Below are 275,111 nucleotides of genomic sequence, written 5' to 3'. Positions count from 1 at the left end.
ATAATAATGATAAACTATTCTACATGTTGATGACAGTTTATGAATGTTGTAGGACATTCAATTCTAGTGCTTGTTTCAAAACTTAAATGTAAACTCTTACTCGTGATTTTCGTGATCAAATCAAAATAATGATCGCTAAAGTCGCTAAATTTCATCTCCAAAATCGATTATCAAAGGTACCAGGCTTATAATTTACAATTTACTATATTGCATTGCGATCAGCATGTTATTTTTTTTTACTAAAACTTTAGCATTTTTTTCATGTATCAACTGTTTTTGTTCAAACTGATCAAATTTATAGTTTAAACTCGAGCCGATTACATTTAATTGAGAATCTTTGAAAGCTAAAAATTTAGCCTTGAGTTTTGAATGTAAGATTTCAGAAGGCTAAAAATTTAGTTTATTGTATAAATTTAAAAGTACAATATGACTTAGAACAGGGAAATGCTAAAATATTAGTATGTATATTATTTATTTTCTTTTGTTATTGCAGGAAGAATTTGAAGGTAGCTGAGAATTGCCTTTTTTTTTCTAAGAAAAATTGAATTAAGCTGTAGTATTTAAAAGTTTGATGCAATTTCTCTAAACAAAAAGAAATTCATTAGATTTCAGGCAAAAAACATAGAATTTTAGCCAATTTGCAATGATTCAAAACAATCCATTTTGAGAACGAATATTGCAGAGTATCAAAATTTATTGCAGTCCGTTATAGGTAGATTTTATATTCATTTAACGATATGTTTTTTTCATTTGTCATTAAAACGAAATGATGAACATACAATTTCAAATTCCAGTAACAGACAAGGTCAAAGACAAACAAATTTCAAAAAAGCCAATAAACTATTACAAATATCCAAGTAGCGTTCAAAAAAAGAGCGTAAATAAACGTAGCCAGTTTTTTTTTGACAACATATCTATTTAATTTGGAGGTAGACTTGTTCAACAAATTTTCGTCATGAATAATGTGGTATGATATTTTTTTTTTTAATTTCAAAACAGTATATTAACCACAAAAACATGAATTCGATTCAATACTCAAACCTCATTGGAGACACTGCAGGTATAGTTTTATGGCAAGCTTGACATACAATTACATACAATTACAATAACAGACGAAGGTTCCTTCCACTAACAATCCAAACTTTTCTGATTGGACTCCATTGATTTGATATATTCCCTAAAACTTGAAATTAAAGTAACAACACAGTCGACTTCCTTCATTTCATTTTTAGACTTATTTATCGAATTTGACATACTCGGTCATCTCAGTACCATAATCTATGGCAAACGAGACGATTTTAATTTTAATAAAATTATCAATTTCTCCACCATAGTGGCAATATACCAACTTCACCTGCATATGAGATATACATTTTCAAACTTATTCCATATTCAGGAGCTTGCAACTCTTACTCAGCCTTTGTAAAACGTCACAAGTATATGAGAAGAAAGTTGTTAAACCAGGAGTATATCAAAGAACATCTTGTAATTTTTCTCAAAAGATTCATCGACCTTGTTGATAAATATTCCGTATCAACTTCACAAATACAAGATGGTCATGAAGTTGAGATTCGGGATATCTACGTTGTATACTATTTTTTTATATATGTTTAGTAATATTACTTTTATGTTTAGTCTGTTTTTATTGATATTCATTTGACGTAGCTCGGCACTTTTTCACCTGTTATTGTGTTATTGTTCTATGGTAATGCTCGTTTTCTTGGCTTTCATTTTTGCTAATGTGTTTTGTTCATGTGCCTTTTTGTGCTTCTTTGATACATATGAAGTGGCTCTGTACACATATATGCCATGAAAATGTTATTATTTTGTACAGGTTATTACTTTTCATCGTGGGTTTGTACATTATAACTTTACAAATCCATACGTCTATAATGTTCTATAGTTACTTTCCGAAAATCAACAAAATATAAAACCAACAAAAAATGTTTTATTGAAATTAAAAAGCAATAAATACCAAAATATACAGTATGAAAAGTTGTTTGCAATAATCCACTGAGAACTTTATATTCAAACGTTTGTACTATAGTTTTATTCCATAAATATAATAAGATATCTAGCTTCAAAAGTATTCAATTGAAGTCTTCGCAATCCTAGCATTTCAATTTGAAAGGAGACTGACTGAATTATTCAAGTGTCAATGTGCAGCTAAAAATATACATTAACACAGCACAATTTCTTTCAAATTTATTAACTTTTAAATTTTAATAATACGCCTCCCAATGTAGGTGAATACGATGTTATCTTTTACAATTTCCGGTTTTAAAATATTTTACAATTCAACATGTTCACTAAACTGACAAACTGACAAACTGGCGATGTTCCAAATCATTAAATGTATATACCACACCGATATGTATATGCTACAGAAGTAAAGAAAATATAACCCGTCATTTATTTGGTTTAGTAAAAACTGTTTTTACAAATCATATGTAATGTGAAAACTGATCGTGTTGGCATTCTTCGGCCGACATCTTACAATTTTACAAGTAAAAGGAAATCGCAAAAATACTGAACTCCCATGGAAATGCAAACATTAAAACAGAAAGACCCTAATCAAATGGGAAAAACAAAAGCTCAAACGCATCAAATGAATGGATAACAAAAAATTTCTGACTGGGTACAGGTGTATTCTTATGCAGATAATACATATTATATTGACAACAATGTGTGAAAAAAACAGACTTAATAGGCTAAAATATCAACATAGGGGTATAGCATTCAACATTGGGTTATAATCTTTATCACTATAACATTACAAAAGAGTAACAAAGAAACAAAAAAGGCATGTAAACAAAGCACATAAACAAAATGAAATACAGGAATACAAAACATTTTCAATAGCAAAATAACTCAATGTTAAAGACGGGATATTTAAGTACAGCACCACGTCATATGTTTTATTGGAGTTCGTGTTGTTTCTTATTTATTATTTATATCTGTTCATGTAAATGTCTTTTGGTTTTGTAAGTCTTTGTTTACTCCTTGGTTTTGATTGTTATTGTCTGTCAAATAAACACACAAAAAACTGTAAATAAAACTTACGCAGATTTCACATAGGCAACCATTTGATTGATCGTAGTATTACCTTATTTGATATTAATTAATATATAACATTAATTATGTCGTTGAATACAAGAGAATGACAACTCGGGGAATAGCAAAACACAAATTAACACACATGTAACACCAATTTTCTGCATCTATACCGTTTTGCATATGTCCATTTGATAGTGATTTTGTGTTTTCAATCGATCCTTGTGTTGAATAATTTGGCAATCCGGGATATTATCTTACCTCAAATACATTTCTAGGAATATGATTGGTTAAAAGCGACCTCGTGGAGACTGTGCATATTCAATATTAGGTTAGTAGGGAGGCGAGGCTTATTTCAATACGCGATTAGTAGTGAATTTGCCACTTAGGCATTGTTTAATTATTTAAAATATTGAAAGTTCTGTTTTATATTGTTATATCAAGGTTGTTTATCATAGTTATTAATCGTTTACATTAGTTTTTTTAGTGCAGATCAATTGAAGAAGGTTCTTAAAATTGAGATCCTGAACATTTTTAATACAGAAATAAGGAGATGTGTTATGATAGCAAATAAGAAAGCTTTAGCCTAAATTCAACAAAGAAAGATAGTCGGTAAGATAAATTCGTTACATAGTGTGCAAATGACCTCTCACCCCATATGGAATTTACTGACCCTGTATATAACATATTAGGTCACTAACACACTATGTAACTTATGATATTCATCAGAGTTTACGGTATCATAATGGCCTGATAAGGTAGGAAAAGATTGATTAGGTTGCAGAGCAAACATACCATTATAATCTAATCTATAATCGTGCAAATGAGTGCGACCTTAGTTTTCATATTAATTCATAGATCTTTCGGTACAAAGCTGACGCCAGACAATCCGAGAGTATTACCTCGTACACGCACGATTTCCCATTGTGTGTGGTTAACTTTTTTGAATTTATACCTTAAGTTTCAAACACAGGAATTGAATTTAATTTCCAAACATCTTCCGCTGTTCGGATTACCCATATATTGCGATTATCCTGTGTGAACTTGTCATTCCATCAGAACATGCTGATTATATGAGTACTTGAAACTGTGGCTGATCCATTTATAAGTTCATCTAATGTGTCTTCTAAATGTACTTAAAATTAGATCCTGAGGGAAAAAAAATCCGTTAGCCGCAAATCAACATTCATTACTACTCAAAGTTGGTTTCGTTATAGAAATGCGGTATTAAGAGGAAATAGGAAATAGGAAATACATTGTAATATTGTATTCTTAATCACCCCCTAAAAAAGTACCAAGTGCAAATTACGTAATGAAACAAGTTTGCGATACACAGTATAAAGATTTTCACCAAACATTATACTACTATACAACAGATGTTATATAATATGTGTATATTTAAGTAACACGATAAATTACATAATATAAATTCAAGTACTCATGTTGTTTCATAAAAACATTTACTTGCATTTGTATACACGAACAGATTTACCTTCGTTATTAATTACAAACAGTTTCGTGAAGTCGTTATTAAAACACATTCCATACGGACGGTAAATGCCATTGTCTTTGTTCAGCATTTCTTCACAGTTTTCCCCATCTGATGATATTCTCTGTATGTTGTTGGCATAGTAACAACCGTAGTAAATGTTACCACGCCTATCGCGTGTTACTCCTGCTAAACCTGAGACGTCCTTGCTGTATACTTGGGTTCCATCTACTTTGATACAAAGGAGTTTGTCATGACATCTAACAATCAAATGATCATGAATATCATCGTATGCTATGAAGAAAATATTATTAGATCCTTGTTGAATCGTTTTTAGAACTGTCCCATTGGGGTCTAATGTTTTGATAGTACCACCTGTACCACCAACGTAAATTCTGTCACGTCCAGCAGTAATACCATAACATGTAAATCCGACGTTTACTTTGTTGTCCTTTGTCATCTTTGTCGTATTGATGAATTGTATAGAATTCTCGTTAGGTAGGGTAATAACAGCTCTGTCCGTACCAGGTATCACAACAACACCATGAGGTTCGGAGGAAAAAGCTATCTCTGTCTCATAATCTTTACAGTCTCTGTAAACATACAGTTTGGTATCGGATGATGCTGTATTAGTAATGAGGAGCTTATTATTATCTGTCACTGATACACTCAAAATACTTTTTACCACATCAGTATTAAATTTTAATACTGTATCCTTCTTAAACCCTAGAATATTTTTCATTGGTTCTGCCTTTATCTGGGCTTGTTGAAATTTCTTTGTTTTGTATTGAACTTGACATGGTTGGACATACTCTGACAGTGACCCGAAAGACTCAAGCTTACCATATTTCTTTTCGTCAAAGGTTATATTAAATTCTTGTGAATCGGATACTATCTGCTGAATCTTGGCCTCGGCGCTATGAATATTTGTTACTTGTTGGCGAAGGAATATAAAGAGCTGATTCTTAGATCCATGATCTCTCAAAAAATCCATCTCGTTTTTATTTTCTATAACATTGACCAAGACTTGCGATATTTCTTGCTTTTGTTTGTTGATTTCCATTTCATGTTTTCGTTGGAGAGATGACAAAATGGTCGTTAATTCACGCTCCAAATCGTCAATTTGTTTCAAAAATTTGGATTTCACTGCTCGGATCTTCTTAGTTATTGTTGATTTAGATTTCTCTATTGATTGTAAGTTTGACTGTCTGTTATTGTCTAAAGCATTCAATCTTGTAATAAGATGCGTCATGTCTTCCATAACATCGTTAAACAGTGCAGACTTTTTTACATCCTTCGAGGCAAGTTCCAATGGGAGAACATTCTGACAAAGCCTGTGTTTATCTGAAATACAGGCTCTACAGCATACGATCTCATGGTCTGTGCAGTAATAATCCAATATCATTTCTGAATGGACATTGCAGTTTTTCTTCGCGGACAGAATATTGGATCCAATGGACGAAAGGTCGATAACATGGTGAGATTTGAAAGCTTTGAATCTGCAATGTGATTCTGCACAGTCTGTACAAAGTCTTTCTTCACAATCGGAGCAATATTTTGTTGCTATTAATGACTTATTAGCTTCATAGCAAGGATCACAGAAACTAGCTGATGCCATAGTAAACCTTCTGAAATAAAGGATTAGTGTGGTTTGATTATACTCCAAATCATAATATTTGTCTACATATTCTTTTTTAAGCCAGTTTCCATGATGAACAAGATTAGCAGTAAAAGGTTAATAAATCTTGCTTGCGATCTTGTGATATGACTTAAACTACCGCAGCTGAACCATTCATGTTCGATACTGTACCGTACACAAATCGTCTTGTTAAACTGAAGTAACAGTTGGAGATTTTGAGTATACTTAATAATACTATAATAATTTGATCATTTTTAAAGGAGTAGGTCCGATAAGGGCCGATTTTGGCCTCAAATTTTGGACACTTTTTAAACACTTAAGTGTCTATTTCAATGGATTCAATTAGTTTATGTGAAAGATTTTAACTGATTAAGTCATTACAAACGCTCTGATTCAAGCTTTAATATGAATAATCTATCAAATATGTAAAAAACGTCACTTTTCAGATGGTTTTTTCTCAAAAAGGAAAGTTGCCGCAGCCGTGTTCATCCTCAACCTTTATATATGTTTTGTATTATCATCAAATACAACTTACATTTCAATATTATGAATGAACACGAATGCGGCCACTTTCAGTTTAGACGGAAACCGTTCAAAAATAAACCAAAAAGCTAAAATTTTGAAGATTTCAGTAATTTAACATGACTTATGGATGCTAGAACGCGATATTTGTGCATTGTATTGTAAAAGACAGCTCATATTTATGTAGCAGAAGCATTTAACTTTCCAAAATATAGCTTAAAGATTACATTTTCACAATTTTCTAAAACTGCTATATTTTGGGGCAAAAAAGAGGTCTTACTGAACCTACTTCTTTTATGTTATCATAACGAGTACACATCTGAAACATCCTTTAAAAAAAACGGTGGTCCATTACCTCAATCGGATCGTGCAAAATGTTATTTGTATATTACATCATGTATTATGATATGAAACTGGTGAATGAGCTCATTGTTTCATGAAAAAATATACGCATGAATCCATTGTTGTGTTATATTGTTTGTTTTGTGTTTCTTATGACTTTGTTTTGTTTTTATATATTTTTTAAGCAATGTCTGAATAAATATAAAATAACTACACTTGCCCTTTGTTTGATAAAAGTAAAATATTTACCCTACAACAAACGATATCGACCGTTTAAACGATTCGCACTTCCCTTACAGTGATTTTTACTAAAAAGCATATCAATTACAAGAAAACGATTCAGAGAAAGAAATATATCCATTGACATCATTTGTTTTTATAAAACAGAAACTTTTTATGCAACATATGTAAAAGATTAACAGAAACAAATGACGAAAGTATTGTGAAGATATTTACTTTCGGTTTTAACCGTCCATTTTATCAACCCGAATTTAATGTTAAAATAACTACTTCAAAACTAAGAAAACATACCTGATGGATTTAAGTGAGAACAGGACTACGAATTCTGCTTAAAACGCAATACTGGATCTTGAAGACAAAAAATACGTAGTTACCGTATCTTTATTTAATGTATGACGATTTTGAACACTATGTGGCGCTGTTATCCGCCTAGTTACACTTCCTGGTTTAAAAAATATATACGACTTGGTCAATTTAAAAAAAACCAAAGAGTTTATTGCTAGAGTATCAAATAATTACAATAGATAATCATGCCAGCTACAGTATATATATTTTTTTTTTCGATTATCATTTACGGAAATATTGACACTGACAGATGTCTTATAACATGTATAATGCAGAAAAAACAATAAAATAAATTTGTTTAAAGATGTAGATTTTATATTCAGTCTTAAATATTTTTCTCATTTATCCTTAATACAAAAAGATGGACAAGTAGTAAATAAAGAGGAAAGTCAGAGACAGACACACAACAAAATAGCCAAATTTGAAAGAAGAAAAAAAAATCCACTTATTGTTCATTCAGAAAATTAAGAATACAAAAATTTAACGATACCATACGAAATAATACCAAACAGTGTGCATAAACGTACCCTGTTTTGATATTTTAAAACGAAATGAATAAACCACGTATACTTAATTTTCAGTCAATTATAAGTGTTTTTATTGTATGTCATATTTTCCTTTCTTTCTTTTTTTTTCTTTGTTCTTGGTGAGTTTTTTATATGTGTTGTAAAGAGCAAGGGCGGATCCAGCTATTTTAAATAACATTGTCCCCATTCAAATGCATTGATAGTCCAACAAAAGGGGGGTTCCAACCACCGGACCCCCCCCCCCCCCCCCTCTGGATCCGCGCCTGATGAGTCCTTTGATACTATCCACTTATTCATATACAATTGTTGCAGACTCGGACCGATGCATAACAGAACATAGATACATGTCTAATTGTAGGAGAATAATTAATTATCCTCTCTGGTAGACTTTGGGCTGTTTGTATTATTTTCCTTGGTAACTAAAGTTAATATTGTATACTCATGATTTCATGTAATATTTTATAACTAAATTCTTGCTTCTTAAAAAGACTACACGTTTGAAAGCGTCTTTTTACTTCATCATTCAAATAATTTTGTATATTCATTTCTAACTGTAATGAGTAATGATGGACTATATGGTCGAATAATTTAGTGTACTAACGTTGTTTGTGTAACTTCTACTTAATATCCAAGTCATAGCAAACTATTAAAAACGGTAAACAAAAATCACATAGCGTTCGATTAAAAATTATTGAATCGAAAGACTTTAGTAGGCGAGAATCTGTTGGAAATCACATCAATTGAAAATTTACACAATATTTTTATTACAGTGTATTATACATCAATGAACCATCCTCTCTTTACCCGAAAAAAGTAACCCATATCATATTGTGCAACTTTTTCTTACACTTCATGATCAGTTTAATTCAGGGATGGTAAACTTCATGATCAGTTTCATTCAGGGATGGTAAACTTGTATTATTTGAGTCACTTTAACTGCAGTACGAAATACTATCTAATTACAGTAAGAAAAGTATTTACTTATTTGGGTTATGAGCACGAAATTATTGAAAGGCTGTGATAATATTACCTTTCCCTGATTTTTCAGCTTGACATAACATTTTCTGACGTTTTTCGTATATTGTATATTTATGATGCAATGTCTTATAATTAGATTCAATTCTGATTAATAACTGAATTAACTTCAAAAAATAACAAGTGGTTATGTATGATAATTAGAATTCTATCCATGATATCAGCATCATAAAATAATTACTTGTAAACGGAAATAACTTTTCTGTTTGTTTAAACAAGACTCATATTACATATAAATAAAGAAGATATAAGCTTTGGACGCTTAAATTTTGGAACAGAAGAAAACCAACAGTCGTTCATTAAATTGTAATGAATAATATAACGAAAATTCATATCCTCATATTAAGTAATACTGTAAACCAACTTATTTTCGCGGATACTTTATTTCGCGTTTAGCCCTTTCTATTCCACTTCGCGCGATTTAATTTCGCGATATTCTTGAGTATTTTATGTAGTGCAATAAGGAAAAATCCAAGTTTTTGGAAATCGCGACGATTTATATTCGCGTTATTTTTCTTCTTGCTTAAGACGCTCAAATAAATCGCTCACGAAAATTAGTTGGTTTACAGTAGACGAATTTGGAAATAGAAAAAACGATTAAGGTGATATGAACCTGACAAAATAATAATTAAAGTAACATAAAAAAGGTTTGTACTCAAAGGGACAATATCCATTGTCAGAAAAATGAAATAAAATTGGCATGTACATGACACCGTTTCCATGGCAACGACCTCTGAATATACCATATTTGTGTATATTCGTAGAAGAAGGATATAAGGATAAAAATCAACAAAAAAGAGTAAATGCATTTGTTGGAAATTGATTTATTGGTAGTATTCACATGTCAATGGCATCAGCATTCAGTAAATAACAAAAAAATATGAGATTACACAAACTTGTTCAAATAAGATATTCCAGAATTTCCAAATTTAATAAATTTTCACTGATTTTATAACAACCATGGCCCATATATATGACATAAAATATAATTTGCAATAATTAATCTTCTTTTTTTTTGTTATCATCTTAAAGCCTTTACAGTAAGCTAAATAATTACAGAAAAAAAAGTATGGGTACATGATTTCGAAAAAAAGTTACAATAACAGGAAAAATATAACTTTACCATCTCAAATTATGATGAGCTTGTCCACCTAATAATGGTGCAGTAGACAGTACATAATAAAATTCAAAAATGATTTTCATTTAAAATGTGGTTACTTTGTCCTAAAGATAAATTTTGTAAACCTAAAATTTCAAATCAAGCCAAAAGATGGCAGGAAAATTTTGACTGGTTATATAGTGGAAATTTGGAGGGAAAATTTTCCCGTACTTTTCACTATTTTATCTTTTAAAAATTTTTAAGAAAGTTTATGTCCAAGTTATTGGGAACAAAATATTCTATTTTTTATCTTTGTCCAAAGAAATAATTTTAAATCTGAATATTCGAACATTCCCTTATGTGTGTATAATTCTGCTTTACTAGATGTATGATTTTTTTTTGCTATTTTCTGAAGACAGAAAAAAAAGTATATGTTAGGTAAGAAAGATCCAGCAGGACCTTTCTTGGTATTTGAATGGTATTTGCCCAAGATTTAGATACCCCCCCCCCCCTTTTCACTATATAAATTAGGAATGAGACAGAGTATATCCCCCTTTTAAAGATTAAAGATATAACATTGGTTATATTCCATTTACACTTTTGGTCTGCAATCATATTCTTTTATGTACAGCCTAAGTAGTGTACAGTAGAAGTGTAAAGTTTAATGAAACATCCAATTACCCTATGTCAAGCTAAAAATGAACATGAAAAGTACCCTTATTACCCATATGATAGGATAATTTCTGCCTTTAAGGGGTCATTTTTTTAGGACACAGCCCTTACTCAATTACAATTTCTTTTTTCATCTAAATGTTGATAAATCGTAACAAATCTATCATAAGTTTGGTTATCTTCCCTGTACACTTTTGGTCTGCAATTGTAATCTTTTATGTACAGCATAAGTAGGGTACAGTAGATTTGTAAAGTTTAAAAAAAAGTACCCTTATTACTCATATGATAGGATATATTTTTCTGCCTTTAAGTGGTCATTATTTTACGACACAGCCCTTACTCAAGTTACAATTTCTTTTTACATCTAAATTTTGATATATTGTAAAAAAAAAATCAACTACAAATAAAATCAGGCTTAGTAGTCTATTTTGTCAATAAAACTATATCTACATGTGTATTATAGTTCATTCCTCCAAGTCATTCAGATAGGTTGATGTTGCCTGAATAATTTTTTTTGACTTTGTAACACGAGCTTTTGATGGATGTCCACATAATTCTGTAAATAGATTCTCTTTTCCTTGTTGTCTGTCTCTTTTATGTGCCAGTTTAAGATGGCTTAGACCTAATCCACTGCTAGCAATTTTCGTAGCCATACAGTTTGTTATAGTTTTGCTATTTGTTAGAGGTCTCAGTGTTGTAAGCAAACCTTTTGTACAGTTTCTGTGTTGATACAACTGCATTACAGATTCATTAGTGCCACAGAATTTGGATTTCAATACAAGACTAGGTGATATTTTCTCAAATAAGCGACGTAGAACCACAACATCTTCCATGGAATCATGAGCACTATACAGTTCACCAAATAAAGCGTTATAAATTTTTGGCTGTGAATATGACGGTTGATTTGGTATACACTCTTTGAAAAGAGGAAGTGTGTCAATAAATCCTTTCACTGATGACATAAAGTTATTAAGTAGACCATTTTTTTCAAGTGCATTAATTAATATTGGAACATCAAAAATTTTGGAGTTATGCCCAACAAGTACAGTGTTGTGAATTTCTTTCAGAAAGAGAATAAAAGCTTTTAAGGCATTATAAATTCCAATACTCTGAACTTCTCTATCATCATGGTACATTTTCCCATTCTGAAACTTCAAACCAGTCACTTCTGAGGCTTGTGGTAATATAGGTCTAGCTGGTTTTATGTATCTATTGAATTTTGTGTTTTGGCTGTTGACAGCAGACAACTGTATTATGTGAGAATCTCTGCCTGAAATAAAAATAATATAATCTAGAGGTTCAAAGTTACCTGTTAGACAAATTACATTTAGTATTAGTTACCACCTTGTTCAAAATATTGTCATAAGTTCAGAAGCATCAAATGTCAGTAACAGCAACTCAAGTTAGATTGGAAGCTGACCTTCTATCCCTTATGCATCTTTATGCAAGGTTGCTTGATCCTACCAAATATAGTCTAAATGCTGATATATGAACTTGAACATTGAATAAAGCAAAATGTGATGAAGTGTAAAATGTATGTCACAGTGATCTATGTTGATCAGTTGCCCAGCTCTGTTCTTTCGGGCTCCTTCCACATTTTTTACAAGAACTTCTGTTTTGAAAAGTTGGGATGACATTAACTGTATTAGAAGAATCCTTTAAATTTCTATAATTCAAACAATTGTTATCAAATTACAAGAACAATGCTTTTTTGGTCCTTTATAGCTTGTTGTCCGGTACAACCAAATGCTCCATGTTGCAGACTTAGATGTAGAGGTGTCACATTGGCATTCAAACCACATCTACTCATATATAGATATATAATAACATTACATGTATGTTTCATTGTAACACATTATTTTGATTGGTTAACAATAATGGGCTTTGCTCATTGTTGAAGGCCGTACGGTGACCTATAGTTGTTAATGTTTGTGTCATTTTGGTCTTTTGTGGATAGTTGTCTCATTGGCAATCATACCATATCTTCTTTTTTATACCTCAGACAATTCTTTTACACCCCAGCAAATCTACAAAAAGAGGTATTGAATTCTTAGATACTTAAAGCCTTTCATCATAATGAGTAATCCTTACCAAGTCCTGTTGTTTCAACATCAAAGTATGTCATGCAACTGTCATTCAAGGTCTTTGGTTCCAAAGGAAGATATTCTGGAGTAATAACTGGTGCAGGAATAGACTGAATATCATCCGATATTGCTGCATCAAGAGAACATCCTGTTTGATAGGAGACACCTTCTCTGACTTCTGCAGATGCAAGCTTTTGGTACCTAAATGAAATAAGATTTATTTCAATTATCAAGAAAAATAGTTACCAAATCTTTTTTTTTTACCATTTGGGTCTTTATGCTTTAAATATTCAATATTATTTGTCTTGAAAACTACCATGATTTTAAGTTATAAAAATATGAAATCTAATTTCAATAAAAGCTTTTTACTGATTTAATTGAAACGAAACAGCAAATATATATGGTGTTTCAGTATTAATCTATGAGTTACAAGAGGCTTTTGGAGGTTAATTGCTAGAAGTTGTACTTTTCAAGGGTTATTCCTCTTTGAAAAATAAGGTTATTCAATAGATGTGGTTTTGTAAGGTTATCCCACAATGAAAAATATGTTTTTTCAATGGAAATTATAATTTTTCTTATACACACGTAAATAAAAGGGATATATTTTGAAATAAAATATGCATTAATTTCATCTTAGCTTTCTTTTCCAGTCGTTTTCTTTTAAATGCTCTTGTAGTTGCCAATGCCCTCTGCTTTGATCGCTGACAATCTCTTAATCTGGCAAGGCGCTGAGTATGGTAACCTGGTGAAAGCCCCAACTTCTTATTAACCTGAAAAATGAAAAATAACAAATAAGACTTCATATTTATATTAACTATTTTTTCTTACAAAAAACAAAATAATAAGTGCTATTAAGTAAACAGATCTACACTACAAGAGCAATTATTCTTTTGAATGCTGACCTACAAAAACAAGACAGAGGTGTTATGTCAACATTATGTGAAGTTTTCAGATAAGTTCTAATCTTAACAATTTATGCTGCTTCTACATACAAAGATATTTGCCTTGGATGTTTATTTGAATTTGATGAGCCACAGTCAAAGTCCCATAACTCTTAAAAAGTTGTTGTAATAAAAAAGGTTGGGAAATATGCAAATCTGCTATGTCTTCAGACAAATGGGTGGCCACAAGGACACCACAAACACTATATACTGCCCCCTTTTCAAGTAGGGGCTCTAACAAATATACTGTGGATTCATTTATTTTCGTGGATATCAATTTATGTGGTTTGCTGAAAACTTGCAAATTTGTGGGTATTTGATTTCATAGTTTTTTCCAATCTCTGTATACATAGCCTATTACAAGTATGTTATTCATGATAAATTTAAATGGTTCACATGTACCCTCGAAACCCACGAAAATTAGTATCCCACAAATAATAATGAATTCAATGTAGTAAAACTTACATTAACTAGGTATCTGTGACCTGTGTTCTTCTGGGCAAAACTTGCTGCAACTCTGTAATTCAAATTTCCAGAAGAACTGTAATGAACATGCTTTGGTGCTTTAGCAGAAACCATTCTGTTGAAACTCTCATTAGCTTGAGTACTACCGACAGTTGACAATTTAAGGCTGTTCTTAGCATATCCTTCAAAAACACTTTCCAGAGACTTTTGTAGACCTGAACCTGACAGAGGTTTTCCTTGAGGAAATGATTTAAAAACAGACTTTGGATTGCTGAGAAATTTACACCCTCGACTTGAGCAGCATTGATGATCGCCAAAAGGATGTTTCGAAAGTGCATTGAGATCTTTTGCTATTTGTTCTGGATTACCTTCACCTTGGGCTATTATATAGTTAAAGCAACTTTGTAAATATTTGATTATTTTAACTGTTAAAACAGGATGATTTTTCTTGAGAGAGTAAAGACTGTTTCCAAGAATCTTCTTTAAGTGATTTCTATCAGATATCTTTTCAATGCTATTACTGATGTTTGCCCGTACTCGTCCTATTGTTGTTGAATCCTCATCTCCAACTAATGCAGCTACTGTACAGCCTTTACTCTGTACATCTTTCACCATTTCTATCACCATATCAGCCTCCATCCCCTTTGAACTACCTTCCCAGTTACGGTAGCATGCATGCTTTCTTGGACTTTCATTTCTGGATTCTGCTCTACTGCAAACTCTGCACTCTTTTGATCTTACGGAGTAGTTTATAATTTTTCCCGTCTCTGGACCAATCATGGAACAATGACCTAGTAATTAAAAACAAGTTCTTAAATCAAACTGTTTATGATATGTATTTATTATGGCAAGCCGTTTTACTATTTATTCTAACTTCAAGATATCTTATGTAATCTGGTTTTTATAAGATATCTGAGATATTTTCTTTACTACATATCAAAACATAAGATATTTAATAAATAATTTTAATCTTATAAATAATATTTATATACTTAAGTCAAGGTCAGATGGCACCTGACAGTTGGACATGTTCACCTTAACTTTTTTCTCAATTGAACACTGAACCATGAAAATATGGTCAAAGACAATAGACATGTGACAGAAGGAAATTTCTTAACATAAGGCAGCTTAATACAAAGTATGAACATACAGGTCTTCAATCTTTTAAAATATAAAGCTGTTAAGAAGAAAGTTAACACCACCGAAAATGCCAGATCACTATCCCTATCTTTAGCTTTCTGCAACAAAAGTCTCAAGCTTGACAAAAATAAGGAAATGAGTAATGATCAGCAATAGCCAATACGACAACTATTCATCATTACCAAATGGCATATTTGTAAATGTAGTTAATGTTTGTTTAATTGATATTTGACCTTATAACAGTCCATTGACTCAACCTGACTAGAAAGATATAAATATTTGACATGAAAGACCATCATGTTTTTTTTTGTTTCTTGGTGTTATCTGTAATATGATGTTATGTCAATGTATATTTTCATTCTTATAACTGATGGTGTTTAGTTATACCTGATTTGCTGTCATATGCTCTACCACTTCCTCTTTTCTGCCATCCTGCATCTACAGCAACCACAAGTGAACCCTTCTTTCTGTAATTTATAAAAGTACTAGTAAATAAACTAAACATAATACAAAATGTAACTGGAGATGTCAAAGATTGTATAAATCAAAAGAATAGTCAATCGTAGTCAGAAATATATTGTCTTTGTGTCCAAACCTATATTAACCATAAGCATTATTGGATCAAATCATTTAGTCAAATGTTAGAAATCTAAATAACTTTAAGTCACATTCCAAATTCTTATAATGAAAACTGAAGGTCTCAGTTACTGAATAATGAAAATAATGTGTTTCTTATTTTTTTACAGTGCATGAAAAATTTAAATTCAATCAATGCTAACTATATTGTACTGTTATACCACTGCCCAAGGTTAGGGGGGATTATGATTTTTTTTAATGTAAAATAAGGCTTTTAGTTTTCTTGTTTGACTGTTTTACATGGTCATTTCAGGCCAATTTTAGCTGACTATGAGGTATGGGCTTTGCTCATTGTTGAAGGCTTCACAGTGACCTGTAGTTGTTAATCTCTGTGTTTAATTTGGAGAGTTGTCTCATTTGCAACCACATCTTCTTTTTTATCATTATAATTTAAATTATAAGTATCCCATTGTTGAATTTGAGTTTAGTTTAATGTTTTCATTTTTATTATTTTTAGGTACATACTGTTCTACAGCTGCCAATTCTTTCTCCAGTGCTTCATTTGTTGATTCCTTGGCTACCTCTTCAACAACATTCCCTACTTCTTTCAGTCTTGCACTAACCAGTTTATAACTAAATGCTGGAATATTTAGCTCTGATAGGAAACTATTAGCTTGTCTTTCTCCAAGTCCAGAGTGAACAAGGGCTGTAATAAAAAAATCAAAGATACAATGATCTAAATAATGATGCAGTAAAATTTTGATGAATATTTGCATACTTTTTGATCTCGCAATGCTGATGATTTTTTTAAATCATATTTTATAGTTTTAAAATTATACCAACAAAAAAAGTTGATGTCCCACCATTTTATAATTTTTTTCAAGATATTGCTGATATTAATCTAAGAGTATAAGTTATACAAAAGTCTGGCATGAATTGTGCTCCCATAGAGTGCTAACAAGGCCATTTTCCATAAATCTAATATTTCCAAGGGGCATAACTCTTTGACAAAAAGTCAATCATCCAGCATTTCAAAACGAGCTCTATAGTACAAATTTTATAAAAATCTTGCAAGAACTCTATCTGTGAAAATGCTAGCAAGTTTATATGACCTAATAAATATAATAGCTCAGATATAGTAATGTATGACATAAACTTTAAACAACTAAGTGAACCCTGAAAATGTAGGTGATAGTGAAAAAAAATTGCCTGCATGCTGATTGACTATATTTACATGACTGGATAATATTGTGCATACATGTCCATGTACCTGTTGCAAGTTTACTGTTGACATCCCATACTCTGTCATGACGCTTTCCAGTAGGAACACTGTTTACATGCATACAAATGGTATTAAAACACTGTACCTGAAGAAAAAAAAATAGTTGATTTTATAAAGAGACAAATGGTCAAATGTCAGTATTTGTATGACAAAAATCTCATCAAAATTAGACGTCATTACTCTCTCTCCATCTTTTCAATGTTACTTTTCAATGACAAAAAGGCAGACATAGAAAAAATGGTCAGTAAGTCATGTTATATATAGTAACATCCTCGGTTTGTTATTAAAACACTTGAAGCATGTCATATTAAAATCCTTCTTTTTTTTTTTATTATAATGCTTCTTTAGGTATGAACATGCATATCAAATTGTCTTTTCCAATTTCACATTGGAATTTAATTTACACTATACCTAAAGATTTTTGTTAAAACACATATATGTATTCCAATGATGACGATTAATCATTAAAATTCAGGGCTGTTCTTGAATCAAAGATTCAAATTATTTTTGATGGATAGAAAGACAAGCTGAATTCATTCGAAGTGTTCAGACATTTTAGATTTTTTGTTTAAATATTACTTACTTTCAGTAGACATCCAAGACCATATGTCTGTATGTCAATTGTATGTCCAAGCTGTAGGGGCAAACCACATTTAAGGCATGCTCTTAGACCAGTGGCAAGGACATCTAGCTCAACAATTCTTCTCCCTTCTCTCCAGTCTTCAGATGACCTAGTCTGTTTTCCTTCACAAGAAACCTCTTCCTCCCTTGTTGCATTTGAGATGTTTGGAACTGCAATTATAAAAAACAATAATAAATGCAGGTACAATGTACATGTATACATTTTATATTCATTCATATACATTGTACATGTATATATAATGTTTAAAGAACATCAGTTGTTCGACCTGTTAGTCAAATGCGTTTTGTTTAAATATACTTTTTCACTTTTTTGGTCTTTTGGAAAATGTTGTTTGTGCTGTTTTTAGACCCTTCTACAACGAAATTTGTTTGACATGCACACGTATAAAAATTGCGGTTTTTATCCAACGCAATCATAGGTTTGAACGTAGTTTTCAATTTAGACTCGTATATATAATGTTTATATACTCTGAGTGATGATACTCCACTAGGATGCATTGCCGTCATTTTTGGAATAATTGTGCATTTATTAACCATCACAGTCACATCATTATTGGTGTCAGTTGAAAGTTTGACTGTCCCACTGGTATCTTTCGACCCTCTTTTCTAATAACTACAATCTACCTATATTTTATAAAAGTAAAATATATACCCTACAACAAGCGATATCGATCATTTATCGATTCGCACTTTTCTAACATAGATATGATTCGCACTTTCTTAACAGTGATTTTTGCCTGAATATCGATTTCATAAAGAAGAATCAGAGAAAGAAAGATATCCATTTGAACCCAAATTAATTTATTTACAAAACAGAATATTTTTAAAGTAGCATGTGACTACCTTAACATAAACGGAATAAACAGAGGATTTTTCAAATATTTACTTTCGGTTTTAACGGTATCTACCTAAGCTAGTTTAGCTCTTCATAATTCATAATCATATTACAAAATTAGATTACATACCTGATTAATTTTCGTAAAGCTTCTAATTAAGAATAAAACCACTACGGTTCTACTGTTTAACGTGTAATACTGGTTCTTGAAGACAACAGTAAAACACCTGTGTGATGTATGATGATTTTAAAAACTACGTGGCGCTGTAAACAACATAAGCACACTTCCTGGTTAAAAATAAACACACAATTTAAATACATTTTAAATCATGAAATATGAAGTTTCAATATTTAAATCAAACTATTTATTGCTAGAGTTGTATATAGAAAAAATGTAATGATAATAACAATATATAATTATGCCGGCTGCACAGGAATATACGAAATCATAGACATACAATTACAAACTTCAGTAACAGACAAGCTCAAAGACAAGGTCAAAGACATGGTAAAAGACAGAAAAATTTCAAAAAGCCAATAAACTATAAAAAAAATATCCAAGTAGTGTTAAAAAAAAGAGCGTAAATAAACGTAGCCAGTTTTCTTTTGACAATATATCTATTTCATTTAGAGGTAGACTTGCTCAACAAATTGTCGTCAATCTAATGGGAACGAAATATGTGCTTCTTCTTGTCGACCTCTTCTTATTTTCGTACGAATCGGAGATCCTTCAGACACTTGTCAAAACAGGAATATCAAAGAAGCCGGGTCATTAAATTTCACAAATTAATATTGATGATGCTCTAACACTTGGATGATGCAAACTAAAAATAAGTTAACGAAAATATTTGTTGGCCGCAATGACGTAGAGATGTATAACTGTAAAATGTAATACTCCCCGATACGTCGATGACATAAAAAAAAAAAAAAAAAGTTCGATGGTCATGTGTCGCACTCGGATCGTGAATAGTATGGTATTATATTATTTGTTTGCTTTATTTCTTTTATTTCAAAACAGAATCTTAACTTCAAATAAATGAATTCGATTCAATACACAAATCTTATTGAAGACATTGCATGTGTATAGTTTTATGCACTAGGCACGCTTGACATATAATTACAATAACAGATGAAGGTTCTTTTCATTTTCTGATTGTATTCCTTTGATATATACCCTAAAACTTGCAATTACAGTAACAACAGAGTCGACTTCCTCCACCTCATTTTTAGACATATTTCTCGAATTTGACATACACGGTCATGTCAGTACCATAATCTACGGCAAACGAGACGATTTTACTTTTAAAATTATCATTTTTTCTTCCTCAGTAGCAATACACCAACTTCACCTCCATATGAGATATTCATTTTCAAACTTATTCGCTATTCAAGAGCTTGTAACTCTGACTCAGACTTTATAAAACGTCACAAGTGTCTGAGAAGAAAGTTGATAAACCAGGAGTATATTAATGAACGTCTTGTAATTTTTCTAAAAAGGTTCATCGACATTGTTGATAAACATTCCGTATCATCTTCACAAATGCTAGTTATAAAAGATGGTCTTGAAGTTTAGATTAGGGGTACTGAGGTTTTATACTATTTTTTTTATATATGTTTATTAATATTACTTTTCTGTTTAGTCTGTTTTTATTGATATTCATTTGACGTTACTTTTATATCCTGTCATTGTGTCATTGTTCTATGATAATGCTCGTATTCTTGTCTTTCATTTTTGCTAATATATTTTGTTCATGTGCCTTGTTGTGCTTCTTTGATACATATGACGTGGCTCTGTTCATATATATGCCATTTACATGCTATTATTTTGTACAGGTTATGCCATCATACAAGTTAGTACTTGTACAAATACAATTGAACAAGTAATTACAAGTACAATTTTTACTGAGAAAAAGATAATAACTTTTATTATATAATTCATAACTTAGCCTAAAGGTATAAACTCTCAATATATGAGTACATTTTATATTTCAAATATAAATTAAGCAAAACGGTTCATTTCAGTAGTCAAAACTAAAGAGTTAAGATGGAAAGCAATATAGAAAAGAAATTTTATGATGAAATAATTAAATTGTGTGATGACAATAAATCTTCTAATAATTCAATATGCACACGTGAAAGATACAGAGAGACTATTGGTAATAAAGGAGGCAAAATTAAGTTCCAAAAAGACTGCTCTTCAAAGATATTTCTTAAGTCAATGTGATGTTTTGAGTGTAGCAGGCATTGAAAAACGCATTCGCAAATGTGACGAAATAATTAACTATTGTACAGTAGATAATTAGAACTGCACATTTGTGAGTTGTCGGTCATGGAGGCATGAACAAAAAATATAAGGAGTTAAAAACAATTTGTCAATATCAGCAGATAAATTGTCAGACTTTTCATTCAGATGTGTGAACTGTGTATTTGAAAAAATTCCATCTGAAAGCACCTAATTAGTTGTTGGTCCTAACACTTCTACAGACTTTAATTCCCGTTATGAAGTAGACTCTTTTTTAAATCAGTCATGTCCAGATGAAGAGTAAAAGTGGATCATGCACTACCAGGACCACTTAACCAAATTTAGTGTACTGTGACCTTTGAAAGAGCAGCTGAAGTGGCTTACCAACACACGGACTTTTTTTATTTTTGGGAGCTCCACATATGCTGCAAAGTGATAATGAGTAAATTTTTAATTGATTAAAATACTTAATTCCATCTCGAATGCTTTCGACAATACTCGTTACCTTTCGACATTTCTTGTTACCTGTTTGTACAAACATTTATAGAAATACCTGTTCACTTCAGGTAAATTTTATATTCCCTGGTCATTTCAAATAGTTTACCGGTCAATTCATGACACGTTAACTTCATGGTTTATCTAGTAAGTCACGGTTTCAGCAATTTTGTCAAGACCCACAAATTTTGAGGACACTAAACAAATTGTAACAGATTGTAATAAAGCTTTGGCTAAATTTACTTTGAAGAAAAATATTTTATTTGTTAAAACTTATAAGCATTTTGTTCAGCAACCAGGGTCTATTTGTAAAAGTAAATGTTTTGTAAAAATAGATTACATTTAAGTTATTTTGGCGTTTCAGTTATACGAAACTTTTTATAGATGTAGTTAATCATTTTTAATTATAGAATATTGTATTTACATGTATTTTTTGGTCAAGCTACTTTGTGGTTTTTAATTTTATTTTTTAGAAGATGATGATCAAAAAAGCTGGGCTATACCATTACTTCTACATTTGGTTTACCTGTAAACCTATATTAGTTGGCAGGATTCCAGTAGTTATTGTTTGTATTATCAGGTATGTTTACATCATAATGTAGTATTTTCTTTAACACTGAACACTTTATAGTGGCCGTTGGTTTGGTGCATTTATATATTTTGGAAATTGATATTTATAATTATATGGACTTTCAATGAGAAATTTTTTATGACATATGTATGATTGTAAATGTTTATTTATGCCACAATATGATGATCATTACCTGTGTGTTGAGTTTTGTTTTATTACATCGACATGGGAATGGAGGGAATTGTTAAATTTTTAATTAATTAAAAATACTTAATTCGATCTTGCAAGCTTTCGACATTACTCGTTACCGTTCGACATTACTCGTTACATGTTTATTCAAACATTTATCGTTCGTTTTATATTCCCTGGTCATTTCGAATAGTTTACTAGTCAATTCATGAATATAAGTTACCCACCCTCCCGTTCATTCTATTTTTTGTATTATTTGCATATTATTGTACCTGCGTTATACCTTATTAAATCGAAGTATTAGTCTTTTTCAGATAATTGGTGAATTACATTCTGTTTGGGAAGTGACTATTGCATTTATATATTTTGGAAATTGATATTTATCAATAACTTTCGTTTTATTAAATCGAAACGCTTACATAAAAAATGACGATTTCTTGGACCTACGAGAACAACTACTCACACTGGTCGATAAAAACAGGTATATATTTTTTTAAAGAAATAATTAAAAGAAAAAAATCATTTAATTTTTGTTAAAAAATAATATAGAATATTTCTAAATAAATTGTTGACACAGAGATATGTCTCACCTGTTCACCTAAAATTTAGAAACGAAATCTGATGGACAACATCATTGCTTATTGATCCAATGTTGCCAGACCATAATTTCGTTGACAGTGGCTAGAATTTATCAATAAACTGAAATGTACTGATAGTATTGCAAATTATACACAAGATCACCCATTGGTAATTTGTACATATCAAAGTAACTTCAGCAGAAAAAATCAACATTGTAAATTACTAATAATTCAATACAGGATCTCACAAAAGTCGTCAAACAGATATGTACTGATGTTAATGCAACTTCATACAAAATATCATTGACTAGTCACAGGTAGTTCATATCAAACTGACTTCAGGAGGCTCGCGGGTATAAGATTTTTAGAAAAAAATTAACATTTATTTTTCATTACAAATTTTATTAATTACCTTTAGTAGTTGTAACTTTATCATATGGTACAAAAATCATTCGAAAAAATTAATTCGTGTTGACGCCAGGTGACTTTTAAAATGTAGATATCATTGAAAAAGCTCCAAATTATCCCCCTTTGGTGCAAAAATGCCATTTTTTGGCATTAAAATTGAAATATCTTTTTTAAATCATCGGTGACCTATATTTTTTATTGTTGTTTTCGAATAAGCTGTACCCAAACTAAATTATTGTTAAATTTAATCGATTTCTGTAATTTAGTTCTTTTTTTATTTTGATATTACCGTTATTTCTCCTATTAGATCAACAGAAAAAAAGGACATTGACCAAAATGTATGCTTCTTTTGAAAGCAGATTGTAAGCGTAAATGAACGGTGACCCCATTTTTTTATTTCATTTTTCCATTAAGTATAAGATAAAGTTCAATTATAGAAAATTATAACGAAATCCTATATGAAATAAAAAAAATCATTTAGCCCCCTTAAGCAGAAAACTAACATACGATTCAAGTTGTTGTTGTTGTTGTTGTTTGAATTGAATTATTGGCAATCCCTGATTATTTTTTAAAATCATTCTATGATTTATTTTTTTCCCGCAGGTCACGCCATAGAACGATAGATCAGTCGCCGTTTACAGCTTTATTAGGATGTGTCCATAAAGTTGGCTTGTCATCGTCAGCTCTTCCAAAAGAATTACTTGACACTCAAGAACCTGAAGAAGATTTAATTTCATTGACAACAAGAACTAGTGACGACAATGTCAGAACAAACACTGAAACAGAAACTGATCTTGACACAAACACTGAAACAGAAACTGATCTTGACACCAACACTGAGACATAAACTGATCTTGACACAAACACTGAGACATAAACTGATCTTGACACAAACACTGAGATAGAAACAGATCTTGACACAAACACTGAGATAGAAACTGATCTTGACACAAACACTGAGACATAAACTGATCTTGACACAAACACTGAGACATAAACTGATCTTGACACAAACACTGAGACATAAACTGATCTTGACACAAACACTGAGATAGAAACTGATCTTGACACAAACACTGAGACATAAACTGATCTTGACACAAATACTGAGATAGAAACTGATCTTGACACAAACACTGAGACATAAACTGATCTTGACACAAACACTGAGATAGAAACAGATCTTGACACAAACCCTGAGATAGAAACTGATCTTGACACAAACACTGAGACAGAAACAGATCTTGACACAAACACTGAGATAGAAACTGATCTTGACACAAACACTGAGACATAAACTGATCTTGACACAAACACTGAGATAGAAACTGATCTTGACACAAACACTGAGACAGAAACAGATCTTGACACAAACACAGAGATAGAAACAGATCTTGACACAAACACTGAGACATAAACTGATCTTGACACAAACACTGAGACATAAACTGATCTTGACACAAACACTGAGATAGAAACAGATCTTGACACAAACACTGAGATAGAAACTGATCTTGACACAAACACTGAGACAGAAACAGATCTTGACACAAACACTGAGATATAAACAGATCTTTACACAAACACTGAGACATAAACTGATCTTGACACAAACACTGAGACATAAACTGATCTTGACACAAACACTGAGATAGAAACAGATCTTGACACAAACACTGAGATAGAAACTGATCTTGACACAAACACTGAGACAGAAACAGATCTTGACACAAACACTGAGACATACACTGATCTTGACACAAACACTGAGATATAAACAGATCTTTACACAAACACTGAGACATAAACTGATCTTGACACAAACACTGAGATAGAAACAGATCTTGACACAAACACTGAGACAGAAACTGATCTTGACACAAACACTGAGACATAAACTAATCTTGACACAAACACTGAAACAGAAACCGATCTTGACACAAACACTGAGACGGAAACCGATCTTGACACAAACACTGAGACGGAAACCGATCTTGACACAAACACTGAGACATAAACTGATCTTGACACAAACACTGAGACATAAACTGATCTTGACACAAACACTGAGATAGAAACAGATCTTGACACAAACACTGAGACAGAAACTGATCTTGACACAAACACTGAGACATAAACTGATCTTGACACAAACACTGAGACATAAACTGATCTTGACACAAACACTGAGACATAAACTGATCTTGACACAAACACTGAGACATAAACTGATCTTGACACAAACACTGAGACATAAACTGATCTTGACACAAACACTGAGACATAAACTGATCTTGACACAAACACTGAGACATAAACTGATCTCGATACACACACTGCGATAGAAACTGATCTTGACACAAACACTGAGACGGAAACCGATCTTGACACAAACACTGAGACAGAAACTGATATTGATAAGAAGACTAAAGCAGAAACTGATCTTAACTCAAACACTGAAACAGAAACTGATCTAGACACAAACACTGAGACAGAAACTGGTCTTGACACAAACACTGAGACGGAAACCGATCTTGACACAAACACTGAGACAGAAACCGATCTTGACACAAACACTGAGACAGAAACTGATATTGATACGAAGACTAAAACAGAAACTGATCTTAACTCAAACACTAAAACAGAAATTGATCTTGACACAAACACTGAAATGTAATGAAAACCAGATCTGGACACAAACACTGAATTGTAAGCCAGATACGGACACAAACACTGAAATGGAAACTGATATGGACACAAACACTGAAATGGAAACTGATCTTGACACAAACATTGAGACATAAACTGATCTTGACACAAACACTGAGACATAAACTGATCTTGACACAAACACTGAGACATAAACTGATCTTGACACAAACACTGAGACATAAACTGATCTTGACACAAACACTGAGAAATAAACTGATATTGACACAAACACTGAGATAGAAACAGATCTTAACACAAACACTGTGATAGAAACTGATCTTGACACAAACACTGAGACAGAAACAGATCTTGACACAAACACAGAGATAGAGACAGATCTTGACACAAACACTGAGACATAAACTGATCTTGACACAAACACTGAGAAATAAACTGATATTGACACAAACACTGAGATAGAAACAGATCTTGACATAAACACTGAGATAGAAACTGATCTTGACACAAACACTGAGACAGAAACAGATCTTGACACAAACACAGAGATAGAAACAGATCTTGACACAAACACTGAGACATAAACTGATCTTGACACAAACACTGAGATAGAAACAGATCTTGACACAAACACTGAGATAGAAACTGATCTTGACACAAACACTGAGACAGAAACTGATCTTGACACAAACACTGAGATATAAACAGATCTTGACACACACACTGAGATATAAACTGATCTTGACACAAACACTGAGATAGAAACAGATATTGACACAAACACTGAGACAGAAACCGATCTTGACACAAACACTGAGACGGAAACCGATCTTGACACAAACACTGAGGCGGAAACCGATCTTGACACAAACACTGAGACGGAAACCGATCTTGACACAAACACTGAGACAGAAACCGATCTTGACACAAAAACTGAGACAGAAACTGATATTGATACGAAGACTAAAACAGAAACTGATCTAGACACAAACACTGAGACGGAAACCGATCTTGACACAAACACTGAGACGGAAACCGATCTTGACACAAACACTCAGACAGAAACTGATCTTGACACAAACACTGAGACATAAACTGATCTTGACACAAACACTGAGATAGAAACTGATCTTGACACAAACACTGAGACATAAACTGATCTTGACACAAACACTGAGATAGAAACTGATCTTGACACAAACACTGAGACATAAACTGATCTTGACACAAACACTGAGATAGAAACAGATCTTGACACAAACACTGAGATAGAAACTGATCTTGACACAAACACTGAGACATAAACCGATCTTGACACAAACACTGAGACAGAAACCGATCTTGACACAAACACTGAGACAGAAACTGATATTGATACGAAGACTAAAACAGAAACTGATCTAGACACAAACACTGAGACAGAAACCGATCTTGACACAAACACTGAGACGGAAACCGATCTTGACACAAACACTGAGTCAACTGATCTTAACTCAAACACTGAAACAGAAACTGATCTAGACACAAACAATGAGACAGAAACTGATCTTGACACAAACACTGAGACGGAAACCGATCTTGACACAAACACTGAGACAGAAACCGATCTTGACACAAACACTGAGACAGAAACTGATATTGATACGAAGACTAAAGCAGAAACTGATCTTAACTCAAACACTGAAACAGAAACTGATCTTGACACAAACACTGAAATGTAATGAAAACCAGATATGGACACAAACACTGAAATGTAAGCCAGATACGGACACAAACACTGAAATGGAAACTGATATAGACACAAACACTGAAATGGAAACCGATATAGACACAAACATTGAGACGAAACTGAACTTGACACAAACACTGAATTTGAAATTAATCTGGACAAAACACTGAACTTAGTTTTACAACTAGTACAAGAAATAATTCACACAAATTACAAAATAAAACGTGCGAGAAAACGAGCCCTGTCAGGACAACAAAAACAGGCTGATGAGATATTGCTTCCTCCAAAAGAAGATTACAAAATTTTGAAATTGGAGACAATGTCATAATACCAGTACAAAGTCAAATGGACTGTAAAAACTTCAAAAGTGTTGTGCTTAATACTGCAGAAAATGTATATAAAATAGGTACAAAAGTTGGAATCATGTTTGGTTTGATGAGTCGAAATTAAATCAACAAGATTCAGAAAAGGAAATTGATAATATTGGACATACCAGAGAACACTGGGGTTAACGTCAGGGAAGAATTATAATTGCTTTCATAAAGTTTGGCCTAGTTTATGCTTATTACAGCTGTAGGGGTGGCTGTAAGACAGGCAAATGTAAATGCAAAAAAATGGGCTTATTGTGTAATTCAAGATGCCAAGCTTCCTTGTCATGTGCAAACAAATAGTTTTTTCATCTATTAGGCTTGACTTGTGCTTCCAATGTATGATATTATGTATGCAACTTTTTTCATGATGTATGTTTGAAAAATAAATGGATCAAGGGTAACAATTCATTTTTGCTTTTAACGACTATGACACTTTGCACAAGTAGTCCGTATAAACGTGGCATCAAGTTGGATAGCTAAATTTGCACACGGTATCACGTTAGCTTATGTTACTACTTTGCGTCATTCGTTCGTCGGTAAACTTCTAACATTTCAAAATAAATATTTATACAAACTTGAAATAAAGAACAGAAAAGCAAATACTATTATAATATAAATTTCAAAAATACAAAAGATAGTGAGTTGTTCCAGTTATTAACTTTTTCTCCACAAAATATGTACAGGTAATTACATGTACAATTATATTTATATAAATAATACCCTGTATGATGCCATCATACAAGTAATTTCTTGTATTAAGTTTTTGTACAATTAATAGCCTGTACAAAATAACAAAATGTAAACAACATATTTACCGTTATTGAGCTACTATACAATACATCTTTTTAATTCTTGTATTTTGTGTCTTCTATTATGCTTTGCCTATTTGCCCGTTTTATGTTTTTTGGTGCATATATAACGTGTCTCTGTACTTAAACAATCAGTCAATGTGTTGTCCGATGGTAAAATTTTGTATTCTTGTCTCTAATTTTTGATAATATGCTGTGTCTTTATGACAATTTGTAAATCTTTATTATATATTTGTTTGTTTTCTATAATGATTAATTCATTAAGATTATAACACAATGTTGACTGATGTACACTTATTTTTGACGATTTTACCTATTATGTCCGTTTGTTTTGTTTACACATCGTTGTCAATTTAACGGAATTTGATGTGACGATTATACAAGTAATAGGTTGAATTAGCTTTAAAAACCAGGGTTGTTCCTCCTTTTTCTACATAAGAAAATATGACAGTTGTTTTCCGTTCGCTTGATTTTGTTATTTAATTAGGAAATTTCTTATTTGACATGTTTGAATTATCCTAGGAGTTCTGTATTTTTATGATTTAACGTTTTTAATATGTTAAAACAAAATGATAAAACCACAAAACATTTTCAGTAAAGTGGTTGTGTTGCATGTCAGGTTTTTTATATGTTTTTGTTGTTGTAAACATGTGGATGGTTGTCCTTTAAAAAAATATTTATGTTTTTAGAATAAGATTATATATATTGCCATGTAAAAGTTAAACAAGAGATTTTTACAAAGTGAAAAGTCATAAGTATACGTTAACACATGTATGTATGTATGCACATTCCTTTTATTACAGTATTTAGTACATCAATCAACCAGTGGAATACATTGACTTTTTTCCCCTCTAAAATAATGGCCAAATCATGCATTGTATTCTTACTGTTCCTGTTCATTTAGGGTTGGAAACTATTAATATATTTAGGTACGACAGGTGTATGAATTTGCGAGTTGAGGTTGTGGGCTAATTCAATAACAGTAGAGTAAGAAGTTCCGTTAGTATCTAAAGTCGTGCACGAGAAAAGTTATCGACAAGGATAGAGACCATCTAACGAGTAGTGTGTACGTGTATTTGTGTAAATGAAGATTTATAATGTCGGACAGTGAAGTACTCAGTAAGGAGTCCGTTGAACCAGACAGAAATTTTAACGAAGACGTAAAAAATGCAGATTTGTAACCCTTGTTCAAGACGTATATTGACAGCAAGGTTGCTTGTATAGAAGGAAACTTGGACGACAAAACTCACAGTCTTACTAAGAAGATGAAGAAGGTTGAAACCACGTTTCTTTTTAAAGGTAACTAGATACAATTTGAATTGAATTTTGAAATAATATACAGTATAGAAAGAGCCGTGGAGTATACTGACAGTAACAAACTTGCTATAGCTACGAAGAGTCGGTTCAAATGCTTAAAAAACGTAACAAGCTGATCCGGATAACTGCTAAGTCAAACGCCGACTAGAATAATAATAAATCTGCTTTCATGCATGAAAAATGTGTACATTCTGCAATTGAAGATCATGTATTTTAGGGTCAGCTGATGTAGTTTCTGTTAGATCACATGTAATAAATCCGTTAAAAGTATCTGTCAAGGTACAAAAGGTATAGAGAGGTTAATATTGGATTTACGTCATTTTAATGAGCATGTAGTGTAACGTGTAACCGGACGATCAATGGATCCGTATCTGAATAAATCAGGATTTCAAGTGTTCAACTCAATTTTTCACCACAACCAGTTGTCCCTTTCAAAACAATTAACACATCCTTAAATTGATTCACAACAAAAACTATATACACAGCACAATGCACATAAATTAAAATGCAAGGTGAAATTACTCATTCACAATGCACAAACACACTGTATCATAACAGAATATATATACACAATGTCACTGTGCAATCACTATGCAACATGTATCAGACCAATTTATTCACAATGTCACTAACATATTACTATGCAACATGCTTACGGCCCTTTATTACACAATGTCACCAAAAGATTACTTTGCAACATGCATCAAGTACGTATCACACAAAACGTATGGTCACAAAATCAAATATATACAACTTCTATTTACAACTTCCACCAATATTTAATATCAACTTGTTAATCTTCAACTAACCACAATAACACAATGACACATTTACACTTACACAAATCCTTCAATGCACAATGAATATACAATCATATAAACACAGCTGAACTCACGCACTAACTATCTCCTTGAGTTCACACACAATGAATATTATCCAACTGGTAAGGTTTAACACAGTGCATTTTCACTAATACACTTCCACAATATTACAACTTGCAACACCAGCAAGTAAACACGTTGTATTCTCACTAATACAAATTTATGAAGTATTCACACTTCCACATAGTACAACTTGCAACACCAGCAAGTATACATCTTGTATTCTCATTAATACAAATCACTTATATATATATCAGATTCACTTTATACATTGTATCACAATCACTATTGCAACATCCACATACAAATCCGAACACTATTTATATATCTTTTGGAATCACTTATTTCACTCTACTTACCAGTTGGAATATTTAATCCTGATGTTAACACTTCAACTGTCCACATATAACTGACAAAGTTTCTCTGTCTTGAGCTGGCTTATATACTACCATATGGAACGGTCCATTATACGTGAAGGGATGAAAATCAAGACAATACCAAATTTAGGGGTGTTTTAAGTAATACATTGTGCTCCAACTATGAAGAAACTTGTATACATATAGAAAGATAATTAATAGGGAAAGACAACTGGTGATTCACATAAAAATAAATAAGCTATGACCGATTTTCGTTACAGTAGTTTTAAGTAGAATTGAGATTGAAGATTTGAAATCAGTCAGTCAAAACATTAAGTCATAGAGTTTTGGTTTTATTTTTGATTGAAAGTCTTGCTGTCATGACATAGATGTCTTCCATGCAAACAGACAATATTAAGGTTTCAATGTAAAAACAAGTTTTATAATTTTACGGTACTACCATCAGAGAACAAGTGGTTATATATTTACTAAAGTTTTAAAAACATATCTTATTGATTTATGGTGTGTATCTAATAAAAAAAAGTGCAATTGGAACCCATCGCAATATATAGACTGGTTAGATGTTCACTGGGATTTGAAATCGGAAAAACTTTCAGTTCCAAACAAAATATTAAGTGGTATTGTTCAGTTATGCTATTTATTACAAACATGTTGCGGTACGATTGTCTCATTAAAACCTGATATTGGTAAGGTAAAACAGATTATGACTAGAATATTTTCTCAATGATCAATGAACGTGAGCATTGGAATCAATTAGTAATTGTGTTTCCTTTCACAGATTGTATTGAAGAGTTGACAAGAGAATATTTTGTCGCTAAAACCAACTGAATTGTTTAATATTTATTCAGATTTTCATGTATTTTTGTATGCGAATGACACAGGAGCTGGTGGCTTTGTCTCAGATTCAGCTTATGTTTTTCAGCAGATGTGGTTAAATCATAAGAAGATCGGCATGGCGAGAGATTAAAGCAATACAAATATTCTTAAAATCTTTTCATCATACTTATAAATAGTAAGGTTATAGTACATACACACAATCAAACTTCTGTTAAGAAAGGCAGTAAATTGCCCAAGTTACAGAACTTAACATAAGACATTTTTCATATTTGTGTTTACATAAAATTTCTTAACACGTACTGTAGATTCCTCCGGATCAAAACAAAAAAGCTGATTTATTAAGTAAATAGTAGAAGTAGATGATTGGGGTGTTTTTCCTCAATTATTTAGATGTCTTGATTTCATGTGGGACCAGTACAGTTTAAATAGATTTGCGAATACTGAAAACGGAAAAACTATAAGACTTAGTTTGAGTTATTGGAATCGTGATGCTTTCACATGCAACTGGTCTTGTGAAAACAATTGGTTAGTACATGTACCTGCATGTTTCGCTAGCATCGAAGAAAATAAATCATTTCGTTAAATGCAGATCAAATGGTACTTTGCTTGTCTCTAGATGGTCTTTGGCACCATTTTGACCTCTACTGTTTTATTAGAATGTATGTTACAAGGAAGACGTATTAAAGTTTCATGAGAACGAAAGAATGTATGTACCTGGACATAACTTGAATTTAATAATTGCAAAACTGAAAATTTTCCGGTACCGTTCTAGCAGTAAAACTTAATGCTAATGTTTAAAAACTTTTTTGTGGAAATTGTTTGTCATTTGACATGGTATCATTTGGTAATTGGACTATGTTTATACAGATGCATTGTGCAACCGGACCTATTAAACCTTGGAAATGAAATGTATTTTATTTGGTCATTGGACTTTTTTGTTTTCACCACTGGGTGATAGTTGGTCACTTGGCCGGGCACGTCTGGCCATTCGAGGTAATTATATCTATAAGTTTACGTTAATTCAATGTTTTCCTTATAAAAAAAATTAAAGAAGTTTTTGTTTGCAGAGATTTTTTTCATCCGGATTTCGGAATAACAGTGACCCTGTACAAAGTTCAGAATTGAAAATACTTTTGTCTCATTTACGTTCCACAGTAATTAATTTTAGAGCAAAGACAACCGTTTCCAAGTATGTTTACGGTTTTGAAAGATTTGTAGCCGGGGCGCAAAATATCCAGAAATAGATTCAATCCTACTGGAAAGTAAATTGTACGTAAGCCTTCATTTACATCATCTCATGCAGACAGTATAGCATTAAATTTCAGTTGAAACGGCTTTCTATAGTATAAAGTAGACACACAAGTTAGCAAGTTTAGTTGATCCATGAAAATCAGATTTAGTTCATAGTATGGTCGAATTTTCGAAAAGAATTTTGAATAGGCATATACAGAAGACATAATCTACAGTGATATGCAGTGAAGTTTAGCATTTGATAGTTCATTGATAACATTCTGGCGTATCATTAACAAACAACTTGTAACGTCTCATTTCATTGGCCGAAAGATTTAAATACAACAGCAATGTAGTCGGTCTAGTCAGTGTGCACGTGAATTGACACAGGTGACCGACAATGGAATTTACTATGTTACTACGAACGTAAAAACAATGATTTGTATAGTTTACAAACCTTTGGCAAAAAGATTTAAATAAATGTTTTGCTAACTTCAAATAGTGGGGTCGAAAAAGTAAACTGATATTCTAAGTTCTTTATGCATGCAGCAACTCAATTATCTTGTACCCGGCATGATGAGAAATATAAGGATAAAATAAAATACATGTGCCGCTTTTATTCGGATGAATAAATGAACCACTTTTAATTTCTTTCATACCTACGATAGGTTATAATCCTTACAATGTCGTAGTCACTTACAAAGTATTTCATAATACTGATCCTGCTTTACAATAATTAATGATGGGTTGCACTAGTCTCGATCATCCAGCCGCTTTATTTTTCATAGTAGAGCGTCTGGATGACAAGTGATTTAAAAATCGTAATTTATGACTTTCGGAATGGTATCGGATTTTTTAGCTTGTATTTAAAGATAATGTCCAAGACGAATAACCAAGAAGTTGGTTATTGACTTCGGAAGAACGTTGGTAAGATGATATAACAACACAAACCGTTACATAAATTTTATACAACCTGAAACATCGAGTAGTTATATTCTTTCAGGCATGTCCGTGCTACGCAAGCAAGTTAATAATAATATACAATAAATGGCAATTTTTGTATTGACTGGGACCACTCGAACAGTCGTATGTACGCTATAAATACATTTTGTGGTTGATTTGTAGTATCTTTAACTTTATAAATACTTTATTGAAAAGTGCTATGAAATATGAACTTCATCCAGGATAAGTTTGTTGCATCTGTCTGTAGTGTATAAAGGAGTTCTCATTTTGATATGTGTAATAAAAAAAAAGGGGGAGGAAGGATGCGCAATGTTGTACACATTTCAAGGAGGGAACGCAATCCAAAACCATCAACAGAAGAAAACCCAACAAAGTTTATCTAGAAGATGCCAATTTGGACATGCACCAAACGGTCAAAACGATTTATGCTCGATTTTTTTTTAAACAAATGCATTTACCTTATACAAAAGTGGGACACGTTGTTATAAAAAGTAATTGACATAGACTGTTAGTAAACAAAGTCTGGACTGGTCAACTTTTTTTGCACTTTTAAAAGGCATTTTTCCACACTAAAAAAAATCATATAAGAATACATGCAATGTTGTCGGTGAATATATACCAATTGGTTTTCTAAACCTTGAAATAAAACCATGGCATGAGCTAGGAAAACACTGAAAATTCGATTTTATGCAAAACAATAGATTCAGCATCAATGAAAGGAGGAGTCAATGAGGCAACAACCGGTGATCCCAGTGATATACATTACAAAAAGTAGACATTAACATTATTAAGCGGTCATACTATAGACTAAAACAAAAATTGAGAATACAAGTACCAAAAGGTCAACATTATACAAATAAGAAGTTGCGATATGAATACCAATGAGACAGTTATCCACCCCAAGTTCAAACGAGGTGGATGTGAGCAATTATAGGCAACTGTATGGCCTTCAATAATGATCAAAATTAATGCATGATGTTGATAGAGAATACAAACAGGGAATGTGTCAAATAGACATCAACCTGACAAAAGAACAGAACACAACCCAATGACACCAATGGGTTGTGTCATCAACACAGCAAGATAATCTCGCATGCCGTAGCGGGATTCAGCTTGCACCAAGACATTTTAAAATCTATATTTATATATGATGTTTTTCCAAACATTTTGTTTTTCATATATGTTATGCTGGTGATAAAAAATTAATATGATTTTAACATTTACTTTCTTTTGTAGACAAACCAATGAAGATTTCTGGACACAGATGTTAAGTGTAAAATGTGAAGAATTAAAAAAAAATCTATTATACTTGAATTTTCATTGTATCATAAACAGCTTAAATATTTAATATATGAAAAAAAGATTCAAAGATTTGTTTTTAATTATTGAAGCAGGCAGCAATCATAATCACAGTATATTATTCTGAAAGCAACCATATAAAGCGAAAAAAGGTACACAGACATTTATTTAGTAAATAAAACAAAAATTTAAGAATCACAGTGTTGTCAGATATGTCAGAGAATTAAACGAATTAAAAATCATATAAGAAATTTAACAGTTTTCACGCTTGAATTGTATCTCATTATCATGTCTGGCCCTTCTCAGTTATTTGTATGGTATGGAGTTTTCTTAATATTGAAGGCCGAGCAGTGATTATATTTGCGAACATCCATGTCATTTGAACTCTGCTAGTTTGTTGCCTCATCGGCAATCATACCAATCTCCTTATTTTATATAAAGGTTCACAAGTACAGGAGAATTTTTGTGCCCTTTAATGCATGATGGATATTGGAATCGAATTCGTATTACGTGTGAACTCAGCATAATAGTTTGTAGTAGGATAATACACTTTTCAGTTATTTTTTTTACAAGTTATCATGCAGTATGGGATAAATCCCATTCCATCTTTTCCATGTGATTGATTTAAAATATGTATTCAAAGAGTATTGGGTTTCATGAATGACTTGTTAACTTATGTATTTCTTCATGGACACGGAGACTGGTAAAGTGGTATTGTGTGAAGATTGGTCCCTTAATGTTTTATTCCTTAAAGGATTAGGCGATATAGATTATTGTGAAACATTCAGACTATTCTGTCGTTTGCAATTTTAAGATCAGTTCATTTTGTAAATTAAAATTGAGTTGGCTCATGTATGATTTTCTACATTGAAATATTATAATTTATATGAGTTGTTTTTTCTTTCCATAAGCGTAACTTGATGTGTGCTTTTCGAGTAAGGTAAGTGCGTCGGATATCTGAAAGATTACATAAAAAGGAAAGCATAAATTATAACAAGAATTTACAGAAATAAGTTTAACGAGACAAAACTAAGAAAAAAGGGAAAAAATTAAGAATACAGCTAATGTGGATACAATATAGATCAATATACCGACTGTTGGTTGCTTAACGTCAAGTGGCAAATATTTCATAGAATAGAGAGTGTATGCTATAATACAAAAATATAGAAAAATGGCATTTTAAAGTATGAAGATAAGAGAACATTAAACGTGGTGTGTTATAAAAAAATTATACAAATAGATTGATTTTGGGTTGCTTGATTATCGTCTTGTGGTAAAAAATGGTAATGTTCAGGACAGAAAAAAATGACAATAAATATAAAGATGATGTCCTAGATTATAGGCCGTTCGGGATACATGTCGGAGAAACTATAACTCACCAGAAAATTAGGGTATATTGTATGGCTTTATGTACAACGGTCCACCTATACGGATCCATGGGCTCTCTTAGGCTAGCGCACAGCGGAGCGTGGTATCGATCCCCTATACACAAACAGTGGCTGATCCAGACCTTGTTATAAGGAGGGCATGCTACAGTCATGCTACATTGTTTCCCTATATAATCAACCAAATTTTTTGTCTTATTTCTTTAATTTTTTTTATATGTGTCACAAAATTCAGGAAGAAAGAACACCGCTAATTACAGTTTTTGGTCGTTCTTTTAAAATTGCCCATCTACAAGTTGGGAAAAATAGTGTCAAACAAAATGTCAGTTTTAATAAACACACATTTTTATACATGTAACGTTACACTGTTTACCGTTTGAATTAATTGTTTTTAAATATAATGGGGATAACGGAAGTGCTATTTATAGATATGTTCTATATTTAATTATTTGTTACGCCCCCTATAAATATCTGACCAGTCCGGTTAATCACCCCAGACGCTATATTTAAATTTGCGTCTGGGTTATCGAGACTAGGGTTGCACTGACATTCCTCCTTTATTATTTTCATGCTAAAACATACACACAGTAGCTACCATAAAAGGAGGAAGTTGTTCCCCAAAGATAGAAACAAAATAACTAATCGTATCATTTGTGCACCTGAATGAATTCAGTGAAGATTATTTTCTTTCGCATGTTTGGAACTAAGTTAATACTTGTGAGAAATGTCGTAGTTTATAAGGAACAACTCCCGTTTGAATTGTCTTTACATTGTCATTTCGGGGCCTTTTATAGCTGACTATGCGGTATGGGCTTTACTCATTATTAAAAAGCCGTACGGTGACCTTTAGTTGTTTATTTCTGTGTCATTGTGGTCTCTTGTGGAGAGTTGTGGCATTGGCAATCATACCACATCTTCTTTATTACATATAAATGTACTGTTTTCGATTATGAATGGGTGAATATTTATTTTTAAATTTATACCGTAACAATAGAGTTGCATAACATTGTTGAACAATCCGCTAAAGTATTATAGTATGTATTCGTATTTAAAATAAGAAACGTGTATGATAAACTGATAAAAAACAATATCAAGAAATTAAGGATGACTAAATGTATGTACAGATGAAACTCACCTTTTTATAAATACATTTAAATGATTTAATGAATACAGACATTGTTTGTTTCTATTTACATAGATATAGGAAGATGTGGTGTGAGTGCCAATAAGACAACTCGCCATCCAAATAACAATTTATAAAAGTAAACCATTATAGGTCAATGTAAGGCCATCAATACGGAGCCTTTGCTCACACTGAACAACAAGCTATAAAGGGCCCCAAAATTAATAGTGTAAAACCGTTCAAACGGGAAAACCAACGGTTTAATATTTACAATATATAATTTACGTTCGTTTTTTCAACCGAGAATAGCAAAACCTCATGAATTATATTGTTTGTATAAACTTCATTTAATTATCCGCTGTGCCATGATTGGCCATCTCCATTTTTTCTTAACAAAGCGTGTTACATGTTATGAATTTACTTACAATTTCGGAATTTATTTTTTTCCTTCAAGTTAATGGAATCAGAAAAAAAATCACTATTCTATGAAGAATATCTAAAACTTGGCAAACAATATGAAAAGTGTTTGTAGTAAAGTATACAGTTTCATTTTTCAAGTACAAAGTTAATTCATCGAGTCCATTGAGTAAAAGAGAAGGCAGGATAAGCAACTTGGGTGTGTCAATAAAATAAAATATGTGAATTGAGTTTTTTTTATCCTACGATAAACTTTTGATCTCGTCCCTTGATTTAGAGGAGATATTTAAATTGAATATTTTAACTGTTAAGATTTTAAAGTTTAAACTTTACTACCAATTAATTGCAGAAAATTATAACACAAATGAATTTCACATTTATAAAGCTAGAATTGTGATTATAATCATGTATACGAATACGACGATGGAAGCTTTAGACGACCTTGACCAGCAACGTAAATATTTATCAGTCCATTCAACGTTATAGTACGCGTGTTCTATTTTTGCAGGTGTGAGGTCGAAGGTTTGAATTGACCAATGAAAACGATCGTTCCTTAGAGAGTTAATCTAATAAAGTGTGTTTGTCGGATTATGTCGCACGACCTATCGCGAAGCTTGGCCGCAGTTGGGTATATATATACTATTACTATAAAAACTTTGTATAATAGATTTTGTAATCCTAGGACACTTATACATGCAATAGATTTGCGATTATTATCTATTTGCATGGTTTCATACGCAGGATTCTTGAGATATAGTGAACTTTGTTCAATAAAGGCTTTCAAACCAGAATATTTAGAGTTTTTTTATATCTAGCAGCAAAACAGACTTTTACAGGGAAAAAAGCGTTGTTGTAGCGTAAACGAATATACTATTTTGTCTCGTATCAGTTTTGTTGGATTACATAAAAGCATGTGACATTGTTTTGACTTCTAATATGTATTTTTTTCCGATTTTGTATATGTTAAAAAATATAACAAATTTGTTCTAAGAAAAAAGAATGTAAAATTGTCGTATACACGTGCGAGAGAAATTATTAAACATGTTAACGCTGCAATTTCTTTCATTGGTAAAGGTGCAAAAATGATTGGCCTTCATAGTTTCAGATCGGGCAGTGCTTCTGCAGCCACAAATAATGGAATTTCAGAAAGACCCTTTTAAGCGCACGGTTGTTAAAAAACCGAAAAAGCGAAAGATGGATATATTGCTGACATTCTTGATAAACATTTGTCTGTTTCTAGCAAACTCGGCATCTGACACGCTTTCTTTGTACACTCGAAGATTGTCACCGTACCTGACAGTCTCTATAAGGGTGTTTGTCTGTAGAAATATAGAAATAATTTCACTGCAAATAATTGAAATATACGTATTATTTTCGTAGTTGGTATTAGGTTGTCGTCAGAACATAATGTGCCTAGAGTACATAAATAATTAATTTTCGTTTGTTGAACAGTGTGAATTGAGAAAACAAATTATTTTAATGGCTATGAATATACTCAATTTAGTTGAGGTACACATAAAAGATATTTGATAAAGGTAAGCAAACTATTAACTCTTTTGGGTTAAAAGGCTATGATAACCTTGCTTTCCCTGGTTTCTCAGCTTAATGCAAGTTTAGAATTTAACTTTTTTGACGTTGTTCTAGCATTGTAAATTTGTAGATTTAATTTTGATTAATAACTTAAACAAAACTGTATTTTCGAATTGATTATTTATAACATGATAATTGACTAGCGAATATAAGCTTTGAACCTTCAAATTATCTTTTAACAGTTTTAAAAACCTTCGTAACAGAGGCGAAACAACAGTTGATCATACAATGGTAAGGAAAAATATAATAAAAAATTATATCCTCATATTAAAGAGAGAAGGTTTGGTACCATTAAAACGTTTAATCCCGCTTCAAATATTTTCACCTGTCCTAAGTCAGGAATCTGATGTACAGTAATTGTCGTTTGTTGATGTAATTTATACGTGTTTCTCGTTTCTCGTTTTTTATAAATATTAGACCGTTGGTTTTCCCGTTTGAATGGTTTTACAATAGTAATTTTGGGGCCCTTTATAGCTTGTTGTTCAGTGTGAGCCAATTCTCCGTGTTGAAGGCCGTACATTGACATATAATGGTTTACTTTTATTGTTATTTGGATGGAGAGTTGTCTCATTGGCACTCACACTACATTTTCGTATAAACGCATTTGCGTATAGTCAAAATGTTTAAGAAATTTTAAACCATGTATCAGTTATTTTTTACTTTTTTAAATATAAGGAGATGTGATATGAGTGCCAATGAGACAAATCTACTTCCAAGTCACAATTTGTAAAAGTAAATCATCATAGATCAATGTGTATAATTTGATATAAGAGATTTCTACGAAAGCGCTAAGGCAAGATGTATTTCAATCTAAGTTCATTGTGGGTTTAATTTGTACATCATAAATTTACAAAGACCATAGTCTTCATATTGATATAGGCAAATCCGAGAGTATAACCTCGTACACGCACGCTTGATCTCCCATTGTATGTGGTTAATTTTTTTGAAATTATACCTGAAGTTTCAAACATAGGAATTGAATTTAATTTCCAAAAACCTTCCGCTGTTCGGATCAGATTTTGCGATTATCCTGTGTGAACTTGTCATTCCACCAAAACATGCTGATTCTATGAGTACTTGAAACTGTGGCTGGTCCTTTTGTAAGTTCATCTAATGTGTCTTCTAAATGTATTCTTAATCACCCCCCTCCTTTTCCAAAAAAAAGTACCAAGGGCAAATTACACAATGAAACAAGTTGCGATACACAATATTAAGATGTGTCTTCTAAATGTACTTAAATCTAAATCCTGAGAGAAACAAATCCGTTAGCCGCAGATCAAAATTCATTACTACTCAAAGTTGTTTTCGTTATATAAATACGATATTCATAGGAAATAGGAAATAGGAAAAACATGATATTGTATTCTTAATCACCCCCCTCCTTTTCCAAAAAAAAGTACCAAGGGCAAATTACACAATGAAACAAGTTGCGATACACAATATTAAGATGTGTCTTCTAAATGTACTTAAATCTAAATCCTGAGAGAAACAAATCCGTAAGCCGCAGATCAAAATTCATTACTACTCAAAGTTGTTTTCGTTATATAAATACGATATTCATAGGAAATAGGAAATAGGAAAAACATGGTGATATTGTATTCTTAATCACCCCCCTCCTTTTCCAAAAAAAAGGACCAAGGGCAAATTACACAATGAAACAAGTTGCGATACACAACATTAAAAGATGTGTCTTCTAAATTTACTTAAATCTAAATCCTGAGAGAAACAAATCCGTTAGCCGCAGATCAAAATTCATTACTACTCAAAGTTGTTTTCGTTATATAAATACGATATTCATAGGAAATAGGAAATAGGAAAAACATGATATTGTATTCTTAATCACCCCCCTCCTTTTCCAAAAAAAAAGTACCAAGTGCAAATTACGCAATGAAACAAGTTGGCGATGCACAATATTAAGATGTGTCTTCTAAATGTACTTAAATCTAAATCCTGAGAGAAAAAAATCCGTAAGCCGCAGATCAAAATTCATTACTACTCAAAGTTGTTTTCGTTATATAAATACGATATTCATAGGCAATAGGAAATAGGAAAAACATGGTGATATTGTATTCTTAATCACCCCCCTCATTTTCCAAAAAAAAGTACCAAGTGCAAATTACGCAATGAAACATAAGTTGGCGATGCACAATATTAAGATGTGTCTTCTAAATGTACTTAAATCAATATCCTGAGAGAAAAAAATCCGTTAGCCGCAGATCAAAATTCATTACTACTCAAAGTTGTTTTCGTTATATAAATACGATATTCATAGGAAATAGGAAATAGGAAAAACATGATATTGTATTCTTAATCACCCCCCTCCTTTTCCAAAAAAAAAGTACCAAGGGCAAATTACACAATGAAACAAGTTGCGATACACAATATTAAGATGTGTCTTCTAAATGTACTTAAATCTAAATCCTGAGAGAAACAAATCCGTTAGCCGCAGATCAAAATTCATTACTACTCAAAGTTGTTTTCGTTATATAAATACGATATTCATAGGAAATAGGAAATAGGAAAAACATGATATTGTATTCTTAATCACCCCCCTCCTTTTCCAAAAAAAAGTACCAAGGGCAAATTACACAATGAAACAAGTTGCGATACACAATATTAAGATGTGTCTTCTAAATGTACTTAAATCTAAATCCTGAGAGAAACAAATCCGTTAGCCGCAGATCAAAATTCATTACTACTCAAAGTTGTTTTCGTTATATAAATACGATATTCATAGGAAATAGGAAATAGGAAAAACATGATATTGTATTCTTAATCACCCCCCTCCTTTTCCAAAAAAAAAGTACCAAGTGCAAATTACGCAATGAAACAAGTTGGCGATGCACAATATTAAGATGTGTCTTCTAAATGTACTTAAATCTAAATCCTGAGAGAAAAAAATCCGTAAGCCGCAGATCAAAATTCATTACTACTCAAAGTTGTTTTCGTTATATAAATACGATATTCATAGGCAATAGGAAATAGGAAAAACATGGTGATATTGTATTCTTAATCACCCCCCTCATTTTCCAAAAAAAAGTACCAAGTGCAAATTACGCAATGAAACATAAGTTGGCGATGCACAATATTAAGATGTGTCTTCTAAATGAACTTAAATCTAAATCCTGAGAGAAAAAAATCCGTTAGCCGCAGATCAAAATTCATTACTACTCAAAGTTGTTTTCGTTATATAAATACGATATTCATAGGAAATAGGAAATAGGAAAAACATGATATTGTATTCTTAATCACCCCCCTCCTTTTCCAAAAAAAAGTACCAAGGGCAAATTACACAATGAAACAAGTTGCGATACACAATATTAAGATGTGTCTTCTAAATGTACTTAAATCTAAATCCTGAGAGAAAAAAAATCCGTTAGCCGCAGATCAAAATTCATTACTACTCAAAGTTGTTTTCGTTATATAAATACGATATCCATAGGAAATAGGAAATAGGGAAAAAATGGTGATATTGTATTCTTAATCACCCCCCTCCTTTTCCAAAAGAAAGTACCAAGCGCAAATTACGTAATGAAACAAGTTGGCGATACACAATAGTAAAATTTTCACCAAACATTATACTACTATTCAACAGATACTGCATATAAATCAAGAATAAATGTGGTTTCTAAAAAAAAGTACGGATTTTAATATTTTGAGTGCAGACATTTTGAATCATTTCATATATTGAATCTACAATTTTTTATTTGTTTTTTGTGGTATTTTATTTTTCTTTGTAGGTGAGTTTAAATTGTTCATTTCTATTTGGCTTTATCATCTTTTTTCGAAGACTTTGTAAATGTTTGTTTAACATTTGTTTGCTTGTATTGTTTGATAATGCGTGCTTTTTATGTACGCTATTTGTTTTTATTTTTTCCACTTTTATTCTCAATTGTTATATTAATTTTTGTTTAGTTCGTCTTTGTTTGTTCTTAACTTATTTTTCTCCGAATATTATTTCTTCGTAACCGCAAATAAAACGCGACAATTGAACAGAAAATATAAAAAAAAAAGAAGTTTGCACTTGTATATTTAAGTAACACGATGAATTACATAATATAGTTTCAAGTATTCATGTTGTTTCACAAAATAAAACATTTACTTGAATTTGTATAATCAAACAGATTGACCATCGTTATTAATCACAAACAGTTTTGTAAACCATCGTTGCTTAAACTTATAGGAGTTGCACAATATCAAGATTTAAAAACAAACAAAAATAATCAGAAAATGAACAAATCATATCTTGCTTTGATTGAACTAACTGGTTAATTTAATTGTCAATTTGTCTTTAACTGATAAATGAATTCTTGATAGACTATCGTGTATTTATTACACATTAAAGATTAGAAAATACACTAAAAGATGTAATTATTATAATAGGTGAAATGAAACAATATAGAACTTAATATTGAAACTTAAAGTCAAAAGTTAAGAAACAAAATAAGCTAAAATCAATGACATGTTGTGAAGCCCGTATTCCAGATATTTTAATTTTTTTAAGTTTTTACAACGGCGGAAGATAAGCTGCCTCAGCCTTTTACCTTATATTTTCATTGCACTGCTATAACTAGTTAGATCTCAAATTATATAAATCTAGAATCTGCTTGAATTTTACTTAGTAAACTTTTATTATTTAATGAACTCTTATATGAAAAAAACAGTATTATTGGGCAAGATACTTTATCCTGTATCAAACAAATAAAATTAAGGAGATCGAACATCTGACGAAAGTTCTTAAATTTGACCAAAGTACATCCTTAAAATGCAATCTCAACTGAAACATACTGTGGATTCATTATTATTCGGTCGATACAAATTTTCGTGGGTTTCGTGTGTACATGTGAACCATGAATTCAAATGTTGACCGAATTTCAAATTCAAAAAAGACTTTGTGTTCTGAGATTGAAAAGCCTCGAAATCAAATATCCATGAAAATGCAAGTTTTCTTAAACCCACGAAAACTGATACTCACGAACATAAATGAATCCACAATAAGCCGATCGATATCGCAAATAAGCTTATATGCAATCAAGGTAAATGTTTATATCACCTTTGTGAAACAAAATATATGGTTAATACATAGACTTCTTGCACTCTAAATATTGAAAAGGTAACACACGTATTAAAGTATCTACTAACTTTTCCTAATCACCTCCGTTTTCTAGAATCTCACTATCGGTCAATGATTTTAGAGCGCTTACAGTATCTAAAAGTATCCTTATTTTTATGCTGATAAATATACATCACTTATCCTATTCTTTTTACAATACATTAATTTCTCGCATTTGCCATTATGGATTACAAATATTTGTAATTTCATACTAGTTCACACAGTTTTTAAATGAAAAGTAATGAGCGGCATTGCTAAAAGTCAGATTTTATTGTAAAAAAAACATCTTCCATAGTTAGAATAAAAAATATACTTTTTGTATATAAGTTACATTTTGATAAAGAAATCTAAATTTCTTTGACATATATTTTTACTTGCATTTGAATACATATACGGATTTGCAACCGTTATTAATAACAAACAGTTTGGTGAAGTCATTGTTAAAACACATGCCATTTGGATGGTCAATGTCATTGTCTTTGTTCAGCATTTCTTCACAATTTTCTCCATCTGATGATATTCTTTGTATGTTGTTGGTCCCATAACCGCCGAAATAAACGTTCCTCTGTCGATCAAGTGTTAAACCTGCTGATCCTGAAACGTCCTTACAGTAAACTAGTGTTCCATCTAATTTTACACAAAGGAGTTTACCAATACATCTGACAATCAAATGATCATGTAAATCATTGTATGCCATGAAGCAAATATCCTCATATCCTTGTTGAATTGTTTTAAGAACTGTTCCATTTGTGTCTAATGTTTTGATAGTACCACCTGTACCACCAACGTAGATTCTGTCACGATCAGCAGTAATACCTAAACATGTAAATCCAACGTCAACTTTACCACCCTTTGTCATCTTTGTCGTATTGATGAATTGTATAGACCCCTCGCTAGGTAGAGTAATAACAGCTATATTGGTACCAGGTATCACAGCAACACAATAAGGTGCGGAGGAAAATCTTATCTCTGTCTCATAATCTTTACAATCTCTGTAAACATAGAGTTTGGTATCGGATGATGCTGCATTAGTCATGAGCAGCTTATTATCATCTGTAACTGATACACAAGTAAGATGTTTTACCACATTAGCATTAAATTTTAATACTATATCCTTCTCAAACCCTTGAATGTTTTTCATTGGTTTCGCCTTTATCTGGGCTTGTTGGAATTTCTTTGGTTTGTATTGAACTTGACATGGTTGAACATACTCTGACAGTGACCCGAAATACTCAAGCTTAACATCTTTCTTTTCGTCAAAGGTAATATCGAATTCTTGTGAATCGGATACTATCTGCTGAATCTTGGCCTCAGCGTTATGAATATTTGTTACTTGTTGGCGAAGGAATAAAAAGAGCTGATTCTTAGATCCATGATCTCTCAAAAAATCCATCTCGTTTTTATTTTCTATAACATTGACCAAGACTTGCGATATTTCTTGCTTTTGTTTGTTGATTTCGATTTCATGTTTTCGTTGGAGAGATGAAAAAGTGGTCGTTAATTCACGCTCCAAATCTTCAATTTGTTTCAAAAATTTTGATTTCACTGCTCGGATCTTCTTAGTTATTGTTGATTTTGATTTCTCTATTGATTGTAAGTTTGACTCTCTGTTATTGTCTAAAGCACTCAATGTTGTGATAAGATGCGTCATGTCTTCCATAACATCGTTAAACAGTGCAGACTTTTTTACATCCTTCGAGGCCAGTTCCAATGGGAGAACGTTCTGACAAACCCTGTGTTCATTAGATATGCAGGCTCTACAGCATACGATCTCATGGTCTGTGCAGTAATAATCCAATATAATTTCTGAATGGACATTGCAGTGTTTCTTCGCGGGCATACGAATATTGGATCCAATGGACGACAGGTCGATAACATGGTGAGATTTAAAAGCTTTGAATCTGCAATGTGACTCTGCACAGTCTGTACAAAGTCTTTCTTCACAGTCTGAGCAATACCTTGTTGCTGTTAAAGACTTGTCAGCTTCGGAACAAGGATCACAGAAACTACTTGATGCCATAGAATGATTTCTGGAAAAAAAATAGTAAATAAAAATGAAACGTGTTCTTTACGTTTCTAATCAAAAGGTTTTCCTTCATTTTCTGAATTCAATTTTATAGAGTAGTTTTAGCAGATACAATTTATCAATTTATGCATGCAAATTTGTACTTAGGATGTTCACCCTTCTAGAATTGAACATTCAATTGCCGTTTAAAATAAAGAAAAAAACAACCATCCGTTAACTAATAGCAGAACGGCGTTTTGTTATAAGATTGGAATGGTATATGACTTAAAACTACCGACGATAAACCATTCATAGTGAATACCGTTCTATAAACGTGTCGTCTTGTTGACACGTCGAGTATACTCTAATGCGACCAGAAAGAAATATATAAATACCTTATAGTTACTTAAATTGGCTCGATATAATGATCATTTACAAAAGTTATCAAAGGTACCAGGATTATAATTTAATACGCCAGACGCGCGTTTCGTCTACATAAGACTCATCAGTGACGCTCAGATCAAAACAGTTAAAAAGCCAAACAAAAAAAAGTTGAAGAGCATTGATGACCCAAAATTTCAAAAAATTGTGCCAAATACGGCTAAGGTAATCTACTCCTTGGGGTAAGAAAATCCTTAGTTTTTCGGAAAATTCAAAGTTTTGTAAACAGAAAATTTATAAAAATGCCCATATAATTGATATTTATGTCACAAACGTGAGTTCTTTCAAAAAGAAAACGATTTTTAAGTGTCGCATGTTTTGTTTCAATTGTTTACATATTGCATTTACTCGAAGTAAAATATATTAGGCACCAGCTTAAGTAAACCATACTTATGAGGTCCGTTCCAAATAACAATAAATTACAACACAATATAAATTCAAGCATGCAAAAATACTTTAAGATTCAATTTATTGAAAAAAGATGAAAAAATAAAACGGAAAAAGAGGTAATGATGATAAAGATGATGACGTGAATGTACCACAAATACACTATTAGTAATATATCTTTGACTAGAAATCTCTCAGAGCTTTTAATAAACTATAATAAATGTTTGAATATATTGACGTAGAGTTGATCCGAAATGTTCGGATTACCAGATGTTAATAACTTAATATAAAGTCATCAGGGAGACATCTTAGATTGTTCATCAGATTTTTTTCAAGTGTGTAAATAAAGAACAGTCAAAAAGGAAATGGTGTATTGACTCTCAACAAGTCAAAGTTCAACACAATAACACAATAAAATAAAATAACACAATTTTGACTGCTGTACCCCTATTTTTTACTTTTTTACTCTTTGAGTATGTTTGTTTTGTTCATTCATCGTTGACAATGTAATGGAATTTGATGCGACTGTCATACAAGTGAGAGGTTTAGCTAGCTAGAAAACCAGGTTCAATCCACCATTTTCTACATTAGAAAATGTCTGTACCAAGTCAGGAATATGACAGTTGTTATCCATTCGTTTGATGTGTTTGGACTTTTGAATTTACCTTTTGATTTTGTATTTTCCTTTTTGAATTTTCCTCGGAGTTCGGTATTTTTGTGTTTTTACTTTTTTCAAGAACGATGAAAAACATCTGAATTGTGTTAGAATTATATTTAGTTTCATCGGTCCATATAAATTGTGCCTAAGTTCAGATTTATACCATGTATACGTATTTAGCATTTTTTATTGGATATTTTATTTTCAGATAAATTTTAAGTCTGATTTTTGAAGGGACCAATCGGTATAATTTTATAGTTTTATGGTTGTTTGTGTGACGATAAAGAAGTTGTGATGCAACTTTAAACTAAAGTGTGTATCCGTGTGTTTGTGCTGTGTTTGTGCTATGATTTGGGGTGTATAAGTTGCATGTCGTGCCATTCACTTGTACACGGACGACAAATGCCAAGTATAATCTTTAACAGGGTACTCTAGAAATCTATTGGTAGCGTGATTAAGGGAATCCTGGTCACATCAATAAATAAATGGAGCCTAATGCAGTCTGAGCGAAGTCTTGTAAGTGAACATAAACACGAATTTGAAAAAAAGTACAATAATGTATTATTAAAATCACACGACTATAAAAAGTAACAATTATAACAAAATGAACATCTAACTTCAGGCTCAACAACACAGTTCTCATCTCTACTCTCCAAACGTAACTGTCCTCTTCTCAAAATAAATTCTTTCTCCTCCTTTATCTCACGCTCTTTCTCTCTTTTATGCTACTTCTACAAGTCCGGATACAAATATAAACTACTATGGCAGCCGGGCTCCGTGTATTCCGTGCTCCGGAAATCCGAATGCTCCGGTAATCCGGGCTCCTATCCTTCAGTGCACCTTACATAAATTTACTAGGGCACCTTATGCAAATCATTAGGGCAAACTAGTCAAAAAAGAAATCTAAATATATATCTTAATTAATATCTCTGATGTTCTCTGACTGTATCAAATGGATATGAGTGAAAATACTTATGCATGTAAACCTGATACAATTACATAACACACTCGACCTAACATATAGAAATGTTACAGTTGGTATACAAGATTCTTTAGTAAGAGATAATCTACAAATCGAAACAATAATATAATTGCCTTTTCGCAATGGATATACAGTTGTGCTTTGTACACTGGGTGAGAAATTATTACATTGAAAATATCCTCTATAAAAAGTACAAAATAAGAATACCAATGTTCATAAGGTCATAGCGGTTAATCCGGACTGAAAACAGGAGAAAATCAATGCGAGACATTATTGGACAAACTATATGTATGGTGCTCAGTGATAGTCCTTTGTTCGTGCGGTTCATTGGTGTTTCTCGTCCTATCAATTTATATTTTCCTGTACATGGGTGTTTTTGGTTTTGTCTCGAAATTATAAATGAACTCAGTAAATTTATTGAAAGATAAAGGTAACAGTAGTATACCGCTGCTCAAAACTCATAAATCCATGGACAAAAAACAAAATCGGGGCAACAAACCAAAACCGAGGGAAACGCATTAAATATAACAGGAGAACAACGACACAACACCAAAACGCAACAGCACACAGAAACGGACCAAGCAACAGACAATACACCACGAGAATAACAAATATAACATCAAAACCAAATACATGAGTATGGGATAGACAAGTACCGTGCCACGTCTTATCTCAAAAATAAGAGAAAACAGAAACGACTCAAAAAAGAACCTTGCTTTATTTTATAAATTACATACTGTAAGTCCATTTTAAACAAGACACCAACTATTTCTAAGAAGTTAGCAATCTCCTATTGTACGTGGAAGTTAAAGCATTTACTCTACGTGCAACAAGCGAAATAGACCAATCAAACAAATCGCACTTTCGATACCGTGACTTAAAGAGTTTTGAGGGAACAAAAGAAAAATCAGTAAAAAATGCTTTCTTTACAAGTTATATCTATTACACTATTAGTTTTTACTTTATGAAATCAACCCAAAAAATCATTTTTGTTTAGCCCAAACTGAGTTTTAAAATATTTATATCAACACAAAAGCTACAAGTTATCTCCCTTTAAGCCAGAAAACTATTTCTTTTCATTAAAACTGAAATATCTTTTTTAACTCATCGGTGACCCATATTATTATTTTTTCAAATAAACTAAACGAGATCTGTAATTAAGTTCTTTTTTTATTTCGATATTGCCTCTTAACTCCTATTAGTTCAAAATGAAACAAAGTTCCTTAACAGAAATGCATGCCCCTTTCGTAGCTAGGCAGATTGTGAGCTAATATGAACGGTAACGCCATGTTTTTCTTTCTAGTCTTATCTAGTATTTGATAAAGTTCATTAAAAGAAAAAACAGCGAAATCCTATATCTAAAATAAAGACGGATTTATACCATCGAGCTCCTGGTACCTTTGATGACTATTAACATATTATATAAGTTTAATGATTACCAAGTAAACAAAACATATATACATTTCAACTAAAAAAAATTGTTTTGATTAAGGATTTTGCTTCTCTGTTATTTGAATTTTTGTCAGATTTTCGAGATCCTCTGATTTTATTCATGTTTGCAATTAAATAAAACAAAAAAGCTTACTTTTCTTTTCATTATTTTATTAAATTAATAAAAAAAATATATGTCAAATAAAGGCAAAAAATATCCTTGTATTTTTTCATACTATTTGGAACAAAAAAGTTGCCAATCTTAAATGTATGAAGAATTATTTCCCGCCAAATTTTCAATGGCTTATTTCTTGAAAACAAGCACACGGACCTCTGCTTTTTAGTTTATCTATTTATATATTATCAATGTATAAAAGTCTTTTAAAAAACATGTTATGTCAACAGTGAAGCGAACATCCTTAACAGTTTTGCAAAATAAAAACTGCTTTTTTAAATAATTTAAATTCAATTTGAAGAATGTGAACCTTAATACATCGTTATAAAAAGCGAATAATTAGAGTAACTTACACACTGTACCGTGTTGTTTTATATTGGAGTTACAGTTTAAGAAAACACACAAAATCCGTATATTTGCTATGAATGGTTTAGAAGACAATCATATGATAAACCTCCCTAATGTAAGATCAAAGTTCAAAGTATGACGTTTTGATATTACATGTGATATAATGTGTCCTATGTAGATTTCTAACGATAACACATAGATAAAAATTATATCAAACAAATAAATGATTGTAGGATAAGTGCATCAGTTAAATGTATTCGCATGTTATTTTTACAGTACGAAACTTTTTACAATACCAAATTGCTATGTATAGGAATTTTGATTCATAAAACAAAACTGTTTACACAGAATTGGCGAGATATAATAGTAAAAATACATGCATGGTAAAAGTACACAAGTCACAGCATCGAAAACTAAAGACTAATCAACCCAAACCTCAGTGATATCATGTGCTCTGGAAGGTTAAGCCGACCCTGTACAACATGGGGTACCCGTCGAGTAGCTCATGCTATTTCAAACCCGATAAATATTCCAATAAGGCAGGTCACATTCGTGAAAAGGGAACGAGATTGTAGTAACAACATTAGGAACATCTCCGATATCATCTGTGAAACGGATATTCCGTAACGGTCAACCAACTCGTGTTGGCGACCGTTAAATTTACGAAGAAATTATTTCGTCATCACCACTAGGAACTCTAGATTTAAAAGCTTCCTTGTGAGCAACAACCTTATATCAAGAAAATTATAATAGGAAATTCAACACCAGGAATATATACAAGAACTTTAGATACTTGAATTAAATTTAATTTTCATTTTTTTTGTGCTCATCGGAATACAATAAGTCTACGAGTATCCCGTGTGACCCCTTGTCATTTCGCTAAGCAATGCTAATACAAGATCTTGGTATACGTTTTACTCTGGCTAATCCGTTTATAAGCTTAAGTGTCACCAAAATACAGGTTTATATGTCTTGTTGGTCTTTCAAATGTACAAGAAATTAAATCCGAAGAATAAAATATTTCCGTTTGACATATTCGATAAGTGTAGATAACAGAAAAATTATTGATGCACAATATAAGAGTGAACACCAAAATTGACATACAACAGATACTTTATAATAATCCAGAGCACTCAACTTTCTACTTTAAAAAAGTAAGATTTTAAATATATTGAGCGGAAATTAGTTGTTTACTTACTTTTTTCTTATTTCATATATTGAATCTACAACTTTTTGTCATTTCTGTTTTACTGTTATTTTTATGTATTTCTTTTTTTTAAGAGTTTGGAATTTCAATCTCTGTTTGTTTTTGTTCAGGGTTTTTTTGTTTGTTTTTTCTTCCTTTTTTCTTACTTTTTGTGTATAAGCGTTTAACTGGGGTTTTTTATTGTTTGTTTTGTTGGTGTTTCTTTTTTTTTGGGGGGGGGTCTACTTTTTTGTTTGATATTGAGTATTTTTATATTTTTTGCACACTTATCTTAAATCTTTTTACTTGCTATCGTAGCGGAATTTGATGAGACTATTATTAAAGTGAGAGGGTTAGCGCTATAGAACCAGGTTTAATCCACCATTTTCTACATTTGAAAATGCCTGTACCAAGTCAGGAATATGACAGTTCTTGTCCATTCGTTTTTGATACGTTTCGTTTTTTGATTTTGCCATGTGATTATGGAGTTTCCAAATTGATTTTCCTCTGAGTTCAGTATTTTTGTGATTTTACTTTTTTCGTATATATATATATATATATTTCAAATGTCTTTCTGTTCCTCTTTTGCTCTCCTTGTAAGTATTTCCTTTGTAATTTGTGTTTCAAATTGTCGCTTGCTTTTTTTATGCACTTCAGTGTTACTTGTTTCTTTGTTTCCCTCTTATATAGTTGATGAGTTTCCATTAGTTTTAGTTTGTAACCCGGATTTGTTTTCATTCAATCGATTTATGACTTTTAAACAGCAAACATAGATTTGGATTTGCTATGTCATGACGTGTTGAACTATGTATCAATGTGCAACGCCTTCCTTTAAGATAACGCCATGCCAGACGACATAATTAAATGAAAATTTGACCTATATCGTTATTATCTTCTAAACATCAAATGAAAATCGAAAATTGTACAAAAAAAAAAAAAAAAACTAGATATATTTACTAAGTACATGTGGATAACACAATTTTATAAAAATCCGATTTAACTTTTTCAAGTTTTTAAGAAGTACTTGCATTTATATACACATACGGACTTATAATGATTATGGATAACAAACAGTTTTGTGAAGCCATTGTTAACACCTATTCCATACGGTTTGTCAATACCATTGTCTTTGTTCAGCATTTTTTCACTGCATTTCCCACCTGATGATATTCTTTGAATGTTGCTGCCATGGTAATCGCAGAAATAGAGGTTGCCCTGTCGATCAAGTGTTATACCTGATATTCCTGAAATGGCCTTACTGTATACTAGTGTTCCATCTAATTTAATACAAAGGAGTTTGTCAAAACACCTAACAATCAATTTTTCCTTTCTACCATCGTATCCTATGAAACAAATACAATCAGATTCTTGTTTCATTGTTTTCAAAATTGACCCATTGGTGTCTAATATTTTAATAATACCTCCTACACAATCTACACCACCAACATAAATGTTGTCACGCACAGCAGTGATCCCAACACATGTAAACCCAACGTTAATTTTGTTGCTCTTTGTCATATCTTTAGTATTTATGAATTGTATAGACCTTTCACTAGGTAAGGTAATAACAGCTCTGTCCGTACCAGGTATCACTGCAACACCATGATGTTCGGAGGAAAATCTTATCTCTGTTTCGTAATCTTTACAGTCTCTGTAAAAATAGACTTTGGGACCGGATGATGATGTTGTAGTGATAAGTAGCTCATTATTGTTTGTGACTGTAACATCTCGAAGAGCATATGTTTCGTCAATTTCAAGTTTTAATCCTGTATCCTTCTCAAACCCAATAATGTATTTCATTGGTTCTGGCTTTGTCTGGGCGTGTTGACATTTCTGTGGTTTGTATTGAACGAGACAAGGTTGGACATACTCTAGCAGGGACCCAAGAGAATCAAGCATGACATCTTTCTTTTCATCAAAGGAAATATTGATTTCTTGTGAATTGGATACCATCTGTTGAATCTTAGCTTCGGTGCTATCAATATGTGTTAATTGTTGTCGCAAGAATATAAAAAGCTGATTCTTCGATCCATGATCTCTTAAAAAATCCATTTTGTTTTTGTTTTCCTCTACATCGACCAAGACTTGTGATATTTCTTGCTTTTGTTGGTTGATTTCCATTTCATGTTTTCGTTGGAGAGATGACAAATTGGTTGTTAATTCACGCTCCAAATCATCAATGTGTTTTAACAATTTAAATTTCACTGCTCGGATCTTCTTAGTAATTGTTGATTTGGATTCCTCCATTGATTGTAAGTTTGACTGTCTGTTATTTTCTAAAGCTTTCAATGTTGTAATAAGATGCGTCATGTCTTCCATAACATCGTTAAACAGTGATCTCATGATCTGTGCAGTAATAATCCAAAAGCATCTCTGAATGGACATTGCAGTTTTTCATCGCAGGCATACGTTTATATGATCCGATGGCCGACAGGTCCATGGTCGATAACATGGTGAGATTTGAATGCTTTGAATCTGCAATGTGTTTCACCACATTCTGTACAAAGTCTTTCTTCACAGTCAGAGCAATACTTTGTTGCTGTTAATGACTTATTGGCCTCAGAACATGGATCACAGAAACTAGCTGATGCCATAGGAAGATTTCTAAAAAAAAAGAAAAGAGGAGAAGTTTGGTTTTATTATACTTTAAAACAAAAGATTTTTCTACATTTTCTGTATTGTACATGTTGTAAACACTTTTTTCATAGCAATTAACATTTGACAATCTAGAATTGAAACTTAATCTCATTTTAAAAGAAAAAACCGCAACTTGTAATTATTTGAAATGATATATGACTTGTTCTACCAGAGTCAAACCATCCATAGTCAAATTTGGAGATGTTCAGTATATTCAAATGCGACATTAAATACACAAAAACTCAAACATGCATACATGGGATCCCGCTAACGTGTTTAAGCCAGCCACATTATTTATCTATGTGCCTGTCCCAAGTCAGGAGCCTGTAATTCAGTGGTTGTCGTTTGTTTATTTGTTGAATTTTTGTTTTTCGTTCATTTTTTACATAAATGAGGCCGTTAGTTTTCTCGTTTGAATTTTATTACATTAAATGTTTGTAAACAATGTAAACTAGCCATTTTAGGGGCCTTTTATAGCTGACTGTTAAGTGTGAGCGCAGCTGTGTTGAAGACCGTGTTTTGACCTATTATGGTTTACTATTACAAATTGTGACTTGGATGGCAAGTTGTTTAATGAAAACTCATTTCACATCTTCTTATAACTACATTGTACAAATACCAATAAATAAGGGGTGTTCCTCGGTCATAATAACCTTTCGTCATTACCGAACTGAACAAATAAATAACACGACGGGTGCCGTATACGGTGCAGGAAATGCTTATTCTTCCAGAACACCTGCTTTCACTCCCATTTTTTAGTGGGGTTCGTGTTGTTTCTTTTTTATTATTTATAACTGTTGATTTAAATGTCCTTTGGTTTTGTGAGACTTTGTTTACTCCTTGGTTTTGATTGTTATTGTCTTTCAACAGAAAAGGGATAAAATAGACGAGAGACATAATTTACCTAGTAAAATTGGCAATAAGCATATTCTCATAATTTGATCGTTTTCCTAATAATGCTAATTGTAATGAATTCACTATGTAAATCAAAGTTTGTATTTTGTGATAATAACCATTGTGTATAACATTTCGAACAAGTAAGGTAAAAAAAACACAAATCAAGTTTTGGGGCATTAGGACGGGCGGACGGACGGACAATTACACAGAAAGATAAGAGAAAAAGATAATCACCCTATTGCTAAAAAATGGTTATGGTGGTAAAGTTTCGTACTCGGATTATGGAAAATGTTATTTGTTTATAATGATATGAATTCATTGTTTCATTGTAAATTATCACATAAATCCATTGTTGTATTATATTTTGCTAGGTTTATTTTTTATATTTGGTGTTTCCTTTATATTTCAAAGCATTGTCTTAACAACCAAAAAAAATGTTACTTTTATTATGAAATTTCATTAAAGACACTGCAAATTCTTGTTATATATATACAGAAGCGCTATTCGTCTGCTTATGACTGATTAGTGACGCAGGTTTAAAATAGCTGATAGGCCAAATCAATGTAAATTAATGAAACATACCAAACAGTTCTTATTGCGGAGAATGATCTGCTCACCCTTTTGGACCATCTGAGATCACTCCAAACTTTTGGTTGGGTGTATGTTGCTTTGTTTTTAGTTTTCTATGTTGTGTATTGTGTTCTGTTATTTGTCTGATATTATGTTTCTGTTTTAGCCATGGCGTTGTCAGTTAAAAGTTTGACTGTCCCACTGGTATCTTTCGACCCTCTTTTCTCATAAATACAATAACCCTATACTTTATAAAAAAAAAACATATACCCAACAACAAGCGATATCGATCATTTAAACGATTCGCACTTTCCTAACGGAGATACGATTCGCACTTTCATATCAGTGATTTTTACCTGAATATCGATTACATAAAGAAGAATCAGAGAAAGAAATTTGATTTGTTTACAAGATAGAATATTTTAAGTAGTATGTAACTTAAGAGAAACGCAATAAAGAAAGGATTATAACAATATTTACTTTCGGTTTAAACGGTATCTACCTACTGTAAGCTAGTTTAGCTCTTCATAAAACAAAAACATTACAAAAGTAAGAAAACATACCTGATTGATTTTCGTAAAGCTTCTAATTAAGAATATAACCGCGACGGTTCTACAGTTTAACTTGTAATTCTGGTTCTTGAAGTCAACAGTAAAACACCTATGTGATGGATGATGATTGTAAACACTACGTGGCGCTGTTCTCTTCTTGGTTAAAAATAAACACACACTATAACATGTATAAATACATTTTAAAGCATGAAAAAATGATTTCTCATTATTTAAATCAAATTGTTTAGTTCTAGAGTTGTGTATAGAAAAAAAGTAATGATAATTACTATAGATAATTAGGCCGGATGCACAGGAATTATTTCAGATTTTATATTTTTGGGATTTAATGACACAGACAGCTTATACTAGTAATATTTTTTCTATTAAGGTTCATGTGGACTGCAAAAACCAGTTTTGATTTTGTTAAAGCACACAATATATATGAACCTTAAGTGAAGAAAGATGTCATGATTTTTTTATAATAAATGTAGATTTTATATTAATACGAACTGATGGACATACACTTACAAACTTCAATAACAGACAAGCTAAAAAGACAAGGTCAAAGACAAGGTCAAAGACAAGGTCAAAGACAAGGTCAAAGACAAGGTCAAAGACAAGGTCAAAGACAAGGTCAAAGACAAGGTCAAAGACAAGGTCAAAGACAAGGTCAAAGACAAGGTCAAAGACAAGGTCAAAGACAAACAAATTTCAAAATAGCAAATAAAACAATTAAAAATAACCAAGAAGCGTTCAAAGAGAGAGCGTAAATAAACGTAGCCAGTTTTCTTATCACAACATATTTATCTAATTTGGACATGTTGGAGGTAGACTTGTTCAACAACTTGTCGTCATTTCTAGGGAAACGAACTATGTGCCTCTCCTTGTCGACCTATTTATATTTTCGTAGTATGAATCGGAGATCCTTCAGACACTTGTCAAAACAAGAATATCAAACAAGCCAGGTAATTTAATTTCACAAATTAATATTGTTGATGTTCTAACACTTGGAACGAAAATAATTGAACGAAAATTTAAAAAAAAAATACGAAAGGAAGTAGATACGTACAATTGGGAAATATAATGTTCCCTGATGCGTCGATGGCATAAAAAAAGGTTCGGTGGTCAAGTGTCGCAATCGGATCGTGAATAATATGGTATGATATTATTTTGTGTTTGTTTTTGTTTATTTATTTCAATTTTTTTTGCCTGTTTTCAAAAAGGGGTACTGCTTTAATAGTGGGGTTATTTTTATTAATACAGCCAAACAGTTCTTATAATGGCATTTTGTATGTTCAAATATGGCTACTTAATGAAACTAAGTGAATGATTTTTTTTTTTAAACATTTCATTATTGTTTTAGCCAAAGGATTCATAAGAACATTCAGTGCAGAAAAAAGATATCATGATTTTTTATAACATAGGTAGATTTTATATTCATTTAACGATATGTTTTTTTCATTTGTCATTAAAACGAAATGATGAACATACAATTACAAATTTCAGTAACAGACAAGGTCAAAGACAAACAAATTTCAAAAAAGCCAATAAACTATTACAAATATCCAAGTAGCGTTCAAAAAAAGAGCGTAAATAAACGTAGCCAGTTTTTTTTTTGACAACAAATCTATTTAATTTGGAGGTAGACTTGTTCAACAAATTGTCGTCATTCATATGTGGAAGAACTATGCGCCTCTCTGTGTCGACATCTTTTTATTTCTATATGAATCGGAGATCCTTCAGACACTTGTAAAAACAAGAATATCAAAGAAGCCAGGTCATTTAATTTCTCAAATTAATATTGATGATGTTCTAACACTTGGATGATGCAAACTAAAATAAGTGAACGAATTTTTTTTTGGACACAATGAAGTAGAGACGTACAATTATAAAATGTAATACTCCCCGATACGTCGATGGCATAAAAAAACAAAAGTTCGGTGGTCAAGTGTCTCAATCGGATCGTGAATAATATGGTATGATATTTTTATTTTTTAATTTTTATTTCAAAACAGTATATTAACCACAAAAACATGAATTCGATTCAATACTCAAACCTCATTGGAGACACTGCAGGTATAGTTTTATGGCAAGCGTGACATACAATTACATACAATTACAATAACAGAAGGTTCCTTCCACTAACAATCCAAACTTTTCTGATTGGACTCCATTGAAATATTCCCTAAAACTTGAAATTAAAGTCACAACAGAGTCGACTTCCTTCATCTCATTTTTAGACTTATTTATCGAATTTGACATACTCGGTCATCTCAGTACCATAATCTATGGCAAACGAGACGATTTTAATTTTAATAAAATTGTCAATTTCTCCACCATAGTGGCAATATACCAACTTCACCTGCATATGAGATATACATTTTCAAACTTATTCCATATTCAGGAGCTTGCAACTCTTACTCAGCCTTTGTAAAACGTCACAAGTATATGAGAAGAAAGTTGTTAAACCAGGAGTATATCAAAGAACATCTTATAATTTTTCTCAAAAGATTCATCGACCTTGTTGATAAATATTCCGTATCAACTTCACAAATACAAGATGGTCATGAAGTTGAGATTCGGGATACCTACGTTGTATACTATTTTTTTTATATATGTTTAGTAATATTACTTTTATGTTTAGTCTGTTTTTATTGATATTCATTTGACGTAGCTCGGTACTTGTTCACCTGTTATTGTGTTATTGTTCTATGGTAATGCTCGTATTCTTGGCTTTCATTTTTGCTAATGTGTTTTGTTCATGTGCCTTTTTGTGCTTCTTTGATACATATGAAGTGGCTCTGTACACATATATGCCATGAACATGTTATTATTTTGTACAGGTTATTAATTTTCATCGTGGGTTTGTACATTATAACTTTACAAATCCATACGTCTATAATGTTCTATAGTTACTTTCCGAAAATCAACAAAATATAAAACCAACAATAAATGTTTTATTGAAATTAAAAACCAATAAATACCAAAATATACAGTATGAAAAGTTGTTTACAATAATCCACTGAGAACTTTATATTCAAACGTTTGTACTATAGTTTTATTCCATAAATATAATAAGATATCTAGCTTCAAAAGTATTCAATTGAAGTCTTCGCAATCCTAGCATTTCAATTTGAAAGGAGACTGACTGAATTATTCAAGTGTCAATGTGCAGCTAAAAATATACATTAACACAGCTCAATTTCTTTCAAATTTATTAACTTTTAAATTTTAATAATACGCCTCCCAATGTAGATGAATACGATGTTATCTTTTACAATTTCCGGTTTTAAAATATTTAACAATTCAACATGTTCACTAAACTGACAAACTGACAAACTGGCGATGTTCCAAATCATTAAATGTATATACCACACCGATATGTATATGCTACGTATACAGAAGTAAAGAAAATATAACCCGTCATTTATTCGGTTTAGTAAAAAATGTTTTTACAAATCATATGTAATGTGAAAACTGATCGTGTTGGCATTTTTCGGCCGACATCTTACAATTTTACATGTAAAAGGAAATCGCTAAAATACTGAACTCCCATGAAAATGCAAACATTAAAACAGAAAGACCCTAATCAAATGGGAAAAAACAAAAGCTCAAACGCATCAAATGAATGGATAACAAAAAAATTCTGACTAGGTACAGGTATATTCTTATGCAGATAATACATATTATATTGACAACAATGTGTGAAAAACAGATTTAATAGGCTAAAATATCAAAATAGGGGTATAGCATTCAGTATTGGGTTATAATCTTTATCACTATAACATTACAAAAAAGTTACAGAGAAACAAAATAACATGTACACAAAGCACACAAAGAAAATGAAATACAGGAATACAAAACATTTTCAATAGCACAATAACACAATGTAAAAGACGGGATATTTAAGTACAGCGTAAATGTCATATGTTTTTAGTGGATTTCGTGTTTTATTCTTATTTATTATTTATAACTGTTGATGTAAACGTTTTTTGGTTTCGTGAGTCTTTGTTTACTCCTTGGTTTTGATTGTTATTGTCTGTCAAACAAACACACAAAAAAAGTAAATAATACTTACGCACATTTCGCGTAGGAACCATTCGATTATTATTGTATTATAACCTTATGTGATATCAATTAATATAACATTAATTATGTCGTTGAATACAATAGAATGACAACAACAAGGAATAGCAAAACACTAATTAACACACACGTACAATTGAAACACAAATTTTCTTCATCTATACCGTTTTGTATATGTTCATTTGATAGTGATTCTGTGTTTTCAATCGATACTTGTGTTGAATAATTTGGCAACCTGGGATAATATATCAGAGTTTACGGTATCATAATTTTCTGATAAGGTAGAAAATTTTTAATTAGGTTGCAGAGCATATATACCATTATAATATAATCCAGAATCGTGCAAATGAGTGCGACCATAGTTTGAATAAAGATCGTTTCTGAATTAAAGTACCGATTTAAATAAAAAATTATGTTGAGTGCAGATGAATTGTGTAAACATTTTGACTCATTTCAGGAATATGACAGTTCTTGTCCATTCGTTTTTGATGCTTTTTGTTTTTTGATTTTGCCATGTGATTATGGACTTTCCAAATTGATTTTCCTCTGAGTTCAGTATTTTTGTGATTTTATTTTTTGCATATTGATTCATAGATCTTTCGGTTCAAAGCTGACGCCAGACAAATCCGAGAGTATTACCTCGGACACGCACGCTTGATCTCCCATTGTATGTGGTAAATTTATTTGAATTGATACCTGAAGTTTCAAACACAGATAATGAATATAATTTCAAAAAATCTTCCGCTGTTCGGATTACCCAGATATTGCGATTATCCTGTGTGAACTTGTCATGAGTACTTGAAATAATGGCTGATCTATTTATATAATGTGTCTCCCAACTGTGCTTAAAATTAAATCCGTTAGCTGCAGATCAACATCCCCCCTTAAAGTGCAAATTACGTAATGAAACAAGTTGGCGATACACAATATAAAGATTTTCACCAAACATTATACTACTATACAACAGATACTGCATACAAATCCAGAATAAATGTGGTTTCTAAATTTAAGTACCGATTTAAATATTTTGAGTGCATATGAATTGTGTAAACATTTTGAATCATTTCATATATTGAACATGTTGAATCTACAATTTTTTATTTGTTTTTGTGGTATTTTATTTTTCTTTGTAAGTGAGTTTCAATTCCTCATTTCTATTTGGCTTTTTCATCTATTTTCGAAGACTTTGTAAATGTTTGTTTAACATATGTTTGATTGTATTGTTTGATAATGCGTGCTATTTATGTACGCTATTTGTTTTTATTTTTTCCACTTTTATTCTCAATCTTCATATATTAATTTTTGTTTATTTCGTCTTTGTTTGTACTTTACTTATTTTTCTCCGAATATTATTTCTTCGTAACCGCAAATAAAAAGCGAAAATTAAACAGAAAATATAAAAAAGAAGTTTGCATTTATTGTATATTTAAGTAACACGATAAATTACATAATATAATTTAGAGTATTCATGGTGTTTCACAAAAACAAAACCTTTTACTTGCATTTGTATACACAAACAGATTTACCATCGTTATTAATTACAAACAGTTTTGTGAAGTCATTGTTAAAACACATTCCATATGGATGGAAAATATCATTGTCTTTGTTCAGCATTTCTTCACAATTTTCTCCATCTGATGACATTCTTTGTATGTTGCTGGTCGTAAAACCGCCAAAATAAATGTTCTTCTGTCGATCAAGTGTTAAACCTACTATTCCTGAAACGTCCTTACTGTAAACTAGTGTTCCATCTAATTTGATACAAAGGAGTTTACCAACACATCTAACAATCAACTGATCTTGTAAATCATTGTATGCTATGAAGTAAATACAATTAAATCCATGTTGGGTTGTTTTTAGAATTGTCCCATTGGTGTCTAATGTTTTGATAGTACCACTTTCACCACAAACGTAAATTCTGTCACGTCCAGCAGTGATACCATAACATGCAAATCCAACTTTAACTTTGTTGTCCTTTGTCATCGTTGTAGTATTTATAAATTGTATAGACCCCTCTTTATGTAGGGTAATAACAGCTCTGTTGGTACCAGGTATCACAGCAACACCATGAGGTGCGGAGGAAAAAGCTATCTCTGTCTCATAATCTTTACAGTCTCTGTAAACATACACTTTGGTATCGGAAAATTCTATATTAGTAATGAGCAGCTTATTATCATCTGTAACTGATACACTCAAACATCTTTTTACCACATTAGTATTAAGTTTTAATACTGTTTCCTTCTCAAACCCTAGAATATTTTTCATTGGTTCCGCATTTATCTGGGCTTGTTGAAATTTCTTTGGTTTGTATTGAACTTTACATGGTTGGATATACTCTAACAGTGACCCGAACGACTCAAGCTTATCATCTTTCTTTTCGTCAAAGGTAATATCGAATTCTTGTGAATTGGATACTATCTGCTGAATCTTGGCCTCAGCGCTATGAATATTTGTTACTTGTTGGCGAAGGAAAATAAAAAGCTGATCCTTAGATCCATGATCACTCAAAAAATCCATCTCGTTTTTATTTTCTATAACATTGACCAAGACTTGCGATATTTCTTGCTTTTGTTTGTTGATTTCGGTTTCATGTTTTCGTTGGAGAGATGACAAAGTGGTTGTTAATTCACGCTCCAAATCGTCAATTTGTTTCAAAAATTTGGATTTCACTGCTCGGATCTGCTTGGTTATTGTTGATTTGGATTTCTCTATTGATTGTAAGTTTGACTGTCTGTTATTGTCTAAAGCATTCAATGTTGTAATAAGATGCGTCATGTCTTCCATAACATCGTTAAACAGTGCAGACTTTCTAACATCATTCGAGGCAAGTTTCAACGGGAGTACGTTCTGGCAAAGCCTGTGTTTATCAGAAATACAGGCTCTACAGCATACGATCTCATGATCTGTGCAGTAATAATCCAATATCATTTCTGAATGGACATTGTAGTTTTTCTTCGCGGACATAAGGATATTGATCCAATGGACAACAGGTCGATAACATGGTGAGATTTGAAAGCTTTGAATCTGCAATGTGATTCTGCACAGTCTGTACAAAGTCTTTCTTCACAGTCTGAGCAATATTGTGTTGCTGTTAATGACTTATTAGCTTCAGAGCAAGGATCACAGAAACTAGCTGATGCCATAGTAAACCTTCTGAAATAAAGGATTAGTGTGGTTTGATTATACTCCCAATCATAATATTTGTCTACATATTCTTTTTTAAGCCAGTTTCCATGATGAGTAAGATTAGCAGTAAAAGGTTAATAAATCTTGCTTGCGATCTTGTGATATGACTTAAACTACCACAGCTGAACCATTTATGTTCGATACTGTACAATAAACAAGTCGTCTTGTTAAACTTAAGTAAACGTTGGAAATTCTGAGTATGTTTTAATAATACTCATTACTATAATAATTTGATCCTTTTTAAAGGAGTAGGTCCGATAAGGACCGATTTTGGCCTCAAATTTCAAATTCATCTAACGAAAGTTTTTGGACACTTTTTAAACACTTAAGTGTCTATTTCAACGGATTCAATTAGTTTCTGTGAAAGATTTTAACTGATTAAGTCATTAAAAACGCTCTGATGCAAGCTTAAATATGAATAATCTATCAAATATGTCAAAAAACGTCACTTTTCAGATGGTTTTTCTCAAAAATGAAAGTTGCCATGCCGTGTTCATCCTCAACCTTTATATATGTTTTGTATTATCATCAAATACAACTTACATTTCAATGTTATGAATGAACCGTCCAAAAATTAACCAAAATGCTAAAATTTTGAAGATTTCAGTAATTTACCATGACTTATTGATGCTAGAACGGGATACTTTTGCATTGTATTGTAAAAAACGGCTCATATTTATGTAACAGAAGCATTTTACTTTCCAAAATATAGCTTAAAGATTACATGTTCACAATTTTTTAAAACTGCTATATTTTGGGGCCAAAAAGAGGTCTTACTGAACCTACTCCTTTAATCTTATCATAACGAGTACACATTTGAAACATCATTAAAAAAAACATTGCCTCAATCGGATCGTGCAAAATGTTATTTGTATATTACATCATGTATTATGATATGAAACTGGGTGAATGAGCTCATTAATTGTTTCATGAAAAAATATACGCACGAATCCATTGTTGTGTTATATTGTCTGTTTTGGGTTTCTTATGACTTTGTTTTGTTTTTATATATTTTTTAGCAATATCTGACCTAGAAAAAAAGGAATGTCAATAAACTCATCATTGATACCAGGATTGACATTTTGTATTTTTGTCAGATACGCGTTTCAGCTACACAAGGCTCATCAGTTACACTCGAATTAAACAAAATTTAAAAGGCCAAAAAAGTTAGAAGTTAAAAAGCATTGAGGACCATAAATTCCTAAAAAAAAATTTAACCAGTTTTTTTTCTCCATTATGACCATATCAAAAATAATTTATGTCATCATAGAAGTGCTGACTACTAGGCTCGTGAAAACCTCGTGGAATCAACACACCACCAGCAGTGGCATTATACTAAACATCTAATCAAACATGTTAGGCTTATAATTTTGTACATCAGACTCGTGTATCGCATTTGTCGTCTACACAAGTCTCTCAATTACGCGGGAATCAAAAATAATTGGAAGGCCAAATCAATGCATAAATCCAAAAAAATCCTATAAATAACTACACTCGCCCTTTGTTTGATAAAAGTAAAATATTTACCCTACCACAAACGATATCGACCTTTTAAACGATTCGCACTTCCCTTGCAGTGATTTTTACTAAAAAGTATATCAATTACAAGAAAACGATTAAGAGAAAGAAATATATTCATTGACATCATTTGCTTTCAAAAAGAAGAAACTTTTTATGCAACATATGTAAATGATTAACAGAAAAAAATGACGAAAGTATTGTGAAGATATTTACTTTCGGTTTTAAACGTCCATTTTATCAACCCGAGTTTAATGTTAAAATAACTACTTCAAAACTAAGAAAACATACCTGATGGATTTAAATGAGAACAGTACTACGAATTCTGCTTAATATGCAATACTGGATCTTGAAGACTAAAAATACGTAGTTACCGTATCTTTATTTAATGTATGACGATTTTGAACACTATGTGGCGCTGTTATCCGCCTAGTTACACTTCCTGGTTAAAAGTAAATACGACTAGGTCAATTTAAAAAAAAAAAAAAAAGTTCATTACTAGAGTTCCAAATAATTACAATAGATAATCATGCCAGCTACAGTATATATATTTGTTTTTTCGATTATCATTTACGGAAATATTGACACAGACACATGTCTTATAACATGTATAATGCAGAAAAAACAATAATGTAAATTTGTTTAAAGATGTAGATTTTATATTCACTCTAAAATATTTTTTCTCATTTATCCTTAATACAAAAAGATGGACAGTAAATAAAGAGGAAAGTCAAAGACAGACACACAACAAAATAGCCAAATTTGAAAAAAAACAAAAAAACAATCGACTTAACCATGTTAACGTTCATTTAGAATACAAAATGTAACGATACCATACGAAATAATACCAAACAGTGTGCATAAATGTACCCTGTTTTGATATATTAAAACGAAATGAATGAACCACGTATACTTCATTTTCAGTCAATTTTATAAGTGTTTTTATTGTATGTCATCTTTTCCTTTCTTTCTTTTTCTTTTTTTTTTGTTCTTGTTGAGTTTTTATATGTGTTGTAATGAGCAAGGGCGAATCCAGACATTTTAAATTACATGTCCCCATTCAAATGCATTGATCGTCCTAAAAAAAGGGGGGTTCCAACCCCCGGAACCCCCCTCTGAATCCGCGCCTGATGAGTCCATTGATACTATCCACTTATTCATATACAATTGTTGCAGACTCGGACCGATGCATAACAGAACATAGATACCTGTCTAATTGTAGGAGAATAATTAAGTATCCTCTCTGGTAGACTTTTGGCTGTATGTATCATTTTCATTGGTAACTAAAGTTAATATTGTATCCTCATGATTTCATGTTATTTTTACATATTAACTAAATTCTTGCTATTAAAAAAGACTACACGTTTGAAAACGTCTGTGTATAAGTTCGTTTGACTTCACCATTCAAATAATTTTGTATATTCATTTCTAAATTTATTGAGTAATGATGGACTATATGGTCGAAAACGTACTAATGTTGTTTGTTTAACTTCTACCTAATATCCTGGTCATAGCAAAATAAAAAAAAAAACTTCAAAATCCAATAACCCGTCCGTTTCTATCAATGATAAATACAAATTCAACGATACGAAATTCCCAGACACATGCTCTAGAAGAGTATGGTTAACAGTTTAAACACATTGGTGGTCACCTGAAACAGACAAACTCACTGATGGTAAACAAAAATCACATAGCGTTCGATTAAAAATTCTTGCATCGAAAGATTTGTGTAGGCAGGAATCTTCTGGAAATCACATCCATTGAAATTATACACACATGTTTAAATTTATACAATCTTTTTAGTACAGTATGTTATACATCAATGAACCAGACTCTCTTTTCCTAAAAATAGTAACCCATATCATACTGTGAAACTTTTTCTTACACTTCAGTTTAATTCAGGGATGGTAAACTAGTAATTATTTTAGTCACTTTGGCTGCATTACAAAATATTAACTCCTTTAGGTTATGAACACGAAACTGTTAAAACGCTTGAACAACCTTGCCTTTTTTTGATTTTTCAGCTTGACACAAACTTAAAAATTAACATTTTCTGAGGTTTATCTTACATTGTATATTTATGATGCAATGTCTTATAAGTAGATTAAATTTTGAATAATAACTGACACAAAACGGTATTTTTGATTTGACAAATTATTACATAATAATAATTTACTAGAGGATATAAGCTTTGAACGTTCAAATTCGCTTTTAAAAGTGTTAGGAATCATTTGGAACAGAGGAAAACCAACAGTCGTTCATTAAATTGTAATGAAGAATATGACGAAGATTTATATCCTCATGTTAAGTAATATACGAATTTAGAAATATAAAAAACGTTTAGTAAACCATGTATTATTTGTTATGTTTTACTTTTGTCTCTGTATATTGGGATATAAGGAATTTTTACAAAAATGCCAAAGCAGCATTTATTTCAATTTATGTTCATCATTGGTTTCTTCAACACAAATTTACATTTGTCTGTTTGTCCTTTTAATTTTTAACCATGGTGTTTTCAGTTTATTTTCGATTTATGAGTATGACTGTCCCTCTGGTATCTTTCGTCCTTGTTTTACATTAGCCGCAGATCTAAAATGTTATACAGTTGCTTCCCGATTATATGTCACAAAACAAACCAAACATTTTCTACTGATTAACAGAAATACAATAAATACCAAAATATTCAGTATAAATTATTAAATTCTTCATGTTGTAGGTCAAAATTAAGAAATCTCATGATCGATTACTTCTTCACAATAATCCTCTAAGAAATGAAAATTTCAAACGTATGTCGTATGATTGTATTTAATAAATACAATTAGGTATCCATTTCAAAATGTATTTTTATTCAATTGAACACTTCACAATCCACGCATTTCAACTCGAAAGACATTCAAGCGTCAATATGCATATAAAATTATCACCATTCTCTTATATACACCAACATGAGCATAAATAATGACTTCCAGAGTATGTATTTCTTAATCTTGATAGTTCTTTCAAACATACGGTATGTGAATATTTTATATTTATCAATGTAATGCAAAATGTTTGAACAATTCAACAAACTAACAAACTGGCGATGATCCAAAATAATCAAATGTTTTACCACAAAACGTATACTACAGTGATATAAATTAATTTTGGATGTAACGCGGCTTCTGATTGGCTGACGTTATTTTCAGCCTATAGACATAACGTAGTCATGTGACCGTGACGTCAACAACGTTTTTTCATTGTTTTAAAATGAAATTCAGAATAAAATTAAAAGAAATGACTGTAATATTGTTTCTCTCTATTCGAAAAAACATAGAAAATGTGGTGCACACTGTTAAATAACCCGCTACGCGCTTTATTCAGTGTGCACCAAATCTTCTATGTTATTTCTTCATAGACAGAAAAAATATTGCGGTCATTCCTTAAATAGAAAATATAACCTGTCAATAATTTGGTTTAGTGAGAAATTTTTACAGAATTTATAAATAATCTGTAATGTGCAAATTGATCTTATTGGCATTCATCCACTTCTTACAATTCTTCAATTAAATAGTAAACTCTCAAAAATCCTGAACTCCGAAGAAAATTCAAACGTAAAAATACGGACAATTTTTTAATCAAATGGCAAACAAACAAAAGCTCAAGCAAATGGATAACAACTGTCCTACACCTGATTTGGTACAGGCTTGTTCGAGTATGACAATCGCATAAAATTTCGTTATATTGACAACGATGTGTGACCCTAAAAAAAGACATATAATAGGTAAAAAAGGAGTAACATTGTGTGTTAACCTTAATCAATATGAAAAACAAACAATAATGTAACAAAGAATGGACGAAAAGACATATGGACAAAGGACATTTGTAAAAATTGAAAAACCGAAATTAAAAAAAGTTTACAATAGCACAATAACACAATGTCAATGACGGTATAAGTACAGCATCACGTCATATGTTTCAAACAAACACACACAAAATTGTAAATAAAACTTTTGGTTATGATTGTATTTGTTCCTATTTTAAAATCAATTAATATAATTAATTATGCCGTTGAATAAAATAGGATGACAAGAACAAGAAATACAAAAATACAAATTAACACACATGTACACTTGCAACACAAATTTTCGTCATCTCTACCGTCTTGTATATATCCATTAGATACTGATTCTGTGTTTTCAATCGATTCTTGTGTTGAATAATTTGGCAATCCGGGATAATATTCATTAGAGTTTTCGGTATCAGAATTGTCTGATAAGGTAGGAGAAGATCGACTTGGTTTTACATACATACTTTTATGTGTACGACCATAGTTTTCATCTTGATTAATAGATCTTTCCGTACAGAGCTGACGCCAGACAAATCCGCCAGCATTACCTCGTACACGCACACTTGATCCCCCATTAAGTGTGGTAAACTTATTTGAATTAATACCATAAGTTTCATACACTGGAATTGAATTCAATATCCGAAGTTCTTCCGCTGTTCGGAATACCCAAAGCCTTCGATTATCATGGGTGAACCACTTGTCATCCCGCCAAAAGACGCTGATCGCAGGAATACTTTTAACTGTGGCTGATCCATTTATAAGTTCGTCTAATGTGTCTCCAATATACACATTTCTATGGTTTGTTGATCGTCCAAATGTAATTGCAATTGAATCCTGTGAATAGAATATCTCTGCTGGCCTAAGATACATACCTGCTTCTATTCAAAGTAGGTTTCACTGTTGAAATACGATTTTCAGAAAATATATTATGTTTTTCTATGCTTCATCACCAAGAAAATATACCGAAGTGCAAATAACGTTATGAATAGGTCCACGATTGATATTAATCATCGAATTAGTAGTGAGAACACTGAAAAGTAGTTCAAATCCTTGTATTAGTTATAGAGAAAGCTGTCTTTACAAAATAAATCACAGATACTTGTAAATTATAACGACTTGATTCAAATTATTTCTTAATTCCTCTTTGATGTATTACGATCAGAGTTAAAACGATCGGAAGGACATTGTTGTGTTCGGAAAATCATAAAAAATACAATCCGAAAGTAATTCAACACGGAATTGCCAAACTTTCAGAAACGAAAGTGCTGTACTTTTGCTTTTGTTTTTGTAATCTACGTGTAGTGATCTTACGTCATGTACTAAGTATATATTAATAAATATATATATATTGTTTTGCTTTTATCATGTTTATCACAACCTGTAACATGTGTAAGTATTTGATGTTTAAAAATCCGAAACTCTTCCGCTTTATCATTCAAAATGTATTACAGAATTATATATATATATATATATGATATTTACAAAACAATTTACAAATCAATTTGCGTTCCCTTCAGATATATAATTTTTGACATATTTTATTAAATAAAAAAGATTCAACTTTAAATTTCATATCTGCATTATCTCAACCAAACGAGAAAAACAAATGTAATGATAGTTGTGCATATTTATATATTCAACATTTTGATTCTCTACTTTATATTGGTGACGTTGTACAAACACTGTGTCGGTGTTACCATAGGTTCAGGTTTTAGCAAACCAGTAGTCAGAACTTTTATGTAACTATAAATATTGAATATAAAAAAAAACGTTTCAAACCCTTAGTCATAGATTTTCTGGACAGTGTTTAATTTTGTTTGTACTGTATTCCTGTCAATTATATTTTTAACATTGCTATATTAGTGAGAGGTTTGGCGATCAATAAACCTTGTTCAACCCATCATTATTTCGTTTGTCATTTTGTTATTTTTCGAATCTTTTCATAGCTGACTACTGTGGGTTCATTTATATTCGTTGGATACTAATTTTCGTTGATTTCGTCGGTACAAGAGAACCACGAATTCAAACGTTCAACGAATTACAAAATTTATAAAGGAACGTATGATGACTTTGCAAAAACCACGACATCAATTATCCACGAATATGCAAATTTTCCTCAAACCACTAAAATTGGTACGCACGAACATAAATGACGGCTTGTCGAAGGAATGATGAGAACGTACATTTTTTAATGTCCTCTTATTAAGAGTGTATCATTGTCAATCATATAACAGCACTTTATTTTCATATAGTTCTATTATAGTAATCCTGATAAATCTATTCAACCTTTAATTACCCTTCCATCCATACACCCTAGATATACATTCGTAGAACCATTCGATTATTATTGTATTATAACCTTATGTGATATCAATTAATATAACATTAATTATGTCGTTGAATACAATAGAATGACAACAACAAGGAATAGCAAAACACTAATTAACACACACGTACAATTGAAACACAAATTTTCTTCATCTATACCGTTTTGTATATGTTCATTTGATAGTGATTCTGTGTTTTCAATCGATACTTGTGTTGAATAATTTGGCAACCTGGGATAATATATCAGAGTTTACGGTATCATAATTTTCTGATAAGGTAGAAAATTTTTAATTAGGTTGCAGAGCATATATACCATTATAATATAATCCAGAATCGTGCAAATGAGTGCGACCATAGTTTGAATAAAGATCGTTTCTGAATTAAAGTACCGATTTAAATAAAAAATTATGTTGAGTGCAGATGAATTGTGTAAACATTTTGACTCATTTCAGGAATATGACAGTTCTTGTCCATTCGTTTTTGATGCTTTTTGTTTTTTGATTTTGCCATGTGATTATGGACTTTCCAAATTGATTTTCCTCTGAGTTCAGTATTTTTGTGATTTTATTTTTTGCATATTGATTCATAGATCTTTCGGTTCAAAGCTGACGCCAGACAAATCCGAGAGTATTACCTCGGACACGCACGCTTGATCTCCCATTGTATGTGGTAAATTTATTTGAATTGATACCTGAAGTTTCAAACACAGATAATGAATATAATTTCAAAAAATCTTCCGCTGTTCGGATTACCCAGATATTGCGATTATCCTGTGTGAACTTGTCATGAGTACTTGAAATAATGGCTGATCTATTTATATAATGTGTCTCCCAACTGTGCTTAAAATTAAATCCGTTAGCTGCAGATCAACTTCCCCCCTTAAAGTGCAAATTACGTAATGAAACAAGTTGGCGATACACAATATAAAGATTTTCACCAAACATTATACTACTATACAACAGATACTGCATACAAATCCAGAATAAATGTGGTTTCTAAATTTAAGTACCGATTTAAATATTTTGAGTGCATATGAATTGTGTAAACATTTTGAATCATTTCATATATTGAACATGTTGAATCTACAATTTTTTATTTGTTTTTGTGGTATTTTATTTTTCTTTGTAAGTGAGTTTCAATTCCTCATTTCTATTTGGCTTTTTCATCTATTTTCGAAGACTTTGTAAATGTTTGTTTAACATATGTTTGATTGTATTGTTTGATAATGCGTGCTATTTATGTACGCTATTTGTTTTTATTTTTTCCACTTTTATTCTCAATCTTCATATATTAATTTTTGTTTATTTCGTCTTTGTTTGTACTTTACTTATTTTTCTCCGAATATTATTTCTTCGTAACCGCAAATAAAAAGCGAAAATTAAACAGAAAATATAAAAAAGAAGTTTGCATTTATTGTATATTTAAGTAACACGATAAATTACATAATATAATTTAGAGTATTCATGGTGTTTCACAAAAACAAAACCTTTTACTTGCATTTGTATACACAAACAGATTTACCATCGTTATTAAATACAAACAGTTTTGTGAAGTCATTGTTAAAACACATTCCATATGGATGGAAAATATCATTGTCTTTGTTCAGCATTTCTTCACAATTTTCTCCATCTGATGACATTCTTTGTACGTTGCTGGTCGTAAAACCGCCAAAATAAATGTTCTTCTGTCGATCAAGTGTTAAACCTACTATTCCTAAAACGTCCTTACTGTAAACTAGTGTTCCATCTAATTTGATACAAAGGAGTTTACCAACACATCTAACAATCAACTGATCTTGTAAATCATTGTATGCTATGAAGTAAATACAATTAAATCCATGTTGGGTTGTTTTTAGAATTGTCCCATTGGTGTCTAATGTTTTGATAGTACCACTTTCACCACAAACGTAAATTCTGTCACGTCCAGCAGTGATACCATAACATGCAAATCCAACTTTAACTTTGTTGTCCTTTGTCATCGTTGTAGTATTTATAAATTGTATAGACCCCTCTTTATGTAGGGTAATAACAGCTCTGTTGGTACCAGGTATCACAGCAACACCATGAGGTGCGGAGGAAAAAGCTATCTCTGTCTCATAATCTTTACAGTCTCTGTAAACATACACTTTGGTATCGGAAAATTCTATATTAGTAATGAGCAGCTTATTATCATCTGTAACTGATACACTCAAACATCTTTTTACCACATAAGTATTAAGTTTTAATACTGTTTCCTTCTCAAACCCTAGAATATTTTTCATTGGTTCCGCATTTATCTGGGCTTGTTGAAATTTCTTTGGTTTGTATTGAACTTTACATGGTTGGATATACTCTAACAGTGACCCGAACGACTCAAGCTTATCATCTTTCTTTTCGTCAAAGGTAATATCGAATTCTTGTGAATTGGATACTATCTGCTGAATCTTGGCCTCAGCGCTATGAATATTTGTTACTTGTTGGCGAAGGAAAATAAAAAGCTGATCCTTAGATCCATGATCACTCAAAAAATCCATCTCGTTTTTATTTTCTATAACATTGACCAAGACTTGCGATATTTCTTGCTTTTGTTTGTTGATTTCGGTTTCATGTTTTCGTTGGAGAGATGACAAAGTGGTTGTTAATTCACGCTCCAAATCGTCAATTTGTTTCAAAAATTTGGATTTCACTGCTCGGATCTGCTTGGTTATTGTTGATTTGGATTTCTCTATTGATTGTAAGTTTGACTGTCTGTTATTGTCTAAAGCATTCAATGTTGTAATAAGATGCGTCATGTCTTCCATAACATCGTTAAACAGTGCAGACTTTCTAACATCATTCGAGGCAAGTTTCAACGGGAGTACGTTCTGGCAAAGCCTGTGTTTATCAGAAATACAGGCTCTACAGCATACGATCTCATGATCTGTGCAGTAATAATCCAATATCATTTCTGAATGGACATTGTAGTTTTTCTTCGCGGACATAAGGATATTGATCCAATGGACGACAGGTCGATAACATGGTGAGATTTGAAAGCTTTGAATCTGCAATGTGATTCTGCACAGTCTGTACAAAGTCTTTCTTCACAGTCTGAGCAATATTGTGTTGCTGTTAATGACTTATTAGCTTCAGAGCAAGGATCACAGAAACTAGCTGATGCCATAGTAAACCTTCTGAAATAAAGGATTAGTGTGGTTTGATTATACTCCCAATCATAATATTTGTCTACATATTCTTTTTTAAGCCAGTTTCCATGATGCGTAAGATTAGCAGTAAAAGGTTAATAAATCTTGCTTGCGATCTTGTGATATGACTTAAACTACCACAGCTGAACCATTTATGTTCGATACTGTACAATAAACAAATCGTCTTGTTAAACTTAAGTAAACGTTGGAAATTCTGAGTATGTTTTAATAATACTCATTACTATAATAATTTGATCCTTTTTAAAGGAGTAGGTCCGATAAGGACCGATTTTGGCCTCAAATTTCAAATTCATCTAACGAAAGTTTTTGGACACTTTTTAAACACTTAAGTGTCTATTTCAACGGATTCAATTAGTTTCTGTGAAAGATTTTAACTGATTAAGTCATTAAAAACGCTCTGATGCAAGCTTAAATATGAATAATCTATCAAATATGTCAAAAAACGTCACTTTTCAGATGGTTTTTCTCAAAAATGAAAGTTGCCATGCCGTGTTCATCCTCAACCTTTATATATGTTTTGTATTATCATCAAATACAACTTACATTTCAATGTTATGAATGAACCGTCCAAAAATTAACCAAAATGCTAAAATTTTGAAGATTTCAGTAATTTACCATGACTTATTGATGCTAGAACGGGATACTTTTGCATTGTATTGTAAAAAACGGCTCATATTTATGTAACAGAAGCATTTTACTTTCCAAAATATAGCTTAAAGATTACATGTTCACAATTTTTTAAAACTGCTATATTTTGGGGCCAAAAAGAGGTCTTACTGAACCTACTCCTTTAATCTTATCATAACGAGTACACATTTGAAACATCATTAAAAAAAACATTGCCTCAATCGGATCGTGCAAAATGTTATTTGTATATTACATCATGTATTATGATATGAAACTGGGTGAATGAGCTCATTAATTGTTTCATGAAAAAATATACGCACGAATCCATTGTTGTGTTATATTGTCTGTTTTGGGTTTCTTATGACTTTGTTTTGTTTTTATATATTTTTTAGCAATATCTGACCTAGAAAAAAAGGAATGTCAATAAACTCATCATTGATACCAGGATTGACATTTTGTATTTTTGTCAGATACGCGTTTCAGCTACACAAGGCTCATCAGTTACACTCGAATTAAACAAAATTTAAAAGGCCAAAAAAGTTAGAAGTTAAAAAGCATTGAGGACCATAAATTCCTAAATATTTCTTTAACCAGTTTTTTTCTCCATTATGACCATATCAAAAATAATTTATGTCATCATAGAAGTGCTGACTACTAGGCTCGTGAAAACCTCGTGGAATCAAAACACCACCAGCAGTGGCATTATACTAAACATCTAATCAAACATGTTAGGCTTATAATTGTGTACATCAGACTCGCGTATTGCATTTGTCGTCTACATAAGACTCTCAATTACGCGGGAATCAAAAATAATTGGAAGGCCAAATCAATGCATAAATCCAAAAAAATCCTATAAATAACTACACTCGCCCTTTGTTTGATAAAAGTAAAATATTTACCCTACCACAAACGATATCGACCTTTTAAACGATTCGCACTTCCCTTGCAGTGATTTTTACTAAAAAGTATATCAATTACAAGAAAACGATTAAGAGAAAGAAATATATTCATTGACATCATTTGCTTTCAAAAAGCAGAAACTTTTTATGCGACATATGTAAATGATTAACAGAAAAAAATGACGAAAGTATTGTGAAGATATTTACTTTCGGTTTTAAACGTCCATTTTATCAACCCGAGTTTAATGTTAAAATAACTACTTCAAAACTAAGAAAACATACCTGATGGATTTAAATGAGAACAGTACTACGAATTCTGCTTAATATGCAATACTGGATCTTGAAGACTAAAAATACGTAGTTACCGTATCTTTATTTAATGTATGACGATTTTGAACACTATGTGGCGCTGTTATCCGCCTAGTTACACTTCCTGGTTAAAAGTAAATACGACTAGTTCAATTTAAAAGAAAAAGAAAAAGTTCATTACTAGAGTTCCAAATAATTACAATAGATAATCATGCCAGCTACAGTATATATATTTGTTTTTTCGATTATCATTTACGGAAATATTGACACAGACACATGTCTTATAACATGTATAATGCAGAAAAAACAATAATGTAAATTTGTTTAAAGATGTAGATTTTATATTCACTCTAAAATATTTTTTCTCATTTATCCTTAATACAAAAAGATGGACAGTAAATAAAGAGGAAAGTCAAAGACAGACACACAACAAAATAGCCAAATTTGAAAAAAAACAAAAAAACAATCGACTTAACCATGTTAACGTTCATTTAGAATACAAAAATGTAACGATACCATACGAAATAATACCAAACAGTGTGCATAAATGTACCCTGTTTTGATATATTAAAACGAAATGAATGAACCACGTATACTTCATTTTCAGTCAATTTTATAAGTGTTTTTATTGTATGTCATCTTTTCCTTTCTTTCTTTTTCTTTTTTTTTTTGTTCTTGTTGAGTTTTTATATGTGTTGTAATGAGCAAGGGCGAATCCAGACATTTTAAATTACATGTCCCCATTCAAATGCATTGATCGTCCAAAAAAAGGGGGATTCCAACCCCCGGAACCCCCCTCTGAAGCGGGACAGAAGGACAGACGAACGGACAGACGAACGGACAGACCAACGGACGCACAGACCAGAAAACATAATGCCCCTCTACTCTACTATTGTAGGTGAGGCATAAAATGTGTGGAAACTGACCACTTAAACTTTTAAAATCAATTCTCATCAGAAACACAAAAGATATATGGTATGACCAGCTTTGCCATCCATGTTGACTTCAAATTTCAATAGCAATTTATAGTATTTATATAGTAACTGACAAATTCAAAACATTGTATCAAAATAAAACAGAAGAAAAAAATCTCTATGAAGCTTGTTCATACTTTATTGAAAACAATAAAATCACACAATATTTTGATCAAACATATCAATATAGGGGAGATAATCATAATTTTCTCTGTGGCGAGAGCAAATTCATCATATTAATTCAGTGTCACTTTTACTTTTGACTCGAGGCTCAATTTTGATTTGTCTACTTGGATACTGTCCTTTATACTGTGACTAATACAGATACAAAGTCATTGATATCAATATGGAAACATGTCAACCAAATTGTCATTGCCTCTGAAAATGACATTGCCACTGTATATGTATTGGTTTATTTTTTTATCACAAAATTAAAAAGGATGAACACTTTTTTTTACCTCATTTTCTTAAACTGATCATCTTTTCACTGTTTACAATATAAAATTGGCATTTTTTAGTACAAAGATATGAATATAGACAACATTTTACAACAAATCCATTCCGTTCATTTTGTTTTACAATTATCGAATAAATATTATATGATTTGTCTATTAATCCTGAAATTTATACAATACAATATGCAATTAATCCTGAACTTAATACAAAATCCTATCTCCAATTAATCAATATCATGATCAGTAAATAACTTGAATAAAGTACTTCTATAATAATAAAATTAAAACTGGCAAATTATTCAATGTTATTATATCTGGCAAACAATTAACAACTATTTAAATAATAAAACAAGGGTTCGACAGAAGTAACCAACTTTATCAATCAACATGCACAACATATAAATTGCTTAACTCTTTAGCACCTAAATTTGGAGGCCAATAAAAATACCCCATTTTCAACAAAAATATATTTAAAAGTCCTTTTCCTATAATTAATTATTTATGGAATATCTTATTTAGAATCTAGTATTGAGGAACCTAATTCACAACCAGTTAAGCAGATGTGCACACAATCTAATAAGGATAAGGGCTTTTGTTTACCCATCCACAATAGGTTGTACATTCATGTACACTCCATAGCATTGGTACCATGGACAAGCAAAATATTTTGTCCATCCTTATACCCCTACAACCATATATGGACAAGGTTAAGTGGGGAAATAATTACACCTTAAAGTGTATTATTACCTAAAGGCATTAATTTTACCGACTTTTCTAATTCTGTGAAATAATTCTCCTTTCGTTAATGTTTTTTTTATATATTGTGCCTGACCTCAATTTTACAACCTAACCATTATTGTGAAATAGTAAAAAAGTATTTGTTATAAATCCCCCTCCCCTTATCCCTTTTTATTCTTGTTAAAAACGACATAATAAAAAAATTGTTAATGAAATATTATAAAACAAGTTTTTAAAGGTTTGAATATCTTATGAATGTTTAAAGGATTTTAACAAAAATTCAAATAGAACTTATCATATGTGAGAAAAACTCTTAACTCTGGTATGTGTTGGAGGAAATTTAACAGATTAAAACAAAGGCCCTTTTATTGCAAGACTCTTATTATTCAGCAATATCAATAATTTGAATATATATTTATCATTTAGATTAATGGTCACAAATAAATGTTTTACAATCTAAATTATAATGTGTAAATTCATTGTTGGTATGTCATTGGTTGGATACCAATTGTTTAACAGTTAACCATTCAAAATGTTTTTAAATTAAAGTCAAATTGTCCTATGAATATAAGTTATAATTTATGTTTATATTTCTCTATCCTAACCTTACTGTTAACCAAATTACTATAAATTCAGAAATTATTGTTTGTATTATTAGTAACATTTTTTTCGAATGAAAAAAAAAATGCGAGCTTTGGGAGAATCTTAATGTAACTATCTGTATCCAAGGTAATAACATGAGTTTTTAGTATTTAAATATGCATTCAGTCCCATTATTATAGTTTATACAATCCTTGATTAATTATTTCTGTATTAAAAATTCCTTTACAACATAACATCTTTCTTTGATCTTTGAATATTAGTGAAATATAAATCTTCTTTTACCTAGGATTAAAACTTTGAAATGAAAATGCAATAATTATAATCAAACCACCACATCATTATTTATATTTCTGTATAGCAATATAACATTCCCCACAGAATGTAACCAAAAGTTAGCAGGCAATAAATTCTAATATTGCACTAGTGCAAAAAATCTTCAAAAAATTCATGATGCATCAACAACAAAATCTTAGTTTGAACAAATTTGTACTTTCAAATATTATATTGCTATGCAATTAAAGGGTTATTAGGTGAATATTGGGGAATATTGTCCAGAGTAGAACATATATTGCACTCGCAAGCTCAAGCAATACAAAGTTCTAATGGGGACAATATTCATGCAATAACTCTTTTATATAAATCTCAAATTCACATTACTCTAGCAAATTCTAATCATGTAAGCATATTAATAAGGAGACTGAATAACATTATTTGAATAAAAATTACATTTATTGACAAAGAACAACATAGGAAAATATTCCATTTATAGAGGAGATACCATTAAAATGCTGCAACTAAAAACACAATAAAACAAAACATTAGACAGGATTCACACAAACAACAGTATAATGAAATTCCACAACACAAATTGTGAAAAACTAGTATTCATTTAAATGAAAAATTGATTAAAATTCATCTGATTGAACTAATTGATCAATGTATATGTATTAAGGATGATTTATTGATGAATATTCCTTTGGTTAAGTAGCTGATGCATATGTCTGTACATAGAGTGATAAATTCATGAATATTCAATTGGTGAAGTAACTGATGAATATTCATGAGTTGAAAGTAACTGATGAATATGTATGTATTTAGAGTGATTAACTGATGAATATTCAAGAGTTGAAAGTAACTGATGAATATGTATGTATTTCGTGTGAATAACTGATGAAAATTCGATTTTAAATTATGTAAATCGAAATGACACTTCAATGTTAATTATTGTACAATTAACTCTGTATTATTTTCCTTTACATAAATTAATATGTATATAAGTAATGATTAATAACTTATTATGATAAAATTCTGCTTCATTGCCAATTATTAAAAATAATCAACTCAGTTATGAATTTTTCTACATTTCAAAAATTCATTAAAATCAAATAATAATAAAAATTATGATAATAAAATGTTTTAAAATCTATGGTAATAGCTGATTTCTTTTTTTGTTTTGATTTTCACGCATACACAATTATATACAGCAGAAACACAAGCACTATATCAACAAAATACTTAGCGATATTTCATTTAAAATGACTGTGGGAGGGTACGACAGGACTTCCATATTCCCCATAACAAACATGACAAACAAGCAAACTAATCTTAATTTTCAATATAATCAAAGCTGATATGGAAACTCCACAACAAACGACCCACGACCCCATGTCCAAAAACAGAACTTGTATATTCCTACCCTCTCATATTCATGTTAATAAAATAGCTCTCACATGCCTTTTTATGAATCCTGCGCATAAACATATTTATAACATTTTGCATATAAAAACAACAAGACAAATGAACAAATTAACCACAAAATTGCATTGTTTTAACATGAGGTTTAATTTCAACCTGGTCTTATTTCGTCATTGAACATTTACTGAACATCGGAAAAAAGGCAGGTGGATCAGATCTGAGAGCTGTCGTCATATCACGGAGTGACCTCATTATTTAATCTGTGATCAGACAGGCAAGTGATCATTCCTAGCTCAGAAAGTCATAAAATCCAATCAAATTTACAGTTAAATTTCATAAAATCCATGCAATAAAATTGCAATACAAATTGTACATATAATAAACTTGACTTGAAACCATACAATAATAAAATTATCTTCCTTAACATATCCTTAACAGACTATAACATACATATATATATCTCTTTAAACATATTCTATTGTAAAACTTTGAGACTGGCAAGAAAACAATTGAACACTGGGAAAGTTGCATGGCAATTTGACTCAAGGCTTTCCATGAGTTTCTGTAACACTACAATCTAACAACAAAATTGAATACTTCTGGAAATTTTAAAAAATACAAGACACTGAATTGTAAAAATTGTAAACTTTTTTTTTCTATAATGCGTAGTATTTTCTACTGCATTTTGCAATAACTCAAATTAAACTGCATAAAAAATTTAAAAAACCCAGAAAACATCAAAAAGGTAAAATGATCCTGGTGTTATTAACATGCACGACCCTTAAAATACACATGTAATAAGGAATTTCAAAAAAAATCTTTTCAGATAAATAAATGACCTTCATTATGATAAAAACATTGTTGTACCCTTTTTTATTTGCAGAAAGATGCTAAAATGTTGAAAAATTTACCCTGTAAAATATTTTTTTTCTGATTTTATTTGCATCGTTAAAAACATAACACAATCTGATCAAAATTGTAAACTTAAAGCTATGAAGAAGAAAGAATGTATTATATCAGAATTCAGGTTTCTGTTTGACTAGAGCCTAATAAAGATCTAAAAATTTACAGTACTTTAAAAATGACACAAATGGTCTACAAATTACAGATCAAATCTGACATATATTATACTATAAAAATTAAATGATGATAATAATTTGGCAGTTAAAGAAGCACACATAACAGTTTACGCTGTGACAACAAAGAGCACCTGGTATAGATAGCACACAATACTGTTAAACCATAACCAACAACTTGTTAAGCTGTACCAAACTAATGTTACATTTTTAGGATTTTCCCATGTGTAAACAAAAAAAATATTTCCAATTTAATACAGTTGTTCATCATATGAAATTAAAGTTTATAGATATAGAAAGATTTATGCCTTTTCCTAAATCATAGAGGTGGTCAAGTTCACCCAAATATTTTCTACTTTTAAAAAACTTCAATAAAAATTGGCAGCATACTCTTATAAATTTGTTAGTATTGTTTCACATGATAAATTTTCATATTTATATTTTTTTTTAAAAAGCTATCTTAAAATATGCTTTTCAGAAAAATCAAAATTTATGTCACCTAAACTCTTACAAATTATGCTTTGACAAAAAAAAAGAAGAAAGAACTGAATATCAATTTGGTAGAGCAATAACAAACACACACTATAGCAATATTCATTTTTATGAATCTTACAGAATTTAAAGCAATTCACTTATTAATAGAGTACTTCAAGCATGCATCACTAATAATTACATGTAGAGGAGCAATTCACTTATTAATAGACTACTTCAAGCATGCATCACTAATAATTACATGTAAAGGAGCAATTACTTGCTCGACAATTCATCATATTATTTCTTGATCACTGTCATCTTGATGCTCATGCTTTCACATAGTACCCAATTATATCAAACGCATAACTGAATTGAGCGTAGGACTGAATACACTAAATATAAAAAAGACGATTTCTAGCACTGTTATATATTCCGTTTCCTTAGTGCTTATGAATGAACTTTGATGACATGGCGAGCCCCATGTGACTTGTGATGACTGGATTACAATTGTAAATACGACTAAACTTCTTCGATCTTTCCGCCCCAGTTGAGTTTGTATTGTTTATGTCTCCATTTGACAATAGTGTTTCTGTGAGATTGTAAAGTTAGGAATAAAGCTAATGTCTCTCTCATCAGCCAGGCTACCACAAATTCAAATTTGGAAAAAGGTAAAGGACCATTCTAAAAAAGACAAAATGAATTTATTAAAACTTATTTGTATTTTTTCCATTTTAATAAAGTCTTACATGTTGGAATTCTTTGTTATTTCAATGATAAAGTCTTAGTTGTAAACATATACCTATACATTCAGAGAAGCCTTACAGAATGCTTGAAATCTTTGTTATGTTTTTTGTCCGTCTATGATGCGACCTATAAAAGGTGGAGTTCTTAGTGTTTTGATTATGTCGTCTGTCTGTATGTATATCCATAAAAAGTAATATACAATTTAGAGGTGGTCGCATAATCTTTAAACTTGGTACACATATTCATGATGATGTTGACTTTATAAATAGTATGGCAAATCAAGGTTTTGACAATGATTACACTGGTAATTGAACAGAAATATTGTACAAGCAGGAAAGGACACAAGTTATTGTCAATATCATTTGTTTTTCAGCAGATTATTTTTGTTTGCTTGTGTTAAGCACGATAATGGAAACATATATTCGGTAAAATATCAGCCATTTAATGAAGCATTGTTGGTATTTTTTTAAGATCACAATGCAGAAAATTGAATACAGAATTTTTTAATATTCTTCGACTTTTTTCTTTGAATGCATTCTATAGAAAATGTCAAATAGATACTTTATTGTATGTATGTCATGTATAGGTTTTAACTGTTGAAAGAAAATAATCTTTGTCATTTCAATACATACCTCTACTACTCTCAACAGTGTATAATCTAACAAAAACCATAATAAAATATGCATTAAAAACACGCCCATGGAACTTATTCCAAACAAGTATTCTATAGCCCATGAGGCACAAGCACCCATCAGCATACATTCTGACAACGGCTCTAAAATAATCAGGTGTGGCAAGAGAGCAATCCTTAATTGAGACCACCTGGAATTCAAAAATAAGACAAATTTTAAATTTTGGTTCAGACTGTCATCATAAAAAGCAAAGAGTTTCTAAGTATGTTTATAACATTGGAGTAAACTATTGTAAGAAATCTCAAGAACACTGTATAGCCTTATACTTTACATAATCATTCATAACACTTTTCTATGTTATTCTGTGTGCTGTTGTTTGTCTTTTAATCTCTTTCTATACAAAATTTCTAAATGTACACTGGTCATTTAATCCATTAATTGATGAACTTTGACTGGACCAAAACATTTATTACTGGACATTGCCACATGTCTGATGGACCTTGGGATTGACACATCATCTAATCCATCTTCAATAAATCTTCAATTAATCACTCAAAAGTTTGTGCTCTAAAATTGTAATTTAATTGCAATAAAATATTTGTTGCTGACCATTTTTTTTCTCACTCAGTATATATAATGAGATGTAAACAAACCTGATTATTCTTTTATGGAAAGTGCCTACTGATGAATAACCACTATTTTGTTGAGCTGTTGAGGTACAGAGTACTGATTTGTAACCACTACAAAATATAATCATAGGGGTTTATTAACTAAGGAACTGTACATATATATACTGATGTAACCACTACAAATTGTATTCCTAGGTTTTTATTTACATAGGAATTCTGCATGCTGAGGATAGACAGAAAACATAAATCAAAGCAAAAATTAACATTTCTTACCAAAATAGTGAAAAGCCCCCCAACATACTAAAATTAATAATAAACAAAATTGCTTCACCAAAGCAGTGAAACCCTTTGGACAGTCAATATATGATTTGAGTAAGTAAGTAAGTAAGAATTATTTTTTTTTAGAGTCGGCATATATATACATAATAACAGAGAAAACATGAGCTCTGGTGAGCTCTTTAACCGACTTTGAGTGATTTAATTCTACAAACTGTAAATTCAGCAGATTTCACATTCCTATAAATTTTCATGAATTACAATGAATTATAAGGTTGTTAAATAATGGATAAATACACCAGTTTCAGATAATGCTGCCAGCAATTAACAAAGCTGTAAAACTATTAAAAAAAAATACAGTAAATATGTATATTATTTGTTATTTTATGTATATCTATGTCGGTTATAAAAACATTATTCACTTTTTCTACACGTTTTATCTCATAAATAAAGTTATGTCATCAAATATATACCCCAGGGAGAAAATGTTTTCAATAGCCTTGAATTACATTACAACCTGTTCTCAGCCACCCGCCTACAGTTATAATCTAGCTCTATTTACATGATAGAGGATCTGAATATGATTTACAGAATAGAAAATTATGGCCAAAAAGTGCAAGATAAATGGCCAAAAAATATAATAGTAAAGAATAGAGAATGGGGTGGTATATTATAAAGAATATAAAAAAAATAGATAAAAAATATTAAGTATAGAGGATTTTTTTTTTAAATCTAAGGTTAGAGAAATGAAGGACCGCCCATTTGGACCCTCATGATAGATGGTAGTATATTACCTATCTATCAATGATACATTTTATCAACAAGCTGTTTCCTTTACATTAATTATATCAATTATGTTTAATATTGCATATTTTTTATAACAAATTGAGCTTCACAAAAACAAAAACTGATATTATGTTGATTAATTTGTTGGTAGTTCAATAGCTGGTGTAAATCATGAAAACAATAAAAAACAATTGACTTTGTTAAAGCAATTCGCATAAATCAAACATACATATGATACAACCATTAATGGCATATACTGTCACCAATGTCCCATTTACTTGAACCTTCACCCCCCCCCTCCTCCAAAAAAAAATCATTTAAATTGAATAGCCCTGATATCACTACTTATAATCAAAATTATAAATTACAACTTCTGTGGATTCATTATCATTGATGGGATACCAGTTTTTGTGAATCAAGTGATCCACAAATTTACATGCTTGTAACAAATTTACCTTTACCAAGACTTTGGTAAAACCTCAAAATCAAATATCTGATAACTTTGTAAAGAAAGTTATTCTCTTTCCAAGTCAACTGGTACCCACGAAAAATAAATGAATCCCCAGTAACAAAGCCATATGTGACCCATTATAAAAGTACTTACACTTGTGTAAAAGTGTGATTTAGAACATAAGCTATCTGTGACTCTTTTTTAAAAGTACTTACGCTTGTGTAATAGTGTGATTAAGAATATAATCTTCAGAGAGATATTGTCCTAAGGGAGCTAACCCACCAGCTTTGTCAACAGGTTCTCTCCGAAATAAACAGGACATTCCAGTACAGGCGTTTATTCCTGTAGCAAAACCACCAAGTGTACTTCTGGCATTGAAAGTTGCAAAGTAAACCTAAGAAATAATAAATCTGATGGTTAACAGCGATAAAATCAAAACTCTTCATTAGTATAGATTCACTTATTTAAATTTTGTATTTCATCATAGCTAAAAACATATTCATAAAACAAAACTCAGCATTGGGCATATCAGAGAGCAGGCTTTGGCAACTGTTGTCACCATCCAGTATATCAAATTGAATAACTTTTATCTATAGAAGAGTTGGTTGCAAAAATGAGCAGCCATTATTTAAAAATCACTTGAAGAATGATCTTGCAAAGGTACCCAAGCTAGTTAAGGTGGCAGTGTTCTGAGTTCTCCCATGGGCCTTAAACCACCACGGTACCATACCATGGTGTTATCTTGGATTATTTTATAATAGAATGTATAGGGGCATGGTGCTATATTTTTTTTTTGAAAACAGTGTAATGTTAATTTTTATGGTGCTATTTAAAAATTCTTAGGACAAACTTGGGTTGTATTGTTCACCACTTTGCAAAATTCTATTAAAATGACTAAATATGAACTATTCTATTAAGAACTAGAGGCTCTAAAGAGCCTGTGTCGCTCACCTTGGTATATGTGAATTAAACAAACGAAGCAGACAGTTCATGACAAAAATGTGTTTAGGTGATTGTGATGTGTTTGTACATCTAAATTTACTGAACATTCTTGCTGCTTACAATTATCTCTATCTATATCACCTTTTGGCCAGGTGAGCTAATAAAAAGCTCTTTAGTATTCACTATTAAAATTACAAACCTTTTCATAAACACTGGCAAATCCAAGTTTTGGACGATTTTCAAAGAATGGCATCTGGACAACCATTCCAACATCAGGTTTCAGACAGCAAACCATCTCCATTAAAGTATTCTCATTCACTGAAAAAAAACATACAATTCATGAAAATAATGGATCTTAAAACATGCAATATTGGTATTATAATTAGCAACATTATATTTCATACAGAATGTAACCACAACATTGTGTGCAATATCGGCTTCAGCTGTTGTCTGCTCTTTATAAGTCTGGTTGTTGTCTCTAAGAAATTGATGCATGAATTTTGACACAGCACAGTTTCAAAATTACAAAAATATACAAGTTGGCAGTATACAAATACAATTTACTGATTGGTATTATCAAAAATGTCTTACTGAACATTAATATTTTCACCTGGTCAGGTGTAATTCTAGTAAATGAACTCCTTCTGTAGGAAAGAAATTGACCTTAGGCAATTGAATATCTATACATCATTGTACATGCATTAACCTTTTTTCGGTTGAAAAAATCTAAAAGCCAAGTCTGTAACCATGGTAACTGTTGTTTGAATATTAAAATAAATAAGAACCCTACAAAAAACAAGAATGTGTCCATAGTACATGGATGCCCCACTTGCACTATAATTTTTGATGTTCCGTAGACCTTGAAATTGGGGTCAAAACTTTAATTTGGAATTAAAATTAGAAAGATCATATCATAGGGAACATGTGTACTAAGTTTCAAGTAGATGTAACTTTAACTTCATCAAAAACTACCTTGATCAAAAACTTTAACCTGAATTGGGACAAACAGACGCACTGACAGACGAACAGACGGACGGACGAACGAATGGACAATCAAACGGACAAACGAATGGACGGACAGAGGCACAAACCAGAAAACATAATGCCCCTCTACTATCGTAGGTGGGGCATAAAAAAAACTTTCTGTTTTTATTTTTTTTATATTCAACTGTTACAAAATAAATCAAAATCTATACATTTACAACTGTTACGTACATTTGCATAAGGTGAATATCTTAAATTTATAAGCTTACTGTGTACAGTACTAGTGCAACCTGTGTAAAAAAATGTGGAATTAAGCAGGATCCATTTTAGAATTCTCCTTTTTTTCCTGCAAGGATAGTATAAAAAGGAAGATGTGGTATGATTGCCAATGAGACAACTATCCACAAAAGACCAAAATGACACAAACATTAACAACTATAGGTCATGGTATGGCCTTCAACAATGAGCATAGCCCATACCACATAGTCAGCTATAGGCATATTTGTGGACCATGAAAATGTGTCAGTTAAAGCAAATGTTGGAATACTAAGGTATTATATTAGACAGGTTACACTATACTTAAAGGACCAACCATTAGATTAACTTACTTTTGATACAACTGTCTGAGATCAATAGATTTTCATTCTTCGCTGCTTCGTATGCTTTGATCATGTTGTTAATTTTTCCGTTTGGACAAATGTATTTAATTCCTGAAAATAAGCAAAAATGTCAAGAATGGCTTTGAGAGATTTATGAAAATCAACTTATAATAATGATGCTGTCAATATATGATAAAAGTACTCACATGCTATGTGCAGTACTACACAAATCCATATCATGCTTATTATTATTTCTTTCTAACTTAGGACATGAAAGAAATATATGTTTACTGTACCCTGACAGACCTTTAAAATATTTGAGGACTTACTCTTTAACATTTTTCACTAAAAAGTAGGGCAAAGTATATATTCAGTATTATTGTTTTTTAACAGCAATATTCTCCTTGTTCAACCACTAGCTAAATGCTGCTGAGAACAACTTCAACAAATTACCATTAACCTTGAATATAGTTGAACTAAATATACTGAATCTGATTCCGATACCAGACCAATCTATTTAGAGTTTGCTGATTTAATTTTTTAAGTTATTCTGTTCTAAAATAAACATAAAACAGCTGTAAAACTGGACTACACATTTTGACAGTGTAGATCAAGAAGCAAGTATTATATATATACAAATATATTTATACCAAGGATTAGTTATACACACAGAAATTAACATGATTAAAGCCAAAAACGTGTATTTGGATTAGTAAAACACAGACAATGACAGACATACATCTACTTAAATAAATTATACAGTCTCCAGTGGTCTTAAAACAAAAGTGTTTCACCTATATGTTTCAGAAACTCCTCTTTTATTTCATACAAAAACACAATTTTAATCAAGATTTAACTCAATATTTTACTTGTTTAAATTAAAAGATCCCACTTTTCTTTGATTCAATATAGATTCAATTTTAATTTTCTGGAATTATATATAGCAATTTAGGATACATTTACAAATAAACAGAGAATGAAAAATTTTGTCTGAATCTTAAATAAAAAAAAATGTCAAAAAAAAGTGCAATTTGGGTATCTTCACATTAAATTAACAACAATATTTACAACACAAGATATATTTCACAACAGCTTTTAAATTTGAGCATAAATTCTCATGAATAGGAATCTGATGTTCAGTAAATTTCAAAATGCAGTATTTCTTTTTGCTGCAAAAAGTTCAAAATTGATGCCACTGCTCAAACTCCTAATGTGAAGTTAAGATAGTTATATTGTGCAAAGAAAAGAACTACAAACAGTATGTGTATTATGTGTAAGTTTTCACCATTGAAAGCACCTGAAAAGAAGAACACAATGCTTACCATCATGTGGACCATGTTTACTGGAATAATATTTAGCCTGTCAAAAGTTTCAACAAATAATACTTTTACTCTGGCATTCTGTGACATGTTTCTCTGTACAATGGAGAATGAGTCCATTGGATACAGATGAGGATCAGGACCTCACTAGCATATAATGTTATAAAGAGAGTCATAACTCAAAAACAGTTAAAGAGATGTCACCAAATAATTGAAATATTAGACCTTGATCTGACTTTTGTGATTTTATAAGCATTTTGCATAAGTTTCATAACATTTTGTTGAGGCAAACTTAAGTTAGAAAATGAAAACAGAATACATCATTTTTTTCCCCCATTTGTAAATGGCCATAACTCTAGAACAGAAAGTAATGTCACCAAAATTCATAAACTGTAAAAGTTTCATAACATTTGGTTGAGGCAAACTAAAGTTAGAGAATGGAAACTGATTTGACTGTCCCTTTGGTATCTTTCGTCCCTCTTTTATGGATGTATGTATGAATAAAATAGGGTTTAACACTTATTGCCCCTACTGCTGCTGCTGCGGAGGCCTTAAGTATTCAGACAACTGTTGGAATTCAAAATGACAACTTGACAACACTGGCCAAGCATTGGCAGGTTCACAAAAACTAATGAAAAATGAGGTTACATGCTAGATAATTATATAGATACAACATGCTCATTTGTCACAGAGCTGATAGTTTTAACAAGAAGCACTGTACAACCAAACAAAGACTTTCAAATGTATACAATTGTGTAGATTATAGTATTATTTTTAACTATTTAAAATGAAATTTGTATAAATTGAACACAACTTTAACTTATTGCGTTAGCAGTACATGTATTTCTCTAACTTGTAGCTGAATATTGGAAGTGATTGTTCTTATTTTCTTATTTCATATGCATTTCTCATTCAATCAACAAATTCATTCAGATACAAACAACAAATACATGCCATGCATGAAGATATAAAATTCATACATTTACAATTCTTAACAACTATCATCACTGAAGCCTAAAAGCAGCTTACAAGCTCAGCTTGATAAAGACTTTGAATAATTACCTATAAATAATTTAGCGTCTACTTTAGGATAAAGTTCCATCAATTTCTGAACAATCATTATGGCAGGGTCACTTTCTTCTTGCACACAAAATAAAATTTCAAACTGAAAAAGAAAAAAACATAAAAAACTAAAATTTGTATTAGAACATTTTTGCGGAAAAAAAAGTTTGTACAGAGAAAAAAAAACCATAGCCCCCCCCCCCCCAAAAAAAAATAAAATGGTTGCTGCCTTAGACACATGTAAGAAAAATATCTAAATACATGTAAGTATCTCTTAGTAGTTGGAAAATATTTTGGTGTAGATAACTACTGTACTGACTCTGCTCTGTACCTTGTCAAATAATCAAGGGGAGATAACCCTTAGTTTATACCTTTCACAATAAGTAATTCCCTCGTGCTTGTGTTGAGTGAATGATCATGATGATTGTGAAGTAAGATGATCTGTGGTGATTAGAGGCCACATTCTCATGATTAACATCCAGTGACAAATTTTCCATGTTCAGAATGAGAACTTATTATTAGGATATGAATATTTACATGATAACTGAACCCTGCTTTGAAATAGACCTACAAGCTACATTGAATCTTTAACTTGCAAGTTCACAAAATACAAGGTTACATTTTTTGTAATTCAACAGGAAGACCTGTCACCCTTCACAGACACCTTATTTAGTGTATTTAGTTTCAAGGTGACCTGACCAAAACTTCATCAAATACTACCTTATTAAAGAAAAACACTGATATGATTCAAGAAAGAAAGACTAATAGAGGTACAGACTTGAAGAAAACATAACAAATTCACTATCTTTACTGTGTGGTCAAGGTTGTTCATCATCTATATATATAGCAAGTAGTACATAGGGTTAAAAAACATCCATAAACAAAACAATTTTTTTAAATAACAGTACATGTACACATGTATATTATATGTATTCATGTATAATGAATGCATTTGTATGTAATACATGTATATACATGTCATGCATGTACACAAGTAGTGACCTATATATAGATACCTGTTTTTCAGAATGATGGATGTGAAAAATATGTTATCTTCATTGTACATGTAAACATTGGAAAAATACGATAAACATTCGTCAGACAGTACGTAAAGTTAAACTGTCATGCAATAGGTGATAGATAGTGTAGTACATGTGTCATACCATAGAAATTATTATCATTATTTATCCTTTATGTGATAAAATTATCTTTTATTTACTTTAAAGGACATTTCACAAATTCGGTGAAATATTACTTGAAATAGGACATAAGCATAATATGATGTACGTGTATACAAATTTGAACATATAAGATTTGAACTTGGGAATTTTTTTTAAGTTTCTTAACATGTTTAATTTTTTGCTTTGAGAAATATATTTTTTTTATTTTTAAATTTCCAATTGTTTCACTAAGAATAGGTCAATACGTTTTAACATATACATGTATATGAAATAACGATAAAATACATGAACTCAGTATGCACCAACCAATATTCCAAATGGTTTTTTTTAATTCATGATTTTTTTTTATACATGTACTATAATGAGAGACCTCATGTTTTTCACAGGGCCTAAGTCCCCTTATAAGCATCAGGCCTAAAATAAAATATTGTTTGTTTCCCCGATCCGGACCGACCCTGCAAAAATGGTGCTTCTCATAAAATTTAATTGTCAAATCTAAGTCGAATATTATTTTATTCATTTCTGATTTTCAGGCTTGCTGGATCATCTGATAATGTTCAAGCTTTTTTGGAAAAATTAAAATATTTCCCGACCTACCCTCACCTGGCTTGGCAGTAAACACCACATGATCTATATACTTACGTTGGGATATTGGTTTCACCTCAACAGTAAACACCACATGATCTATATACTTACGTTGGGATATTGGTTTCACCTCAACAGTAAACACCACATGATCTATATACTTACGTTGGGATATTGGTTTCACCTCAACAGTAAACACCACATGATCTATATACTTACGTTGGGATATTGGTTTCACCTCAACAGTAAACACCACATGATCTATATACTTACGTTGGGATATTGGTTTCACCTCAACAGTAAACACCACATGATCTATATACTTACGTTGGGATATTGGTTTCACCTCAACAGTAAACACCACATGATCTATATACTTACGTTGGGATATTAGTTTCACCTCAACAGTAAACACCACATGATCTATATACTTACGTTGGGATATTGGTTTCACCTCAACAGTAAACACCACATGTACATGATCTATATACTTACGTTGGGATATTGGTTTCACCTCAACAGTAAACACCACATGATCTATATACTTACGTTGGGATATTGGTTTCACCTCAACAGTAAACATCACATGATCTATATACTTACGTTGGGATATTGGTTTCACCTCAACAGTAAACACCACATGATCTATATACTTACGTTGGGATATTGGTTTCACCTCAACAGTAAACACCACATGATCTATATACTTACGTTGGGATATTGGCTTCACCTCAACAGTAAACACCACATGATCTATATACTTACGTTGGGATATTGGCTTCACCTCAACAGTAAACACCACATGATCTATATACTTACGTTGGGATATTGGCTTCACCTCAACAGTAAACACCACATGATCTATATACTTACGTTGGGATATTGGTTTCACCTCAACAGTAAACACCACATGATCTATATACTTACGTTGGGATATTAGTTTCACCTCAACAGTAAACACCACATGATCTATATACTTACGTTGGGATATTGGTTTCACCTCAACAGTAAACACCACATGTACATGATCTATATACTTACGTTGGGATATTGGTTTCACCTCAACAGTAAACACCACATGATCTATATACTTACGTTGGGATATTGGTTTCACCTCAACAGTAAACATCACATGATCTATATACTTACGTTGGGATATTGGTTTCACCTCAACAGTAAACACCACATGATCTATATACTTACGTTGGGATATTGGTTTCACCTCAACAGTAAACACCACATGATCTATATACTTACGTTGGGATATTGGCTTCACCTCAACAGTAAACACCACATGATCTATATACTTACGTTGGGATATTGGCTTCACCTCAACAGTAAACACCACATGATCTATATACTTACGTTGGGATATTGGCTTCACCTCAACAGTAAACACCACATGATCTATATACTTACGTTGGGATATTGGTTTCACCTCAACAGTAAACACCACATGATCTATATACTTACGTTGGGATATTGGCTTCACCTCAACAGTAAACACCACATGATCTATATACTTACGTTGGGATATTGGTTTCACCTCAACAGTAAACACCACATGATCTATATACTTACGTTGGGATATTGGTTTCACCTCAACAGTAAACACCACATGATCTATATACTTACGTTGGGATATTGGCTTCACCTCAACAGTAAACACCACATGATCTATATACTTACGTTGGGATATTGGCTTCACCTCAACAGTAAACACCACATGATCTATATACTTACGTTGGGATATTGGCTTCACCTCAACAGTAAACACCACATGATCTATATACTTACATTGGGATATTGGTTTCACCTCAACAGTAAACACCACATGATCTATATACTTACGTTGGGATATTGGTTTCACCTCAACAGTAAACACCACATGATCTATATACTTACGTTGGGATATTGGTTTCACCTGAACAGTAAACATCACATGATCTATATACTTACGTTGGGATATTGTAATTTGAAGAAAGATTCTAAGTTTGCATACAGATGAGGATCAACACCAACAAGAGGCTTAATGATAGATACTCCCGGGAGGTCTTCCGGGGAAGGTGTAGGTAGTTGTCGATGTAAACGTCGGATTCTGAAAATAAAAAGTATTTAATGAAATAAACAATTTCATAATGAATCACTTTACTTTTTGCGTGTTTTTTTTAAATTGGATTATTTACCATGTTTACATAAAAGTACATTCTACATGTATTTCAATGGTTTCATCAAAACAAATCTTTGTTTACAACATGTACAACTGACAAATATATATATATTTAGTAAAACTTTGCCAGAAATATTTGATTTGCAAAGTGAAATGACTAGAGGCTTACAGTGAAGACTTCAGGAGAGTTGTCTCATTGGAACTCATACCACATCTTCTTATTCATTGTTTCTATATGCATGCTTTCAGCATGTATAGATAGTGACATGTAATTAGTTTTCAAGCAATATTCAAAGATATTCTTTATAAATAATGTGAAAGAACCATATCAAAATCTGTTTGGAGGCCAAGTGAAACAAAGGAATCAGTAAATATTTCTAATCAAAACAGCACTTTAAGTTTATCATGTTAAGGCCACACCAATTTAATTTCTTGTTCTACGGATTTTTGGACTCCCAAATATGGGGCGAGTGAGCGATTTGAAAATTTTAATAAAAAAATATTTAATTTGCAAATTTTTGAGGCGAAGCTTGAAAAGTAAAGGCGAGCGATTATAATATTTTTTTGTAAACATTAAAAAGTAAATTTTGACAATATTAAAACTTGATTTATCACTTGTACGTTGACATTTCTTTAATTTCTGATGTATTTTTTCCCTGTTCACCAAGAAATAGTTAAATCTGGTCTATGTGTGTGTGACTGACAATTGCAATGAGACAATTCTCCATTCAAGTCATAATCAGTTTGGGGGCAACCCCTTCATGTTATAAATATCCCTTTTACATGTTTGATGAGGGATCAATATAAGTTATAATATATTTGTTTGTATAAAAAAGCTCATATTTTCTCAAAGAACTATATATCTTTCTGGTATTAAATGGTCAAAACATATCCAAGAATTTTGTAATATTCCTGGACTTTAACCATGTTAACACATTTACTTTAACAGTTTAATATTATTCAAAATAAGTGAACTCCTCTTTTAAAAAAAGTTGTTTAAAATATGATGCAACTCTTCTCTTTTTGGGTACAAAATTCTAAGTTTTCAAAGGTTTTGTATAGAAGAACTATACAAATCCTTGGTATTTCTATTTTCTTTTCTACATCAATATTAAAATGACCCCTTAATATCTGAGGGAGTGATGTTCTCAACCTGATTATAACAAACACAGGTCAAAGTACGGCCTTTTTAACACGGCTTTGATACAGACCAAACAGCAAGCTATAAAGGACCCGAAATTATTAGCGTACACAATTCGAACAGGAAAACCAACGGTCTAATTTATATATATATCCAAACAGGAAAATACCAAATTATGATCAACATCAACAAACGATGATAACTGCTGAACGACAGGCCCCTGAATCAATCAGGACAGGTGCATACACATGCAGTGGCTATAGATAGTTTTGTTTCGCCAGCATACAATATAATTGCAGTTGAAGGCAAATCCTTCAGAAGTTCTTCGTACTTTATTCTAACAGCGAACATGTTTTGATAGGGAATATAAGTAAGGGGGAAAGAAACCAATTGTGTGTTCTTTACAGGTATGTCCGCACTGTTATAAATTAATATCGGAGCACTCCCTCTTTGGATAAAAAGGTTTCATGCTGAAACAAATATTCTCACAAATATTTACACCTTGTGATTGGGTGATGTCATGTTTAAAGTCGTTATATACAGGTTAGACTGTGATTTTAAAACAAAAGTTGATATCTTTTTATAATATTTATAAAAACAACGGTGCGGAAAATGGACATGATTACATTTCCGGATGCGGGAAGCGGAAATATCACAAAAAATAAAAAATTTTGTTTAAAAAAAATAGGTGAGGGCGGGTCCGTTGAACAAGGAATCAAATTGGTGTGGCCTAATACATATATAAATAAAGATAAAGAATCCCTATAACTAGGCAATAAGTCTAAGATGACCATGTGTAGGCACTGTCATTTAAATTAAGATACAGGTACATGTAGGCACACCTAAGATAAATAAACATATATATACAATGTTATTTTATTAGCAGTTCCTTCCATTCAAATGTATACATGTTACCCATGTCGAATATTTGAATTAAATCATGATATTTTACAATAAATTATGGTATAAACTGGTTTCTATAGATCTACATGTATGTTATCTAAACCCTTTAACACCTTCTTTCTTATACCTTATATGACAATGATTAATTCATCCTTTTAAAAGCAATAATATTAATTTTAAAGTGATGACTTGTATCAATTTTCTGAGGCATGAAGTTAAATAGATCATAAAAACATAAAATATCTTCTGCCCCTGCCTCTCAACCATTAAGTAAGTTAAATCTATAATAAACAAGATAAAAACAAATTAAAATATCATTCGTTCTGCCATAACAAAACCAGTCCCATCGCATACACAAGAAGATTTATCCTTGCTTTTAATGGTTGCTCATCAATCAGATAGACACAACTATGACAACAGCAGGAAGGGACTCATTGCTGACCCTGACCTAGCTGCAGAAACGTAGCTCTTAGGTCCTTATGGTTTTTTTTATGGTTAGCAAATAGTCAAAAAATAACAGAAGATCTAACCTAAGAGCTTCAGTGCCGCAGCCAGCACTGACCAGGAGACAATTTCTGTGGGCCTCTAACATTTTTTCTGAAAATGTCACTACAACAGTAGAAAGGCTATAGTGATACTTTGATTCTGGGCGAGTAAATTATAAAAACTTACTTCCACTGGGTTTAACCACAAGTTTTTTAACAGTTATCATGAACATTTAAAAATACTTGTGGGTAGTTTAGCAATCCGTGTAAAATGCCTATGATTACAGACCCAGACTGGTAAAATAGAAACTATTGCAAGTAAAGTGAAAAAGAAATGTTGCAGAAAATGCCAGATTGACATATGACCTATGAAAAGTTGTGATGTAAGGATGATAGTAATTTAGAATATGATTTTGTACATTATTTGATTATTTGATATTCATAATAAAATTAAATTGAAAAGTGAGTGCAATGTGTTGTGTATTTTTTTGGTGGGTGGAGATAAAGCATAGGTTTGCTTTATATTATGGTTTTCATGGTAAAAAACAACTCCCTCCTTTTCCCTCTGTTGTATTTGGCAGTGTTCTCTAAAAGTGGTGGTTATATTCATTCATACTACTTAAATTCACACAAGTCTGACAATTTGAAGTTCAGTGCTAGTTGTAATGTACATGTCCACCTTAAAGTTTGATTTGATTTTATTCTTTTTTGGGCTTTCTGGTATTCAGTCACATATATAATTAGTAGCTCCTGATCACAATGAAAAAAAAATGATGGCCTTGGCCTAATTTAACTTTTTGAAATAATTGATTTAGCCTAAACTTTATTTCAAACATGTACAGGACCACTTGACATGCTTGATTTGTAGTTGTGGTGGTCCTTAAAATCACCAAGCTTATAAAAAAAAATCTGATAAGGCATGTGCACTGTCATTTTGAATTTATTCCCAATTGACAGGACTCACACACTTGGAAATTAATGATGATGAATATATACCAGTAATCCAGTAATTGATTTATAGAATTCTGATATACATGTAGTACTAAAATCGTGACTTAGTAGTCTAGTCCTTGTATGACAAAGTATAAATCTATAAAAGCTGCATGTGTTTATCAAAACACATGTCTACGTTCCTAGAGACATAAATAAAACCAAAACAAGAATCCTTAAATGTATTGGAAAATTTAAATACTCGCCCAAGAAAAATCCATTATCACCTATTTTGATTTTTTTTATTCTTCTGTATTTAATCATAAATGCATTTTAAGATAATTAGATGCATTTTGAGAGGTGGTTTAAACTACATGCCCCATCCAAATGCATTAGAGGGGGTTCCAACCTCCAGTAGTCCCCCCTTGATCTGCCACTGTTGTTAAACTTCTTTAACAATAGTTCAACAGCCATAAAGTTCTATATTGGAAGGTCCTTAATTTCTTTATTCTGTAATTTGATAGGTCATTATCTCTAAATATTTTTTGTACTTGTTGTCCATTATTTCTTTTTCTTTATAATTTAGCAACCTATTATTCTGTATTTAGTCTTTCTTTCTCTCTTATTCTATATTATTTTTGGTATTTCTACCCACAATTCCATATTCTGTGAACTACATCAAGAACCTCAGGTATATATCCCTTCCTGTTTCCCTGACCAATACAAATTTACATGTATTTCACAAGGGATCAAATTTCATGTCAACCCTCAACAAACAATGACACAGAACATTTATAATTTGCATTTTACTTGAATCATAAAATAGAACTGAAAAGGTTTATAAATATTTTTTTTCAACTTCCTTCATCCTGTACACACTTAAATTAAAATTACAAACTATTTCCTTCATTTAGAAATAACCCCTATGGCTATACTCTTGATGAACTTGTCCTTTAATGTTTTATGAACACCCTTGTACTGTATAATATATGTGGTCTAAGGTCATGAAGGTCATCCTTAATCATGTTGTTGTTTGATACATCTGCCACCATATTAAAATAACTTTCATTTCCTTAATAAATAAATGTTTAAATAAATTGTTTAACTCAGATTCAGATTTTTTTTTTATTAATCATGTTAATTAATTGATAGATTCACTTTCAGCACTATTTCTTAATAGTCAGTTATTATTGGAGGGAAAGCTGAGTGACTGTAGTGAATGGACTTATGGCAGTAAAACTGATCATCATCATGATCATAGTCCATTAAGCTGGATTTTATACTTAATAAAATTTTAACTAGTTTGGGTCGCTCAAACATATACATTGTACAAATGTACGGTAATTATGAAATCTAATGTTGAAATTTTGTACCCAATCTTATTGGAATTTTGTACCCAATCTTATTTCCTTTAGCCTTGATTCATCTTCTATATTGTACAAATAAGATAGCAGTTTGATTAAATTTCAATATATACTGTTATGACTGGATTCATTTATTAATTTTTGAGGTTCACAATTTTCCTGGATTGAGAAAAACTTTCTTGATTTTGGATTTTGTGGTTTTGCCCAACTATGCCTTATTAGCTATAGCAAATTTGTAGTTTGTTTAACATTTAAATTTGTGGTAGGCCTGTACCCACGAAAATTGGTATCCAACAAATAATACTGAATCCGCAGTATATATATTGTGACGGTGTATATATGAAGAACATATTCAATTCATTTGAATTTACATGTACTTAAATTGAAGATTGAAAATAACTGCATCAGCAGATATCTATCATGTTGAAAAAATGAAAAATTCAATTACCATAAAATCAATTTTAATTACATGTAAATTGACAAGTTGTGTTGTTAAGTGAATAGGAGAGCAAGGTATGCAGTTCAGATAAAACACCTACGAGTAAGCATACATGTATTATTCAGGTACATTTCTTTGATTTTATCCTTATCCGCCTAAACACCTACAGTCAATATAGTGATATTAAGTTTGATAAGTAATGTTAAAATAAATTACATTTTTATGACCGACTTGAATTTTATTAAAATGTTTGTGTTGGTTACGATCTATTGATGTTGATAAAGTTCATGATGTTAGTTTACCTTGCATATGAAATAACACGGATGAAAAAGGATTTAACTGTTACTATTTACATTTATATTTGACCAACCTTGTCATGAACATGAATGATGACTGTATACCATTCACGTCATAGAAGTCAATTCTTACGTATTATAAGCATAATTTATTTATGACTTTAATCATAATATTAAAACATAAAAAAAATTAAAAGGCAGTTTAAACCCTTGATCTTTCAAGTATTATAAACATCATAACGACTTTCAGCCGACTTATTATATATGAGCAAAATTTTCATGGCCCTTTTTAAATTTAACTGGAACAGCCAACACTTGCTTAAATTGTGATGTAAAAAATGTGGGGTTTCTAAAATAAACTAACCTTACAGTATACTTTAGGACAAAGGTACACTAAAATCTCATTTATAGGCCCCTTTGTTATTTGCAACATTTGTCATGTTCATTTCAACAATGTTCAAACCAAAAAAAAAGAAATTAGTAATCAGTATAAATTTATCCTTCAAAATGTTTATTACAAGATCTGCATGGTATCATTTTATCGAAACATCCACAGTTGTAAATTTATCCGATGATTTTTTTTTTATGTTTAGGAAATGGTTAAATATTGTTTATCATGGCATTGCAATTATAAATATAAAATGTATGCTTTAACTTGTCAATTTAATTTGTTTATGTCTCTTTGGAAGATTTAAACAATTACAAAACTATTTTGTTAGTGCTTACTGTTTTTCATGTTTACAGCCATACAGACACTGGGGATTCGTTGTAAATAAGAATTTATTTGAACTTAACAATCTGCTTTAGCAAAATGAAACTCTGGTCAATTAATGAATATTTGTGGTAAAAAGATGACATTAGTGATTTGATCCCTTAGGACATGTGGAAAGATAAAATCAACCAGTCTGAAGTTTCTTTTCATGTCAGATAAATACATAGATCTTTAAACAATGTTAAATGAAATCATTGAAATGTCAGTTACATTACTGTCATTTAAGATGTAGAACATGTAGTTATAGGGTGGGGTGTGTGAAACATATACAAATACAAAAGGTAGAAAATATACATAATATACATGTATATTAGTTGTAAAAAAATATACATGTATAATACATGTTGCATTAGGTGTAAAAAAAATATACATGTATGATATTAGGTGTAAAAAAAATATACATGTGTATTAGTAGGTGTAAAAAAGTATTAATGTATATTAGGTGTAAAAAATATAAATGTATGCTGTGGATTCATTTATTTTCATGGGTATCAATTTTCGTGGATTGAGGAAAACATGCATTTTCATGGGTATTTGTTTTCGTGATTTTAGTAATCGCTGCATACATGTACATATCCTATAGAAAATGTTTAATTCGTTGAACATTTTAATTCGTGGTTCAATTGTACCCACGAAAACCATGAAAATTGGTATCCAACGAATAATAATGAATCCACAGTATTATATTCACACATTTAATATCATCTGAAGCCAGATATTGACAATGTCACATTGTATTTATCATGTTTATAAGATAATAACCATGTAACATAACTTTTATAGTTTCACACCTTGGTAATGATGTAAATCAAGAAAAAAGACCCTCTGGGAAAAACTGGTTTTTACAAGTAAATCTGACCAATAGATGTTATTATCACTTTGTTAAATTTTGTGTGGGAAAATATAGATATATATCTACTTGATCATTATCTATATGATGTCATCAATGTATATGATCTGTTACAATCAATTCAGTTGAAGCAATAATAATGCATTATATTTGGTCAATTGACTAAATACATGTTAACAACAATTTATATATCAAAAGAGAAGATGAACATGTAGAATGGTTGCCAATGCAATGAGAATACCAAAATGCAAGTGACACAGAATTCTTTGCTATAAAATTTTGTATATATACAATACAACACAGGCCTAGAGCTGAATTTTATGACAATTTTAGTTAAATGATTATATGTACATGTTTTAGATGATTTATACAGAGAGAAGTTTTACACACCTGGGGTGGTGGGCCTGTTGTTGAGCACAAAGACTGGGTCTACAGTACATATATATATGTGTCTAGTTTTTAAATTAACTTAATAATTTTCCCTTCGTGTTTAACATCTTAAGATTCTCCCTTTACTCCCTTTTGTTGGTTCCCCCTATCATGATTTAATAGCATGTCTTTTTCAAAAAGTTAGTATAAAATATATATGTCTTAAGCTGGAAAACAATGTTCATGTAAATAGTCGTCATGCTCTTATCACTCAATCAAACGGTAATTTAAAGTCCTGTTTATAGTACTAGTGCAAACTTCAAGTATTGAACAATCAGATAAAAGTGATAACCATAAAGTACTTCCTCAATATTTACTACATGTACTATGCCCTTTGATTTAATTTATTTCCTCATATTAGGTGAACTTGACCAATCTGTGTACATTGTCAATAAAATTTAAAGGACCCTGTGAAAAGAGAAATTCTTTAGATAGGCTTTAACTATGTCATGTGTGTTTAAAAGTTAACTGAACTTAGTGCTGCCAAGTTATTATCATTTTTTTTTTTTTTTGAAATCCCTTTTGGCATGTTTGGCCAGTGCACGTGTTGTCATGGGAGTCAGTTCATAAATTAATTCACTCCGATATTAAAGGCTATTTTTTCAAAACACTGTACAATCATCATGATCATGACATTGTACATGTAAATGTTTCATGGCAAAATATTTTTTTTTTCTTTCTTTGATATTTTCTTTTAGAATCAATATGATATAGATACATGTAAACTTCTAAAAATCTCTTGTTTTCTGCAATTTCTAAATATATTGAGTTTAAGGATAGGAAATTTAAATGTTAATAATAAAGACAAGTTGGGAGGCCAGAAAAATAAATATACCTTTTACATGTTAGCACTTTTTGACTCCTGTCTTTACATACAATTGTATAATTATTAATTGCAACGTACAATTCATACTGTGTCAGTTTGAGCACCTAGATCTATATATGTAAAATGTTTTTTTGCCTGGAACTATATATGGATGAAATGGATGTTAAATCTATTTTCAGAGAGCAATTCCAACATTTTCAATTTAAAGGTGTTACATGTGTAATAAATATATAGGTTTAAAATTCTATAAAATGGTTTCTAAAAAAAGGATATGCATTTTTTTAAATCATTGAATTTTTACTGTTATATATTTTGTCTATTTCAAAGATTTTTAACCAAGAACTTATTAATTATATATCAATATGTACAATGTACCACCATTACCTGACATGTAAGGAAAAGGCACATTGTATAAAAACTTATAATCATTATAAAGTGACATGACATGTTGTCAATCAACAATTCCAGATTGATCTATTTCAAATAAAGTAAGATGTGTAATTGTCAATTTGTGTTCACACTTTGTTGATATACATGTTACATCAATTGGGATTTTTTTTTTCTAGCAAGACCTGAATTACCATACATTTGTATCTGCCAGTCAAGGGTGTGGAAATATCTCCAAATTCTTCATTGAGATATTTGTCCTGAGGCTGAGACAACAGTACTACATGTATGTCAAACGTATATATATGTAGTACTATAAATTATAATAAGTGTACTCTCTGATTTGTCCAAGGACAAGTACCACAGGCACTTGTTTCTATCCATTGGAAGAACCACTATCAACGTATATTTACGAGTATACGTTGATAGTGGTTCTTCCAATGGATAGAAACAAGTGCCTGTGTCTCAACTACTGCATCATGCATGGTTATTTGTATAAACATGACATTTAAAAAGCGGAGAGGAGGGCGGAGTCGCACCGGCCTGATATGTTTCTGTCTGGAATATAAGATCTTACCCATAAATAATAGCTACTGTGTGCATAAGCCAATCGAAAAGCCATCCTCCTACAATAGCAATGGCTAATCCTACAGCAAAATATTGCTCTACGCTCATATTAAGTTCATTTTGACGATAGATGTTAACCCCGTCTGTTTAAAGAGGAAATGCACAACGAAATGACGTCAGCGCATGCGTAACAAAAGGCTCTAAAAGGGAATTTTTCATCTATAAATAGATTATGAACAGTGAATCATCTGGGATCAACAGACAACGGGACATGTAACAATATTTATTAGTTGAATTAACCTGTAAATGACTGTGTTTTGGGATATTTATCTCTTCATTGAATACATGTAGGTCGTATTATTTTTTCAGACCAGAAAACACATTAAAGTTCAAATTATTAAAGCAGGGAGGAGCAAAAAACTACAAGAATTAAACTTTTTTTCATAACCTAATTTGGGGGTTGAAATGACTGTAAAAAAATTGTCGAAGATAAAGTCATGATATGGTACACTCCTTTTTTCTACGTTCATTCGAAAGTTGCTGATTTTTACATTTTTCCTAAATTGTTACCCAGTTTATAGGCTAGCCCATATATCATGTATATATCATCAATAAAAAAATCGCAGGCCGGTTTCACAATCAGGTTATTAATACGTTCAATAAAGATGAATTGGACCAAAAATTCAACTTTAAAAACTATAAATAGTTGTAAGTATACGCTAGTATTTGTATAGTAAGACGTCTTACGGCTATACAAATCCTTGGTCACTAACAAAATTAAGTTTTATAAAATTTTGTTGCTTTTTTCGCGTCAAAAAGTTATGAAAAAATGGTCAATTTGTCAATTTAGGCCTTTTCCCCTCTTTTTTTTTGGAACAAACATACTTTTATTTCAGCTTCTTTTTTTATAAATGACTGAAAAAATACATATCTAAGAAATTTAAACAGAAAACTAATTGATAATTGATGTACATGTTTCTCAGTGGAAAAAATCATTTCCCCATCCCAAATTTTACACATTTTTTCTTATGAAAATTTTATTACTAGAAAAATATTTATTTGTAAATACACACTTGTTTCGTGGAGTCTTGAGTGTGATTATATATATATACTGACAGTGGCGAATCCAGGGGAAGGGTTTCTGTGGATTTTACCGGTCCTATTTTTAAGACGATCAATGCAGTGGAAAGGGGACATATGGTTAGAACCCCGGTCCTTTCTCAGGCCTGTGTTGGTAACGGCCACTCCCCCATTTAAGAAATGGTGGGATCCGCCCCTGTACTGATATTCGAATTCATCGATATTTTCCACTTGTAGTTTAGTTTAAACATATTTATTTATAGTGGATTGGGAAACAAGTTTTTGCAACTTATATTAATCCCTTTCCACTTTGCGGGCGCGAGTGCTGCCTTGTAGCGGCATTAGCCTACTCTTTTTCGAAATCTACAAGGGTGTCTTTAACGTGCAAGAGATGTGGCTCTCTCTTAACACGGGCCAGCCATTTATCGTCCCCGTCCGACGGACTATCATCGTTTCCTCAAGACCATACTCGCAAATGGTGTCAAGGGAGAGCCGAAAATTGAGTTCCTGAAATTTTCATCCCAAACGGGAATCGAACCAGGAACCTTTGTGTTAGTAGTCCGATGCACTAACCACTACACCACGGCTCTCAATCTGATGTACAGTAGTTGTCGTTTGTTTATGTAATATATACGCGTTTCTCGTTTCTCGTTTTGTTTATATAGATTAGATCGTTGGTTTTCCCGTTTGAATGGTTTTACACTAGTAATTTTTGGGGCCCTTTATAGCTTGTTGTTCTGTGTGAGCCAATGCTCCGTGTTGAAGGCCGTATTTTAACCTATAATGGTTTACTTTTTAAATTGTTATTTGGATGGAGAGTTGTCTCATTGGCACTTACGCCACATCTTCCTATATCTATTCAAAGTCAGAAAAATGCATCGTTATTTCCGTAATTTCATTGTTTCAAGTCAGTTTTAATTTGGGGTCCAAAGTAGATTATGCTATAGTAGTACTTAGTATATCAATGTTTTATCAAGATTGCCTATTCAAACCAGCTATATATTTTATGTTCATTAAAAAAGAAAACAATCTCTAACGGTGGAATCTCGATTTTTCATCAAAACATTTGCACAACACTTTTTTTTCGAGCCGCCGCGTTTTCATTTCCCTTATCTAACGACTGGTAATGCAGCGTTCACATATAGTGCTGAGTATGGGCCCCGTTTGAGATCAGACAGTGATAAGACACAAAAGTGAAAAAGTAGGATTATTAACCCCAATGATGTTCCAATGATCTGGAATGTCCTATCATTATCTAAACGCAGTCGTATATGCGTTCGTTACATTGGGATTCCTATGGATCGGGAATGATCCGGAGAGGTCGGCCAAGCACCCCACAACTGCGGATGTCCGTCAGGTTACATTCGAGGAGACTCGGCCGATTATGTCTAGTCGGATCACAATCGCGACTATATAATTATGTCGTGACAGATTCTTCTGTATCTGATTAAAATCGTAAAAAGGTTCTGTGTTTTCTTGACGGTCTCCTGTGGAACGGGCATGATCTGGAGAAATTTGTCATTGTTGTTGTTTTGCCAATTTATTTCAGATTGCAACCAGAGTCTTTGTAGTGGCGAATGCGAACAGTATTTGCCGAAACAGTTCCGGAACCGAGTTTCGTAATTAATTTAAAATTCAGAAATTATGCCGGCCACGACCGTGTCGTTTGCAATGCGGTACAGCATACTGTGATAGGGTTGCGGTCCGACTGTATCATTCATAAGATGGCGATAGTTTTCTAACGGATGTCTTCCGTCAGCATCGGTTCACTGTCTGGTCCCTGCCTAAGTCTTTGTCGGATTACATTCGGTATAATCGGGACGCTGTCGGAACAGTTTCGGATTTTTTTTTACCATGTGAGAGTATACAATTCGGATTAATATCAGATTCTTTCTTCTTAATCCTCTTCGTGCATACTTGCACATGAGGCCACTACCAACGCCCTCCACTGTTGCCTGTCTTGTGCCTTTCTTTCGGCTTTTCCCCATGTCATTCCCATGGCTCTTAGTTCGCTTTCTATTGTACGTCGCCATGTCTCTTTAGGTCTCCCTCTCTTTCTTCTCCCCTCTGCTGGTGTCCAACGAAGAGCTATCCTTGTGATGTCATGTTTGTCTTTCCGTAGAACATGGCCTATCCATTTCCATCGCCTTTCTTTAATTTCAACTCTGATGTCTCGTTGTAAGGTTAGGGTGTATAGATCTTTATTACTGATGGTTTTTGGCCAGAAGATCTTGCAAATTTTCCGAAGACATGTATTGTGGAAAGATGACAGTTTGTTGAAGTCAGATTTTATAACCCTCCATGACTCTGCACCATATAGCAAAACTGATTTTACATTACTATTATATATTTTGATTTTTGTGGACCTGGATATTGATGTTGTTTTCCATACTGTTAGTAATCTGCAGAAAGAAGTTCTGGCTTTGTTGATCCTTGCCATTATATCTTTGCTAGTGCCGTTGTCCTGGCTGATGTTAGTAAAATTGAGAATGGAAATGGGGAATGTGTCAAAGAGACAACAACCCGACCAAAATAAAAAAACACAACAGCAGAAGGTCACCAACAGGTCTTCAATGTAGCGAGAAATTCCCGCACCTGGAGGCGTCCTTCAGCTGGCCCCTAAACAAATATATACTAGTTCAGTGATAATGAACGCCATACTAATTTCCAAATTGTACACAAGAAACTAAAATTTAAATAATACAAGACTAACAAAGGCCAGAGGCTCCTGACTTGGGACAGGCGCAAAAATGCGGCGGGGTTAAACATGTTTGTGAGATCTCAACCCTCCCCCTATACCTCTAACCAGTGTAGAAAAGTAAAAGCATAACAATACGCACATTAAAAGTCAGTTCAAGAGAAGTCCGAGTCTGATGTCAGAAGATGTAACCAAAGAAAATAAACAAAATGACAATAATACATAAATAACAACAGACTACTAGCAGTTAACTGACATGCCAGCTCCAGACTTCAATTAAACTGACTGAAAGATTATGATTTCATCATATGAACATCAGGCACAATCCTTCCCGTAAGGGGTTTAGTATCATACCATCATAACATATATGAGAAGAACATAACCCGTGTCATGCCAACAACTGTTTTTAGAATAAATGTGTTTAGTTCCGACGCAAAGACCTCATCAGTGACTCAATATTAACGCCAAAATATGCAATCTTTAATGACTTGACAACAGTATCGTAATTATATCCCTTCTTAATAAGTCTATTCAAAGGTTTTGTAAGTTTATGAGGTGAATACTGACACCTTTGTGCTTTATAAAGAATATTTCCATAAAAAATTGGATGTGAAATACCTGAACGTATAAAAAGTCTGCATGTTGAGCTATATTTACGAATGATGTCTTTATACCGATGATAAAATTTAGTAAATGTTTTGACTAGTTTGTGATATCGAAAACCCTGGTGTAATAATTTTTCAGTAATACATAAATTTCTCTCGTTAAAATCTAAGACATTGTTACATACACGAGCGAATCGTACAAGTTGAGATATATAAACACCGTAAGATGGTGACAAGGGAACGTCACCATCTAAAAACGGATAATTAACGATAGGAAATGAAAAATCATCCCTTTTATCATAAATTTTAGTATTCAGCTTTCCGTTAGTGATATAGATATCAAGATCGAGGAAAGGGCAGTGGTCGTTGTTAGTATTAGCTTTATTTAAAGTGAGTTCACCAGGATAAATTTCATTAATATACATACTGAAGTCGTCATTATTGAGAGCCAAAATATCATCCAAATATCTAAAAGTATTATTAAATTTGTTTATCAGATGTTGTTTTGATGGGTCTTTGCTTATTTTTGTCATAAATTGTAACTCGTAACAATACAAAAAGAGGTCCGCAATAAGTGGTGCACAGTTAGTCCCCATTGGAATTCCGATAATCTGACGATATACGGAATCCCCAAAGCGAACAAAAATGTTATCTAGTAAAAATTCAAGGGCATATATAGTATCAAAGCATGTCCAATTAACATAGTTTTTTTGTTTATTGCAACTAAAAAATGACCTAAAAGAGTTTGAACATATATATTCACATTCTGATTTTTTGAATGCCCATTTAATTAGATGTGTGAATTTTTTCTTAATGAGAATGTGAGGCAATGTGGTATACAGGGTAGAAAAATCAAAACTTTGAACAGATTCAAAATCACCAATATAAGCATGCAATTTATCAAGTACTTCCAACGAGTTCTTGACACTCCAAAAGTAATTTATTCCACTATTTTCGAAGGCCTTATTTGAACAATTTATTATAAGGTTTTTAATTGTACCAAGTGTGCTGGTAAGAATAATAGACAATTTAGTAGTTGAACAATGGCTTGAAGACGAAATAAATCTATATTTGTAAGGGGTTTTGTGTAGCTTCGGAAGCCAATACATAGTTGGAACTTTCATTGTATTTGGCTCTGCTTGTAAAGCGGTGGCTAAAAGTTTATGTTTGTTACAGATTTCGTTTTCTGAAAATGGAGTCAGTTGGAATGTTGGTGAATTGGTGATTTCCTTTTTCAGAACCTCGATGTAAAATTTACGTCAAACAACAATAATATTATTAGCAGCTTTATCGGCCGGGACAAAAACAAATTCCTTGGCTAGTTCTTTTAGTTTATGTTTGATACGAGAAATAGGTTTATTGTGGTTATTGTTAATAGTAAAATGTTCTTTAAAATGTTGAATACGTATATCAACTATCTTCATTACTGAATTAAAAAAAGAGTCCAAAGATTTTTTGTCAGCTTTTTCCCGTTTTATCCATTTCATACAGTAAGTAAGGAGTGAGTCGTGGATGATATTACGACACTCATTCCAATTAATAATTGACGGGGGACGATATTTAGGTCCTTTACTGAGAAATGATTTTAACTCTCGGTCTTGAACGATGTTAAGATCTCCTGTTATAACATGGGAAATGGGTCCATAAATATATTCGGAATTACTGCAATTACATGAAGTAGGTGTATTTTCACTGATATTAACATCTTTACACAATTGACTATAATTAAACACAAATTTCCGGGTAGATTTCTTGTAAATATAACAAATAAGAGGTAGCTCAGTATTGTCAAAATATCCAGGAATTTGTTCTTTAACAGAATGGTCGTTAAATATACCGGCAATATTTACAAAATCAAAGCCTTTGTTGACATACTTAATTTTAATAAAATGTTTTTTATGATCTTCAGGGCGATCAATTTTGGGAAATAATTTAGAATAACAATATGCCATAATAATTTGAACAATTTCATACTTAGGACTGCTATATGAAATTGTGTTGCAATCCTCCAAAATTTTATTTAACTTATTAACCGGTAAAGAACAGAGTTTTGTTAACAGATAATGTCTGCCGTTGTTTTTTGAAATAGAAATAAGGTCCGAAATATTGGTATGATTGGCCCGAAATTTTCTTTGATTGCGATTTGTTCTACAACCGTGAGAACGGTTTTTACGAACAGTTTTAGAAACAATATCCAAAATGTTAACGGAATTGGTTCTAGATATATTACCAATTCCCATGATATTATCATTTAGACCGAGAGGGTAAACTGTCTGTAATTTTTTAATCCAATTTAATTCAATTATTTTCCGTGATCGTACAAACTTTGAATGCGATTCACCAGGCTGCTTATTTACTACTTCTAAAGGTTGAACTGCTAAATATTTAAAAGGATGGTTGTGCTTCTTAAGGTGTTGGTAAATGATACTTTTGAATTTATTAGGTCTTTTAAAACGATACAGATGTTCTTGAGTGCGTTTTGATAAATATCTCCCAGTTTCTCCTACGTACTGAATACCACATCCCGGTTTGTTTCATGTGAGTAAATAAATAATACTGTTTGTTTTTCAAGTAATATCAGTTTCAAAATTTAAAGAAAATGTGCGACCATTAAACGTGGACCTTACCGTATTGTTGGTGGAAAGACGGGGACATGTAAGTCATTTTTTGGCATGACACTTATCGATAGAAGGGTAACCACGATTTTTATTGTTAAAAATGTTAGCGATGGTAGTATTTTTAGATAACCGATTTTGAAAATTGAGACGTGTAGATACCCTTTGAACAAGTTTAGTATTTAGTATTTTTCCGTTTCTTAATTTCATAATTGTTTTGTTAGTGAATTACATAATAAAGGAGCAAAGATTGGCGTCCAGAATATGAACCAGCATACAATAATAAAGTTAAGTAAAAGTGATAAATTTGTTCGGCTGAAAATGTCGAACGCTATCAGTATTAATTACCCGAAAAAGATAGTGTATATCAGGGTATGACTGATGGCTGACCAATTAGTAGAATGGGGCTGAATATTGAAATACTACTTTTTGATAAACATTCCTAAAGTAATGAACTAGAGAAGTTCTCGCTCGGACACACACTCCATAATCTAGTATATTATAAGAGCATAAACCTGAAGCACGGGGAGGCACTCTACTGCCTCCACACGGCACTAAAGACAAACTCTGTAAAAAATAAAATTGAGAATGGAAATGGGGAATGTGTCAAAGAGACAACAACCCGACCAAAATAAAAAAACACAACAGCAGAAGGTCACCAACAGGTCTTCAATGTAGCGAGAAATTCCCGCACCTGGAGGCGTCCTTCAGCTGGCCCCTAAACAAATATATACTAGTTCAGTGATAATGAACGCCATACTAATTTCCAAATTGTACACAAGAAACTAAAATTTAAATAATACAAGACTAACAAAGGCCAGAGGCTCCTGACTTGGGACAGGCGCAAAAATGCGGCGGGGTTAAACATGTTTGTGAGATCTCAACCCTCCCCCTATACCTCTAACCAGTGTAGAAAAGTAAAAGCATAACAATACGCACATTAAAAGTCAGTTCAAGAGAAGTCCGAGTCTGATGTCAGAAGATGTAACCAAAGAAAATAAACAAAATGACAATAATACATAAATAACAACAGACTACTAGCAGTTAACTGACATGCCAGCTCCAGACTTCAATTAAACTGACTGAAAGATTATGATTTCATCATATGAACATCAGGCACAATCCTTCCCGTAAGGGGTTTAGTATCATACCATCATAACATATATGAGAAGAACATAACCCGTGTCATGCCAACAACTGTTTTTAGAATAAATGTGTTTAGTTCCGACGCAAAGACCTCATCAGTGACTCAATATTAACGCCAAAATATGCAATCTTTAATGACTTGACAACAGTATCGTAATTATATCCCTTCTTAATAAGTCTATTCAAAGGTTTTGTAAGTTTATGAGGTGAATACTGACACCTTTGTGCTTTATAAAGAATATTTCCATAAAAAATTGGATGTGAAATACCTGAACGTATAAAAAGTCTGCATGTTGAGCTATATTTACGAATGATGTCTTTATACCGATGATAAAATTTAGTAAATGTTTTGACTAGTTTGTGATATCGAAAACCCTGGTGTAATAATTTTTCAGTAATACATAAATTTCTCTCGTTAAAATCTAAGACATTGTTACATACACGAGCGAATCGTACAAGTTGAGATATATAAACACCGTAAGATGGTGACAAGGGAACGTCACCATCTAAAAACGGATAATTAACGATAGGAAATGAAAAATCATCCCTTTTATCATAAATTTTAGTATTCAGCTTTCCGTTAGTGATATAGATATCAAGATCGAGGAAAGGGCAGTGGTCGTTGTTAGTATTAGCTTTATTTAAAGTGAGTTCACCAGGATAAATTTCATTAATATACATACTGAAGTCGTCATTATTGAGAGCCAAAATATCATCCAAATATCTAAAAGTATTATTAAATTTGTTTATCAGATGTTGTTTTGATGGGTCTTTGCTTATTTTTGTCATAAATTGTAACTCGTAACAATACAAAAAGAGGTCCGCAATAAGTGGTGCACAGTTAGTCCCCATTGGAATTCCGATAATCTGACGATATACGGAATCCCCAAAGCGAACAAAAATGTTATCTAGTAAAAATTCAAGGGCATATATAGTATCAAAGCATGTCCAATTAACATAGTTTTTTTGTTTATTGCAACTAAAAAATGACCTAAAAGAGTTTGAACATATATATTCACATTCTGATTTTTTGAATGCCCATTTAATTAGATGTGTGAATTTTTTCTTAATGAGAATGTGAGGCAATGTGGTATACAGGGTAGAAAAATCAAAACTTTGAACAGATTCAAAATCACCAATATAAGCATGCAATTTATCAAGTACTTCCAACGAGTTCTTGACACTCCAAAAGTAATTTATTCCACTATTTTCGAAGGCCTTATTTGAACAATTTATTATAAGGTTTTTAATTGTACCAAGTGTGCTGGTAAGAATAATAGACAATTTAGTAGTTGAACAATGGCTTGAAGACGAAATAAATCTATATTTGTAAGGGGTTTTGTGTAGCTTCGGAAGCCAATACATAGTTGGAACTTTCATTGTATTTGGCTCTGCTTGTAAAGCGGTGGCTAAAAGTTTATGTTTGTTACAGATTTCGTTTTCTGAAAATGGAGTCAGTTGGAATGTTAGATAAGTAAAATTTTCCACTTCTTCTATGTTGTCTCCTTTAAGTGTTATGGGTTGTTTACTAGTTTTTTCATTAAGGCTAATTATCTTTGTCTTTTGCGCATTTATCTTTAAACCTACAGATAGAGCAGTGTCATGTAGTCTTGATGTTTTGTTCTGCATGTTTGCTCTAGTTGTTGATAAAAGGCATATGTCGTCTGCAAAATCTAGATCTTCTAAGATTGTGTTCATCGACCATCTTATTCCAGTTACTCTATTGCCTAGTGTTCTTCTCATGCACCAGTCGATGACAATGAGGAAAAGAAGGGGAGAGATGATGCATCCTTGTCTTACTCCAGATTGTACATTAAACCAAGTGGATTGGGTTCCATTGTGTAGGACACAGCATCTGTAGTTGTTGTAAAATAATTTGATCATGCTAATTATTTTCTCAGGTATGCCATACGATCTCATTATGTCCCACATGCTGTTTCTGTCCAAGCTATCAAAAAGCCTTTTCAAAGTCCACAAAGTTTATGACGATGTTGTGTTGCCATTCTATGCACTGCTCAATGATGTTTCTGAGTGTGAATATGTGGTCACTGCACCCTTTATTGGCTCTAAAACCTGCTTGTTCATTCCGCAGGGTGTCATCTAAAGCATCTACTATTCGCTTGGCAATAACTCTCAGGAAAACTTTTGCAGGTACAGACAGTAGAGATATACCTCTCCAGTTGTTGCAATTTTTCATGTCACCTTTCTTGGCAAGTTTAACTAGTAGTCCTTCTTCCCAGTCTTCAGGTATAATTTCATCCTCCCATATTTTGCTAAATAGTGTTTGCAGTATTGATGCTGTTGTTTCCACATCTGCCTTAAGGAGTTCTGCACTAATGTTGTCTACTCCAGCTGATTTACTATTTTTTAGCTTGCATAATGCTTTCTTTATTTCACCAAGTTCAATTTTTTCTTCTGATATATCAATTTCGATCTTGTCTTCGGTGTTATCAAATTGAGCTGGTTTGTCTGGTGGTTCTCTGTTCAGAACTTCCCGAAAGTGCTCTGCCCATCTTTCAAGTTTCTGTGCTTCTGATGTTATTACCTCTCCATTCTTGCTTAAAACTGGTGTGTCATTGTTGTTACTTTTACCACATAGCTGTTTAGTGATCTTATATACAGTACTTAGTTCTCCATGTTTGCATGCCTCTTCTGCTTCATTTGCCAATCCTTCAATGTATTGTAATTTGTCTTCTCTAGCTTTTTTCTTAACTTCTTTATTTAGCTCTGAGTATTCTTTTTGAAGCTTTTCTTTCAACCTTTCTGATCTTGCCTGATTGCACTTGCTTTTTGTAGATCTTCTCTTTTCAATAACATTCCAGGTTGTATCTGAAATCCACCTTTTCCTTGTACTGTCTCTAATTCCAAGTACATTTTCAGCTGTATCGTTAAACATAGTTTTTACTTTGTTCCAATGTTCGTTTAGATCAGGACCAATGTTGTCGTGGTTTTCACTGATAGTGTGTAGTGTTTGGTATTGGTTTCTTATGCTGATGTTGAATTTTTGTCTTATCAGATTGTCTTTGAGGCGGTGGATGTTATATATTTTTCTGTTATGCTGTGGTCTGGCTACCTTTCTCAGTTTAAGTTTAATTTTCCCAAGTAGAAGGTGGTGGTCACTTCCACAATCGGCTCCCCTTTTCACACAGACATCCATCAGAGACTTTCTCCATCTTCCATTTATAATTATGTGGTCTATCTGGTTTTGGTCCCTGCCATTTGGTGAATTCCATGTAAGCTTGTGAATGTCCTTGTGTGGAAATAAGGAACCTCCAATAACTAGATCATTCAAGCCACATAAATCTACTAAAAGTCCACCATTTTCATTGCATTCTCCACATCCATGTCTGCCCATTATTCTTTCCTTAAATAAGTTATCTACCCCAATCTTTGCATTTAGATCACCAATTACAAAAGAAGCTGATTACGGAAACCACACCAAAAGAAACACTGATGACCCAATGAATGTGTCTAGTGAAAGCAGAAATGCAGCTAGGGGCAAGAAGTGTGGACTCTTAACGCCAAAAAATGTTCTCAGCATAGGGGCATGGAATGTGCGGACCATGTATGAGACAGCACAAGTTGTCAATGAGATGAGAAGGTATAACATCAGTATACTAGGTGTCAGTGAATGCGGATGGTTAAACAACGGATCGATCTCAACGGACACAGGTGATACCATATTGTACTCAGGCCGAACAGACAACAAACACTATGAGGGAGTTGCTTTAGTACTAAGCAAGGAAGCAAAAATAGCTCTTCTAGAATGGCAACCAGTGGATGAAAGGCTTATTATGGCAAGGTTTTACTCAAAATACTCAAAACTGTCAGTGATTCAATGCTATGCACCTACCAACGAAGCTAGTATTGAGGACAAGAATAAGTTTTATGACAAATTACAATCCCTTATCAGTAAAGTACCAGCACATGATTTATGTCTTGTAATATCAGATTGAGAACCGTATAATTGAAACAATCTCAGACTAAAACGGCGGATTCTAAACGCTTCGTGAAAAATAACTGGTTGTTGCCGTGAATAAAATGTCCCTACACATTTTGATTGAAATTTCAATCTCTATAGCCACGATACACATGCAGGATTTGACGATTTTTAATCAGGAATGGTCCAGTTAAGGACGGCAGTAAAATTAGAAGGGAATGTGTGACCCCCGCTTAAAACCCCTTTTCCAGCAAAAGATGTAAAATTATTGATTAAATCAAACAATTATTAAATGATGAATAACAATAACCAAATTAAGATAAATGTTCGGTATCAGTCAAGTTCCGATAAGCGATCGAACTATACACATATGATGATGTATACTGAGTACGATCTACAGGATTGAATCACAACACTGATTATAATCATGTTAACAGTGTGCAGTATCGTGCGTCCGTCTGTTAACCCAAGCCTTTAATCGGAATCAGGATAACTCAGAGTCTGAGACCAAAAGCAATTAGGACAATATTTCTGTTATATTACTTTCTAGGTTACGATTACTTGTTGTATGATGGACAAACAAGATCAAATGGAAAAATAAAACAACTTGAGACAAATATCTTCAAATGCAATGTGGCAAATATATGATGATTGTATAAAGCAGATATATTCATCTGTGCATATTACGGGGCCGTGTTGTAAAAAGTGATCATAACGGATGGCTTTTACCGTCCGGCGTCAAATGGTAGTTTTCGACCGTTGTTAGCGACAACTCTTCACCAGAGACAAAACGACGTAGAAGCACATAACTTTAAGTCACCATACAGTCGTCAATAATGAGTAAGAACATACAACATAGTAACAAAATTACTTGGAAATGACAAAAAAAATATAAAAAAAACACAATTAAAAATCGAAAACTAACATTCATAAATGAACGATAAACAAATATGATATATATATATATATACAGCAACAGGGGACAAACATGACAAACAGTGTGTGTTCTTTCTGATATCATCATCCAAATGCATTTTATTCCAAAGAAATATATAAACTAGAATAATCGTTTGACAAAATGTTTGACATACATGTATTAAGTCCAAAATTGGGTTCAAGTCCAAATTTGGGTTCACAGACATCTGTGTACTTTTAGAACACAGTTTAAGCTAGTACACAGATGTCTGAGAACCCAATATTTGACTTTTTCTTTAGAAATGAAGACCTAAAATGAAGTGCGCTTGTTTTTATGTTATATATATATATATAAATAAAAATGAATTACTAACAACATTCTCGACGTAATGCTTTTTGTTTGGATAAATCTTTAATATTTGAATGCACACGAAAAGAAATTGAATCCGAATCTCAACCAGCTGCAGACGCATGACACTTTATGAATAACGAAATGAATAATTTTATATTTCATTAGGAATAAGATTAAAATTAAAAGCTGATATTGAACAAGCATTATGTGAGTATTGCATGGCGATACATAGTCCCCTACCGGTTAAAAAATCAGTGTAAAGGAACGAAATCTGAAATGTCATTTATTTTAATACAACGACTTTTATTAAGAAATCTAAAATTTATTTCTAGGGAAAGTTTTAAAAAAAAGTAATTTTCCTTTGAATAGAAATCTGAGTATTTCATCAATTCAATTCTATGGAAAGGGCACCTAAACAAAGAGAAGAAATAAAAGTCGTGAAAATCGATCGAACTTGACCTGTAAATTGTCATGATTAAACAATACAATAAATATATAATCAATATCTCAAGAATGAAACAAAAGAGCCTGGAAAACTTATTTGACGGACTGACGGATGGACAGACGAACAGACTGACTCACCGACCGTATTTATACACCTAGTAAGAAACCTTTGCCTTCGTTTGTCTTGGGTTTCTTTAATTGTGGTCATTTATATGTTCGGAAGTTTAGTGTGGCGTCCATTTTGCTGAACTAATATACATTATTGTGTATGAGCCAGATGAAGCCGTGGTGGGATTTTCCCGCTGCATTGAGTGCTGTTTTCTGCTCATTCGCAATTCTATTACTTTTTCGAATGCCATTTTTGGAGGAGATTCATGACAATTGAAAGGGGGTCGTAATGGTGTGAAATGGAATTAGCGAGGCGAAACATGTTTTGAACGATTCATATAATTAGTGAGAAAGATGATATTTTTGGATTGTTTTGACGATAAAAAAAAAAGTGGGGAGTGCTCCTTTAACTCCCTTTTTTTCTGGATTCATTACATGGGGTTATTGGAGGAAAGTGATATTCATTGGCATTGACACATGAAGATGCAACCGTCACTTGCATTTATTACCATTATATAAACCAAACACATATTGCGGCTGTAAACGTTTGATATCAGTGACAGTATTAATATAATTAAGTAAAATAATTTTCTTTGCTTTGACCAGCTTTGGAGGAGATATAATCAAAGAATTGATATAAATCAGCACATAAGTTTATTTCCTAGATCATCTATCCCCAAGTATCTTGTCAGGCATTGTCATTATTAAAAACCAATAAATGTATTCTAATCTGAGGAACAATTTGAAATTTTAACACTAAATTTTAACTAATGATACTGACGATCCACCACAAAGTAATATAAATAGAACCATACCAAATACCAATATTAAGCAAATACATATAAAAAAGAGGTGGTACATGTATGATTGCCAACGAGACAATTCTCCACAAGAGACCAAATCGACACAGAAATTAACAACTACAGGTCACTTTACGGCCATAAACAATGAGCAAAGCCAATACCGCATAATCATCTATAACATGCCCTGAAATGAAAATGTAAAACAATTCAAGCGAGAAAACTAATGGCCTTATTTTTATTGAAAAAATAAACAAAAAACTTCTATGTAACACATAAACAAACAACAACCACTGAATTACAGGTTCCTTATATCATGTTCTTAAAACTAGATATTATCTCCCATTAAGAAAAAAAATACACGTGAAAAAAGAACCTAGTATGTGTTGCTCTCCTAGCTACAAAATGTATCCAAAATCAAAGATGTAGAACATATTCTATCATAATCATTTGGTAACTAATGTAATTACTGTCTCCTCCATGCCGGTCTTGAACATAAAAAAATACAAGAATGTGTCCAAAGTACACGGATGCCCCACTCAATCATTATCCATGTTCCATGGACCGTGAAATAGGGTAAAAATCTAATTGGCATTAAAATAAGGAGGATTATACTTTAGGGAACATGTGTACTAAGTTTCAAGATGATATGACTTCAATTTCATTAAAAACTACCTTGACCAAAAACTTTAACCTGAAACTCCCACTTTCATTTTCTATGTTCAATGGACCGTGAAATTGGGGTCATAAGTCTAATTTGGATTTAGAATTAGAAAGATCATATCATATGCAACAAGTGTACTAAGTTTCAAGTTGATTTGACTTCAGCTTCATCAAAAACTACCTTGACCAAAAACTTTAACCTGAAACTCCCACTTTCATTTTCTATGTTCAATAGACCGTGAAATTGGGGTTAAAAGTCTAATTTGGCTTTAAAATTAAAAAGATCATATCATAATGAACATGTGTACTAAGTTTCAAGTTGATTGGACTTCAGCTTCATCCAAAACTACCTTGACCAAAAACTTTAACCTAAAGCGGGACAATGAACGGACCCACAGACCAGAAAACATAATGCCCTTTACTATCGTAGGTGGGGGCATAAAAAATTTAATAAATAACACTCATAATGCTCAGATTGGTTGTCATCGTGCAACATAGTTAATGACACCATATAGGAAAAACATAGAACTCATTTTGTCATAAGACACTGTCAAACATCCATACATACTATCCACACTCATCTGTGTCCACACTTGTATAATTAAGTATAAATATTTATACATAAATTGATAATTAAGATTTCTACATTTATTGCAGACTCCTTTGTTAAACCAAACCACCCTTAATTTTGCTGACACCCCAACCCCCTTTCCACGTTTAGTACTGTTTTGATATAGTCACTTTTAGACAGATGCGATGCTTTAATAAAAGATTCATTTGTATCTTAATTATTCATTGTTATTTACAGTATTTAAGTAGTTATTTATACATGATCTTAAACATATAACAATATTAACTATGTATTGATATAAAAGATGTAGAATAGAACAAGAAATGTAACCAAACACAGCAATAACCACACACATGTATAATCTTCATTTTCTTGAATCCTATCGTTCTCTGTATATGCAGGCGCTTTTGTTTGTTCAAACAATGGTTGTCTTGAATAATTTGGCGATTCGGAATCAGTAAAGCGAGATCTTTCGGAACTCGAATGATCTGATAAGAGAGAAGACGAATGATGTGTTGGTACAGAAGGGACACATGCTTGCGCAGAATACGCATAATCTGTTGATCTAGAATAAATTGTGGTTTCGGAATAATTATCCATGCGATTTGAGTCTTCACTATAATGGTCTTGGTATTGATTTCTAGATCTCCTCGTTCTGCGCCGACGCCAAACTGATCCACCAGCATTGCCTCGTACATCCACACTTACTCCCTCATTACATGTTGTAAATTTGTTTGCATCCATCTCTGAAAACGAAGTAGTATACACTGGAATGGAATCTATAATTCCTAGTTTTTCAGCTTTACGAAAGACCCACAGTCTGCGATTGTCCAGTGTGAACCACTTTCCTTCCAACAGAAACACGCCGATTGTAGGAATATTTGAAACTGTGGCTGATCCATCTATAAGATCGTCTAACGTTTCTCCAATAAGCATGTCACTATGTTCTGTCGACATTCCAAAATAATTTGAAATAGTATCCTGTGTGTAAAAGATTTCTGAGGGCTCTGAGAATCATTTTCAGAACTAAGTATATGCGAAAGTAAGTTTCACTTTAGTAATTATTTTTTTTGTTTGAAAACTTCAGTGGTAATCGATACCGTCAATTACAAGACGGCATTCCAAAGTGCATATTAGAGGGTCTGTGGGTCGAGGTCTAGAGAAAAAAAAAGAATATTGGGCCAAATCTATACAGAAACATTTACCAAAAAAAAAAGATATTGAAAAACAGAATAAAAAAAGAATAGAGAATAAGGATCACAATAATCTAAGAATAGAGAAAAAATGTTTAAAAAGTTAAACCAAACTAAGGACCCCAATATCACATTACAAACAATCGATATTTAAAATCTAAAACTCTCTATACATACTTAAAAAAACAGAGGTCAATATCTGTTTTCGTAACAATAGAACCGTTATATAACAAGAAGAAAATGCTGAGTCACCTATATTATGACTAGAACTTTTGTGAAAATGAGCTTCTCTGTCGTCACTTCGTTTTGTTCCGCAAGCCCTCGTGTAACGGATTACAATGCGTCTGAAATTTGGACTTGCATGGTTCATAGCTGAAGACTTTTAGACAACTTATATATTACAAAGATTACCAATAATTTACAGAAGTCATTAGAGAAATTAAGCAACTATTGTAAAAAATGGCAGTTGTCAATTAACATAAATAAAACTAAAGTGATAGTATTTCAACAAAAAAACATACCATACACTAAAGCAGAGTTTACTTTGGATGGTTATAAATTAGAAAAAGTATTAAAATATAAATATGTAGGTAATATTATAGAGGCTTCTGGTAAATTCCATACATCACATATGGAACTATCAAAAAAAGGCACAAAAGTTCTATTCAGTTTGTTTAAATATATGTATAATATAGAAAATATACCTATAAATATACATAAAAAACTATTTGAATCTTTAATAAAACCAATTTTAATGTATAACTCAGAAATTTGGTATATGGACTACTATGAAAAAGTACTAAGGTCTCAGAGTAGAGCAGTAAATAATGATAAAGATTTTGATTTACTTACGTCAATTGATAATAGCTTTATTGAAAAGGTGAATTTAAAATTTTGCAAAATAATTCTAGGTTTAAGTAAAAAAGCAGTTAACATTGCATCAAGGGCAGAGTTAGGACAATATCCAATAGATGTATATGTAAAGGTTCAAGCACTAAAATATATGGCAAGAGTATCTAACACAGAAATTAATCCGTTGTTATATGATGCATACTGCACAACTAAACTGTTGGATGAATCAGGAACCTATTCTTGGTATACTTTTGTAAAAAATATAATTCATGAAAATAATTTAAATATATCTGATATACAAAATATTGACTTCATAAAAGAAAAATATAAAATGAATAAACACATGAAAGATATTATGCAAGAAAACTATAAAAAGCTGTTCTTTAAAAAATTAAATTCTTTAACAGAAAATAATAAATTATTTATCTATAGTAAAATCAAAAAGAAATATGAAACTGAGCCTTATTTACTTAAAGAGAATAACTTTGAAATAAGGAAAAAATTTACTAAATTAAGGGTAAGTGACCATATTTTGGAAATTGAAAGGGGTAGATACAAAAATATAAAAAGGGAAGAACGTTTATGTCAACATTGTTGTTTAAATAAAATAGATGATGAAGAACATTTTTTATTTACATGTATTAAAAATAAAGATTTGAGACTTGAATTTTTACAGAAAGTTAGAAATACCTATTCTGATATAGATAATATGGATAATGTGGATAAATTGGTTTTATGTCTTTCGTGTCCGTCAATTATGCAGTATACGGCTCCATTTGTTAAAAAGTCATGGTCACTGAGGAGAGTGGACTCAACAACTGCATGATAGATACTTAATGTATATAATGTTTGTTCTTTTGTTGTTATTTTTGTATGATGTATTGTGTTCATTTATATGTGCCTTCAACCCCATTGGGGTATAACTGTGCATTTATTCAATAAACTATTAATAATATAGTATCATTTCTTTGATATACCAATTTTCTCAATGGAGTGTTCTGGAACTGCAATCTGATGTACATAAACAAAATTTCCTTCAAATTCAATCGATATTTCGTATCGATACTGTAACAATACCTTGTTGACTTGAACAAGTTTGAATCGAAACAACAGAAATATCTTTTGTTTATATTATTCAGCTACAGGATGTTTTGTACTCTGTTTCAAAATAAGAACCTTTTTAAAATCTGATATTAATTGAAAGCATGAATACATAAAGGAACCATAAATAAACCAAAAAAATAAAGGGTATGTGAGCTTGTTTTCCAGATAGATAAGCCATGGAAAAATTCCCTCTCAACTTTCCAATCCTATAATGAATATTATCACCTTTTAAAGACCAAGTGAGCTTTTCTCATCACTTGGCGTCCGGCGTCGTCGTCCGTCGTTGACTTTTATAAAAAAAACTTCTCCTCTGAAACTACTGGGCCAAATTTAACTAAACTTTGCCACAATCATTATTATGGTATCTAAAAATGTGTCCGGTGACCCATGGCTAAAAATAGAACATAGGGGTAAAATGTAGATTTTAGCTCATATCTCTGAAATCAAAGCATTCAGAGCAAATCTGACATGGGAGAATTGTTTATCAGATCAAGATCTATCTCCCCTGAAATTTTCAGATGAATCGGACAACCCGTTGTTGGATTGCTGCCCAATAATGGGTCATTTTAAGGAAATTTTTCTGTTTTTGATGATTATCTTGAATATTATTATAGATATAGATATATTTTTGTATAGTTTGTTCTTTTGTTCAAATGTTGCGCTGTTATACCACTGTTCTAGGTTTGTAGAGGGTTTGACTTCAACAAACACTCTCAACTCCTCCAGAAGACTGTAAACCAGCGGTTGTCGTTTGTTCCTGTCTATCATATATGGTATTTCGTTTATTCGTTTGTACACCCATCCGGCTGTTAGTTTTCTCATCTGCATTGTTACGCAATTTTCATTTCGGAGCCTCTATTTGGAGTCTCATTGTTGAAGACCGTACGGTGGCGTTATTATCAGATTTTAAAAGTCAGGCCCTCGTGAAAGCGGATAACTATGTTTAACTTCTCCATCTTTAACAATGGAGTCTAATCGGCAGTGGTTTAAACTTTTTATCACACTAATCAGTGGCGGATCCAGGGGGGTCCGGGGGTTGGACTTTTTTTTTATTTTAAAAAGATCAATGCATTTGAATGGGGACATATAGTTGAACCCCCCCCCCCCTTTATCCTGGGTTGGGACCCCCTTTAAAAATGGCTGGATCCGCCCCTATTGATATTCAACATCATATGAAATGGTGACATGGGAGTATATTCTTGATCCATATAGAGAGAAGATATTGATTAATTTTTTTTGCATGTATGTTTCACCACGATAATAAAACATTTACGTCATGAAACGTCTTGAGAGGACACGATTTGTCTGTTGTACGCAAACATCCGTATTAATCCCCATCTAAAGTTATTGAGATATAGATATTCTATGGGTTTAAATTTATTGAAATGAATCACACAATTGTTTGTTGTTGAAATCAACACAGCGACGGTAAACCTAAATCACATGCACACACGAACGCACGTAAACTAACTAGTAACTTAAGTCACTTTACCAAATGATGCCATCGAGTTCATTTTCCCTGGCAACCCTTATGTCACCTACTGTTTATAGAGATATCTCAAATACCGAAGCGTCTTATCATAAAGGGAATAAAGGAAACACAAATGGAGACCGATTTTTAGAAGAAGAAAAAACACAAGAGGGCCCATGCAGCACACGTTATGGAATTTGATTGAAATGGTATGCCCACCATAACAACCAATAGATATTTTTTGCAAATTTCCTGAAAGAATTATTATGCGACTATAAAAAATCATAAAAAGTCATACTAGGACCTTTTCTAATAAGTGTATTTAAATGATCACAATATTTTGAACTCGAGTGCTGCTTGAGTAGATCAATTTAAAGACAATAGCCTTAAGATTAAGAAAACAATGTCATTGATTGGATAAAAATACATGCACAATTATTTATTGACCGATATGATAACAACTGGAGAAATGATTTATCTTTGACCTGTTTTATTGTTCAATGACCATAGATGAATTGCTCAACATACATGTTGACAATGGGTATTATCAAACTAGTAAGATGCTGTTCTGATCAGCAGTTTTGTGAGTTGACTGTGACGTAAATTGTTTGACACCTCGGTCGTAAAAAGGTCATACAGAAACAAGATTAGGAGAATATATGATCATAAGAGTTCAGATACTATAATTAATTAAAATTTGTCACTAAACGAATATGAAAAAAGGGGCGAAAGATATCAGAGGGAGTTGAAATCCTAGATAAAAAATAAACTGACAAGATACCCATATGTATCTCCTTTATAAAGTCGGAGATGACACGAAGTTGCTCATTTCCCCAAATTCCTCCTTTTAAGTATTTTTTTCTCCTACTGCTAACTCTTTGCCTGTTTCCCAGATCCCTCTTTTGAACCTATTATACAACATGCTGCCTCACTTATTTCACCCTTGATTTCACACATTCCAAAATAGGGTCACCGCCTTTTTAAAAGTGCATAGATAGCCATGATGATATCTCTGTAGAAATGAAAAGTTCGGAAATGAGATAAAAATATTATGCGATGGATGCAAAAATGTACCATTAACTACTTCTGGTAGGAATAACATATTTGTAAACTTCTCTGGTGCGACTGGTTTTCAGTATACTAGTATTGATTTATATATAAAATTCTCAATAATTTCATGATATTTGAATTACCCTGTTTGGCTGTCATATACTCTGCGGTTACCGTGTTATTATCATATTCATCTGCTTATGGTTGATTTTTTCTTGGATTCGGCACGGTACATAGCTATGTATTATAGACTGTCTTCTAAGTGTATATGTTTAGTTTAATCTGTCCGTATTTTACAGGATTTTCGGATTGTATAAGATATATCCTAGATATACTTTATGAAACATGTTAAAGACAGTATCGTTTGACGAATATCTTATTAAGCTGTAAAACGTGTATCTGGTTATTTGTCATTTTGATCAATACATTATGTTTGAACTAACAGTGCTGTTCAGCTAATTTTAAAAGCTGGCGAATTGTTTTGTAAAAGTCCATCTCTGTGTAGCAAGAATCGAAGTAAACATGATAGTTCAGAGCTTGATCGTCTTGATTTCCTTAACATCATATTACTCCTTACCTAGAAGATATTAAACAAGGCTTCATGATTTCTATAGTGGTATAATGTTTTATATTTGTTTTTGGTAATTAAATAGCGTTATACTTGTGATAAAGTTGAAGTTACCGATTACAAAGTTATACGTAAACCATTTTCCCCGTTTCGAATGTATATATGCCACAGACAACCACGGATATGCTGCAATTATCGTTACAAAAATCTCATCCTCCGTACCTATGTTGTGATACTTTCCAATGAGATTATCCCCGAATTACCCATGCGCAACACATCGGGTGCCTGATGAGTATGCTATGCCTATCTTTCGAGAGCACCCTGGCATTTGTTTGGTTAGTGTTGTTCAATTTTTGTTCTTTTATGCAGAATTTTGTTTGAAGATGTTTTTTTATTTTCGTTTTTAGCTTTTTAAACGATCTCTCTTTAACTTTTAATTGTGATTTTGGACCTTTTTGTCCCTTTTCAACTGCAAATTACTTGCTCTTTTTATGAAAAACAAATTTAAATCATTAACATCGAAAACAATAGCTGCATTTTACGCTTATAATATGTTCAATTATATAATAGGTCAAAACAGCAAACAACGAAAACAACGACACAGCAACAATTTGAGAACAATCAAAACAATTACCAACAAACATTATGTCGACATATGATCGTCAACATTTATGTTATTACATGTATCACAAACTGTCGAAGAAATCAAAACCTTAAAGGGTACGCTCTCCAGCGAGAGATTCAGAGATCTAAATGTATCTTTTAACAGCAATTTGCCTCGCCGGGACGTTTTCGCGTGGCAAATTGGAATATAACGGGCGTGTCTTATTAGGACATTTATAGTACAATGGGGTTCATGTTAAACTTTGTATCCAAACAATACGTTGTAGAGCATTTAAATAATCAGAGCAGGTTGTTGATAGCCTAACATCACTGGTGTTATACTGATCATCGTAATTGCAGAACTTTACAGTGATCCCAACATCGTGTAGCCCGAAACAGGTAAAATCGTCATTTTGTTATTTCTCCGTGTACACGCGTTGTTTTAAAGAATTACTCACCCGCTAGGTTGATATGTACGGTATTGTTGTTTGTGTCTGTTTTAATATTATTTGTGACCTTATTACCGAAATAATAGCCATTGAAAATTGTTTGTTATGATAGTCGAACTTGTACATGATCATAGTAACTTGTTAGTGATTATTGTACTTTCTCTATATTCTGATGGGCGACTATATATAAATCGTGTTTGAATGTTTGATAATGTGGCTAGCACTAGTGAATAATTTACTAATTTACATTTTGCTTTGTAGATATGGTCTTTTCATTTTAAAAGTCATAATTAACGATAAATGTTCATCATTGTGACAAGGAGAGGCAAACATTTTCCATGTTCACACATTATTAATGGAAACTCTAATGTTTATATTACGTTTGTTTTCAAATAAAGATTTGATTTAGGTCACAGTATCTTATTTTTCTATGAATCTCGTTTCCTTTTCAAACACGTTTTTTGTAAACTGAATTATATATTAGTTCCTTTGCGTCTGCACTATACATAAACGAACATATATAGCGCATATAACCTACGAACAAAGGAAGTCACTAAGAGTGTTTCATGATATTATGGATTAACCATTTTGTGTGGTACTCTATGGTCACCATGTAATGTTATATTTATCTGCTTATAGTTGATTTTTTCTTGGATTCAGCACGTATATATATCTACGTATGATAAGTCTATTGGTTGTATATGTTGAGTTTAATATGTTTGTATTTTATAAGATTGTGGATTGTATAGGATATATCCAAAGATACATTTTAGGAAACATTTTGACAGATCGTTGGAAGAAGCTATTACTAATCAGTTAAACCTCTGCCTAACCCATTTGTCATTTTTATCAATACATTATGTTTAAACTAAAATTAGAGAGCCGTGGTGTAGTGGTTAGTGCATCGGACTACTTACACAAAGGTTCCTAGTTCGATTCCCGTTCGGGATGAAAATTTCAGGAACTGAATTTTCGGCTCTCCCTTGACACCATTTGCGAGTGTGGTCTTGAGGAAACGATGATAGTCCGTCGGAAGGGGACGATAAATGGCTGACCCGTGTTAAGAGAGAGCCATATCTCTTGCACGTTAAAGACAACCTTGTAGATTTCGAAAAAGAGTAGGCTAATGCCGCTACAAGGCAGCACTCGTACCCGCAAAGTGGAAAGGGATTAATATAAGTTGCAAAACTTGTTTCCCAATCCACTATAAATAAATATGTTTAAACTAAAATTGCATTTCAAATAATTTAAAAACTGATTGGAAAAAATCAATTTCTGTGCAGCGTAACAACAATCGAGCAGCGCTGCATGATAGATGGAGTACTAGTATACATCTCAAAGATAATGCAACATTATAGAGCTTGCTTTTCCTATCATGATTTCCATTATATCAGATTGCTCCTTACTAAACCAAGCTTTATGGGTTCTTGTGGTAACGTTTTATCATTGTTTTGGTACTCAAATAGGGTTATATTAATTAGTGCTCAAGTTTAAGTCATCCCTTAGAACATTTCACGTTAATCATTTGCCCGGTTTGGAATATGTGGTGTGTCACATACGATAATGGATAATCTGTTATTGTCGTTATCAAAATCCCGTTTTTGTTCTTAGGTTGTGACACCACTCAGTTGGACTTATCACTACGTGTGAAATAACAAAAAACAACGCATCGGATACCACGGCCTTTGTTTGGTTGGTGTTGTCCAAGTGTTTGTTCTTTTAGCAGTATTTTGTTGATTGTTTTTTATTGGTTTTTTTTCTCTCTTTGAAATTTAACTGTCACTTTTGTATCTTTCTGTATAACTTTGACTGCAAATAAATGACTTATTTTTTTTAACAAAAAGACTACATCCATAACGATAACTCAGTGTATTGCGCTTTTAATATTTTTAAATAGATAAACTCAAACAGCAAACATGAAAACAAAGACACATCAATAATTTGAGAAAAAAAACAACAATTTAATCAACAAACATTATGTCGACTAATTTTGTGTGACATGTAAAAATCACAATCGGATGAATCAAAGCCCGAGATGCCACGCTAACAAGCATGAGAGACGACTGAGGTCTAAGTAAATCGTTAATCACAGCAAGTTGCATCTCGTGGACTATTCCTCGAGGCAAAATAGAATATCGCGTTTGAAAATCTGTCTTATTATGACATTTATAGTACAGTGGGGTGCATGTATGCATCCAAACAATACGATGTACGTAGCTCTAGAGCATTTAATGAAACAGAAAGGTCGTTGATAACCTAACATACCGGTAAAGCTGTCAGAAGTTCGTGAAAAATATGCAATTGTATTTGATTTTTAATTCTCTGATTAGTTGTTCCATTTTCTATACTTCAAAGATTTATTTAACATGCAAACATTAAAATAACAAACATTGAATAAACAAAGGGGAGTACATGTATTTCGGTGCTTTATGTCTGTTGTTTTTATGGTAGTTATCTTGTTTTGCCTTGTATCGATCTAATGATGCGCTGTAACACTACTACTTCAGGTTAAGAGGGATGGTTTGGCGCCACCCCTCATGTTTAACCCCTCCACGTTATGCATAAGCCTGTCCATGGAGCTTGTAGACTAGCGGTTGTCGTGTGTTCCTGTATATCATATTTGTTTTTCGTTTATTAGTTTACATACATCAGGCCGTTAGTTTTTTCGTCTGAATTGTTCAGCATTTTTCATTTCGGTGCCTTTTATAGCCGTCTACATACCGTATGGATTTTTCTCATTGTTGAAGGCAGTTCTGCGGCCTATGATTGCTTACTATCGCTTTATTTTAACTCTAGAGCATATTATTCTCAAGACATTCATACATCTTGATCCTATTTTTTTACAAGCAAATTTTTATATTGTCAGTATTATAGTTGTTGTTATCGGATTTTAAAAGTCAGGCCTTTGATGTAGCGGAAAGCTAATTTAACTTCTCCATCTTTGACAAATGGGAGTCTAATCGGCAGTGGTATATTTCAAATATCATAATAGTAATCAACTTAATATTAAATGATGTCATGGGAGTCTATAATCCATATAGAGAGAATATATTGATAAATCTATTTGCACGCATGCTTCACGACAATAATAACAGATTTACGTCATCCAATTTCTTGAGAGGACACGATTTGTCTGTTGTACGCAAATATCCATCCGTATTAATCCACGTCTAACGTTATTGAGATATAGATATTCAAAGTTATAGGTGTTGATTTCAATGACACGATTGTTTGTTGTTGAAAACAACACAGCGACGACAACACTTCATCAGGATAGAGTTTAACGTAATACATTTACACACACACGAATGCACACATACTAAACTTAAGTCACTTTACCAACGGATGACATCGAATTCATTTTCCCTGTTAAACCTTATGTCGCCTCCTGCATGTCCTGTTAATGGATATTTCAACAATACACAAAGGGAATAGCAACATAAACGAAAGCACAAATGAAGACCGAGATAAATTGAAAAACATCAACAACAAGAGTGCCTATGCAGCACATATTAATTGAATTTAAAAAGGATTGCGAACCATTTCAATCAATAGATATTGTTTTGAAAATTTCGCGAGGGAAATATTTTGTGCGACAATAAATAGTTCTAAATATGTCATAATAGGCTCTTCTCTTATAATTGTCATATCTGGTCCTGAACGTGCATGAAATATTTACCATTAGACGTTAATCAACCATCAATCAATTAATCAATAGAATTATCATAAATGGATCTTCTCTTTTTATTGTAATTTTAATTATCACAATACTTGGACTCAAGTGTTGCTTACGTAGATAAATTTTGACACAATAGCCCAAAAAACAATAATATAGGATAAAGGTACACAATGTTTTATTGACCGATATGATAACAACTGGAGCAATTGATTTATCTTTAACCCTGTTTTATTGTTCAATGACCACTGATGGAGAGATCAAAATGTACATGTTGATAATGGGTATTATTAAACTAGTAAGATGCTGTTCTGACCAGCATGTTTGTAAGGTGACTGACGTAAATTATTTACACCTCGGTCGTACAATTTCGTACATCAAATAGATTATGAATATATATGATCCTGGGATTATCAGATACCATAATTAATAAAAATTGTAAAATTTGTCAGTAAAGTAAAACGAATATTGAAAAGATACCCCACATCTCCTTTATAATGTTTGAGGTGGCACGGGGTTACTCATTTCCAAAATCCCTCCTTTTTGGGTTTTTGTCCTCTCACTTTTTTTTTTTCCTTTAAAAATGTCCTATACCAAGCCAGGAATATAGCCATGGTTATATTATAGTTCGTTTCTGTGTGTGTTACATTTTAACATTGCGTCGTTTTTAAGTGTAAATTCACATTGCGATAAGACGCGTCACGGTATCTGTCTATCCCAAATTCATGTATTTGGTTATGATGTTATATTTTTTATGCTCGTGGGAATTTGTCTGATGCTGGGTCCGTTTCTGTGTGTGTTACATTTTAGTGTTATGTCGTTGTTCTCCTCTTATATCTAATGCGTTTCCATCAGTTTTAGTTTGTTACCCCGATTTTGTTTTCTGTCCATGGATTTATGAGTTTTGAACAGCGGTATACTACTGTTGCCTTTATATTTCGAACCCATTAGCCAACAGCGTCACCTATTTCACCCCTTATATACAACATCTCAAAAGTGTATCATTCCCTTTTCAAACATAGATAGGAAATGAATCTCTGTTTAGTAAAAATAAAAAAGTTCGGAAATGAGATAAAATATATGCGATGGTTACAAGAATGTACCATTAACAACTTCTAGTATGATTAACATATTTATATCCTTCTCTGATGCGACTGGTTTTCAGTATACTAATATTGATTTATATATACAATTAAATCATTTCATGATATATGGATTACCCAGCTGTATGATACTCTTAGGGTACCATATTTTACCGAAAATACTTCAGTTTTTCTTGGATTCGGCACGTATATATCCATGTATTAATATTAAGTCTATGCACAGCACGTATTTGTTTAAATTATTCTGGTCGTATTTTTCCTAATTGTGGATTATATAAGATAATAAGATATATAAAGCATAATGAAGACAGTATCGTTTGGAGAAGATCTTTAGAAGTTGTCAAACTTGTGTCGGACATATTTGTCATCTTGAACAATACATAATGTATAAAATAACATTGCTCTTCGACTAATTTAAGAACTGGTGAATTGTTTTAAAAATGTCCATAACTGTTCAGTAAAGCAACAATCGAGCAGAGTTTGATTATTTAGTATATATCTCAAGGTTTATACGACATTTCAGAGCTTGCTTTTAATTTCACTATCATGATTTCGTTTATATCAGATTGCTCCTTACCTAGAAGTTATTAAACCAAGCTTCATAGTTTCTAGTGGTAAAGATTTAAAACTAATTTTGGTAATTAAATAGGGTTACATTAAATAGTGGTAAAGTTGGAGTCACCTCTTTGGAAGATTTACGTAAATCATCTACTTGTTATGAAATACGAACACGGACATGCTGCAATTGTCATTACCAAAAGCAGAACTTTGTACCTCGGTTGCGACATCACTCAATCATCAATATGACGTATCACAGAATGTGTAGTAATCAGTAGCAACACGTCAGATGCCATGGCCACATGTGAAGAAGAATCTGCCTACCCTTCGGGTACAATTGAGATAACACCGACTTTTGTCTGGCTCATGTTGTTCACACAGTTGTTTGTTTTGCAGTGTTTTGTTGTGTTTTTGTTTTTGTCGATATCTCTTCAACTTATAAAATTTAATTGTCACTTTGGAACTTTTTGTCTCTTATTGACTGCAAATAACTAACTTCTGTTTATAAACAAATACTTTTTTTTTTATTAATTAACAGCAATAACAATAACTGCATTTAACGCTTATAATATGTTCAAATATAATTCAAAACAGTAAACACGAAAACAACGACACAGCAACAATTTGAGAAAAAAAAAACCAATTACCAACAAATAGTATATTAACTTGACAAACGATCGGTCAACTTTATGTTGTTATACATGGACCAATCACTATCAGATAAACCAAAGCCTTAGATGATACGCTCTCCAGTGTGACATAACGAGATCTAAATGTATCTTTTACAGAAATTTGCATCGCGGCGACGGTTTCGCGTGGCAAAATAGAATATCCAGTTTGAGGGTGTGATTTATTAGGACATTACATTGGAGAGAATGACTTTTCAAGGGACATCACGTTGGAGAGAATGGCGTTTCCGAACATATGCTGTAGAACGTTTAATGAATCAAAACAGGTCGTCTTTTTATACCTTTAACATTCGTGAAGAAAACAAAATCGATAGAAATTCTTGGATTAGTTATTCCAATATCACTTAGGAGGACATGGACTTCTTGGCCGTCACGAAGACCCCGATTGAGAGAGCTGTGTAAGTAAATAGCACCTGTCACAAATACGTATATTTGAATCCCTTTGAAAAGGGGATACACGAAGCACACACATTGAACAAAACACGTGAACACTAGAAATAAAACGGAAAAATATGAAAACACTTGAGATAAAAAGACCAAAAACGTTGCACGAAAATAAGCCTTTACCACCCTCATATAATAGGAGTTCAAATGAAAGATTAGCCACAATGTGTGGTGTGCCAGAACAACACGAAGTAGAATGGGGCGCATCAAAATAAAAAAAAACATAATCTGCATGCATCAGCATGAATACGTTTTACTCTATTCCATTCCATTCCATTCTAGACAACTGAAAACCTTTAATTAGCACGAATAGAAAAAACACATTACATGTATACATCCGGGAGTATAGATTCTAATATGTAAATAAATTTAATGTTCCCGCGCAGCAGTTGATGAAAATAAGCAAATAAAAAAAGTGGTATATACTAGTATATATATGTTGCAAAAGTTGAGACCAAATTCGCTGAACACATTAAGTATGCGTTAAAAATAAGCTTTTCACCAGGTCCATCATGTGCGAATTCTTAACTTATTTTACAAGAATCCCGATTATCGTCAGTCTTCATCATTCGTTCTTCTTCGTGACGTTCACTGACTGTGTGACTATCATTATCGTCGATAGGCAAGACATCTCTTTTATTGTCAGTCTTTAACTGATATTCTTCTTCGTGAAGTTGACTGTTGTCGCTTTCGTCGTCAATCGGTAAAGAATCTCGATTATCGCCCGTCTCTAACATTCGTTTTTCTTCGTGATGTTCGCTAACTTGACCACTGTCATTATCGTTAATAGTTAAACCATTATCCTCCCCATCCTCCCCATCATCGCCTTCAGTATCTTGAAATTCATCGACATTTTCATCTTTTTCCTCGTTAGAGTAGTCTTTGTCGTCCCTTTCATCCACACTGAAACCCTTTCCATCTTTATCATCGTTACTTATGTCACTTTCCCCTGTATCTGTGACATTTTCATCACTTTCTTCCGATTTTAGTTGCTCTTGTGCATCATCGAAATCTTCAGCCATATCGTCTTTTTTGTTAATAAATTCCTCCATATTTTTATTGTTTTCGACGTCAGATTCTTGTCCCGTATCAATTTCATTGTCTTTGCTCTCAGACTGTTCTCTTCTTGGAGCGTCTGTATTTAAATGGGCTTCGTCCTTGGTGTCTTTATGCTTATAATCGTCAAGAATCGGATCAACTTCATTTTCAAGAACGGTGTTAACTACTTGCTCTAAATGAGTTTCGTTGTCTTTTTCGTCTTTAACGTCTACGCTAACATCGTCATCATCGTATATTCCAAGTTGCGAATTACTCATTTCGTGTTCGTTGCTCCGTAGTCTACCCTCATAAGACTGTTTGATTTCAAAATCTTCACATGTCTCTTTTAATTGGTTTTCATCCCAGGGTGTGCGGACATTGCCTTTGCCTTCAGAACATTCTATTTCGACTGTCTCGCTACCGCTATGATAACGGACTTTCGGTTCCGGAAGATTGGACTTATCATCAGGAATTGGTATCTGTAAATTCTCACAGGGTTCATGGAATTCTGTGAAATTATATATAATTTAAAAATAAATTACAAAACGTTTTAATCTTATCCAAATATTTCGTCATTATGCCAAAAAAAATGAAAATAATTATTCATTTTAAGAATGAGGGGACACTAGAGTATTGTATTGTTCATAAATATTCCAATGATTTTTTTTAAACTAATGTCATACTAGGATGTTGATATAATGTACATTTTTTGTTGGTGTAAAAATAATACATTGAAAATGTTGCCAGTAGTAGTGTGAAATGGGATTAAGAAGTGCAAAAAATGTCGTGCAGCAAGAAAATGTCATCGTTATGTTAATATGGTCAAAATAAGGAGATGTTATATGTTTATCATTGTGACAACTATCCAAATGACGTGAATGTAAGTTACTATATAAGTCACCATATACGGCTTCCAAACAAAGTAAACAAACAAAGTCCAGACCCATGCAGATATCGTATTAGTATAACGGTATATGATGTGATGTTTTAGAAATAATACAAATGGCAGTCAAATAGCAAACTGAGCCTTGTTTCTTGTGAGTCAATTTACCATTCTTTTTTGTCTTCTATACAAGTTAGCAACTGAGAGCATTTACGTGCTAGTTCAAAAAGTAACAGTCTGTCCGAGAACATAACATTTTTCGGACGAATTATTCAGTCTTGTTCCTTACTTTTAAATGCGTAGCTGTACCGCAAAATTAGCAAATATACAAATAAGAAAATGGGCACATAATTCAAGAGCAGTTAAAGTGACGCTACCCAAATGAGTAATTGATCCGAGTTTTGCCGAACTAAACATTCTGTATTATTTTCATAACATTTGGTTGAGGACCACTTACTTGAGAGACACAAACGAAAAATTCTGCAATTTTTCCATTTGTAAAAGTTTAGAACTTTAGAACGGTAAAAGTGAGCGTCGTGTATGAAAAAGAAAAAATCTTTTTTTTCCATTTGTAAAGGGCCATATAGATCTGGAAATACAACACCAAAATTCAAACTTGAACTGTGTTTTGTAAAATAAGCTTTGTGTATAAGTTTCATAACGTTTAACCTAATTTCAGGTAAAACGAACGCATGGACCAGACGAAAGGACACGTTCTCTCATAGGATTGCTGGAACTGGACATACACCCTAGGGTCCTACGAAACTGGACATACACCCTAGGGTCCTACGAAACTGGACCTACGCCTTATAGGATCATTGAAAACTGGACCTCACCTTTGGGTCCTTTAAAACTTGATATACATCCTAGGATCTCTGAAAACATCGATACATCCCCGGAACTCTGAAAACTCCCTAGGATCCTTGAAAACTGGATGTACGCCTAGAATATCTGAAAACAGGATTTACACCCAACGATCTTTGAAAACTGGACATACACCTTGGGATCTTTGAAAACTAGACTTACATCCTAGAATCTCTGAAGACTAGACGTATGCCCTTGGATTTATGGTGGACATTGATCCTAGGATTCTTGAAATCTGGACCTACATCCTAACCCATTAAGATTGTGTTACATGCGCCTGTCTTATGCGGGATTCTAACTTACAACCTCTTTATTGACTGGCTAGTGATACAGTAGTTGGACTAATTCGAACACTCAGTCTTCAAGGCACCACAAGTCAATAAGAAAAAATTAAATGTTGGTTTTATTACCACTTGGCTAACCTGTATCCTTTCGGTTTAACTTGTAAATTAAGTCAAAACCCTTAAAATGTTCTTTCTGATGTTCTCATCAAAGCACTTCCAAAAAGTTAATAAGCTTTATACATCTTGAAAATATCCAATGAAATACTAAATCACTCACCCTCTAAAACCACAGAAAGCTAAGGACTTCTTTCTCTATTTTAAGTGTGTTTTTTTGCTCAGAAATATGAATGCATAAACAACAATATAAAACAAATTATTAGCAATTTATTTCTGCAATATGGGATGATATGATTATATGTGGAATTGCATTATATAATGGTACATATTATATGGCAGTATAAGACCTTACCCCAACCCTTTAACTTACACCCAATCCATTCAACAAGTCATTTAACTATTATTAATAAATACACGTAATTTGTCTAGTTATAAATATTAACTTATCTATCACATACCACATACATTACTGACATTACTTATATAATAGATATGATTAAGTGTGGCCTCAATTGCTGTGCAAATGTGGAGTTTTCAGTTTAAAACAAAGTAATACATGGATAACTTATGATTAAGAAGTGATTTGTATGGTTTATACCAAGGTGAATCAATTCAAAAATACTCTTTCTGGTGTTGAGTGATCATCTATGAATCCCAGGTAACTGTTTGGTGAAATGGATTAATATCTAAAAATATCACCAACATTTTTATGTGAATAATTTATTTTATTATAAAATCATTCTGAAATAATCTCTATGAATAAAAGAGGGTTTGGATTAAAGGTCAATGAGACAGCAACCAAACAACACAAAAACATCAAAAATTTCCTATCTTGAAAATAATCAGTAATTAGTATTGACCTTCAAGTAGACCATCCTCAAATGCATAGTACTTTAGGCCACATCCAATCAGGTCAAATTGATAGAATAATAGTAAAATTTACAATGATAGCGTTGTAATATAATAATCAACCACCCTGAGTGACCGATTTTTATAAAAAAAATGTTTCATAAGAAAATCATTTTTATTGTGACAAAGTATATTTTTGAAATAAAGATTTATACCTAGTTTACTGTTTAAACAATAGTGATTTGGAACTTTTTTTTCATTCATAAAAGGGAGGTAATCTGTCAAAATCATGACCACAACATGAATCCATCATATATAAACGTGAACTTACATAAGACATTTTTTTTAAAATCTAAACAGAATAAGGAATTAATCAGTTATGCACCATTTCATTTACATAATGCAGAACATTTAGAAATTATTAGTTTAATATGATAATGATAATGTACTTCCTGTTGACCTTGATGAAATCAAAAATTTTAATAGACATGCAAACCAAACTTTAAAAACATTGATATAAAATCATATTTTATGTATTTTTAAAAAAAATTGTATATATATGTATGTGTCCATCTTTCAACTTCATATTCTGTGGACATGACAATACTATCATTTTGAATGGTTAAAAAATAAGCAATCAACTTAGTAGACTTATTTATATCACTTGATGAAAAAATAATTTCTATTACTCTTTTCATACCAATTAAAAAAGGTTGTGGGTTGATAATTTTCAATGACTTGAAATATTTCTTCTTCTGGAATAACTTTTGTTTACAAGGCAAGCTTCCAAACAAAACACTTACATGTTTAAAAATAAGCACAAAGTAGCGCTGAGTATACTTAAACACACAATTAAATTTTTACAAATTAAGACAAACTGAGAACAAACATTAACAAATACCATAAATAAATGCAAAAATATGGAACACCCTACAGAAAACATCCTACTCAACAATTTTAATTTATTGTTGCCATCCCCTAAGTTAGAATCAACTCTACTTAAAATATCTTGGGTTTCCAAACCCAAACTAGGAAGTAAGAGAAATGGCTTTGGATGTTAATAAAAATTATGTCTGAAAATCCAATGTTTTATATTTTATCTGCTTATTCTAAAATCAAAATTGAATATTCTCCTGGGAGCTTATAAATTCAAATATTCAATTTAATTTAGTCTCATTCTCCTTGCAGTGACATTAAAAATGGCAGAACAGGGTCAAATTAATATATCTAACTTTGGATTTCCTTATTCAATATTTACCATTGACATGGCACTGTGAAAAAATTTGGTCCACTAATAGAACAAATGTTCAAAACCAACAACAAACACACATTGAAAAGAACATTAAAGGCACATTTTATCTGCTTTGATTAAAATGCATATTTTTCAAAATCACACTCAGTCTGACTGTTCTATAATTTTATTCAAACCTAGCAATGGCTACAATATAGCTATCACTCAATGCAATTTAATCCTGCATCCATCTTTTGTAATGAGGATGATGCTACCAAGGCAACACTACAAAGGGTTTACATTCCAATATTCACTGAGACTTCATAATATGCACAAACCTTCACATTACCAGTATGGTTTATACAACCTATGAATATTTTGAAGGTACTTGTTTTTGTATAGCTGAAGCAAAATATTTGTTACAATGTATAATTCAGCAGTAGCTTCAAAAAGCATAATATAACCAACAAACTGCATCTGTATAACACACACACACAAAAAGTCCATAAAATTTGTGAATATTGAAAGTTCACAAAAACTGGTTTTTCAATAGAATTTAACAAAAGCACCATGTTAATGAATAGAAGGAGATGTGAGGTACATAAAAATAAGACATACCTACATTATACATAAAGTGGCATTATTTTTGGAGAGGAATAGGTTTAAGCTTAACCTTTGATGCAATGAGAATCAGAAAATCTCTTTAGTTTTCCTTTCTTCAAATAAGCTAATGTGAAGTATGTAATTATGATTTAATGTTTTGTGCAATAATGACCATATGATATAACCATTAGCATAGATATACAATACAAATATAGCCTGTTAATTCATTATATGTCATGGTAACCAAAACTTAAGGCTAACAACATTTATCAAACCAACAGAATGATATCAGATTCAACAAATTTTGAAAGCAAATTTTTGTCCTTTACATCAAGAAAAGTGAGGCTTTCACTTAAAGCCTTATAAAGACTGATTTTTCCGGCAGATTTTTGTTAAATAACTTTCAGAACAAAGGGTGGTTCAATATCTGCCAAATACAGGCATTCAAATGTTGGAGTTCTATTATCGTTCCCAGAGTAAGAGATCAAACAATCATATTATTGGATTTGGCGTTTAATGCATAAATTTTGTACACTGAGAAGTGAGAAGAGTTATGAAAGAGCCCTGGAACATCCTCATTCTAAATATATGACAATTGATGGTCTCTCCTTCAATATCATTACCAATGGTATATAATGAATCTACAGAGCATGGAATGGTTCATACACAAGTATACAAGTTGAGCACTGGGATAATTTACATAATGATGTGTTTATACAAAGTGGTATACAAATTTATCACCTGTTTTTGTATTTGAAAAAGCAGAAATTTAAAGTTTTATATTGATATAGAATGCTAATGACAAACTTTCCAATTATTTCTTTTTCTGATTGCAGCAATTTAGCAAAACTGATTGATTTAAGAGAGCTGTGTAAGGTTTCAACAGTAATATTAAACACATCAAGTTTAAAATGTTATTCCAAAATATCCGCATCTTGCATCGAAAAATTGGACTTCCACTTCAGATAAAAACATGTGATAAATTTCACAATCACTTTTGACAAATTTGTTAAATTATTATATACAATATTTATATATATGTACATTAGTTTACAATACACAATTGTTTATATATTTACACTTTACAAGATGTGCAAAACCTATTCTTTCTAATGTCATAAAATGCTCATGAACTGATGATAAACAGAAAATACAGTACATATTACTTCCTGGTAACTTTGACTTTGTTAAAAGAAAATTGATAGATATTTGAAAGGAAGCGTTAACTAATTATACAGCTTACCTTTCTATATAAAGCATTAAGTTAGCTTAGTATAGAGATACAACTAATGTATATGTACCATAGTAAATATTAATTGTTTTCCAAAACCTATTATCAATTTCTATGAAGAATATGATACCATTAACTTAAATAAATTAACAAGAAGCTATATAACTAAAAGTATTCTTCTGAAATTCAGGCCAAGATCAAATATTTATCTGTTTAAGGTTTTCTAGAACAAACTAATTATTAATACTTATATTAACCCAATTAACCTACTTATAAAACTAAATACCCAAACCTACCCTAAATCCAAAGGCTACCATAACCAGTATTACTTAAAAGTTTTGGCCTACCCCTATGGAAAATTGTTAACTTTTATCTAAAATAATATTTCTATTTTAGTACATTTCTATATATATACATTGTATATATATATCCTATCTATAAGACATGTAAAACTAATAAAACCCTAAAAAGATATCTATTTAATTTGGCCTTGGCATATACTACACTTAAAGACTTGGCAGTCACTGAGTTTGTGTCTATATATAACAAATAATAATTATAATTTTAGATGTTTTTTACATGTACCAGTCCCACATGGAGTGATACAATTGGCAGTTGTTCATATCTTGGTAGTTGTAGATGCAATGTCGAAAGCCAGTTGTATTAGGTGACGTCTTACGGTTCTTGCTGATGGCAGTTGTACTTTAGGTGAAAATAGATGAAGATTATGCACGGGTATAATAAATGGAAATCAGCTGATGATAAGCATATTTCGAATAATAATTGAGCTAGAAACATTCAATTATGTATTACCTTAAAAAATTTGATACTCGTAAAGTAGTATATTGATGATAACAGGATTTGTAAAATTCAAATCAGATATGTGTGCCATGTGATATTCAACCTCATTGTATGAAAAATAGACAATATTCTACTGAAAAACATGTAAACCAGAAAATTTCTACCTATTTGCTTGATAATGAAGACAACCTGTACAAGATGGTTTAGAAAAATACCTTTCTAACAACTTCAAAATATTGCATTTAAGTTTCGTTATAAAAGCTTACGAAACTGTTGCTAGAAAAATATGATCATCTTCTTAATCTAAAGCTCAAAGCAGGAGGTATGATAATGGTAATAATTCTGCCTATTGTCAGGGCACAAATGCCAAAAACAAGTATCCCAATTTTTACAAAATGGCAAAAACTAGTATCATTATATTGATTGATACATGAATTAGATGATATTTTCTGAACAGTTGGTTCAAAAATCAAAATTTTATTGTTGATTTTTAGTACCACTAGTAACAAAATTTGATAAAAAAACTGAAGTTAAACAGAGATTTTTGCAGCTATAATTAAGTAAACCTCCTTATTTTCATATTTAAATGAATATAAATAATGCACAAATACCTCATAGATTTAAACAAAACCCTGTCAGTTTCTTGATAAAATATTAAGACAGAAACTAACCTTGTGCATATTGTCAACTTTGAGAATAATGCACTGTTTCATTCATTGTTGAAGCATCACTATAACCTATCAAACATTTTCTTTGAATAAAAGAAAAATTTAATTTCAAAAACTTCCATAAAAATAGCACAAGGTTAATTTCTTTCTAGTTTCACTTTATCTAATGAAAACCCTGTTTAACATAAATGCATCCTAAATATATATATTTCTCATACCTATAGCTGTTTTTTTCTGAGCAGAAGATAAGCAAAAGATAAATATTTTGCTCAGTTAAAAAATAAACATCACAACTGTTTAACATATAAACTGAGTACATATAACACAAATCACAACCCCACATCAGACTTGGACATATGCATGTTAAGAAACATAAAATAATTCACTTCTGTTGAAAGCTCAAAGGTTCAAAGCTGGGTACTGCAAAAGCATGAACTCTGCGCCAGTTTTGAAAATCTGTTTCAATTTTTGATGAATTTCAGCAGGTTCAATCCAAAGTTCATGCCATTAGGTTCTTCAAATATAACAATTACTGATGACGCAAGATGGTTGTTTCACAAAAATTTTGGAACTGTAAGAAGCTGGTTCACACAATATATCTTCAAATGTTGGTTTTAGTTCATCTTGCTAAGCCAGTTCACACTGCATCTTGAGGTTCAAATGAAAGCCAGACTTGTTAAAAGTTCAAACTCACTTTGATCTCAAAGAGGTTCACAAAAATTCAGTTCAATCCATTTTCATAACATGTCAAAGTGGTTCAAACACAGACTCATAATTAAACAAATTCACACGTCAAAATTGGCACTGTTTTAGAAGCAACTATAGTCTGCAAATGCTCGATTAAACACTCAAACTTCAGCGTTACCTCGGAATATTGGTTTAAATTCATACTAACATAAATTTTCCTTCCTCATTAAAAACTAACTTTTTATGGAAATAACTTATATGAAAGTTTATTAACATATGATAAATAACAAAAAAACAAAACAAGCAACATGTTTGCGTAAAATGTTAACATGTGTTTAAAACCAAAACAAATATGGAAGGAAATTCATGCCCAATATGAAATGCAGCATTCCATTGGTGGAGTAAATCTTCTTTCATGAAAGACTATAGGTGATTGGTTAGAAAGTCTGTTCATCATCACAAGCATCTGTCCAATGACCAAATGCTGCAAACAAAATAAGAATGCACACAGTCAATGTTACATTGTCAATTTTTCGGATTATTTTTTTTTATCTCACCCATTTTGTTTTTTTAGATAATTGCTTTTCCTATATAATATTCATAAAAAATTTCAAAATAATTTTCTTATCTTTTCATTTTGTATGACAATATAACAATAAACATAAACTTTCAATGGCAGTTCAATAAAATTCCCAATTGTACTGTTTCATAGCCAAAGAAGATATCTTGAATTTTATGCACTCAAAAATGAATATAAAATAAATAAAACAAGAATATGTCCCTAGTACATGGATGCCCCACTTTGGAAAACCAAGATAAATGACATAGAAAATGAAAAGATCTTGATGAGAAAGGCGAGGAGGAGAGTCTTGAGAACTTTTCCTATTCATCGCAAAACCCCAAGAAAAATGTGGATCAGCTTTGTTTTCAATTAAACTAATAAGCCTGAAATGAATGTTAATCACGTATGCATCTAGTCAACATTAAACTTGATAGTGCTCACAATGTTGGATGGACAGATAAGACTGGTGCAAGTTATTCATTTCTTGATTCATTATTCATATATACCCCAAAACACCCACAAAAACCATTAAATTTTGACCCCATTTAACATTCATTAATCTGCCAGTGATGTTTATTACAATTCGATATACATAGTTATATCAGTAGATGATTGTGGCCAATCAAAATTCAGTCTTTTGAGAATCACATATCTATTTTTTATCTTTTGCAAAAATGTTCGATAAAATTAATTAAAAAAAATCTTATAAATTTTGACTGGCCATATCATGCAGTTAATTCATGATAATATAGTTGAAAATGAAAAATAATTCATGCCATTTATATAACATTTCATCAATTTCAAAATAGAATGCAATATAGAGGAAATACCAAAGTTAGTTAATTACAGGCTAAAAATAAATTCAATTTCAGATTCCAGAAAAGCATGATATGGCCAGGAGAAAGCCAGAATATTGCTTGTAAATTTATTTATCAAGTAAGTAATATCCATTTCGAGAATAATTATTAACTGTTTATCTGATGAGAAAAGAGCTAATCACAATAAAGTTCTGTTGGAAAAACAAGATTGACATTCTAAAGTTGAGATAACTATTTATCATTGAACTTTTCAATAAAACTATAATTATTTAATTTTGACTCTGATTAAAAGTTGAATCATATTAATTCTAAATGACCACATACATGGACAGTGATACATTTGCTCTGTTTTGGGGAGTTGGAATTTCGCATTATATCTGAGAACCAAAAATTTTACTACAGTTTCAAAAAATATCAACAGACGTATTGTAATATTTTGTACTACTCTATCATATAAAAAGTGAAATTTTTGCAAAGACAGCTTGTGTAATTAAGTTATCAAGATATTTTCTCCAATTTCTTTTGTAAATTCCATCTTTATGGAAATTAGACCAAAGGACAAAAAAGATATGATAAAGAGTCCTCCTAAACATAGGGAGCAGGGTTAGAGTCAACGCCTTTAAAAATATTACCCAGAATTCAATATAATCTAAAACTTTCTTACCTTCACATATATCACAGTAAGGTCGTAGTTGTTTACGGTCACCACCGTGATGTGAGGGCGATGGAGTTTCCTCGTCGTAATCCATGGCCTGACAAGGACAATCTTCAGTATCATGTTTATCAAACACGTCACAAATATCACAGAATAATCTTGGAGGAGGTTTTTTACTTTCACTTCTATAAATAGACATCAAACAAATAAATATACCAGAATAATCACAGAGGAGGCTTCTTACTTTCACTTCTATAAATAGACATAGGAAAGAAATGTATCACAGAATAATCATAGAGGCAGCTTCATACTTTCATTTCTACAAATATATATCATAGAATAATCACAGAAGATTATTTTCACTGATTCTTAATTTTGCATCCTTTTCTTATCTAATTGAAGTAATTAAATAAGGAAAGATCCAAATTTGACATATTCCAAACTATTCATATTTGCGTTAATTTTCTACTCGAGAAGGTCATAAAAATTAGTTGGTTTACAGTAACTACCATGTAACTAATAAAATAGAGAATGGAAATGATAATGTGTCAAAGAGACAACAACCCGACCAAAGAATTAACAACAGCAGAAGGTCACCAACAGGTCTTCAATGTAGTGAAAAATTATCGCACCCGGAGGCGTCCTTCAGCTGGCACCTAAACAAAAATACACTAGTTCAGTGATAATGAACACCATACTTATTTACACCATTTTAAAGATATACCTACTCTTCAATTGACTACTTACACTTCTTCCATAGAACTGTTGGCCTCCCCATTTGTAAGAACACCTGATTCCATGGCTTCCAATCTTGTTTTTAAATCTCCATTTTTCTTTTGTAGATCAACTATCACAGAGTTAAGGAATTCAACCTAAAATCAAATGACTAGATTAAGAATCATGCTGGAATATCTACTGTGGGTTCAGTAACTTTTTCATGGATGACGGAAAACTTACATTTTTGTGGATATTTGATTTCACAGGGGGTTAGTCATACAAGTCTTAATAAAAATTGTTATTCATTGAACATTTAATTTCATGGGTCAACTGTACCAATGAAATCCACGAAAACTGGTGTCCAACGAATAATAAAGAATTCACAGTTTCTCCTTTCAGCTCAGACATTTTTTCCAAAAAAATGTACTGTTGACTGTTGTACACTTTCTTTGAAGTATGCTGAGATATAACTTTTAGAAAAAAAACCAATGTTGAAATGATTATTACCCCAAGGTCAGTATTCTTTCAAGCAAGACAGTGCAAACAACAGTTTAAAGAAACAAAAGCTTTTTTTTTAGTAAAATTCTTACTTGTTTATTGAAAATGGTAAATATCAATTTTTACTGCCCATTTTTTTTTATTTCCAAATATAAGCAAGTTTTAAAATTTGATTTTTATCTCCAGTTTTTCTTACCTTATTGAACTTTCACACATTTTCTTATTCTGTGTGTAAAATAAAAGGTTGGTTAACATGTTTTTTTTTGTTGTTCATCATTTTATACATAAATTAGGCTGTTAGTTTTTTTTTTATTGTTTTACATTTGTCATTTCAGGGCCTTTTATAGCTGACTATGCGGTACGGCCATTGCTCATTGTTCATGACAATATTGTAACCTATAAGTGTATGTTATTTGGTCTATTGTGGAGAGTTGTCTCATTCAAAATCATACCACATTCTTCTTTTCTATATTTATCTTGTAACTATATATACTGACTGACCTGACCGTCTATTGTCTGTTTATCTTCAATTTCATTGGCTACAAAAAAAAAACCATATCTCAATACATATATAAGCTTCTCACAAGCAGGAAAAAATTCTACCAAAGGCTGTCAGATATTGTTTTTTTTTTGTTAAATCAACTAGCTATGAGTACTTGAAGGCACATGTTTAAATGGCATATCATTTATGGAATACTTATGTTCAAGAAACTGTAGCTAAATTTAAATTTTAACAAATAGTGAGACTGTCTATCTATAGTTGAATTTAAGCATTCTTTTTTTACTTCTTCAACCTAAAAGAAGCTACTATTTAATCTTTCATTCCTACATTATTTAACTAGTCGAAAGTTAAGATTTTACAATAGAGTCAATTCAGTATCTCTTTTCTTATTTTGTATTTTAGATTGTACCTGACAGTCCTATTGTATTACTGTTAACTTCTTGAGCCTGGAGTTGAGATTTTAGTGAGTTTATCTGACTCATTAAGTCTTTGTTTACTTTTTCTTGGTTCTCTGTCGAATGTCTGAACTTATCCAGTGAGGCATTTTCGTTCTTTAAGTTGGCAACCTGTTTGTATATAAAAAAAACAGTTTTAAACAGACTTATAATTCAGTACAAGTACACATGAAGTACCTATCTTTACCAAAATAGCTGTTTGAATCAAACAATATATAATTTGGTTTTGCTATTTTGTACATTGTGTATATTTGTATGTCAGAAAAGATTGAATAAATAGAGAGTGTGTCCATGGGACAAAGATGATGCCCAGCTTCCATACAACATGTAAACAATCATAACTGTAGAATGATAAAAGTGATGCAATCCAAATGTGAACTTAATCTGTGTTTTGTGGTATTAAGCAATGAGTATAAGTTTAATAACATATGCTTGAGGCAAACTTAAGTCAGAGATCGGAAAACATATTTTGGACATATAAACTAGAGGCTCTTTGGGCCAGGTGAGCTAAAAAGAGTAACACTTAATCCCACCTCAGCTGCAGTTAGGGTATAAAAAACAAGAATGTGTCCATAGTACACGGATGCCCCACTCGCACTATCCTTTTCTATGTTCAGTGGACCATGAAATTGGGGTCAAAACTATAATTTGGCATTAAAATTAGAAAGATCATATCATGGGGAACATGTGTACTAAGTTTCAAGTTAATTGGACTTCAACTTCTTCAAAAACTACCTTGACCAAAAACTTTAACCTGAAGCGAACGGACGCACTGACTGAGGCACAGACGGACGAACGAACGGAGGCACAGACCAGAAAACATAATGCCCCTCTACTATCGTAGGTGGTGGGGCATAAAAACACTTCTGAATAGGTTTCATTTATAGAAAAAAGACAGATATTGCTGCATTAAAATGTCAAACAATCAAGAGGAATTTGGGCAAACAAATCCAAAAATAGAAATGATCTCATCAATATCTGATAGTGAACATGTCTAGTGGGACAGCTGACAAGGTTAACTTAAAAAATCTGTGCCCCACCCCAAAAGGAGAAGCTATAATTACCTCTTTCTGAAGTGAAATCTTTGTCTTTTCTAGACTGTCAATTTCCTTCCTGTGACTGAAAAATAAACATAATAGGAAAATAAGTTGTATGTCGCTTGTTTATTTAAACTTCACTTTTTAGAGTAAACATAGAACAAATTACAATGTAAAATGATTTCAATATGCTGAATACTTGTTAATTGGATTATTTTTTTATGACATCACTCATTTTTTCCTTTGGTTTAATCTCTTATCTCAGGAGTTAAAATTATCACTTTAAGTTTAGGTGAATATTTCAGATGTAATTTATCTTTTTTTTGCATTTTAAATGCAGTGTACTGAAATTGTTCTTCACAATACCAACTTGATTCATTTGGAAATATTTCTTTTTTGAGTTGGTTGAAATAATCATGTATGTTTTTCAGAACTGGGCTCAGGATATAAAATACTTTCTTAAAGAGGAATTTCTGTTCATTATTAAAATTAAGCTTTTGTTTTGTCTGTGTTTAAAACAAATAACATATAAATAGAAATATCCTTTATAATACATAAAAAATCTAACTAAAACAGCTGAAAAAATGAAAAAGCTTAATGTTAAATGTTAATTGGTGACATTTTTTTTTAATTGTAACTAACTAAATGTTATTTGCCCTAAAATGCAGTCTGGGAGAGAAAATAAAACATCATATTTTCTTCTTAGAAATTTTAATCTTTCGTTTGCTCAAAGTTTTTTTCCTATAGACACTTTGCAATTATGTTTCTTATCTAAAAATTATATGCTGGTGCTGCCATTCTTTTTTTAATTCCTAAAAGTTTTCATAATTCACTTAAAAATAAGATTTATTCAAGTTCCCTTTTCTTCCTCAAAGATATAAATTCAATAGTTTTGAGTTTATTCACATAAGACAGAGTTTTCAAACATAGTTTTTTTGTCAAAAGAGAAAATATCTTTCATCAAAGAATCATATTAATTTCTTTTCTTCAACATCATTAGACCAAATGGCACTATCTCAAATCTTCCAGTTAAATTGCAAATATTTGTCCCAAACGAATAGCCTTTAAAAATATACTATGGTTACAGAAACCTTATGAATATTCAAATTACCAGATAATTTACATAATTTATTCAAAATACCAGATAATTTACATAATTTATTCAAAATACCAGATATATTTACATATTTTATTCAAAATACTACATAAATTTACATAATTTATTAAAAATACCAGATATATTTACATAATTAGTTGTCTACTTTAATGAGCATCTCCATGCATGTACAGAAGCAAAATTACTTAATACGCTGGCTTAATAATTCATTCCATATTATCTAGTGTTGTTGGTATGATAATAATTTCTTCAGTCAAATAAAGAATGTCATGCTGTTAGTATTGGTGATCTGTAGACCTGATCCAGATATCATTTCCTTTCAGGTAATTTTTATTTAATATGTTATTTGTAAAAAAAACAAGTAATCATGCATCTGACAAAAATTTGGTGAATAAAAAAAAAATTGTATTTTCTGCTTCTTTATCTTAATATAGGCAGGGATTTAAAGTAGGTTGTGAGTTAAACAAAAATATCTGAATCAGATTTCATTGTATAGTTTAAAAGAAATTTTTTAATCTTCTTTTAGTCCCAATTATATAAGATTTTGTTTTCTAAATCTTCTATTATTCCTAACTATATAAGATAATTGTTTTACATACATCTTCTATTATTCCCAAATATATGTTTTTCTTATAAAGCATTTTGTCCTCAGAGTAGGTCACCAATTTGTTATTTTAAATGTCAAACTGTTTTCCAAAAAGAGGTTACATCTTGTAAATGCAACAGACACATTAAAAAAAAATCTCTGTTAGGAGTTCACCTTTGACGATGAAGGTTGTTTAAAAATAGCTTTAAAAATTAAACAAATCATTAAAGCATATTTGAAATTCTGTTTTTACACTTAAAACAGAAGACAAGTAAAGCTTGTACAACATTGATCAAGATCACAGAATAAAAAGAAAAAATAAACTTCAAAGGAGAGTTATTAAAGGGAAATAACTCTAACAAGCATTATTCAACTCAAGGTCACTTAAGTTTGTAGAAATAACTGTGCAATAATAATAATTTCTAGCAAATATAACATTCATGCACTTGTGAGCTTACCATTAAGACCATGTAGTGAAATCAGCGACACACACAGTCAAGGTTGAATAAAAAAACAATACACACTTTAATAAGACAGTTCTAAAACTACTTCCTAATTAGTTGAACATTTCTTATATTCAACTTATTGTTGAAGGAAACTTTCTAATACCGTATAGCGGGTTATTTTTGCGGGTGTAAATTTTCGATTATTTTCGCGGATAGAACAAAACTGTCAAAATAAATTCTGCCAATTTAAAAGTGCACATGCAAAGGTATTGATAAAAGTTTTGAATCCGCCAAAATAATAACGCCAAACTATTTCGTATACCTTATTCAATGTTAACTACAAAATTTTTCACCCGTGAAAAATAACCTGCTATACAGTATCACATTCCTTCACTGCAAAAATATCTTAAAATTACATTGAAAACTAATGTTATATCTTCATTTTTCATAACTTTAAAAGCCCCTGATGACTTAATTCAAAATAGAAATAAAGCTAGTAACAACTAGTTGATCATACACTCAGGTAAGTTTACGCTAAAATCATGTCTATTTTTAACTATGTAATATGTATTCAAGTACACAAGAACACATGTACTTTAAATACTTCTTGATGAAATATAGAGTGAACCCACAAAAATGACGCTTTTAATTATGTGTATTGGCATATACTATATTTTTATGCTTTAACATTTTCCCCCGCTGATACACATAATTAATATGGCTATTATTAATGAAAGCTGTATTTTGAACTCATATGGTTTGATACCTCTTATGTTAGTACACCTTTTCTGTATGAACTTACAAGAATGGTTTATGCTGTAAAAGAACTGCAAGTATTCAACAGTCGAAGTCAGCCGGACCGGAGATACACATAGTTCGACTCAAAGGAAAAGCAGAAATTTGACAGAACAAGGGACACAACTCTTGCTTAGCATGGTAAAGCTAAAATAAATCAGGGCGAATATGGAAAGGGGATCGATATTCTGGTATCAGATCGATGTATTTGTATGTCATGGTCTTTCATTATTATAATAACATTGTTTTTACTTATTCAATTGTTTCAGTTATAATTGTTTGTTATGGCTTTTATCAGAGAGAGTAATTTCAAATCAATTGTTTCGTTATTTAGGTCGTTTAAAAATTGTTTAAACGGAAGTCATAATCCTATCCTTAAATTTCGAGTCAACCGAGTTCGAGACGAGAGTTAACTGTAAATTATATCCCACCACTTTTTCATTATACAGATTTGTGACAATTCTACAACACTTTCTAAGTATGTATGTATCACACACAGTGAAGTGATCAACCATGACAAAGTGACAAATATTTTGACTAAGGACGACACCCACCTTTCTTCTGTTTTCTCCATTTCTTGGTTTAACTGCATGTTCTGTTCTTCTAACTGTCAAAGTAAATAATGACTTGTCGTTAAATTATGTTATGTTTTGAAATTATGTGCATTTTTTTCTAACAAGCTTTTTATAATTATAAATTGTAGTAAGTGGTTTAAAAATTCTTTTCCCTGTACTATATACTGTAAGCCAGCGTATATTTCCAGATTCTTTATTTCATGTCTAGCTCTTTCTAACACATATCACAAAGATTTTATTTCGCAATTCTCAAATTTACTTGATATGGTTGAGTAAAGAAAAAGGCAAGTTTTACATATTTCAACAATTTATATTCATGAAAATAAAATGCTTGCAAAAAATAGTTGCATACAGCATATTTCCATTGACAGCTCTTATCCAGTTTTTAGAATTTAAAGACAGTTATCATCAATTACCCTCCTCCTTTCTTCAGCGACCAGATTAGAGAATTCTAACTGAGCCTTCATGGTATCTCTCTCATCCTCCACCTCTTTAAACAAAGCCTCTAACTGGTTATATTTTTGGTCTGTCTCAGAGGTCTGCATTAGAAGTTTCTTTTCCAATTCCTTCACTGTTTTTTCTCCACGGCTTATTTCTGATTGTAACATGCCATCTAATTCTTTTACCCTGGCCTGTGCTTTCTGAATCTGTATTAAAAAAACATGTCATTCTATCTTTGATATATAGTATATACACAAATTTGATCTGTGTTGTCATTTTGGTTAATTGATGCTTAGATTTGCTTTTCATTCTTCCAATCCTTTTGGTTAATATATAGTTCAACTAGTGTGTAGGTAATTATACATCCTGGGCTTTCAAATTTTAAGGTTTCGGTGTTCATAATGAAAGTTAATCTAGTGAAGCGCTACAAACAAATAACATTTATAAAATCAACGCTTTGTGAAAGGCTACTTTTGTTTTTGTTGAAGCTAATATAGTTGTGCTAATAAATACAAGTATCTTATTGGATATATTGATTGTATTAGCTAATAATTCATGAAAAAGGCTTGCAATTCTGGTTTAAAAGCAATCCAAAGTTTTACATGATAGAGACCTATTATATCTTCTTTGCAAGAAAATATTTTGTTTTACAGTAAAATAGTGTACCTTCAAAATATGTCATTGAACTGACAGAGAATGTAAAACACATCCTTTAGCACAGATATTGACAGAGAATGTAAAACACATCCTTTAGCACAGATATTGACAGAGAATCACATCCTTTAGCACAGATATTGACAGAGAATGTAAAACACATCCTTTAGCACAGATATTGACAGAGAATCACATCCTTTAGCACAGATATTGACAGAGAATGTAAAACACATCCTTTAGCACAGATATTGACAGAGAATCACATCCTTTAGCACAGATATTGACAGAGAATGTAAAACACATCCTTTAGCACAGATATTGACAGAGAATCACATCCTTTAGCACAGATATTGACAGAGAATGTAAAACACATCCTTTAGCACAGATATTGACAGAGAATCACATCCTTTAGCACAGATGTTGACAGAGAATGTAAAACACATCCTTTAGCACAGATATTGACAGAGAATCACATCCTTTAGCACAGATATTGACAGAGAATGTAAAACACATCCTTTAGCACAGATGTGCAGACTTACAAAACATATGTGTGTCAATCCAGGCCTGTAGTCAGGAATTTCCAAAGGCAGGGGGGGGGGGGGGGGGGTTGGGGGGGGGGGTTGGAAGGGGGGGAGTGTGACTCACAAACTCGACTTTAACAGTCACAATTCGAACAGAACATTGACTTTAACAGTGCTTTGTTTGGACGAACCCCCCCGGCTACGGGTATGTTAATCTGTGAAATGATACCTACTATTAATATAATATGATATTAATAAAAATAAAAGATTTATAGAAACTAGCAACAACTTGAGCATAACTAACCTGTGTCTGTAGATCCTGTGACTGACTTTGTGATTTCTGTGACATAGCTTCTTCTTTATCATTCACTTCTGTTTTCATTTTCTCAACCTATTATTTAAAAAAATGCTATAAAATATCTATGAATCTAAACTATAACTGTAAAGTCCTTAATTTATTCTGTCTCCTTTTTAACAAAATTTCATTGCTTGATTGTTGGTATTTTAACACCACTTTTAAGCGCCACATTTGGGCTATATCATGGCGTCCATTTTTTGTTGGTGAGGATGTCCGAGTGTCAGGAGAAAACTACCGACCTTCAAAAGGTTAACTGACAATCTTAGTCAATTATAATTAGAGTCCAGTGCACCCGCACAAGGGGTGTTAGAACCTCAGTGTTGACTGCCTAGTGATTAAAGTAGTAGAACTAGTTAGACCACTTGACCACCTAGGTTCTATGAAGTCTTATTTGTATCACAGAATGAATGTCTATCCCTTTTCAAAACAAGATCACATCCCCACTAATTGCCAAAGAATATTACTGAATTAAACTTCTTCATTTTCAAACATTTCTTATCTCATTTAAATGTAATGAAGATTCTGTTAGTTCAGACAGTAAAACTTTTTTTGTTAAAGAAAAAATAGAAAGCTTGTGGAGATTTTATAGTAAATTTTTAAATTCTGCTTTGAAGGAAATTTGTTTTTTCGTGAAACACTTAAAATCATGATTTACCCTCCCTAAAAATTACCAAAAAATAATATCCTCAAAAACAAGGTTGAATCCTCAATGATTATTGGTTTAATTGGGGAGCAGAGGGGTCCCGATCCTGAAGTTCTGGACTTAAACACATGAAATCATGAGGTTCAAAATTTAAAGAAATTTAAATTCCGACATCCCGAAATTCAAAGAAGAAAAATCCCAAATCCTGAAAAGATCAATCCCCAAATCCTGTGCTTAAAAGCACCCGAACCCAGAATCCAGATAAGGTCCGTCCCTCTTCAAACCTCTTACAAAATTATTCCAGATTTACTTTAAAAATGTTTTATTTTGTTTGACTCCATTACCTCTTTCTGTAATTCTTCGATCTGTATATCTTTCTGTTGAAGTGAAGCTTTACTTTCTACTAGTTCCCTGTTGACCTTGTCATTTTCTTCCACAAGTTTAGTCTTCTCAGTTACCAGTTCTTCTTTTTCTTGTAGAATCTATTCAAAATAGAAAGTTTTAAACTTATTTGCAATTCAGAAAAGCAAAGTATTGTAAATTCAGAAATTATTGCGAGGTTTTTATTAATGCGAAAAAAAGCGGCAGAGTTGTAAACACAATAATTTAAACAGGATTTTTCTAGTAAAAATTAAAATCAATTTTAGTCTTAAATGACAAAATTGCAACAATAAATGCACACAATAATTTCTGAATTTACAGTACTTTTTTATTTTTCAATGAATTACTTTACAATTTGTTCCTTCTATTGGATTGAAAATGCCAATATAGAACTGCATAATCAGATTTTTTCACCATTCACTAAAGTTAAAGCAACCCTACAATTCAGTACTCTAGTATAAAAAAAATCAGCTACTTATAATTATAATGCTTCAACTGACCAGAAATGACCCTTAATAGAAATATAGATAAGTTGCCAATTTAGATTTTGTGAATGAACTGTCTCAGCTATCCTGGGGACTTTTATAAGAAAAGATGTTATTAGACAATGTGACTTGAAATTATTTGCTTTGTCACATAAAATGTTTTTTCCTGAAAAAGTTAGATCATGTATTGGGGTCAAACAGATGTGCTGTGTGAATTTTGTCTGTCTTTTTAGTTTGAAAGCAGGGTATACTGCATAATATGTGTATTGTCAAAGTGCTTTCACTATGTACTATGCATGTTTTATTGAAAGAGACTTACGAAATTATAGAAATTTAGCATCTGACACTCTGCCACTTTTATAAACTTACAGACATTGTAGTTTCTGATAATAAAATTACAGAAATTTCAGTTTCTGCAAATAAACCTTACAGAAGTTTCAGTTTCTTAAAATTAACTTACAGAAGTTTCAGTTTCTTAAAATTAACTTACAGAAGTTTCAGTTTCTTAAAATTAACTTTCATAAGTTTCAGTTTCTTAAAATTAACTTACAGAAGTTTCAGTTTCTTAAAATTAACTTACAGAAGTTTCAGTTTCTTAAAGTTAACTTAGAGAAGTTTCAGTTTCTTAAAATTAACTTATAGAAGTTTTAGTTTCTGACCATTAACTTACAGAAGTTTTAGTTTCTGACAATTAACTTACAGAAGTTTTAGTTTCTGACAATTAACTTACAGAAGTTTAGTTTCTTACAATTAACTAACAGAAGTTTTAGTTTCTGACAATTAACTTACAGAAGTTTAAGTTTCTGACAATTAACTTACAGAAGTTTTAGTTTCTGACAATAAACTTACAGAAGTTTAAGTTTCTGACAATTAACTTACAGACATTTTAGTTTCTGACCATTAACTTACAGAAATTTCAGTTCTGACAATTAACTTACAGAAGTTTTAGTTCTGACAATTAACTTACAGAAGTTTTAGTTCTGACACTTGACTGACAATTAACTAACAGAAGTTTTAGTTTCTGACAATAAACTTACAGAAGTTTTAGTTTCTTACAATTAACTTACATAAATTTTAGTTTCTGACAATAAACTTACAGAAGCTTTAGTTTCTGACAATTAACTTACAGAAGTTTTAGTTTCTGACAATTAATTTACAGAAGTTTTAGTTCTGACACTTGACTGAGAATTAACTTACAGAAGTTTTAGTTTCGGAACATAAACTTACAGAAGCTTTAGTTTCTGACACTTGACTCTGACAATTAACTTACAGAAGCTTTAGTTTCTGACACTTGACTCTGACAATTAACTTACAGAAGCTTTAGTTTCTGACACTTGACTGACAATTAACTTACAGAAGTTTTAGTTTCTGACACTTGACTGACAATTAACTTACAGAAGTTTTAGTTTCTGACACTTGACTGACAATTAACTTACAGAAGATTTAGTTTCTGACACTTGACTCTGACAATTAACTTACAGAAGTTTTAGTTTCCGACACTTGACTCGGACAATTACCTTACAGATGTTTTAGTTTCTGACAATTAACTTACAGAAGATTTAGTTTCTGACACTTTGTCCTTGTCCTCCTTCAGATCCTCAATCTGTTGCTGAAGTTTATTTTTCTCGTCCACCATTTTTTCGTACTCTAATTGAACCTTACTGTTAGTTACTCTGATATGTATTAAGTCTGTGTTTATACTATCTTTCTCGCCTTCTAACCTTTTCACCAATTTGTCACCTTTTTCTTTTTCAAACTGAAAATTTAAATGTTTTTTCTTTAAATTCATCTACTTTCTTTATTGACCTCTGAAAGCTTTAGTCCAAAGAACTGAATCAATGTTACATTCAAGAACTACATCAACAATGGTGTTTTGTGTAAATACTAAAAAATATTCTACGAAAATGTTACCAGAAGAAAAAGCAAGTCATGTCATATTTGTTTTAAGTTAAAACTTTTGTCATAAAATATAAAATTGAGAATGGAAATGAAAATGGGGAATGTGTCAAAGAGACAACAACCAGACTAAAGAGCAGAAAACAGTCAAAGGCCACCAATGGGTCTTCAATACAGTGAGAAAATCCCGCACATGGAGGTGTGCTTCAGCTGGCCCTTAAACAGATGTTAGCTTGTGTTTTGTTTTTTTTTGCTTGATTTTTGGTGTTTTTTTTGTTGTTGTTTGTTCTTCATTTGCAAACTATAACAAGTGTTACTGCGAGCTACTGCTCACTGGTGATACCCCCGCTGCAAATGGATAATGTTAATGTGTAAAAATATGTAAATCAGAAGATGTCGAGTGATGAATCTACCAACGCATCACACAGTATAGCTGACGTATATAAACTCTAAAATCAAATTTTAGAAATCCTTGCATTGTAGTTCCTGAGAAAAATGTGACGAAAATTTTAAACTTGGCCACCATGTGTAAAATGATACAAGTGTACAGTACAGGAAGTTGTCTAGTGATGAATCTGAAAACACATCACACGTATAGCTGACTTATATAAACCCTGAAACCAAATTTCAGAAATCCTGGCATTGTAGTCCTGAGAAAAATGCTATGAAAAATATTCATAGGACGAACTTATGTACAGATGACAGATGGATGGACAGACAGAGGTAAAACAGTATATCCCCCTTTTTTTTTAAAGTGGTTTAAACCGGGGGTATAAAAAGACATTATATTTTGTCATGTTAGAGCCTCTTACAGCTGACTACACAGTATGGTTTTTGCTCATTGTTGAAGGTAATAGAGTGATTAAAAGTTGTTTAAATCTATGTCGTTTCAACTCTTGTGAACAGTCGTCTTATTGGCAATCATACCACATATCCATACTTTATATAATATTTTAATATATTTTATCTGAATTCAGTGATAATTAAATGAACACGTCAATATTTTTCATCTATTACCCAAGTTCCTGTTAGGTCTATTTGTACCATCAAAATGGATGTGCGTGAACATTCAGAGACTTCCACAATCTTTTTGCAAACTGTGTTGTTGTTTGTCATAGAAAGACAATTTGTTTTTATTAACCTGTGTTTTTGAGTTGCTGTATCAATGAAAGTTTGTCCTTTAACCTTGTCCATTACTTTTCATACTTACTTTAAGTGCTTCCATTTCCATATTGGTTTTGTCTAGAACCTGTTTATGAGCTTGAGTTTGAACCTCTTGTTTTTCTAAATCAGCTTTACTTTGTTCCAAATTTTTCTTTAAATTGTTAATTTCAGCAATTTTACGATTAATAGCATCTTCTTTTTCTTTTTCAAATTCTTCTTTCATGGCAGTCATTTTATTATTTGATTTGGATAATTCTTTTTGCTGCAAGGAAAAAAAATATTTTTAGTAGCGGAAGATTTCATTGTATACAAAATTCTGTAATTATCATTATATTGATTTTAAATTTCAGCCTCATTTTTTCCTTGAAAAGGCAAGTGTTACTTTATTTGATGCCACATGACAAAACAAAGAAATTACCAAGAAAACATTTGTGGCATAAATTATAACATGGTCAACTATTGAAATTCCATGGATCCAAATATACAGTTAAAATGTAATACATTGGTCAGTGATTAAATATTTCATAAGCACTTCTCCAGCCCCTTTCCTCCAAATTTATTTGTACTTCAGGAAGGTTTATTTACCAATATATAGACCCTTTTTGACCTGATAGTCTTTAGAAAAATGTTAATTTATCCTTTTGATTTTCATATTCATGAGGGCTAACATGGCCTTGTAGTTTTAGTACTGTTAATTCAGAAATTATTGCCATGTTTTTATTATTGCGTAAAATGTGACAGGGTTATAATCGCAATAATTAAAACATGCATTATGAAATTTAATATACAAATTAAAAAGGATTTTCCTCAATTTCACAAACATTTAAATCACATTTTGGTTTAAAATGACAAAATCACTATATCAAATGAATGCAATAATTTTTGAATTTACAGTTTCGCTAGATTGTCTGCGCTGAGGTTGTGAGTCCGAACACTTCATGTTGCTGGTTATTTAAACCTGAATCTTAATTGACTAAGATTTTGACAGTTTTGCTGCCAAAGGTCTTTGGTTTACTGAGTTGCAAGCTTTTAGGCTGGCATGGTTAACACTACAAGTATTTCCTGATGCCAGCCCAAAAGCTAACAGCTAAGTAGCCTGTCTATGAACTGAAAATGAAATCAAATTGTTTATGGTGAAATCCAGAGTAGCTCCACAGTTAGAAACAATGGCAAGACTTAAACAACACATTTTATCCTGGTCACTGCACAAAAATGTGAAGAATACATGAATTACATGAATTAAGGAAGAAAACATTGCAAGTTATAATATGTAGTAATTGATCTATAGAATTGAGAATGGAAATGGGGAATGTGTCAAAGAGACAACAAGCCAACCATAGAGCAGACAACAGCCGAAGGCCACCAATACCGGTGTGTTCCCATTTCGCCTTAGCTGTGAATTCCAGGTAAAAAAGGTATAAAATATACTAAGGCCAGATGGGAATTGAACTAAGGCGGAATGTGAATTTAGATAAAAATATTAAATAAACAAATTAAACCTTTGTGTTTTTATAGCAATTTAAACAACATGTAATTAGGTATTTGTTTCTCTTTAATTATTTTTTTAAATAAATTAAGTGATTTCAAAAGTTGTGAAATCAGGAAAAATCTACAATAAAATAAATGTAGTTGGAAAGTTTCTTCTCTTGAAATATTGTTTGTTGATATTTAATAAAAGTTGCATTTTTTTTTAATTCATGCAGTTAGAAAAATCAAAATAATCTAATTATCCTTTACATTATGCCACACAAAAAGTTAAATAGAAAGGAAAACAAAATATTTTCTCACAGACTTGTTTAATGACATAACAAAAACTTTACAACTCAAAATGGTAATTGGTCTAAAAATTTTTGGGTCCAACTTGCTAACTTTATTTCTATAAACAGGCTTAATGTAACCAACTAGCCAACTGTCAGGTATATTACCAGTGCGAAATATAATGTTAGATAATTTTTCGTAAAATTCAATGAATAAACTAGCTATAGACTTGATATATTCATTTATTATACGATCACACATGCTTTATCATTTTTAAGGTTTTTGATGCCCTTAAGAATTTCGTCATTATAAATTCTTCTGTTTAGATCTTCATTATCCTATCGACATAATTCGGGTTTAAAGTTGGAATTTCTGTATTTTCTTCAATTTCTGGGGCGGCGTTCAGATTTTTGAAAAAAATCGAATAATTTGTTGATAGCAATGTCAGGTTGGTCCCTCTTTTTTCTACTGTTAAGTAATTTCCAATACTCTTTTGAGTTATTGGATCTCAATGTGTTTATTTTTTTTTTGCCATTTTCTTTCTATGAGAAAAAATTGCTTTATCTAAAAAAAAACTTGTATTGTTTCACCGAAGATTTCATTATTTGACGATTTTCTTCAGAACTAATGTTCTTAAATTTTCTTTTGAGTGTGCGATAATTTTCAAATATGTATATCAGTGCCTTGTACTTGTATGATATTTGTCTTTATTTATTCATTAAAATATGAAATGTTCATATCTAATTTGTCATCTTTAAAAAGATTTACAAAATATAACACAAGAGTAAAAAAAAAACACTTTCAGGATAAAAAATAAGGCTACTATAAAAAGTGGGACACAAAAAATGTAAAAAATATACCATTCCTTTTTAAAAATGTATTCAATGGTAGAATTTGACATCAAAATAAAAAATATCAACTAATTGCAATACAAACAAAACATCACTTAATTTCATTGTTTACAGAAGCTCCCATTTCGCCTTAGTTAATTCTTGTGTACCTAAAATTTGTACTAAGGCAAACTGGGATTAATTTTATATATAAATTTTGACAGCTAAGGCGAAATGAGAATAAGCCCCAATACCAAGGTATACAAGTGTCACAACACAAAGTCTTTAAGTTACAATACATCAAATAAGTGACATTCCCCCATTGTTTTCACAACATACAAAACTTCCAATGTTAACTTACCACATCTTGTAAAGTAAGTTTAATAGTATTTACAACATCATTATGTTTAACAATTAAATTTTCCCTCTCCTTCTCTCCTTCCTTCCTCAATCTATCTTTCTCTTCTCTAAGTTTTGCTGTTTGCTGTGTAGAACTTGACAAGTCGGCTTGTAGATCCTGGATTTTTCTGGAGATGAGAAAGTAATTTTATATAACAATGAAACTTGCAGAACTCATCATACAGAATTACTTCTGTTTTTTTTATCTAAATTTTGATTGATTTTTTATTGGACTAAAAAATTTATGAGTATTTGTAAATAAATCCGTAATTTTTTGATAATACAGTTTTCTGCGAATAATTTGCAAAGAATTGAATTGAAAAATAAAACATTTTTATCAATTATTTTTATTTTCCTTTATCATTGTAAACATTCTGCTAGTTTACGTGCACCAAACTTTAACAACCAATATCATAGAGATTCTTCAATTTTTTTTTACAGTGTTGATTTACTACTCTCAGAGTATTTCAAATATCTGATATATATTGAACATGCAAGTCCAAATGACTGACACATGTGCTTGATTTTATCAATGGAAATAAAGAATTAGACTGACAAATTTTCAAGCTATGCCAGTCCAATTATGTCTTTTCTGCATAGAAAAAGTATCCAATAATTTAAAACCAGTATCAACAACACTTGGGTTTTTATCTTTCTCCATTAAGGCTATTCCATTAAAGTGGTATGTGGGTGGGTAGGTAGGAAGGGACGTTAAAAATATTTCTACAACAATTTTTTTTAGATAATTTTGCATAATGGTAATAAACTCATACTGAATAAAGACATAACCCACATTTAATACTGTAAACCAACTTGTTTTTGTGAGCGATTTATTTTTACGACTTTCCCCGAGTAGAAAAATAACGCAAATATAAAATCGTCGCTAGTATGTTAAATGTGGATCATTCCTTATTAAACTATGACAAAAAAATCGAAAAATCGCGAAATGAAATAGCCTCCAAGTGGACTTAAAAGGGTAAAACATGAAATAAAGTATCCGCTAAAATAAGTTGGTTTACAGTAATTAAATTCCCTTTAATCCTTCCACATTCATTTTAATGGAATAGCCCTTATAGATAATCCAGGGAAACAAGTAGATTTAACATTTTACAAATTTTAAGCAATTATTAAATAAAATGATCACTGATAAGAAAAGATTATCAAAATATCTAAAAGGGGCAATGTGCAAGTTTTGGATACGGTTATAACCGTCAAAATATTGATTGTAACAATGATTTCACAACTTCATTGACATTTAGATTGTTCGAAGAAAGTACAAATGAAGTAACAACAACAGACAAAATGCAGTGCAAAGCTAACCACAAAAAAAAATATAAAAAAATCCTGCAGTATCATACTGCATATATCTGTGTTCAGTATCAATTAAAGCATTGTAATTCAAATTAACAAAAATAATAATAATATATCAAAATGAAAATTAGCAATAAGACCAAGCAAACATTAGCATTACAAAATACCTACAACTTAAATTCATAATATTTCTTAATATCATATTATTATGCTTAATCTGGAATTATTTGTTCAAAAAGGTTACTGTAAGTTCAGTATTGACGTAACTTCGTCACTCATGCAACTATATTTCACTGTTTAGTACGAAACTATAGCAAACTTAAGTACAAATCTTCCCATAATTCCATAGAGGTTAAGTTAAAAAAATTCTTCTAATGAAACACAGAATACAGATAAGAGTAATAAATGACATTTGTAAAGTTATTTTGAACCATATATTCACATCTATTTTGACTGTGCAATTATAATTTTATACAAGTGTTAACTGCAAAAAAGCTAATAGAAAAATCCTCAGTGAAAGTCAAACTGACAAAACTATTATCTAATTGATTTGCAACTATCTACACATCAAAACTCTAAATCTTGCTGATTTAAGGGAAAGCAACAATCAGTTATGACAATACAGAGAGTTCAAAGAATCAGTTGAAAGGTCCTGCATTATCTTTCTAAACATATTTTCTTCAATTATCTTTAAGAAACAGATAATATAAGTACAGGAACCAGTCTACAGATCCAGTTTGTAGCTGATGAATTCTGGGTAATAAATAATGTTGATGTTTTTATCAGCTATCTTTGAAAATGATGATCTAAAATTTCCCTTTTGACATGAAACAGTCATTTTGTTGCATGCTATATATCCTTACTCCAGCATTAGCTTATAAAAATATGAAAATTTGAAATACAATGCAACATGCACTACGCTCCAAGTCAGCATGTGGTATGCCATTGGTGTTAATGTTTCAGAAACCAGCTCATTCTATAAATTCAGTACGGCCTTTGTGCATTAATGTTTAAAAAGATGAGTTTATTTTTTTTTAAAGTGGAAAGCCAACAAAGCAACACATTGCATTTTTATATTGTTTACCCAGAATTCATTTCTAACAGGAAATGACCAATACAAACAAAGGGAGGTAAGACAAACCTATTTCTGTCCTGTAGCTGTTCAGTTAAAATAGACAGACGTTTGGAACTATCACCAGAATTCCTCATCATATCGCTCATTTGCTGTTCCTAAAAACATATTCAATAATATCATACTACACTCTCCCCTTATATTGAAAATCTGAATACTACTGTGTATTGAATCTGATTTCATATTAGACCAATTTTGTTGGTATGTTGTTATCTTTTAGTTTAATTATAACCATACATTCACCCTAATCTAATTAAAACTTTGTATTGAACCTACTTTAAGTTAAGCCAATATTGTAGAAATGCTATGGTCTTTGAGGTTCAACTTTTAACATGAAAACAGCAACTTTCTTAAAGTTCAATTTTGCAAGAAGCAATTTTTCTAAGTTCTATGCCGATCTGCAGTGGTGTTTTTTTTGCTATTTATAACTGCAGTTTTTTAAAAGTTCAAATAATCATGCCTGCATTGCCATAAGTTTTAGCTCTGTTAGAGATGGCTTTTAAGTACATCTTGCTCACTATGGAACAAAATCATCTACAAAGCTCCACAGCAATTTCACATCATACCTTAAAATTGTATTTTCAATTTCCTATAATTATGTTCACTAAAGTTGATAAGGGCAATTTGAATCTTCTTTATACTGAAACATTGTATGTTTCTTCCCCTAAGGGAATATCTTAAACATATCAATATTAGGAATTTAACTCTTAAAACTGAACAGAAAATGAATTTATATACAATACATGTACATGTAACAGCCAACAATATTGAAAGCTAACACTTGGGTCATGGTTACATATTTGGAATGCATAATATACAATGTTCAATTTTGTATCAATTCAACTAAGTTGCCAAGAAATTAAATAATAACTGATAAAATATATAAATGTGAAAACAAATTACAGATACACTGAAACTGAACAAATATTATAACTTAATGTGTATAAATATAAGGGTGTACACATATAAATCAGCCAACAATATCAAAAGCACAACATGTATTTGGAAAGTAGCATCAAAGCTTAGGTAGGGTTTAACCAAATCTTTGAAGGAGGAAAACAAAACATTTGGCTTGCCTAATAAACTGCATTAATACTATTAGAAATATTCCAAGTTTGAGATAATTTAGTGTCCTTAACAGATAACGAAAAGTATGGTTTTAAAATGAAAATGTTTTTTTCAATAAATTCTATTTTTACAAACACAATGTCATAGTAGAGCCAAAACATGTGAAGCATTGTGCACATTGTAATTGATTTCTGAACATTGAAAATTAGAAAAGCAGAAAAGTTTATTTACTGAGGATTCATTATTATTCGTTGGATACCAATTTTCGTGCTTTTTGTGGGTACAGGCATTCAAATGTACCATGAATATCAAATTTTTCAATAGGCTTTGTATACAGAGATTGACAAAACCACAAAATCAAATATCCATGAATATGCAAGTTTTCAGCAATCCATGAAAATTAATACCCACGAATATAAATGAATCCACAGTAATATATTATAACTGACATTAACTGGTGAGAGGTCGTATTTTAGGCCACATAACACTTTCCCACATTAAGATATGGAGCACCTGATAGTAATATCGAATAAAGCACATGAGGACATGTGTTTGTAAATATTTTTTTCAGGAAAGAAAACCTCGCCTCACGGTCATATTACTTTAGAGCATGATTTTTGTACTCATACTCGAAAATCAACCAATCAAATTGCTTGATTTCATGTTTCGAGCACTGAGCAAAGTTTTATGCCTTCAAGGCCTTATCTAAGACATCAGCAGCTATACTGGACAGAAATCTAGACAATCACGATACATATCAGGAATCCATTGTAAAACAAATATCACCATGGTAACACTTACCAGCTGTATCTTCTCATCATTAAGTCTCTTGGCCTTATCTTCACTGGAGTCAAGCTTTCTCTGCAGATCTTAAAATACAAACAAAATATTAGTCAATTTGACCTCTTTCATGCAATGTTGGCCATAGCCAATTTTAGCTTTACTATCAATAGGTCATTTATTGCAAATTCAGAAATTATTGCAATCATTCATTATTGCAATTTTATCATTTTGGCCTAAAATGGGATTTTAATTGCCGCGATATTGACATAAATCCTGACTAATTCATATAAAAAATTTCAAAATGCGAGTTTAAATTATTGCGATTATAGCCCTGTCATATTTTTGCAATAATGAAAACATTGCAATAATTTCTGAATTTACAGAAAGTTTTATGCTTTAAGATATTTATTCTTCTTGAATCACTTATATAAGTGACTCCAGCTTCCTTTGTAAATCTTAAATTGAATATGCAAAAAGTATTAACTTGTCTATTATGATTTCTGTCAGGAAAAGTTTCCCAAAACATTCCATGAACTGTTATCTATACACCACAAGAAAATAAGGAATCTACAATAACTGAAGTTTTTTCCTGATATCTGAGATCTGAGCTACTTTTCTCATGTTTAATTTAATTCATTTGCTGTTCTTGTGTGTAGCTTTCCTAATATTTGAATTGCTGCACTAGTGTTTGAACAAGTTTGCTGGTATTTAAGTTGTTTTACATGTTGTATGTGTGCTTTAAAACTTACCTGATATCTGAGATTTGAGTTGCTGTACTTGTGTGTATCTTACCTGATATCTGAGATTTGAGTTGCTGTACTTGTGTGTATCTTACCTGATATCTGAGATTTGAGTTGCTGTACTTGTGTGTATCTTACCTGATATCTGAGATTTGAGTTACTGTACTTGTGTGTAACTTACCTGATATTTGAGATTTAAGTTGATGTACTTGTGTGTATCTTACCTGATATTTGAGATTTAAGTTGTTGTACTTGTGTGTAACTTACCTGATATTTGAGATTTAAGTTGCTGTACTTGTGTGTAACTTACCTGATATTTGAATTGCTGCACTAGTGTTTGAACAAGTTTGCTGGTATTTAAGTTGTTTTACATGTTGTATGTGTGCTTTAAAACTTACCTGATATCTGAGATTTGAGTTGCTGTACTTGTGTGTATCTTACCTGATATCTGAGATTTGAGTTGCTGTACTTGTGTGTATCTTACCTGATATCTGAGATTTGAGTTGCTGTACTTGTGTGTATCTTACCTGATATCTGAGATTTGAGTTACTGTACTTGTGTGTAACTTACCTGATATTTGAGATTTAAGTTGATGTACTTGTGTGTATCTTACCTGATATTTGAGATTTAAGTTGTTGTACTTGTGTGTAACTTACCTGATATTTGAGATTTAAGTTGCTGTACTTGTGTGTAACTTACCTGATATTTGAGATTTAAGTTGTTGTACTTGTGTGTAACTTACCTGATATTTCAGATTTGAGTTGCTGTACTTGTGTGTAACTTACCTGATATTTGAGATTTAAGTTGTTGTACTTGTGTGTAACTTACCTGATATTTCAGATTTGAGTTGCTGTACTTGTGTGTAACTTACCTGATATTTCAGATTTGAGTTGCTGTACTTGTGTGTATCTTACCTGATATTTGAGATTTAAGTTGTTGTACTTGTGTGTAACTTACCTGATATTTGAGATTTAAGTTGTTGTACTTGTGTGTAACTTACCTGATATTTCAGATTTGAGTTGCTGTACTTGTGTGTATCTTACCTGATATTTGAGATTTGAGTTGCTGTAGTTCTAAATTGAAGGTTTCAGAAGCTTTACTTTGGTTGTCCATTTGAGAAGTTAGTTCTGAAATAATTCATGAAAAATAATCATATTAACCTCATCTGCTGAATAATTATGCAGTCATTTCAAATAATTGAAATTGAATTTTATTATTGTCTGTAGGCTGAAAGGGAATTTTTATTAAGATACATATTTTAAAGGCCTTGTGCATAAATTTTTTTTTTTTACACCCCTATAGTGTTTTCCCCAGGGCCTTAAAGCACCACTGTACCCTAGTGCTATATTTTCTACCATAGTGCTATCTTGAATAATTTTTTATACTTATAGAATTTAAAGAAGCCATGGTACTATAATTTTGGGAAAAAAACAGTGCTATCTAAATTTCCGTGGTGCTGTTCGGAAATGATGGGGATATACTGCCCCCATTTATTCAGGACTGATTTTGATAATGCCTGTCACACTTACTAATGCCTGTCACACTTACTAATGCCTGTCACACTTACTTTCTACTTGATTCTTCATGTGGTTGTTCTTCTCCCTGGACGCAAATAAATCTTCTTCCTGTTTATAAATAACAATAGAAATACTACATGCATATCAATAACTCATATACATTGCATGAAGTTCGCCAAAACTGAAATCTTTTTATAAGAATACTTTTAATCTTGACCTTGTGGAATTCAGACAGTAGTATAGAATTGCCAAAAATTGCGATTTGATATCATTTATTAAAAGTTTGTTTTTTTTCCTTTTCAGTATTTATAAAAGATTTTATACATTAACAACAGGACTTTAAACTTCTTGATCTGCTTTCAAATTGAGGAGATTTTTTTTTGTTTTGCATATATTGTAATATAAGCCATTACACAACTTTATAAATTTATATTTAGATATTTTTTAAAATAACTTAATATTCCTTTAATAGCTATAACGTTTAGAATTCCACAGCAAATTTAGTTTATATACTGCAAAGTAAATAAATTCAAGTATAAGGCTACATACAAATAATAATCATGCAGTTTTTAGAGAAAAGAATATTAATATTTAGAGAGTTTGATGTCCAGCTGGAAGCCTATGTATTTCCCGTTTACCTTCTATCAGCAAAATCTAAAGGAACCCAAAAAACTCTAAAGAACATGCTAAAATAAGTATTGAAGTTAAATAAAATTAGTAATGCTCTATTCTATTTATAGAAAAGTTTCTGAAACAGAGGCTGAATATTTATTACAAATTTTGCGAGCAGCAGCAAATTACGAAATTCAAGTTGTTACAAAAGCAGGAAACATATACTGTGGATTCATTAATTTTTGTTGAATACCAATTTTCGTGGCTTTAGTGGGTATAGGGGGCACCACAAAGTTTTCCTCATACCTCGAAAATTGGCACCCAAGAAAATAAATGAATTTACAGAACTTGTAGTTTATTTTAGATATTTTCCCGTATAATATTTATCAATTTTTTTAAAGCACATTCAAGCATGGCAATTAAAATAGATAAAACTCAGCTTTGTATGGCTTTAATACTGAAGAAACTTTAACTTTTGTGTGGTTGATATTTCATTGTTTTGTGTCTGAATAAGATTTCATGGGGAATATTTTTTGTAGTTTCCTTTATGAGAAAGTTAAAACTCTATGTAGATTATAAATTTTTTGGAGTTTAATTTTCAAAATGACTTCTCTGACAATACCTGATGTATATTTTCTCAGTTATAATTGCAGTGATTAAATTGTGATAATAATCAATTTGTTTTCCACTGCATGTGACTATACTGCTCATTAATGGATAATGTGTGTTAGTTTAGAAAACATCAGCCTTTGTATCAAAAGCATGGGTTATAAAGTGTAGGTCCATAGTTTAGGACCAATTAATTTGTCTAAGGCCCTCTCATAAGCATGGGTTATAAAGTGTAGGTCCATAGCTTAGGACCTTTTAATCTGTCTGAGGCCCTCTCATAATCATGGGTTATAAAGTGTAGGTCCATAGCTTAGGACCATCTAATCTGTCTAAGGCCCTCTCATAAGCATGGGTTATAAAGTGTAGGTCCATAGTTTAGGACCATTTAATTTGTCTAAGGCCCTCTCATAAGCATGGGTTATAAAGTGTAGGTCCATAGTTTAGGACCTTTTAATTTGTCTAAGGCCCTCTCATAAGCATGGGTTATAAAGTGTAGGTCCATAGTTTAGGACCATTTAATCTGTCTGAGGCCCTCTCATAATTCAACAGTTAGAGTCCAACCAGCCATTTTAATTGATAGAGTGTGAATACAAATAAATCCAGGGGCGGATCCAGTCATTTTAAAAAGGGGGGGTTCCCAACCCAGGCCAAGGGGGGTCCCAACTATATGTTCCCATTCAAATGCATTGATTGGCCAAAAAAAGGGTGGGTTCCAACCCTCAGAACCCCCACTCCCCCCTAGATCCGCCAATGAAATCAAATATATTTTATGCTGCACATGATGATGTTCTATTGAATTTTGATTTGAATAGAATTTGTAAAAATTTAAAAGACATAGTTCATGACCTTTGAATACATAATTATTTTAACCCCAGCACAAATAATGGAAAACCATACAAGAAAAATGTTTGTTTAAATAAATGATTACACTGTGTAATAATAAAATGAAATTTATTATACAAGTATGATGTTACTTTGTGGGTGATACATAATATCTTGCAACTTAACAAAGCATAAGCGCTCAAGTGTTTGTAAAAATGTGTATTCAACTGTTCATCGCAAATAATCCTTTATTCAAATTCAATCAAATGAGAAATATAACTCCCATGAGTCTTTCAAAGAATAATATTTTGCCTAAATCAGCTGAATCGACTGCTAAGTCCAAGGGAGATAATTAGTACTTTTTCTATTTTGTTTTAAATCTACGGAACTTCAAATATTTAAACATTTCTAGTATGGCTTTCCAATTTATATATAGTCTTTTTACAAACCCCCATTTAAAATGTCCTAAATTTTGAACCCTGTGTGCTGTGAGGATGGTAGATTTATGGCTAATAGCAGGTATGGGGCTGAATTGTGTGCGTTTTTGCCCCTTACCTTCAAAATGTTTGTTTTAATGCAACAAGTCATTACAGAGTAAAGCTTCCAGCTGAATCAGTCCAAATCTCTGAGAATAAAGTAACAATGTTAGTAGTTAGAAAGGGTGTTCAAAACGTTTGAGAAATAAGCTTTCAAACTATGATATGACAGCCTCTAATCAACACGGAATAGAATATTCCTCTCTATAAACATGATAAAAGTATATTTTGTTGTTATATGTTCTCAATCTGATTGAAATACAACACTCTGATCTACTTTCTGTTCTGGTAATTATTAACAGCCAATGAAAATACAGCCTTCAAATTTTCGAAGTTGTGTATCATTATGACAAGACCAGAGAAACTCCAAGGTCTTTAAAACAGAAAGTAGAATGTCAGCTGAGTGTCAGAGATTTCAATCCGATTGAAATATTCTAAAACTATTATTTCTTAAAAGACAAGCATAGAATTATTTTAATTTTCCATGAAAATTGAAATAAAAAAACTTTACATACTATTCAAATAGAAACAAGCTTTATAGAGGTAAAAGGTCAAATTGTATACAGTAATTGATAATAGAAATTTGTGCAATAGTAAAAGGATGTGTGTACAAGCTCCTTATCATTTAGTGCAAGAAATTTCAAGTGGACTTGATAATTACTGATAAAGATAATGGAAAAATTTGCAATAATTTTGAAGTAATTCAGCACTTCACATATTTGGAGTTAATTTAATACATCCACTTACAGCCAATTTGGTTGAGTGTGTAGGTAAATGTAACATCTTTTGTTAGCTTGCTTGCTAGCTGAAACGTGTTGTCATTATTAGGTTAGGTAAACTACCCTCCTTTAAGAGTAGACTAGCCTGACAGATAAACAATCTGTCTGTCTGTAGGAAAGAAGGAGGGTAGTTAACCTTACCTGATAATGACAAAATTTTCAGCTAGCAAGCAAGCTAACCAAAGATATTACCTTTACCTACACACTCAATGCAACTGGCTGTAAATCTGTAATTTTATTCCACATCGCCGTCCAATCAAATGCTTCGTACTTACCACTTCCTGTAGGTTGTTAGATAATTGTTTGACTTCTTTGTTCTTTGTCGTAAGAATTTCCTCCAGTTCTGATATCTTATGTTCTTTCTCTTCCAATTCTAGACTAACTTGGCTCGTCTGTTCAAATAAATATTATATAAAAGACCATGTTACGAAATCGGCAAATAAATCATGATATAGGTAAAATCTGTCATTGTGATTTTAATTAGCATCTTCTGTATTTGACAAAGTGAGAAATTAGTGTTACATTTTAAACTAAATAAAAAATTCTTGCAAATACTGTGACTGTGTGAGTATGGCAACAATAAGAACTCATATCTGTCTGAAGATTTTCCTGACATTTTAGTCCAGTTTCCAAATTCCCAATTGATTAATGCACACAATAGTTCTGTTAAAGTTTTGGAATAATTAAACAAGAATGGATGCATCACAACTTCAAGATAACTCAACTAAATGTCAAGTTTATTTTCAAGTGTCTCATCTTACTTTCAGACCTAATTTAAATTATCTCTGTTCCAGAAAATACTATGTCCCCCCCAGGGAAGGCAATTTTTTAAAATATTATGTGGGTGGTTGTATTTGAAATACCAAAATGCAAAGGGAGTGCTGTTCTAATTAAATTTTATTTCTGTGGGTGGTGGGGGTTAAAAAAAAGTGCCGTCCCTGGGGGGGGGGGGGGGCATAGTATTTTCTGGAACAGCCCTTATATGTATCATTTAAATATGCTTTTAAGGCTATTTTAATCATCTATTTGTAAAATAAAAACCTACAAGACTATTTGTGTTAAAATATCTATCTGTTTAACAGTGATATTGTTTGCCTTAAATTAGTGGAGAATAAAGGCTTTTTCCCCTGGAGAAAAATCCCAATTTGGAAAAAAAATGGCTTAAAATTATTCCCAAAAAGACAATTTTTTTCCCAAACAGTGCTGTCTCAGTAGAAATTGTGCATGAATACATGCCTAAAATGAATATATTTTCAGACTTGAGGGTTTATTTATGTACCATCACTGACAAAATGAGGTCTTATTTTAAAGCAGGGTTTGACTCTTGAAAATGGCTCTGTAAATTGAAGTTTCAGTCAAATTCATGGTTAATTTTAAATTTCCCAATTGATGAAAACGACGCATATTTTCCCAATAAAAAAGGCTAGAGGTAGTTTTGAAAAAAGCAAACAATATCACTGGTTTAAATCTTTTACAACCATTTCCCTGCATAACTCTATGATTATTACCTTAGCACCTTCCTCAAGCCGATTTGACTCATAACCTTTGATTTTAGTTTCTGCCTGAGATAATTATTACCTTAGCACCTTCCTCTAGACGATTTGACTCGTAACCTTTGATTTTAGTTTCTGCCTGAGATAATTATTACCTTAGCACCTTCCTCTAGACGATTTGACTCATAACCTTTGATTTTAGTTTCTGCCTGAGAAAGTTTATGTGTAATTTCTTCTATCTGATCTAAGTAGGTTATGTTTAATTCTTCTGTAGATTCTAGCTTCTCTGTATTGTCTTTAGCCATTGCCTGAAATAAATCACACAATATTACATGTATGTCACATTATTTGCTAATTATCTTAATTGTACAAACAGTTCTCAATTTAATGCACAGAAAACATGTCAATTTTGGCAATGTTGGTACATATTTAAATGCTAAAACCTGCTGCATTTGTTTGCACCACCTGACATAAGTCAGGAATCTGATGTTCAGTGGTTGTCCTTTGTTGATGTGGTTCATAAAGGTTTCTTGTTTCTTGTTTTTTAATATAGATTATAGATAGTTCATTTTTGGGGCTTTTTATAGCATGCTGTTTGAGGTTAGCTAAAGCTCCATGTTGAAGCCCTTACTTTGACCTATGATGATTGACTTTTACAAATTATGACTTGGTTTGAGTGTTGTCTTGTTGGCATTCATACCACATCTTCTTATAACTATATTCAAGATGCGTACTGGTTTTTGTTGACGTAATTTAAACCTCAGGAAAATATGAAGTTCTGATTTATTAATGATTTGGTTGGTTCTAACTTAATAAAACATTCCCTGGAAGCCTTGAATATGGGTTTGTATTGCGAAAAAATTGAGTTTATAAACAGCTGTTTTGCAGGAAGGCAGTGTTTGATTGCCACTGAAAGGTATGCTGGATAGGAGCATCAAATTTGCCGTGCAGGGGGCTTTAAAGAATGAAAGAAAGATAATGTTCATAAAAAACAAACACATGAAGATACTTTTCTTTATATCACTATTGGAAAACTAATACAGGTCATGAGGTATCTTTTTTTGGAAATAGATAAAAACTAAATTGGACTCAATACAAAATATGTACTTCCTTCAGTTCTTAATATTTTGGTAAGGAAAAGGAAAGAAATCCATGAAAATTGTAATTCAGACAAATAATACATAAACATTGTTTGTTTTTTAACATTGAAATCTTGGATTAAATACCTTCATGGTAAATATATCCTGCTCTAGTTTATCAGCTCTTTCTTTCTCTCTCTGTTGTAATCTTTCTATCTCTCTGAATTTCATTTCTTCTTCTTCTGTTCTTGACTGAAAAATAACATATATTATACCTTACTTATTCAATTCAACATGCATAAGACAATGCATATAGGTACATGTAGTATACATTTAATGTAATTTAATGAAAATTCTCATGATTAAATGTCATACAAATGAAAGATTCTTTATAAATATACTCAAAGTGTAATACCAACTTACATATAGGCTTTGCTCATTGTTGAAGGCCGTACGGTGACCTATAATTGTTTATGTTTGTGTCATTTTGGTATTTTGTGGATAGTTGTCTCATTGGCAATCATACCACATCTTCTTTTTTATATTAACTGTAAAACTAAAGACAATAAATGCAGAACATGTCCATGGGACACAGATGATGCCCCTGCTTGCAAGTGATCTGTACTTTGTGGTCATAAGTTTGGTATATAAGTGTCATAACATTTAGTTTAGGAAAACTAAAGTTAGAGAACAGAAAAAAAATTGGCAAATGCACTGACAAGGATAACACTTATTGCTACCTCTGGAGACAGTGGGGCATAAAAAGTACCAGAATCAGGAGCATCGATATATTAATACTGTAAAATATCTGATGCTAATCATATTAAGAAGCTATATTTTGAGAGAGCGTATTAAGTTCAAATAGGCTTCATATTGTGCCATGTAATGAAATTCTGATTATTAATTTCTGGAATATATTTGTTCAATATCCATAATATTGTTTGAATTATGAAAATTGAACAGGACTATTCCAGAAATAGATTTTCAGATTTCCATCACATGGATTCTGTAAAGTATAATACACCTTATCGCTATTTGCAAATATGTCCCACTTAACCCTAGAATCTGCCCCACACAAACTATTGACATCATACAACAATCATTTTCCATTGTGGCATCAGATATTCTAATTATGATGTCAAAATTTTACAGGAATCTTTGTGATGTCCAATAATGGCAAACAAATAGTGATAAGGTGTATTTTGTCAGATGAATACTTTTATCTATAACATCCCTGTTCTTGAACATTTAAATCCTGTCAATTAAAACCTCTTAAAACAATTTAGACCCCATTTAAATCTTGTAAGTACCAACCTCCATATCATCCTTTGTCATGGCTTCCTCTTCTATCTGGAACTGTAAGTCTTCTACTTTTCTGAAATAAAGATAAAATTATTGTAAAGTCTGAATTTCTATAAGATGTTTGTGGAGAAAACTCGGCAAAAAAATTTAAAAATTGAGTTCTTGCCATAAAGTGGTATGGACTGAAACAAATTATATAAGAATAGAGAAAAGATTCTTAATCAGCAAAAAAGGGACTTAAAAAATTGAAGAAATTACAATATCAAATATATATCTTTGAAGGAAAACTCTTTAGTCCTCTTACTTCCTAAGACAAAATCATACTTTTTTAATTTTAAGTTGAGATGTATAGAGGTCAAAATTAATTGAAAAACCAAAATCATCAGCCACAATTATTCACAGCAAAATAAATCCTCATTAGCTGAAAATAACTTCTTGACAGAATATTTTACTGGCCTAAGAGAATTTTTCAATCTACCTTTTTTCTGTATCTAATTGGTTAACAAGTTCTACTTTTTCTTGCTGCATGTCAGCTACAAGGGACCTAAGTTTGAGAACTGTATCGTCAACATCCTGTTTGTATCTCTCTTGTTCACCCCTCATCATTGACATCTGACCTTCGGCCTATAATATGACATAAATATTACAATGACTGTAAATGTTATATAATGAAATCATTTTTCTTCCTGGTCTAATAATTTGAAGAACAAAAAAACTTGCCTTACACATATAATTGAAAATGTCAGATCAATGTAAGTTAAAGAGTGACTATATCTTCTTCTGTCAAGTTTACAGGTTTTAAAATAGCATTATGGATTTATTCAGTATTTTTAAAAAGCAAATCAAACATTTTTTTGTTATTTGGAAGACATATTGTTGTTAATGTCAGATGTTTGATAATCTCTGTTACTATTAAGAATTTAAGGGAGTTCACTTCTCAGTTTCAAAGTAATTAACTTTTCAAAACACTAGTTTATATTGATAAGGAATTAATAAAGGATCCCAAAGAGCTAAAAAAATATATAGGTCAACGTGCTTGTTTTCGAGATATGAGCCATTGAAATATTGGTGGGAAAATATTCTCTCTTGACTTTTCATAGCTTTATCATTGACAAGTTAAAGTTCTCAAAAACTGTTAAAAAGTAAAATTTTATAAGACTTTTACAGATGGCTTATCATTATGCATGTTACAGAATTTCAAAAAGAAAAATGGGGGTTACTGGGCAATTTTTTTCAAGGCATTTAAAGGGATAAAACCAGAGGATTCCGAAAATCTGACAAAAAATCCTAAACATGACAAGCCAGCTTCCTTAAAGAGATGAGTTTGACATATTGTAGAAACACTTGTCTATTGTTGATGACTTTGTTGTTCTCTTGATGTCTTTTATTTTTTTGTGTCATATCTCATTTACATAATCTCATATATTTATAATTAATTGAACTACCTCATCACATTGTGCAGCAGCCCTAGCGACCTCTGACCTCTCTAAATCTCTCTCTTTCAGCAGCTGTTCTATATGTTCTTCTTTCTCCTTTAAGGCTTTCTTAAAAGTGGAATAGAAAACAAAATAAAAATTATTCAAATGAAATGTAAAAACAAAATTATTTAACTACATATTTGACAGCAAATCCTGCATTTTCAGAATTTTTTGTGTTCCAACACCAGTCATCCACTTAAATTAGAAAACAAATCCATATAATTTGTAGACACACAAGTAGTAACAATATTCAGTTATCAATGAACCTAATAAAATCTCTATTTTCTGTCCAGAACACCAAAAAAATGCCAAACACAATAATATTTCCAATGTACAATTTCCATTGCCAGTGTATGTGTACATCAAGTAGAACTTCTTCAATAGCCTGAAAATCATCTGTTTATTGGTTACAAACCATTTGAGACTGAAATTTCTTGTTTTATTGTCTTTGTGGTAGATAATTATAGCAAAAAAAGCAATAACTTTACCGATATTAATAATAAATTTTAAGAAACACGCAAATAAACTCAACTTGTTATTGACATGGCAATGAGTACAAGCAAGTTAAAAGGGAAAATTATCACACATTCATGAAAGGTCATAATACAAGGAAACTGCATATTATATAAATATATGGCTTTACAAATATTTACAGCTTCACAATAATGTGCCTTCCACTATTAGCAGTAAAAATATAGTCTTTTGAACTCTGCTACACTTGTCTTACTTTCTGGACTATCTATGCCAACTCCTCTCCCCAACCCTTTGATGTAGATGTTGAATCAATCAAATCAAACTCATAAATTAACTATGTGTTAAAACATATGCACAATCTATGCATGTTTGATAAAACAATAGAATGGTTTTAAGATAGGAAGTTCTTTATTAGTCTAGTTTCTAGTGTGTTTAACAAATAGATTTATAACATTTACCATTTAGATTTTTTTCAATGAAATTTCCGATTATCCATGGCAATGCAGATTTAGAAATGAAAATAAGATTGCTCTTTGTTTTTTTCAGGAACTCAAAAGGATCACTGTAAACTTGCATGCCATCCAGTCACAAAATACTAGAAACCTTTGCAAAGGGTCTCACAACCATAATTTTGCAAAAAAAAAACTTGATACCATTGGCAACAAGAATGCAATATCATTAGATTACCATGCCTGCTCACACAGCACAATAGCATGTTCTGATAATTGGAAATTCTGGGTAAAAATCTAATCAGAACAAGGAATTATTTGAATTCTGGAAAATTGATAAAAAATTTATGATAAAAACTAACCCAACTAAATAGGGTTAGCCATGCGCTCATGGCTAATGTTAATTTTACTTTCACTATCATTTCAGTATGAACTAACTAACTCCCCTTAGCCATGTGTGCATGGCTAACCCTATTTAGTTGGGTTAATTTTCATCATAAATTTCTAATCAATTTTCAAGAATTCAAAATTATTCCAGATTCAAATAATTCCTTGTTTCAGGCATATATCTTAAGTTCACATCATAATGAACAAGCAGACAAAGCTTCAAGTGTTCATACCTAACCAAATATAGCTCTTACTATAATCAATTAATTTGGCAAAAATACCTCCATTAATCATACCAGCTGCATCGTATAGAAGTCCACCTTATAGAATGGTGTATACATGTACATGTGTAAGACTTTTGACAGATTTTGGAACATTCAAATACCAAATAAAAGATGAATTTTGGTCTGCTGAAAGTAATCTTATAACTTCTCAATTTTCAAACAGTTACAAACTTTGCGTAGCGTAATTTTTCAACCCGAAATAGGTTAACCCTTTCCTCCATAGATTTTTTTTTCTCACACACTTGATTCACATAGGATTTTTTCAATAAAAAAAAATCATCAGGTTTTAAAGTATTAATGCATTGTGAAAACGAATATTTCATCAATGAAATTCAAGTCAGATATTCTTATGAATGGCCTTTTCATATTGGATACAAATTTTTTTAAATCCGATGCAGATATTTTGTAGTCAAAGCGCTTCAAAAGGCTTCATCATGGAAGAAAGGGGGTGGCGTCAAAAAGTGTCATTATGGAGGAAAAGGTTAACAGATGTCATGATCATTTGCATAAGGTCCATTTATTGCTATCCCAAGCCGCTCATATGTGATTTAAAATACATCAGACCAAAAGTGTTGATAGTTGTTTCCTTGGGCCTTAGGGTAATGTGAGTTTAAGTAAAGACTTGGGCATTCTTAATATATATTTGTGAGATGAGCTTCAAATAAATCTGACAATGACCTTTCAACTTCATATATGAAAATTATTCTGTAAAGATTACAAAATATAAATTGAAAACTAAAAGCAAATAATATAATATATGTATAAATTGCCTAACAATGTAATTTTAACACACTATTTAGTATGTAAATATAAGAATGTTAAAATATTTGTAACGTGATAAAAAATAAACTCTATATTTGGCTCTAATATATATTATATGTATATATGCAGAAAAACTACTCACCTGCAAAGCAGTTGTTGTTGCCGTTAAATTGAGAGTGCTTGGCCGATGACCTGGTTTGGCCTGTGTTAATTAAAGGACAGAAACGTTACACCAAATTAGTATAAAGCCATGCTCAAAAATTATCCAGCAATATCATTTTTACTTAGTCCTCTTAGTGCATACTTGCACATGAGGCCATCACCAAATATTATATATAGTGAACTCAGAATATAATTGTATTGTATTGTATATAAAAAAAAAAAAATTGGGAGGGGGGGGGGGGACAAATTTGTTTTGAAATCATTTTTACTGGTGATTATATGTGTGATCTAAAGATGCTCTTTCCATCTATGAAAAAATATTTCATCATCTGAAATTGTTTCTTGCAAGTTTTAGAAATCTTTAAGTGATGTATTATATTGGCGCTGTAAATAGAATTGACTCTTCTCAAACTAGCTATATTGTGGTTATAATTATTTTAAAATATTATCAGAAACTTCACGATAATAAGAAAAATTTTCAAACCCATACATAGATACATATCAAATAGTTATGATCTGAATATATTCACGTATATATAATATATATGTAGTTTACTTAGATCCATGTATAATAGTTTATAATAAGCAAGCAAATCATATTTTTTTATAAAATATAACATCTTATTCGTATTCCATATAGACATTATTTTAATCTCTTTCTGAATAATGCATGTGGCCAAAAGTTTTTGGGAAATAAAAAAAAAAAAATTAAGGATTAACTAATTGAATTGTTACTTTTAATTTTTAAAAATAATAATAAAATGTCAAGAATTTAAAATTATTGAGTATTTATTTTTGCCGGGAATGAGTTTTTCTTCTATTTTTTTTTTACAAGTTTTCAAATCTTATTGTAATATTTTGAAAAAAAAATGACTTCCAAATTTCGTTTTAATCTGCATCATGATCTTATAAGACCTGACGCGTAGGGCTGAGTTCATTATAATATAATTCGAACCAATTTCTAAAACTGTAACCATGTCAACTTTTGACAATAAAATAATATTTTAGAACATGATATTGCTGGATCTATTAAATAACATATGGTTTAACTGAAAATCTTATCCTATGCAAGCTAACTATACTGAAAAGGAAGGAATAATAAATATATGAAAAATGTATAGGGAGATAATTCTATGATTACTGCAAAGGGAGATAATCCTATGATAAATGTAAAGGGAGATAATCCTATGATAAATGTAAAGGGAGATAATACTATGATAACTGTAAAGGGATAATCCTATGATAACTGTAAAGGGAGATAATTCTATAATAACTGTCAAGAGAGACAATTCATTTAAACAGTGAATACTTGTATAAATTAAAATATAAATTACACTAAAATGTGGCCATGGTCAGTCATTGAGTGCTAGTAAAATCATTAAAAAAAGTTATTATTATGAAATTTTTATTTCATATAAACAGAGACTATAAATACTAAAATGTTTTCCAACAAAATATTTCACATAAGTGAATAAAACATAAAATTTGGAAGGCTTCAAATAAGATGCCTTAAGATTTGTAATTAAAAGTTCTTATATTTTTTCTTACATTTCATCGTTAGCCTTACAATGTTAAAGTCATTTGATCAACATAACAAGTATTCACAGTTATATATACATAAAAATTATATTTCAACTAATGCTTACAACTGTAGCTAATTTAATCTGAACATTTCAAAGCTCTTGTTCTCTTGCATAAGACTAAGATATTCAATCTAACCAAGTTCACACAATCAAACTCTGTAAACCCCAAAAATGTGCTTGAAAAAATTCAAACATGTTTTTTTCATTCTTTTTCACAAAATCCTGGATGTGTTTTGAAAAACAGGTAGGTTGGCTGTACAAGCATTCTTGAAGCATATAACTATGTGTATGAAAAAACAGTGTAAATATATTAAAAACATGCTTCCCTTTCCATTTTCATTTATTAATGTCATCTTTTTTTTAATGCAGATCTCATCATTATTATCTATTTTCTAATTATGGAAAATCATATTATAAATTTTATTCGGTAATTCACAAAAAATATTTTTTTCTAAACTATATTTCTGGTATCCTTCCAAGACTGAACTGCTGTAAACATGTATCTTTTACAGCAATCCCTTCACACAGTTTACCTTTTCTTACCATTTTATTAGTGAAAGATTGGCTACAACCACTTCATTTGAACAGTGGTAAATTGTTGTCTTATTTGCCATCATACCACAAGCTGTTTTGTCAGACGTTTTTTTGTTTGTAATGTAGTATGATTCAGAAAGTGTTTTCTTTGGATTTTTTTCAGGTAAAAACTTTTTTTTTCAGGTAAAAACTTTTTTTTTATATATATAAATAAAAAACACTACAAAAATAGACAGTTAAGTAAGAAGACAATTAATGAAGCGGGAAAGCTTGCATGCAAAACAACGACTAGCTACATTAAAATAGAAAAGGGCAAAGTTCAATTAGATGTTAGATAATGCCTTTGAGATTTGTTTTAACATGGATTATCTTTTCTGCTCAGACTGAAATATTTGTATGTTCACACTACCTTTTCTCAACATTATATTTGTATTGAAAATTTGGTCACTGTTCCATATATATCATATTCATACAACAATATTTTTTATAGCTAATGAAGAAATTTGGAATCGGATGGATGAAATTTTGCATACAAAAATGATTACCAAAATCATGATTCTTGAGAGAAAAAGGCAACATTTCTTTTTTTTATTTCTTCAAAATATCTCTTTTTTATGCTAATCCTTGTAGCAAGATGAAGTTTTTTTAGGCAGTCAGTTTCAGACAAGTTGTTTTGTCAGAGGTCTATTGAAATTTTTTATTTTTGTTCTTGCAATAAAATTTGAATATAACTATAATAATAATATTATATGTAACATTAAAAATCAGCACACAAGAATTGAACTATACCACTAAGCTATCTGACAATCATGCAGGCATACATATATGTATAACCAAATACATGTACATGCAATATTGATTCATATAATGTAAAAGGCACAAAATGCATTTAAAAGAAGACATATAAGATTTAAATTCATTAAAAAAATAAAGCAAGATTTGCTTTTTATACCTTTACAAATATTTATGTTTATTTTCATGCTAGATTTCATTTGCAAACATTCAAAAATATCATATCTTCTTTGCAAACTTAAATTTGACATACAAGGTCATCAAACAAAGTATTTATTTTGCAGGCACAGTAATCTGATTTCTAATCTCATGCAAATAAACAAAGCACAACTACAAAAAACAAAAAACAACGAACAAAATGCACAAATATGCAACATCGTCAATTCTAACAAACCAACTCCACATTTCTACGGTCATATTTAATTGTCAATACCCAGACACCTTTCTCTAAGGAGGACTTACTTCAAGACCAGATATATTTATCATCGTCTATCATCTGATATAGAATGTATGATTTAGCTCAATGCTAGAAACTTTCAAGGCATGCCAAATCAGTTTTATATATTGAGAAAATTGCAATGAAAATTGTAAACCTCAAACATATTTCTTGAAATGTGATGTATTGAAAGAAAATATGGATTCTGACACTTGACTTATCTATTTTTCTTTTTAAAATTCAATTTTGTTCAAATATCATAAATTTGGCTACAAATCAGAAAAAATAATAAAAAAAAATCAAATGTGGGAAAGTTGTTTAAAAACATCCCCATTAAAAAAATTTCTGTTCAACTGTAACTGAGTTTTTAACAAACTTATCATCAAAACAGGTTCTTCATTGGAAAAAAAGTGACCACAACAATTTCATGAATGAATGATATCTACAATTTTATGTAATTTTTGAGAGCGTAAAACAATTTCAAATCTTTCAGTTATCACTAGCTCCAAAACCAAATCATGCCAATTTTAAGGGAAGTAGCTTCAAAATTTACCGCTATTGGTGTACTCGTAAGTTCTCTTTTTCGTTGATGATGTAGAGGAAGCTGTAGAAATAAAATATTTTTTATACAACTACATGTATAAGTAGGAGATTTTATTTTCTCCGGACCTGCAACATTTTGTCCTCTGTTTTTTAAAATTCGGTTTATCATGGCACTGTTGTGATATGATGAGAAACATCATACTTTGCCAGTAATATCCTGCCATCAGGTTGGATATTACATATACTGTGGATTCATTTTTATTAGTGGAACACCAATTTTCATTGAGTAATTGGAATATGTGAATTAAAAATTTAAAAGTTTAACAAAGAACAATTTTCTATAGGCTTAAATGCTGACTAGGATAACATGAAGGAATCAAATAAAAAAGAAATTCTTTGTTTTCAAAATTCCAATAGGGAACATACTTTATATAATTGTATAAATAAACCAATTTTTCAAGATGTTTCGGCCATTGGCCTTCTTCAGTTCTTTTTTTCACCTCTTAACTACATGGCCGACATTACATTTGTATTTCCTTTTTTTAATCATGTAGATGTCAGCCATGTAGTTGAGAGGAAAAATAAAGAACTGAAGAAGGCCAATGGCCGAAACCTCTTGAAAAATAGGTTTATTTATACAATTATAAAACATAAATTGGTGTCTCAATAATAAATGAATCCACAGTTGACAAAATACTTTGGCTAGCTTTGACAGTCTAAATGAAAATAATCTACCAACGTATTAGCTCATCTAGCCACAGACTGTAATACATCTGACAATATCTGTCTTAAGACTACCATCATGGTAACCTCTTGTCTTCATGGATGCATCTGACTTATCATTAGCTTGGTACTGCACAAAAGACTACTGTGGATTCATTTATTTTTGTGGGTACAAATTTTCGTAGATTATGGAAAGCTTAAATGTTTGTGGATATTTATTTTCTTGTTTTTGCCGAAATCTGCATACAAGCCTATAGAAAACTTGTTATTCGTTGAGCATTTAATTTCGTGGTTCACCTGTACCCACGAAATCCACGAAAATTGGTGTCCCACGAATAATAATAAATTCACAGTATTTGAAGGCTTCAGGAAAGCCTTATGATCAAAGACATGATCCATGAAGCATAACTAAATGTCAAATAGAACCTAGCATGTTTTCAAACTGTTTCAAATTGGTAGTTTTGAATAATCTCATTGAGCATGAGAATCTCAATAAGTTTTATAATGTTAAAAACTGTGAAAAATCTTGTTATTTACAACACAACAAGTGTACTTAGTGTTTATCTATTCACAAGTACAAAACAAATTTGAGAAATCTCATTTATAGTCATATGTAAAATGTTATGAATTCATACTGTTCACTTTAAAAAGTTGCCAACATCCTTTAAGTCAAGATATACGTGCACCTCAACAACTTAATTTTGTCACAGCCAAATTTTGTTATCAATCCCAAGTTAATGTTCTGTCTACTAAAGTTTACAAATAGGTTTACTTTACTGCAGGTATTACAGTTTTACAAGAATTTTCAGGGCAAAAAAGCCCTTATGTAATGCTCCAGTGTGGACAACTTATTCTGTGCTAATATCCCTTTGAAATGCCTTTTTCATGATTACAGTTTTGAGGACAGATAGTTATTATTGTTAGCGGGAACCTCAGTTGCTGAGTGGTCTTAGTAATTCCTCTTAAGCCATCATTAGGCTGTCAACGCTGAGGTTATGAGTTTAAACATCACTCAAGCCAGGTTTGTTTGACTACAATCTTTAATGCTTGACTTTGATCAACAGTTTTCCTACCAAATGTTGGTGGAGAGAGTAGCCATGGAGTTAGGTTTGAAGTAGCATATATATGTCACACATAACATATTAGAAGGAGAACATGCTAAAGGAATTCTATAAAATTGACAAATAATTGTTTATAATGGAGGAAATCATCATAATATATTGATTAGCAATTCTGTTGTACATGCCTTATAGTGATATGCTGTGAGAAGGGAGATAATTATACAAAATTTTATTATCTCCCCCTGCAATTTTTTTTTTTTATTTAATTTGATCATCTTCTTTGATCATACAATCAGATGTCAAACATTTAAAATATTGTGATACATTAAACCCTTTAAACTGATTTTTCACAATTTATACAGGTATGGCCACCAACAGTAACAAGCAAGAATTGACACATTTCCATTAATTTTTTTTAAATTGAACTATTTAAATTGGGATGCAAATTGTGTACAGAAGTTTTTCAATATTGATTATTTCTGTATATCAGTCAAAACATATATATAATGCACACAGTTTAAACTTTCAGCCATAAACAAAAATGAAAAAAAATAATTGCTATATTTTTTCTTATTTCAAGAATAGAAAGTAGATATAATTTCAGTGGCCACACATTATCATTGTACACATATATAAAATACACATCAATAATAGGTTTACATGCAGTTTACTTCAGATTTTTGTAGAGAAAAGCAGTGTGAACAGCTCCAGGAAGTTGGATGATAAATATATGTTATTAGAACCAGAGACTTCTGTCAACCATGCCATAATTTCTATAATGCCCTAAAAAGGCAAAACTTCCATTTTTAGGTCACATGTCTTCTTAAACCAATATTCAATTTTGCAGTTTTACTTTAATTCAGTTAGAACTGAAAATGAAAATATGACAAAAGTCTCTGTTTCAAGTGACAATGAAAATGACAAAATTCAATGAAATATCACTCTTCTTGCAATTCATAAATTTAGAATGAGATATTCATTGATTCAGAATCTTATGCATTCTGGGTAACTAAGATTTTCAAATGTACACCAAAATAGTGTGATAGACTTATAAAAACTTAAATATTGAGGAGATTTGACAAGTTCCTAAAAATTGTTTTTTCTTCTAATCGGGTATGAGCAGTAGAATTACATAAAATATTACAGATTTAAAAGAAAATTGTAGCTTATGAAATAATTTTGTTACATGAATGGCTAAACCTGATTCAAGAAAGTATTATGAATTGCAAGAAGAACAATATCTGTCAACATGTGAAGGTTAATTTGTTATGATTAAAAAAGTAATGTAACACATACTGAGGCACGTATTGCACTGGATACAAGTACAACAATTAACATTAAGAAAAACAAAGCACAAAGCCAACCGGAAGCAAACATTCATTGATCAGCACACAGCTGATGGGAAGCAAACATTCACAGCTCAGCACACAGTTAGAGCCAATATTACAAAGATTAGTATAATGAGCCAATCAATAGGAAAATGGTCTTAGGATTTAAACAGCACATATTACATAAAAGACAGGTGTCATCCAATAGGATCATTGCTAGGGAGGCTCATTGAGGGACACCAAATTATTTAAATCTTTCAATATTTAGTCAACAATAAGTCATGCTATTATATAATCAGTGTTCACAGCAGGTACATACTTGGAGGTTTATAGAAAGTAAGAAATAGTTTAAATCATAGTTGTTGGGTGTTTTTTTTTAAAATAATAAAGCTTTTTATTTTTAACTCAGTCATTTGATGTCCAAAGAAACTCATTATATGTATCATGTAGGTTCACAATAAAATTTACCCATGTTACACTTTACTTTAAACGGCTATTTTTTTGCTGTCTATTGACAAACCTGCATGTAAATGTAATACTTTCATAGTTGGTTTTTTTGTGTGGTTTAATCAGAATCAGAGAATACATGAAAATGCTCCCCGAACAGTATGCGTTATCAAATGATTACAGGCTAATCGTTTCACTTAGATTTTCCTCGACTTCTGTTCAGAGATGTATACATGTACTAGAATTACTTCTGATCTATATCAGTTTATAAAATCACGGAAAGCGGCATTAAAAACAAATCAATCAATCTAAAATTTTGAGAATCCTTAATCTAAAGAAAAAATTGATATATTTTAGTTCAATGCATCCTAGGAAACAAAACAAAACAGATAAAATGAACATGTAACAAAAAACAAACATTAGTAAATAAAATAACTATGATTGATGAGACGAATATGTATGATGTGCAATGTTTTGATGATGTTTATGTGATGGTATAAAATAAATATCATGTGAAATGGTGAAATTAGTAAAACCCCTGGAGCTGATAAATTTCAATTTGTTTCTCTTTTTTTAAGTTGACAATATTATAAAAGATTGTGATATTATATATTTCCTATAATCTCATCCCCAAATATTAAAGACATCATAAAAGTTTTGTTTCTTTTTTTTTTTTTTAAATTGACATTATTATTTTACAAACATATTTAAACTAGATCAGTTATCTAAAATCAGGTAAAAGGAAGACATTGGTATTTTTTATTTCTTTTTTTTATGTGAGCACTTTTACAAAAGAACACTTTAAAATTTGAAACTTTAAAAAAAATTATCCATGAAGAGTTTTCCAATGTCTTGACAAGATGGAGTTATAAACTTTTGTCTTAAATAAATGTTTTTCCTAGAGTAAATTATTAAAGTTTTTATTGCTTTATTATTAAACCTTCAGTATTTTCCTTTTGACAGAGCTTAATATTTAGGCTTCTCTTGAAAATTCAGTCAGTAAATAAAAAGAGTGAAAGTGTAAAAACCAAAGAATTAAAAAGGTGTTTGATTAACTCTATTAAATGTAGTGATTGTGATTTGTTACCTTATATAAAGATAGTGAAATTTTCAAGATTGCAATCTAAATTCTCTTTTTAATTCTCAGAGTTAGTTAATGATCGTGTTTTATTAAGATATCAAATAGAAAAGCTCAATAGTGAAATGAAAAGCTAATAGTGAAATTATGATTGAATATACGAAACTAATAACAAAAAAAATATTTTTAGTTTCCCCAGTGGACATTTAAATAAGATTCTTCTGTTTTAAAAAGTTATTCTTAAATAGGTTACCAAGTAAACAAAGGATCCCCTCATCAAAAATAATATAATATCACCAATTATGCAAATTTGTCACACTCTGAAGCCAAATCTAAAGCTTATAATATTGAGTTTGTAAACTGCATGTACCTGATTGCCGAGTGAGGTGACTCCAAGCCTTACCCGGCTACGGGACACACTTGATGCTGACGAGCTTATGGAACTGACAGATTCCTGACTCCCGCTCCTTTCTTTGGAAAGACGAAGACTTGTGTTCATCAACGACCGGGACTGTGATGTAGGTGTTGTGGCTGGTTTTCCCGGCCCAGCTGTTCCTGATGTCAGGCGAGTGACTTTATGAATTGGTGCAAATAAACCAAACATTGGCTTACATTCAAAATATCTGAAATAGAAATAAGAAAATCTTTTTCATGATAAATTTTCTTACAGCAATTATCATTATTACATTTTTTTTGGCTGAAATTGACTTTACACACCTTTTCATTTTTCTATTCTTTTGCTATTTAAAAATGTAAGACATTAGACACAATATTGAAAATTATGGTCATGAGTTATAAACAACTATCAACATATATAATAAAGGCAGGCCATAGACAAAATGTCTTCATTATCTTTATAATATATTTACTTTTAAACTATGTCAGCCAGAGTTGACAAAATATACATTTGGAACATTTTAAGCTATGTCAGCCAGAGTTGACAAAATATACATTTGGAACATTTTAAGCTATGTCAGCCAGAGTTGACAAAATATACATTTGGAACATCATAAATACGGAAGAAAACAATAATTGTTATGCTGAAATAAATTGTTAAAAGCATTTGGCCAAGGGTTTGAACAGATTAGCTCCTACAAAACAACTCAGCTGAAAATGAGATTTTTCTTAAATCTTAATCTACCATTTCAGGTGAGAATGAAAGAAATTTAAAGTACATGTATTCTGTTTCAGGCAAACAAGATTTTAAATATAACACAGCCCATTAGAGCAGAACCATACCTTTTACCAGCAACGGCACCATCATTTTTACCCTGTTTTTCGTCAAGTTCGACTCCAGCCCATTCTCCTTTAGCAAAGTCTGTTTCTCCCATGTACTGTAGTGTACCCATCTTACTGCCACTCACAAACACACGATCTCCAACCTTCAAAGCGGGTCTACTTCCAGGTCTGGTTCCCGGGGCAGGTGATGCTCGGCTTAAACTAGTATTAGAACCAAACACTCCTCTTGAAGGTGTTACGCTTGGCGTTGTAGGTCTTCTTGCAGGTCCATTTGGTTTGATAGGAGTTTCTGACAATGTATCGTCCATTTGCCCTGACATTGGTAAAAGTCCTGGGGTTCTAGATAATTTAGAAATTCTAGCAAACACACCCCTATCTGATTCACACTGAAAGTATCTGATACCTTTAACTGATCCATCGTTTTTGCCTTCTTGTTTGTCCAGGGCAACACCTGCCCATTCTCCTGCGGCGAATTGAGTTTCGCCTAGAAATGCAATCACACCTGGCTTGCTCCCTCCTACCCATACTCTGTCCCCTATCTTAAAATCATCTGATGGAGGGGGTGGTACCTCATATTCAGGGCCTGTAACATATCATGTATAATTAGTTAGATTTGAATATAATTATTATACAGTAAAATCTGCTTGAAGATAAATATGTATTAGAGTCTAGAATGACGCACTGTGGAGTCTGGATTGATAGAGACTGAAAAATAATGGTAAAACATACATTTCTTTCTCAAATCTCATAGTATTAAAGAACTGACACTTTTTTTATAAAATAAACTTTAAATTTAATGTTCCTTACCTCAAGTCTGACAACCAAAGGATATGAATGAATAATATGATTTTAAGTGCATTTGTACATGTTATCATTAATGCCCGTTCTACAATAAAACCAGTCATTAGACCCAGGAAAGGAACTTTTCAAATCTATTTATTGATTGGTGCTAAGTAAAGTTAAAACATAAGAGAAATTCTGATTCCTCTATAGATGGTTGATGGTTTTCCCATTTTCCAGCTACCATGTATGTTGTAATGGAACAGCCATAACTACAAAGCTGTTTATCATCTTTGTAGAGTTTAAATTTCACGATTTCTATGATTGACCATGTTTTCATGAAATAAGCTTAAAAATAAACAGTTTTTTAATGGGCATAAAATTAAGAATGGAAATGGGGAATGTATCAAAGAGACAACAACCCAACCATAGAAAAAACAACAGCAGAAGGTCACCAACAGGTCTCCAATGTAACGAGAAATTCCCGCACCTGGAGGCGTTATGTCTGATTTATAACCACACACCACCAAATATAACAATATTAAAGGAAATACAAGTTGGTTTCTGACATACCAACTAATTGTTTTTTTTACTGATATTGTGTTTAGGATCACCTACCAGTTGACACATACAGCCAAAACAATTAAGCTAAAATATTACAGGTTCCATATTTCTATTTTGGGGTCTGAAAATTCCATCCAATTGATAAGTTCAAAAAATAAATTTTGCAATGCAGATGCTAGATTGACTACCAGCATCAATAAGAATAGTAGATATGCAAATTGAAGAAGCATAAAACAATGAAAGACAAGAGGCATGCAAGAAAGGCAACATAGAAGGCATACAACATTCAAATGCACATGTATTAAATTTGTCAGTCATATAAAATAATCAATTTGATATTTTAAGAAAAAGTTTTGGTGATGCATAATTTGTTATAAATGTATCACCAAACTTGTGCTTAATCTTTAGTAGGAATGTAATTTCACCATGTTCACTGATTGAGATCAATTGTTTACTGCATAATTACATAAAAAAATCAAAAGTTATCATTTTCGTAACACATTCAGTTAAGTTTTAGTTACTCTTTTGTCATCTCAGCATGTTAATAATATGCAATTGTTAGTATTCAACTAAAGAACATTTTCTACAGGCTGCTATGCAGACTCAGAAAAGAAAAAAAAACAATGTAAAAAAAAATCAATTATGTTTATCAATTCTGAAAATTAGCATCCATGAAAATGGTTGAATCGAGAGTTTTGTGTGTAGTCAATTTGTACAAGAAGACAATTTGACCACAGAGTATCACATCAACCAATATGCATAAATTAACTTTTGATAGAGTTTGACATTTAGTGACTTATTTCACCATGGAAACATAAATTACCTGGCAGTTTATTGACAACAGTGGTGGCATACTTATCAGCTTGTGTAGCACTAAAACCTGCAGCACGAGCACTTTTAGCAATGGCACCTAGCAACACATAAACAGAAACATAGCAACACACAATCAAGACATTCAATTGGTAAAAGGGGGAGATAACTGCCATTCTAATTCATGTCGACATCAAGGGGGAAAAGTCAATAAAAATGCATTTGAGTTGAATTAACATCAATATATATATAGATTTGTTATTTTGATAGTTATAGATAACTTTAATAATTTTTCAAATGTTCAAATATTTTTAAATGGCAAATGAGTTATAGGATCAAAATTTAAAACTTTATTTTCCTGATCCTGAGGTTGCACATCCCATAAAGAATTAGGAAGCAAACATTTCCAACATTAAACCTTGAATAGAATGGCAATTTTGAAATAATATGTATATGCATCAATACAAAAAGAAACTGCAAACATTCAAAGTTAATATGAAACTAACATGCTTTGAAATAAAAAGTTTCAAATAGAGTGAGAAAAAAAATGATATCTTGGATGGTCTTGAAAAAATCATTCATCATAAAAAATTATTCAGACCTGAGATATTGGCACATACAATCTTTTTTAAGACCATGAAACGCTATGAGAATGAAATGTTTTTAAATCTGCTATTTAAAAACAATTCCAACATGTCCAAGCAAAGTTGAATATAAATCATTAAATGAAGATTTTAAAAATAACTGACAGGTATTTCATTTTATTATTATACGGCATAAGTTTGTCAAAAAGAAATATGTAGAGCTTTATTTTGCTTTCCAGAATATTGAATGTGATATTATAATTATATCATATATATATATATATATATTTAAGAAACAAGAGAAAGTAGAAAAATATGAATAGAAAATCATGCATTCCTGAGACTAAAGAAGATTTCATATATATCTGACATGACGGTATGTGCTCTTCACAAATTTATCATGGGGCAATGATCAACTTTATTAATAGTACTTGAGATTGAACAAAAGTTGTGTTCCAAGTGGTATAAAAATGGCGTCATTTCTATCAGTTTAATTTGTAAAGTCCTGCAAGCATGTGCATTGATTTTGATAAGAATTGAAGGTGAAGGATGCCATGCCAGTTTATCCTCATCGTGGCGGTGAATAGGGCTAACAGTATAAGCAAGGAAAGCCCTGTTACCTTTACCTGATTGAGACTTCCGTAGCCATATAAGCCAATTTTCGCTTAAGGAGTGAATAAAGCAGAGTGATGGGGGAGGCAACAATTTTCTCTCTCTTAAAAGTCAATTCACAATATAGTAAACAAAATGTTCAGTGTTCCACTAATTGATGAAATTATCTCCCTTGACTAACAGTTAACTTTTCATAAATGATGGTAAAAATGGAACATTGTACATTAAAAAATCCATAAAACTTAAGTAATATGATAATAATATATATACAAAGAAACCAAAAGTCTTTAAGACAGTTTGTATAATAAAACAGCTTCCCGTTCCAAGCTAGTATATTTCAATAAAAACAACACTTGAAAAAAAAATTTAAAATAACATTTTAAAGTTTCACATAATATATTTCAAATTAAAACAATTGTATGAATTTTCAACTGTTTTGCAAACATCTTAAGAGAAACATTTACATTTACTCATAACTTGTAATCTATTTTGAAAGTTTAGATTAAGGTGAAAAAATCAAAGACCTTAAAAACATAAATAAGACGATGTCAAATAATGGAATACGTTATTAAATTATAAAAGAAGAGCTAATTTTTGGTGGTGCTAAGAACATTTCTTTTACTGCTCACACATTTATACATGCATCATTTTTTAAATTAATTATCGTCCAACCTGTTCTGAATAAATTGTCATAACAAAATTTTCTCTGCCTGAACCAATGCAATCAATGACATTTTCTATCACATGAATATTAATGTAAATAAAATGCTGTGTTGGTAATTCAATTCAAATTAGGTAAAGTTGGTTTGAATTGGAATTTACTGAATCAGTCTTAATCAAAACATCCCTACAATTAACTCATACACATGTATCTAAATACTGTGTATTTCATTATACTTTTATTTAATATGTTATGTTAACATTGTAATTATTTTTTAGCTTTTGTTACACATTAAATATTTGTTTAAATATATATCCTCATACATTTATTAAACAAGTTATTTTCAAATTGTTAAAAAAAAATCACCTGACACAAAACTTACTTGGAATGGTCCCTGTAAAAGTCAAATTTCTCTATATTTCTTAACATTCTTTCAAATAGAACAGTATTAAAGCCAACTTAACTTAATATGTATACTGTTAATTCAGAAATTTTGTGTCCAATTTTTAAACAGATGTGAGTTGATATTTTTTGCAAACATTTAATATTTATGATATTGGCAATTATTACAGTTCTTCTATTAAATCTTGCAAAACAAACAATTGATTAACTTGCTTGCTAAAATTGTTTGGATGTTTGTAAACAACAGGTAGGCAGTCTTATTCAGTCTGTTTACTATTTACTGGAATATGATTGGACAGTAAACAGTAAATTCATGTCATGTGAATTCTTATTGTCCAATCAAATCCCAGTATATATGAAAACAGAGAGAAACTCTGCCTACCTATGTTTGCAAACAACCAAGCAAACATAGCAAGCAAGTTGATCAATGTTTTGTTTTACATGCTTTTATAGAAGAACTGTAAAGATCACAAAAATTATGAAATAACAGCAATATATTTTCTTACACCTACCTATGCAAGATGGAACTGGAAGATGGTAGATATTTTTTCCATATTTCTGTTCTTGTAATGTAATGATATGATTGACAAATTCAAACAGCTCTTTTAAAAACTTCACTGTAGTGTCGCCAAAATATTGACATGAATATGATTTTACAAATGGTAATAAGTAATATATTTCTCATTCAATTTAAGATTGTACATCTATAGTATATCATGTATATAGCCTGATATTCCACATATATACCTCTTTTTCAGGTACACCATATGTTACTCTTGTATGGTGAAACTTATCAGATTCCACTGGAATAAAAATAGTTTACCTACTCGTGTGACCTAAGATTAACATTGTTGCGGAACTGCATATCAAAAGTATATTTTGAATACACTAGAAAACAGAATATGATATTAACCCTTTCCTCCATAGTGACCCCTTTTGACGCCACCCCCTTTACTCCATAATGACACCTTTTGAAGCCTATGTAGTACCTCAGTTGAAAAGCTTTGACTTCAAAGTGTCTGCAGTAGACTTAATAAAATTTGTATCCAATATGAAAAGTAATATCATAGGAACATCAGACTTAAATTTATTTGATGAAATATTTGTTTTTCACAATGCATTAATACTTTAAAGCATATTTTCAGCATTTTATTGAAAAATCCTATGCGAATCAAGTATGCAAAAATAAAAATCAATGGAAGAAAGGGTTAATAAACAACTTTGCCTAACTTGTAATATATTTTACAACAGAATAATCATGAATTACGAACTGTTTATAATTACAATACATGTACATGCATCACAATGCTGTTTCTACACATAATGTTATTACACTATACCATGTATACTATATCTTACTTTTGGCTTTATCTGGAGCTGGAAGAGAAGAAGCTGATTTTGGCTGGGGCAGACCTGTAGGCTTGCCAATCTTTGATGGGGCTTTCAGCCCTGATGGTCTCGGTAAACTCATCTGCAAAACCAAGGTTATTAATAATGGAATCCATTTTTATAAATAGAAATGGAAAATTTTAATAATTATTTCAAGTTTCCTTTAAATCATATAGCCGTGCCTTTTCTAAATAACATTTTTTAACACTTTTCTACTTAGGTTTATATTTTTCTTAATAAAAACACTGTCATGACTAGGAATACAAGTAAATTTTTATTATGAAAATTACTTGTGATTCTATGCCTTACACAATCATTCATGCATTAATTTTAGTTTTTACCTGCAAACTTTTATTCAACTAGCTACATTTCTTTTTTCCTCTGGTTTATACTACATGTAGGGTGATTTACTACTTGCTGAGATCTTAAGAAATTGCTGTAATTTTCTGTAACCAGAGCAGGATGTTGACCAAATCTCTATTCTTTTTTTGTGTCTTGTACTTATCAAGTGTCTTTCTTACCACATACAACTGGGTCAAACCATTCTTTTTATTTTCTACACCTATAACAGAAAAATCTTATATATTTCTTTGTCAACTGCATTTTGGTGATTTTTTGTACTTTTTTTACTGAATTAATATTTGTCTGTGAGTAACTAAATCTTGACATACTGACATTTTTAATTACTATTTTCATGCTATAGAAAAAAGCTGCTTCCTCAAAATCTTTTTATTGTCCTGGTGTGATAAAAAGTGCAACAATTATCACAGGCATGTGTTTCTGTCAATATGGGGTTTACTATCCATACCCGTTTCTGTCAATATGGGGTAAAAATACACTGGCTATCAACCAATCAAAACCTTAAGGTGTAATTATATTATAAATTTTTGTTATCTGCTGCTAAATTTGTTTCCTTATCCATCATTGTCCATACTTTATTCTTCTTGTCACAAATTAATTTTTCTTGTTGCTAATTAGTGAAACCACATTGAAGTACATGTGTTTTTAAATTAGTAAACTCTGAATTGTGTATGTTATTTATACAGAATACAGGCATTACAGAATGTTATGTCATATTGCATGGATTTGTATTCATAGTTGGTTTGAAAAACCTTTCAGAGTTTGTGTTATGCTACTTTGTAAATGTATCAACTATATCATATATATAAACATATTTTCTTTATACACCATCTCAGGGCATCTGGCTAGACTGTAGATAACCTCAACAGAAAATTACAATATTCTAACCATCAGGGAGGGGTCAACTATTCATGTTTTAATAAATTCAACTTGTTCTGTGTGTTTAAAGCTATGAGTAACATTGAGATTTATCTTCAAAAATGATAAATCGGTTATATGGATACTTGTTAACTGCCCAGACAAATATAGAAACATGAAAAGATACACATCGTCACATCACTTTTCAGAGGTAGATCGGAGGGGTGGAAAACGAGTTAATTCAAGGGTCAAATGATGAATTAGTAAAACAGTATTTGGTGCATATCAAAATTAAGAAAATAATAAGTAATGTGTTTTTCATAAAATGACGCACTATTGCACCAAATTGCTGCAGCAGAAGCTGAAATCAAGTTAATTTATCCTTGGTAAGTTGTCAAATCTTGATGACTCAGTGCGCAGACTCTCCCATGACTTCCGGTTTAAATTTTAGCTAAAAGATTTTTGGTCCCGTGCGAGCACCTATCAAATTTATTGATTGATGGCACTTGCCTATTAAAGATGATTTTATTCGTTTGGCAAACTAAGATTTTAATTGAAAAACGTCAACATCAAATGTTTACACGACCGATCATAAATCTTTTAAATTTTTATTGAACTGAAATGACAATAGAATATAAATAAGATTGAAAACATCATATTTCCCTGAAACACCCAACATACCTTAACAAAACATGAGAACGATACATCCTTCGTGTACATGTGTAACAATAATTGAAAATAATGCAACCAAGCAGAGGAAACTTGTCTCTTGAAAAGAATAAAGATGGTTATGGATTTCTCAGACTGATGATGGAATTTTATAATCATGCTCTGACTCACTGAAACAAGTCCTAACAAGTGAAATTATCATGATATTCATAGTATAATGATCAGAAATATTCTAAATTTGTCAGTATGCGACTTAAATTTTAAAAAGAGCAGAAATAACATCTAAAATTAATGCATGTTTGTAAGCAAAAGCCCGTTATTGCAATGATTGCGGCAGATTATAAAGTGAAGGTTTCAAAAAGGGTTATTTGCTTTGAACACAAAAGTTTCAGTATCTGCAGAAGATTTTCAGCAGCTTCTTTTTTTCTTTTACGCCATAGTTCGAAGTTATAAAGGGGGAGGGTTAAAGATATCATTGGCACAAATGTTTTAAATCAGGTAAAATTTACCGTTTGAATGGTTTTATGTTTTTTTCAGCAGTTATTTTTTTCTCGCGGGACTTTAATTTACACTTATCGGACAAGGGAATTCATGATTAACAATTTTTTTAACTTGAATGATTTATATATTCGGGAATTCTGTATTAAGGGTGTTCGCTACTCTGTTAAAAAATAACAAGCTTTGTAAAAGACTATTATAATAATGAATTGATAGTATATAAATAAAGAAACTAAAAAAGTGGGAAAAAAATGGAGGGTCCGTGTTCTCCTTATCGTAGAATTTTACATTTTTTTTAAAATATGGCTTTTTAAACTTTATGTAATAAAATTATGAAAAGAAAAGTAGGGGTTAGTGAGCAAAATATTTTAATGACAATACATGGATAAAACCATAGGATTCCGAAAATCTGACACAAAAAAAAACAAAAAATGGAGGAGCAAACATCCTTAAGCCCATTTTTTTTCGGGAATTTGGGATCACACACCATTTGCACACACTTTCGTATAATCGGTGTTGAACGTAACAATGTATGAATTTTAAATTATGCTAAATATAGCAGATGATGATCTATACTTGTCTTAGATTATTTTTTAACTATGTACCTTAATCTGTTCAGGTACAAAATATATATAGGGGGAAAAGTCTGAGACAAATTAAGTGTCTGTGATAGTAGATCGAGTTATTTAATTTCCAGAGTCTAACATGTCTAATATGTAACTATATCAAATCAAATATTGAACCTGAACTTTAAGATCTTGCAATGCCATGCTTTCTCTCTGAGATTTGCCAAGGATCTGGGTTGAACACGATAGGAGGTGGTTACAGGAAACTTGTAACTTCTTCTCACCGACAAACATTATCACTAACAATAAAAAATATATATATTAACCTTATTAAGTTAATTACATTAAACTGAAATGAACCAACAATCAAAATGCAAATAAGAGCATAATGAATGATTTCTTCATTTAAAATAAACTACAAGAAATCAATAGCCAATACACCATATATAGTTTTAATTGAAATATTATATATTTGAACCTTACCTAATCAATTTAACCAGTTGTTGGCATGATAACATGTATGTTCTTCTCATACAATGTATATGTTATGATGATATGATACTAAACCCCTAACGGGAAGAATTGTGCCTGATATTCATATTATGAAATCATAATCTTTCAATCAGTTTAATTGAAGTCTGGAGCTGACATGACAGTTAACTGCTAGAAGTTTGTTGTTATTTATGTATTATTGTCATTTTGTTTATTTTCTTTGCTTACATCTTCTTCCATGGTGGGGTTGTTGTCTCTTTGACACATTCCCCATTTCCATTCTCAATTTTATTTTATTTAACCTAAGGTTAGAGTGTCGACTTTTCACAGATCTTTTAGGCGTGACGTTTTCCCAGACGGACTTGGTTTGATGATAGCCCTAACGGAGAAGAACCAATCATTGTCGTAATCAAGCACCAAACATACTGCATGGTGTATATCCTATTGGGTTGAAAATTGCGTTGGAGGATCTAAAGGAAATTGATATAACTGAGCGAGCGAGAAGGAGTCAACAAATGCGGGAGCAAGAGTGAACGAATGAGAGAGCGAAAGTAAATGAATGAGAGAGCGAGCTCTAGAGTGAGTGAATGAACAATTTCATCTGTCTGGTTGCACTATTTGAAACAAATTTCATCAGGGTTTTTCCTAAGCGCGATTGTTACTTTATATTGCTGAATATACACTTCATTACTGTGTTGAGCTAGATCTAGTATTCTGACCAAACATTGTCTCAAAGTCAAGAGTTTTATAATTCAACATTTGAAAATGTCTGTACCAAGTCACGAATATGACAGTTGTTGTCAATTCGTTTGATGTGTTTTATCATTTTATTTTGCGATTTCGGATTAGGGAATTTCCGTTTTGAATTTTCCTCGGAGTTCAGTATTTTTGTGATTTTACTTTTTGTGAGCATAATATATTTATAAAGGAGTCATTAAATGTTGGTTTTCTTGTATTCATCGGCAATTACTGGTTGAAAATTATAAACCTTTGACAATATTTATAGAATAGTATAACACATAGCTTTTGTTTTATCTTTTTAAATGATTACCAGCCCCTTATCGACTTTGGCATATATTGGTTAAGAATCTAAAGAGAAATTTGCTACATATACTAGTAGTTGTACTTGTTGTTTTATTAGCCTGATATCTCTGATGAGCTATACGATATTTCAAATTTTATTTGAATAAGCTCTTCCATATTATAATTTCCAACAAAATATGTCTCGAGAATGACTTACAGTAATTGAAAAATACTATAAAATATGTTTATAGGAAAAACTGCTAAAGACTGTTTTGAAAATTAATTTTATAAATATTGATTATAGAACACCTTCATAATTGGTAAAACGAAACAATACTCTTTGTATGTATTTCTCTTGTTCTAAGAAATTATTCTGTACGTAATACATTCTACGCTTTTGTCTTACTTGTAACAAAGACGAGAAAGCGATAGTTAAAGTGCACTGAGATGTTTTCTGTGACGGCGTTTCAAAATCTCAAAATAAAATGCACCGCTGGTCTTCATACGACCACAGATGTCGAACACAGCATAGTTGGTACAAGTATGGGCACTACATTCAAGCTTCATTCAGCTCTGAATTTGAATTGTGATTAGATATTTGACATACCATAGGTTTCTGATACAGAATGAATGTTGTTCAAGAAATGAAAACATTGAAATTGGACTTTTATCTGATGTTGTTCAATATCCTCAATCTAAATACGATTCAGCGTAAGGAAGATCCAAATGTTTTATTATATACAAAATAATAATGTGTTCATAATGGCCAATCAGTTCATGAGGCTAGGGCGACCGTAAAATTTCTTGAGTGTTTTATAATAATGTGCTCTTAATGGCCAATCAGTTCATGAGGCTAGGGCGACCGTAAAATTCATTGAGTGATGACCTTAATTTGATTGATTCATAGCCCTGTCCTAGCAACTTTTGAGAAAGCAGTATCCCTCGTTCAACAAAATCAACGTACTTTGAGCTAGCTCTATAGAGTAACGTATCAATTGAGACACATATACGCCATATGCTGGTGCCTAAGAAGATAAACAACGTCAGTACCTAGAACATATACGTCAAGACCTTCGTGTATTATTTGTGAAGTTAAATTACGGACTATTTATCAACAAGCTGTTGATGTCTTCAGATAATTTTTTTTAAAGGACTAAAAGGACGAGACGTTCTTTGACAAACCCCTGGTTCATCAACTTTCTGCTCAGACACTGGTGACGTTTTACAAAGTCTGAGTAGAAGTATCCACATTTAAAGTTGATTTTAACAAAACAAATAACATGAATAATGAATGAGGATCTTGGATATGCTGAATCTTATTATTTATCTTGATTTTCGATATTAAACCATAAAAGTTATATGCCTTTTTTTTATGTTTTAGACCACTTTTATTAACTGTCAGAAACTTATGTTATGTCAAATATTTAAATTCAATCTAAATGCACAGATGAACTCCACTATTAATTGGAATTAAAAAAATATTCATAATTCAAAATAGATAAAGCATCGTATTCGAAGCTTAGAAATTAAGTCTAAAATTAGTTTGAAGTTATAGTCCGTCATTAGATCTTTTGAAAATAAAGGTAGGTTTAATAAAAAAATAAAGACAATATATTTATGATGATAAATATTTTGGAAATTATTCTTTTAATTTTTTTGTAACTTTGTCGAAGAACTTTATGGAAGGTTTGCTTGTTATTCTCTATAAATAATTTGCAGAATGCTATAGATATTATTTTTTAATGAAGCGAAATCCGTTAAAAAATTGTTTTATCATTGAATAAATAAATCAAATCCTTCATGTACTTGAATATGTTGATTCTCACAGTATTTAAATATTTTGGATATTGGACCATAAACGGTGAAAGTCTAATTTCAAATTTTGCAGTTCTATGAGCACATTCATTCGGTGTAGAGACCTATTTGATGGGTCATATTTTGAATCACAATCCAAATTCTTAGTAGATTCAGACTTGAATGGAGTATCCGTACTTGTCCCAACTGTTTATAGGGTTCCTACTTTGCCGCTGTATTAAGCTGGGTTCATCGGAACGTTTTATATTATGATGAAGGTAAATCCAGAAAAGCGCTTCGGACGCAAAAAAACTATCAAACGTGTTGTTTTCAATATTTTACATCACTGGGTCGATACCTCTGCTGGTGGACTAGTAGTCCCGAGGGTATCATCAGCTCAGTAGTCAGTGCTTCGGTACTGACATGGTTTAACAAATTCGTTCATAAATTTTGAAATTATTATGAAACTAAGGTTTCAAGTCCCTCAGGCAAAGTTGGCTCTAGATGATTTTTGGCTATTTTATGTATTTTTGACATATAGCTGTTCGACAATTTTCGGTACTTATCTATCTTCGGATTTCTAATGTTTGGCTTTGAGCGTTCCTGATGAAGGTAAAACCAGAAAAGCACTTTGGACGCAAGAAATTATTAAACGTGTTGTTTTCAATTTTTGTTATAATGGCCAATCGTAAATTTCAAGTGTTTTTTTTTAAAGGATATTTTATAAAAAAAAAAAAAAGACCTTTTCCAGATCTGTATGTCTAAATTTGATTCAACTTTGATAATTAATACTACTTCCATGGTATAAGTAATAAACTAAGATTTTTAAATGGTAAAGTGCTTGGTGATATGTATGGCACCTTTATCTGTCATACATAACATTGATCAAGTATTGTTGATAATGGTATTAGTCAGAGAGTAGAATGTATCCTGGGGGGATTATCGTATATATATGTCGCCAATATATTATGTCCCAGGCAGCCAGGGCCAAATGTTGTATTTTTAGGTCTTAGAGTTTGTACTATCATGATCTATCATTGTCAGATACTCATTATAAGTAAACAAGAAGGATATATATAAATCAGAAAGTGTATATGAAGACAATATTGCACATCCAGATGTGGATGTTGAGAAAAAGAATGAATTCGTAGAATTAATTGACAAGGACAAAATTTCAGATTTGGTTGCCGAATTAGAATCAGTTGACAGTAAACTTTTATCTCAAAGCAAAATAAACGAAGTAGTTGAAAACATTAACAGCATTTTTTTGAATGCTGCAGAAAATATTCTAGGTACTGCTAGCCAAGGGAGTCGTACAGGTAAAAAAAATGGTAAAAAGGGGAACAAACCATGGTTTGATAAGCAATGTTGGAATAAGAGAAAGATTTACAGGGGAGCAAAGAGAAATTATAACAGTAATAGATCAGAAGCTTAAGGGGTGAAATGAAAGGAAAGAACGGGAATATAAACGGCAGATGGATAAATCTATGAGGGAATATAGGGAAAAAAAATCAAAAACATATGAAAAACCTGAGAACAAAAAATCCGAAGGAATATTGGAAAATTTTAATTAGGGGAGGGAAAAGAAATAAACCTAACATAGCATCAGATGTACTGTTTGATTTTTTCAAAAATTTAAATAACGCCGAGAACACAAGTGACGTCACAAATGAGCCAAATGACATTCAAGGTGTAAATGAAGTTTTAAACTCAGAAATTACCGCAGAAGAAATTAGCAAGTGTATACGAGACTTGAAAAACGGAAAGGCCAGTGGCGATGATTTAATAATCAATGAATTTATGAAAAGCACATCACACATTTTTATACCCGTTTATGTGAAACTTTTTTATATAATTTTTGATTCTGGTATTTTGCCTGAAATATGGCTTATGGGAAATATTATTCCTTTTTATAAAAACAAGGGTGACCAATCTGATCTCCAGAATTATAGACCAATTACTATACTCAGCTGCCTGGGAAAACTTTTCACATCTGTTTTAAATTTTAGATTGAGTTCTTTTTTAGAGGATTATTTATTATTAAATGAAAACCAGGCTGGCTTCAGAAAAGGTTATTCCAATGTAGACAATATATTTGTTATTCACATTTTATTTGAGTTGCTAAAGAGAAAAAAGAAGAAACTATACTGTGCATTCGTGGACTTTGCGAAAGCTTTTGATACTGTTTGGCGGTCTGGTCTCTGGTCAAAACTTATACAACACTCGATTAACGGAAAGGTGTATAACGTTATTGTCAACATGTACAAAAAATATCAAATTACGTATTCACTTTGGATCAGATTTTCTGAATGTTTCCCTTGTTCCATTGGTGTTAGGCAGGGAGAGAATCTCTCTCCTTTGCTTTTTTCTATTTATCTTAACGATCTGGAATTGTTTTTCCAGAATAAAAATATAGAAGCTTCAAGGTTTGTGCACTATCTCTGATGAGTTAGAAATAGAGTTAGATATTTATCTAAAATTGTTTGTCATTTTATATGCTGACGATACTGTCTTAATGGCAGAATCTCAGATAGATTTACAAAGACAACTTATGGAAACTTAGAGTAAATGTGCAAAAAACTAAGAGTGTAATTTTTCACAAGGTAGACTACCGCAGAATATTGTTTTTAAGTATGATAATATAATACTAGATATTGTGAGTGAATTTACTTATCTTGGTGTATTACTGTCTAGGTCAGGAAATTTTTCAAGAGCTAAAAAAAAGCAATGTGAAAAAGAAACACATGCTATGTACGATATTATTCGAAAAGGTAGAGTACATAATCTGTCAATTGAATGCCCACTTGATCTTTTTGATAAAATTGTGAAACCAACACTTCTATATGGGTGCGAAGTTTGGGGTTTTGGAAATAAATCAATAATCGAGAGAGTTCATATTAAATTTTGTAAAATATAACTTGGAGTTAAAAAGTCTACTCCTGACTGTATGATTTATGGTGAATTGGGAAGATATCCATTGGATATTTCAATCAAGTTACGAATGATGAATTATTGGTTCAAGTTGGTAACTGGAAAACCTGAAAAATTGCCTTTTATTTTGTATAACCTAGCAACTGCCAAATATGGTACAAATATTTTATGGTTAAAACAAGTCAAATCAATTTTAGACACGTGTGGCTTGTCATATGTATTGGAAAATATCTCTTTTGTAAATAAAACATGGCTACATGTAACCATCAAACAGAATTTGTTAGATCAATTTAGACAAAATTGGCTAGCAAGCCTACAAGAATCACCAAAAGCATTGAATTATCGTTTATTTAAAGATACTTTGGAGTTTGAGAAATATTTGAATATTTTGGATGACAGGCATATATCCTGATTTCTTAAATTTCGAACTTTGAACATGAAATTTCCAATAGAAACTGGAAGATGGCAAAACATAGAAAGAGAAAACAGAAAATGTATATTGTGTAAATCAGATGGCATTGGTGATGAATACCATTACATTTTTAATTGTTCAGCTTTTTATAATTGTAGAAAACAATGTATTGCATTTTACTATAGAAATAGACCAAACTCATTGAAGTTTTATGAATTAATGAATTCTAAAAAATGTACAGAACTGAGCGAACTATGTAAACCTTTCTTGTGTACAAGTTTCTTGTGTACAATTTGGAAATTAGTATGGCGTTCATTATCACTGAACTAGTATATATTTGTTTAGGGGCCACCTGAAGGACGCCTCCGGGTGCGGGAATTTCTCGCTACATTGAAGACCTGTTGGTGACCTTCTGCTGTTGTTTTTTTTATTTGGTCGGGTTGTTGTCTCTTTGACACATTCCCCATTTCCATTCTCAATTTTATTATTATTAAGGAGATCAATAACAAATTGAACTTTTCTGGGTGAACAATTGTGAACGCCTCTATCTACTTTCGTACATTATTTATTTGTGTAATTGTATTGAAATATGTATAATATCTATACCTTTGTAAGTTGGTTTGTGAGAATAAAGATATATATAGATGTCACCTACTAGTAATTCTAAATGGGATGATAACTCAGCTGATTGCTTTCTAATGGCACATGCAATTCATAGTCAAAAAATAATTTGCAAGCATCTACATACTTCAGTTTTATCATTCATTTAGCTGAAAGCTACAAGCAATTATTTGAAGAGAAAAAAATGTTAATAGTAAGAAATATAAAAAGCAAAAAAAATGTTAAATACGGTCCTATAAAAAATGAGACCATATCTGTTGAACTATGGTAGAATATATTCTAAGCATCCAAAAGACCCGCTTGATACGAATCATAATTACAAAAACAAGGAATCAATTTTATTGTGTTATTAATCTACCAGTATAAAAGAGCGATGAAAGATAACAGAGGGACAGTCAAACTCATATATCGAAAATAAACTAACGCAATGGCTTAAAATGAAAAAGACAAACAGACAAACAATAGTACACATGACATTACATAGAAATTAAAGAATAAACAACACGAACCCCAATAAAAACTAGGGGTATAACATACAGTCTTGTCATAGAAGATTGACAGCCGTTAGAGAAAAGGGCCGAGATTACTGAGGACGAATCAATGTAATCTTACTTGACACAATCACGTAAGTTTCATTCCCCTGTTATTATTTTCTCCAAACAAAAAAGAAAAATAATGTCACAACACGGTGACGATCCTTCTTCTAGCTCATCTGTATTCTCGAAAGAACCACAAAGAAAGTCTGCTCTTAAAAGAAAGTGTTCGGGATCGAATGGAGAGTCTGAGGTGCTGTCCTCATCACCAAACAGTAACACCAGTGGCATTAGTGATGGGGATATTCCATCAAAAACAAACGATTGGAATGCAAAACTTATTTGTAATCGTCTGCAAATCAAATGTACAGAATATTCAGATCCGTATTCACACTTCATCAAACAATATATAACATTAAAACAAGATTCAAAGTTCTGTAATTGTATTTTTGAACAATTCCCCAACCTTATTGAAGAGCCCAATCCACATGTGACACCAACATTTATTGTTCATGTTGACAATATTGGTCAAGATGAAAGAAAAACAACCAACATTACTAATCAACAAAAGCAAATAGTTAAAAGCACACTTGCAACATTTGAAGATTCTTTTAAATTAAGAATAGAATGCTTCGAGTATGTTCTGAATTGTTGGGATGACTTGGATTGTGAATATATCAATCAAATTAATATTGGCAGTGCCTTGAAGAAGGTTCAAGAACTTGATAGACAATTTGAGAGGTCATCATTATATTTATGTGAATGGTTTAATCGAAAGAGTAAAGAGAATAAAGTTATTGTCCTGGAAATGTGTCGATGGTAAGTATATGAATGGGAATACAATGTAACTGCCATACCATGCGCGTAGCTACGTTTACGTCAAAACGCCCGGGCGTACACTTGAATTTTGAAAATAAAACAAATAATCAAACTAAAATAAGAAAAACTGGTCAAAAGCACACCAGCCTTGTGCTTCTTTTTTAATGGGTTGTAATTTTGAATAAAAAGGGACTAAATTTACCCAAAAAGATCATTTAATATATTTGTTTGAATCTTTTGTAAAAGTCTGAATCTACTATGAATTCTACGTACTTTTCTTGTATTTTTAAAAAGCAATTCACTATCTGCTCAGATTCGATATGCTGTTTGTATTTTTGTCGAGTCTGTGATTTATGTCCCAAAAACGAGACAAAGTGGCATCAATATTTAGGTTCCGAATGTGGATAAAGTCTTTTGAATGACTCTCCGTGAAATTTTACGAAAGATGGACAAAAACTGTTTATGATCAAAAGAGTATTCAGAGCAATATAATTATGCAATTATATCTTTAATTTTCCCGCATTTTAAGGACAAAATGTATTTCTTTCTGCAATTAATAAGTGGTCGCAGTTTTGGCTAACATTTTGTTATTTTCTCAATTACAGTTAACTACTTGTTGAACCTTCAACGAATTTTATGAAAATGCCGAAAATGCCGAATGTCTAAAGCTGAAATTTTGAAAGCATTTGTTTTCGTTCATTTTTCTGTTCTTTTCTGATAGACTCTTCTTTACGCAATTAATTGTTTTACATGCTCAATTTATAAAACTTCATAGATTGTCGTGAAATATTCCAGATCAAGAAAAAAAAACGTCAAACGAAAATTTTAGATTATTTTAAAATCCCTTTAAAGGAACGATAAATTGATTCACTTTTTGTGTCAAGAAATCCTAGGTGTTTCAGAATAATTTTTTTTATATTTCCCCTCTTAGATATTTCAGTTTTCGTGTTCATTAAATGGTGCTTTTGTCGATTGTATGCTTACTCACGGCACCCTTAAAACTTATTTAAAAGTGATATTGGTTTGATCGTTTTCTCTAAAACCAATGACCATTAGGCTACCTTCCAGGTTAATACGATGAATATAAAGTTAACATATTACAAAATTTAACCAAAACAAATAAACCATTTAGATTCAAAAGTATGTTGCTATCAATGATTTTTTACTAACAGGAATCGTTACAGTATCTCATTCTCGAGAGCTTTCGGGGGCTTCGTCCTTTTCGAACACACTACCAGCAGGTGCTTATTCATTGAGCGGTTGGCACCCCTCATGTCCCTTGCCAAGGATCGGGCGTACACGTTAAAATAACCCAGCTACGCCACTGCATACAACATCATGACCTGTACATGTTATTATATATTTATAAACAATATGTAAGTGTAAGTCAACACATTATTTGGTCTTATTTTTTTTATTGTTTTTGTCTTATGGACATTTTCTCTCCTGCATATATCATGTATATATAAATTGTACAAATGTATCAAGCTTATTGTTTTTGTCTTTTTGATACAACATGGACAATATACAACTGTACAATGTCATATCCAAACTCGATGGGTTCTATCATCATCATCAATCCTGTCTGCACGGCATCATCTATGTAATCAAAAATATAAATAACATTGTGTGTTATGGACAAATGATGGATCTTACTGATTGTTGATATAAGGGCAATTAAAGGCCAACAATAAACATTTTGATAAACATAAAGTGTTTGCATTAAAAAAATAATTTATAACATGTGTAAATTCCCTTCATATAACAAATCACAATGAGAACAATTCTGTTCAATATTTTGAAATGTTTGTATTAAAACACGATTCATATCAAATGCACATGTAAGCAATGCAACCATGTCAGTTAATATATGTACCTATGCAGGATATTTTGTACTGTGTTGAAAAAGATTCATTGAGATTGGTAGTGCCGTGCCCTAGTGTTGTTTTCTGATGCCTTGTTCACATGTACATTTAATTTGAATTGAATTGGAATCGAATTCACTAATCGTGTTCACACACTCTTCTTTTTTAATTCTAATTGATTCGTATTAGATAATTCGAATTATTCAATTCACATTAGAAATACGCTTTTGTTAATTCAAATTGAAAGTCAAAGTCGATTGGACAGTTAAGCGAATTTGACGTGCATTGTAATTCCATTTTAGAATTGACGTTAGGATATAAAACGTTTTGATGCAAATTAAACTAATTTGAATTACATGTGTCGTTTGTCACATTCTCCGTTCCCATTCTCTATACTATAAATGTCTTTCTTTCAGCATTTTTTATGGACTGAAATTATTTTATGACCAGTTGCTCTTTATGATGAAGCACAGCCATAATGGTGATCCAGTGACAGAAAAGATGTTTCTAGATTTATTCACAGCTTTTGTCAGAATTTTTGATTTAAAGATTTAGTAAGTACTTGCTTTTTATGAACAAATGATGTACACGTTTTAAAAGTGTTAATAAACATGATAAATATCGTATTGAAATAATGCATTGTCGTGAATGTTTGGATTTTTTTTTTATCACAAATAATTAAACAAACCACTAAAAAAATGTAATATCAATGCAGTATATAAAAATGAGGGTACTTTCTCTAAAAATGAGGGTACTTTTTATATGGCCTTCCAAATACCGTTTCGATCCCTAACATCACTGAAGAGACATTTATTGTCGAAATCCGGATATGATGTACTAAAGAAATATTGACACCGAATGTTTGTGGCACAACATCCTGTCCACAGGTTAACAATTTTTTTTCTTTCTGTGACGTATTAAATTTATATGAGAATCCATTTTGTTACATCTTGTGATCAATTTTATTTGGCAATCGCCAATGGCAGTCAGCAGGGTTAAAGAACATCAGTTGTTCGACCTGTTAGTCAAATGCGTTTTGTTTAAATATACTTTTTCACTCTTTTGGTATTTTGGAAAATGTTGTTTGTGCTGTTTTTAGACCCTTCTACAACGAAATTTGTTTGACATGCACACGTATAAAAATTGCGGTTTTTATACAACGCAGTCATAGGTTTGAACGTAGTTTTCAATTTAGACTCGTTTATATATATATATATATATATTTTGCTTTGTTTATTTTGTTATAGACATTTTATACATACTGATCGGAATGGTGCAATTAATAGGTTTTGTTCCCCATTTCCATTCTCAATTCTATGTTAAAGAGTTTGCCAAAATTTTGCATAAACTTTAATTTGTCTTGTTGAGCTGCATGTATACATGAAGCTGCAAAAAAGAACTGCAGTGCAAGGACTTGTAATTTTTGGCCATGGCAAGTTCAATAGTCAGAAAATTAAATTTCATTGCAATATAAATTACATTAGATGTATGTTTCATTATAATACTTTATTCTGATTGGCTAACTGCACATCAGGTGTTATTCATTAAGCAATTGCATCACTCAATGAAACGTTTCATTCATGATAACACGTAGTCCCACAATAAAGTGCACAGTCAGGTGAATTAAATAAACAAGTTATAAATATGTGTTTTCATGATCATAGCTAAAAAATGTAATTATAAGTATTGAATGCTTCTTTTTGTAACTTCATAGGGTTGTAAAAGCATTGACCGTGCACACATTTTGAGTATGAAACGCTTTCGCGCTTCATACAAAATGTACTTTGGTCAATGCTTTTACACTCCAATGAAGTTACAAAAAGAAGCATTCAATTCTTAAATAAATAATCATCATTCATGTCATACAATTGTACAAGTAGATACCAGGATTATAATTTTGTATATCGTCAGACGTACATTTCATCTATAAAAGTCTTATCTGACACATGTGACAGTGATGCTTGATTCAAAAAAGGTTAAAAAGGCCAAATGAATCAAAGTATGTCAAAAAAATAATAATGTATTATTTCAGTCTCCATGATAAGGTATACAGTATATAGATCAAGCAAATTAAAACAAATTTTGTTATAAATGATGTTTTTGTTTTTGTTTACTTATATACATATTTTAATGTGTGCAGTTGGTGTGTCACATTTGACAATCTTGATGCATTTGTTTACTCATCAGTTTTGAAAATAATTGGTCTGACAAGACAAATTCTCACGAGTACAGGGCTTATAAACTAGCCTCAGTAAGAACCCTAAACAGTATTTTATTCATTTTGACATATTCCTCAATTCGATTCACCATTTTATTTTAAGTGAAAATTCTTTTCTGATTTCTGAATCAGGTTTGCCTTGCTATTTTATTGAAATTTAAAGTAATTTTCCTTAATTTACAGTGATACTACAAAAACAGAACAGTATTTTACAATAGGAGAGAGACAGTTTATATCAGAACCTGATGCAATGATATATAAGTTTACAGAGTCTGAGTCTTGTGATGCTGCCAGACTAGAATCATCTGTGTTTGTTGTCGCCAAAGTAAGTACTCAAAGGAAAACAAAGGAACTAGAATACTGTGGATTCATTTACTTTTGCATTTTCGTGGATATTTGATTTTGTGGTTTCGTTGATCTGTGTATACAAAGCCTATATAGAAAACGTTTTATTTGTTAACCATTTAAATTTGAGGTTTAATTGTATCCACACAACCAACAACACTTGGTATCCAACGAATAATAATGAATCCACAGTACAGTAGATTCAGAAATTATTATGTGCATTTAATTTTGCATTTTTTTTTTTTAAAATGAACAAAAATGTGAGATTAATTATTGCGATTTAAGGAAAATCTGCACACAAATATATGAATAAGATATCAAAATGTGAATTCTTCTTATTGGGATACTCACCCAGTTGCATTATTTGCATTATTTAAAACATTGTAATAATTTCTGAATTTACATCATAAAGTCTCAACACAAAATCACTACAGACATAAAAAAAAAAATGAAGCAAAGAAAAACACTTTAAAAAGTTTAATGCTAGATTTTACATCAATGAAACCTTCACCATTGAGCAAAAACTCACCTAGCTAGATGGCACCTGGCACTTACTTTAATGAAATTCATTGCTAAGATGTGGTTCATGTTACATCATTAATTTTTGTTGCAAGTGCTAATATATTTTGTCAAATTATTTGAGAGATATTGAAACCATAGTAAAAAATTTCAATTTTGTATGGCAAACTTCTTGTAAAATGATAAACAACAGCATATATGGATTTTCCCTTTTTTGCCAATCCGTGGTGATAGTGGTGAAAACTGTTACAGCAGATTTCAGTCAGTATGTAGCTAATGGTAATATCTTTGGTAAGCTTGCTTGTTTGCTGTTCAAACCGTGAAGTCAATGTCAGGTTAGGTAAAGTACCCTCCTTTTATAGTAGACTAGCCCAACAGATAACCATTGTATCTCTCTGTAGGACTAAACTACTTTAAAAGGAGGGTAGTATACCTTACCTAACAATGACTTCACGGTTCAGCTAACAAGCAAGCTAACCAAAGATATTACCATTAGCTACATACTGACTGAAATCTGCTGTAAATAGTCTCTATGTCAATCCTTCATAGTAGACATATTGAATCAATGATCATGACATCTTTTTTTCTAACAAGGTAAAGGAATACTGTGAAGATAAAACGAAAGACAGAACCTGTAATTTGAGACATGTGTCAGACAATTTGGAACGAGTTGCTGATCATATTGATAGTCATGTCAAAGGTCAACACATTGGAGATATGTTAGCAGTCACACAGTCTACATCAGCATTGGGAAACAATGGAGTGTTTGGGTTTATTGTTCAAGGAACAAAGGTAATGGGTTCATCTAAGAGGCCCTCATGCAGGTGTACAAGCAATGACAGAATCACAAATGTTTTGCCAGTATAATAATACAGACTCTGTCCGGTGTCCTAACACTCCTTGTTGATGGGGTGGGGATTGTCCTTGTAAATATAACTTTGTAAATATAAAAAAGAAGATGTGGTATGATTGCCAATGAGACAACTATCCACAAAAGACCAAAATGACGCAGACATTAACAAATATAGGTCACTATATGGCCTTGAACAATGAGCAAAGCCCATAAATTAGTGACACATCTCCATTAATTCCATAAGGGAGTGTACATGGATTTCACTGTACCCTTACAGCTCTTGAGGGGTTCTTCGGATATCGGAGGACTCTCTATTTAATTATTACAACTTAATTTTATGTTATTTTCATAGATGGTGTCAAACTAATTATATGTTATGTACTTATGTGTGTTAGATCATTTTTATGCGCCCACCGTAGCAAAGGGCGTTTAACCCTAGTCTCTCTGCATCCGTACATATGACCCTCCCAAAGTTGGTTTGGTTCTATAACTTTAGTTTGGCTCACCCAAATGACATGAAACTTATACACAATGCTCATTACTACAAAACACAGATTTTCAAGTTTGAATTTTGGTGATGTCACTTTAACCATTCTAGATAAAATTGAGAAAGGAAATGGTGAATATGTCAAAGCGACAACCACCCGACCATAGAGCAAACAACAGCCGAAGGCAACCAATGGGTCTTCAATGTAGCGAGATTTCCCGCACTCGTAGGTGTCCTTCAGCTGGCCCCTAAAATATGCATAATAGTACAGTGATAATGGACGTCATACTAAACTCCGAATTATACACAAGAAACTAAAATTTTAAATCATACAAGACTAACAAAGGCCAGAGGCTCTTGACTTTGGACAGGTGCAAAATTGCGGCGGGGTTAAACATGTTTATGAGATCTCAACCCTCCCCCTATACCTCTAGCCAATGTAGAAAAGTAAAAGAATAACAATACGCACATTAAAATTCAGTTCAAGAGAAGTCCGAGTCTGATGTCAAAAGATGTAACAAAATAAAATAAATAAAATGACAATAATACATAAATAACACCAGACTACTAGCAGTTAACTGACATGCCAGCTCCAGACCTCAATTAAACTGATTGAAAGATTATGTCTTCATCATATGAATAGAGTTTCTTTATAAATGGGAAAATTGCTGAATTTTTTGTTTTCGTTCTCTTTCTTTAGTTTGACTTAACTAAATGTTATGAAACTTAATCATAATATGTATTACCACAAAATACAGATCAAGTTATAATTTTGTTGGGGTCGCATTAACTGTTCTTGAGTTATGTCCCTTACACAATTTTCGTTTCCTTTCTCTAATTTAAGTTTGCCTCATTCAAATGTTATGAAACTTTTTCACAATGCTAATTACCACAAAATACAGATCAAGTTTGAATTTTGGTGGGATCACCTACACCATTGTAGAGTTATGCCCCTTTACAAATGGAAAAATTGCTGAATTTTTCATTTCAGTCCTTTTACTTAAGTTTGCCTCAATCAAATGTTATAAAACTTATACACAATACTTTATATTAATATAATAAAATCCGCTCAGTAAGAAATTTACATAGCATCACTTTTACAATTCTTCAGTTATGTCTATTTTTAGCTTTATTATACCCCCGCTTTAAAAAAAGGGGGGTATACTGTTTTACCTCTGTCTGTCCGTCCGTCTGTCCGTTAGTCAGTCCGTCCGTCAGTCCGTCTGTCAGTCAGTCCGTCCCATGAAACTTTCATCGCATTTTTCTCAGGAACTACAATACATGGATTTCTGAAATTTGGTTTCAGGGTTTATCTAAGTCAGCTATACCGTGTGATGCGTTTTCAGATTGATCACTTGACAACTTCCTGTTTACCGAACACTTGTATGATTTTACACATGATAGCCAAGTTGAAAATTTTCGTCACATTTTTCTCAGGAACTACAATACAAGGATTTCTGAAATTTGGTTTCAGGGTTTATCTAAGTCAGCTATACCGTGTGATGTGTTTTCAGATTGATCACTTGACAACTTCCTGTTTACCGAACACTTGTATGATTTTACACATGATAGCCAAGTTGAAAATTTTCGTCACATTTTTCTCAGGAACTACAATACAAGGATTTATATAAGTCAGCTATACCGTGTGATGGGCTTTCAGATTGATCACTTGACAACTTCCTGTTTACCGAACACTTGTATGATTTTACACATGATAGCCAAGTTGAAAATTTTCGTCACATTTTTCTCAGGAACTACAATACAAGGATTTCTGAAATTTGGTTTCAGGACTTATATAAGTCAGCTTTACCGTGTGATGCGGTTTCAGATTCATCACTCAACAACTTCCTGTTTACCGAACACTTGCATATTTTTACACTATTAATATTATCCACTTGCGGCGGGGGTATCATCAGTGAGCAGTAGCTCACAGTTTACTTGTTAGATATGCAAGTTGGGGCATGATGGACACATTCCTTATTAATTTGCTAAAATAGCAGACTTGACTACATATGACATATTAAAAATAGAATAAATGAGTTGGCATAAACTTGTACAAATGAAAATCTTTCAATCTTTGATTTATTATTTTAGGTCACGTTAACTTCATTGAAGGTTTGTGATGATTTCTTTGAAAGTAAAGATTCTACTGTAGCAGCTAACAGAACTAAGGGAACAGTGAATTACAGTAAACAGTGTAACATTTTATTAAAACGTGGCAGACATGAACTTATTCCAGTGATGTTAAGCATGTCCACTCTCTTCAAAAATGATTAAAACGTGGCAGGCATGAACTTATTCCAGTGATGTTAAGCACGGACACACTCTTTAAAAACGATTAGAATGTGGCAGACCTGAACCTATTCCAGTGATGTTAAGCATGGACACACTCTTCAAAAACGATTAGAATGTGGCAGACCTGAACCTATTCCAGTGATGTTAAGCAGGGACACACTCTTCAAAAACGATTAGAATGTGGCAGACCTGAACTTATTCCAGTGATGTTAAGCACGGACACACTCTTCAAAAATGATTAAAACATGGCAGACATGAACTTATTCCAGTGATGTTAAGTATGGCCACACTCTTCAAAAATGATTAAAACGTGGCAGACATGAACTTATTCCAGTGATGTTAAGCATGGCCACACTCTTCAAAAATGATTAAAACGTGGCAGAAGTGAACTCATTCCAGTGATGTTAAGTATGGCCACACTCTTCAAAAATGATTAAAACGTGGCAGAAGTGAACTCATTCCAGAGATGTTAAGCATGGCCACACTCTTCATATTTTATTAAAACGTGGCAGACATGAACTTATTCCAGTGATGTTAAGCATGGCCACACTCTTCATATTTTATTAAAGCATGCAGAAGTCGCTCTTCACTATACTACTACCTGTCGATACATTTATTTTTGGCATTGCACAAGTCATGTCTTCTTTGACTATTAATGACGTTAAAATACTAAATCCCTGTGATGTGTTTTAGTCGATTTCAGTCTCTGATGCATGATTTTTTACTATTAATTGGTTTTGGCTTTTAACTAGCTGTCAGTAACTGCGAGTACTCTCAAATCGTATTTTCTTGTTAATTCGACCTGTTGATACTGTTTATAATGCTTTTTTGTCATTTTTTATTTATATGGATCTTGGCTGTATACCAGCTTTGATTATTTGTAATATCTTCAATTTTTCACTTATTCTTACAACATTTGTATAAACTTCAAGATTATAAAAAAACGGTTTTTTTCTAAAGTGAACATTGATTGGTTAAATATTTCTCAGTGTGTTTGAATTTGTTTGATAGCCTTTTGGTCATGACTGTTTGTCTCTAATATTTAATTAACTGTGCATTTGTATTCAGATATCGCAGATCAAATTTATTCGTTCTTTGTGTAATCATACGTTTTTTGATTGAGTTAAGTCTGCTAATTGATATTTTATCGTATGTTTTTATATTTTGTGATGTTATGCTATTGTTTCAGAAAAAGGGAGAAGGTTTGGGCCCATTAAAACGTTTAATCCCGCTGCAAATGTTTGCACCTGTCCTAAGTCAGGAATCTGATGTACAGTAGTTGTCGTTTGTTTATGTAATATATACGTGTTTCTCGTTTCTCGTTTTGTTTATATAGATTAGACCGTTGGTTTTCCCGTTTGAATGGTTTTACACTAGTAATTTTGGGGCCCTTTATAGCTTGTTGTTCGGTGTGAGCCAAGGCTCCGTGTTGAAGGCCGTACTTTAACCTATAATGGTTTAATTTTTAAATTGTTATTTGGATGGAGAGTTGTCTCATTGGCACTCACACCACATCTTCCTATATCTATGAACTTATTCCAGTGATGTTAAGCATGGCCACACTCTTCATATTTTATTAAAACGTGGCATACATGAACTTATTCCAGTGATGTTAAGCATGGCCACACTCTTCATATTTTATTAAAACGTGGCAGACATGAACTTATTCCAGTGATGTTAAGCATGGCCACACTCTTCATATTTTATTAAAACGTGGCAGACATGAACTTATTCCAGTGATGTTAAGCATGGCCACACTCTTCATATTTTATGAAAACGTGGCAGACATGAACTTATTCCAGTGATGTTAAGCATGGCCACACTCTTCATATTTTATTAAAACGTGGCAGACATGAACTTATTCCAGTGATGTTAAGCATGGCCACACTCTTCAAAAATGATTAAAACGTGGCAGAAGTGAACTCATTCCAGAGATGTTAAGCATGGCCACACTCTTCATATTTTATTAAAACGTGGCAGAAGTGAACTCATTCCAGAGATGTTAAGCATGGCCACACTCTTCATATTTTATTAAAACGTGGCAGACATGAACTTATTCCAGTGTTGTTAAGCATGGCCACACTCTTCATATTTTATTAAAACGTGGCAGACATGAACTTATTCCAGTGATGTTAAGCATGGCCACACTCTTCATATTTTATTAAAACGTGGCAGACATGAACTTATTCCAGTGATGTTAAGCATGGTCACACTCTTCATATTTTATTAAAACGTGGCAGACATGAACTTATTCCAGTGATGTTAAGCATGGCCACACTCTTCAAAAATGATTAAAACGTGGCAGAAGTGAACTCATTCCAGAGATGTTAAGCATGGCCACACTCTTCATATTTTATTAAAACGTGGCAGAAGTGAACTCATTCCAGAGATGTTAAGCATGGCCACACTCTTCATATTTTATTAAAACGTGGCAGACATGAACTTATTCCAGTGTTGTTAAGCATGGCCACACTCTTCATATTTTATTAAAACGTGGCAGACATGAACTTATTCCAGTGATGTTAAGCATGGCCACACTCTTTAAAAACGATCAGAATGTACACTCAACTTGTAAGAGTTAACAAAGTCGTTTGGAGCATAGAAAGATCCTGTCTTTTAGATGGGTTTGTTTTGCCTGCCTGTGTAACTACATGTTGTAGTATTGTCTCGATGCCTTTTTCAAGGAATTGTGTGTGGAAACATTACATCAAGTACTATAAAAGATATACCCAGTAAAAGGAGTTTGGAATATTGAAAGATCCTGTCTTGTTAAAGGATGGTTTTTGCCTGCAGGTGTAGCTGATGTTGCTTCAATGCTTTTTTCCCCAAGAAATTATGTGTAGAAAAAAGACTTAAAATTGCAGTAGCTGTTTGCCATATTTCTTGTTTAGGAGTCTTTTACCCCCTTATGTACCTACACTATTTAATGATTCAACTTCATTTTATTGCTTATTATAGACATGGAGGTATATAAAACATGTGAAATTGAAAGGAATTCTTTGGAAGACCTTTAAAATCTCAAACATTTTACTATTGAACCGGTTGAATAACAAGGAAGTAATATATCACTGTATTTCAAACAATAAAGTGATAGATAAATATAAAACATACTTACTTATCATATGTTTTTACTTACTTACTTACTTACTGCCCTTGTACGTCATTGGCGTGTAGGGCAGTAACAAGATTTTCCACTTTTGTCTGTCGTTAGCAGTTTTCTGTAGTGTGCCCCATGTTTGTTGGTATTTATATGTTCATTATACTTTAATTCTATAATTGAAAGAATAGTCGTAGATAAAGGCAACAGTAGTATACCGCTGTTTGAAATTCATAAATCGATTGAGAGAAACCAAATCTGGGTTACAAACTAAAACTGAGGGAAAACTATCAAATATAAGAGAAGAACTACAACAACAGAAACACAAGATTAAAATGAAACACACACAGAAACAAACAATAATATTACAATGGCCATTTTCCTGATTTGGTACAGGACAGCATTTTAAGAAATTCTTTTGAAATTTTTATGCGCTGCCACAGAGGAGGGGCATTCAGTTTTACCTTTATTTGTCTGTCGGTCTGTATATAGGTTTCTACTTTCTAACAATAGTTTACCTCAACCAAATGTTATGAAAAATATACACAATGCTTATAACCACAAAATACAGATTAAGTTAGAATTTGGGAATGCCTCTCTTTTACTTTTTAGCTCACCTGGCCCACTTTGTGTCTGTCGTAGTCTTTGTCTGTCGTAGTCTTTGTCTGTCGTTAGATTTTACAAAAATCTTCTACTCTGAAATTATTGGGCCAAATTAAACCAAACTTAGCCACAATCATCATTGGGGTATCTAGTTTTAAAAATGGTAGGCTTGACCCCAACAACCAACCAAGATGGCCGCCATGGGTAAAAATAGAACATAGGGGTAAAATGCACTTATAGGCTTATAACTCAAAAACCAAAGCATAAAGAGCAAATCTGACAGGTTGAAATTGTTTATCAGGTTAAGATCTATCTGCCCTGAAATTTTCAGATGAATCGGACAACCCGTTGTTGAGTTGCTGCCCCTGAATTGGTAATTTTAAGGAAATTTTACTGTTTTTAGCTCACCTGGCCTGAAGGGCCAAGTGAGCTTTTCTCATCACTTGGCGTTTGTCGTCGTCCGTCGTTGTTAACATTTTACATTTTGAACTTCTCCTAGAGAACCACTGAATGGAATGAAACCAAATTTAAACATGACATAAATGTTCCTTATGAGGTGCTGACCAAGTGTTGTTACTTTGTAGCCGATCCATCATCCAAGATAGCCGCCAGCAGGGGACTTAGTTTAACATAGGACCCTATGGGAAATACATACAAATGACTTCTTTTAGAGAACCACTGAATGGAATACAGCTAAACATAGCATGAATGTTCCTTATGAGATGCTGACCAAGTGTTGTTACTTTGTTGGCGATTCATCGACCAAGATGGCCGCCAGGGGGGTACTTAGTTTAGCATAGGACCCTATGGGAAATGCATACAAATGACTTCTTTTAGAGAACCACGGAATGAAATGAAACCAAACATGATATGAATGTTTCTTATGAGGTGCTGACCAAGTGTTGTTACTTTGTAGCCGATCCATCATCCAAGATAGCCGCAAGCAGGGGACTTAGTTTGACATAGGACCCTATGGGAAATACATACAAATGACTTCTTTTAGAGAACCACTGAATGGAATACAGCTAAACATAGCATGAATGTTCCTTATGAGATGCTGACCAAGTGTTGTTACTTTGTTGCCGATCCATCGACCAAGATGGCCGCCAGGGGGGTACTTAGTTTAGCATAGGACCCTATGGGAAATGCATACAAATGACTTCTTTTAGAGAACCACGGAATGAAATGAAACCAAACATGATATGAATGTTTCTTATGAGGTGCTGACCAAGTGTTGTTACTTTGTAGCCGATCCATCATCCAAGATAGCCGCAAGCAGGGGACTTAGTTTGACATAGGACCCTATGGGAAATGCATACAAATGACTTCTTTTAGAGAACCACGGAATGAAATGAAACCAAACATGATATGAATGTTCCTTATGAGGTGCTGACCAAGTGTTGTTACTTTGTAGCCGATCCATCATTCAAGATGGCCGCCAGCGGGAGACTTAGTTTAACAAAGGATCCTTATGAGAAATGCATACAAATGACTTCTTTTATAGAACCACTGAATGGAATACAGCCAAACATAGCATGAATGTTCCTTATTAGGTTCTGACCAAGTGTTGTTACTTTGTAGCCGATCCATGATCCAAGATGGCCGCTAGCGGGGGACTTAGTTAAACATAGGACCCTATGGAAAATGCATACAAATGACTTCTTTTAGAGAACCACTGAATGAAATACAGCCAAACATAGCATGAATGTTTCTTATGAGGTGCTGACCAAGTGTTGTTACTTTGTAGCCGATCCACAATCCAAGATGGCCGCTAACGGGGGACTTAGTTAAACATAGGACCCTATGGAAAATGCATACAAAAGTCTTCTTCTAGAGAACCACTGAATGGAATGAAACCCAACATAGCATGAATGTTCCTTTCCTTTATGAGGTGCTGGCCAAGTGTTGTTACTTTGTAGCCAAATTTGATCTTTTTTATATGATTTCAAAAACCCAAATAGAGTCAGGTGAGCGATACAGGATCTTGAGAGCCTCTAGTTGGTTATTATCTTGAATATTATTATACGACCTCAAAAATTGAAAAAAATTTGGTGGTATATTGGTATCACGTTGGCGTCGTCGTCGTCCGAATACTTTTAGTTTTCACACTCTAACTTTAGTAAAAGTGAATAGAAATCTAAAATTTTAACACAAGGTTTATGACCACAAAAGGAAGTTTGGTATTGATTTTGGGAGTTACGGTCCCAACAGTTTAGGAATTAGGGGCCAAAAAGGGGCCCAAATAAGCATTTTTCTTGGTTTTCGCACCATAACTTTAGTATAAGAAAATGAAAATTTATGAAATTTAAACACAAGGTTTATGACCATAAAAGGAAGGTTGGTATTGATTTTGGGGTTTGGTCCGAACAGTTTAGGAATAAGGAGCCCAAAGGGTCCAAAATTAAACTTTGTTTGATTTCATCAAAAATTGAATAATTGGGGTTCTTTGATATGCCGAATCTAACTGTGTATGTAGATTCTTAATTTTTTGTCCCGTTTTCAAATTGGTCTACATTAAGGTCCAAAGGGTCCAACATTAAACTTAGTTTGATTTTGACAAAAAATTAATCCTTTGAGTTCTTTGATATGCTGAATCTAAAAATGTACTTAGATTTTTGATTATTGGCCAAGTTTTCAAGTTGGTCCAAATCGGGGTCCAAAATTAAACTTTGTTTGATTTCATCAAAAATTGAATAAATGGGGTTCTTTGATATGCCAAATCTAACTGTGTATGTAGATACCTAATATTTTTATCCTGTTTTCAAATTGGTCTACATTAAAGACCAAAGGGTCCAAAATTAAACTTAGTTTGATTTTAACGAAAAATTAACTCTTGGGGTTCTTTGATATGCTGAATCCAAACATGTACTTAGATTTTTGATTATGGGTCCAGTTTTCAAGTTGGTCCAAATCAGAATCCAAAATTATTATGTTAAGTATTGTGCAATAGCAAGAAATTTTCAATTGCACAGTATCCAGCAATAACAAGAAATCTTCAATTGCACAGTATTATGCAATAGCAAGACATTTTCAATTGCACAGTTTTGTGCAATAGCAAGAAATCTTCAATTGCACAGTATTGTGCAATAGCAAGTATTTTCAATTGCACAGTATTGCACAATAGCAAGAAATATCTATTTGCACAATATTGTGCAATAGCAAGAAATTTCAATTGGAATTACCTTTCTTTGTCCAGAATAGAAGCTGAATCAACTTAAATCATGGTTTTATACAATGTATATTCACTTTTACTACCAACTGATAAATTAAAACAATCTTTACCATTCAGTGATAACAATCACTTTTTTTACATTTTAATATTTTATGATGTATTTAAATGAGTGATTATTATTGCAAACTCCATTAGAAATTTGAATTGAGATCGGTTTTGGAATAAAGGAAAGGGGGATGTGAAAAAAAATGGGGGGGGGGGGGTTCAATTTTTCTCATTTGAAATTTCATAAATAAAAAGAAAATTTCTTCCAATTTTTTTTTGAGAGGATTATTATTCAACAGCATAGTGAATTGTTCAAAGGCAAAACAAAAAATTTAAGTTCATAAGACCACATTCATTCTGTGTTAGAAACCTATGCTGTGTCAACTATTTAATCACAATCCAAATTTAGAGCTGAATCCAGCTTGAATGTTGTGTCCATACTTGCCCCAACCGTTCAGGGTCCAACCTCTGCGGTCGAATAAAGCTGCGCCCTGCGAAGCATCTGGTTATAGATAGAAATGAAATGAAAACAGCAATAATGTTTAACAACGTAAGATTTACAAATAAGTCTGCATGACCAACATGGTCAGTTGACCCCTTTAGGAGTTATTGCCCTTTATAGTCATTTTTCGTAAATCTTAGTAATCTTTTATAAAAATCTTCTCCTCTGAAACTACTGGGCCAAATTAATCCAAATTTGGTAACAATCATCTTTGGGGTATCTAGTTTAAAAAATGTGTCTGGTGACCCGGCCATCCAACCAAGATGGACGCCAAGGCTAAAAATAGAACAAGGGGGTAAAATGCAGTTTTTGGCTTATAACTCAAGCACCAAAGCATTAAGAGCAAATCTGACATGGGGTAAAATTGTTTATCAGGTCAATATCTATCTGCCCTGAATTTTTCAGATGAATCGGACAACCTGTTGTTAGGTTGCTGTCCCTGAATTAACAGAAATTATGTTTAGCAAAGTAAGATTTTCAGATAAGTCAACATGACCAAATGGTCAGTTTAAAATATTTTTTCAATGCTCTTGAACTTCGTACTTTATTTTGCCTTTCAATTTTTTTTTATTCGAGCGTCACTGAGTGATGAGTCTTTTGTAGACGAAACGCGCGTCTGGCGTTAAAACAAAATTTAGTCCTGGTATCTTTGACGAGTTTATCACAACTAGGCAAAACTATTTGCTGCTGAACTGTTTTAACACAGATTCTGCAGCCAGTACGTCGGCAAAGGCATGAACATACGGATATATTGTTTTATTTCAATCAACAGTTTAAAATTTTGAAGCAATTTAAAATTGACAATGCAGAGCGCTTATTCCCTTTTTAATTTCTGTTTCGGTCCTTCATGGATTGCCTTTTCTTTATGTTTGTATAACGTTTTGTACTTTTAAATATTTTGGCATCCAGGAGGACCAAAGAGACATTTTATGTCGTATAAATGTGTATCCGATGCAGTAAAATTGGCATATACTGAGGTCAAAAGGATCGAGTATTAATGGAGAACTTTTTGGTCAATCTTTTTACAACAAATTGAATTATTGCTAGTCCAAAATATGTATAGTTAAACCTAATGAAATAAAGCAATTATAATGTTTCTGTCTTTTAACTTTAACTTTAAACGTTTTGTTTTATGGGACAAAAATATACTTTTCAGCGGCGGATCCATGTTGTTTTACGGGCGTATTTCTAGACAATTAAAAAAGTAATGACAAGGAAAGCGAGGCGAATAATATTTGGATGATTTCATTCAAAATATTTACCTAAATCTTGGAAAACATAGAGTTTTTTTGTGATAATACTCAGGGATTGGAGTGCGTATCCTCTACACCTCATTAATCCACCACTGCTTTTATACTTTTCAAGAATCCTATATATACATGGTAACATAATTCCTGTTTACAAAACTTTGAATTTACCGAAAAACTAAGGATTTTCTTATCCCAGGCATAGATTACCTTAGCCGTATTTGGCACAACTTTTTGAACTTTTGGATCCTTAATGCTCTTCAACTTTTTACTTGTTTGGCTTTATAAATATTTTGATATGAGCGTCACTGATGAGTCTTATGTAGACGAAACGCGCGTCTGGCGTACTAAATTATAATCCTTGTACCTTTGATAACTATTTACACCACTGGGTCGATGCCAATGCTGGTGGACGTTTCGTCCCCGAGGGAATCACCAGCCCAGTTGTCAACACTTCGGTGTTGACATGAATATCATTAATGTGGTCATTTTATAAATTCCTGTTTACACAACTTTGAAGTTTCCGAAAAACTAAGGATTTTCTTATCCCAGGCATAGATTACCTTAGCTGTATTTGGCACAACCTTTTGGACTTTTGGATCCTCAATGCTCTTCAACTTTTTACTTGTTTGGCTTTATAATTATTTTGATATGAGCGTCACTGATGAGTCTTATGTAGACGAAACGCGCGTCTGGCGTACTAAATTATAATCCTGGTACCTTTGATAACAAGTTGTACATTTCAATTATTATTTGACATGAAGCAAATGTTATATTTAATAAATATGAAACAAATGTAAAGATATATTAATATAAATCAAATTACTTCATCCATGAAATTGTTTTATCAACAGGGAAATCTGAACAGGAAATAATTATCGAATAAGTTGCTGTAAGCTTGTATTTAACACAGTAACATTTATAAGATGTTAGCGTCTGCATATATTTAAATCATAGATTTAAGTTGTCGATTTCGATGAGTCATTATCAATATTATAATTTAGTCATTTTCATTGATTATTATGATTATAGACTTTTCACATTTTCTACGCAATTGACTATCCTTTTAGACTCTCAAAGAACATTTTATGAAAATAGGTGTTTCTGGCCTTGCCAAATGATTAAGTTTAAATGCTTTACTCATCCTTTAATAAAATCATTTTATGACTCAACGTATCATTACATATGAGGTATATGAAAGTACGGAAATAATTGCTGCTTGAAAGACAATACTAACTCAATGGGTTCTAGACTTGATTTAGAAAAAAAATTAGAAAGTAATACAGGTCATCTTAATGACCAGGTTGGCTGCTACATTAAATCTTTGTCATATTTTTTAGCACCAGTTTGGTACTCTGCTGTTTTTTTCAACAGTCATCACCGAATCTGACTCATACACATAATTTTGTTTATTATAGGGAACACAGTAGTAACATGTATACAGAGACGACGCTGAAAAATTATAACTTTTATTATACATAGTTCATTTCCGCTTTATTTAATGAATAATGATTATCTTTCGATGTTGTGGTTTGTTGACGGTTGCTTATTTTAGTTTACTTTTCGTACCTGTGTTCTTCATTTCAACAGGTTTTTTGTGCTAATGTATTACGCAAAATGTATGTAGCACCTTTTCAAAGGTATCAGGTCAGTTCGCGCCCAATACCCTTTCGTACCCTACACGTTCGTACCTAAAGTCCGTTCGCACCTAAATCAAAAACAAGTTCCAGTTGAATAATTAGAAAATCATGATTGTTGTTTTAAAATTGCTTTGATGTAAATACTGCATGTATTTAGCTTCGTATGAATAAAACATTGAAAATTTTAAATGAAAAACACATAAGATAATTGTTTGATCTGAAACAATTAAACAAAAAATTATAGCAGTACACTAACCAAAAATGATAAAAAATTTAGACTTATTCCATCCAAAAAATCCCGTTGTCAGAATATCACTTTATTTAGAAACCATGATTACAAATATTTAAGCAAACCACTATCCGAAACATGATTTAGATTTATACGATCGATTTATTAAACACAAAAAACATGTTGTCTCACTTTATTTTGAGACAATGACAACAAATATACTAGTAGGAATCAATTGATTTCCTTATAGGGTGCAGTCACAACTAACATTGGTCCTATCAGGAAAAATGAATTGTATAGTTAGAAAGGAAATGATATTTCATGTTTTTGTTTCAATAACTCCTTCAGAGGAAAGGTGAAAAATCTTTGTTTTTATTTTCATTTTATAGCGTGTGCATTTCCTTTGATCTTAATATAAATGTTTAATTTCTTCATCTATTCATATAATAATAAAAAATTACTACGAAATCCCTTCCTCACAAATGTTTAATTTCTTCATCTATCAATATAATAATAAATATAATCAATTCATTGCCCATATGTTAAAAAAGACTAAATGCATATTTTTTTATATTTAATAATTATAATTAAAAAAAATGTTTTCTTGTCGCTAAAATTATTCTTCTTGTCGCATCTTGTCGCTGATTAGTGAGACCCCACAAAACCCAAAAAATGTGGGCGCGAAAGTAAAAGGGCGCGAACGTGAATAGCGCGAACGGACCCGGCTTCCTTTTCAAAGACAAAAGAAAAGGCATTTTCCAAGATTTTCAGATGTGTTGATGATGTCCTGATACTGGATGATCCACTGTTTAGTAATTAGATATAGGAAGATGTGGTGTGAGTGCCAATGAGACAACTCTCCATCCCAATAACAATTTAAAAAGTAAACCATTATAGGTTAAAGTACGGCCTTCAACACCTGCATTGCATATATCTAAGGGAACTTCATTAATGATATTACCAAACCTTAATAGCATTCTTCGCATCTTGATCGATATTGACATTGAATCATTAAGGATTTTAAACTAGAATGTTTATCAAAAGGGATTATTTCAACACTCTTTCAATTTCCAAGCAGTTACATACCTCATGATACCTTCTACCCAATCAAATGGTGTTTATAGATATCTCAACTTATACTTGTGTCTTGTATGTTTAAATTGTAGGACATAGTTAACAGGGTTGTTTTCCTTGTACAAACTTGATACAATAGAGTTATGTGGATACCAATAATACTGTGGAATCATTTTTTTCATGGGTACCAATTTTCGATGATTGCGAAAATTTGCCTTTTCTTGGATATTTAATATCGTGGTTTGCAAAAAATCTCCATTTAACCTGATAGAAAATGATGAACATTTAAATTCGTGGTTCACCTGTACCAACGAAACCCACGAAAATTTGTAGCCAACGAATCCACAGTACATGAATTTACGATCACATCTCAAATTAGTTGACTGGTAAAATGTTTTTGCCGTCTTGATCTTTAGAAGTCCGCTTATCTGTCATTTTATCAGTTGAGTCCAATTCCCGAATGTGGCATTTTGACTGACCGTTAATTCTTATGGTTGCTGATTTCTGGTATCGAGGCTTTGATGGTTCAGTTTGCTTTTCACTCAATTATTGCTTTTCATTCAATTATTGCTTTTCACTCAATTATTGCTTTTCACTCAATTATTGCTTTTCACTCAATTATTGCTTTTCACTCAATTATTGCTTGTAACATTGATTTGTAGTTTCCTTATGAGATTTTGACATCGGTAACCTATTTTGCCAATTTTTTCGCATTGTGTCCAGATCTTAAAATCAACTGCAATGCGATAAGTTCTTCTTCAAATCAAGATAATGATGACTATAATTTTTGTTGCCCTAAAAGTGCAAATACATGTTGAAGTACGCACTTAACAATTCAATTTGGAAAAAAGTGAGTATGGTTCAACATTGATACTAAATTTTCATTAAATATAAATAACGGTTTATTGAACAACAGTTAACAAATTGAAGACGACACGTTTAATAATTCTATGCGTCGAAGCGCTTTTCTGGATTTACTTTCATCAGGAACGCTCAAAGCCAAACATTTGAAATCCGAAGATGTAAAAGTACCGAAACCGCTGAAGAGCTATATGACAAAAATACCTAGAATAAAAAGCCAAATTCATCTAAATTCAACTTTGCATGAGGAAGTTAAAACCTTAGTTCTAAATAATTTGAAAATTTATAACCGGACAATATTAAAAAAACTTTGTTAAATCATGTCAGTACCGAAATACTGATCACCACTTGTCAGTGGTGGAGTGGCCCCTCATTTCTCTAGAAACATATAACATACGTTGTAATTTCCTTTATTCAAATATAATTGAATTATATACTGAGTACCAATGAAAACGCAACACTTGGTTTTTCAAAAATAAAATTTATATTACAAATGATAATTTTTCAAAATTAATTGTTTTTGAAAATTAACAATCCTAACAATAGATCGATATCAAACAAAAATGTTTCATTGTCATCTTTTAGACGCTATAGGTAAACGAAACATTCAATGTCGATTCATCAACTTACAGTCCTAACAAAACATGTTACAACTCCGTTGTGCAGCGCAATCTCGACAGCACCGTGGAGTTAATCATCCCGGACGTTTAATGTGATCTCGAGGAATGTTGTTCCACTTGTCCCGCATATCAAACTCAATCTGACTTTATGATATTGGTTGTGGTTTTCATCGTCTAAACCATGTCCAACCTGATGCGACATTTGCTCGGTCGGACCATAATCGGTCGAAACACATGATTTTTGGCCAAGATGGGTGCCAAATGTCTATGTAACCGCCACCGACGGTTTTTGGTACACAATGAATAATTTTTGGTCTACAGAATTCGATATTTACGTCTTACGTCCGCTTAGATGTCACTAAGGAAATACTTTTGTGCTCTTTAACAATTAGTGCGCAAATGGTGCTTTACTGAAATTGCTCCAAAGGATCTACTGTGACCACCATTGAACTCTCGTGACCTTTGTACACCCATCAGAGTCAATATCGAATATGTTTAAGACCAAGTGTATCGGTCTGGCTGAGCGTGTCTTGCTTTTTGTACCCGGGATGCCGCTTATCATTAAATGATCCATTTTGGTTGAATTTGTGGATGATTTGGGTTATTGTAGAGGCTACAACTTCAGTCTTCTCGTAATTGTATGCAGTGAAAGGCTTCATTGGATCATGCCCAAAACTGCATGTCGCTGGTTGTCAGACAGTCCTGGGATTTACTCAGATGTTTATTGCAGTTTCCTTAAAATAAGGGCGGGAAAATTCATGACATTAGCCAAGCTTTAAATGACAAAATCGTGAAAATGGTGCGTATGTTGAAAAGCGATGAACTCGGTTTATGTCCGTTCAAAATAATCCTTACTTCTCATTTGCTCCAAAAATCACTCAACCGTAAAGTTGTCGTCAATTGTCATAAAAGTCATTTTAAACAAACTATACAAAGTTTTCATATAAATAGAATAAAAATTATAAGATTTTTTTGAAAAACAAAAGTGTTGCATTTTCATTGGCACTCAGTATATATACAAATGAAAAGTAAATAAAGTCTTTCGGAAATCTGCATATGAATTAATTGATATCATGAATATAGCAATCTGTTTCACTGTTTTCAGTTACAAACCTATTTTTTTCACTCAATTAATTCAATTTCTACATTATTTCAAATTGCACGCATTTGACTCTAGTAGGTTGTTGATCTCGATGGTGACGATTGTTGGTATTGATCCTTTGTTCAGTTGAATATTCATAGAAACAGGGGCATTAGTACCCAGTACGAAGTTTCTTTTCTATGCATCAAAATGTGGTTCTGGTTATTTTAGCGTTAAATTGAAGAATACGTATAATGCAATTCATAAACTATTGTAGTTCAAAACACAGAAGACCAAGTCAAATGACCCAATTAGAAAGCTGGAAGAAGAAATTCCGGCTACAGTTAGATACAAATCCAGAAAATTGATTAAGCGCAAGCCAGATAAATCAAAACAAATCCTGACAAATTGATTATACCGATAAACCACTTTTTTAATACTTCCGACGTTTACAAAATGAAGCTTTGCAGAAATCAAATATAACGGTTATTTCTACATTTGAAAATGCCTGTCCCAAGTCAGGAATATGACAGTTCTTGTCCATTCGTTTTTGATGTGTTTTGTTATTTGATTTTGCCATGTGATTATGGACTTTCCGAATTGATTTTCCTCTTTGTTCAGTATTTTTGTGATTTTACTTTTTATGATTATCCTTTCCTTTATTCATATATTTCATTTTTACACGGGTATCTCTCGATTTTCTTTTCCTATTGCTTATTTCTCATTATTTTTAATGGTGATGTTCCCACCTATTTTGCAATATACTACTATCAAATTCACCTGCATATGCGATAAACATTTCTGGACAGAAAGTTGATGAACCAGGGTTATGTCAAAAATCGTCTCGTCTTTTATCTAAAAAGTAAATCGGAGGATAAGAAGACCTTGTTGATAAATATATCGTATCAATTTCAGAAATGATACAAAAACTATTTGATAACAACTGCCACATTGCTGACATGGTACAGGAAATTTAAAGGTTGAACCTGATTTTATGGATAGCCAAACCTACGTGACAGACATACAGCACAAACATACACAAAAAAAATCATCAGTGAGAAGCGTACAAATAAATAATGTAAAAGTCGACACAACATGCAAACTGCATAATTTCAACTAATATATTCCATCAACGACATACATCACAATATATCAGCGCTTCAGTAACAACAGTTAATCTCGAACTTTCTACAATTATTACACAATACTCGTCAAAACAATTTTCATGACAATGATGTTATGGAAAGAAAACTTTATAATTATTTGGTTTACAAACGCTAAGACATAACAGATTATCCAACCAAAATCATAATAGAAACATGAATGTTGGATGTACAAATATGTGTATTATTTCGTTAGAAATACTTTTCCACACATTACTTAACAACACCCTTAATACATTGTTCTATAGATACCAAAGATTTGGTTTCTATTTTTTGCTGTACCTGTTGAAATTTATTTCAAACGAGGAAGTTCATCCTAATTGTTTACGGAAACTTGATTTGTTTACAGAGCTCAGAAATTTAAAAACGATACGGCAAAGTTAACGATCCTTTGAACATATTATCAAAATATGAAAGAAAACATGAAATACTTGTTACTTACTGTTTTGCTTTTAATCGATCTGACGTGTTGAGTCGATACCACTGCTGGTGGACGTTTCGTCCCCGATCTAGTAGTCAGCACTACGGTGTTGACATGTATATCAATTATATGGTCATTCTCATAAATTTCCTGTTTACAAAACTTTGAATTTTTGGAAAAACTAAGGATTTTCTTATCCCAGGAGTAGATTACCTGAGCCTTATTTGGTACAACGTTTTGGAATTTTTGGTTCTCAATGCTCTTCAACTTTGTACTTGTTTATGTGTACTTTGTATTTGTTACTTGGCTTTTTAAGTGTTTTGATCTGAGCGCCACTGATGAGTCTTGTGTAGACGAAATGCGCGTCTGGCGTATTAAATTAAAATCCTGGTACGTTTGACAACTTATTAAGCCATTTTCAACCGATCTTTATAGTTTTATCACATATTGTGCTACAACACCAGTGCCCCAGGTCATACTGCGAACTATTTAATCCCGCCACACTTATTGCTGTATATTATTTTTGTGATTCTGTCTTTATATTTGATATAGATTTATGTCGTCTTTATTATATTTTGGGCTTTGAATATTTAACTCAACAGCACTGAGGATTTTTTTTTCAAAACCTTGAATCCTGTGCAATAAAACTTGTACTTTAAATGTTCTTAGTCATCTTTTGAGAAATATAAAATCGTGATGGCATTAAACGCCTATTCAAGGTTTGACCAAACATTTCGTTTCAGTTTCATTTAACGGTACCCATTTTAACGCACCAGGTGCTTGTGTCGACCATTATTGTCCATTCAAACTAAAAAAGCCATAAATAAAAATGTGCATTGCTGCATTATGTGTTTTCTTCTTAATTTATTTAATGTTCAAATTAACATGCTCGATAACAGAATCATACGGTATAAGGCATTTATATATATTAATTAAATGTAACGTTTATTTCAATGTGGGAATTATATGATATATAAGGAGATTTAGTCATAAGATGAGTACAAACGCAGATTTTTCTGGACAATAACAGTTGTAAATTCATAACAACGGTAAGTCGGATCTTCTTGACAAATTTTAGGGATTTTTTACCCAAGGAAAATATTACCTTTGAGTTTTTTAAATACTAAGGCTTTTCTACCTCAGGAATAGATTACCTATCTATATTTTTCAAGAACACTTCCGACATTTTTATTCCTCAATGCTTTCCATCTTCATTCTTTGTTTGGCCTTTTTAACCTTTTAGTTATAGCGTCACTGGTGATTCTTTTGTAAAAGCAAACAACGCATATGACGTTCACAATCTTAATCTCGGTGTGTATGACTTATTTTAACTTGTAACATTCGAAATAGACGATTTTATTTGCCATTTATAATTTTTCGTTCATAAATATTTTGAATACCTCTGAGGAGTCAAACGTTTCTAGAATCACACTTTTTTCTAACCTGTTTTTTTTTGTCAATTATGACTGCAAAAAGTAATTGGTGAATAAATAAGCTTTTCAGTGCACTTGCATTTTGCTACGGCCTTTTGAAATTACAAAATTTGAATGACTTTCCTATTTTTATCAATTTGTACCCATTTTTAGGCTATGATAATCTTCATGAAAAAAAATAAGTTCCACAATTAAACATTTTTGGCGTTAATATTGATTCACTTATATGGTCCATTCGTCAGAACTAAACACATTTATTAAAAAACAGTTGTTGGCATGACACGGGTTATGTTCTTCTCATATATGTTATAATGGTATGATACTAAACCCCTAACGGGGAGGATTGTGCCTGATGTTCATATGATGAAAACATAATCTTTCAGTCAGTTTAATTGAAGTCTGGAGCTGGCATGTCAGTTAACTGCTAGTAGTCTGTTGTTATTTATGTATTATTGTCATTTTGTTTATTTTATTTGGTTTAATCTTCTGACATCAGACTCGGACTTTTCTTGAACTGAATTTTAATGTGCGTATTGTTATGTGTTTACTTTTCTACATTGGCTAGAGGTATAGGGGAAGGGTTGAGATCTCACAAACATGTTTAATCCCGCCGCATTTTTTGCGCCGGTCCCAAGTCAGGAGCCTCTGGCCTTTGATAGTCTTGTATTATTTTAATTTTAGTTTCTTGTGTACAATTTGGAAATTAGTATGGCGTTCATTATCACTGAACTAGTATATATTTGTTAAGGGGTTAGCTGAAGGACGACTCCGGGTGCGGGAATTTCTCGCTACATTGAAGACCTGTTGGTGACTTTCTGCTGTTGTTTTTTTCTACAGTCGGGTTGTTGTCTCTTTGACACATTCCCCATTTCCATTCTCAATTTTATTCCATACTTTCACTTATATAAAAAAGAAGATGTGGTATGATTGCCAATGAGACAACTATCCACAAAGTACCAAAATGACACAAACATTAACAATTATAGGTCAACGTACGCCCTTTAACAATGAGCAAAGCCCATACCGCATAGTCAGCTATAAAAGGCACCGATGTTAAACAATTCAAGCGAGAAACTAATGGCCTTATTTGTGTAAAAAATGAACGAAAAACAAATATGTAACCCATTAACAAACGATAACCACTGAATTACAGGCTCCTTACTTGGGACAGGCACATACATATATAATGTGGCGGGGTTAAACATGTTAGCGGGATCCCAACCCTCTCCTAACCTGGGACAGTGGTATAAGAGTACAACATAAGAACGAACTATAAAAATCAGTTGAAAAGGGCTTAACTCATCAGATAGACAAAAAATAAAAGTTGAATTGTACCAATCTGAATAAATTTGACTTATTTTCTTTTTTCGCGTGTCAAATTTATCATGCTGTCAATTTAGTATTTTACCTTTTATTTAGAACCAAAAGCATATTATTTCAATTTCTTTGTTTTAGATCATTGAAAAATACATATCTAAGAAAATTGAAAAGAAAAAAAGGTATGGAATGTACATGTTTTTTGGTAAAATTATTTCATGTACCTCTCATCTACCTTTAACATTTTGGCTAATGAGACTGATTTGATTGGTTATAAAATTTGAATGATTTATCACTGAAAACCTACTCATTCTTAATACTCTTTTATTCACAGAGTTAAGTTTAATTGTAAATGTTTTTTTTTTTAAATTCACTGATATTTTCCACTTGAATCACATGTTTTGGGAATAATTCGAGAACGAGATTTCAACGAGACTGAAACTTCTAAAAGATACATTTTTTAGTATAACTTTTTAGAACCATAAACTCTTAATTTAAGATGGTACCTTTCACTACAGGGAGATAACTCTGTAAAGTTAGCTAAACATTTTAATTACGTTGTGTTGTAAAGGGAATATCAATCTTCTCAGTGATCAACATTGGTGTTTGTCAAACTGCTATATGACCAGTGTAATTTTTCTGATATAATAGTTGGATCAAAATGTTTGAAATTTTTATATTTTTGTTTAAGTATCAAAGTAAATACTTTGTTAAAATTTTATGAAAATCCAGCGTGTTGGGTACCAGCTGAAATGTTATTAGTCATAATGGAAATAACGCCTTTTTTCGCCAACGATCAAATTTTCGCAATAAACGCAACCAATTATACTGCACCAGTTGCAAATTTTGACTGATGTCTTTTTAACCTGGAATTGCATAATATAAAATGTGCATTTCTGATATATGTGTCATTCTATAACTTATTGCTTCATGTCTAATTTAACATCCACATACACAAAATCATACGGAACAGCGCATATAATTACATATTAACTAATAGATTGCAATAAAGGATTTATAAGCTTTTTTAAAAAGTTTAGTAATAAAAAAGTGCAAACGTGTACACTGATTCTGCAGGACATTTAAAGTTGTAGGCTTAAAACAACGGTGAGTAAATTCTTTTTACTCTCGACTAAGTACAATTCATTTTAGGAAAGTATGTGTGAGGAGTCCCACGTTTCTGTATTCCTTTTTTCTCGCTCATTATTCTGTATCTTTATAAAAGGAACTTTTTCTGTATTTAAATGACAAATTTAGATCAGGACTTTGTCATTTACAATAATCAGTATATTTTACCTTATATTGTAATTTTGGCATTCATTCTTTAAGGACTCAATTATTCTCTATTCTTTCTTTGCCTATTATGTTTTATTCTGTAACATTTTTTTTAACTGGAATGCATTAATGGGGTATTTTAATGTCTTTCGTAATGGGTTAGTTAAATGTATTTTTTAAATTACTTATTTCTTGTTTCATACTAACCCATTTGATTCATCATTTCAATTCCGTAAGATAATCAGAACGTATCCTGTATTGTGCTTATTTCAAGAGTTTTACACATTTTACTATGTTGAACACATTAATAATAATTTGTTGACCTGGTTCATTAGTATATAAAAGGAGATGTGGTATGAGTGCCAATGAAACAACTCACCATCCAAGTCACAATTTGCAAAAAATAACTATTATAGGTCAAAGTACGGTCTTCAAGGTAAGAAATAAGAATTAACATGATTTTATCATAGATTACTGTATTTGTATTCGGAATTTTGAATTCTTTATGCTCTTAAACCTCTTACTTTATTGGTTCGAGTGTAACTGATGAGTCTTTTGTAGACCGAACATACCCTTACGTTAAATACCTCTATCCTGGTTTCTATTGTAAGCTTATTCATGGCACAGTTTTGAATGAAGACGAATTTTTGTGATAATTACCGACTCGAATTCTTTTAAAATTCGTTTTTTAATTATTAAGGTAAAAATTGAGTTTATTTGTATTTTCTGTTACCAAAGAGGGACGAAAGATACCAGGGGGACAGTCAAACTCACCAATCAAAAATAAATCGACAATGCCATGGCTAAAAATGAAAAAGACAAAAAATAGTACACATGACATAACATAGAAAACTATAGAATAAGCATCACCAACCCCACCTAAAACTAGGGGTTATCTCAGGTGCTCCGGAAGGGTAAGCAGATTCTGCTCTACATGTGGCAAAATGCCCACTTTTCTTGCAAAAACTTTTAACAGTGCAGGACGTCAAACTGTAAATAAAAAATACAATAAAAAAACAAATTTAAGTTATCCATACTGGTGACTGTAATAAAAAATTTAACGATTTGAACGATTTGCACTAGACGAACAAGCACCATGTAAATCCTTGAAATAATTTTACTTGATTAAATATTGTGTATTTATGTAAAGATATATATGTAAAATAACCTTGTCGATATTCCTAGGCCATTTGTGTGAATATATAGCAGTTGTTACTTACAATAACGTTTTTGTTTAATTGCCTATGATATTTACCCTTGATAGAGGTCACAAACATTATTTGTATAAGATGTAAAGAATAGAGGTGGATTTATGAAATTTTTACCTATTGTGACTGTTCGTATTGTTCATGCATCGTTGTCGGTGTAATGGAATTTGATGCGACTGTCATACAAGTAAAACTTTTAGCTAGCTTCAAAACCAGATTTAATCCACCATTTTCTACATAAGCAAATCTATGTACCTAGTCAAGAATATGACAGTTGTAATCTATTCGTTTGATCTGTTTGTGCTTTGATTAACGACTTTCCGTTTTGATTGTTCTTTGAGTTCAGTATGTTTGTGATGTTATCTTTTTTTTGTATAACTAATCAACTATCAAAGGCAAATTTCAGGAATATGACAGTTGTTGTCCTTTTGTTTGATGTGTTTTATGATTTAATTAGGGACTTTCCGTTTTGAATCTTCCTCGGAGTATTTTTGTGATTTTACTTGTCAAGGACATCAAAATCATGTGCAAGCTAGAGTTATTTGTCATTCTATTATTTTTTGATGCATTTCTAAATTCTTAAAATACTAGTATATCACATGGGAGAGGACTAACATAGAGGATTAATGCATGATGATGTTTAAGGTTCAGGAGTGGTTAAATACTGACACAAATTAGCCTTTTGTCTTTGTACATACTTAAACTATTTTTTAAAGATACTTTTTATTTGAGTAAATTCTGCTATCCAACAATAATGTCTTTTTTTATCTATAGTGTCCGATTTAAAGTCACACAGAGATAGAAGACAGACAAGCGCCCTACCAAGATGGTTTTGCTTTTGCTAGTGGTTCTGTGCTCCTTTAGCCTAGAGGGAGTATTTGGTTCAAGCAGTCCAATTTCACCTCAGGATTACAAAATTGTGCTGAAACAAGGATTTGCAACCACATATTTTGAACAATTAAATTTTGATGAAGTCTACGATAAAAAGGACGTCGAAGATGTTGCTGAAAGAGGATTCACAAACTTGAGATTACGATGCAGACAAGATCTTGACGGTTTAAATATGACAGATTTTTTAGCTGATTTAGAGACGGTTGTAGATGATTGCCTTAGTCTTAATGTTACACCTTATATTTCTTGGATAAACCAAGCAGCAGCACTCGATGCCACCGAGGAATATCGACAAGGTTACTTTGATTGGTGGAAAGCTGTTGCAATGCAATTGAAGGATAAAGATTACAGAGTATCATTTAACCTATTTAATGAAATTGGTGCAGAAAACAGCCTACGTAAAAACGCATCCAGCTATAATGATTGGACTCGTTCTGTCATTGAAATCATCCGCGAAACAGGTGGAAACAACGAGAAACGTATTCTTATTCTTGCATCTCCTGAGAAATATGCAGAAGGCCTACAAAAAATAGACCCGACAATTTACCAGAATGATACCTATTTGATGATAGAAGCCCACACATATGCATCAGGACCACAAAACGTATTTGAGAATGGTTCGTGTACGAGTTCCCCTCCAAGCTGTTGGACAGGTGATGGTGATACTATGGGTAAAACTCTTCTAGACCAAAACATTGCAATTGCAACAAATTTTACAAGTGAAAATGGTATTGAGATCGTCTGGGGGTCATGGATGCCATTTGACAGTACATCAGGAACATTAAACCAAACAGAAGTAATTGATTTCAGTACCTATTTTGTTCAAAGTCTTAAAGATGCGTCAATTCCTTGGTCTTTGAACGACCTGGACAAATTTTATGATACCATGGCAAGCCAGTGGAAATCAGAGCTATCAACCATTAAAGGGCAGGAGTTTAATACGACACTCGTATTGGACGCAATTGTTGAAAATATGTGAATTGATTAATTTTAACAGGCAAACTTGCAAATTGATTAAATGCAAGATGTTGTACGCCTGTAAAGAAATATTGATTAAATATAACGGTATACTATTGAACTGTTCTGTTAACTATGTTGTTTCATTGCCGTTTATACGAAATCTCCGTTTACTCTTACTAAAGTGATTGAGTAACCAGAAAGGTTACAAAATAAAACATAGATAATATTCAAAAGGTTCCAGACCAGTACAGAATAGTTCATTTTCATATAACTGACTTTTGACTCCGGAATTAACATTTTTCCAACAGGTTACCTTATCTGTGGTAGGAAATCCTTGTACTCAATCAAGCAAGAGCAATGTTATAAGCAAATTCAAGATTTTAATTAGTACAATTTTTCGGGGAAATTAGTTGTTTAAATGCTTTCTATACAAGACTAAATCATCGGAAAAAGTAAGTTTCCCCCAAAATTAAACCAACTATGGTCAATACGAACTTTAATATAACATCATGAGCTTACAGAAGTTGAGGAAGGTTATTTAACTCAAGCACTGTTTTATTGGGTTAAGGTGGTATCTAACACTACAGGGAGTTAACTCTAATAAACCAGTTAAACCTTTTGATTACGTTGCGTCGTTAAAGGAATATTAAGCTTTTCAATGTTCAAAATTAGTGATTGTCAAAGTGCTATATAACTAGTTATCAAAAATACCAGGATTATAATTTTATACGCCAGACGCGCGTTTCGTCTACATAAGACTCGATCATCAGTGACGCTCAGATCCAGTGTAATTTTTCTGATCAAACGGTTGGTTTAAATTTTTAGAAATTTTTATAATTTTGTCAAAGGGTCAAAGTTAATACTTTGTCAAAATTTTATGAAAATTAAACGAGCCAAATTAATTTTAGTGAAGGTGTTTGGTACCACCTTAAGTTTCTCTTGCCGTTTTCATTTCATATTCTGCTTTGTTTTTGCATACACCAATTATGGGTGACACATGGCCGTGACGTAGTACATCATTTAGGTTGCCTCTCTGCAGTGGTACTTATTAATTATGCATCATATCACATGTCATTTGTGACGCAGACATTCAGTTCCTATCTGAAGTCCATATGAGACTATATAATGTTAAAGTTTTGGGGTTGTGCCTGTCGTTGGTTGCTCTGTTTTATCTTTTTTTTCGTTCATTGTTTAATATTTTTTTGTACGTTTGAAAGATACCGTTGTTTATGTCATACCTGGACCGCAACGTTCGCCATTTATATTTATTTTGATAGATATGATTGTTCAAGTAAAAAATAATTCTTTAATAGTTTGAAATGAAGTCACTGTTTTGGTGATTTCCCTGTTATAGACCTGACGCAGTCCATGTTTTGCTACCCACAATAATAATACATCCTATATATTAAACAATAAAAAAAAAACACCAAAGAACGAAAACCAAGCAAAAAAAAACCAAGACTTTATATATAAATATCGAAGCGGGGACTGTAACAAACATATATTCTGTTAATCAAACTATAAAAATAAATATTGGTTAACCTTCACCAGACAGTTATGTCTTAATTTACGCAAGAAAGAGAAAACGGTATGCTTGAACACACAAAATGCTTCATATTTTTTTTAGTTTAGATTGTAGAATTATTATTGGGGAATTAACACATTAAAATTTCATTTATGTCAAAAACGCACATTACATTAAACAAAAAAAAAACATCATTTTGGAATTTATAAAGTTACCTTTTCTTTCGCATGCATTAACAACAGATATTTGTAGAATTAGAAAAAAATCAAACCCATCAGAACGACAATGATTTAAATAAAAACACCCTTAAATAACCCAAATATATTGCCCTTTTACATGGGGGAAATAATGTACAACAGCCAGTGGGAGGACTTGTTGACGGACAAGTCGTTCCCAAGGAGACATGCAGTTCACAACTGGTGTGAAAGCAGATCAAGATTACAAAAAAAACAATTCATATGATGTTGTAACCAAATATTGGTAATCTGAATTTATCAAATGTCGAACTGAAATGAACCAAAAGTTACACCAAAAGTAACGTCACAAGCAAGTTAAAAATGTACTTACATCGGGATGAAAACCTTAATCATCTGTTTGTCTACATCAAATGTCTAGATGATTAATATCAAAACACTTTCATACCAGAACAATAAAAGCTGTTAAAAAGTTAGTCAAACCTCAGTTATTTGCAATACACAATGGCATTCACATAATGGTAGTAATTCAACATAACATGATACTTCCGGAGCACCTTATATCACAACAAGTTTTTAGTTTGATTTCGTCTAGCACATTTTTTATTTTTCTATATTGTTTCTTGTGTATTATTATTTGTCTGTTTGTATTTTTCATTTTTAGCCATGGCGTTTGTCAGTTTATTTTCGAGTTGGACTGTTCCTCTGGTATCTTTACTCCTCTTTTAATTGCGAAGGTTGCTTGACATTCAGTGCTCCTCGGAAAGGTAAATCTAATTAACTTTTTCATATTTTATTTTTACAGTAGTTAACTGTTTATCAAATCTCATAAATCTAAAAGAAAATAAAAATCGAGGAAATCGTATAAACTGAAAAAGGAACATGACTAGTAGGTCAAATAGATAAGCGTTTCCTTAAAATTCTTATTTTATTCTGATATGAGTGAAAAGTGAAACGAGAAGGTATAGTGTTATTGCTTATAATAATAGTTTTAGTAAATTTCATATGGGCTTCGTGACGCGTTAATGGCGACGTCGTCTATTTATGCTGTTGTGTTTCATTGTTTATTTTTCAACAAAACGCCTCAGAAAGAGTCCAGCGTCCGATAAATACGTTATACGATTCACTAGCGAACCATATAACTTATAGTAAAACAATTCAAACGAGAACATTTATACCGACATGTCATTTATGTATCTAAAAAAGAAAGGAAAACGAGATGGTAGGTCGAGCATTTGAACGTCTTTCAACAAATTGTTAATATAAATGAACATGCAATTTGATATCAATGATTGTCTTATTGTCATTTTCAGTTGTTTTTATTTTGATACTAATATAGGAAAACAGTTACAGTTTTTGTAAGCTACTTCACAAAACGACAAAACGATACAGATAAAGTAAACAGACATCCATTTTAAAAATAAATAATTCAATGAAATTGATAGACATCGCGATAAGTGTAGACTTTCATCGATCAGACGTCGTTTTCTGATTCATAAAGTCACATTAGACGTCTATTAGTGCCTGATAAGAGAATGTTTCGCAGAGTGACATCAATTCTTGGAACGGCCGTCGATCTGAGTCTAACAGATATATTCCATATGGTCAAACAGATCACTGATAAAAAGACAAAAATGGTCCCCAAACACATAACTGTCTTTTTTTTTTATATAACTTGGCCAGGGACTTATAAATATACGAAACATCTAACGCGTGTCTGGCGTATTAATGATAATCCTGGTACCTTTGATAACTACTAACATTGTCTTAAACCTTTCAACTTGAAATTGTAAATATTTTTTTTATTAGTTTTTTGCTTATTGTTTCCAACTATTTTGAATTATCTTCCTGATTAGATTAAAACAATAAGCTGCACAACATTCAATAATGACCACAACCCATACAATATTGATGGTTAAAAAGTCTCCTCATGACAAAAAAGTTTCAACAATTTCAAACAGAAGGAAAAATAACATTTGCCTAAAATTTGACAAATCAATAACAAAACAAAACAGATATGACAAAGAAAAAAACTTTCTACAAGCACATACTTAAAGTAGTCGGGTTAAATAAACTCATCATCGATACCATGACTAAATTTAATATATACGCCAGCCGCGCGATTCGTCTACAAAAGACTCATCAGTGACGCTCGAATCCAAAAAAGTTAAAAATGCCAAATAAAGTACGAAGTTGAAGAGCATTGAGAACCAAAATTCCTAAATGTTTTGCCAAATATAGCTAAGGTAATCTATACATGATACAGAAAAGCCTAAGTATTTAAAAAAAAAAATCAAAAATTTGTAAACAGTAAATTTATAAAAATAACCATATCAATGACAATTCATATATTTGTGAGACCTCAATCCTAATCATAATCGGGGATAAGTATGTGATAGTTCACGTTCTGAACAATTCTACTAACTAGTTTGAAATGACTCGATCCATCTGATCGACTGTAATTGTGTTAGTACTATCTATAGTTTGTCATAGAACGGACCAGACAAAACACAGACAGGAGCATATTTTAGGTTCAAACTCGATTTATGAAAATTATCAATAAGCGAATATCTCATAATGTTTGATATTGAAATATAACAGTGCCTGCAAACTGTATATTAAAAATAATTGGAAGCACTCGATATTCAATTCATAAATAGTTTTCTAAAACTGGAACATTACAGTTACTTTAGGACAATCACATGGTACCGATCGCCCAGTATACACTATTGCAGTATGATGAAGGATTTCTTTTATCAATGATAAAAGTATTTTTTAATTTGTTTGAATTGTTTTAAGGTTTTGCTATGTGAAGTCTTATCTATTTATACTATGGCTGCAACCCCATGGCAAACATTACTTTTCGTGTATGGGATTTTTTATGTTCTCATACGTTGTCATGTTGGATGTTTAACTTTTGATCCCGATCAACTGATAAATGTTAAATGTAAATCCTCGATCAAGAGTTTAGCGACTGGAAACTATGTTTTACTGCTCTGCTAATGCATAATAAGAAAAACACTTTTTTTTTTCAAAATGAATTATACATTTAATTTTCTATTCTGTGTTCTGTAGACTAATTTTTTTTTATGGTTCTTTGTAGTTATTTTTTGTTTTGTGTCAAATCTTTAAAGTTTAATCCATCTAATGCCAATATAACTAAATCGATCTGTTTCGTTTCACAAACGTTGATTAAACAACACGTTTTGGGTGAAAGATGGAAATCTATATTTCATTTACAAAACAGTGATTTTTTTTAAAATTTACAATAGAAAGATGAGAACAATAGTTATGAATTTGCCAAAGATCAGTTGCCACGTACTGACCATACAAGCCGTTTTTTTCTAAATAAAAAATACTTACCGACTGCAATTTCGTTTATTTAATTATAATAATATTAACGGTACAAATTTTTCTGCACCGTATGCGCATTTCGACAAAAACATGTCTCTTCAGTGATGCTCGTGGCCAAAATATTTGAAATCCAAAGTTTATATAAAAGATGAAGAGCTATTATAAACGTTACATCCGATTTAACATACAATTGTACACCATTTTCTGTGAACAAAAGCCTGTACCTAGACAATCATATGCAACTTCAATTCGTTCCATTGGATGATAGAGTATTCGTTTGAGTTTGTCAGTTTCGAAAAACTTTTCTTTTACACATTCGACTTGAGATTCGGTTTTAAGGTGATCATTTTGTAGAATATCTATAAAACGTTATCTCGGTATATATATTCGACTTGGGATTCGGTGTTAATGTGATAATTGTGTAGGATATCTATGAACACGTCATCTTGGTACTGTAGCATTTTGTGTATGTCAAATAGCGTATCCGAACATCGTTAACAGTGTTCATATACTAAATCAATTACACCTATCATCTGTTTCAGAAGCAGTTTAGCAATTTTGTTCATTCCAAAACGTTACAAATATTTTAACATTTAATATGTGAAACGGTGGATATACCAATCCATCATTATAACGCATTCATACATATACGATTTTCGTTCATTTTACAAATGAATACTTTTACCTAATAGTTTGATACGCAAAATTAACACAATGTTCACAGGAATGCATTAGACACGGAGCATGAGATTTCTTAAATTTGTCGATTTTGACATTTTTTCCATGGGGTTATCAGTTTTGAATGTGACCGATTTAAATTCCGCCTCTTTTATTTTTCCTTAATCTTAACATTTTAACAGATTGCATGGTTATACTATAATAGAATGATTGTTGACGTAAAAAAAGTTATACTATAATAGAATGATTGTTGACGTAAAAAAAACATTTCTTAATAATCAAAATCATAAAAACAATCCAGGGAGAAAGATACAAATTTTATTAATATACATGGTTAAACTCCATACTATCCCGAGTACTGTAAACCAACTTATTTTCGCGGATGCTTTATTTCGCGTTTTTCCCTTTCCTGACCACTTCGCGGATTTTTAATTTCTCGATTATCTGATTTACTTGATGAGGTTTATTAAGGAAAGATCAAAGATTGACATATTCGCGACGATTTATATTCGCGTTATTTTTCTACTCGCGAAAGTCGCGAAAATAAATCGCTCGCGAAAATAAGTTGGTTTACAGTATTAAACACAGATCTCCTATATTTCTTTTTTCATTACCATCTTTTTGGTAACGTCAAATATGAATTGGCCTTTTATGAATCTAAAGGAATATGGGTAATTGCATTGTTCGTACCCGAAAATGAAAATAACGTCATGACATTGGGTGAATTTCCATGTTTTTTTGGCGTTTTCAAACAATCTCGACGTTTTGGTATACACTTTTGAAAATCTTACCCAGAATGCATTAGATTCTGAAACGGCGGATTACCACACATTCGAAGCAATTCAACCATAGAATTCGTTGAATGAAAAGAGTTTCTATGTTAGCTTTGTGCTCTTGCATAAGATTGAAAATTTTTTAAAAAAGTATTTGATTTATGTAGGTATTCGTCATTGTCGTATGGGCCGCAGCACATAATCTAATTTTTATTTCACACTTATTTTTCTTTGCATACGTTTGGTGTATTTGAGTTTTTGATTTTGCCATTTGACATGTCTTTTCATTTTTGGATTTTTCTTTGAATTTCGTCAACTGAGTTCTTATCCTTGAAAGATGTCGACGACGTCAGGAACAAAAATAAAGGCAATAGTAGTATACCGCTGTTTGAAAGTCATAAATCTATTGAGAGAAAACAAATCCGGGTAACAAACTAATACCGAGGGAAATACATTAATTATAAGAGATAGACAACGCAACAACAGTAACACTGAAGTGCTACAAAAAACAAACGACAATGCAACGCACAAAGAAACGAACTATAAGATAACAATTGTAATTTTCCTGACTTGGTACTGGACATTTTCAAATAAGATACATGTCTTTGTATGTAGACTTTTAGGTAGCACGATAGTATTTGCTTTCCAGAATTTTGGTGGCTCTTTTGTGTACCCTTCTTTTAAAGTCAATGCATCTGAACAATGTGATTGGATAAAATATGCAGTATCAACTGAATATACTTTCCTAAACTGAGGGACGAATCTCGTGTAAAAAAATATGAAATATTTTACATATAGATGAAAGGGATTTTTTGTGATTTTTCGAAAAATTTGTATTCAATGCACGATAAAAGACGTAAAAGCACTAGTGGCCTTAAGTTTTTAAAGAGAGCAAAACGGTCATGATACGTATTCAAATTCATTTTTGAATTTTGAATAGGAAAATGAAATTACTTCTGTTAACTGTGAATTTAGAATTTTTCGCAGTGATAGAAAGTGGTGAAAATTCTAAAAAGGCTATCAGTATCCCTAATGGGTCAGGAAATACTACCGTGCCACCTTTAGTTGGACGTGACTTTACTTGAATTAATGCCCTTGTTTTTACAGAAACAATTCTGATCATTTGAGCATCAATGCTTAGTTACGTATTTGAACTAAATGAAATGGAGTTTCCAGACCAATTTTCAGGAGTCCAGTGAAAACTCATCAGTGAACAACTCTAAGGCTAAACAAAAATTTAAATCGAACAAATAAAAATATAGAGAGATAGTGAAAAAAAATTTAAAAAAAGTAAAATCACAAAAATACTGAACTCCGAGGAAAATTTAAAACGAATAGTCCTTCATCAAATGACAAGTTTAAATTGTATTTAATTGGAAGGGAAAAGAAGAAGCTATTGAAAATGTGAATTCTTAGGATCTGATATCTAGTTCATACCTCAACAAGAGTACATTTCTTCACACAATAGTGTTACATGCTTCTTGCATTGCAAGTAGTTGAAAGAATCTTAGAATATTCAATAGCTGTCATTTGTGATCGTGATTGTGATTGTAGTTGTTTTACATTTTGTTATTTCGGTGCCTTTTATAGCAAAATGTGCAGTTTGTTTGTGTTTGATTATTGTTGAATATCTCAAGTAGACAAATAAAAGGTAGAATTTGCATCATTCTGTCTCCAAAGGATTGGTGTATCTTTAACATTCAATCCGCGTGAAATGTTTTCTGAGGTTTTAGAGTATAGTGTAATAAAATGTACTATTATGAAATGTGCAACTTATTTAAAATAGTGATATATTTACTCAATACTGCTGGAGGCTTTATCAGCTCAAACAAAAACATGTTTATTACACAGAACACGAAATTTTCAAGGCAAAATTATGAAAAGAATGCATAAATCATATTTTGGTGACAATGCTAAGGTCATATTCGACATCATGCTACAAAAGATCATTTCTCATTATACGATCGAAAAGAGCAAACAGAGTAATTAGATTCAAGCTTTCAAGCTTTCAAGGTTCGAGATTGTAAACTATATTTTTATCTTTTGAAGACAATTGATTTGATTATTTCTTGAGTAATTTTTATTGGTACAAATAGAATATATAGAGAGAAATAAAAATATTGATAATGAAAATGACTTTTTTAGGGAAAGTATGCTTTTAAATGATGTAAACAGTAGAGTAAAATAATTTTAAAACCTACTTGAGCAAAGAGATAGAATATTGGAGCTTCCTGCGTTAATTTAAAGACTAAGTTTAGCATATATATAATTGCATAACAATATAAGTACCCATGTGATGAAAGCATAGATAGTTTTGAATTGAAATTGATGTGTCTCCTTTCACATTTTGTTAACATTAAAGTATATTTGCCACGATCAGGATTTAGTGATCAATTAAATAATAATGTATCACAGTATATAGACTGAATAATTTCACTATCATAACAATTGTGTTATTGCATTCTTTAGAATAAGATGTTCACAAGTCCCTTTCTAGAAGTGTTCTTTATTGCGAAGATATGAAGTAATGTTTTTGACAAAACCTTATGGAGTTTTGCGTGCAAAATACTCTTCAACTTTTTGTTGTTGTTTATTTTGCATTTGTACCTGTTTTGATTCCAACGTCACTGATGAGTCTTTTGTCAACTTGCATCTGGTGTACACAGTTTTCAGCCAATTGTACATGAGGTGAGTATTAAATGTTTGAATATAAGTTAAAGACAAATCTAAATGTAATGGGTTTATTTAATACTACCTTACGACAACAACGTAGTCATGGGCAAAAACATTACCATCGGCCTAATGTAAAAAAGTCTTCCAAATCTAGATCACCATCTGGGAGCTTTGATGACCTTCTTTCACATCTTCATCATCCACTAGGGTTACATTACATAAGAACTATTCTCTTTTCACTGCCAGTTAATTTTCTTAAACGTTTGAGAGAGTATGCACTTGACAAAGGAGGCACCAATACATTTTCTGCAATATACAGACTAGTCAGTATTATTTGTGATGTAGCTCTTTTCCGTCTTTTCAAACCAGTAAGATCTGAATATTTGCATGAAGAAAAGAGGAGATTCCTTCCTGTTGATTTTGCCAATAGAGGAATCGATGCAATCAATATCTGCAACGTTCTACATCACAAGGAGGTAACATCTAAAATTCCTATTTATTTTCAAAATCAGTCTGTTCCTATTGTATCCTACAGTTACACCAAAACCATTGCACCTAAAATATTTAACTATAAACAGGCATTGCAGGACCTTGACTTAGAACAATACCTTAAAAACCCTCAGACATGTGACTGTTCCCACTCGCCTTATAATTACAGCCCCTCTGGTCATGTTATAACTGGGGATCTAAATATAATTCAACATGAAAATCTCCGAAAGGTGATTTCTCATGGTCCTAAGTTTAGAGAACACCAACACATCAATTGGAACCATAACTTCAAAATAATTATGGATTCTATTGAGGACTACGCCAGAGCATATGCTAAGCGAGAAGAAGTTGAACTGGACACTTTGTCAGAATGGGTTAAAACTATCAGGTCTCTGATAAAACGTCGCATTCACAAGTTGAAAAACTGTGTGAACGATCGAACAAAGTCCGTTTTCAGAGACAAAGAGGTCATGAAATGTCTATCAACTCTTCATGATAAGTATGTTGTTGTTCCTGCGGACAAAGCTTCAAATAATATTGTCTTTGTATGCAAATCGTATTACTACGAATGTCTTGTAAAAGAATTGGATATAACGGAGCACTCAGGTAATCCCACATACAAAGACATATCATTTGACAAGGATGAGATTTTAGCAAATCATAAGTCCTTCATGGCTTCAATAAACATTACATTGAACACCAAATCGGAGGACTTACCTTGTTTGTATTGGATACCAAAGCTTCATAAAATTCCATACAAACAACGGTATATTGCTGGCTCATCTTCATGTTCCACTAAAGAATTGTCTATTAGATTGACTAAAATTTTGTCCGCAGTGAAAGAGGGTCTTCAGAAATACTGTGAAACTGTTTACTCGCGTAGTGGTATTAACCATATGTGGATTCTTAAAAATTCTAAAGAACTTCTAGACAATTTCAAATCTCGGTCTCTTTCTGAAATAAGTTCCATCACAACTTTTGATTTTTCAACCCTGTATACCAACATTCCCCATGTAAAATTGAAAAATCGCCTAAAAGAAATTATCCACAATGCCTTTCAACATAAAAATGGTAGCATACGCTATAAATTTATTACTTTGGGATTTCATAAAGCATATTTCGTTAATAGTGACAAACAAAAAGGTAAATCATGCTACACAGAAGAACAAGTAGTCAGTATGCTGGAGTTTCTTATCGACAACATATTTGTTGAGTTTGGAGGTAGACTTTTCCAACAAGTTGTCGGCATTCCTATGGGAACAAACTGTGCGCCTCTTCTTGCCGACCTTTTCTTATTTTCATATGAATCGGAGTTCCTCCAGACACTTGTAAAAAACAAGAGGATCAAAGAAGCCAGATTATTTAATTTCACTTTCAGATATATTGATGATGTTCTTTCCTTAAACAATCCGAACTTTTCTGATTGGGTTCCATTAATATATCCCCCAGAACTCGAGATTAAAGAAACAACAGACACGGCTTCCTCCGCCTCATTTTTAGACTTATATCTCGAATTTGACTTACACAGTCATCTCAGTACCAGAATCTATGACAAACGAGACGATTTTAATTTCGAAATTATAAATTTCCCCCACCTTAGTAGCAATATACCAACTTCACCTGCATATGGGATATACATTTCCCAACTTATTCCATATTCAAGAGCTTGCAGCTCCTACTCAGACTTTGTAAAACGTCATCAGTGTCTGAGTAGAAAGTTGATGAACCAGGGGTATGTCAAAGAACGTCTCGTCCTTTTTCTAAAAAAGTTCATCGAAAGGTACCAAGACCTTGTTGATAAATATTCCGTATCAACTTCTCAAATAATGCACGATGGTCTTGATGTATAGATTCTGCGTACTGATGTGGTGTATCATCTTAACAACATGTTTTATTGTTCTTTTATTTGTTTTTGATCTATTATTAAGATTACTTTTACTGTTGAATGGTTTTATGTGATATCCGTTTGACGTGGCTCGGTACTTATACATCTCGTCAATGTGTTTGTATTGGCTTTCATTTTTTTGTGATTTGTTTTGTATATGTGACTCTTTGTACTTCTTTTGTGCTTATAACGTGACTCTGTTCTTTAAAAGATCCCGTCAGTATGATATTTGTCTATAATATGTCATTATGATATATTTCTATTATGAATTACTATATACGTTGAACCACAAACGTCAAAATCAATCAATGGCGTAGTGGAATTAACAATTTTTGGATTCTCATAAATTCTATGTATAACTTTTGGACTAGTTTGAATCTCGGTCTATTTCTGTAATTTATTCTTACATACTTTTGATTTTTTAACCCTGTATGCGTACATTACCTATGAAAATTTTAAAATTGTTTGTATGCACATCGAACGACAAATTTATGTGACGTATATAATTTTTCTGACGTCAAGACACTCAAATCAATCCATGTGTTCGTAGATAGTAGATGTTTTTGTGTCCCGTTAAATTGTTCCCTTCAAAAAGTTTTGGATTCTCATAAATTCTATGTATAACTTTTGGACTAGTTTGAATCTCGGTCTATTTCTGTAATTTATTCTGACATACTTTTGATTTTTTAACCCTGTATGCGTTCATTGCCTATGTAAATTTTAAATTTGTTTATAATCCTAGTACTTTTGATAACTATTGTATGCACATTGAACGACAAATTTATGTGACGTATATAATTTTTCTGACGTCAGACACTCAAATCAATCCATGTGTTCGTAGATAGTAGATGTTTTTGTGTCCTGTTAAATTGTTCCTTTTAAAATGTTTTGGATTCTCATAAATTCTATGTATAACTTTTGGACTAGTTTGAATCTCGGTCTATTTCTGTAATTTATTCTTACGTACTTTTGATTTTTTAACCCTGTATGCGTACATTACCTATGAAAATTTTTAAATTGTTTGTATGCACATTGAACGACAAATTTATGTGACTTATATAATTTTTCTGACGTCAGACACTCAAATTAATCCATGTGTTCGTAGATAGTAGATGTTTTTGTGTCCTGTTAAACTGTTCCTTTTAAAATTGTTATACGATGATGACTGGTGTACCCATATTTTGACTATTTTATTAATTGTGACTGTATTTTTAACGCATCATGTAAATGTAACGGAATTTGATGAGACTGTTATTAAAGTGAGAGGGTTAGCGCTATAGAACCAGGTTTAATCCACCAGTTTCTACATTTGAAAATGCCTGTACCAAGTCAGGAAAATGACAGTTCTTGTCCATTCGTTTTTGATGCGTTTTGTTTTTTGATTTTGCCATGTGATTATGGACTTTCCAAATTGATTTTCCTCTGAGTTCAGTATTTTTGTGATTTTACTTTTTACGAGGTGGTGGGTCATATAGGTGTAATACAGTACACTATAACATATATTATACAATAAGCAGTACACAAAACGGTACAACATCACCAAACAAAAAATAGTAAAATCATGAACAAATGTTAATTATCAAAAAATATTAAATATTAATTATTTTCATAAATAAATTCGTAATCATTTAAATGTCAAATAATTCTTATCTTGACAACGTGGTAGTTGAACTGAAATAATAATTGATCTTATTATAACTTATTAATACGCTAGTAAATATTTTCAATATTGATGTATGGAGGAAGTGTGTTATATATCAAAATTGAAAAGAAATAACTATGTCAATCATCTGAAAGTTCAACATTTTCTTGCATGGCAATACAAGTGGCTGCAGACTTACATTGAATGATAAGAAAATATTGGTGAATTACTGCGAAAAACTTGGATAGCAATATAAAGGAATGACTGTGATATTTTGTGTGTCTATGAAGAATTAAAGTAAAAAATGTTAAGAGTGTTATTTTAAATTGTGCACCACATTTATTATGTTATTTTAAATCGACAGGAAAAAAATAGTTATTTCTTTAAATTTCATTTCAAGCCGAAGTAAAAAATGAAAAACGCTAATGACGTCACGGTCACATGACTAAAATATGTGTATGAGCTGATACACCTAACACTGTCAGCTATTCGAAAGACACGTTACATCCAAATTATATTATATTGTTTTGCACATCAGGTAGTCCTATTATTTACATGCATATTTATTGGTAAGCGGTTTATATGGGTTATGAACATCGGTAATTTACTTTCGACTTAATTTATATGTAGCTAATTGAAAAACAATATCACAATGTGTTTCCTTTGCTTTTATTACCTTTACAATCAATATGCAACTCAACATTATCTAATCCTGTTATTTTCATTGTTTCAAGTAAACGCACAAGACTAGTATAAGTCATAAGTATAGCTTTCATAGGTCGGAGAATTATTATATTAGATGATTCTCAAATATCGAATTACTAGTATATGTGGCTCTGGATCGGCTTAAACGTCGTAAACACATAGATCACCCACTGTGTTGATGTGTCTCGTGTTGGTCAGTCTACGGCTTTGATATGGGCGTCACTGATGAGTCTTTTGAAGTCGGAACGCGCGTCTGGCGTATTAAATTATAATCCTGGTACCTTTGATAACTATTTAGTGTTCAATATTGTGTTTTGAATACCGTTGTTTGTCTTTTGGTTTTTATTGTATTTTTTTCCTAGGCGTTATTAGTTTGTTTTCGACTTTTAAGTTTGAATATCCTTTGTTATATTTCACGCATCCTTCTCAGGGAAAACAATTTCAATTTTATAGTGTAATAAATATCCTTTTTTAGTACAATAAATCATATTATAGCTTCATGTTAAGTTTTTTTATATTATTTAACGTAATTGAGGAACCCAATTGTCATAGAAAATATAAAAAAACGAGGAAAATTCACAATGGAAAGTCCGTATTCAAATGACAAAATCAAAAGCTCAAACAGATGAAACGAATAGATAACAACTGACATATTCCTGACTTGGTAAAAGCATTTTCTTATGTAGAAGACGTTGGATTGGACTTTGTTTTAAAGCTAGCTAAACATCTATATATAACTTGTATATCAGTCGCATCAAATTCCATTAAATTGACAACGATTTATACGAATTGAACAATACAAAGAGACTCAATAGGTTAAAATGTCACTAATAGGTGTAAATAGTAAAACTCGGTAGGTCACATCCGTGAAAAGGGAACAGGATTGTAGTTAGTACATAAGGAAAATATCCGATATCATCTGTGAAACAGATGTCCATAACAGTCAACAAACGCGTGATGGCGTCCGTTGTATATCTGCTATGAAACCTTCAATTATTTAACAAGAGAAGTTTTACCAAAATAAGCCCGCAAACAAGATGGAGATGACAGATATAAGGTGTATTGCCAGTAACAGTCATGGCTGGTCGAGTAAGATATACCCAGTTGTAAACTATGTTGAATAAGATTACAGATTACGATATGCAAATAACAGACGACACGCATGAATTAACACTTTCTTTTAGAATATCTATTAGACTCTTATTATGTGTTGCACAGGACGGGTGCCACATGTGGAGCAGGATCTGCTTACCCTTCCTGAGCACCTGAGATCACCCCTAGTTTTTGGTGGGGTTCGAATTGTTTATTCTTTAGTTTTCTATGTTGTGTCATGTGTACTATTGTATGTCTGTTTGTCTTTTTCATTTTTAGCCAAGGCGTTGTCAATTTTTTTTTAGATTTATGAGTTTGACTGTCCCTCTTTTGCATCTGTTATGAGTAAGGTGATCGCATTTAGTTGTTTTCATAAACTATGTTGTTTAACAAAAACTTAAGATTTGTTTTTCATTCTTGTCTTCTCATAAAAAAGCCATGTTTCGTAATATATAACTTGTACTTTTACAAATTGGACTTGTATGGGGACTTGTTTATTGGCACTTATTCAACATCTGCTTTTATCTATTTAGACAATTATTCACCAATTTGTTTGGACGTTGTAACATCTTCTTGATCAAACGAAATAACTATTAATTTTTGGAAACAGATATATATAAATATAGTTTTTGACGTTCTCTAAGTAAGTTGTTATACGAAAAATGGTTCAGAAATGTCGACTGCACTGCATCTATAAACAGTCTTACTATTCAATATGCAGTAGAAAGTTGCTCCAAGCAATTAAAAAAACATATTTAGTTTAATCATTATTGGTAATTTTCTATCTAAAGAAGAAACCATTTCATTACGATTACGAATAACGGCTGATAAAATCATTCATTAAATTATTTATCTTTTACAATATCTGTCACTATGGTTTCTCGCTATTCATAGAATAATGCTGACAGATGATATTTTTTTCCCATAATCCAATTCTGCATCAGTATAAATTATTCTTTTTATTCATCATTAGCTCATTAGTCTGATTGTAATGTGAAAGCAAAATAATTTTATTATTTAAATATTGTCAAGAACCCGGTTAAGTCTGATTTGGTTGCTGACTCGTGTTTATCAATATAATAGAACTTTATTCAACTGTCATACAAGTGGGAAATCTAGCTAGCTATGACACCAGATTTCACAACCCCCATGTTTTCTCCAGATAATGCATGTTCCAAGTTCGAAATATAGCAGTTGTATTTCAGTCGGTTGATTAAGTTGATGGTTTGATTATGGTTTTTTTTATGGACTTTTCAAATTAAACTGATGCATCTATCAACATGCTAGAATGGCCAAAGTTTTATTTTGCCGAAATAACGATTATCGAACACTCTAGTATCTATTATAATGTCAACTTTTATACATTCCTCTTTACCGAGTTTTTTTTTAAATTTCTGAATAAATAAAGACAACATCAATAAATCGATTGAGAGAAAACAAGTTCTGGTTTCCAACTAAAACTGAGAGAAACACACCAACTGTAAGAGGGGAAAAGGAACAACAGGAACACCTAAAAGTGCAGCAAACACTTACGTCAACAAGCGTACAAACGACCTACTTAATTAACATACTCCTTACTTGAGAAATTAAACAGTGCTATAATACCTGTGACTATTTGGTAAAATATTGTATACCCTATATTCAATCAGGCACAAAAAAAAATCAAATTTATCTTACAGTAAAATATTATATGTCCGAATATTTCTTCACTGTGAATCTTATATATATATAAAGGGACTTATTTCTGTTCCATGAGAATTATAGACCCGAGAAGACTGTCTACCAGCAGGATACCTCTACTAGCTATAAAACCAGGTTTAATTCACCATTTTCAACGTACGAAAATGTTTGTACCAAGTTAGGGTATGACAGTTGTTGTAAATTTGTATCATGTGTTTGAGCTTTTGATTTTGCAATTTGATTACGGATCTTCCGTTTTGAATTTTTCCTCATCAGAATTCGGTAATTGTTTTTTTTCAATACCAATTGTTCACAATCCAAGAATCTATAAGAAGGATATCATTCAACAAGGATATCAATCAAATGCAAATATTGCATTTAAAAAGAGCAGCAAGCATTTGTATATGCAGTGGACAAAACATCGGATATTAATTAATGCAACTAAAAGAAAAAGAACATCTAGTAGTATTTGGTGCGATTAGAATCAAAATTCGAGCTCTCACTAACTCAGGTCTGATTGTGGAGAATTTTTAGAATTTAATTGAAGCATTGCACTTCTTATTGATAGTTAGGTCTTTAGAACACAGTGATCGAAAATAATTACATTTTCTACAACGATAGGCATGTTATTAAAAATAAAAACACCTTCTTTTTCATTGTTCATGGTAAATCATATCTTATGCTTAATTGAATGAAATCAACAATTAATTATATATCTTGATCATACGTGTGTATTCTTAATATAAAAGGCTTGATAAAATAACGTTAACAAAACCCTACACGCCTTCTAATTAGTGATGCATTCCTTTCTTCAACTAGACATTTATAGAATTAAATAACCATTTCTGTGTTGTTTGTTTCATAGTTGACCTTATAATTATTAATCATCTGTTATAGTTGCATTAAGGATATTTCTTAGACTGTATATATCAAAGGTGAATTTTTGGGTTAAATGTCATATCTATTTAATATATAAAGAGCTGTCGTATAGTATATAACCCTGTGTGTTTCTTATAAGGATACTAGTAGCAGTTGCAAAGTGGTAAGTTACAAGTAAACTTTTATAGCTGACTATGCGGTATGGGATTTGCTCATTGTTGAAGGCAGTACGGTGACATGTAGTTGTTAATTTCTGCGTCATTTGGTCTCTTGTGGAGATTTGCCTCATTGGCAATCATACCACATCTTCTTTTTTTATATATGTATTTATCAATTTATTTGAACGTGCCAGAATTTTACTGATTTGATATCTAAACAAAAGTTATGAAAACATATGTTCTAATACACATGACCTTTTTTAATTAGTTTTTTAAGTTTTAAATGAAGATCAATGTATTTGACATGTTTTATATAAGATCATTTTTCTACATTTTGGATATTAACAAAAACAATATTTATATTTTGGTTATCCAAATAGTTTACTATCCATGTACATCTACGATTATTTCTTGTTTTGATAGGCGCCAGATTGCTCTGTCTTCATTGGTTTATGTAGTGAAGACTGCTGGGCATCTCTCTTTATTTTTAATGGGCAAACATGCTTATAACAGTTATCAAAGGTGCCAGGGTTATAAGTATACGCCGTACGCGTGTTTCGTATACATAAAACTCACCAGTGACGCTCAGATCAAAACAGTTAAAAAGCCAAACAAATATAAAGTTGGAGATCATTGAGGACCCAAAATTTCTAAAAGTGCCAAATAAATATAAATCCACTGATTATTTTAACATTTGTAGAAGATTTGTAATACGCCTCTCACATATCTTCGTTGCATGTAAGTGAAGCATATTTCAAAAGATGAAATGCGTGAACTAATTTGCAATACCAAATTATTTTTTCCTTCATCGATATTGTTAACCTAACATACGTCTTAGTCAAATAATTTCCAATTGAAAAATAACTGTATACACGGTTAACTTTTTTATCCTTACACAACTATTGATTTTACTTTGTCGTTTTACAAATTTTTACCATGCTATATATTCTTTTTATAGACTGGTATAACAAACAGGAAGTTTAACAAAAATGGCAATGTTTTCTTTACTGCTCATTTGCATCTGTACTGTTGAAGTAATATTAGGTTCAGCAACTCCAATAACACCATCGGCGTATGCTAAAGTGCTGAAACAAGGATTTTCCACAAATTATTTCAATACTCTAAATTTTGACAATGTCTATGATAAACAAAATGTTAAGGATGTTTACGCTAAAGGATTCAGGAACTTAAGAATACCATGCACAGCTAATCTTGAGGGTTTGAACATGACAGTATTGTTAACCAATTTAGAGACAGTTGTAGACGATTGTCTTGACGTTGGTGTCACACCTGTCATTTCTTGGATCTATACCGAAATGGAAGGCAATGCCACGGCAGCAAATCAACTGGACTATTTGCAATGGTGGACAGATGTTGCTACACAATTGAAGGACAAAGACTATGGACTTTCTTTTAGCTTATTTGCCGATTGGACTGAAGCAGCAGTAAAGATAATTCGTAATTCTGGTGGAAACAATAAGAACCGAGTTATAATGCTAGCATCACCCATCAAAGATGATGAATATGTAATGGTGGAAACTAATACATATGCTTCTGGACCACAAAATCAATATGAAGATGAAAAATGTTCTAGCTCTCCACCTAGATGTTGGGAAGATGATGGCATCAAAATTGGCAAAGTTATTGTAGATAAAAATATTGATGATGCAACCAATAATAAAACAACTTCAGGGCTTCCGGTTTACTGGGGAGCTTGGTCAGCAGTCGACAATAAAAGTGGAACCTTAAACCAGACGGAAGTAATTGATTTTTGCAAATACTTTGTAAATGCACTCAAAACAGAATCAATTCCCTGGTCCTTGAATTCCCTCGACCTGTTCTATGATACATCGAAAAGCACGTGGTTAACAGGGCTACAGACGGTAAAAGATCAACAATTTAATATGTCACTGATATTGGATGCGATTGTCACGAATCTGTGAATGACTAATTGGTACAACAACAAACTGGAAAATGGAAAACAATAAATGTAGTTGTATAAAGCTGTGTTTTATTGTTAACTTTGGTTAAATAACAGCAGGCGAAGAATCAATGTTTTTGGTCAGGTTTGGTTTTCGTTTAATGTCTTGTTGACTGTTGATTGTCCTTTCACTGTGTGTTTTTTTTTTGGTCATCATTTTATAAAAAATGGAAAACAACACGTTTTATAATTTATTGCGTCCGAAGCGCTTCTCTGGATTTACCTTCATCAGGAACGCCTAAAGCCAAACATTTGAAATCCGAAGATGTATAAGTACCGAAAATCGTTGAAGAGCTATATGTCAAAAATACCTAAAATAAATAGCCAAATTCGTCTAAAGCCAACTTTGCCTGAGGGAGTTGAAACCTTAGTTTCATAATAATTTCAAAAATTTATAAATCGACAATTTAAGTAAAGTTTGTTAAATCATGTCAGTATAAGTTGTTCTTCGACCAATGACAACAGGTTTGTGTGTGTATTCCTTCTTTTATGTCATAGAAATAAAACGCCATACTTTTGTTCCTTTCAGTCCTGATAACCATCGTTATTGATTTGGCCTATACATGTGCTGTTACAAATATCACTTGTGGGTCTAATGTAGACGTATAAAATTTAATCAATCATAAACTTTGTAATTGTGTCGGCCTATAACTATCTTGATTCAAATATAACTGGTGGATCTAATGTAGACATATAGAATTATAACAATTTTTCTACGATGTTTTACCGCGTGGACTGTAAAACTGCTAGTAGACGATTTATATCTGTGAATGAGAGGCGAACGATATCGAAGGGACGCCCAAACTCATAAGTCGAAAATAAACAGACAACGCCATGCCTGTAAAAAAAATAACAGACAAACAAGACTGAGCAATGTAACCCCATCAGAAACTTGATATGATCTAAGGTGCTCCGGATGTGTACACATTTCCTGTTTCTCATGTCGTGTTGCTCATTTTAGTACAAACCCGGTAATCAGTCTTTTTCGGTAGGTAACAATCGGTTAATTTCTTGGAACCTTGTTTAGATAACTTCTTTACATCATTCTGGTACAATTTAATCATTATATCTAGATTACGTAACACATTTTAACTATATTGTTTGCAAATACCTGCAAATGTCAATTGAAACGAAATACATTCTAATACAAGATACCAACAAAAACACAAGAGTAGAGAACAAGCTTTCCAAAACAACATGTTAAGTGCAATAAATATGAAATTATAATATTTTGTAGTAGCCAAAACCTGTAAAGTATAGTTTTCTACGCAAATATGTCACCTCCAGTTGACACAACATCACACAATATAAATCTTCAAGTATATTACTTCAATACAATATATAATATTCAATCATATTGTGATAGAATCATGTTATCTGTTTGAGGTAGCACGATGCAAAAACAAATAAATTTCATTTAAATTCAGTTTTAGCACTATTTGTTACTTTTAAATACTCATGCACCACGGAAAAAGTGTAAAAACGCCTGTACCTAGTCAGGAATATGACATTTGTTGTCCATTTGTTTAATGTGTTTTTTCATTTGATTACGGACTTTCCGTTTTGAATTTTCCTCGGAGTTCAGTATTTTTGTGGTTTTACTTTTTTATCCATATATTGTATTGATAATTAGTTTTAGCTATACTTAATAGGTTATAAACAAATGCACATGGCTGTTCGGTAAAAAGTAAAATCACAAAAATTCTGCACTCCTTGGAAAATTCAAAACGGAAAGTCCCTAATCCCTAGGCAAAATCACAGGATAAAATACATCATACGTATGGACAACAACAGTCATATTCCTAACTTGGTACTGAGATTTTCTCATGTAGAAAGTGGTGGATTGAAGATAAGAAAATATATACAGTGCCTAGCGGTTGATTGAATTCGAATAAACTTGTCACCATAATCCCGTTCATTCCCTTGAATGTGCCTTTCTGAAAAAGACTTACCACCGGCTTCGTCCTTACATGAGCAAATCGACAGTTGTATGATATGGATTATGATTTGCTCACCTTTCCAGAGCACATGACATCACCCCAGCTTTTGGTATGATTTTGAAACATAAAAACTATCCCGGTAGCTTTTACCGACGTGCAGTTCGCTCAAGGGTAGTCAAGTTCGTTAAAAAAAACCTCGTCGTCTATGGAAGAAGCTTCAATCATATTGCCAGAGTAGCGTTTCTTTGAACAACTATTCATTTATTAAACAGAAAACGTATTTAAATATTCGTTATTATCATATTGAATTGCTGTAACAAACCTTTTTTTCTATTTTAACATATCTAAAAGAAAGATAAATAAAGGCAACAGTAGTATACCGCTGTTCAAAACTCATAAATCCATGGACAAAAAACAAAATCGGGGTAACAAACCAAAACCGAGTGAAACGCATTAAATATAAGAGGAGAACAACGACACAACACCGAAACGCAACACACACAGAAACAGACCAATCATCAGACAAAACACCACGAGAATAACAAATGTCACATGAAAACCAAAAACATGAATTTGGGATAGACAAGTACCGTGCCACGTCTTATCTCAATATCTCAAAAATAAGAGAAAACACAAACGACTCAACGTTAAAATGCAACACAAAGAGAAAAGAACAATATTATAACAATGACCATCTTCCTGACTTGGTACAGGACACTTTTAAAGGGGAATAAAAGTGGTGGGTTGAACCTGGTTTTAAGGCATGCCAAACCTCGCACTTTAATGGCAAAGTTAAATATAACATTGAAATGACAACATAATATCACAGGACTACAATACAAATAAATAGGAGAACATATTAGACACAGAAAAACATGATTAATAGATAACAAAAAGCATCAGGTTTAAAATTCAATACGCCAAAAACGCGCCTTGTCCACACAAGACTCACCAGTGACGCCCAGATATAAAAGATCGAAAGTGAAAAAAGTACAAAGTTGTACAGCACTGAAGATCAAAACATCAATATAAACAAACGTTTTTTTATGTCTTATGAGTCTTATGTTGACGAAACGCGCGTCTGGCGTACTAAATTATAATCCTGGTACCTTTGATAAATATTTAAACAACTGGGTCGAAGCCACTGCTAGTATCACTAGCCCAGTAGTCAACACTTCGGTGTTGACATGACTATCAATAATGTGGTCATTTTTATAAATTTCCTGTTTACCAAACTTTGAATTTTTCGAAACACTTTTTTTCATATCCCATGCATAGATTACCTTAGCCGTATTTGGCACAACTTTTTGGAATTTTGGATCCTCAATGCTCTACAACGTTGTACTTGTTTGGCTATATAAATATTTTGATATGAGCGTCACTTAAGATTCTTATTTGAATGAAACGCGCGTCTGGCGTACTAAATTATAATGAACTTTATCCATGAAGTTCTATTTTTCATTTAGAACTTCATGGATAAAGGACAGATTAAAATGCACTGCAGTGAAATACGTTAGTAAAAAAAAAAAAAATTGACACATTTCTATGCGTCTATTACGGATTATAGAAAATTAGTTAAAAGTGGGTAAAACAATGAGAAATATAGAGGTATAGTCCCCCAAAAATATCTAAAAAAAAGACAATAACGGTATACTGGAATATTTAGAAAATGTAATACTGGTAAATTATAAGCCAGTGATTTCGTTACCACAAATTATTTAAAACTTTTACTTAATTCCTTCATAGATATAAAGATTTGGTTTTGAAGTTTGGTTGATCTTATTTCAAACGGGATAGCACATCCTCATTTTTACGGAAACGTTGCCTTAGCCCGGAAATTTAGAAACGATTCTTATAGTCTTATCGATCAAACTTCTTCTAAAAGTTTACAAATGCAACAATGTAATTATATCATTGACTCTTGTTTTTAGTGGTATTAATATTGATTTTGTTATCAGTAAGTTATAAACAAACAAAAAATTATTGTTATATAGATATACACATACATGGATCTACAATCTGTCGATACCTGTAACTTCGTAGAACAAGGGGGGGTGAGATCTTTCAAAATTGCTTTATTTATACACCTGTCCCAAATCAGAGACCATTACTCTTTTTAAGGTTTGTATTTTTATCATTATATTGTTTTGTTGTCTCTCATTTAGTTCTTCTATCAACAATCACACATGAATATACATAAAATGAGATGTAATAATCTCATTGAACACTGTAAAAAATATATGAGAGAAAGAGCAAAATCAACAAAATCAATATAGAATTATGCGATTTTCATGCGTGAATGCAGTTAATCACTCATGGTATTGTTTATTGAGGATTATATTTGAAGGGGGTAACTAAAACTCTCATATAAACATCAAACTCTGAAATTCACCACAAGAAAATTCTTTTTGGGAAAAACTAAACTTATCCGTATGGGGATAGGTATCACGGAGCTCTTATAAGGCACTGGGTTTAAAAAGTAATTTTCATATATACATATTTACTTTGTACAAGTTAATATATTTACACTCTCATTAGTTAGTTATCAAAGGTACCAGGATTATAATTTTGTACGCCAGACGCGCGTTTCGTCTACATAAGACTCATTAGTGACGCTCATATCAAAATAGGTATCACCAAACAAATACAAAGTTGAAGAGCATTGAGGATCCAAAAAATTACACTGTTCAAGAGATAGACACGTCTTTTCTCTATGGCTAACTTTATTCCACTCTTCTTCTCTTGATTTTACTTTTCACACTTTTAAAATCGTCATTCACCTCCAGATCACACAGCTATAGTGACAGAATATAAAAAAAACCAGAAAACCATTAAACAGCTTCTAATTAGAAATTATTACAGTTAAAACACAGCTGAATCATACATTAAAGGTCAATCACACAGTATACACCAGTTCATGCAAACAATAAATCTTCAAAAACCTTACACACTTGACCTGGACAATTAAATACAGATCTCAGATAAGAAATCAATTTAGATGTTTTACTCTATGATTTATGATGGCATCAGTATAATACATTATTGTGAAATCCATTTCACCCGATCATACAGTTCAACATGACAATTTTAATGCCACTAACCCACGAAATAAACGATTTAGCGAAATAAGATCTTACTAAATTCAATTTAAGTCTCTCAATATTTCGACGTCCATCCTGACTTTTAATGCACAGACTTTCTTTTAAATTAAGTGCACCAGAGGCAACGATCTTTTACAATGTCAATAGATGTCATATGCATTAGCCTAATTGAGGAATCTAAAAGCGAATGTCATGAACAAAAATAGCCAGACAATTTTAAAAACTAAAATGTCTGATCTTTTTTTTTTTATTATCTGTTAAACACTTTTCTTGCAAGATGATATAACATATAATTAGAAATATATTTTTGGAAGATCTAGTTAATATGTAAGTCACAGTAATCACATTACATGGATGTTTCATTATATTACGTTATGTTGATACCCCTAAATCAATCTGCAATTAACCTGTATTTTAAAGGAAGTCTATTTCATATATGGTTAAGAAGAATCCGTTTTTATGATTGGATAATTAGTAACAAAAGGTACCGGGATTATAATTTAATACGCCAGACGCGCGTTTCCTTTACATAAGCCTCATTAGTGACGCTCAGATCAAAATAAAGTCAAACAAGTACAAAGTTGAAGAGCTTTGAGTACCAAAATAAATGATAATTTTTTTATTTTTTTTTATTATAGCAAAAAAAATGTAATTAAACGTATTAAATGTTTCTTTTAGTAATTGCATAGGGTTATAAAAACTATGACCGTGCGAACATTTTTAGAATGAAGTGCGGAAGCGCTTCATACAAAATGGACTTCGGTCAATGTTTTTCAACCCAATGAACTCACAAAAAGAAGCGTTCAATTCTTAAATGAAGCGTTACGTTCGTGACGGCACGAGCTTTCACAATAAAGTGCACAGATAAACGACCAAACCATTGATAGAAATTGTTTTTTGCTGATGTTATAGACAAAAATGTAATTATAAGTATTAGATGCTTCATTATTATTATTTTATAGGGTTGTTAAAGCATTGACCGCGTGCGCATATTTTTGTATGAAGCGCCTCCCCGATACGTACAAAATAAACTTAAGTCAACGCTTTTATATCCCCAAATATTTACAGAATAAAAAACATTCACTTCTTAAATGAATACACCCCAAAATAGTAAACAATAGATAGTAAGTAATAATGTTAAGATCATTTCATGCAAGCTGAAATACCAGATTTATTAACGCTGTCTCTGCAGATGAGCGAATTGTTTTTATGTTTCCTCACGCCACCCCTCCTAAACAATTTATGCGAGGGAATATTTAAACATATTTTATTCAATCGAAAAACTATCGACAATAAACCTTTAACCCAAATTTCCAACTTATCATGTCATGCTTTCATCACCAGCTTACATACATTACTGTTATAAACACACACTCAGGTGTTGGGGTGCATATTAAGTAGTTCCAATTTTGTCTAGAGGAGAGAGACATTCCTGATTGCTACCAATACACCACATTTTGCTATTGTTTGTATTACTTCTCTCCAAATTTGACGAAACATTTTCCTTTTTTCTAAACGTTTACCTTCGGTACAAGGCCATATTAAGTAAATATAAACCAACATGCACACATCTTTAAACGTTCAAATGTTTGACTTTTGAACAGAGGTATACACTGTCAGTGGTATAAACTGTGTACTACTGTACCACCTGAAAAACTTTTACAGACCGATATAGAAAGTAAATAGTTACAATATATTGTTGTTAAAGGGCCATTAGCTACAAATTATGATGTCCCAATCACCATCTCGCATACATTACAGTTATAAACAAAAACATAGTTGTTTGGGTATAAACTAAGTAAATACAACTTTGTTGATATCGTAATGACATATTAAGGAGAGACGTTCCTTATTGCTACCGATATACCGCATTTACAACTGTTTCTATTACTTCTTCTCAAACCTTGATTAACATTTATCATTGTTATGCATGGTGTTTGGGTATAAATGAGGTAAATACAAGTGTGTTGATATCGTTGGGTAGACATTCCTGATTGCAACCACTTTACCACCTTTTCAGATTGTTTGTATTACTTCATTTCAAACTTGATGCACATTTATCATTGTTATGCGTTTTACAACATCATCGACGTAATTGCTTACATCTGTTCAATGTTATCCTTCGGTATTTGTAATCAGTTTTCAAATTATCTCTGGCACTTTATCATCAATGTAGTAAGTCTTGCAAACCACCTGTTTTAAACCAATATTGAGTTAAAGGAGCATACCTACAAGATATGATTTCTTTTGAAATATGATTGGTGTTTATTTGATCATTAAGGAAAGAGAAATAGTGAAAAATATGTGTTGTCTGTTTCTATAAAAGTTCCCCGAACAATATCAACTGATTTTCATATATTACAACTCGTATCAATGTTTTTATTTTTAAACTGAAAAATCCCTGTTTAAGGGGGCTCGCGGGTCTAAATGATTTTTTTTATTTAATATAGGATTTCGCTATATTTTTCTATAAATGAACTTTATCTTATCCTTAATAGAAAAATGAAATAAAAAAAAGGGGTCACCGTTCATTTACGCTCACAATCTGCCTTAGTAAGAAGCATACATTTTTGATGATGTCCTTTTTTTCTGTTGAACTAATAGGAGAAATAGCGGTAATATCGAAATAAAAAAAGAACTAAATTACAGAAATCGCTTAAATTTTACAATTATTTAGTTTATGTACAGCTTATTCGAAAACAACAATAAAAAATATAGGTCACCGATGAGTTAAAAAAGATATTTTAATTTTAATGCCAAAAAATGGCATTTTTGCACCAAAGGGAGATAATTTAGAGCCTTTTCAATGATATCGTCATTTTAAAAGTCACCTGGGGTCAACACGAATTGATTTTTTGGAATGATTTTTGTACCATTTGAAAAAGTAACAACTACTTAAGGCAATTAATAAGATTTGTAATGTAAACTAAAAGTTTGGTTTTTTTTCTAAAAATCTTAAACCCGCTAGCCTCCTTAAATGAAAAATAAATACACCAGGGTTTCGGTATCATAAAAGTTTCTAAATATTTGCTTAATTTTATCAGAATTACCAAGTATCTCGTAGATATAAAGCAACGTGCATACATATTTAACGCTCGGGTATTTGACTTTTGGAAAGCGGTATGAACAGAATATTATTATTGCCTTTGTTTACCTTAACAGTTTAGCAAACATTAAATACAAGGGATATAGTTAAAATAAGGTATGAACTGAATATTATTATTGCCTTTGTTTACCTTAAAAGTTTAGCAAACATTTACAAGGGATATAGTTAAAATAAAGTGTTGTTAAACGGACATTAGCTACGAGATATGATTTCTATTAAATATGACTTGGTTTTTTTCAATATTTAATGAAAGTGAAATAATGAAATAATAGTTAAAATTAGTCAAAATAAACATAAGAAACAGTGATGATGAATTATTTAATTGCAAGGGAATAATTCAACCTCTTTGAGATCATATTTTTTGTGACCTTCAAATAAATTCCTTAACTAGAGTTTGGTTACGTATGTATAAGACGTTTTAAGCAATTAAAAGAAAAAGGACGACGGCATTGAAAATGAAACAAAAGTAAAGCATTTCGTTGACTGAAATTATCTACCAAAATATGTTTTGTAATACAGTTAATCAATGGTTGACTTATTTTATTAAAACTTATACAAGAAATCGAATTATGTGACCGTGGGCAGTCGGAAGTAATCTGGATGGTTAATCAGATAGCGTCTAGAGTAAATGCACACGAAATGTTGATATTTATTATCGAGTAAATTGTTAATTTCAGACTTATTGTAATTTGGATAAATGTTTTAGTATGTTTTAAATCAAATTTGAATAAAATCGGTGAATATGAATTTGACAGATTATGCCATAAGTTCTTGATATATAAATATCTGTACAGAGCACAGACTGCGAAATGTACATAGTAGTTGCTGTCACTATAAACATCCAGCGTAAATCACCTTGTATCGTAACATATGTGTTAACACTATGTGGATATGTGAGAAACGCGCGTCTGGCGTACTAAATTATAATCCTGGTACCTTTGATAACTATTGTGCATATTGTGTTCAAACCGAAATTAGAAAAGAAACTACGCAACCGTCATTCTGATTTTAACGCATAACAGAAACAACTACTTTTCGAAAATTCGTGAATGATATTGGCAATTAACTGTCAAAACATGAGGTCATATAGATCAAAAATCTCATGGTGAAGATTTTTCCGTTACGTGCACGCTCTATCTTTCGGAAATCTTTTCTTTGCCTCAGTTTTTTTAAGCTATCATATCTGTCATATTAGAATCCATAAATTTTATTCCCATTTTCACATGGCTCTCGCCATTGTATTCGTACATTTAACCCATCACTTTTCGAGATAAAATTCGAATATAGGCCAAGTGAAAACTGAGAAAAATAGTTTTTTATTTCACTTATACTGTCTTTACATCGGATTTTAACTCATTTATTCTATAACAAGTTGTTGACATAATACGGGTTATATTTTATTCGTATAATCTATGATCGTATGATACTAAACCCCTAATGGTTGTGCTGTGGTTGATTTTCCATATCATGAAGACATAATATTACTATCAGTTTGAACGTGGTCTGGATCTATTATGTCAGTTACTTTTACTAGTCCTTTGTTGATTTATATTGATCATTGTCACTTTGCTTAATTTCTTTTGTTAAATATAGATATGGTAAAATCGGACTTCTTTTTAACTGAGTTTTACTGTGTGTTTTGTTTGGTTTTGTTTATTCCAAGTGAAATGGAGGGTTGAGAGTGAGAGGTTTTGCTAGCTAAGACCAGGTTTAACCCACAATTTCTACATATCTGTACCAATTCAAGAATATGACATTTGTTATCCATTAGTTTGATGATTTTTAGATTTAGATTCTACCATTTGATTAAGGACTTTCCTTTGTGAATTGTCCTCATTTTTAAGTATTTTTGATTAACCATGCTGCATTTGTTACGTCTGAACCACTTTTTTTTGTCTTGTAGGTTTTAGGTCAGATTTTGTTTTGTAGTCGTTGTATGTCTCTTATTTCGGTTTTCTTTTAATATTCACTTTAATATATAAATAAAAAGGAGTTACTAATTAAGAAATAATTCTTTCATGCCATACTCTATGCTCATTTTAACATGGGTAGGCATTATACTTGTTAATATCTTAATACCGAGCGATCTCTGGCGTTGTTCAAAATTCATCTGACGTTGCAATTTCAATTGTGACGTCATTCACGTGCAGCCCATGTTCTATTCAAATTAGAACATGGCTTTGTACCCAAAGCTAAAGAAGAACGTCATATTAGAATTAAGTCATAGAACATTTTAATAGATAATAGACAAACAGTAAAACCAATAACAAAAAAATAAGGACAATACCGATTATCACACGTGAATGCTGTTAATCACTCAGATTCTTGTTTAATAATGAATTTATTTGAAAGTGTCGAACAAAAGTTTCATTATCACTTCAAATTCACCGCATTTGAGAAAAAACTAAAGTTTAAAGGTACGAAAGCTAGCCTTATGGGGATTTACATTGGTATGATATGTTATTCATTGAGAATTCAAATGCATCCAATCACACAAAGTCAACACGACAATTCTGATTTCACTTTATCTGGAATAATGATTTTACGATTTAGATCTTTAAACATTAAACACTAAAATACATAGTAAGTCTCCTAATATTTCTACGTCCACCTGATGTTGTTAAAAGTAATTTGCATTTTTTTCCCTTTTTAATAAACAGTAGCTTGTTGTTCGGTGTAAGCCAAGGCTCCGTGTTGAAAGATGTACTTTAACCTATAATGGTTTACTTTTTAAATTGTTACTTGGATGGAGAGTTGTCTCATTGGCACTCACACCACATCTTCCTATATCTAGTAACACGAAATATTTTACCATTTTACCAATATCAATAAATGCAATAATTATGATATTCATTTTCCGTTCTAATGACAAATATCATGAACCAAAAGATCGATCAAATATAAAATGTGTTAACATTATGTAAAAAAACAAAATTTCACGTCACATGTTGTAACATAAAACAAGAAATATATGTGTTAGACTCTGAACAGCTATGGTACTTCAAACCGACAGAGTAACACTGGTGTGCGTGCGATTGTTTGACACTGGAGTACATTTAGATAACGCTGATGTGCGATGTTGGGTGTGACTTATAATGTCGATGGCTAAGCTGTTGTTCGAAGGTGGCTACACTGAAATGTGATGACAAAAACAAAAAGTGCAAAGTTTCCATGATCACATGTCAATGTAGAATTAAAAAAAGTTCTGTTTTTTTCGTATTAGATATTGAGAGCATAATCTGTTTAACCAATAAAAAATAGTCATGATAAAAAGTCATTACATTTCAAGTCGTAACCGTAACGTTGTAGTGTACTTTGTAAATAGCTTAAGACCAAAAAGCAGTAAATCATACAATCGTCAAGATATTGACCTCAATAGTCGTTAGATAAAGGATTATCTTCTTTCAAACCAGAGACAATTACAATGACTGGAAAACGTGATACTAGTAGTTGTTTGTATCCTAAGAGGCCTTTTAGTTCCGACTATTCAGGATGAATTTATTCCCTAAGTTTGCCTATAATTACTTACATCTGATTCAATTTTTACTCTTTACACAGTTGTCTTATTGACCTATTCACCGTTTCAGAATCTAAAGGACTATGGGTAATCTCATTGTTTATTAACCAAAATGAAAATAACGTTACGTCATTGGTTGAATTTTCAATGTTTAGAACGTTTCAAACCAATCACAACGTTTTAGTGTACGCTTTTGGAAATATAACCCAAGATGCATTTGATTTTAAAACAACGAATTGGCAATCATGCCCTTTCTTCTTGTTGTTAATTTGAAAATATAAGCGATATTTGTATTATTGATGAAAAGGCGATATTTTTGTCTTGTTATGAAAGAATCCGGATTTTCGGTATCGCAGAAATAAAAAAATACATTTAGTCTGAAATAACACATTGCAATAACATGAATAATAAATGCATGCAATAATTTCTTAATTTACTTTTAGTATAGTTGTAGTTCATTTTATATGACATCCTATTTAAGACTGATTAATAAATAGCCCCAGTGCATTTCTCACAATCTCCCGAATTATTTGGCTCGTTCGTTATTCGAACAAACCTTTCAACCTTATCGCATATGTGTCTGGCGTAAACATATCCCGTATATGATGAAACACACTTTATAGCATGAATATCTGATGAATTAGGACTTGTATTCTATGCCTCAAAATCATTAAATCATTAAATCCTTCCATTAGTATTAAGCTACAATGAAAGACTGAAGCATAAAACCTTCAAAGAGGGAACTATTTGTATGAAGTTTAATATCATTTGTTTCCCTTAACAATGATCCATTCATTTGCTATATTATTTTTTCATGATAGTAGCAGATTAAAAATTATCACTTGGTTATGCTACATAAGTTGCTAATCACTACCAAAGGAAAATTCCAATTAGTAAAATTGTCAAACGTCAAACTATTTATTCATTTATGTTTATTATAAAGAAAAAAGTATATCAAAAAGAATAAAAATGATAATACTTATCTTAAAAACAATTGTTTGTATTATATAGCTCCCACAAGTATGTGAATACTAAAAAATCCAATTATATAAATATCGTTGTAACGTTCTATACGGACTCCTTAACAGTTATACAACATACAACTGTTCCAAGGTTATGCACAAAAATGTGAAAAACATGCTTAAAACCGAAACAGTGGAAGAGCTATCATATATAAAAAAAATACATAAAATAATAGTAATTTGTAATAAAGAATTACAAAGATTCTTGTTGCTATATAGTAGGTTTGTGTCTGTTTGTTTCTTTTTAGCCATGTCGTTGTCAGTTTATTTTCGATTTATGAATTTAACTATTCCTCTGGTATCTTTCGCACCTCTTTGTGAACCATGCTTGTTTTTTCGTCGTTTTTCTTAGCTTTCGTCCATTGTGACGTCAGTTTCTCTTCGACGTAGGAATTTTGATTGTCTCCTCCATATCTTTCGACCGTCAAATAAACTCATCATAGATACCAAGATTGAAATTTGATATTTACGCCAGACGCACATTCCGTCTACAAAAGATTCATCAGTGACGTTCGAATCAAAAATATGTTAACAGCTAATTTATAATTAAGAACATAATGATACTATATACAGGGAATAGGACACAACCAGTTTTTTACAGATCGGATGTCTATCCTCGTATACAATCTAAGTTACAAAATCTTCGCATTTGATCATCATACAATTACAGGTTTTCTATTACTTTTCAAAAGGAGACTGAAGATACTAAATGGAGAAAGACAAACAACAACAAAGAAAATATAACATAGAAAACTCCATACTGAGCAATATGAGCCCCATCAAAGACCATCATTGGTGATAAAGAATGGTAAGAAGAGCCATCAGTGGTGTTGTTTAAGTTTAATATTAATTTTCTATGTACAAGGAAACACAAATTTTGTTAGTTGAGGTGGGTGTACACGTTCAAGACACAAATGTAGTGGTATACATCACTGATGAGTCTTATGTAGACGAAACGCGCGTCTGGCGTATAAAATTATAATCCTGGTACTTTTGATAACTATTTACACCACTGGGTCGATGCCACTGCTGGTGGACGTTTCGTCCCCGAGGGTATCACCAGCCCAGAAGTCAGCACTTTTGTGTTGACATGAATATCAATTATATGGTCATATTATAAATTTTCTGTTTATAAAACTTTGAATTTTTCGAAAAACTAAGGATTTTCTTACCCCATGAGTAGATTACCTTAGCCGTATTTGGCACAACTTTTTGGAATTTTTGGTCCTCAATGCTCTTCAACTTTGTATTTTTTTGGCTTTTTAACTATTTTGATCTGAGCGTCACTGATGAGTCTTATGTAGACGAAACGCGCGTCTGGCGTATAAAATTATAATCCTGGTACTTTTGATAACTATATACTAGTACTGAAGAAGCCCTTCTTTTCCTTTTACATGTACCACTCATAATTAAATTACTGTGAATGACTTTCGGAGGAAAGTCGAGCAAATGTGATCATAGTAGAAAATATTGTTTCAAACAATGTCTTACCATCAGCTTAAAATACGAATTTCAAATGAAGGCAACAGTAGTTCACCGCTGGTTAATAGTCATAAATTGATTGAGAATAAACAAATCCGGGTTACAAACTAAACCCGAGGAAACAAAATTGTTTTACCAGAAAAATCTTTACTGAACTTTTAACTATTTATCAAAGGTACCAGGATTATAATTTAGTACGCCAGACTCGTGCCTCGTCCACACAAGACCTATCAGTGACGCTCATATCAAAATATTTATAAAGCCAAACAATTACAAAGTTGAAGAGCATTGAGGATCCAAATTTCCAAAAAGTTGTGCCAAATACGGCTAGTGTATACAACAGTAGACTAGTATACTACGCTGGAGGTGTAGTCTCTATATCAAATTGTCATGAGTTGAATTCCGGGACGAATTTTATGTCGATTTGACGTGGCTTGGTACATTGTTCCTATTTTGTCTGGTTGGTTTTATTTTACACATCGTTGTCAATATAATGAAAAAATGCGATTGTCATACAAATGAGAGTTTTAGCTAGCTGAGAACCTTTTTTTAAATAAGAAAATGCCTGATCTAAGTCAGGAATAGGACAGTTGTTATCCGTTCGTTTGATGTGTTTGCACTTTTCATTTTGACATTTGATTAGGTATTTTCCGTTTTAATTTCCTCAGAATTTTGTATTTATTTGATTTTGGTTTTTTATATCAATAAATGGAGTGATATATTCGAACTATTAATCGACAAATGTGTCCCAAAAAGACAATTTAGCAAAGTAAGTAACAGGCATTTACATGGAAATTAACCCTACGCTTACAAATTGAACATTTACATTTACATTTGAATTCAATTAACAGATCATGAAATGATAGATAATTTAATTTCAACTTGAAAAGGTCTCAAATTAAATGAAAATAATCTAACCACCTATATATGTATACTATTCAGGTCTATATAGGTATCAGGATTATAATTTAGTACGCCAGACTCGCGTTTCGTCTTCATAAGACTCATTAGTGACGCTCATATCAAAATATTTATAAAACCAAACAAGTACAAAGTTGAAGAGCATTGAGGATCCAAAATTCCAAAAAGTTGTGCCAAATATGGCTAAGGTTATCTATGCCTGGGATAAAAAAAAAACTCATTAGTTTTTCGAAAAATTCAAAATTTGGTAAACAGGAAATGTATGAAAATGACCACATTATTGATATTTATGTCAACACCGGAGTGCTGACTACTGGGCTGGTGATACCATCGGGGACGAAACGTCCACATCCTTATATTGATGAAAATCCTACTTTAAAATTCCGCATCATTAACATTTGATTTTTTTAAATTTCGACAAATTAATTTCAAATAGACACACCACTTTAATCAACATCCCTCCCTCAAAATATTTCTATGTTAAGAACCAACTCTTAAAATCCTAATCATTACCATTTGTTTTAATATTTGACAAATTAAGTTCACATAGACCGACCACTTTAAGCGACATTTCTCCCTCAAAGTATTTCCTTTTTTTTAAATAAAAGTTTGATTGCTAAAATGTTGTACCTGACGGGAAATGATAAACGCATGCCGTGATTGATTTTGTACCACAACTTCATCTTACAAATACATGTTAATGAACGAATCAGTGATGTTAAAATCAAGAAAGGAAGCTGTTTACAAATGTAGTGTTTCAATGAAGTTCTTTAAAAAGCTCCTAAAAGTTGAAGAACGCCTCCTGGCGCGGGATTATATCTTAGGAACATAAGATTAAACTTCATAGAATGCAAAGAATGCACGAGATTCTCGCTGCATTGAAGACCCATTAGTGTCCTTCGGCTTTCATCTGCTCTTTGGTCGAATTGTTGTCTTCTGACGCATTCACCATTTCTATTCTCAATTTTATTCATCTCTTGAAAGCTATTTTTAGTGAAACATTGGATCACGAACGCGAATTCATCGTCCAATTGGGAACATATATTGAATTCTGTTTTCCTAGCGTTTGAGACAGGAATATGACACTGGTTTTCCATTCGTTCATTAGCGCGGGAAAGTCCGACATTTATGAAATTTTCCTTTTTGAATTAACCTTGATGATCAGTATATTGTTTTAATAAAAAAAGACATCGTTTTGATTAAAAATGGTG

The 275,111-nt window shown here is 31.8% G+C and overlaps 9 protein-coding genes across 10 annotated transcripts; 3 read left to right on the top strand and 6 right to left on the bottom strand.

The window, feature by feature from the left end:
* Positions 1 to 4,514: 4,514 nt before the first annotated feature.
* Positions 4,515 to 6,161, bottom strand: LOC134727991 (uncharacterized). The gene has a single exon (XM_063592390.1). It carries the CDS (start codon positions 6,159 to 6,161, stop codon positions 4,515 to 4,517), a length of 1,647 nt encoding a protein of 548 aa, XP_063448460.1.
* Positions 6,162 to 11,428: 5,267 nt separating this feature from the next.
* Positions 11,429 to 18,084, bottom strand: LOC134727990 (uncharacterized). The gene is made up of 8 exons (XM_063592389.1): positions 18,036 to 18,084; positions 17,441 to 17,537; positions 16,696 to 16,876; positions 15,982 to 16,061; positions 14,455 to 15,245; positions 13,670 to 13,818; positions 13,056 to 13,249; positions 11,429 to 12,234 (listed from the first exon to the last, which is right to left on the bottom strand). The coding sequence occupies exons 2-8, from the start codon at positions 17,511 to 17,513 to the stop codon at positions 11,429 to 11,431; spliced, it is 2,274 nt and encodes a 757-aa protein (XP_063448459.1). The 5' UTR covers positions 17,514 to 17,537; positions 18,036 to 18,084.
* Positions 18,085 to 63,371: 45,287 nt separating this feature from the next.
* On the bottom strand, positions 63,372 to 64,805 carry LOC134727989 (uncharacterized). The gene has a single exon (XM_063592388.1). The coding sequence runs from the start codon at positions 64,803 to 64,805 to the stop codon at positions 63,372 to 63,374; it is 1,434 nt and encodes a 477-aa protein (XP_063448458.1).
* Positions 64,806 to 74,224: 9,419 nt separating this feature from the next.
* On the bottom strand, positions 74,225 to 75,658 carry LOC134727988 (uncharacterized). The gene has a single exon (XM_063592387.1). The coding sequence runs from the start codon at positions 75,656 to 75,658 to the stop codon at positions 74,225 to 74,227; it is 1,434 nt and encodes a 477-aa protein (XP_063448457.1).
* A 3,188-nt stretch (positions 75,659 to 78,846) lies between these two features.
* On the bottom strand, positions 78,847 to 105,685 carry LOC134681409 (ceramide glucosyltransferase-like). 2 transcript variants are annotated; one of them, XR_010100625.1, is made up of 10 exons: positions 105,526 to 105,685; positions 95,916 to 96,054; positions 92,191 to 92,293; positions 89,819 to 89,920; positions 88,426 to 88,544; positions 87,500 to 87,678; positions 85,796 to 85,882; positions 85,143 to 85,332; positions 83,985 to 84,447; positions 78,847 to 83,923 (listed from the first exon to the last, which is right to left on the bottom strand). XR_010100625.1 is itself a non-coding variant. In XM_063541023.1 (9 exons), exons 1-9 carry the CDS (start codon positions 105,621 to 105,623, stop codon positions 84,286 to 84,288), a joined length of 1,179 nt encoding a protein of 392 aa, XP_063397093.1. In that variant the 5' UTR covers positions 105,624 to 105,685; the 3' UTR covers positions 83,981 to 84,285. The 2 variants fall into 2 exon arrangements, 1 of the variants encoding a protein (XP_063397093.1); XM_063541023.1 differs by lacking the exon at positions 78,847 to 83,923 and having other exon boundaries at positions 83,981 to 84,447.
* An 11,435-nt stretch (positions 105,686 to 117,120) lies between these two features.
* On the top strand, positions 117,121 to 117,615 carry LOC134727987 (craniofacial development protein 2-like). Its single transcript, XM_063592386.1, has one exon. The coding sequence runs from the start codon at positions 117,121 to 117,123 to the stop codon at positions 117,613 to 117,615; it is 495 nt and encodes a 164-aa protein (XP_063448456.1).
* A 17,010-nt stretch (positions 117,616 to 134,625) lies between these two features.
* On the bottom strand, positions 134,626 to 197,762 carry LOC134727986 (CAP-Gly domain-containing linker protein 1-like). The gene is made up of 32 exons (XM_063592384.1): positions 197,659 to 197,762; positions 196,448 to 196,668; positions 196,077 to 196,188; positions 192,472 to 192,558; positions 190,305 to 190,887; positions 189,436 to 189,688; positions 184,439 to 184,489; positions 180,521 to 180,580; positions 177,990 to 178,088; positions 177,023 to 177,168; positions 176,557 to 176,617; positions 175,390 to 175,494; positions 174,319 to 174,471; positions 174,179 to 174,232; positions 172,946 to 173,062; positions 169,363 to 169,420; positions 168,839 to 168,922; positions 167,074 to 167,141; positions 165,214 to 165,302; positions 162,724 to 162,889; positions 159,821 to 160,036; positions 158,267 to 158,470; positions 156,193 to 156,330; positions 155,152 to 155,238; positions 153,648 to 153,878; positions 153,211 to 153,263; positions 149,740 to 149,794; positions 148,630 to 148,786; positions 148,220 to 148,257; positions 147,251 to 147,375; positions 146,513 to 146,688; positions 134,626 to 136,758 (listed from the first exon to the last, which is right to left on the bottom strand). The coding sequence occupies exons 3-32, from the start codon at positions 196,186 to 196,188 to the stop codon at positions 135,737 to 135,739; spliced, it is 4,848 nt and encodes a 1,615-aa protein (XP_063448454.1). The 5' UTR covers positions 196,448 to 196,668; positions 197,659 to 197,762; the 3' UTR covers positions 134,626 to 135,736.
* Positions 197,763 to 206,962: 9,200 nt separating this feature from the next.
* Positions 206,963 to 216,711, top strand: LOC134681408 (uncharacterized). Its single transcript, XM_063541021.1, has 5 exons — positions 206,963 to 207,682; positions 209,964 to 210,101; positions 211,949 to 212,090; positions 213,224 to 213,421; positions 216,064 to 216,711. The coding sequence occupies exons 1-5, from the start codon at positions 207,006 to 207,008 to the stop codon at positions 216,244 to 216,246; spliced, it is 1,338 nt and encodes a 445-aa protein (XP_063397091.1). The 5' UTR covers positions 206,963 to 207,005; the 3' UTR covers positions 216,247 to 216,711.
* Positions 216,712 to 238,078: 21,367 nt separating this feature from the next.
* On the top strand, positions 238,079 to 239,138 carry LOC134682129 (cellulase/esterase CelE-like). The gene has a single exon (XM_063541712.1). The coding sequence runs from the start codon at positions 238,079 to 238,081 to the stop codon at positions 239,120 to 239,122; it is 1,044 nt and encodes a 347-aa protein (XP_063397782.1). The 3' UTR covers positions 239,123 to 239,138.
* Positions 239,139 to 275,111: the final 35,973 nt, after the last annotated feature.

This window comes from Mytilus trossulus, chromosome 8 (assembly GCF_036588685.1).
Source record: "Mytilus trossulus isolate FHL-02 chromosome 8, PNRI_Mtr1.1.1.hap1, whole genome shotgun sequence".
In the NCBI taxonomy this organism is placed as follows: Eukaryota; Metazoa; Mollusca; class Bivalvia; order Mytilida; family Mytilidae; genus Mytilus; species Mytilus trossulus.
The sequence above is the reverse complement of the archived record's forward strand: the minus strand, read 5'-3'. Positions and strand labels throughout refer to the sequence as shown.

Excerpts from the sequence above, each read along its gene's own strand:
- LOC134727991 (XM_063592390.1), bottom strand. The coding sequence starts at position 6,161 with ATGGCATCAGCTAGTTTCTGTGATCCTTGCTATGAAGCTAATAAGTCA.
- LOC134727990 (XM_063592389.1), bottom strand. The coding sequence starts at position 17,513 with ATGCATGTAAACAGTGTTCCTACTGGAAAGCGTCATGACAGAGTATGG. Across the intron at positions 16,062-16,695 it reads GAATTGGCAGCTGTAGAACA|AAAGAAGGGTTCACTTGTGG; the intron begins GTATGTACCTAA and ends TATAAATTACAG. Across the intron at positions 13,250-13,669 it reads AAAGCTAAGATGAAATTAAT|GTACCAAAAGCTTGCATCTG; the intron begins GCATATTTTATT and ends TATTTCATTTAG.
- LOC134727989 (XM_063592388.1), bottom strand. The coding sequence starts at position 64,805 with ATGATATTGGATTATTACTGCACAGATCATGAGATCGTATGCTGTAGA.
- LOC134727988 (XM_063592387.1), bottom strand. The coding sequence starts at position 75,658 with ATGATATTGGATTATTACTGCACAGATCATGAGATCGTATGCTGTAGA.
- LOC134681409 (XM_063541023.1), bottom strand. The coding sequence starts at position 105,623 with ATGAGCGTAGAGCAATATTTTGCTGTAGGATTAGCCATTGCTATTGTA. Across the intron at positions 89,921-92,190 it reads AGACGCTAAATTATTTATAG|GAATTAAATACATTTGTCCA; the intron begins GTAATTATTCAA and ends GCTTATTTTCAG. Across the intron at positions 85,333-85,795 it reads TTCCATAAAAGAATAATCAG|GTGGTCTCAATTAAGGATTG; the intron begins GTTTGTTTACAT and ends TTTGAATTCCAG.
- LOC134727987 (XM_063592386.1), top strand. The coding sequence starts at position 117,121 with ATGAATGTGTCTAGTGAAAGCAGAAATGCAGCTAGGGGCAAGAAGTGT.
- LOC134727986 (XM_063592384.1), bottom strand. The coding sequence starts at position 196,188 with ATGAGTTTACCGAGACCATCAGGGCTGAAAGCCCCATCAAAGATTGGC. Across the intron at positions 169,421-172,945 it reads CTAACAACCTACAGGAAGTG|GAAGAAGATTTATTTGCGTC; the intron begins GTAAGTACGAAG and ends ATTTATAAACAG. Across the intron at positions 149,795-153,210 it reads ATGGAGAAAACAGAAGAAAG|TCACAGGAAGGAAATTGACA; the intron begins GTGGGTGTCGTC and ends TTTATTTTTCAG.
- LOC134681408 (XM_063541021.1), top strand. The coding sequence starts at position 207,006 with ATGTCACAACACGGTGACGATCCTTCTTCTAGCTCATCTGTATTCTCG. Across the intron at positions 207,683-209,963 it reads GTCCTGGAAATGTGTCGATG|CATTTTTTATGGACTGAAAT; the intron begins GTAAGTATATGA and ends TCTTTCTTTCAG. Across the intron at positions 210,102-211,948 it reads ATTTTTGATTTAAAGATTTA|TGATACTACAAAAACAGAAC; the intron begins GTAAGTACTTGC and ends CTTAATTTACAG.
- LOC134682129 (XM_063541712.1), top strand. The coding sequence starts at position 238,079 with ATGGTTTTGCTTTTGCTAGTGGTTCTGTGCTCCTTTAGCCTAGAGGGA.